Source organism: Choloepus didactylus, chromosome 6 (assembly GCF_015220235.1).
Source record: "Choloepus didactylus isolate mChoDid1 chromosome 6, mChoDid1.pri, whole genome shotgun sequence".
NCBI classification, from domain to species: Eukaryota; Metazoa; Chordata; class Mammalia; order Pilosa; family Megalonychidae; genus Choloepus; species Choloepus didactylus.
In genome coordinates, this window is record NC_051312.1 from 8186535 (window position 1) to 8440658 (window position 254124).

General features: G+C 45.2%; 5 protein-coding genes, 1 long non-coding RNA gene and 1 pseudogene across 18 annotated transcripts; 2 read left to right on the plus strand and 5 right to left on the minus strand.

Annotated features, from left to right (window-relative positions):
- Window positions 1-1221: 1221 nt before the first annotated feature.
- Window positions 1222-3285, minus strand: C6H11orf86 (chromosome 6 C11orf86 homolog). Its single transcript, XM_037838930.1, has 2 exons — window positions 2645-3285; window positions 1222-2042 (listed from the first exon to the last, which is right to left on the minus strand). Exons 1-2 carry the CDS (start codon window positions 2918-2920, stop codon window positions 1956-1958), a joined length of 363 nt encoding a protein of 120 aa, XP_037694858.1. The 5' UTR covers window positions 2921-3285; the 3' UTR covers window positions 1222-1955.
- Window positions 3286-14700: 11415 nt separating this feature from the next.
- Window positions 14701-127457, plus strand: PC (pyruvate carboxylase). Of its 7 annotated transcripts, none has more exons than XM_037838062.1 (22): window positions 14701-14765; window positions 19147-19188; window positions 106030-106165; window positions 106300-106484; window positions 106787-106952; window positions 107084-107229; window positions 107348-107465; window positions 107603-107754; window positions 109190-109308; window positions 111937-112099; window positions 113583-113765; window positions 122775-122919; window positions 123288-123377; window positions 123461-123682; window positions 124083-124239; window positions 124770-125010; window positions 125128-125377; window positions 125592-125836; window positions 125922-126101; window positions 126180-126428; window positions 126629-126769; window positions 126848-127457. In XM_037838062.1, the coding sequence occupies exons 3-22, from the start codon at window positions 106030-106032 to the stop codon at window positions 127094-127096; spliced, it is 3537 nt and encodes a 1178-aa protein (XP_037693990.1). In that variant the 5' UTR covers window positions 14701-14765; window positions 19147-19188; the 3' UTR covers window positions 127097-127457. The 7 variants fall into 7 exon arrangements, with proteins under 7 accessions (XP_037693990.1, XP_037693993.1, XP_037693992.1 ...); XM_037838065.1 differs by lacking the exon at window positions 14701-14765 and adding an exon at window positions 15087-15323; XM_037838064.1 differs by lacking the exon at window positions 14701-14765 and adding an exon at window positions 15939-16160.
- LOC119535756 lies at window positions 23627-44885 on the minus strand. 3 transcript variants are annotated; one of them, XR_005217287.1, is made up of 3 exons: window positions 44438-44885; window positions 41443-41620; window positions 23627-23976 (listed from the first exon to the last, which is right to left on the minus strand). It is a non-coding gene; the product is annotated as an uncharacterized LOC119535756 (long non-coding RNA). The 3 variants fall into 3 exon arrangements; XR_005217289.1 differs by lacking the exon at window positions 23627-23976 and adding an exon at window positions 28279-29330; XR_005217288.1 differs by lacking the exon at window positions 23627-23976 and adding an exon at window positions 32063-32231.
- On the minus strand, window positions 116301-120203 carry LRFN4 (leucine rich repeat and fibronectin type III domain containing 4). Of its 3 annotated transcripts, XM_037838071.1 has the most exons (4): window positions 120087-120203; window positions 119455-119968; window positions 117644-119001; window positions 116301-117142 (listed from the first exon to the last, which is right to left on the minus strand). In XM_037838071.1, the coding sequence occupies exons 3-4, from the start codon at window positions 118990-118992 to the stop codon at window positions 116581-116583; spliced, it is 1911 nt and encodes a 636-aa protein (XP_037693999.1). In that variant the 5' UTR covers window positions 118993-119001; window positions 119455-119968; window positions 120087-120203; the 3' UTR covers window positions 116301-116580. The 3 variants fall into 3 exon arrangements, with proteins under 3 accessions (XP_037693999.1, XP_037693998.1, XP_037693997.1); XM_037838070.1 differs by having other exon boundaries at window positions 119455-120177; XM_037838069.1 differs by lacking the exons at window positions 119455-119968; window positions 120087-120203 and having other exon boundaries at window positions 117644-119331.
- A 2191-nt stretch (window positions 127458-129648) lies between the features above and the next one.
- On the minus strand, window positions 129649-132459 carry RCE1 (Ras converting CAAX endopeptidase 1). Of its 3 annotated transcripts, none has more exons than XM_037839298.1 (8): window positions 132246-132459; window positions 132032-132134; window positions 131863-131946; window positions 131513-131591; window positions 130790-130957; window positions 130597-130668; window positions 130330-130422; window positions 129649-130023 (listed from the first exon to the last, which is right to left on the minus strand). In XM_037839298.1, exons 1-8 carry the CDS (start codon window positions 132428-132430, stop codon window positions 129788-129790), a joined length of 1020 nt encoding a protein of 339 aa, XP_037695226.1. In that variant the 5' UTR covers window positions 132431-132459; the 3' UTR covers window positions 129649-129787. The 3 variants fall into 3 exon arrangements, with proteins under 3 accessions (XP_037695226.1, XP_037695228.1, XP_037695227.1); XM_037839299.1 differs by having other exon boundaries at window positions 129788-130023; window positions 130330-130392; window positions 132246-132430; XM_037839300.1 differs by lacking the exon at window positions 131863-131946.
- A 156-nt stretch (window positions 132460-132615) lies between these two features.
- C6H11orf80 (chromosome 6 C11orf80 homolog) lies at window positions 132616-237446 on the minus strand. The gene is made up of 16 exons (XM_037839301.1): window positions 237341-237446; window positions 235228-235369; window positions 221584-221637; window positions 201946-202055; window positions 189625-189708; window positions 188482-188537; window positions 188047-188118; window positions 185422-185617; window positions 174163-174310; window positions 162063-162209; window positions 157275-157396; window positions 149673-149783; window positions 147821-147919; window positions 136419-136494; window positions 132850-133073; window positions 132616-132770 (listed from the first exon to the last, which is right to left on the minus strand). Exons 1-16 carry the CDS (start codon window positions 237368-237370, stop codon window positions 132705-132707), a joined length of 1737 nt encoding a protein of 578 aa, XP_037695229.1. The 5' UTR covers window positions 237371-237446; the 3' UTR covers window positions 132616-132704.
- LOC119538256 lies at window positions 163097-170701 on the plus strand (annotated as a pseudogene).
- Window positions 237447-254124: the final 16678 nt, after the last annotated feature.

A 254124-nucleotide genomic window follows, 5' to 3' on the forward strand; every position in this document is an offset into this window, starting at 1 on the left:
AGAAACAACATTCCATGGTTGCGTGTATGTGTGTGCATCTTTGGAAACAACCTTCCACGGTGCATGCGTGTGTGTGTGTGTGTGTGTGTGTGTGTGTGCATATTCAGAAACCACTTTCTACAGTGTGCGTGTGTGCTGGCAGGGGCCCCAGGCTGGCTGACCGTGCCAAGGTAGACATTGCTCTGCCTGAGCAGGAGACCCCAGACACAGTTGCTGCAGGCCCGGCGCAGCCACCAATGCTCTGGGTGACCTTGGGCCACTCCCCCATTCACGCCACAAGAATTTGTTGAGCACCTATTATGTGCCAGACCTGGAGCAAGGCCTGGAGGCCCAATGGGGAACCGGTTCTTATCTTTGTGGAACTTTCAATTGAGTGGAAGGAAAAAGTCAACATAAGTAGACAAACCCATCATAGAGCACAGCAAGAAGGAGAATGGCAGGGAGTGGAGTTGGAGTGTCTCTGAGGGGGAAGGGGCCGGGATGAGCCCCAGGACAGAACCTGGAGGACGAGAAGTCTACTCTGAGCCTCTGTTTCCTCTGGGCTGGTCAGAGCAGTGGACTCACACTGTCCCCTGGATCCAAGGGCTCCCCAGAGGTATCAGCAGCAGGGCTGAGCAGGGGGCTTCTAAAGTTTGAGACTAACTGGGCTCAAGGCTTCCAGGCAGCTCCCACAGTCTGGTTTCCAAACCTGGCATCCCACTCTCTGATCTAGGGGCTGTCTGGGACAAACCCTTCCCAGGAGCCCTCTAGTTCCTGAAGGCCTTGCCAGGGTGCTGGGCCCTGGGAAACCAGGGGACCCACCCCTCTGAGGGACCCTCCAGGACAGTTCTGCACCCGGATGCTTGGAGTGGTTCCCTCGTCTTCAACCTTGGAACCCTACAAAATGCGCAGACCCATGTCTCTCGAGCTCTCTGGGGTCAGGCCCCCACCCCACCTGCCCTGTGTGGTCCCAGGCAAGCCCCCTGCCCTCTCTGAGACTCAGGGTGAGCCCCGCCTCACAGGGGTGAGCCCAAAGGCAGGATGTCGGCGAGGGCTTGAAGAGGGCAGCGCGGGGCGTGGGGGTGGAGGTTAAGAGAAGCAGCCGGGAAGGCCCAGGTTCCTGGGGCATATGGGACCCTGCCCCTGGTGCCCCGGCCTCACATTCTGGAAGGTTCCGGGCCCAGCCGCCCCCATGGGGGTCAGAGAGGCTCTAAGCCGCGAGTTGGTCACCTGGCCATGGTCTTCCTCAGCTCGGAAACTTTATTATTCTGTTCAGCCCGGAGGGGGGTGTGGTCAGAGATGCCCAGAACAATCAATCCCTTCCCCACCTGGGCCTCAGTTTCCCAGTCTGTCACAGGAGAGAACAAGGCCTCCCCTGCTTCCTCTGCAGGGGTGCTGGGAGGATCACAGGTGACGACACACAGGCCTGAGCCCTTCAGCCAGCGTGCCCGGCACCGAGGCCACCCAGACAGGGTCCTGGCCCTTGAGGGGCTCGCCATCTGTGAGGGAGACCCGGGCCCCAGCCCACCATTAGCAGCGGGTGGGAGGGGCAGGGGGCGTGGCCCAGTGACCAGGCCTTGTCCAGGGGACCCTCAGCCACGGCCTGACTTCACTGAGCTCCGTCCTGGAAGTTTATGACTGTGGGGGGCCAAGGACACTGACACCCCCACTTCTGGGCAGTCTCCTAAGACCCTCATATGCATCACAGTCCAAGGGGCCCCCATGCCCCGAGGGAAGAATCCCCCAGAAGCTGGAGCTGAGTCCCCTTCTCCTCAGCACTGTTGGGGTCTTTGCTGAGAGCTGGCCTCGGGGTGGGAGGGCTGGAGCCAAGAGGGGCAGAGGCTGGTCAGGCCACATTGAGAAGGCCGGAGCCGTCCATGGAGACGACAGTTCACGGAGGCCATGAAGAGGTGGTCAGCAGACACGACGGTCTCTCGTCTGGGTGCAGCCAGGGCCCACCTCTGTTTCCAGCATCCTTAGCTGGTGGCGCCCAGCGGGGGCGCTGACCAACTCAGGCTCACGCTGGGGAAGCTGGAGACAAAGCTTTCCCATCTTCTCCTTACCTGTTACGAGACAGGGGTTGTGGGAGGTCAGGCCATGATTGGCTCTCATGGGCCGAGTGGTGGGCTTCAGGTGTTGTTCCATCTATGCCCACTAGGGGGAGGTAGACCCCCCCCAGAGGAGGAGGGGGGGAAAGGGCACTGCTCACTGGTCATCTGGTCACCTTGAGAAAGGAGGCAGGGGCCAGGAGCAGGAGAGGGGGATTGGCCCTGCTCTCTGTTCCTGGAGGGAGGGTGGCGGGGATGCAAGGCATAACTCTCAGGAACTTGTACCAGCAGTTGTCCTTGCTTCCAACTATTTCCACCCATCTGACATACTGTCATATTAATCATCTCAACACAGCTCTGATCATGTCACCCCCAGGCTCTAAAATCTTCAATAACTCCCCAGTACTATGGGGAAAATCCCAAAAGCCTTCAGGGCGCTCTGCAATATGGTCTCTGGGTATCTCCACCGGGCCTCATCTCCAGACAGCCCTGATGCCTTCTTGGTGCAGGGCCCCATACGTTTCTACTTCTCAGCCTTTGCTGCCCAAGTTCTGTTTCCTTAGAGCCCCCACCCTCTTCCCTGCAGCTCTGCTCCTGCGTTCAACCCTCGGCCATACCTGCTGGCACTGCCTCAGCCACCGCCGGCAGCCTCCTCGCTGGGCTTGGATCAGCTGCTCTGTGTCCCCCAGGCCCCTCGGCAGCTGCTCCTCGCTGGGGGCGTCCAGACCTTCTGTGCCACCGTCGAGGCCCTGGCACCTGGACTTCTCCTGCCTCTGCCTGAGGCTCAGCACCCGGCGGAGTCGGCCCTCCAGGGGCCTCCCCCAGGGCTCCTGGAGCTTGCCGTAGGAGGGCCGGGGTCCTCGCAAGGACTGGCTGTGCAGCCCTGTCCCCATAGTTCTGGAGGCCGCAGGTGCAGGACTGCCGGGCCCCTCGACAAGCCACCAACCCTCTGAGATGGCCTGGCCTCTCCGCCCAGCTGACGGGAACTCACTTGGGGCCAAAGGTTGGTGCTGCTGAGGTGGCCATCATAAACCAAAGGGCAAGCCACATGGGCTGAGTCAACTCTGAGTCACCCTGCCCAACTCTTCCCTACTTTTTAGGGCAAGGGGCACAGACCAATGGGCCGGATCACATCGCCGCTGCCTCCTCCTCCAGGCAGCCTTCCCTGACCACCCCACCCCTGAAGAGCTCGGCTTCCTCTGAACTCCTGCAGCCCTGACTGTCCAAACCTCTCCGTTGACAATGAGTTCAGATGGCTTGTGACCAAAACAGAGATGGGTTTTAAGAAACAGGACAGACTTCAGGCTGGGAGTCAGGAGGCCTGGTTTTTCCCAGACCTAGCTCTGCCCCTACTTTTCTAGCACAGCATAATGTTTAAGAGCTCAGGCTGAAGACCAATTGCTTCTGGGTAAATTGCAGTGCCATCACTCGCAGCTGTGCGACCTTGACTTGTTGCTCCCCTCCCCCCTTGGTGCCTCAGTTTCCTCATTTCTAACAGGGACAAGTAACTCAGGTGTTTGTGTGAGGGCCTGGCACTGAGCCAGCACTCTGTGACTGTGTGTGGGTGGTGTTCATTATCTTGGGGAAATCCTTTCCCTCTTTGTCAGTCTGCTCATCTGTAAAATGGGACCTTGTGAAAATAAACAAAAGAATGAATGAGGATGCCTGTAAAGTGGGACTACCAGCAGCAGCTCTTTGTCCCCCAAGACTGGTCTTGGGCTGGGCCAACAGATTCCTTAGAATCACAGCATTTTGAGGGCTGAAGGAGACATCATACATCTAATCTACACTATTAACCAGCCTCTTTTGAGTATTTTTCCCCTGGTTCCAGCGCTGAAACCCTCTGGGTATTTCATTTAGATCTCATGATGGTCCTATGAGATGGGGATTGTTAGCTCCATTTTACAGATCAGGAAATTGAGGCTCAGTGAGAGCACGCCCAATATGTGGCAGAGCTGGGCCTCCAACCCCGGCCAGCCTGGCTTTAAAGCCCAGGCTTCAGCCACTTTGCTCTCCTGCCCCACTGTATCTGAGCATCGGTGGCAGCTGGGACGGGCTGGAGTCTGCTGTCCTGGTCCTGCCCCCTTGGTGTTTGGGCTACTGCACAGGGCTCCCTGTCTGGGATTAGGGGGGGGTACTGGCTGCAACTGTTGGCTCACCCCAGCCTCCTCCCCCCGGGGCCTGGCCTCGCTCGCTTTCCTCCCTCCCTGAGTTTCTGGGTCTTCCTTGGGAGAAGGGTCTCGAATGTCTGCTGGGCCTGGCTGAGAGCCGGAGGGGCTGCAGCAGGGCCAGTGTGAAGAGAAGGTAGAAAAAGAGCCCCAACCCTCTGCCCCAGTGTGCCCCAAACGCACACCCAATCCAGGCCTCTTTCTGCCAACCCCTAGGCCCCACCTTCACCCCCGCCAATGTTTAACAAGCAGACCAACTCTGACCTGGTTAAAATCCACAAAGCCCTTAAATGATCTTCAGCCTCTTCAACCGTTTCATCCCATCATAAACATTCAACTCAAATTCTCACTCCAATCAAAGTCTGAGCCCAGGAAGAGGTTGCTGACTCACAAACTTTCAAAATGTGTCGGGATGAATCACTCAATCTGCATTAAGCCCATAGCTGCTGAAAACCCTCTTGCCGAGCGTGCAGACCTAAAATAATGTCCCAAATCCACAGGGGATGAGAATAAAACGTGTGCTATCTTCCTTCCCTCCCGCTGCCTCCCTTCTTTATCTGGCAAGCTCTTACTCACTTTTCAAGACCCTGGGCAGTGGCACCTCCCCCGAGAAGCCTGCCCTGACTCCTCCAGACTGGGGAAGGTGGGCAGTCCCCTCTGGAAACACTCTGTACACACAGTAGGACTGATCCCACAAGTATGCCTTTTCTCAATGGGCTGGGTGCCCCTCAAAGGCTGGGGCAGCATCTTTCTCTTCTCTGTGTCCCCAGTGTTAGTGGAGCTCCCTTTTGCCTAGAAAGATGTTATCGGAGCTTCTTTTTAGGCTTGTGTTTCATGGCTCCTGTGTTTCATGGCTCCGTGAGCCAGGTTGCTCACTATTGCATCAAAGAGGAGGTGGGAGTTATTTAGTTTAGGAAGGGAGTCAGAGTGCAGGACTGTGTTAATAGCAGGTTTACTCACCTTGGGGCTGGAATGGGGTATGCTGACATAGTTTTTTGGTTTACCCATCTCCAGCAATTTACTTTGTTTATAAGTTTTGCTGCTTATTTAGCTACCCCAAAGAGAGGGTGGCTTCTGGCTTTGACTAGGGAATTTTGGTTAGAGATGAGGATAGGGACAATGAAGATAACTGCAGAAAGCATCCTTAGCTTTGTTTTTGAACAGAAGTTTTTATCTGTTTAGTGGTTGGCAGCTGTAGGATTTTTCCTGGTTAATAGGGTTTGTAAGATTTTAACCAGGGAATTTGACTCTGGACAAATGAATTTAATTGGTAATTTCACTGACCTTAACTGCTGTAAGAGTGACAAGGATTACAGAGTGAAGTCCTTTCCATTTTGGCTCTGACAGCCAGGCTTGATATTTTAGGAGTGCATTGTTTGAAAGCTGTTGATTTTTTTTTGCCTCTAGAATATTTTTGACTTGGTGGGGTGTGCACACTACTAGGGCCTGTCTTAGGTTAGCTTGGTGGCTTGTTCTATAAGTAGGGTGCTAGCCTTGGGCTGTGGTATTTAATGGCTTTGAAAAATACACTATTGGTTGCAGAATGTTCCCTAAGTTTTGTGCTAAAATTCCTAATCCTACTTCCTCTTCTGAGCAACACATAGGTAAAAGGGTTTTTCCAGGTTTGGCAGGACTAAGGCAGGCGGGCAGGTAAGGGCTCTCTTAGGGGCAGTGAAGGCAGCAGCTTGTTTTGCTCCCCAATCCAAGGGTACATTACTCGGCCCCCCCAGGGGCTACATATAGAGGCTGTGCTATTTCTTCGACTTGAAGTATCCAGATTTTGTAATCCCTCGCCATTCTTAAGAAGGCTTTTACTTGCCTTTTGGTCCTAGGGGAGGCACTGAGAGAATGGCACAGATTCTTTTAGATGACAAAGAGTGCTCCCCTGGGGTGAGGACAAATCCGAGGTAAAGGAACTTTTGTAAGGCAATCTGAGCCTTCCAAGCTGAAACCGGATACCCTCTTTGGGCTAGAAAATTAAGAGCGGTAATGATGTCCTCTAGAGAGTGGGACTGTGTATTAGTAACTCATCTACATATTGAAGAAGCGTGCTAGATTTTAAATGTAAGAGGGCTACGTTCTGAGTTAAGGCATTTTTTAAAAATATGAGGGCTCATTTTATTTTATTTTTCCATTTTTTAAATTGTGAACTTTAACATAAATACATAACGAGGGCTTATTTTAAACCTTTGAGGTAAAACTGTCTCAAAAGCTGGGTTGCAGTAGTATCCTTTGGCCCCTATCATTTGGCAAACAAAAACTGGGATTGTGGGTGATGACACATAAGGAAGAAGGCATTTTAAAAATCAAGTGTGGAAGGGGCGCTCCCCAAATCTGGGTTTGTTGCTCGGCGTGGCACCAAAACCAGGCAGAGGAGGAGAAGAGGGTTTATTTAAGCCGGGGCGGGAGGACTGGGGAAGATTTCCCAAATCAGCCTCCCCGAAGTGATTTTTCAATTGGCTTTTCTACCCATCAGAGATACAGAGAGGTGATCATTTAAGGTAACAGGTAACAGAGGTTAGGAGAATTTCAGTTGTTTATCCTGCTTCCTTCAGGATTTACATCCTGTGACACCTGGGGAAGGTGTGTCCCAGTCTAGGGAGATAGATGAAAAGCTTATCCATACCTGGGAGGTTTGGGGCAATAGGTTAAAGCTTATTCAGGTATGCAAGCAGACTTTATATTGACCTGTTGCTGCTTTGTGAAACTAAGAGCTCTCATTATAGCCTGCTTCCAGCTGTGACAGTTACATTTTAAGGCTACTTTACAATTTCCAGCCTGCTTATAGTTTTAAGATTATATTTAGGAAGTTACTGTTACACAAGGACTGAGTACCAAAGGGTAGAGCCAGGAATTTTGTTAAGAAGGGTATAAGAGTTGGGAATTATAGGGTTCCATTTGGCTTTTTTACAGGCAGGATAGGGATATTACAGGGAGACTGACAAGGAACTAGGAGGCCAGTTTTCAAGAACTTTTGGATAAGGGGTTGGACACTTAATATATTTTCAGTTTTAAAGGGGTACTGCTTCTTTTTGGGAAAGGGTAGGTCTTCTTTGCTGCTGATTGTCATTGGGGAGATGTGACAGGCCTTCCTGGGTATTTCCATTTTCTATACTACTGGATTAACTTGACTAATTAATTCAGGAGGGATGAGTTACTTGGATTTTTGGCTCTGGCTAGGGTCAGACTTATGATTACGGATTCCTCCAGAAGGTCCTCAGGATCTTGGGGAGCTATGCAGCTTATTGGATTTAGCCCAATGCCTGTAACAATTTGTTTTTTAGTAGTAGGGTAGGGCACTGTGGTACTACTAAGAATTGATGATTTAAAAGTGCATTGCTAAGCCGGTAAAGGAGGGGTTGGGTGAAGGTTTGGGCTTTAAGTTTTTCGTCTGCCCCCCCCCCCCCCATGGCACAGGTATGCGGGGATAAAGGGCCTGAATGACAGGTTAAAACAGAATAGGGGCTCCAGTATTAATTAAAAAATTAATTGTTTTACCTGCTACGTTGAAGGTCACCTGGGCTTGTTGAAATCGATGTTTTTCAGAGATGCTCAGGGGACCACTAGGGCCCTGGGCTTCTTCAGTTTTACTCAGGAGCGGTGAACAGGGCTTTCTGGAAGGCTTCAATTCCATGCACTTTTGGGCCCAATGTTCAGCTTTTCTGCACGTAGGGCAAGACCCCGGGGTCTTTCAGCGTCCCTGAGGACATTTATACTTCTAGTGCCCCATCCTTCTGCACCTACAGCAGGATTTGGCTGGCTTGTGCTCGGAGTGGTGAAGCGACTTACCCAAGGATACATCTTTCCCTCTCCGTGTGCTTTGATCTTGCAAAGCTGTCATTTCATGCAATCTTGGCTAGCTGGCTGTGTTTGCACCTCACAACCCCAGCAGAGTCGCGCCAGCAAAACCAGTCTTTAGTAGACGGATGTTCAACCCTCTGTATGTTGGGCCTGGGTCTCTGTGCCCCAAAGTTTGACCAGATCTAACCCTAACGGTTAATGCCACTAGATCTTCTTCTGGAAAACTCAGCACCCATCAGCGAATGGGCCTGGGGCTATGCAAATACACCTATTTGATTTAAAATTGCTTGCGTATATTTCAACTGATAATTTATCTTTACTGTTCGCCTGGACAGCTCTTATAGGACACTACATTTTTGGGGGGGAAATAGAATATGTCCACCTCTATGGTTTTCATTTCCCCTCCAGAGACTGGAATGCCAGGCTGTCAAGTTCCACGCCAGACTTAGAGAAAGCAAATAAAAGGACGATGAAAAATAATAACGCTAGTGACTCTGAAAGCTCCCCTGTACTGAGATCGTGTGTCGTTCCCACGGTGCTCTGGGGAAATTAGGGCAGGATTATTCTAAGTTTACAGACAAAGTAGTTGAGCTTAAGAGGAGTGGGGACACATAGCTCTTGAATTTTTTTACATATGCAGGGTCTGATGACTTTTAACCATGGTATGCTTGTCCCTTCTCAACTGAGCCTGTTCCTCATCCGGAAAATGGGGCTGAGCAGGTCTAGCCAGGGTGCCCCAAATTTCTCTTGTTTAAAAAACACCAAATGCCAGGGTCTGTCCCAAGCTCACTGCATCACCCGGATCCAGGCAGGGGTCGCAGAAGCTGTCTGTGCAACCGTGTCCCTGGCTGTCTTTATCTTGTGGGAAATCTTGCAACACAATTGCTCAAGACCCTTCTGCCTCTGAGGACTGTGATTTTTAGGACTTGAATTTCAAACCCAACCCTGTCTTTGAAATCTGAATTCTGCACATTCATACGTTCTCTTTTCCAGGCATAGGTCCTGGCAGCTGCTGGAGCAGAAAGAGCCGAGCTGGGGGTCAGGGGGCTGGATGTCCAGGCCCGGCTCTGCCCCTGACTAGCCATGTGAACCTAGGGAAGCCGTTTCCTTTCTCTGAACCTCAGTGTCCACACCTGCACAATGGGCACAGCGGCCCTGCCCACATCACAGGCTTGTTGGGAGAACCGGAGGTGCTGGGGCTCTGAGTGGGGGAGGCTGTTCCCCCTCCCTGCCCCGTCTGGGGGCAGCAGCCTTGGAATGGACCCTGGCACCCCCAAGAAGGGCTGGGGTGTGGTGAGGAGTCTTTGGGGACCTGGGATGTGGGCAAGCGGGCATCACGGCAGGAGTGGCAGTGGGTGGAAGTTGCATGCTAATGGCAGTAAGAGGCTGGGCTATGGGTCAACAAGAGGGCCTATTTTGGGGTCACCCTGATAAAACTGGGAGCACTTAGGGGGCAGCTAACCCCTGCCTTTGCTTCTTGAGGGTGACATGTTCAAGGCCTGGAAACAGAAGAGGGCAGATCTCACAGTTAAGTCAGGAGAGGCTGAGACTTTCTGCAGCCTAAGAAGATAGCGGAGATGCTTGAATGAGGCCTGAGTTGGCTGGTGGAAGAGCTGACCATCTGGTAGAGATCCCTCAATGAACTCCAACGGCCCAGTGGGACTGTCTAGACTGAAAGACCAGAGAAGGAAGTGACAGAAAAGCCAGGGGAGGAGTGTCCCTGGGGGAGGAGGCAATAGAGATAAAGAAGGCACCTTGGAATCACAGTGGGGGGAAGTATTGGGATTTAGGTTCCTCCCCTCCCCTTGAACCCAAAACTGCAACCAGATGGCCATGGAGGACAAGAGCACAGGGCTGCCTCATGCAGTTGTACAGGTTGTACACTGCACAAAAGCTCCTGGCTGATGGGGTGAGTGGGGACTGCAATCCTACCCGGGGTTTGCTTGCTGGTGTGGTACCTGCACTGCCCCAGGAAGTGCCTTAGCACAAAGGTGCTTGGGGGGCTGGATCCCTTGAGAGGAGCACCTTTTCCTAACTGTCACAAAGGCACACCATAGGCTAGTGGGGGTCTGGGAGCTTCCCCAGGGGTCTGGGTGGAGCAGCCTGGACCCCTTGAGGACCTGGCCGGAGGGCAGCATATAGAAAAGACCAGAAGAGCAACCTCTGAACATTGCCCCTCACCCTACAAGCCACCCCACCCTCCTCCAGAGGACTGTGCATGGCTTAGGAAAATAGAAGACACAGCTCCAGCCTGCAGAAAAGGGCTGTTTTGTCCATTCTTTCTGGCCGGAAGTGGCCTCTTCCCTGAGGCCTCGCTGCCCTGCCCTGTCTTTCCATCGTTAAAGGTTTAACCAGGTTATCTCGGCTCGAGCTGCCAGAATTGGGTTAATAAAAATAAATGTGACTTTATTTTGTCATCACAGGAGCGAGGATGGGGATCTGGGAATCTGGGTTACCCTCGTGAGATCCTCGGGGCCGAGCACAGAGGGGCAGGCTGTTTCTGGGCTGGTGGTGCCCGCCATGGGTGGAGGGTCTGTGGCTTTAAGCAGGGGCCCCCATCCTCCTGGATGCTTCTGATCACTCAGCCCTCCTGGTTCCTGACGGCCCCTGGCCGCCCCGCTGCTCTCTCTCAGGCTGTGCTTCCAACTTTCTGGGGGCTGCCCGGACTGCACCCCAAACAGATGACCTTCCTGCCTTTGCTTGGGCATGTCCCTCTATCTGGGATCCCTTCTACCACTATCTTCACCTGATAAATGCTCAGTTATCCTCATCTATCTATCTATGTCAATCATCTATCTATCTTTCTCTATTATCTATCAATCTCTTCTATTATCTTTCTCTGTTATCTATCTACCTCTATTTCTAGCAGTCCTCTATATCTACCTACCTACCTATCTTTTGATACATCTATCTACCCATCTACCTATGTTAATCTATCTTTATTATCTATCCTTCTCTACTAATCATCTATTTTTCTCTATTATCTATCAATCTCTACTAATATCTATCTTTCTCTATTATCTATCAATCTCTACTATTATCTATCTTTCTCTGTTACCTATCTACCTCTATTTCTATCAGTCCTCTACATCTGTCTGTCTATTGATGTATCTATCTACCCATCTGTGTCTATCTATGTATGTTAAACATCTATCTTTATTATTTATCAATCTCTACTAATCACCAATCTTTCTCTATTATCTATTTATCTATCCATTTATTTATGTCAATCATCTATCTTTCTCTATTATGTCAATCTCTACTAATATCTATCTTTGTTATCTATCAAACTCTACTAATATCTATCTCTATTATCTATCTATCTATCATCTATCTATCTACCTATATTTCTATCAGTCCTCTGGATCTATTTATCTATCCACCTATCTATCTATGTCAATTATCTTTCTCTATTATCTATCAATCTTTACTAATATCTATCTTTATTATCTATCTATCTATCTACCTCTATTTCTATCAGTCCTATCTATCTATCTATCTATCTATCTATCTATCTATCTATCTACCTACCTACCTACCTACCTATCATCTCAAGACTTGGCCCAGGCATTGTCCCAGCCGGGAAGGCTGCTATCATGGGCCCTTCCATGGACCTCCCCCCCACCCCCCGCCAAGCCCCTGTGCATTCTCCCTTGCACAGCACCACAGGGCTTTGAAATGAGTATCTGAGGTCTGTCCCCTCACTGGTCTGAAGGCAGGTTGGGGAGCAAGGGAAAGTAGCTCATTTTTTTGCTGTGTCCCCAGTGGATGCCACCAAAATGGCTGTGGTGTATATGCACGTCACTGTCCCCCCACTGCCCCAGTCCTGCCCAGGAACACTGTTGATTTTTCCCTCCCCAGAATTTGCTCCTCCTGTGGACCTCCTGACCTGGCCGGTTTGGGATTTTTGTCTCTAACTTTCTTCTTCCCATTAACTGTAGTGTCCTCTGGACTGTCTCTTCTTTTGGGGACTCCACTTAGCCTCTGCGGCAGTCCCTTTCACTCCTGTAGTTTTAAATACTGAGTGTGGGCTGATAACTCCCATCTCTTCATTTTGCCAACTATTTATTAAGCACCTACTGTGTGCCAATGACAAGTCTTGTAGAAGTGACAATGAAGAGGAGATGGAAGGACAGAAGATTCACAAAAATAACAAGAACTTTCCAGAAAGCAATGGATGCTAAGAAGCAAATAAGGCAGACCTGCATTCTGTACTCCCAGTCTCTGCAGCCACCTGTTAGACCAAGCAACACTTCCCTGCAAACATCCCAACAGTCCCCTGCTGCCTTTGGACCAGAACTAAGCTCCTTGGCTCCACAGACTGGTCTCAGCCTGTCTGGCCTCATCTTCTCCTATGTCCTCCTAGAAATTCAGTCAAGTTTCCCAACCATCCCAGATCTCGAGGATGTCTGGAGCTTGTTTAAAAAAAAAAAAAAATCAATAAAAGGATTCCTGGGCCCCAACCCAGGCTTATCAAATTGGAATCCACAGGGATGGAGTCCAAGAATCTGTTTCGTCATGTTCTCAAATTTCCCCACGTGGTTCTCCTCATCTGAGAGGCCTGGGTAACACTTCCCTAGGCTTCTCGGTGGGTGTCCACATCAACCCACATTAGAACCATCTGGAGAGTTTCAAAAACACTAGTGTAATGCATTTCCCAGAGGCAGACTTAGGTGGCCTGGCAGCCCAGGTATTCTGCTGGTGATTCTGATTTTCAGCCAGTGTTAAGACTTCTGAGTTGCTTGTTAACATGTCTAAGAACCATGGGGTGGGGCTGGGGAACCTGTGTTTCGCACTGCCAACCTGTCCTGAGGAGATTCTGACGCTAGTAGGACAGAAACTCATACTGGGACAAGCTTGTTCTAGCCCCTTTGGACTCCCCACCCAGGCGTCTGCCCGGGCAGTTTCCTTGCCTGAAATGAAACAACCTTCCCAACTTTGTCCCAGGGGTAGGAGAGAGGCTGGATGAAGAGGTGTCTTGTTTCCTAATCTAACTTAAGCTAAAGAATTTATATGCTGGAGCTAATTGTTCAAACCCACACTTCTTTTGTTTGCAGCAGCCCACTTTCTGGTTCTGCTCAAGTTAGTTTCTTTGTTCAGACCTCGGTCTGGTGGTGTTGACGTGAGAGTCACCTGAACCTAGGTGGAGCTACTCGCTCTCTGCCCCTAGCCCAGGAACTCACAGAGACCAGCCAGGACTGCGCCACAGTGTCACAGCCAGCCCTAGAGCGGTGCCTTGCCTTTGCTGAGGAACACGGGAATCCCCATCCTATACGTACAGCTCAGCAGTGGAGACAGACTCAGTGTCCATTGGGTCCAACTCCTTCTATGAGAAAATTCAACCCAGAGAGAGAGGGGACCTGCCCAAGGTCACTCGGCTTTAACTGTTTGCTGCATAAAGAGCATCCTGAGGTAGAATGAGCCCTTGGACTCGGACATCTAATAGCATGTGAGCTCCATGATATTATCTCAGGGCTGCGTCTTGTCTACCACTGTGTCCCCAGCATGGCAACAGGCATATAGTAGGTGCTCAAGAGATATTTGTTGATCAGAAGAACCTGAGTCTGAAGAACTGGGACTTTAGTCCTGGTTCTGATATAAAATAGCTCTGGATTGACCCAGGGTTGGGCTTCTGCCAGATAGGGGGAACAAAGGACAAGGAGACAAGGAAGTTAGAGAGATAAACTATTTACGTAACAGAGGCTTGGAAGAGAAGAGAATTCTAATCTCTCTCCAAACTCAATAAGCAATTTCTAGAAAGTTAACAAGATGTTCTCATAGTCCTTGATCCTCCCAGCTGTCTGGAAGCAGGTTATTTTTTTTCTCCATGTCCTTATTACCATCTGATGTACCCTATATCTTACTTATTGTCTGTCTCCTCTCACTGCAAGGCAGGGGTTGTGGGTTGTTTCGGTCACTCCCATATCCCCCGGTTGGCACTGAGCCTGGCATATGAAGCTTTCGGTTCATATCTCAGCTAAGCCTTCCACGCCATCTAGGTCCTGAGTTGCCCCACCTTGCAGATGAGAAACTGAGGCTCAGAGAAGTGACGTTGCTTGTCCGAGGTCACGAACTCCAAACCACCACACCACCTCCGCAGCTGCTAAAGGACACAATCACGCGAACCCGTGTGGCACAGCACCTTCTCCTTCCTTCTGCCATTCACCAACGTTTTCCCTCCGTCCCTTTCTTCATCCGCTAGCGTGTATCTGCGGCTAGCCAGCATCCCCAAGCCCGGGTGCGGTCTGTTATGCTTGCGGCTTTGGGAGCCACGTGCTACTCAGTGAATGAATCGCACGTCCCCACCCCCGTCGAAAGCCAATCACAGCGTGTAGGAGCCCGGCCACTTCCGCCTATGGCTCGCCGCAGCCGGGGCCCTGCGGCCCACGTGGGGCTGCCGAGACAAGGGAGTAGGCGGTGGCGCGCCAGGGGCGGGCCCCCCTAGCCTCGCCACCAATCCAGTGGCCGGCCGGCGACGCGAGGGGCGGGGCCGACGTGGGGCGCCAAGGCTTAAACGTGACGGGCAGGCGGGCGTAGGGAGGAGTCCACACATAGGCAGCGATGAGCGACGGAGGACGCTGTCCAATAACAGAAGGGGATGGGCTGCCTCGGCCAGTAGGAAGTCCGTGAGGCGGGGCCGGGACCGCAGCAAGTTCGGTTGCGCGGAGGCCGCAGCTGTTCCCTGTCAGTGCAGGTAGCGGCGCTGGCGGTGGTGGTGGCGGCGGCGACCGGCGGCGGTAGCAGCGGTGGCGGCGGCAGCCGAGAGAAGGTGAGTGTCCGCGGCGCTCCGCTCCTTCCTCTCTCCGCGGCGGGTCCGTGCGGGTGGGCGTGCGCCGGCGCCGCCGCGGGGGACGTCTCAGTGAGGGTCGCGCGCGCCACCGCGGCGCGGGCTCCACGAGCGACGGCTCCAGGCAACGGCGGCGGGCGGTGCGCGACGCGACGTGCACCGCCCCTGTCGGCCCCTCCCGTCCCCTCCCCCTCCCGCGGGGGGCCGGCGGCGCGCGGACCCCGCCCCCCGCCCGCCCCGGGCCGCCCGGAGTCGCGGTCGCACCCGCGCACGCACCCACCCGGGCCCCAGCCGCCCCGCGCGCATCCCTCCCGCGCCCCCGGCGGCCGCCCGCACATCCCCGCTGTTCCCAGGCCCACTTCGCAGCTGGAAAAACCGCCGCGCTCAGTCCTGAATTCCTCGCGCGAGGCCCCCGCGGGCTCCAACCCTAGTCCGTCGGGTCGCGAGCCCAAGTTGCGCAGCTCTGAAGAAATCCGCCGCGGGTCCGGAGGCCTGGGGCACCGAGGGGCAGTGATTCGCCCCCCGCTGCTCAGATAGGAGGTGGGGCTGGGCCTGGCCCGTTATTTCTCTAGCAGCTTGCAAAGTGCGTTCGTGCTGGGCGGTGAGCAGCAGCAGGCGGAGGCCCCCTCCCGGGCTCGGCGTCGGGAGCCCTGGCTCTGAGGACCTGCCCTGCAAGTTAGGGTTATTGCGTGAGCAACTTCCTCTGTGTTCTTCGGGCAAGTTGTTTCACCTCCGGGGAGCAGATTCCTCATCTCACCAATGATGGGCTCAGGCGGGGTCCCTAGGTCAAGTGACGCCTTTGAAATTCTTAAAAATCTGATTGTCTCTTCATTTAGGCAGAGGATGCCAGGGCTCATTATTCCCTTTATCCTCTGAGCAAACTGAGGCTCAGAGAGGTGCCAGGCGCTTGCCACGTGCCTTCCCTGTTGCTCCCTCACAGCTGCCACCAGCAGCCCCTGCTTCCCCCATGTCAGCTCTCCCTGGAGTTGAGGTGGGTACTGTGCTGGGGTGGACAGGTGCAGCACGTCTGTTCAGACGCAGCTACAGTGCTTCATCTTACCTCCGGAATGTGTAGTCATGCTCCTTTGCACATCAATCATGTGCATCCCCTGGCCTGGGTGCTGGGAGAAGATGTTAATCCTTGCCCTGGAACTTTGGACAGACGGGTGCAAGAAGAGGAAAATAAGCAAAACCTCAGCAGCATGTCAGCCTGCCATCGATGTGTGTAGACAGCCCATGTGGGCAAGGTCTGACCCCATGGACAGAAGTCCTGCAGAGGCCCGCACATCCTGGCAAATGACGGAATGGGCAAGGGGAGAAGAGAAATGGAATGGGCTGGCTTGCAGGGTGGAAACTGGGAAGGCTTTTGCAGAGGAGGTGAGTTGGGGGTCTTTTTTGATGCCCCTGGAACTGGTGGTGAAGAAGCAGTGATTGTACTTGAGTAGTAAAGGTTTTCTTATGGAGGAGATGTGAGTTTTAAGCAGCTAGAACCTGTAAAAGGAAGGCTGAGGAAGATGGAAACTGAATGTGAAGGAAATCACCCTTCCAGTTGGTGCGAGAGGTTTAGTGGGTCAATGCAAAGAAGCTTCTCTAGGAGATGTAACAAGGTGAAGGCACTAGGGTTTGTCAGAAGTAAAGGTGGATGGGAAGTCAGAGAGCAAAGAAGCCAACATGAGGAGCTGAGCTTGGCACCAAGGCCACCAGGGGCTTCATTGGCACTGAGGGCTCAGCCTGAGCTGTGGTTGTCCGGGTTCACGTAAGTTCCTTGAGACCAGGCATCCTTTGTTTCTTCCAGGCCACCTCACCTCTAGGTGCTGCCTTGAGGGAACAGGCTTTGTTCAGGTTTCTGGAATTGGATTAGGCTGCCATGCAAACTTCTGCCATCTATCTCCAGTGTCCCGTCTGCACCTTATCTCCCTCTCCTGGTGCCTGCTCCAGCCAGGCGGACTGCTTCCTCTGCCGGTTCTCACCTCCAGGATCTCCCCCCTCGAGGTTTCCCTGGTCCATGGAGCCCACAGCAGTCCTTCCTGCCTCTGATGTGCCCATACTTGCAAGTTTTGCCCTTTTTTTGTCCTGCTGCTTGATTTCTCCCCACCTTGCTCCTAGCCCCATGGGTGTGGCGCTAGGTGTCTGTCGCCTCCACACTGCTTGCGGAGACAGGCTCCAGGGCACGTGGTAGGGCTGGATCTCAGACTGAGGTTTCTCATTCCAAGTAGCAGTTCTGCACACCTCTTCCCTGCATCTTCTCAGAGTCCCCGGCACAGTGCAGGGAACAAGTAGGTGGTTAATAAATGTTTTGGACGAATTGGTAGAAAATGGGTCAAATTGGAAACCAGTGAGGAGAGAAGTGTGAGGGCTGGGGAACGGAAAGGAGTCATGTTTTGGGGAGGGGACTGCAGGCATGCCCAGCCCAGTTGTCAGTAGTCCAGATATCTGGGAGGAAGGCCTGGGCAGGGCTGAGCCTGCCAGATCTCTCCAGCACTCGTCCGCAGGAGCTGGAGCTGCGCTCAGGTAAATGCTGTCATTGAGGGTTAGTGTCTTCTCCTTGACTGCTGCCTCCCAGGGGCATTTGGTGCTCTTCTGAATGGGCCCCTACTCCTTATATGCAGGAATTGCCTGCTTCGGGGCTAGTTTCTCACCCAGAGACATCTTCACAGAAGGGGAACATTTTGCCTGCTCACTTTGAAACCTCACCTGTGGCTGGCAGTCCACCCACCTCTTGCTCTTAGCTTAGCTGCCTTCTAGTCTCAGCCGTGGACACTTTGCCAAACTTTGCCAAGGGGCCTGACAGTGGAAGCCTGGAAGAGGATGGAAAGCTTTCCTTGGGCCTATTGAACTCAAAGCTTGCCTCCCCGTGGCCTTCCAGGCCCTCTCACGTGACCCTAGACCCACCTGTTGGGCCTTCCTCTTCCATCTGACCCGACAGGCACCCTCTTCTGCCACAGCCCTCCCATGTGACTGTTGATTGCTCCCCTCAACTTGCTGCTTTGTGTCCCTCCTCTGCTCTGCCCATCATGACTTTGTTTCTTTGTTTTCTGCAGAGCCCTTCCCCCCTTCTTCCCCTGTCAAAATAAACTCTTCTTCAAGAGTCAAGGAGGCGTTCCTGCATCAAGCCTTGCCTGATGCATTCACCCGAATGTGGGCTCTCTAACAATAATAAACAATGATAATTAAATAGCTAATCTTTATTGAGCTCATACGATGGGGTGCCAGTGACCTTGCTAAGCTCCTCGCATGCTTGATTTCACTCACTTCAGAGGTTCCCTCAGACCCTCTTACAGATGAGGAGTTTGAGGCCCGGAGGTGAAACGGTGAGGGGGAGCCGGGAAACGGTGTAGCTGGGGTTCACCCCTGGGCAGTCAGGCTCAGAGCCCACTCTTGGGTGCCTGTCGTGCATTGTCCTTTTTTTGGCTTCTCTTAGCTGGCCCCCAGCACCTTGCTTTTAGGCACCTTTGGGGGCCTGAGCCTGTGCCTTCGGTATCGTGCGTTCTGCAGGCTATGTGCTCAGTCACGATGTTATTGAATCGAGTGCCCCCCAACATTCACTTTCAGCCTTGGCGAAAACTACCGACGCAACTGGTTTTTTCTGAGCAGTGGATTCAGTCTGTCTGATAGCTTGCTGGCCTGTATTTCCATTTTGCTATTTATTGACCAGTGACTAGAACTGACTGAATGAGCTTTTCAAAAACAAGTGGCACCTGAACTCCAGGAACGACAGTGGTCATGTGCCACATGGGAGACTCATGCACTCCCGAGCCAGGGGAGGCTGGTTCTTAATTAGCGTCAAGTTGTGCAGTGAGATAGCAGACTCGGGGAATTCAGAAGAGAGGAGCTCATGAAGGATTTTAGGAAGTTCTGGGAGAAAGTGGGCCTGGGGCTGGAGGGAAGCAGGCAGGAAGGGAAAGCGCTTCAGGTGAACCGAGTAACAGGTTCTCGAAATTCTTGTTCTTGGGTAGCGGGTGCCGGAAAAGAGCTTGACTTAAATCCTTATTACTGAGAGCGTCGGCTAATGTGTGAGGTGTGCTCTGTGCCTTGCCTCTTTGGTGTCCCCTGCTACTCTCCGGTTTTGCTATTCCCATTTGCCAGTCAGGGAAACGAAACGGACCTTGCGTGGTCACTGGAATGGGTGGCAGGGCAGCAAGGGGTGGAGTGCAGGTGCTTGGCCATCGAAGGTTGGATTCCGGTGCACCTTCGGCCCCGTGCTCTTCCTAGTGCCCCCCAGAGGCCTGCCCTGCGATGGAAGCAGTTGCTCCGTGGAACCAGCTCTTGTCTGGGTCCAAATCCTATGTTCTTGCCACTCCTCGGTTCTCTGGGGAGTGCCTGGAAAAATGAGGATAACACTTTTTTTTTTCTTTTCCTTTAGCTAGCACCTGCCTTCTGGAGAGCTAACTGACGGACATCGAGGGTAAGTCCTGGCCCTGGATCCAGGCCGGTGCAGGGGTGGTGTGTGCCTTCACCAGGAACAGCTGTGGATGTGCGCAGGCCAGCACGCCAGGTCTCAAGCTGAATGAATAAAAAATTTGGGGTTGATGTCCATTTAAAGCACTACTGATCTGTTCCCCAACTCTCTTGGTTTCCCCAGGAAAGTGACTTCTGTCTCTCTACTGGCCCCAGTTGGCAGCTGCCCAACCTCAGCTGGAGGCCCTCCTTCTGGAAGGGTTTGGCTGGGCCAGGGTGGAGAGGCTCCCGGGGACCCACGGGAATTTCTAGGGCACGGCTGCCCCTGAGAAGACCCCTCGAGTCAGGGAGACTGGTGCTGGGCAGTGAGGCCAAGGGGAAGTTCTGTCAGCTGGTTTTAAAAACATTTGATGAGTTTCCAGAGGTCACCCTCAGCCTTTGGGAGCCACAGGACCCCAGGGGTGAAGGTGGAATTGGCCTTTCTCCCCCCACACAGCACCAAGGTAGAGCTTCTCTATTTGGCAGATCTGGTTACTTCTCAGCCCAAATTCCAAAGCGCTCCGGGCGGTGGCTCTACCTGGAGAGCCCAGCTTACTGGTCAGCATGAACATCCCAGCCGGGCATGGTCCCCTTCCCTGCTGGGTATTGGTTTCAGACCCGGATAATGCTCTCCCTGTTTCACAGCTGGGGCCATCAGGGCTTTGGAGCCAGGGGCGACTTTCCCCAGTGCTCCATGTTGCCTGCTGAGTGCTGATGCCTTTGCAAAGGGATTTTTCTTGCTTTTCTTTCCATTGTGTAGAGACTTTTCTCAGCTGACCTTTCCTGACCCAGGAGTCTTTCTCCTTTCTGAGGTTTTTCCACGGGCCTCTCTAGTCCTGGTACTTGGGCCAGTGGTGGCCGTTTTCCGCTCTGTGGTGAGTTTACTTGGAAAAACTGGTAAAGGCAGGTGGGTGTGGGTGGGGAGTAGCTCCATACCTTTGATGAGCTCCACCCTGCCAAAAGTTTCCACAGTCCTGTCCTCTCTCTGCTTTCTCTTATTCCTCTTTTGATAGGTTGCATTTTATTGCTCTTACTGCATTCCTGGTGGTGGTGGTGGTGGTGGTGGTGGTGGTGTGAGGTTCCCCCCAAATCGCCTGTCTTAGGCAGCTGAAGACATTGAGGCCCAGAGAAGGCTGGCTAGCAGAATCCAAGATTCTGATTGCTTTGTTTTTGTTTTTAGAGTTGTCATCTTTTATTGATGTGTCTTCCCCCAAATCCATCAAATGGGAGGGAAAATTAATTGCCAAGAAGGGCCTTCTTCTCCCAGGTCATCTGTTTTGTCAGAGCTCGTTTGGCTCATGCGGAGTCCCTGGGCCTCTGCTGACTCCCCAGAGCTTTGCTTAGTTACTGTAACTAAGGCTGTGGTAGCTAAGGGTGCTGCCCCCCCCCCCCCCTTTTACTATCTCCTTGGTGATCCTGGAGGTGGATGCAGGCTTTTTTTTTTTTTTTTTGTGGGAGGCCTGATCTGAGGTCATCCCCACCGTGCCTCTTTGGTGCTCTTGGGGGCCTTCCTTGTCCTGACGCAGCTGCAGGCTGGTTTGGAAAGAGGAGAGAAGGTGAGGGGCTGGGGTGTGCAAGACGGCTGCAAGTGCACTGCCACCAGCTGTGTGTGGCACGCGCCAGACCTGGCACCGGGCGTCTCCTCTCCTGCCCGACAGCCAGGGCCCAGGCTGCGACGAAGCTCCGTGCTCTGGCTGTGCTGAGTCATGCTTCGTCTCTGAGGATGTGTGTGTCACCTTTCCTGTGCCTGTCCCTGGTCAGCCCAGAGGCTGGGGAGGTCTGCAGCGCTGATGCAGGGATAGCGAGCTGCCGCCCCCTCACGTTTACCGTCGTCGTGTGCGTCTCAGTCCTTGCACCGGCTGGTGTGCTGTTCATCATGGGACATCTATTCATAGTAAATTATTAATAATGCAGGTGTTATCTATTCTGGAAACATTTCTCTCTCGTGGATGAGGAAACTGAGTTATGAGAGGGGCGAAGTGGCTTGGCGGGGTTTGGGTGACTGCTAAGTGGCTCGTCCAGGGGCGGGTTGTAAGGCCACACCCCACCCCACCCCGGGTTTTGATGTGATGCAAAGAATTTTCGGAAACTACTTCGTTTGGGAAGAAAATGTGTTTTTCAATTAAAGTTATGAATTCGAAGATCGAGTTCTCCCTTGGACTTTTAAGTTAAGCCTACGTAAATGCTGTTCTATTTATGATCCTAGAAAATTTTAAGAATCACTTTGAAGGAGCCTTTTGATTAATGTTTGGTTGCATTTGCAAACTTAATTAAACTCATTTGAAAAACTTAAATTGAATTTACAAATTATATTCCATTTAATTTAATTTTTAATATTTCCATTGGTCTGATTAATAAACACCTCTATTACTTTAAAAAACTTCTGCAAATCTAATAAATTAAGCTGATTTAAATTCTTTCAAGCATTCCAATACTGTTTTGTGTTTTATTTTTTCAAGTAGCTCTATTGAGGTATTATTGACATACAGTTCACTCAAGATTGTGAACACATCCATCACCCCCAAAAGTTTCCTCGTGCCTCTTTGAATTCCCTCCCTTCCACCTCTCTCTGTTGCCCCCATTCCCAAGTAACCTCTGAACTTCTTTCTGTCACTATAGATTAGCTTGCGTTTCCTGGAATTTTACAAAAATGGGATCATACAGTATGTATTCTTCTTTGTCTGGCGTCTGTCTCTTAGCCTGCTTATGTTGAGATTTGTCCACGTCCTATGTATTGATAGTCTGTTCCTTTTTATTGCTGAGTAGTATTCTCCTGCAATTTGTTTATCCATTCACCTGTTGATGTTTGGCGATTACAAATAAAGCTGCTATGAACTTTCATGTACAACTCTTTGTATGGACTTACATTTTCCTTTTCTCTTGGGCAGATGTCTGGGAGTGGAGTGGCTGGATCATAGGGTAGGGGTATGTTTAACTTTTTAAGAAAAACTACCAAACTGTCTCCCAAAGTGCTGGTACTATTTTGCATTCCCACCGCCCCTGTATACAAGAGTTCTTCTGCATCCTCACCCCTGCGTGATACGATCAGTCGTTATAAAATCGTAGCCGTTCTAAAAGGTGCGTAGTGGTACCTTGTTGTGATTTTAATTTTAATTTCCCTAATGACTGATGAGTATCTTCTCATGTGCTTATTTGTTCTCTGCTAATAATGTTTTTAAACTTAGTAAGATTCCTACTTAACATCACGAATCTAAACCAATTACTCAGTTACGTTTTTCATTGGAATCTCAAGACTGAGTGGTTACTCTCAACAGACCAAATTCCCTTAAACGTTAATGTATGTAAGGTAAAAGATACAGATTTCTTAACACAAAATGATTAATTATTATATTCTTAGGCATGTCTATACTCATTCCTAAAACTTCCTGGAATTTTAGAAGTTTACTTAATAAGGAAATAATTAAGTGATCTCAAACTATAGTAAACTACTTTCCTGAGCAATCTCTGAAATTTCTTTCTCAATTGGATGACGTTTCTTCTTGACTCAAGAGACCCCTGGCCAGGCTGAAACCAGGTCTTTGCCTCTGAATCCTCTGCCAGGCAGAGTTCTGATGCAAATGGGGGTGATCTCAAAGCCCTGGAGTCTTAGATTGAAGCATCACGTGGGCTAATCCCTCTCTTGTCATGAAACTGTGGTTCTCCACCCTGGCTGCTCCACCATTTGATTGGATTCGGTTCATCTATTTAAGGCTTCATTTCCCTTCCACTGTTGCCACAAGTTAGGTGGAATTTAAATACCTGTTTAGATTCTGTGTATCTCCCGAGGGTTTGTCTGACCAAGGACTAATTCTGTTTCATGCTGTTGACTCAGTGCTGCTAGAATTCGAGCTCCAGCCTTCTGCATCCAGGTGTGGCGACCCCACCCCACCCCCACCCTGATACCATACCATCTTTTCAAATGAGGAGGAAAGGAGTTGCAGCCTTAAAAATTCTTGGTTTCTCAAAAAGGGGGATGTGAAAGGAAACAAAGTAAAGCTTCAGTGGCTGAGAGATTTCAAATGGAGTCGAGAGGTCACTCTGGAGGACATTCGTACACACTATGTAGATAATACTTTTTAGGTTTTAATGTATTGGAATAGCTAGAAGTAAATACCTGAAACTACCAAACTCCAGCCCAGTAGCCTTGACTCTTGAAAATGATTGTTTAACAATGTAGCTTACAAGGGGTGACAGTGTGATTGTGAAAACCTTGTGGATCGCACTCCCTTTATCCAGTGTATGGATGGATGAGTAGAAAAATGGGGACAAAAACTAAATGAAAAATAGGGTGGGATGGGGGGGGATGATTTGGGTGTTCTTTTTTATTTTTATTTTTTATTCTTATTCTGATTCTTTCTGGTATAAGGAAAATGTTTAGAAATAGATTGGGGGTGATGAATGCACTACTATATGATGGTGCTGTGAACAGTTGATTGTACACTATGGATGATTGTATGGTATGTGAGTATATCTCAATAAAACTGAATTAAAAAAAAAATTCTTGGTTTCTGGTTAGGCTTGGAGACCAAGACATTCTGACACCCAGAACCAGTACCTTCTATTCTGTGTTCTTCAGTTCCCCTCCCTGGAGATGGTGAGGAAGTTGGCCTTTCCCTGGCCTCCCAGGGGAGAGCACCCAGACTCCTTGGAGGGACTATTGCTTCCAGATTCTTGTTGGCGGTTTGGATCTTGCTGGATGATAAATAGATGTGGAATGGCATTTTTGTCCTGGTCACTGGGTGTGGCCTCAGAAAGCCTGTGGGTGATAAGTGAGACCTGGTTTAAAATTATTAATGCAGTCTGACTGCTCCCCCCCCCCCCCCCTTCTTGGTGAGGGTTTGGAAAGGTTATATGTAAGAGGAGATGGCAGCAAGGGGCAAAGTCTGGGCCAATCCATGAATGATCCTGAGTTACAGCTGGGTGGGCCTCTTAGCTTTTTTCAACCAGTCCCCTCAGTGTGTCATCAAGGACCTAAAAAATATGTGGGCCTTAGAGAAGCAGAGTGGCCATTAGGGTGGTGGGGTTGGGGGTGGGGTGGGGAGATGGTAACAGGGAGAAGATGAACAAAATTTAGAAGCAAAGAGTATGTCTTTAACCTTTGGGAGGTTGGATTGGGCAAGGAGCAGGTCATTTGTCTGGAGTGAATGTTTTGTACCGTAGACTTAGATGTGGGAAGAAAGGACTAAGTGATAGTTTGGGGCCAGATTATGAAAGGCTTTGAATGTCAGGATGAGGAGGTTGTATTTAATCCTGTAGGAAATGGGGGAAACACTGAAGCTGTTTTGTTTTTTAAATTATGCTAATACTCCCTCTTCCCTCCTCTCCCTGTACCCGCCCATAACCACTAATCTGCTTTCTATTTCTGCGAGTCTGCTATCTCTAGTCCTCTCTCATAAGTGATATCATACACTTTTTGCCCGTATGTGCCCTGCTTATTTCACTGAGCGTAATGTTTCCCAGGCGCTTTCATGTTGCAGCCTGTCCCAGAACTTTAGTCTTTCTTTTCTCTCAATAATATTCCATTGTGCGTATCTACCACATTTCGTTTATTCATTGATGGAAACTTGGGTTGTTTCCACCTTTTGGCTATTGTGAATATGCTCCTCTAAACAGTGGTTTACAAGTATGTTTTGCACCCTGTTTTCACTGTCTTTGGGTATATAATTAGAAGTAGATTTGTTGGGTCATATGGTAATTGTGTATTTAATTTTTTGAGCAGTCCACCATATTGCTTTCCAGAGTGGATGCACTATTTTACATTCCTACCAACGATGCACCAAAGTTTCAGTTCTCTGCCTCCTATCTAACCAATATTTATTTTCTGTGTTTTTTTTTTTTAATAGCCATCCTGTAGGTGGTTTTGATTTGCATTTCCCTAATGGATAATGAATGATGTTGAGCATCTTTTCATGAGTTTATTGGCCGTATGAATATCTTATTTGGCGAAATGTCTATTCAAGTCCTTTGCCCACTTTTAAATTGAGTTGTTTATCTTTTTGTTGTCGAGTTGTAGTAGTTTTTTAGATATTCTTGACATTAAACCCTTATCATATATATGGTTTACAAGTATTTTCTTGCTTTCTGTTATGTTGTCTTTTCACTTTCTTGATAATTTCCTCTGTTGCATGAAAGTTTTAAATTTTGGTGGAATCAGTCTTTTTCTTTGTTTCTTTTGTTGCTTGTGCTTTTGGTGTCATAGCTGGGAAGCCATTACCAAATCCCAGGTCATAATGATCATAATGATTTGCCTCTATGTTATCTTCTTAGAGTTTTATAAAACTCTTATATTTATGTCCTTGATTCATTTGAGTTGATTTTTGTATATGATATGAGGCAGGAGTCTAACTTGATTCTTCTGTATGCGGATCTCCAGTTTTCCTGACACCATTTGTTGAAGAGGCTATTCTTTCCCCACTCCATGTACTTTGCACGTTGTTGAAAATCAATTGGCTGGAGCTGTGTGGGTCTATTTCTGGACTTTAATTCTGTTCCATTGATCTATTTGCCTATCTGTATGCCAGTACCACACTGTTTTGATTATTGTAGCTTTGTAGTACAATTTGAAATTGGGAAGTTCGAGTCCTCTAGTTCCTGTTCTTCTTTTTCAAGATTGTTATAGCTATTTGGGGCCCCTCCATTTCCACATGAATTTGAGGATCAATTTTTCTACTTCTGCAAAAAAAAAAAAAAAAAAAGAAAAAAAAAAGAAATTTTGATAGGAATTGCCTTGAATTTGTATATTGCTTTGGGTACTGTTCTAGTTTGCTAATGCTGCCAGAATGCAAAATACCAGAAATGGATTGGCTTTTATAAAGGGGGTTTATCTGGTTACAAAGTTACAGTCTTAAGGCCATAAGGTGTCCAAGGTAAGGCATCAATAATAGGGTACCTTCACAGAAGAATGGCCAATGGCATCTGGAACACCTCTGTTGTCTGGGAAAGCACATGGCTGGTGTCTTCTTCCTTGGCTCCCAGGTTGTGTTTCAAAATGGCTTTCTCCCAGGATGTTTCTCTCTAGGCATCTGGGGGTGTTCTCTTAGCTTCTCCAGAGCAAACCCTGTTTAGCAAATGTCTACTTTCAAAGGCCATCTTCACAATGTGTCCCTCAACTGCAGCTCTGAGTTCTTTCTGTTTGTCGGCTGTTTTATATGGCTCTAGTGATTTAATTCAGACCCATCCTGAATGAGTGGGGTAACACCTCCGTGGAAATTATCAAAAGTCTGCCCACAGTTGATTGAGTCACATCTCCATGGAAACACTCAATAAAAGCATTCCAACCTAATCAACACTAATACATCTACATTAATACACCTAATCAACACTAATACAAGAATGCATCAAAGAACATGGCACTTTAGGGGGACATAATACATCCAAACCAGCACAGGTACTATTGACCTATTAACAATACTAACTTTTCCAATCAGTGAACATGGGATGTCTTGCCATTTGTTTAGGTCTTCTTTAATTTCTTTCAGAAGTGTTTTGTAGTTTTTGGTATGCAAGTCTTTTATATCTGTGAGGTATTCTGGCACAAAAGACGGGCGATGAAGTCAAATGGCAGGCAACAACAGAAATTTATTGAGAAAAGCCGCAGGGCCACCCCAGCCGGCAGAGAGAGACTGCTCAGAAGGGAAAATCGTGTGGTCAGGTGGTGGGATTTCTTTCCTTATAGGGCTTTCTGCCAATCAGGAGGTTACACGATGTCTTGGAAATGTAAGGTACGTGAGCTCTGGCCAATAGAGGATTATGCATAGCTTATCTAGTAACTTGGCAATGCCTGGTTTGTAGATTTAAACAGGAGAAGTGGGGTAGGGAGGGAACAGTGATGTGGTGCCTGGCCTGATTTGCAACCCGGCTTTAAAAAGAGGGAAATGGGGGAGGGGCCCAGGGCCCAGACCCAGCAATATCCTTGGTTAAATTTATTCCCCCAAATTTTATTTTTTTAGATGCTCCTGTAAATGGAATTGTTTTCTTAATTTCCTCTTTGGACTGCTCATTGGTAGTGTATTGTGTTTTATGTGTCGATCTTGTGTCCTGCCACTTTTGCTGAACTCATTTATTAACTAAAGTAGGTTTCTTGTGGAGTCCTCTGGATTTTCTCTATATAAAATCATTTCATCTGCAAATAGAGATTTAAAAAATTTTTTTTTATTGTAGAATGCATTATTTATTCATCCATGTTCTTGGATACTGAATTTCATGAATTTGACATGATTGTAATAAAAAATAAGATTGCAAAAGTTTTTTTTCACTAGTCAAAGCAATTCTCAAGTTCATAGTCAAGATAGCTTTGCTATAAGAACAAGTTGCAAGTTAACAAAAACTTAAGATAGCCCCACATTTGTCCATGCTACCAGACTATAATGGGCTGAGCTGAGTATTTCTGAGTTAGGTAACTTCCTCAGAAGACCTAATTTTGAATGTGGGTGGATGTTAACACCTAACTTTAGAGGATACTTTAATATTCCTTCTTATCCTACCCCCTTCCCCCCTTTTTTTTTTGAGGAGGAAAAGGGTTTATTTATGCCGGCAGAGGGACAGGGGGGGAGTCAGCCTCCCTGAAGTGATTTTTCAGTTGGCTTTTATACCCCTCAGAGACAAAGAGAGATAATCATCGTACTTAACAGGTAACAGAGGTTTGGAGAATTTCAGTTGTTTATCCTGCTTCCTTCAGGATTTACATCCCGTGACACCTGGGAAAGGTGCTTCCCAGTCTAGGGAGATAGATGAAAGGTTTATCTATGTCTGGGAGATTTGGGGCAATAGATTAAAGCTTATTCAGGTCTGGGAGCAGACTTTACATATTTAGCTATTGCTGCTTTGTCAGACTAAGAGCTCTCATTATAGCCTGCTTCCAGCTGTGAAGGTTACATTTTAAGGCTACTTTACAATTTCCAGCCTGCTTATAGTTTTAAGATTATATTTAGGAAGTTACTGTTACACAAGGACTGAGTACCACAGGGTAGAGCTAGGAATTTTGTTAAGAAGGGTATAAGAGTTGGGAATTAATAGGGTGGAGGGGAAAAACAAAGCTGTTTCTAGCCCAGTACGTTCCATTTGGCTCTTTTACAGGCAGGACAGGGGTATTACAGGAGACTGGCAAGGAACTAGGAGGCCAGTTTTCAGAAACTTTTGGATAAGGGGTTGGATACTTATTATATTTTCAGTTTTAAGGGGATACTGTTGCTTTTTGGGAAAGAGTAGGTCTTCGTAGCTGATTCGTAAAACTGGGACAAATATTGCATGATTATCAGATTTATTGGGTTCCATTCGATCCATTCCATACTTACTGTATTTTAGGTCTCAGATTCCAGTTCTATGTTAATTACTGGCTAATGAAGAGATGGTTTGTTGACAGGTTTTAGAGGGTAACTGTCCCATTTTGCATATCAAGGGAGGGATGTGTAGCATCCCTGATAAAGTGGAGCCTTCTGGCTCAGTCTCCTATATCCTGGGTAAGTTAAAACTATTTAATCCTAGAATTGAACATGTTCAATTTTTATACTTTCAGTAAAGTTTTTTTCCCCCTTTTTAAAATTTAATAGGAATAACATAGCCCCACTTCACTAGTGATATTGGCAGAGAAAACAAGATGATGTCCTTGCTGGGTTAAATTTACTAACCAATGACAAGATTGTTTCTGGTGATGTTATCGGTGCTTAACGCACTGTATTTTTCTTGCGTCTTCATTATTAATGACTTGAGCTATTTAGTCTGTCTGCTGTAAGGGAGATATCTACCAGGGCAAGTTAGAGACTCTAGGGATAGGCAGCTGGATACAAATCCAGCAGTTAGACCGTTCATACAGGCAGCATATGAATAGGCCACCTGCAAGAAAAGGTTACTTTTGCAGGTTGCTACCAAAGGGCATATTAAGGTTATGGAAAAATAGATAACAGGGGACATCATAACTAATTTGATTAGGAAGACTTTTTCCTGAACAAATATTTTAGGTCGCTCAGAAGTTTACAAGTACACTTCTGTTCTGGATCTTCAGGAGGATTTACCGACACCGTGGCTTTTCAGCCAACAGGAAGTGTGTCTCTGTCCTGCAACAGTTGCATGTTGACTCTGGTGTGGTGAATGCCAGGACTTAGTTCCCTGCAACTAAAGAAAAGAATGAATAACAAGTAAATAAATAAGTTCTAGCCCATTTAGGATTTCGTTGAACCTGGGGATGCTGGTCTTTTCAGATGCAGAGCCAGACTTGATCTCTAGGCTGGTAGTGGTGCAAGGGGGCACACCAAACCTGTTTTCCTCTGCAGCCACCCACTGTTGGGGTCCCATACACCCGGGGCTAGAAACTCCCCTGTCTAGCTCTCGGAGAAAAGTCTCTCCATCGGCTGTAGAGGTATAACTTGTGAATGTCTTCAAGGGTTCAGGAATCCACCGAGCAGCATGTGGTTCCAACGTTGGGCCCCACATTGGACACCAAAAACAGTATCACAAAATACTGGAATGCCAAATCTAGGTTTGTTGCTCAGCGCGGCCAACAAAAGTCACACCGAACCAGGTTCCCTTGGGATTTATGTCCTGTGACACCTGGGAAAGGTGCCCTCCAGCCTAGGGAGATAGACGAAAGGCTTATTCCCTTCTTATCCCTTCCTCACACATCTCCAGTGTTGAACTTCTTTGCCATTTCTGTTGCAACCAGTCCTTCAGTTCGGTGCATCGTGTTATACATCCATGCACTGCTCCTCTAAAAGGCTTCTGTGTCTACCCCATTCTGAATGTCAGCAACATTTGTTCCTTTTCTATCCAGCCCCCAATCCTCAGTCTGGCCTTCTTCACCCCACGTCTCCAGCTGCTTTTCTCTTGGGTACCTGATTCTTTTGATTTTTTTTTTTTTTTTTTTGTCTGTTTAGTGAATATCACACTTCTTTTTTCTTTTTCTTTTTCTTTTTTTTTTTTTTTTGCCACCTAGAGATGATAATTTACTGATTTACCATGATCCAGAAGAGAAACAACATGAAGAGAATATTTATCACAAGTCCCCACAGTTTCTTCTCCCAAACTCTATTCTAACATTTCTTTTTCAGACACCACCAGTCTCCTAAAATGGACCAGACCATTAATGAGTATAAATTTTACTTTGCTGTCATCAGTGAAACATTAGCCTCCAATCAATGTTTCAAATTATTTTTCATGTAAGAATATCACATTTTGAGCATGCTGTAGTTGGAGGGCAGAAGACAAGTTTTATAAATATTTTGTATCCAAGCAAAGTAAGTCTGTTTTGTGTACATCATCAAAAGAAATAAAACAAGTAAAACACCATTGCTTGGTGTCTTCCCTTGCTATTATATAGTGTTGTCATATTTTTTTCAACTCTGTCTTTTAAACTCCTCTTTCTTTTTCTATCTCCCTTTATTTATTTATTAAAATTTTTTTTCCTCCCTCCATTTTGGACATCTCTTTGAGGAAGTTGACTTACGCAAAAATCTACCTGTTCCCTTTTTTCTAACATTATCCAAATGTAAAATTCCTTCCCGATGGGATTGTATCACAAAATACTGGAAAGCCAGATATTTACATCCTAAGAAGGTGGTGAGGATAAAAAATTACTGCTCATTGAATACATAGCTAGCAAGAACAAGTATATAAGAATAAAAAAAGGTACTCAAATACATCTCAATTTAAATAAGTTCCCTCTGTGCACGCAAAGTAGAACTAAAGTGTGTCGAAATCAGCATGGCATTCAAACTATACAGATTCCCTATAATGTACTGGTATGAAAGTAGGAAGGAAAGAAATGTAAGAAAGAGAAAAGACAACTTACCTCAAAGTACTAAAAAAATCACTGGTATACAGTGATGAGTTGTCTCATTCCTGATCTTAAGGAGAAAGTTTGAAGTTACCTTTGAGTATGATGTTAGCTGTGGGTTTTTTATAAATTGCCCTTATCATGTTGAGAAAGCTCTCTTCTATTCCTTCTTTTCTAAGAGTTTTTATCAAGGAAGGGTACTAGATTTCTGTCCACTCTTTTCCTTGATCTCTGATGCGTATGTGATAAGAATGCAGGTCTGTGGAGTTCCGAGAGTAGGACATTTGAGTGGTGAGAAATTGGTGGGAAGTCTATCTTAGATTCCTGCTCTGCAGGAGTTTTGAATACTGTATTCCCACTTCAGGTGGTGAAGGGACACTCTGTGATAAGCACTGCGTGAAAGTAGAGTAAATGTTGGCAGTGATGTCACCAAATGTCAATCTCTGCTCAAAGAGAGGCGGGAATGTGCTTCACTGTAGGGTAGGGCGTCAGTGGCAGGGGTGCAGAGAAGATTAAGCCTTGAACTTAAAAAAAAAAAAAAAATCGTTTGACACAGCAGTTCCAATTGAAATGTAACCTAAAAAAATAATTGGATGAACGTGCAAAGATTCTAGATTCTAGATTGTTCAGATCAGCATTATCATAGGAGAAAATGGGTAACCACCTGAACTAAACATACATCCAAAAGGTTACCTATGCAGTCTGTTCAGTGTCATATCATCCAGCCTTTAAAAATAAAGCTGTTGCTTTAAATTTATTACCATAGAACAAGAGCCATGATACTTTTGCATGAAAAAGGTACATTATAAAACAGAATGTATAATATCTCATAATTGGCTACATAATCTCATAGAAGGCTATACTGACATGTTATCTTTTTTCTGCCTGGATGCTAGAATTATAAAATTATGTTTTGTAAATTTTTTTTTAAATAGAGGAAGGCGCTCTTCATGACATTACTTGGGGCTTAAGATTGGATACCGTATTAGTTTCCCAGCTGCTAAAACAAATACAAAAAGATGGGTTGGCTTAACAACAAGAATTTATTGGCTCATGGTTTCAGAGGCTAGGCCTGCTTCCCCCCCAGGGCCAGTATCTTCTGGCTGGCAGGCAATCTGGAATTCCTTGGCTTTTCTGTCTCATGGAAATGCACGTGGCGGTCTTTTTTTCTCTTCCTGGTTCCGTTGGCTTCCCGGCTTCTGGCTGTTCCTTGTGGCTTCTCTTTCCATGTCCAATTTCCTTTGCTTATAAGGACATCAGACATATTGGTCACACTTCGACTAATAACATCTTCAAAGGTCCTTTTTACAAATGGGTTCACACCCACAGGACCAGGGATTGAGACTTGAACTGTCTTTTGTGTCTTTTGTGGGGGATGTGATTCATTCCCCAACAGATATTGAACTATCAGAGTTCCCATTTCGCCTTCCCCCTCCCAAAATTGTTTTGGGGGATGAAAACCTCTGTCTAAATGCTGTATGAGAGGAGGCAGGGCAAGATGGCGGACTGGTGAGCTATATGTTTTAGTTACTTCTCCAGGAAAGTAGGTAGAAAGCCAGGAACTATGTGGACTGGACACCACAGAGCAATCTGACTTTGGGCATACTTCATACAACACTCATGAAAACGTGGAACTGCTGAGATCAGCGAAATCTGTAAGTTTTTGCGGCCAGGGGACCTACACCCCTCCCTGCCAGGCTCAGTCCCGTGGGAGGAAGGGCTGTCAGCTCCGGGAAGGAGAAGGGAGAACTCAGTGGCAGCCCTTATCAGAAACTCATTCTACTGATCCAAACTCCACCCATAGATAGACTGAGACCAGACACCAGAGAATCTGAGAGCAGCCAGCCCAGGAGAGAGAAGACAGGCATAGAAAAAAACAACACGAAAAACTCCAAAATAAAAGCGGAGGATTTTTGGAGTTCTGGTGAACATAGAAAGGGGAAGGGCGGAGCTCAGGCCCTGAGGCTCATATGCAAATCCCGAAGAAAAGCTGATCTCTCTGCCCTGTGGACCTTTCCTTAATGGCCCTAATTGCTTTGTCTCTTAGCATTTCAATAACCCATTAGATCTCTGAGGAGGGCCCTTTTTTTTTTTTTTTTTTAATCCTTTTTTCTTTTTCTAAAACAATTACTCTAAGAAGCCCAATACAGAAAGCTTCAAAGACTTGCAATTTGGGCAGGTCAAGACAAGAGCAGAACTAAGAGAGCTCTGAGACAAAAGGCAATAATCCAGTGGCTGAGAAAATTCACTAAACACCACAACTTCCCAAGAAAAGGGGGTGTCCGCGCACAGCCATCATCCTGGTGGACAGGAAACACTCCTGCCCATCGCCAGCCCATAGCCCAGAGCTGCCCCACACAACCCAGTGTGACGGACAGGCACACACCACAAAACTGGGCGTGGACATTAGCCTTCCCTGCAACCTCAGCTGATTGTCCCAGAGTTGGGAAGGTGGAGCAGTCTGAATTAACAAAGCCCCATTCAGCCATCATTTCAGCAGACTGGGAGCCTCCCTACACAGCCCAGCAGCCCAGAACTGCCCTGGGGGGACGGTACTCACCTGTGACATAGCACAGTCATCCCTCAACAGAGGACCAGGGGGTGCACAGCCTGGAAGAGGGGCCCACTTGCAAGTCTCAGGAGCCATACGCCAGTACCAAAGACTTGTGGGTCAGTGGCAGAGACAAACTGTGGCAGGACTGAACTGAAGGATTAGACTAATGCAGCAGCTTTAAAACTCCAGGATAACCACGGAGATTTGATTGTTAGAGCCACCCCCCCTCCCTGACTGCCCAGAAACACGCCCCATATACAGGGCAGGCAACACCAACTACACACGCAAGCTTGGTACACCAATTGGACCCCACAAGACTCACTCCCCCACTCACCACAAAGGCTAAGCAGGGGAGAACTGGCTTGTGGAGAACAGGTGGCTCGTGGACGCCACCTGCTGGTTAGTTAGAGAAAGTGTACTCCACGAAGCTGTAGATCTGATAAATTAGAGATAAGGACTTCAGTTGGTCTACAGATCCTAAAAGAACCCTATCAAATTCAGCAAATGCCAAGAGGCCAAAAACAACAGAAAATTATAAAGCATATGAAAAAACCAGACGATATGGACAACCCAAGCCGAAGCACCCAAATAAAAACATCAGAAGAGACACAGCACCTAGAGCAGCTACTCAAAGAACTAAAGATGAACAATGAGACCATAGTACGGGATACAAAGGATATCAAGAAGACCCTAGAAGAGCATAAAGAAGACATTGCAAGACTAAATAAAAAAAATGGATGATCTTATGGAAATTAAAGAAACTGTTGACCAAATTAAAAAGATTCTGGACACTCATAGTACAAGACTAGAGGAAGTTGAACAACGAATCAGTGACCTGGAAGATGACAGAATGGAAAATGAAAGCATAAAAGAAAGAATGGGGAAAAAAATTGAAAAAATCAAAACGGACCTCAGGGATATGATAGATAATATAAAACGTCCGAATATCATTGGTGTTCCAGAAGGGGAAGAAAAGGGTAAAGGTCTAGGAAGAGTATTCAAAGAAATTGTTGGGGAAAACTTCCCAAATCTTCTAAACAACACAAATACACAAATCATAAATGCTCAGCGAACTCCAAATAGAATAAATCCAAATAAACCCACTCTGAGACATATTCTGATCACACTGTTAAACATGGAAGAGAAGGATCAAGTTCTGAAAGCAGCAAGAGAAAAGCAATTTACCACATACAAAGGAAACAGCATAAGACTAAGTAGTGACTACTCAGCAGTCACCATGGAGGCGAGAAGGCAGTGGCATGATATATTTAAAATTCTGAGTGAGAAAAATTTCCAACCAAGAATACTTTATCCAGCAAAGCTCTCCTTCATATTTGAGGGAGAGCTTAAATTTTTCACAGACAAACATATGCTGAGAGAATTTGCTAACAAGAGACCAGCCCTATTGGAGATACTAAAGGGAGCCCTACAGACAGAGAAACAAAGAAAGGACAGAGAGACTTGGAGAAAGGTTCAGTACTAAAGAGATTCGGTATGGGTAGAATTAAGGATATTAATAGAGAGAGGGGAAAAATATGGCAAACATAAACCAAAGGATAAGATGGCTGATTCAAGAAATGCCTTCACGGTTATAATGTTGAATGTAAATGGATTAAACTCCCCAATTAAAAGATATAGATTCGCAGAATGGATCAAAAAAATGAACCATCAATATGTTGCATACAAGAGACTCATCTTAGACACAGGGACACAAAGAAATTGAAAGTGAAAGGATGGAAAAAAATATTTCATGCAAGCTATAGCCAAAAGAAAGCAGGTGTAGCAATATTAATCTCAGATAAAATAGACTTTAAATGCAGGGATGTTTTGAGAGACAAAGAAGGCCACTACATACTAATAAAAGGGGCAATTCAACAAGAAGAAATAACAATCGTAAATGTCTATGCACCCAATCAAGGTGCCACAAAATCCATGAGAGAAACACTGGCAAAACTAAAGGAAGCAGTTGATGTTTCCACAATAATTGTGGGAGACTTCAACACATCACTCTCTCCTATAGACAGATCAACCAGACAGAAGACCAATAAGGAAATTGAAAACCTAAACAATCTGATAAATGAATTAGATTTAACAGACATACACAGGACATTACATCCCAAATCACCAGGATACACATACTTTTCTAGTGCTCACGGAACTTTCTCCAGAATAGATCATATGCTGGGACATAAAACAAGCCTCAATAAATTTAAAAAGATTGAAATTATTCAAAGCACATTCTCTGACCACAATGGAATACAATTAGAAGTCAATAACCATCAGAGACTTAGAAAATTCACAAATACCTGGAAGTTAAACAACGCACTCCTAAACAATCAGTGGGTTAAAGAAGAATTAGCAAGAGAAATTGCTAAATATATAGAGACGAATGAAAATGAGAACACAACATACCAAAACCTATGGGATGCAGCAAAAGCAGTGCTAAGGGGGAAATTTATAGCACTAAACGCATATATTAAAAAGGAAGAAAGAGCCAAAATCAAAGAACTAATGGATCAACTGAAGAAGCTAGAAAATGAACAGCAAACCAATCCTAAACCAAGTAGAAGAAAAGAAATAACAAGGATTAAAGCAGAAATAAATGACTTAGAGAACAAAAAAAACAATAGGATAAATATCACCAAAAGTTGGTTCTTTGAGAAGATCAACAAGATTGACAAGCCCCTAGCTAGACTGACAAAATCAAAAAGAGAGAAGACCCATATAAACAAAATAATGAATGAAAAAGGTGACATAACTGCAGATCCTGAAGAAATTAAAAAAATTATAAGAGGATACTATGAACAACTGTATGGCAACAAACTGGATAATGTAGAGGAAGTGGACAATTTCCTGGAAACATATGAACAACCTAGACTGACCAGAGAAGAAATAGAAGACCTCAACCAACCCATCACAAATAAAGAGATCCAATCAGTCATCAAAAATCTTCCCACAAATAAATGCCCAGGGCCAGATGGCTTCACAGGGGAATTCTACCAAACTTTCCAGAAAGAACTGACACCAGTCTTACTCAAACTCTTTCAAAACATTGAAGAAAATGGAACACTACCTAACTCATTTTATGAAGCTAACATCAATCTAATACCAAAACCAGGCAAAGATGCTACAAAAAAGGAAAACTACCGGCCAATCTCCCTAATGAATATAGATGCAAAAATCCTCAACAAAATACTTGCAAATCGAATCCAAAGACACATTAAAAAAATCATACACCATGACCAAGTGGGGTTCATTCCAGGCATGCAAGGATGGTTGAACATAAGAATATCAATCAATGTATTACAACACATTAAAAATTTGAAAGGGAAAAATCAAATGATCATCTCAATAGATGCTGAAAAAGCATTTGACAAAATCCAACACCCTTTTTTGATAAAAGCACTTCAAAAGGTAGGAATTGAAGGAAACTTCCTCAATATGATAAAGAGCATATATGAAAAACCCACAGCCAGCATAGTATTCAATGGTGAGAGACTGAAAGCCTTCCCTCTAAGATCAGGAACAAGACAAGGATGCCCGCTGTCACCACTGTTATTCAGCATTATGCTGGAAGTGCTAGCCAGGGCAATCCGGCAAGACAAAGAAATAAAAGGCATCCAAATTGGAAAAGAAGAAGTAAAACTGTCATTGTTTGCAGATGATATGATCTTATATCTGGAAAACCCTGAGAAATCGACGATACAGCTACTAGAGCTAATAAATTTAGCAAAGTAGCGGGATACAAGATTAATGCACATAAGTCAGTAATGTTTCTATATGCTAGAAATGAACAAACTGAAGAGACACTCAAGAAAAAGATACCATTTTCAATAGCAACTAAAAAAATCAAGTACCTAGGAATAAACTTAACCAAAGATGTAAAAGACCTATACAAAGAAAACTACACAACTGTACTAAAGGAAATAGAAGGGGATCTTAAAAGATGGAAAAATATTCCATGTTCATGGATAGGAAGGCTAAATGTCATTAAGATGTCAATTCTACCCAAACTCATCTACAGATTCAATGCAATCCCAATCAAAATTCCAACAACCTACTTTGCAGACTTGGAAAAGCTAGTTATCAAATTCATTTGGAAAGGGAAGATGCCTCGAATTGCTAAAGACACTCTAAAAAAGAAAAACGAAGTGGGAGGACTTACACTCCCTGACTTTCAAGCTTATTATAAAGCCACATTTGTCAAAACAGCATGGTACTGGCACAAAGATAGACATATAGATCAATGGAATCGAATTGAGAATTCAGAGATAGACCCTCAGATCTATGGCCGACTGATCTTTGATAAGGCCCCCAAAGTCACTGAACTGAGTCATAATGGTCTTTTCAAGAAATGGGGCTGGGAGAGTTGGATATTCATATCCAAAAGAATGAAAGAGGACCCCTACCTCACCCCCTACACAAAAATTAACTCAAAATGGACCAAAGATCTCAATATAAAAGAAAGTACCATAAAACTCCTAGAAGATAATGTAGGAAAACATCTTCAAGACCTTGTATTAGGCGGCCACTTCCTAGACTTTACACCCAAAGCACAAGCAACAAAAGAGAAAATAGATAAATGGGAACTCCTCAAGCTTAGAAGTTTCTGCACCTCAAAGGAGTTTCTCAAAAAGGTAAAGAGGCAGCCAACTCAATGGGAAAAAATTTTTGGAAACCATGTATCTGACAAAAGACTGATATCTTGCGTATATAAAGAAATCCTACAACTCAATGACAATAGTACAGACAGCCCAATTATAAAATGGGCAAAAGATATGAAAAGACAGTTCTCTGAAGAGGAAATACAAATGGCCAAGAAACACATGAAAAAATGTTCAGCTTCACTAGCTATTAGAGAGATGCAAATTAAGACCACAATGAGATACCATCTAACACCGATTAGAATGGCTGCCATTAAACAAACAGGAAACTACAAATGCTGGAGAGGATGTGGAGAAATTGGAACTCTTATTCATTGTTGGTGGGACTGTATAATGGTTCAGCCACTCTGGAAGTCAGTCTGGCAGTTCCTTAGAAAACTAAATATAGAGTTACCGTTCAATCCAGCGATTGCACTTCTCGGTATACACCCAGAAGATCGGAAAGCAGTGACACGGACAGATATCTGCACACCAGTGTTCATAGCAGCATTATTCACAATTGCCAAGAGATGGAAACAACCCAGATGTCCTTCAACAGATGTGTGGATAAATAAAATGTGGTATATACACACGATGGAATACTACACAGCAGTAAGAAGGAACGATCTCGTGAAACATATGACAACATGGATGAACCTTGAAGACATAATGCTGAGCGAAATAAGCCAGGCACAAAAAGAGAAATATTATATGCTACCACCAATGTGAACTTTGAAAAATGTAAAACAAATGGTTTATAATGTAGAATGTAGGGGAACTAGCAATAGAGAGCAATTCAGGAAGGGGGAACAATAATCCAAGAAGAACAGATAAGCTATTTAACGTTCTGGGGATGCCCAGGAATGACTATCGTCTGTTAATTTCTGATGGATATAGTAGGAACAAGTTCACAGAAATGTTGCTATATTAGGTAACTTTCTTGGGGTAAAGTAGGAACATGTTGGAAGTAAAGCAGTTATCTTAGGTTAGTTGTCTTTTTCTTACTCCCTTGTTATGGTCTCTTTGAAATGTTCTTTTATTGTATGTTTTTTTTTTTTAATTTTTTTTCATACAGTTGATTTAAAAAAGAAAGGAAAGTTAAAAAAAAAAAAAGAAAAACAAGGAAAAAAATATGTAGTGCCCCCTTGAGGAGCCTGTGGAGAATGCCAGGGGTATTGGCCTACCCCACCTCGATGGTTGCTAACATGACCACAGACATAGGGGACTGGTGGTTTGATGGGTTGAGCCCTCTACCATAGGTTTTACCCTTGGGAAGACGGTTGCTGCAAAGGAGAGGCTAGGCCTCCCTATAACTGTGCCTAAGAGCCTCCTCCCGAATGCCTCTTTGTTGCTCAGATGTGGCCCTGTCTCTCTAGCTAAGCCAACTTGAAAGGTGAAATCACTGCCCTACCCCCTACGTGGGATCAGACACCCAGGGGAGTGAATCTCCCTGGCAACGTGGAATATGACTCCCGGGGAGGAATGTAGACCTGGCATCGTGGGACGGAGAACATCTTCTTGACCAAAAGGGGGATGTGAAAGGAAATGAAATAAGCTTCAGTGGCAGAGAGATTCCAAAAGGAGCCGAGAGGTCACTCTGATGGGCACTCTTACGCACACTTTAGACGACCCTTTTTAGGTTCTAAAGAATTGGGGTAGCTGGTGGTGGATACCTGAAACTATCAAACTACAACCCAGAACCCATGAATCTCGAAGACAATTGTATAAAAATGGAGCTTATGAGGGGTGACAGTGGGATTGGGAAAGCCATAAAGACCACACTCCACTCTGTCTAGTTTATGGATGGATGAGTAGAAAAATAGGGGAAGGAAACAAACAGACAAAGGTACCCAGTGTTCTTTTTTACTTCAATTGCTCTTTTTCACTCTAATTATTATTCTTGTTATTTTTGTGCGTGTGCTAATGAAGGTGTCAGGGATTGATTTAGGTGATGGATGTACAACTATGTAATGGTACTGTGAACAATCGAATGTACGATTTGTTTTGTATGACTGCATGGTATGTGAATATATCTCAATAAAATGAAGATTAAAAAAAATAAATAAATGCTGTATGAGATACAGATTCCTGGGAATTTGTGGAATAAAGCCATCTTAAAAGCCATTCCTCCATAAAAGCAAATGGGAACTCTGGCAAAAATTGTCAAAGTCAACTTTTTCAGAACTCTAGAAGTTAACTGAAGGCTTGCAACAATCTGCAGAGTGTTTATTCAAGGAAAAAGTATGGCCCATTCTCAGGAAAAGCAGCAGTCAATAGAAGATGTCCCTCAGGAAGTCTGTATGTTGTAGTTACAAGGCAAAGATCTTTGTTTTTGGGGGGGTGGAATAGAGGAGGATCTTCAGTATATATATATTCATTTATTCATTCATTCCTTTCTTCATTCATGCATGTAAGAAGTTCAACAAACTCCAAGTAGGATAAACTCAAAAGAGATTCCTGCCTAGACATGTCATAAAGAAACTGTTTAAAGACAAAGACAAAGAGAGGGAATCTTGAAAGCAGCAAGAGAAGTGACTCATCTTGCAAAAGGAATCCTCAGCAAGATTAACAGCCGATTTCTTATCGGAACCCGAGAGGCCAGAAGGTGGTGAAATGATCGTAAATGCCAGGAGGCAAAGCCTTCAACAGTAACCATTCTGCCTTTGAGTCTTAGATGGGCCTGACCTCTTCCACTTTCAGGGATAACATGTCCACATAGTCCCTAAAGAATAACTACTCACACTTGGCCTGCAGGGCAGGAAGCTTGTCTTTTTTTTTTTTTTTTTTTCTTACAAAGTTCCCCTCCAGCAGTATTTGTAGAAATTTCCAAGGAATGTTTATGTGTTCCCCCAAGCCTGGAACATAATAATGGCTCTGAAATATTTGCTAAATGAATGAAATCCACCAGTGGGTTGCTTATATCTGTGGTCAACTGTCTAACCGCCTTTCTCTGCATCACTAATTCTCCTGCCTCAGGGCTGTAGTCTTTCCTCACGCCTTCTCCCTTCACCGCCACACAGGCCTGTCTATAAGTTCTTATGGTAGAGTTTAAAAACTATTCCTGGGAGGCCTTGCAGAAAATTATACTGAATGCTTAGGGATCGCAGAACAGAATTACAATACAGAAAAAGGAGTTTTGCCTCAAAAAGAGTATTTATCCTTCACCTCATGAAAGATAGAACACCTGCCATAGCCTAGCAATGGCAGCCTCTCCTCGCCCGTCAGCCATCAAGATTTCAACAAATATCCGGGTCTCACCTCAGCTAGCACACCCCAGGACACCACACGGAGCCAAGTGCTAATCTTCTGCCGCTTTTGTGGTTGTCGATAACATTCCTCATCTTTGTGTAGCAGCACTTCACAGTTTCATTAGTTACTGGAGCAGTTCTCACTGGACTGGTTAATGGACGATTTCCCTGTTTTGTGGATGACGGCCCTGAGGTTGAGAGAGGTTCAGTGAGGCTCAGTTCCTGGTCCAGGGCACTGTTCCAGAAGGTTTAAGAATGTCATGGAGTGTTGCTGCACAGGGCTGAAAGGTCAACTTTAAACCCTCCGTCTGGAGATCAACTATCTCAAGAGCCATCTGTTGTCACTTGGCTTGTGGCCAGTTGGGAGTCTTCACTTGGAAAGTCAACTGCGACTCTTCTGTCCTGACTCAGGGCTCTGCTCCCCGCCAGGCCACTCTGCCCGAGGCTGTTTCCTTAAGGCCTTAAGGTTTTCCTCAGCTTTCCTGGCCTTGTGTGTGTGTGTGTGTGGTGGGGTGTGGGGTACGGGTGGAATTAGAACTAAATCTCTTTTTTTTTCTTTTTACATTTTTTAAATTGTGAAACATAAGTTATATACAGCAGGGTGATTACTTTCGAAGTACGATTTAAGAAGTAGTTAAATTCAAAGAGCAAATTTCAAAGAATGTTATGGGTTACAGTTCCACAATTTCAGTTATTTCCTTACTGTGATATATAACATATATACAGAAATGTGATAACTTTCAAAGTTTAATTTAACAAGTAGCTATCGAGCAGGTTTCAAAGCCTGTTATGCTACAGTTCCACCATGTCAGTTATTTCCTGCTAGCTATTCTAGTACCTTAGAAACTAAAAAAAATTGTATAAAGATTCAGTATTTGTAATCCTTTGTTAAATCCTGTCTTGTCAGTTGCTACCTGTCTCTCTCATTTGAGCACTGTCTCCATCTTTGGGGATATCATCCTACCTCGTAATATTGAGAAGGGGTGTTGACATTATGGGGAAGGGGGCTGCACCTGGTTGATGTTCTTGGAAAGGCTGTTGCTTCTGGGTTTGGGGACTTACCTGGCATAGGAACACTCCAGGGGATTTAAGTTTCTGCAAAGTAAACTTACTGGCTTTTGACTGCCTTATTTCAGCTGGTTGCAGAACAACTGTTTGTGTTTTTGCTGACTCGAGCTGGCTTTCCATCCCTATTCTGATATTTTTAAATGGCAATTTCAGTCTTTGGCAGAATAAATTCCCCATGATCTAATCTGGAGTTTTCCCAACTGACTGAATGGTTTAAGAAGGACAAAAGTTTTTATTGTACAATAGTCCAAGAGATTGTTCTCTCCTCAAGCATTTGCTCTGCCTCGGTGGCAGATCCCTCCTTGCTGGACAGTGTGAGGCTACAAAAGGGTCTGATGATGTGGCCTTTGTCCTTGGTGGCTTGGGGAGAGAAGGAATACATGTGCCAGGGCAAAATCCATGCTCGCTCAGTATTAACTAGTTAACATGGAACAGTAATTACTGCTGTTTACAAGAACTAACTGTTGCTGTGCTGGGTAAGATGCTAAATGCAGTCACACATGCAGGGATTATCTGGGAAATGGTGTAGGAGTGGCTGAGAGCATGGGCTCTGGAGTCAGGTTGACCAGGTAAAGTTTGGGCTTAGCCATCCCTTGCCAACCCTGTCACCTCTTGCAAGTTCCTTAGCCTCCTTTAGCCTTGGTTTCCTCATCTATAAAGTAGGGGCAGTAAGACCTTCCTCCTCCTCATGGGGCTGTTAAGGGGGATTAAATGAAATAACTTCTGTAAGTGGCCTGGCATCGGGCTTGGCACCCACTGGGTGTTAACAGGAGCAGCAGAGAACAGCTCTAAAGGAGCTCACTATGGAGAGCAGAATATGTGAGTCCAAGACCTCCCACATAAGGCAATGATATCAGGGTGTTAGGATACTCAGGAGAGAACTTCCAAGAAGCGCTGGCCTTGGAAAGCGTTGTTGAACTGGGGTGGTGGAGAGAAGGGGTGGGCACAGAGCAAAGTCGTGACGAGGAAAGCCAGGCATCGGGCAAAGGAGTGATTGGTGTGCCAGCCTCACCGTGAGGAGGAAGGCGATGTTGGTCCCATGGGGGTGGAGATAAGGGTCTGCTTTGTTCACGGCTGAATCCAAAGGATCCCTGTGCTTAGGAAACACTGTTCAAAGAATGGCTGCCGTTGGAGTGTAGTGAGAGTAAGGCCAGGGAGATCTGAGGGGTTGGTTCCTGCTTTGAATGCCAGCTGTTTGTTTGGATTTGAGAAAAGGAGAAGTCTCTGGGACATGTGGGCCTGAGACCACCCAGAGGTGAATGAGATTTTGAAAAACTTCTGGAAGAGTAGTGGGCAGGCTGACTGGAATGGGGAGTCTGGAGGGGCGGGGTGGGGGCTAGGTCAGAGAAGGCAGTTGTTGTAATTCACACATTCTGTTAATGGTGTGACCGTGAACTTGAAAGTGGCAGCAATGAGAAGGAAGAAACAAAACTCTAGCATCCCCAAAGAAAACTTGCCATGGGAAGAAGAGGAGGGAGGAATCAGAGTTGCAAGTTGCACCTCTGTGTCTGTCCTGAAACGTCTGCCTGGACAGTGATTCCGTTAGTGTGGCTGAGGGTAGCTGATCCGCAACCTGAGCTCAGGGGAAAAGCGGGAAGCAAATAGAATTAGAGAATTGGGATGGGGTAGCGTCTTTGAGATGGGCTCTTAAACCCAACTCTAAATGTCCTGAGAAAGTTGAGTTGGCCTGAGACCAGAGAGGGTGGTCCCGAGAACTTTCCTGGAGACGTGTGGGGGTGTCTGCGTCGGGTGTGTGAGGCACCCTCTACTCCACAGGAGGACAGGAGAAAGGCCGAAGGCATTTCCTGGGGAGAAAGGTCTAGCCAAGTCCTAAGATTCCTGAGCTCCTTTTCCCAGCTCTTGCCTCAGCCTTTCTTTTACTTCCTGGCTGATAGCTGATCAGAGATGAGAGAAGAGAAGAGAGAATAGCATCTCACCTGCGTGGTGAGGCAGCAGAGCCTCCTGTTGCTTCCAGGGCACCTGGAGGGGCCAATCAGCAGAGAAACAGCTCCTGGCCCGTGGCATTCCTTGTGCTTCCAGGACGGTGGATGGGAGCTGAGACTTCTGCCAGCAAATTGATTTACACTGAACAAAACAATGTGTTTGTAGACGTTCAATTCCAGGTGTTCAGGGCTTTTTGTCGCATGTTTTAGGTGCGTAGTGAGGACAGCATTTTGGAGAGAGGGGTTCTCCTAGCAGACCCAGAGTATGAATTTATAACTCTGGTTTCTGTTTTTCTCCAAACAAGTTGGTTTTCATGGCACCTGTGCTGGGACTTTGGAATGGGGACTAGGTGGGTAGGTGGGTAGGTGGGTTGGCCCTCAGCTACTCTCCTTTGAGACCGAAGCCAGACGCGAGGGATGGCAGGCTTTAGTCCCAAGAAGAGATCTGAGTCTAGTCCCATGTCCGGCCTCCCTTGTTGGTTCTGCAACTCTAAGTCAGTTTCCTCTCCCTTCCGGGCTGGCTTCTCCAGCTGGAGAGAGCACACAGCTTTAAGAGGCTTCTCTCCCCAGGGGGCAGAAGGGCAGTTGTGGGGTAAAGGGCAGAAGACAGCCATTCCTAGCAGACTTATGGCTTCAGAAGGACACTTCAGCCACTGCCTCTTTGAGATTTTGGTCCCAGATTAGTCAGGCCCAGAGAGTAAGGTCAAGGGCCCAGGCCTTGACTGGCTGCTGCCAGAGGGTCCTGGTGGGATTCTGGGTTTGAATGGGAATGGGCTGGAGTTCCACCCTCGACGAAGTTACTGGAGAGACCGGGTGCCTTGCACACTGAACACCGAGGTCTGGTGACTCAGCTACTGACAAAGCAGAGGAAGGCCTAGGGCGGGCTGGAGAATGCCCTCAGGGGGCTCTGTTGGGACCTGATGGAGGCTTGTAACAGGGCACTGGCATCAGGTGGTGACCCAAGGGGTCAGTGTTGAACTTCTAAAACGAAAAGGTGGTTTATTTTAGCTAAGTCAGACTTGTGCCTGATGTAAATATTTGAACGTATAAAAGTCTCCTTTTGTCCTCTGTCCCCTCCACAACCTAGCTCCCCTCCCTAGAGGCCGTCTCTGTTGAATTATCTTGTGTGGCCTTTGAGAGGTGGTTTGTGCATTTAAAATATATATATATTTGTATTCTTTTTTTCCTCCTATACCTTCTTTCCTCCTGTTCCCTCTGTCTGCTCTTTGCCCTTTTCATTTAGCAGTGTATCTTGGAGATCTTTCGCTTTTTTTCCATTTGTTTTATTGTAAAATATAGCACCCTTACAGAAGACTTATAAAGGGTCTGTGCATTAAAATAAAATAATAAAGTCGATGCCTGTGTTCCCATCTCCCAGGCTGAAGACTAGGACCTCAGGTCCATAGAAATCCTGGGGCCAACCCAGGGAAGCCCCTGCCCCCAACGCTGTTCTGACTCCAGCGATGATCATTCTCTCGATTCTCTTGATAGTTTTACCACCTATGACCAGTCTCTAAACTTGGTGTTTAGTTTTGCCTGCTTTCATTCTGTAGATTTCTGTGACGCGCTCGGCTTTGCGTTTGCGATTCAGCCCTGTGGCTGCACTCAGCGCCATTCGCTTCCACTGCTGTCGGGCTGTCCTCTGTGTGAATGGGCCCCTGTGTATTTATCCTTTTTATTGCCAGGAAGCCTTTGGTCTGCCTCCAGCTTTTTGCTCTTAGGAACACTACTGCTGTGAACACTTTTTTTTTTTTTTTTTTTCAATTTTTAACTTTGAGCAGTTGTAGGTTTACAGAAAAATCATCAGAAAATATGGAGTTCCCACGTACCCACCCCCTTACAGATTTCTCCATTATTAACACTTTGCATTAGTGTGGTGACACGATAGCATTATGCTAGTAATTATAGCAGGGTGTGAGCATTCTTTCGTTCATGCCTCCTGGACTTGCAAGCAAGAGTTTCTCCCGGGTATGAACTTGCAGTGGAATTGCTGGCTCGTGGTGTATGATCATGACTGACTTTTCTAGGTTAGGAGAAACTGTCTTCCAGCATGGTTCTGCTCATTCACCCTTCCTGCCACCAGCAGTGTAGAGCAAGTGTTTTCTGATCACCCAGTACTGGGAATTTGGGCTTCACATCTGTCTGAGAGCTGGCTGCAATGAAAACTTCTTGGGGTAGATTTTTGTTTGTTTGTTTGTCTAACACTTAGTGACTAGGATTGGGACAGTTGATTTTTCTTGCAGATAGCTCTTGGGGGTGGAGAGAGGTAGATCAGTTTATTTTTGGTTCACTCTTATCGTGCGGGAGTTCGCTCTTACCCTCCATTTTTTGGAGTCCCAACTTTGATGGGAGCCATATCCCCCAAGACTTCCCACCTTGTTCCCCCTGAGGCTTGGAAACCGAAGCTCAGGTTTGCCTGGGTCTGCCCTTGGTGCAAATGCCAGCTTCGGTATTTACTTACCTTTTTGGGTTTCTGCCTCCTGTTAGATTTTGGCCTCGGCCTTGGTGTTCCTTATTTTCTTGCCAATTTGTCTGTGCTTTTAACAAAAATTTAAAAATATATTTAAAAAACTAGGTGTGTGTGTTTGTGTATTACTAGCATTTTTGGTTGTTTTCAGCAGGAGGGATGGGTGGTTATCTAGCCCAACTGGAAAAACTCGCTCCAGCTGAAGTCGGGCTTTTGTTTGGGGGTGCTTGGATGCCACCAGCATTATGGTGGTGTTCTGTAGGCGGTTTGGGGCAGTCCCCAGCCCTCCCAAGCTCGACCTGGTAATCTCACTCATTTTAAACTCATGCAACCCTGATTTGTCCCAGAAGACTACCTTGTGAATTTATAATGGCAGATGGAATCTCTTCTGGTTTTGAAGACCTGGAGTTTTCTGTAGCATGATTGTCATCGGTCCCCCATGGGTCTTGGCCCAGGGCTTAGGTCCACTCTAGCAGTCACTAGTAGTGAGAGCAGGAGTACACGCAGGCAACTGTAATACATGCCCCAAGGGATTTTGAAATGATGTAACCCTATTCCAGACCCCGGTCCCCCTTGTCCCTGGTTCTAAATGCCTGCTTTGACATAATGGTTTTTCCACGTGTTGCCTTTTGATTTCTGAAATTCGCCATCATTCTCACATTTCTTGTATTCCTGGGTAGACTGTGAATACCACATTGTCATCCTGCTGCTGCCAAGTTCATCTTGGTAGGTGTTAAATTTCAGGCTGGCCTGCCTTTTTTTAACATTTTATGTTGTCCTTCTGTTGTCTGGATACCAAAAGGGCCATCTGTTTTATTTTGAATACATGTGGATTATTATCTTTTGTAGTGCTTTTACCATTTCCAAAGTACTTTCCTGTGTGTGATCTCACTTAGTGCCTTCTTTGCCTATACATTTTGGAAGATCAGCTTCCCATTTCACAGATTTTAGCAAATGAGTGTCAGCGAGGTTCAGTAAGTTGCCCCTTGGACACACCAGGCTGTAGACCAGCTCAGCTCTCCAAAGTAACTGGGCTTCCGATTTCCACATTTCTACTGACAAGGTAGCCATCACTTTGCAATATGTTCATAAATATACAGGTATTTAACATTCCTTTTTTGTAGATCTCTACCTTAAACATAATTATATTAAAAAGTTGAGAAGAAACTTTTCTGCAAAGTACTTTTTTTTTTTATGTTCTCTGTAGAAAGTGCCCCTTTTTTCCTTCCCACCTTCTTTACATGGATTTTGCTTTTTTTATTGCCTGTGAACAGCCTTCTGTGTTTGGCCATTGCAGCCCTCAGCTTTGCCTTCTGCAGTGTTCATGAGTTGTCCCCGGGCCCTAGTCCTGTCTGCAGAGGGTCTCATTTCCCTCCCTGGGTGGCCGCTCTCCTGCTTCCCCTGCTTTGCCATGGAAATGCCCTTCCTGCTCTGACACTCCCCTCTCCTGCTGTGCCCGCCACGGACTTCAGTCTCTTCTCTGGGCCCTGCCAGACACACAGCAACTAGGTTTGCTTTTCTTGTTCGTCTTGAACTGTCTTCCTTCCCTAATGCTTCGTGGCATTTTCTCCTGTTCTCTGCATTTGTCTCCTCTTTCTCTTGTTCCTCTTCTACAAGCAGTTCTTGTTTCCCGTGCTCTGGTTTCCTGCCTCCCTCACCACTCTCTCCCCTTCAGTAGGTTTAACACCATCCATCCTTTTCAGGTGGGAAAAGCAGAACCCCATGTTAGCACCCCAAATTCTGTCCTTTTCCTTATTGCATGAGCAAATGAACCTTTACTGAAAGCCTGCGGTGTGCAGGGGGGTGGGTGATGAAGTTCCAGAAAGTTCCCCAGTGATATCTGTAAATTCTTTCTGTTGGGCTGTGGGGACAGAAGGTTGTTTTCTGTCCATGCAGCTAACTGCTCTTCATGTGTGCGGATTGTTTACAGTGACTTTGAAATTTCTTCTGACTCCGTCCAACAGACTTCTGGGCAGCTTGTACCTTCCCTGTCGGAGAATGAAAACCGAGGCGGGGGTAGCAATGTGGTTGGGGAATTGAGCTCTGGAGTCAGAGTGTTGGGTTCAGGTCCTTGACTGATTCAGGCAAAACCAGGGAGGCCAGCCTGGGTGGTTAAAAATGGTATGTTTGAAATGTGACGTACACACACACGTTCATAGCAGCATTGTTCACAGTAGCCAGGAGGTGGAGGGAGCCCACAACGTCCTTGAACTGATAAATGGATAAACAACATGTGGTGTACCCGTATCTCAGGATATTATTCAGCCTGGAAGGGAATGAAGAACTGATGTGCACTGCCACGTGGATGAACCTTGAAAACATCCTGTTAAGTGAAAGAAGCCAGACACTGTATGATTCCATTTACATGAAATACCCAGAATAGGTGAATTTATAGAGGCAGAAAGTGAAGGAGCCATTGTCAGGGCCGGCGGGGGGTGGGGGGAGGGAATGGTGACTGCTTAATGGGGCTTAATGGGTCTCCTTTGAGGGACAGAGGTGTTTTGGAACTCAACATTCCATGATTTACTTAGTTATTTTTATTTGTCTGTAGTTGAATACTTGGGTCATTTCCAGTATCTTGTGATTATTGATAATGGTAAGCTTTGCTTTCAAAGTCTAATATAGTTTGTTTTTAAAGTTCTGCTTCCTACATATGCCAGGCACTTAAGAAGTACTCTGTTAATATTTATTGAATTACCTGTGTTTGCTATTCCCATTTCATTAGTGTGGACAATTGCAGATTAGCTAGAATTACCTTATTGTTCCAGATTGTTTCAGAAAAGACAATACCCCTTAAATTGTGTACCTTTCAGTAAGACTGCTCGCTACATTTCATGTCATAAATTGCATATATATTTTTTCAAAATAGAAATAGCTTGCTTGCCTTTTCTGACTAGAAAGGTAAGATTCGCTTGTTTTAAGATATTCAGATAATGGTCTTGCATGGACTCTAGACTTTGTCTTTTAGAGGCCTCCAAACAGTTCTGCCTCTGCAAAGAAGCAGGCTTCTTTTCTTACCTGTCTACCTTTTTGTTCTTTTCATTATACTTCTATTTTGAGTTTGCCTGGCTTTCATCATTTCTTCCCAGTAGTTTCTTAGACTTATTCTCTGACCTGAGCAACAGGAGTCTAGGATACCATTGTCCTCTTGTCTAATGATCACATCTATCTTGTTTGCAAATAAGGAGGAAGAATAAATATAATGTTTGACATTTGTACTGCCAAGTTGTTCTGGTTTGCTAATGCTGCTGTTTTGCAAAACACGAGAAATAGACTGGCTTTTATAAAGGCAATTTATTTGGTTACAAAGTTACAGTCTTAAGGCCATGAAGTGTCCAAGGTAAGGCACCAACAGTAGGGTACCTTCGCAGAAGGATGACCATTGGCATCCGGAAAACCTCTGTTAGCTTGGAAGGCACATGGCTGGCATCTGCTTGCTCCCAGGTTGCATTTCAAAATGGCTTTATCCAAAGTGTTGCTCTTGGGGCATTTTGTCCTTTCTTAGCTGCAGCTGCTCCAAAATATCACTCTCAGTTGCTCAGAGGTCCTTCTGTCTGTGAACTCCTTTATAAGACTCCAGTGATCCAATTAACATCCATGCTGAATGAGGGGGGCTCACATCTCCATGGAAATTATCCAATCAAAGGTCTTACCCGTAGTTGATTGGGTCACATCTCCATAGAAACAATCAATAGGTTCCCACCTAATCAACACTAATATGTCTGCTCCACAAGATTGCATTAAAGATAATGGCATTTTGGGGGACATAATATATCTAAACTGGCACACAAATCAAAACCCTTAATTCCCAACTTCTTTGTCTTTCTTTCTCTCTCTCTCCCTCTCTTTTCTGCTTTGAGCAATTTTCATTTTGCTTTTCGGTGATCCGTTTAAAACCCTTACCTATGACATGCTTTTTTGAGCAAAAGGAAGGAATGGATTTGTGAGACTTTTCCCTACCCCTTTGTGGCAAAATGGAGGTGTCCGTAGCCTGGCTCTCTTGCTGCTGAGTTAGCATCTGGCCCCTCTTCCTGGGGCACGGTCAGTGCTCAGAGCACCCCATGGTGAAGCGTGGTCATGCTGCTGGGCTGTCTCCTGTGTATGAAGTGAAGTTAGTGACCTCTGCCTTGCCTTTGTCTTCGGAGTCATTTTTCCAGGAATGAAGCTGATTGATCAGCACACCCTCTGCCTCCTTGTCTGACTCCCCCTTTTTTGCTAAGTGTAAACTTGGGGCTGAAGTCCAGGAAATGAAGTGTAACTAACTGGCCTCCTCGGTGCTGCACCTTCAACTCCAGCCTGGTTCATTGCCCACCTGTCTGCTGGGTGGACAGCTCACGGCTCTCGGCCTCCCTGGGGGTGGTAAACAACTCGTGCCTGGGATCTGGGCCAGAGCTGGGACAGGAAGGGTGAGCGAGGAGGGCCCACGTGGCACTTCTCGCTGAGGCTGTGGGTGCAAGGTGTAGAGACAGCAGGTGTCACTGCTGTTTCCAGTGATGCCAATGGCTTAAAGAATGGTTCCTCTTAGAGTGGGACAGTTGAAAGTACACCTGTCTGTAGTTTTCTCCACATCCTCCCTGTCATAAAAGCTGAGTTTCCACCCGTCCCCCTCTGATTTATATTAAAACTGTGTAAAACCCCTTTCCTTGTTTGGAAAGACCCTTCTGGGTTTGTAGCTGCTTGGGTGGGCTTCGGGCAGACCAGGGCACCTTCACTTCATGCACAGGTGCGGGGCAATTGTGCGTCGGGAAACGGTGCTTCTCCTTTTTCCTGTTTAACTGAGCTGGGGGAGAGGAAAGAACCCGTTTCAATGTTTTCTCTTTGTAGAACCTTGTCAGTCCAGAATTCCCAGGGATAGCTTTATAGGGAAAAAGTGAGATCAGAATTCTTAGGTGGCCCCCCCCTTTTTTTTTAATCTGCTGGTTGTTTTTCTCTGTCATTTAGAGCCAAATTCATATAAAAGAATGCAGTAATAAAATAATAATGGTAACTTGTTTTGTAACGCTCGGCTGGGTCTCTACATTTATCTCTGCTTCTTTACTGGGTTCCTGGAGGTAAAAGGGGTTGGGGGCACTTTCATTTTATGGGCAGGAAACTCAAGCCCGAAGGGGGTGAGCTGCTTGCCCAAAGTCACTCAGCTGGGAAGTGGCGCACCCTCTGACCCCCATGTCCCCCCGTATCTCCACCACTCACGGCTGCCACTGCTAATAGGTCAGTGCACACCCAGCCCCGGAATGCTGTGCGTTTGTGCTGGGATCCCTGTTCTCTCTGGTTCTCTCTGTCATTTCTGTGCTGTGTATTTGCAAAACCTCTGACTTCCATTTATTTTTCCTACCCCAATAGCCTCTAACAAGATACCCAGGGTCCAGGAACAGGGCCTCGGCCTGTGTTCTTTTTGCTTCTATTTCTTCTCTGGAATGCTGCTTCTTTAACACTGTAATGAAGAGAAAGAAAATCCTGCCCACGGCTTTGAAGAAATGTGAAGGAGAAATGTTTTTAGCAAGCAGCTGAGGAGAAGGTTGCCTGCACACCCGTCATTGCTCCGAGTGGAAAGTGGGTTATCTTCCTCCCGCTGCAGGGGAGACGAGTGTGTTACTGGGTGCAGTCAGGTGGCGGTTAGGCCAAGGACAGAAGTAAGGTGTCTTGTCCTCGGCCACGTTCCCTGTCACGTGCATGTATTTCTCTGCATTGAAGAAATTAAATTTGGATCCAGGCCCAGCTCCATTTCCTGGGGAGGTTGGAGTTCTGGTCCCAGGTGGAGGGAAGGAGGGCAGCAGGGCGAGGCTGCTCAAGGAGTCGCTCTGAGATCCTCGGGGCTCATGGGAATTGACTGTTGGCACCGGCCTTCAGGGTGCTGCCCCTTTATGCGTCTGTTTCAAGTCTGTGCCAGTTCTCTCATCCCCTACTCTTGTCTCAACCCCATATCCCGGGATCTGAGCTTCCTTCCAAAATTGGGTCCACATCTGAAGCTCTCCTTCATTTCCAGAAGTTGGGGCAGGGGCTTGTAGCTGGAAAAAGAACCCAGAAACTTCTGTTGCCAGAGGAGGATGCCAGGATGGCCTGGTGAATACTTGTGGTTCCGAGGAGCGGCTCTGCTGCTGAGCAGCCTGGCTCTTTTCTGCAGGATATTTCTGAGCCCCCTGGGTTCATCTTTCGGGTATGTGCAGGCTGGGAACACCATCTCCCTAGCTTTCCCCCTTCCCCTAGCTTATTCTGGATCGCCCTTAAAATAAGCTCGGCAGGCCTTCTTTACTTACGCACACACACAGTCTGCCCTCCCATGTTTCTAATTTGATTACTCCAGGTTGAACCAGCCTCCTTCTGAGTGCATTCATTCATTCACTCATTCAACACGCATTTTGTGCCAGGCACTTGGAGAATCTACATCCTCAACTCTGCGCCCCGTGTTCTGAACCCATGTCCCTTGCGGAAGTGGGGTGATTGGAGTGCCCTTTGGCCTGGTGCCCACTTTATAAACACAGCTGTTCCTCCCTAGTCATACAGTATCTCCTCCCCAGGGAGGTGAGGCCTGGCTCTTAACTCTGACCCTCAAAGAGGGAGCCTGGGCCAGGCCTCTTCACTGCTGTGTTCCTTCCCTCCTCAGCATTAGAGCCCTGTGCGGTCTGTTTGCTGTCCCCAGCATGGGGCCTCGCATTGGTCCATTCACCACTTCTAGCCTGGAGCCCCGTTGGCTGTTGTCACCACCCTTTCCCCCGACTCTGCCAAGCCAATGGCTTGTTCCTTCCCAGCTTGTCCAGCCCTGGTTCCCGCTCCTGGACCTCTTGAGAGGCTCTAACATCAGCCCCACCCATGGCTCAGCACAGATGCTCTTTAAGGGTGTGAATGAAAGGAGAATTTGGAAATAGAAATTTTTTTTTTTTTTTTGCCTTTTGAGACCAACCTAGATGGCTTGAGACAGTCCAGTTGGGCCTGTGGTGCCAGGATTGCCTGAGTCTTTTCCAGGGATCCTCCTAGAACTCTAGTTTATATGAGCACTGGAGGGGTCCTGGCGTAGTCTGGCTCCTCTGAGCTGTTACATTGGAAGGACTCTGGATAGTAGAGCTTGTCCCAGGGAGGTGTTCTGGGGATTACTGGACTTAGGGTGCTGTGCTCCGCTTTGGGGCTGAGATGAGCAGAACATCTGGAGGCCACACACTCTCCACATGGCTCAGGGAGTGGGGGTGCCTTTTTTAATCTTTTGCATCTTATCTCCACACTCACACTTAGACCCCCCCAAGTCTGCAAAAAGAGAATGTTAGAAGTAGAAATTTAAACAGTAGAGCCCTTCGACAGGGGCTGGGGGTTGGAAGGAAGAATTCTTATTACCTCACACATTAATTTTTCTTTAATGCAAAATTCTTCAGGAAGAGGAAGGGAGGGTCCCACATGTTGTTTCCCTCATAGGCTGCTGTGAGGGAAGGGACTTGGGCATTTTGACCAAAGATTTTTCAGTTGTTGTTGGGAGCTCCATATGGGGTAAGAAATGGAGCAAACCTAGGGAAACACTGACAGGCTCCCAGCTTCTCCCCTCCCTGCAGCAGGAGGTCCTCCTGGGCTGCCCTTCGGAGGCCCGCCCCCACGGCCCACCCTTTGCCGGGAGTGCTGCGGCCCGGGCACCCAGGCCCACGTCACCCAAGCTCAGGCCGAACAAGTGTCTCCGTTACTACACAGAGAGCCCCCAGTTTCTAACCTTTCCCCCTTGTTGGTAACTTTCTTCTACCTGCCAGAGTAGTTGACATGCATTTATTTAGGTATTAGATACTCTGAAGTCTGTTAGCTGAGAACAGTGTACAAAGGAGCAAACACGTCAACCACTGTAAAACATCATCCGTCCTCCCTGACCTGGTTCCGCTTTTCCTTGGGGCTTGGTTCTGTTATTTCAAACCTGATCTCTCTTCTTGGCTTATCCAGTGTCCATGCCCTTGCACTTCTTTATCCCAGGTAGGAAATGGTGGAGGGTTCATCTCTAGAAACTTATACCACCTTTCATGGACCCTTACAATAAGCAATGCACGTTCACACCCATTCAGGCTTTTTCATTTCTCCAAGACGCCTCTGAGCTGGTTAGGGGCCTCATTTTGCAGATGATTTGCCCAAGACCACAAAGAACCAGAACTGGGATCCACTAGGTCTTGTGTGCTTTCTGTCGTGCCGTTTTCTTCCTTCAGGTTTATTAGTCCATAATATTTACTCGTTAACTGCTTGGTGCCCAGCTCTGCTAGGCCCCGAGGATGCCAGGATGAAGAACTCATGGTCTCGGCCCGGCAGCTCCCAGGGGCTCAGGTTCACCGAGAGGGTGGTGGGGGCTACTTGTTGCCTCCCAGCCAGCTGGGCCACCCCGGAGCTAAGGGGCTCCTTAGCCTTGCTAGGAGCACACTGCACATGGAAAATGGCCACAAGCTGACTGGACGTTCTTCCATGACCGTGAAACTGTGTGTGTGTGTGTGTGTGTGTGTGTCTCAGTCATTAGGATTTGGTAAATGCAAACCGTGGCCTTCCTTGGAAACTTGGGCCCTTTGGAAAGGTCATTTGTTCTTGCTGGTCCCCCCAGCTGTAGAGTGGGTTCTTAACACAGTCGTCGATTGGTGGCTAAAAGAAACGCAGGCTGTGTGTGTCTTTGGGGTTGGTGAGGAGGAGGAGATGGTGAAGCCGAGATGGGTGGTTGGTGTGAGGAGGGTTGAGGGAGAGATGAGCCAGTGCCGGAGAAAGGCTAATTGGTGCTTAGCTGGAAATGCTAAAAGATGTGAATTGTGCCTGGTGCCTGGGAGAGGACTGAGACCCCAATCTGGGAGCCCCAGAGGATGGGGGTCGGTTGGCCCTTCCCCCACCCCCCTACCCAGGGCTAGGACTTCTGCATGATTACTTTCTTTGTTTTTTAGCATGAGCCTTCCGAATATGGGTCATGGAAATCTAGGAAGCTGGCATGGTGCCTCCAGAGACATAGCTCCCCAGAGGGACAATCCATGAGGCTGCGAACGTGGGACATTGGTCCCTGACCACCAGCCAAGGGGTGGGGGTGCTGCTAGGCACCGTTTCCTGGTGCCCCGCTGTGGATGTGCCCCTCTCCCAGCAGCTCCCACTGAGGGAAGGCCCCTGGCACAGCCCCATGTAGGACGGAGCTGAATCACCCCAGGGGCCCTGGGGCACTGTTGGATTGCTGGGCACAGAGTGGTAGCCGAGAGTGGCTTCCTTCATTCACCATTCATTTGCTCTGTGGCTACTTATTGAGCAGACACCACGTTCCAGGCCCCGTGCTACCTGCTGGCAACACAGCAGGAAACAGGAAGGACCCAGCCTGATCTCATGTCATCAGGGAGGCAGGTGGGAAGGCCAGTTGTCTTTAGTGACAGCCATGTAAAGTGCTGCGAAGGAAAACCCACCGGTGGGTACTGAGAGGAGCTTCACCCGGGCTGCTGGCGGCAGGGGCAGCCTCCCTGCAGTGCTGCTATCTGCTTCCCGCAGCAGGCAGCGCTGGGCGTGGGCCTTGGCATAACACAGGGGACCTCAGGCAGGTCTCAGCAACTCCACACACAGTGGGGCTCTGGGTGGGAGGAGCTGGGGGGGCCGCTTCCCCCCTCCCTGGCTGGAGGCAGGCTGCTGGAGCCGTCCGTCCACCTGGTAAGCCCCTTCCCATCACAGCACCCGCAGACCCTGGGTGGCACTATTAGCCAGCACCTTGTAGTGTCATGGGAGGTGACAGCAGAAATGCCCAGTTTAAAACTGAATTAGATTTCCTTGCCAAGGACTGTGGGAAGATGGCGGACGTAGGAAGCTCCAGGAAGCAGTCCCTCCATCAAAACAACTATTGAACTGGCAGGAACTGCCAGAACCAACTATTTTGAAACACTGGAGTCTAGTGCAACCCTGTGCAGCATCCAGGGCAGAGCTGGAGGGAGAGGCTGCTGAGCGGGGGTACCTGTTGGTGAATTTCACCCTCTCCGCAGCTGCTACCATCCGCCGTCCGCCAGCTGGGTGGCAGGCAGCAGTGGGGACTGCAGCCCGGGCTCCTGGGGCAGTTTGCTGGTGCCAGGGTGGGCTATAAGGACCTAGGCCTCCAAAATCTGGGTGGGGTGTGCGTGGTTTGATTGGTGGTCACTGCTTTCGATTATCTCCGTCAGATTGCTGGGGGGCCAGCTCTGAGAGTAGCTGTTGTTCCACCTCCCCTCAGAGAACAACAGAAGAGGGGACTTAAATAGGAAGTACCTTGTTTTTCCTCCCTCTTTTCTTTTTCTGTTCCCCATTTGAGAGCAAAAGTAGTTTGGAAAAGGCACAGATTGATGGCTCCAGGCCTACCACCACCAACTACCACCACTACAGTGAAACCCAGAAACCCCAGAGGAGTGGGAGAACCAGATTTCCAGAGTTATTACAACATGATACTCGGAACATCAAGTTCTCAACAAAACAATTACAAAACACACAAAGAAACAAGAAAGCATGGTGCATTTACAGGACAAAAAGAATTTGCCAGAAGCCATCCCTGAGGAAGTTCATACATTGAAACTATTAGTCAAAGACTTTAAATTAACTGCCCTAAATACTTTAAATGAGCTGAAGGAATCCATATACAAAGAACTAAAGAAAACTAGGAAAACGTTGTCTAAACAAAATAAAGAGATGGAAATTATGAAAAGGAACCAAACGGAAACTTCGGAGCTGCAAGTGCAGTAATGGAAATGAGCACCCATTAGACATATTCAACAGCAGATTTGAACAGGCAGAAGAAAGGGAGAGTGAACCGGAAGACAAGACAATTGAAATCATCCAGTGTGAGGAGCAGAAAGAAAAGACAATGAAGAAAAATGGGCAGAGTCTGAGGGGCCCGTGGGCCACCGTCCAGTATACCAGCATGCATTTCATGGGCGTCCCAGAAGGAAGCCGAGAGAGAAAAGGGAAGAAAAAGTATTTAAAGAAATAATGGCTGAAAACTTCTCCAACCTGATGAAAGACATGAATATATACATCCAAGAAGCTCAACAAACTCTGAAGGGTTTTGACTCTAAGATATGTACACCAAGACTCATTTCAGCAAAAGTGTCAAAACCCAGAGACAAAGAGAGAATTTTGAAAGCAGCAAGAGAAAAATGACTTGTCACATACAAAGAATTCCCAATAAGATTAACAGTGGATTTCTCATCAGAAACCATGGAGGCCAGAAGACAGTAGGATGGCATATTTAAAGTCTTTAAAGAAAAAAAAAAACTGTCACCCTAGAATTCTAGGGTGTCTTTAAAAAATGAAGGCAAAATTAAGACATATTGCAGATAAACAAAAGCTGACAGAGTTCATTACCAGAAGCTGCCCTATAAGAAATGCTAAAGGGAGTTCTTATAGCAGAGACTCAAGGCCATAAGAAGAAATAAACATTGGTAAAAGTAACTCCATGGGTAAATATGAAATTCTGTATCATTGTGCTTTTGCTTTGTAACTGGTTTCTGCCCCTTTATATAATTTAACAGACAAATGTATAATGTAAGATTTTAAATCTGTTTTAACGGGCATACAATGTCAGGGTTCTCTGGGAAAACAGAACCTAGAGATGTCTGTAAATATGAGATTTTATAAAAGTGTGTCATGCAACTGTGGGGCTGCATGAGTCCAAACTCTGTAGGGTAGACCATGAGCTGGCAACTCCAAAGAAGGTCATTGATGAAGTCCCCAGGAGAGGCTGACTGGCTGAAAGTTCTCTATTCTCCCTTAAGAGTCTTCAACTGATTGGATTAAATCCAATGGATTGGATTCTCATTGCGGAAGACACTCCATTAGTTGAACATAGGTTTGATCAGCCACAGGTGCAATCAACTGATGATTTAATAAACCAGCCTTCTGGTTTGCTAACTAGCCACAAAATGTCCTTGCAGTAACAGGCCAGTATTTGCTTGATCAGGCAACTGGACACCGTCACCTGGCCAAGTTGATACATAAACCCAACCATTACACCTTATATAAGTTTGGAATTCCTACAAAGGAAGGACACCACCTGTATTATGGTCCAGGCAAATCAAGGTGATGAAATAGGTAGTTCTACAATAATAGTTGGAGACTTCAATATACCACTTTCATTAATTGATAGAAGATCCAAACAGAAGACCTAACTAAATGGAAAGACATCTGTGTTCATGGATCAGAAGACTTTATATTGTTAAGAAGGCAGTACTGTCTAAAGCAATCTACAGATTCAGTGTAATTCCTATCAAAATTCCAGGATCCCCACCCCCTTTTTTTTTGGAAGAAATGGAAATGCTGATCCTCAAATTCATATGGAATTGCAAGGGGCCCCAAAAAGCTGAAACAATCTTGAAAAAGAAAAATGTGTAAGGAAGACTCTTACACATTTCCCAATTCCAGAGCTTACTATAGAGCTATTATAATTAAAATGGTGTCATACTGTCATTAAAGTAACCATATAGACTGATTGAGTGGAATTGAGAGTTCAAGGATAAATCCACCCATCTATGACCAGTTGATTTTTTATTTAATTGAGATTGTTCACATACCATACAGTTATCCAAAGATCCAAACTGTGCAACAATTGCCCCCAGTACCATCATACAACTGTTCATCCATCAACAGTTTTTTTTTCAAATTTAGAACATTTTCATTACTCCAGAAAAGAAATAAAGACAAAAAAACGAAACTCAAATCCTCTTATACCCCTAACCACCCCCACTCCATTATTGATTCATAGTATTGATATAGCACATTTGTTACTGTTGATGAAAGAATGTTAAACTACTACTAGCTGAAGTGTATAGATTGCAATAGGTATATATTTTTTCCCCTATATGCCCCTCTATTTTTTTTTCTTTTTTTTTTATTAAATTCAGTTTTATTGAAATACATTCACACACCATGCAATCATCCATGATATACAATCCACTGTCCACAGTATGATAACATAGTTATGCGTTCATCACCACAATCTATCTCTGAACATTTTCCTTACATCAGAAAGAACCAGAACAAGAATAAAAAATAAAAATGAAAAACGAACACCCAGATCATCCCCCCGTCCCACCCCATTTGTCCTTTAGTTTTTATCCCCATTCCTCCACTCATCCATACACTAGATAAAGGGGGTGTGATCCACAAGGTCTTCACAATCACACTGTCACCCCTTGTAATCTACATTATTATATAATTGTCTTCAGGAGTCCAGACTGCTGGGTTGGAGTTTGGTAGTTTCAGGTATTTGCTTCTAGCTATTCCAATACATTAAAGCCTAAGAGGTGTTATCTATATAGTGCATAAGAATGTCCACCAGAGTGACCTCTCGACTCCATTTGGAATCTCTCAGCCACTGAAACCATTTCGTCTCATTTTGCATCCCCCTTTTGGTCAAGAAGATACTCTCAGTCCCACGATGCCGGGTCCACATTCATCCCCGGGAGTCATACTCTTATGCCCCTCTATTTTTAACTTCTCGTTATAGTGTCATACGTTTGTTTTGGTTCATGAAAGAGATTTCTTATATTTGTACAGTTAGTCACAGACATTGACCACCACAAGGTTCACTGTTTATACATTCCCATCTTTTAACCTTCAACTTTCCTTCTGGTGACACTTGTGACTCTGAGCTTCCCCTTTCTACCACATTCACGCACCATTCAGCACTGTTAGTTATGCTCACAACGTGCTACCGTCACCTCTGTTCATTTCCAAACATTTAAGTTCAACCTAGTTGAACATTCTGCTCATAATAAGCCAACACTCCCCATTCTTTAGACTCGTTCTATATCCTGGTAACTTATATTTCATGTTTATTAGTTTACATATTATAATTGGTTCATATCAATGAGATCCTGCAATATTTGTCCGTATGTGTCTGTCTATTTCACTCAATATAGTGCCCTCAAGGTTTCTTCATCAACCCATTTTTTAAGATGGTTTTGTTCACACACCATACATTCCATCCTAAGTAAATGATGGTTCCCTGTATAGTCATGTATTTGTGTATTCACCGCTATCACCACTATCTATATAAGGACATCTCCATTTCTTCCACAAGGCTGGAGGAAGAGTCAAAGAAGGTAGAGAGACAAAAGAAAAAGAAAAAAAGAGAAAAAACAAAAAACAACAACAAAGAAAATCAGCTAGAAAGCAACAAAAGGAAAGATAGCATTAAACTAAAGTAGAATCAAGAGTCAGACAACATTACCAATGCCAAGAGTCCTATACCCCTCCCTTATGTCCCCCTCTTATATGCATTTAGCTTTGCTATATTGCCTTTGTTACATTAAAGGAAGCATAATACAATGTTTCTGTTAATTATAGTCTCTAGTTTGCATTGATTGTATTTTTCCCCAATCTCCCCCTATTTTTAACAGCTTGCAAGGTTGACACTCATTTGTTCTCCCTCATGACAAAAACATGTTCGTATATTATATCACAATTGTTGAGCTCTAGGTTTCACTGAGTTATACAGTCCCAGTCTTTATGTTTCCTCTTTCCTTCTGGTGTCCCACATACTCCTAACCTTTCTCTCTCAACCATACTCACAGTCATGTTTGTTCAGTGTACTTACATTGCTGTGCTACCATCACCCAAAGTTGTGTTCCAAACCTCTCACTCCTGTCTTTTCCTATCTGTGTGTAGTACTCCCTTTAGTATTTTCTGTAGAGCAGATATCTTTTTCACAAACTCAGTCATTGTCTGTTTGAGAATATTTTAAACTCTCCTTCATATTTGAAGGACAGTTTTGCGGGATATAGGATTCTTGGTTGGTGGTGTCTCTCTTTCAGTATCTTAAATATATCACACCACTTTCTTCTTGCCTCCATGGTTTCTGCTGAGAAAGCCAAACATAGTCTTATCAAGCTTCCTTTGTATGTGATGGATTGCTTCATGTAGTCATTCAGTTCCCTCAGTTGTTGCTCATATTTTTTCATTCTTTTCCTTGTCTGTTCTTTTGTGTGTAGGCTTTCAGGTATCTAGTTCTCCAGTTCCTGAGTGTTTTCTTCTGCCTCATGAGATCTAATGTTGTGTGTCTCTATTGTGTCTTTTATCTCTTGTGTTTTGCCTTTCATTTCCATAGATTATGCTAGTTGTTTTTTTGAACTTTTGATTTCTACCTTATGTATGCCCAGTGTTTTCTTTATAGCCTTCATATCTTGGTTTAGCATTAGTTGTTCCAGTTCCTGTATCTCTGTTGAAGTGTAAGCTTGTTCCTTTGACTGGGCCATAACTTTGTTTTTCTTAGTGTAGTTTGTAGTTTTCTGTTGTCTAGGCATCTGGTTTCCTTGGTTACCCCAATCAGGTTTTCCCAGACGAGAACGGGCTCAGGTCCCAGAAAGAAGAAATACTCAGTATCAGGTTCCCCTGAGGTGTGTCTCAGAAGAGTGACACACACTGTGAGGCCTCAAGCCACTGTGCTTTTCCTAACCTGCTCAGCAGGTGGTGCCTGTCAGCCTGTCCCTCCTGACTGGTGTAAGGAGGTGTGTCCTGTGGCTGTTTTCCCCCAGGCTCTGGGGTCTGGTTCTGAATGGAAGGCGGATAGTGAGCTGGGCACCACCTCTTTTCCTCTTATGGAAGATAACACCCCCTATGGAGTTTTCATTTGTATTTAAATAGGTTCTTTGTCTCTCTGACTCTGCTGCCTCCACCCTTGTCTGGATCAGAGCACTGCAAACTGAAAATGGCTGAGGCTTTCTCCACTGCGCTGGTTAGGTTGAGAGAGAGAAAAAGGGACAGAAAGCCCCCTTTCAGGGCCAGTCCATGGACCCCAGTTTCACCTGTTGGCCAGAGATAGCACGCAATCCTCTGGCCTCCTCTTCCTGGGACAGAGATGTCCCTTGGCTCTTCAAGGTCAGTCATCACTGAAAGCCTCTGTCTGCTCATTGGAGATTTGCAGCTTGCATTGAGCAGTCCATGTTTGCCAATTAAAACTCCAGTTGGACCTGGACTGAGGAATATTCTCTTGTTCAGAGAGTGCTGCTCTCTATCACAGCGGGGCTTTGCAGTTCGGGCTGCCGTGGCAGGAGGGGGGCTCCCGACTCGGGTCCGCAGTTTCTACTCACGGATTCCACTCTGCGATCTCAGGCATTCCTCCTAATCCAGGTTGGTGCATGATGTGTGGACAGTCACAGTTGTCCCCCAGCAGTTATTCCAGATCATTTACTAGTCATTCCTGGTTATTTATTAGTTGTTCCAGGGGGACTTAACTAGCTTCCACTCCTCTCTATGCTGCATTGTCTTCCGTCTGATCAGTTGATTTTGACAAGTGTACTAAGTCCATTGAATAGAGAAAGAATAGTCTCTTCAACAAATGGTGCTGGGACACCAGGAAATCCACATGCAAAAGAAAGAATGTGGACCCCTGCCTCTCACCATGTACAAAAATTAACTCAAAATGGATCAAAGACCCGAATATAAGAGCTTATCCTATAAAACTCTTGTAAGGAAACACAGGGAAATAGCTTCAGCACCTTGTAATAGGCAATGGAGTTTTAGATATTATACCATAAGCACAAGGAACGAAAGAAAAAGTAGATAGAATGGACTTCATCAAAATTAAAAAGTTTTGCGCATCAGAGGTCATTAGCAAGAAAGTGAAAAGACAGCCTACAGAATGGGAGAACGTATTTGGAAACCATATATTTGATAAAGGTTTAATATCTAGAATATATAAAGAACTCCTACACCTCAATGACAAAAAGACGACCCAAAAAATGGGCCAAGGATTTGAATAGACATCCCTTCAAAGAAGATATTCAGATGGCCAATAATATATGAAAACATGCTCAACGTCATTAGCCATTAAAGAAATGCAAATTAAAACTAGGAGACACCACTTTGCACCCACTAGGAGGGCTGTTATTTAAAAAACTGAAATAACAAGTGTTTGAGAAGATGTGGAGAAATAGGATCCTTTGTACATTGTTGGTGGGAATGTAAAATGATGCAGCCATTGTGAAAAATTGTTGGGTGATTCCTCTGAAAGTTAAAGCTGGAATTACTATATGACTTGGCAGTTCCACTCCTAGCTATATACCCCAAACAATTGAAAGCAGGAACTTGGACAGATATTTGTACATAAATGTTCATTCAAAAGCCAAAAGAGGGAAGCAGCCAACTGTCCATCAGCAGATGAATTGGAGAAAAAAGTGTGGTCTATCCATTCAGTGGAATTATTCAGCCGTGAAAAGTGAAGTGTTGGTACATCCTCCAACATGGATGAACCTTGAAGACATCATGTTGAGTGAAACAAGCCAGACACAAAAGGAGAAACATTGCCTGGTGTACTAGTTAGGGTTCTCTAGGGAAAGAGAGTCAACAAGAGATTATCCACGAACATAAGATTTCATAAAAGTGTCTCATGCAAACTGTGAGTATGCACGAGTCCAAATTCCGTGGGGCAGGCAGCAAACTGGCAACTCCAATGAAGACGTTTGATGAACTCCTCAGGAAATGAACTGGCGACTTTGATGAACTCCTCAGAAAAGGCTTCGCTGGTTAGCTGAAGAAGTAGTGAAGGTCCTCTCCCTCTCTTCCTTAAAAGTCTTCAACTGATTGGATTAAATCCAGCTGATTGGATTCTCTCATTGCAGAAGACATACCCTTCATTGATGTAATCAGTCACAGATGTGGTCAATTGACTGATAATTTAATAAACCAGCCTTCTGGTTTATTAACCAGCCACAAATGTCCTCATAGTAATGGTTAGGCCAGTGCTTGCTTGACCAGACACCTGGACACCATCATCTGGCCAAGTTGACACATGAACCTAACCACCACACCTGGTTTCTTTTCTCTGAATCACTTAGAATAAGCAAATTTGTAGAGACAGAAAGCAGAGTAGTGTTAGCAGGGGTTGGGGGAGCGGAGGACGGGGAGTAGTTGCTAAATGAGTATGAGTTTTGGTTTGGGATGATGAAAATAGTCTGGAAGTAGATAGTGGAAAAAAGTTCCCCAGTATTGTCAGTGTACTTAATGTCAAAGAATTGTCCACTTAAAATGGTTAAAATGATTTTTATGTTATGCATATTTTACCAGAATTAAAAGTAGTTTTTCTAAAATAAACCAAACTACCTTTTGTTGAATTTTAGTGTACTGTTAAAGAAGAGTGTCCCCAAGGATCTGAAAAGCCTATTAAATTGGTCCTCTCTTTTCCAACTACATGGCTATATGAGGCCGGATTTTCTTCAATGCTTCCACCAAGGCAATACATGACAACAGACTGAATGCAGACATTAAAGAGAGTTGCAAAAATATAAAACAACGCCATTCTTCTTGCTAAAGTTTTGTTTTGGAGAATATAGTTATTATTCGTAAAAATGCTTATTCATGTTAACTTGTGATGAGCTTATTATTATGTTAAAATAAGTTTATAGATACAAACTTAATTTTTTTTTTTTTAAATGTTGAATTGAATGCTTTGTCACCTGACAGCGGTTTATCAGTTTGTGGATTTATGTGGGTTGGTTCTTTCCTCATATTTGCTGAGCATTTACTGTGGGCCAGCTCAGTCTTTCCCTCAGAAAACTCCAAGCACACTCTTGGAACCTCTTACCTGTGTCTTTGCTAAGAGAGATAAGGTGTGAAATTCAAAACAAATCACTTGGTTACTCAGTAGGAGCCCTGGTAGAACAGATTGTAAGGAAAGCGAGAAAGACTGGCAACTTGTGAGTGTTTGGGTTGCCTGAGAGTTTTAATTGCCCAGGTGGTTTAAAAGCCCCAGATGGTGGCAAACAAGAAGTGCCTGGGTTTTGAGTTCCTAGCTCACTTGCTTGAGGACAACCTTCTAACCCTCCAAGCCCACGACTGTGGCTGTGTCCTCAGGGCCAGTGCCACCCTAGACCCACCCTCTGTGCCTCAAGGCACCTCCACGCTTAGAGATGCTTTCCTCAAGATTCTCCAAGCCTCCCTCCACTGCCTAGGACTGGCCGGGGCCTGCAGTGCCCTCCTGGCTGGGCATTGGAGCCTCGACTGGGACCTGCGTCGCCCTTGGGGTGCTCTCCACGTAGGTGTTCTGAGGTGCTCTGGGCCTGGCTCCTGGGGGTTGTCCTGGATCCCCACATCCAGGCCTGGCTCCTGGAGGGCAGCCCCCGCTGGTCAGCACAGAATTTCCTTTGCTGGGTCACTTGAGATTGGGCTGCCAGAGTGGTGCTGACCCACTAATTTGGAGTGACTCAAGTTCTTTATATAGACAGGGGTTCCACAAAAAATATTTTCCTGGGGCCTTGCACATCCAGGGGTGATTCTACCCAGAGGCTGCCAGCGGGTCCCTTGGGCTGTGCTGAGGAGCCTTGGCCTGGCACAGAAGCGAGGATAAGGGCCGATTGTTTGTCTCTGGGGCCTGAATGGCACTTTGTTTTCTGCTTTCTGCTGCTCAGGCCAAGCTACTTTACTGCTGCTGTAGTTGTAACAGTCTCTTCTCTGAAGAGAAATCCGTTCCCACCCGGACCCTCCCTTTCCCATGATCTTCCTGAATATCCTGGGGGGGCCGGACTCAGAGCCAGCCGGGGGTCTCAGTAGTGGTCGGTGCTGAGATAAGGGCCCTCTCTACCAAGAGACCTTGGCTGGGGGAGAAAAACCGTTTGTTAAAATAAAATTAAGGAGCTGGTTGGCAGGAATCTAGGCAAGCTCCGAATTGGTAGGAAGAGAATGTGGTGGGAATGCAGAGACTTGGTGGGAAAGCAGCCCCTACCCCCACCCCCCACCCCCCGCCCTCCTACATACCCCAGGGTGAGCTAAGGCTGGGGGCAACTGGACAAAATCCAGAGATGACAGAATTTGGGAAAATTGCCTTCTTGTCCTCTTTCCCTAATCCCGTGGGCTCACCACCTGGGCCTTTGGTGTAGAGACAGGAAAACAACCCCACAGGTTGCAGGGGCCTATTTTGTGCTGGGGCCAAAAGAATGGAAAGGTGTCATAGGGAGGGGAGAAGACAACTGGAGGGCTTGCTTGTTAGCCTTTGAGACCACCGGAAGCAATCTGTTCAGCTGAAACCTGGAGGTTGGCCCTCTTACCTTGACTCAACCCAGGAATCTTGTCCTCTTCTCTACTCATCTCTGTCTTCTGTCCCAAAGTGAAGAAGGCAGTTTTGTGGTGTTGTTTTAAACCAATGTACCTTTCCCCTATTCAGCAGGGAGGGCCTGGCTAAGCCGGTGGTTCTCACAGTGTGGTCCATGGAACCCTGTGTGTGCTCAAGGCCATTTTAAGGGGATCTGTGAGGTCAAAATGATATTTTCATAACAATACTAAGACGGTACTTGCCTCTTCCACTGTGTTGACATTTGTACTGATGGTGCAGAAGCGGTGGCAGCCAAAATTGCTGGCACCATCATGGGGATCAGAGCAGTGACCCCAAGTTCCTTGGTAGTCACGGAGTTCTGCATTGCCACACAAATGCCAGCTTCTACTTCAGTGTCCATTGCGGCATTATTCTCAACTGCCAAGAGGTGGAAGCGACCAGAGTGCCACACGGTGGAAGAATGGATGCACAAAATGTGGCAACATCCACACGGGACATTACTCAGCCACGGAAAGGAGTGAAGTAGTGATAGGTGCTGGGACGTGGGTGAACCTTGAAAACTGTGTGCCGGGTGAAAGAAGCCAGGCACAGAAGGCCACAAGTTGTATGGGTGCACTTCTATGAAAGATCCAGAATAGGCGAATTCAGAGAGACAGAAAGTAGATTGGAGGTTCCATGGGCTGCAGGGAGGAAGGCATGGGAGTTTCTGCTCAGTGGGTAAAGAATTTCTGTTTGGGATGATTAAAAATTTTGGAAATAGATAGTGGTGATGGTTGTACAACATTGTGAATGTAATGCCACTTAAAAATGGTAAAAATGGCAACATTTATGTTGTCTATATTTTATCACAATATATATTTTTTAAAATCTTTTGCCACCCATCTCGCAGCCTCTGCAGGAGTCAAACACTCTCACTTTGATGGTCAGATGTCGAGACCCTGGCTGGGAATTCCACCTGGGAAGGGCTGGGAAGGAGACGGGATGTTGCGTTGGCTCTGTTGAAAGAGTGTTATTTCAAATATCAAAAAGTAATTGGTGAGGAGAACCTAAGATGGCGGCTAGGAGAGACTGGGCGAAAAAACACCTCCATGAAAAATACTAGAAAAAAAATTACTAGGAAAAAAAAAGCTGGAAAGTGACCCAGAACACCAGTTCCAGCGATGCACCAGCTGGACAAGGTCTGCTAAATCCACAGGGACCATGCACTCGGTGAAACCGGGAATCTGCGTTCTGAAATGACTAATTGTCCTGGAGCTGGGAAGGTGGAGCTGTGCGAAAAGGGGGAAATTAACATGCCCCATTCAGCCATCTTTACAACAGGCTGTGAACACCCCTGCATGGCCCGGCAGGTCCCTTGAGGGACGGTGCGCACTTGTGACGTAGCACAGCTTCCTTCAGTAGAAGCCCTAGAGGGCACAGCTGGGAAGAGGAACCCACCCAGAAATCCCAGGGATCCTATGCCAATACTAAGGACTTGTGGGTCAGCGGCAGAGACAATCTGTGTCAAGACTCAAATGAAGGTTTAGACTCTTGCAACAGCCTTAAATCTCCAGGAACACCCGGGAGGTTTGATTATTAAAGCTGCCCTGCCTCCCTAACCACTCAGACATACGCCCCAGATTCAGGGCAGACAGCACCAACAACACACCCAAACTTGGTGCCCCAATTGGACCCTACAAGAATCAGACCCCCACACACCACAAAGACAAAATTGGGAAGAACTGACTTCAGGGGAATAGATGACTCATGGACGCCATCTACTTGTTAGAGAAGGTGTATGCCACCAAGCTGTAGATTTGACAAATTAGAGATTGGTGTCTGAATAATTCTTCATTTCCTAAAAGAACCCTATCAAGTAAAGCAAATGCTAAGAGCCCAAAAACAACAGAAAATTTTAAAGCATATGAAAAAACCAGATGATATGGATAACCCAAACCTAAACAAAATCAAAAGATCAGAGGAGACACAGTACTTGGAGCATTTAATCCAAGAACTAAAGACAAACGTGAGCATGGCACAGGATATAAAAGACATGAAGAAGACCCTAGAAGAGCATAAAGAAGAAATTGCGTGAGTAAATAAAAAAATAGATGATCTTATAGAAATAAAAGAAACTGTTGACCAAATTAAAAAGATTCTGGATACTCGTAGTACAAGACTAGAGGAAGCTGAACAACAACTCAGCAACCTCGAGAACCACAGAACAGAAAATGAAAGAACAAAAGAAAGAATGGGGAAAAAATTGAAAAAATTGAAATAGATCTCAGGGATGTGATAGATAAAATAAAACGTTTGAATGAAACACTCATTGGTGTCCCAGAAGGGGAAGAGAAGGGTAAAGGTCTAGAAAGAGTATTCAAAGAAATTGTTGGGGAAAACTTCCCAAACCTTCTACACAATATAAATACACAAAGCATAAATGCCCAGTGAACTCCAAATAGAATAAATCCAAATAAACCTACTCCAAGGCATATTCTGATCAGACTGTCAAATACTGAAGAGGAGGAGCAAGTTCTGAAAGCAGCAAGGGAAAAGCAGTTCACCACATACAAAAGAAACAACATAAGACTAAGTAGTGACTATTCAGCAGCCACCATGGAGGCGAGAAGGCAGTGGCATGACGTATTTAAAATTCTGAGAGAGAAAAATTTCCAACCAAGAATACTTTATCCAGCAAATTCTCCTTCAAATTTGAGAGGGAGCTTAAATTTTTCACAAACAAATGCTGAGAGATTTTGCTAATAAAAGACCGGCCCTACTTGAGATACTAAAGAGAGCCCTACCAACAGAGAAACAAAGAAAGAGAGAGAAATAGAGAAATTTAACAAACATATATAGAACATTACATCCCAAACCACCAGGATACACATTCTTCTCTAGTGATCACGGAACTTTCTCCAGAATAGACCATAGGCTGGGACATAAAACAAGCCTTAATAAATTAAAAAAAAAATTGAAATTATTCAAAGCGCATTCTCTGACCACAATGTCATACAGATAGAAGTCAATAACCATCAGAGACTTAGAAAATTCACAAATACCTGGAGGTTAAAAATGAGGGGGAGTTGAAAACATTCCCGGATAATCAAAAGCTGAGGGACTTTATCACCAGTAGATCAGTCCTATAGGAAATGCTAAAGGGAATTGTGCAGGCTGAAAGGAAGGGACACTAAACAATTGACTGAAACCACATGAAGAAATAAAGATTTCCAGTAAAGATCACATGGTAAATATAAATACCAATACTGCGGTATTTTTGATTTGTAAACTCCACTATTTACTTCCTACAGGATCTAAAATACATTAAGTGTAATGACATATCAGTGGTTTTGTACTCAATGTAAAATATGTAATTTTTGACAAGAACTACATAAAGGTAGGGGAATGGAGGAGTATAGGAACAAAATTTATGTGTCCTATTGAAGTTAACTTGGTATCAAAGAAAACAAGATTGTTACAGACATAAGTTGTTAAATTTAAGCCCCATGGTAAACACAGAGTATCAGAGAATATGATCATAGAGATGAAAAGTAGAGTATGGGTTATGAGAAGTGGGGAAAGGGGCAATGGGGAGTAACAAGAAATGTGTGTAGGGTTTCTGTTTGGGTGAAGGGAAATTTCTAGTAATGGACAGTGGAAAGGTTTGCAACATTGTGAATGTGATTAACCCCACTAAATGGAATGCTTGTGGGGGGGGGGGGTTGGAATGGGAAGATTTATGCTGTATATATGTTTCCACAATTGGAAAAAAAGACAGTCTAAATAGATAATGACAATTAAATGCCATAGATGATCCTGGACAAGATCTAAGAATAGAGGAGAAAAGGCTCAAAAGGACACAACTGGGACATAAGAAAAAAATGAAATATAGAATGTAATGTTAAATTTCTTGAAGTTCTTAACTACACTTAATGTGGTTACATAAATGAATATTCTTGTTCATAGGAAATGTATATGTGAATTATATTATTTGTTCAAGGATGTGTGCAACTTGCTCTCATATGTTCAGAAGACAGAGCAATAGATGATGGATGATAGGGAGGGAGGGAGGGAGGGAAAGAAAGAAATGGTAAACTGACAAAATATTAAAGTTGGTGGATCGGGGTATCGGTGGAGGGGGGTTGGGGTATGCTGGAGTTCTTTGTATGGGGTTTGTATTATTTTTGCAACTGTTCCTGTAAGTTTGAATTTATTTCAAAATAAAAAATTAAAAAAAATCTTTTAAAATTTTCTAGCTTTAAAAATGTTCTTGAAGCAGCAAAAATTATTAATTTTATTAAATCTACACTTGTGTGCTTGTCTTTTTAGTATTCTGTGGTGAAACAGGGAGTAAACATGCTGCATAATGTCTTGAGGAGAAGCTTTGGAGGGATTGTTTGAGTAGCGAGCTGAACTAGCTGGTTTTTTTTTTTCCCAGGGAACAAACACCATTTTAACATGAAAGAACAACTGACAGACAAACTGTGGTTATTCCGACTTGGGTATCTGACAGACGTTTTCTTGAAAGTGAATGTAGCGAGCGGTTACTTCAAAGAAAGCAAATGACAGTATTTGTTGCCAGTAGTAAAATGTGAGCTTTCAAGCAAAAACAGAATTTTGGAAAACTTATTTCCATCAGTGTGTGCTTGACAGCTTCTAGATGCTTAAACACTTTTCTGATAAGATTGGTGTTATTTTGGTTTTATAATTGAATGTGTCAACATTGATTATAGACCAGTATTAACTCAGTGTACCCATATTTTCTAAATGACCTGTATATGAGGTTACAAAATCTTGCTGGGTAAGGAACGCATTCTCAATTCAAGATGGACCAGTGGATTTTAAAGGAACAGAGGAGGAACAGCTCCTTCGTGTGTTTCCAGAGTCCACTTTACAAACAACTACCGCTTGTGGAATTTTGGGGTTCTATCAAGGAGCGTCCACAATTATCCCGGATGGCTCTTCAGATATTCCTCCCCTTGCAACCACATGTCTGGGTGAGTCCAGATTTTCTTCATAAACAACGTAACTCATCACATCAGATTGAATGCAGAAGCAGATGTGGGAATCCAGCTGGCTTCTAGGAAGCCAGAATGTACAAAATGGAAACCCGTGCCTCTCTCACTAAGTTTTTGGGCCTTTTGGAAAATATAGTTAAGTTCTGTTAAATGTTATCTATGGTAATATGTAATTGTTTCTTATTGTTATTTTAAAATGAATGAATAAATATCTGTGAGGGTCTCACATCTTTTATTAACCCAGCACTGCATTTGCTTTACCTACAAACCCTCCTCTCCTACTGGAAATCTCTTTGAGGCCCAGGAGCACATTAGCTTCTTATTGATGGTTAAAAAACAAAAGCAAAACCTTTATCTGTACAAGGATTTTAACTTTTTAAGAAGCCTTAACATGTATTACTTTATTTTATTTATTTATATAACAACTTTATTGAGATATCATTCAGAGGCTCTAAAATTCACCTTTTAAAATAAACACTTCAATGGTTTTAGTATATTCACCACCACTTTCTAATTCCACTGTCATCACCTCAGAAAGAAACCCCATAGCCTTTAGTTGTCACTCCCGTGACTCCGTTCCCCGGCAACCGTTGATCCACTTTTCTGTCTCTGTGGCTTTGCCTAGTGTGGACGTTTCACGTAACGGGAATCGTATAACATAGCCTTTTGTAATGTTGTAGCAAATGGTTCATCCGTGTTGTAGCATGTAACTGTACTCCATTTATTTTTATGGACAAATACTGTTACATTATATGGATATATACCACGTCAATTTTTTTTTAAGCAGCTAAAAGGACTTTGAGAAGCCAAGGATCAAATGCAGGAGCAACTGGTCGGCAATCATCACTTCACTATAGTCCCAGGCCCTGCAAAGCTTGGTCCCAGCTCTTGGCTAGTCCCTGGGAGTTTTGTGACCTGATTTCAGACACAGGACAAGGACCCAGCTTTCAGGGATGACACCACTGATGTGAAGGCCACAAAGAGCCAAGGTCAGCCTTGGAAAACCCAAGGATCAGCATGTTAATTTCTCCAAAAAAAAAAAAAAAAAAAAAAAGCTGGGATTTTGATAGGGACTGTACTGAATCTGTAGATCAATTTGGGGAGTATCGTCATCTTCTGTTCCATGAACTTGGGGTGTCTTTCCATATATTTAGGTTTTCTTTAATTTCTTTCAATGGTATTTTGTAGTTTTTAATGTACAAGTCACACTTGTTAAACTTATCCCTAATTGTTTTTCTCTTTGATGCCTGTGTTACTTTATTTTGATTTAACTTTATGTTGTCTGACCCCTTCTTCCCTGTTCCTCCTTCTCATCTAGACCAAGGACGGGGGTAGTGTCTCTGCAGGGCCTGGCATCTTGGTACCACAGTGCACTGCAGTGAATAGTTTATGGTTTTGTTTTTTTATGTACATTGCCCTTGTGAAGAAACCTGGTTAATTATTGTCCCTTGTCTAATGGTTGAAGAAGCCAAAGCCAAAGGTGACTTGCTTTTGGCATGGCACTGGTTAATGATAGCCGCCGCGGTAGGGCCAGGATTCCAGCCTGATTCGAGGTTTGCTGCTCCTCCCAGCCATTATCTGGCATGGAACTGACGCTGTTCTTAGCCTCCCTGGGCTTGTGCCTTGGTCTTTCCTGCTCTTATGTTGAATCCCCAGAGAAGCAGTAAGGCTGATATCACCAGGGTTGACATTGGGGTCATTTTTCTAGGCCTCTCAAATGTGCCAGTCTCTCCTACGCATTTCAGAAATACGTCACCTCACTGAGTTCTCATAGCAACTCCACAGCATGACTTGGGTGATTCTGCATTTTATAGATCAGGAAACTTGATGTTCGGAAGGCTACGTAAATCTCCAAGTCACAGGATATGGTGGGGAGTGAGGTACCCCAAGCAAACATGGTCTTAAACTTAATCTATTCCTGTGGATGTGAACCTGTTGTAAATAGGACCTTTTGATGAAGTTGCTCCAGTTAAGATGTGGCCCAGCTGAATCAGGATGGATCTTAGTCCTATTACCGAAGGCCTTGTAGGGAAGGCCACAGAAAGAGAGAAAGTCAGAGGAAGTATCCAGAAGCTGAAAGTCAGTGGAACACAGAAGAAAGAGAGAGGCCAGGAGAGGCCACCATGTGCATTGTCATGTAACAGAAAAGCCAAGGACCAAAGACCCCGGCAGCCAGCCCCAGAATGGCACAATCTTCTGGGAGAAAGCATTGCCTTGATGATGGATTGATTGTGGACTTCTCCTAGCTTCAAAACCATGAGCCGATAAATTCCTGTTGCTTAAGCCAATCTATTGCATGGTATTTGAATTAGCAGCCAGGAAACAAAACAGCGTGAATTACATGTTGGGGCTGCAATTCAGCACGGCTACCAGAAGTCAAGGCTGTGGTGCTAGAAGAGGGGAATGGGGTGAGTCCGTGTGAGCTGTGGGGAGGAGGAAGGCAATGGGGCCTTCCTGGAAACGGCAGAGCTCTGTCAGCATTGGGGTTGGCTCAGTCCGTAAGCAGTTGCACATTGACCTGGAGCTGGGATTGCAGCGTGGCTGGCTTGTTCCGAGGGTGGTGCAGCGACAGCAGAGGCCTGGAAACCCTGTGGTCCCGCACCCTGCAGATTATCTGTGGTGGTAACCCTGGGGGTGGAAGCCCATTTACCATGTGCAGATCTTGCCTCCACCAGCCAGGTAGTGAATTTTTTTTTTTTTTTTTAACTTGACCACTAAACCTTTATTAGTTGTATTTTAGGATACAATACACTCTTAGTAAATAGAGAGAAATATTAAGTAAAGAGATACAGCAATAAAATGATCACAGTTTGAAGGGTGTAGGGGTAGGGAGGTGGGATGGGGTAGGTGGGAGGACCCAGGCCAGGGAGAAGAGGCAGGGGTAAGGAGGGGGCTATTGACAGGGGCAAAAACAAGGATACTTATTCATCGCTTTCCTGTGACTTCCATGAAAAATTACCACCCATCGTTATAAATTTCATTCCAGCAACAGTTTTTCAAAGGGCACCTGTGCATCCTGTGGCTGTCTAAAGGTTTTGCTCACCACCTCAGTCCCTGGAGTTACTGCACAGCGCAAAGCGGCCTCTATTGCACTCTTTATCCGATTGTCTTTTAACTTTCTCCTGCTAGGGTTTTTTCTATGTCCAGTTAGCCCAAAATAAGTTGATCTCCCCACAGTTCCCTCCAAGTTCACTTGAAATCTTTAAGAGGGGCAATTACAAGGTAAAGGGTCCCCAGCAAATACACACATCCACCGATAGAGATCCTAATGATACCTAGTATCATTCTAACTTTCTAACTAATCGCACCCACTTAAGATTACTTAATAGCCCCACTCACCAAATGCTTATGATTATATATATCCCTTTTTACTTAAACTGATTACATAAAGAAATAATAAACAATGCAGTTTTCCACACACCAGTTACACATCGTGCGTTTTTAAAGCATAGGAACCCTCTCCTGCTGCCTTTGCTTCTCCATAGCGCTGGCATAATTACTGGCACCCAGTGGGCATTCCTTACAAGCTTTCTGAATAAATGAAAGAAATTCTCCCTGCCTACTTTGCTTCAGAGAAGTCACACAACCTCATTGCCTCTGTAGCTACATTCTGGGTGATGGAGGAGTGTGCCGGTTTGGTTAAATTATGTCCCCCCAAAAGCCATGCTTTAATCCAGTCTTGTGGAATATTTGGATTAGGTTGTTTCCATGGAGATGTGCCCCACCCAACTGTGGGTGAGACCTTTTGATTATGTTATTTCCATGGAGGTGTGGCCCCACCCGTTCAGGGTGGGTCTCGATTAGATCACTGGAGTCCTTTAAAGAGAGCTCACACAGAGAGCAGAGAGAGCAGAACCGCCCCAAGAGATCTTGCTGACGCTGAGATGCTTGGAGATGCAGGCAGAAGGACGCTTGGAGATGCTAAGCTAAGAGAAGAAACCCATAGTTTTCCCTGGGGAAGCTGAAGGACCAGCCTCGTTCCTTCCTAGCTGACAGAGGTGTTTTGGTCGCCATTGGCCATTCTTCATTGAAGGTATCCCTCTTGTTGATGCCTTAATTTGGACACTTTTATGGCCTTAGGACTGTAAATTTATTGCCAAATAAACCCCCTTTATAAAAGCCAATCCATTTCTGGTATTTTGCATAACAGCAGCATTAGCAAACTGGAACAAAGAGAATGAGGGCCCAAGGCAATTGGAGGGGTCCACGTGATGACAGCAGCTTGAGCTGGATGGACCTGAGGCCAGTACAAGGGGGAGGCGGACAGATGCAAGATGTGCCTTGTGTCAGCCCTGGTGCCCACCCCCAGAGCGGCGCTCACACCGATGTCATTCTCCACTTGGAATCACTGACCGGGAACGTCTGGCCCTGTCATTCCCAGGGTTAGTATTGTTTTCACATCCGAGAACCCATTCATCAGGACAGCAGTGAATAACTTTGCCACTGGATTAACTGAGGCCGATGCTTCCCCCCCCCTTCTGTTTTCCTGGGACAAACAACTGTAAAGTAGTAATAATTGTTGGCTTTGAGCGTATTTTACAACTGCCTATAAAGTTAATTGCCGCATTATTTTGGTGCTGGATTTTCTGCTTAATTTGAAGACGGTGGCACAGATTGTCACGTCCCTACACGATGCAGCAAGTGGCAGGGGCCCTTGCCTTCCTCCTGAGCCTCGTCCTCACCCCTGATGCTCCGGCTGGCGGGCCAGACCGTGCCCCGTCACGCTGCTTTTCTGCATTATTTCCACGTGCTAGAAATGAAGCATGAGCAGAGGGGGCCAGGGCCCATGAGAGGGGCCCACGAGGAGTGGCCACTGCCACTGGAAGTTGTCCCCGGTCTCCTTCAAGCACGAGGGATGCCCAGGCAGGGGAGGGTCTTTAAGAGGGAAGGTCCTCTCCAGCTGCAGGCCTCGCTTCCTTGACGTCATCCTAGATGCTGTGCCATGGGGAGGAGGGCTCCAGATGACAGATGTCCCTGGGCTGCCTGGGAAGTGCCCAGGAGAAGACTGTGGAGAAGGGAGTAGAGTGTGGCCCCCCACCAGCCAGCTGAGCCCGTGGGACCTGGGACCAGCAAACGCTTCCCCGACCCTCTTCCTTCCGTGGTTGGGTTCTCCAGCATTGGGAGATTAAGCTGGAGAAACAGTAGAATCTTAGGATATATTGCTCCTTCCTGTCGTCCCGCCCTTCTCGGGTGGAAGGACCTACTTTTATGAGTCAAACCGGGAGCACTTGGGAATAGAAATCAGTTATTCACAATAATCATATCCATCACTTCTTGAGCCCCCATGAACACCCTGTTAGTAACATACTAAACCCATTTTACAAATGAGAACATCGAGTCTTGAAGGTAAATGACATGCCCAAGGTCACTCGCACGTATCAGGGTTAAGCTCCAAGCTCAGGTCCATCTGCTCTTGCCTGTGTCCAGCTGCTTCTCTGTGTGAGTCGGAGTGTCACCCCCACACTGTAGCCCAAGTGTTGCCAGTGTGTCAGATCATCCTGGCAGAGCGTTTCCATCCTTCCCGTGGTGTGGGCCGGTTCCCAACCCAGAGACATGTACCCCATAGCCCGTACCTTTCCCCAAGAGGAATAGAGTGTCCGATTTTTCTTAGACCTGGACTTTGGGTGACCTGTGTCCGACGCTAATGTCTCAGGGTCTAGACTCTCCTCCTTTGTACGGTGGGAGTTAATATCCCTGTCCTCTCTTCTTCCCAGCGATTTGAGTGGAGTAAAGGTGCTTTGAAAAAAAAATGGGCTAAGACCTCATGATAATGGAATGTCTCCTCGGTCCCAGCCTTGAGCTTGGCTCCTGGCCTTGCTGCTGGTGAGGCCTGGGCCTGCGGTGGCAGCTGTGACCCCACCCAGCCATTCACAGCAGGTGCTGAGCCTCCAGGTGGGCATGGGAGTCAGCTGGGCCCGTGCCTACAGGGGGGAGCCAGCACCCTGGTCCTGTCCTGAGGCCGGGGTTGGGGAGGGGCTGTCACACTGAGAAGCCCTCGTGCTTTAAGCAGGGAGTTCTCCCCTCGGCGTTCAACCGACCCTCCGTTTTAGGACGTTTTAGGACTCCTGGGCAGAGCCTCTGTTTGAGCAGCGTTCTGGCCGCATCCTCCCGGGCCTCTGGCTGCCCGCCTTTGCGTTCGGTCAGTGTTCTGCCTCGGTGGTCTGGAGGGGAAGCAGAGTGCTGCTCGATGTCAGCGTTGGGAAAAAATGGGGACCAGGTGGAAACAGAAGTTCCTGTGCTGTGGGGATCCTGGTCTCTCCATCACCCCCACATGCTGTGTCTCCATTTAACTCTGGGGCTCCTGGAGACCCGTTTGCATACACACGGCTGCCCAGATCAGGGACCCCTGCACTTCCTTAACGGGTTCTGACACTGGGCCGAGGCCTGACGTCCGGAGGGCTCCCCTGAGTGATTAACCTTGGGTGCAGGAGGGGAAGCAAAAGACAGTGCAGCGACTTGTTAACTCTGCCTCCTTCAAAAATCCCAGTGAGCGCTCAGCCAGGTTTTTGTGTTTGGCGCCCAGTGGGTGGGAGCTCCGGACCTGCTCTCGACTGGAGTGGTCTGTCGGGCAACCTGCATTCAGTTGAGTGATCTGGGTGGTTTAATGGGGAGTTCAAGATTTAAAAACCCACTTGCTAATGAGATTATCCCAGGCTGACAGCTGCCTGAGGCACTGGGTCACATCTTCTCTCCTGAGGAAATCCAGTCCCCTGACCGTGCGGGATAGAAGCCCAGGGTGGCACCAGGGCCCGGGAGGGAGGTCTCAGCAGGAAGGAGGAAGATACTCTATTCCTCTAAAATTTTCTCCTCCATCTGGATTCCCTGTGCCTGGCCTTGGGCGAGATGCCCCGTCCCTGTCCTGACTGGGTTTCCCGTCCCCGCGCCGCCCTCCCTTGGGAAACCCAAACACCGCTGCCCTTTCATCCTCTTGCCAGAACCTGTGGCAGTGGATTTTGACCGCCCCTCTTCCAGCTCACCTCGGACTTGTTTTTTTTCCCCTCTCTCTCTTCCCTCAGACAGTCTGCCCAAGGCTCATGCCTGAGCCAGAGATTGGCTCCCCAGCAGCCTGTCTCTCCTGAGCTGCAGGGGCGGGGGCAGTTCTGGAAGTCACTGACTGGGGCCTAACCTAGAACATCAGTTGCAAAGCGGCCGAGGCGGGTGACCTGGCACCACGAGCCGCGGACCCTCCTGGGCTTCCGGACCCCCCGCCGCGGTAAGAAGGTGACCACGAGAGGCCTCCGGGCGCTGGCCCAGGGCGGGCGCGCATTTGGCTGCTGCATTTCTTTCTTCTGGAACTTGACAGCTGCCTAGTACCAGAAGAGAGAGAGGATGAAGGGGTTCAGGGAGAAGGGGTCCCCAGTGGACCAGATCATTGCCCAAGGGCCTGCGGGGACAGTTCCGGTCAGAGATGGGCAACCCCAGCCCCCAAGGTGGGCAATGAAGGGACCTTGGGGGCCGGGAAGCTGGGTCACGAGAGCCCAGGGCGCTGGGCCAGAAAGCCTGTGGGAGGTGGTGGCAGGGAGAGGTGGGGAAAGGCTGCCAGTTACTAATTGGTTCCCCTGTGACCAGGGTCCCCTGTGAAAGGGGTGAGCTGACGGTGGCCAGGGAAGGGTCCCTGCTGAGGCCAGCCTGTCCGTGTGCCCAGGGGCTCCCGTGCTCCAGCTTCCCGGCCAGACGGCTCATCCTTGGAGCTGCAGAACAGTAGGCTGGCTTTCCTTTAAGAATCTGGAGAATTCATGGGCGGGTGTCAGCTCCTCAAGACCCGAGTTGGTGATTATCTGAGCCCTGAGGAGAACGTGTGCCTGGCTCTCCCTTCTGCTTAGAAGAAAACCTTTACCTCAGTCCAGGGGGAGGGACATTGATAAGGACCCTGCAGGGCTTCTGGTTCTTCGTCTTTAACTGCAAACAGGCCAGACTCTCCTCCAAGTCCTGGGATTCTGAGTCAAGGAGCAGAGGGAGACCTGCCATGTGCATGTGTGTGTTCGGGTGTGTGTTTGGGGGGCACGGAACAGAGAGGGGTGGGGTGAGGTCAGCATGTGTGCATTACTTACAGGGCCCCTGCTCTGTCCCCAATTTTCCTGAGATCAGAACCTGGTAAGGACCGTGCCTTCTCTCCCTGGTGTTCTGGATGAGGGGGTGGATGGATTTAGCTCATGACTTTGCTCTCCGTCGGGTGCCTTTTCCTCTGGCACCAGGGGAGCCGTTGTCAGCAGGGAGTGGGAGCAAGGAGGACCTGTCCCACGGACAATGGACGGATGCGGCTGGTCCTGTGTGTGCTTGGCTTCGTTCTGTCCGCTCCCGCTGGAACGGCAGCCTCCTGAGGGCAGGGCCGCCCCTCTGTAAAGCGCCAGCAGCATGAAAGGAGTGGAGGACTTCTTTTGCCAACTCCATCTCTGGTGGCTGATGTACCAGACTTCTCACCCAGCCCTCATCTACCTGGCGCTGCCCTTTCCATGGTTTTGAGAGCCCAAGTCATCCTGGTCCCCTGCCGGAAACTTCTCTCCTGGGCTCTGTGCTGTGTTGTACCCCCTCCTGCGTCCGCTCCTTCAGTTTCATTACCGGCTTTTCTCTGGGTGGGGTTTTGAGAGACAGGACACCCTGCATGGTCGGTGCTGAGATCTCCGGGGCCCGGCAGCCTGAGCACTGGGTTCCAAGCCCGTGGGGTGCTGCTGGGGAGGGCAAGTGGCCATACCCCGAGCCGGGCTTGGGGGCAGTGCCCTTTCCACCATGCCAGGGCCGAGCCCTTCCTCCTGATTTAGGCTTTCACCAGTGCGCTGAACACCAAACCCACGTGTCCCCATTTCTCTACTGGTGTTTTATGATCTTCCAAACTCTGCCCCCACCCCAGCAGTCAGTCCTTATTTGATGTTGACGATTATTGATTGGTACCATGTATCTGTGGGCCGGTTTACTGGCATCTTGAATTTAATCCTCTCAATGATCATATGAAGTCTTATTATTCCTACTTTTCTGGGTCTCAGGGAAATTAGTTCCCCAAGTCGTCGGACTATTCTCATATTAGGGGTTCAGGGCCGGGACGTGAAGCAGGTCTGACCGATCCTGACCCTACCTGCCCAGGCAGGACAGCCGGCCCCTGCTATTCCCTCACACCCACCCACCCTCTGGGCAGGGGCCAGGGGAGGACGGGGTGCTCTGAGCGGAGCCTCCTCTTCCAGGACACTCTGCTTCCCTTTCCTCGGGGGCCGGAGCCCTCTCCAGCTGCTCCAACCGCAAGGCGCTGCCTTCAGGGCCCGGGTGTTCCGTGTTGGCTGCGCGATGCCTTGTATCCTCTACCAAACAAGCTTCTTTCCTAAAAAAAATTTTAGTGTGGTTATATACGTGTGTGTGTGTGTATATATATATAAAACATAAAACTCCCCTTTTTAACCATTTTAAAATGCACAATTCAGTGGTATTAATTATATTCACAATGTTGTGCTGCAACCACCAAAGCTTTTCCATCACCCCGAACAAGCATTCTGCCCCAGTAAGCAGTAATCCCACCCCCCACCCCCAGCCTCTGGAAACCTCTGTTCTACTTTCTGTCTTTATGAATTTGCTTATTCCAGCAAATAATAATTCTTATTATTTCACGTAAGTGGACTCATACAGTGTCTGTCCTCTTGATGGTAAGTTTCTTGAAGGCAGAGGCCATGTTTTATATTATCTTCTGCCCCTCAAGTGTTCCACTAACACTTAATTGCTTTGATTGCGTGAAATCTAGTCATAATTCTCTGAATGTACGTGGGTTTACAGTTATCAAGATCCCTTGGTTGCCGGCCCTCTCCTGTCTGATACATGGAGAACTGGTCTAGAGGTGTGGAGTGGGTTCCCAGGGCCGTGCAGCCTGGTGCTGGCACAGTCGGGGCTTGAACCTGAGTTTTCTGACTCGGAGGCCTTGTTCTCCCCGGAAGCACAGCGGCGCCGTGTTCCAGGCTCGCCGTGGGACCCCCAGCTCTGTGTCCCCAGGCTCGAGGAAGGTCCCCGCCCGGCCTCCCCCTGCTGGCACCCGCAGGCCCTTCTCCCTCCCACTTGGTCATGCATTGCTTTCCGTGTGTTTGTCCTTTTCCTTCCATTAGATTTTCTGTTCCTTGAGGGCAGGGGCCTGTGTCCTTGCTGAGCTCCTGCCGCCGTTCCCTGAACCCAGCAGTCAATTTCTCAGTCGTATGGCCCCAGTGAGTCAGCCCGAGCATGTGGCCAGGAAGGCAGGTGGAGAGAAAGACCTGCTGGGCTCCTGGGGGTGGCGAGACGGGGGAAGTGGTGCTGGGCTGGTGGAGGGAGAGGGCAGGAGATGGGGCCCCAGTTTCCTCCTTATCTACAGTCTGCTCGTCAAGGTTACTGAGCAGCAAGTGAGATTGTCTATTAAAGTACCTTATAAACTGCAGAGAACCACAGGAACATTGCTGTTAAACATAATGGTAGGTATGTGAGTTAGAATGCAATAAAACTGCCAAACGGAATGATAAATGCCTCGTAAGTGTTCAGGGTTGACCTGCCTTAACAGACTCCTAGAGCTATTATTAGTGATTATTATTTCTGTAATCCTGATAAGACAGGACCCCGTTGCACAGCTGGGGGTGGTGGCGTTTTCCTGCAGTAGGTACCCTGGGTTGGGACTGAGAATGGGAAGGTGACCTGTCCCCGGTGTTTTCATAGATTCACCTGTGACTTAGGTTCTAAAACCCTATTTTCCCCTGAGGTCTCAGGTTCTCAGCTCCCTCCTGGGAGAAACCATTCTATTCAAATGAACACCCCGGCCTGCTAAGGCCTGCGCAGGAGTGAGTCCCGGCAAGTCAGAAGCTGCAGAGCAGGTGGAGACTCCGCGGTTGCAGCCAGGGCCCTGGGCGGCCGCCCTCCTGCCGCTGCTGTGCTTTCTGGAGCGGCCCTGCCCCTCACCCAGGACGCAGCCGAACGCAGGTCCTTCATCCTGTCTGTGGAACCCCAAAACTGGGCAGTGGAAGAGCGCCCGGCCCGCTCGGCTGGTCGCTGTGTGGGCCTCACTGCCGCCAGCTGCGACGACTGTGGCCAGGCGCAGGTAGCCCGGCGAGAAGGGCTGCGGGCAGAGTGGCACTGGCCCTGGGTGCACTGCTGCCGTGGCTGGAGGAGGAGGAGGAGGCCCTTCGCCAGGCAACCACGGAGCACCCAGAAGTGCCAAGGAGGAAGAGCTGGAGGTGGCAGGCCAGCAGGAGCTGTGAAACCAGCGAAACTGGTGACCTGGATGGGGTGGCAGAGCCCGAAAATCTACCCCCAGGTGACTCCCGGGAAGGCAGGCCCGGGCAGTGGTTGACGAGGGCACAGCTTGGGCGGACGGACAGACCTGGGTCTTCCCAGCACCTCCCTTGCCGGAGTTCTTTGAGACCTTGGGCAAGTAACTCACTCTGAGTTTCTCTTTCCTTGCTTACGAAACCGGGGCAGTGTCCGCTGCCTCCCGAGGTTTTCCGATGATTACCTGAGATCTCCGACAGCATTTCACCCGGCGCTGGCACTCAGTAACGGCGGCAGTGGTTCTGACACTTTGCCAGGGTGTGCCGTAGGAGAAAACCAGAATTGTTGGGGGCCTGGGACTCAGCCTCTGGCCTAGTTTTTTCGCTCGATTTCCAAAGTAGAGGGTGACAGGTAGATCTAGGGGCTGTAAAAGAAAGATCGGTTCTCATGGGGGCGGAGAATGGGGAGAGAAAGCAGCAGCAGCAGCCGTGGTCAAGGGCGTGTCGTGGCCGGGGTGTGTTTACCTCCTTCCTTCCAGGAGCTGGAGCACTTTGCCACTGAACTTCCTCACGTCTCCTTGGCTCATGAGCTTGGCCCTTCGGTTAGCAGTCTGCCCAGAGAACCAAGTTTTCACGGTGAACCAGGTTCAGAAATGCCGCTGCCTAGCAGCAAGTAGTGGTAAAGGCTGCCCGGGAATGAACGGCTGCATTTCATACATGGTTTCTGAGAAACTGGATTAATTTACCAGCCAAGGGAAGTTGAGATGCCCAGGGCTAAGCAGCAGTGGGCAGCCATTACCATGCTGCTGGGCTTAAAGGGATCAGGAGAGGAATGGTGTTTCCAGAGGCCAGTGAGGGCTGGGATGGTGAGGCCCGGCGGGAGCTGTCGTGGCTGCAGGACGCGGCCCCTGCCAGGACTGGCACAAAGCCAGCAGAGTGGGGAGGACACACTCCAGGCCCGCTCTGTCCCCACCCTCCATTCTCATTCCCCTTCCTCGCATTGGGTGAACCCACAGAAACCAGCCAGCAGGAGGGCCTGGGGGCCTCGGTCCGGAGGGGGGTGGGGGGTCAGCCTCTGGGGCGCAGAGCAGGACAGGGACAGAGGGAGGTGGTGGGAGGCCGCTCCTTAAGGTGTAAGTCCCGGTGACAGCATCCACTCAACAGGTGTGACAAGCAGGGGGAATTGAGCTGCGGCATCCTCAGGGTCAGAACAGCTGCTGCTTTTTAGGAAGGGACTGTCCCCAAATCCAAATTAGTTTCCAATTAAAAATTTGGTCATCAAGGACAATTAGGTAACAAAGTGAAATGAAAGGTAACCAGATTGGGAAGGAAGAAGTAAGACAATCTCTTATTTGCAGATCACATGATCTTTTACGTAGAAAATCCTAAGGAATCCACTAAAAAACTATTAGAACTAATAATGAGTCCATCAGGGTTGCAGGATACAAGATCAATATATAATTATCAAGTGTGTTTCTGTATAGTAGAAATGAGCAAACTGAAAAGGTAAAATTCTAACAATAGCATCAAAAAGAATAAAATAGGAAGAAATTTAATAAAAGATGTGCAAAGTTTACACTTTGAAAACTATGAACCTTGTTGAAATGAATTTAAGAAGACCTAAATAAATGGGAAGACATCCCAACTTCATGGATCAGAAGACTTAATATTGTTAAGATGGCAGAAATCCTGATCTACTGTCCCTATCAGAATCCCAGCTGCCTTTTTTTTTTTTTTTTGCAGAATTTGATAAACTGATCCTAAAATTCATATGGAAATGAAATGGACCCAAAACAGCCAAAAGAATCTTGAAAAAGAATAAAAAAGTTGGAGGATTCACACTTTTCAATTTCAAAACTTACTAGGAAATCGCACTTATCAAAACATAAGGCCTAAGGCATAAGGACAGACATATAGAGCAAATGGAATAGAATTAAGATCCCAGAAATAAATCTCACATTTACGGTTGATTGATTTTCAACAAGGGTGCCAACACAATTCGATGGGGAAAGAACAGTCTTTTTAACAAGTGGTGTTGGAACAACTGGAAATCCACATGCTAAAGAATGAAGTTGGCCTCCTACCTCATGCCACATACAAAAATTAACTCAAAATGGACCAAAGACCTAAATGTAACAGCTAAAACTATAGCCCTCCTGGAAGAAACACAGGCGTAAGTCTTTGTGACCTTGGGTCAGGCAATGGTTTCTTAGTTATGACAGCAGAAGCACAAGCAACGAAATTAAAAAAAAAATAATGTGGATATCATCAATATTAAAAACTTTTGGTCTTCAAAGGACACCATCAAGAAAATGAAAAGACAGCCAGTAGAATGGGAGGAAAGTTTTGCTAATCATATCCGATAAGGGATTTGTATCTGGAATATATAAAGAACCCTTACAACTCAATAATAAAAAGACAACCCGATTTAAACACGAGCAAAAGATCTGAATGCACAGTTTCATTTCTTTTGCCAACAGGGCAAGTAGAGAAGGGGCGCTGCGCACCCCGGCTCCCCTTCTTTCCTGTCTCTGCTCCCAAGCAGGATACTCAGACCATGGGAGTTCTTTCAGCACTGGCTCTCGGGAAGATGGGGAAAGGGCCCTGGCTGTAGCGTGGTATAAATACTCCCACCATGGCTGATTTTAGGCTGGCAACGTCGTTTCCCTGAGCCCAGGGTTGGAAAGAGGGGTGCGCAGTCAACCTGGAGAGCCGGCAGGTCCAAGCTCCAGCTCACGCTGCAAGTGGCTATGATGGGTCCTCTCTGACCCCGTGAGCTGGGTAGGAGGACCCCAGTTTTCACGTTGTCTGACTTATTCTGACCAAGACGGTCATCAGGGTCAAACTGTGGTGCCAGACGTTGCAGCAGCCCCGGCCCTGACCACGTGGACCTCCAGCCTGCCCCACTCCGTCCATCAGTTCCCCTGACAATAATAATAGAAGCTAAAGCTCCTAACAGAAGCTGATGAGGGCCGGACACTGCTCTAAGCATTTCACATGCATTAACTCATCTTGGAAACACCCCTACCAGGCATTGCTATTGTTAACCCTGATCGTGCAGATGAGGAAACTGAGGCCCAGAGGTTAAATGTCTTGCCCAGTATCGACTGACTTGGTAGAGCCCTGATTTGGACCCAGGTCATTTGAGCCCTGGGATCTTAACCACGACGTTATCCCTACTCTTTTATACCGACCTCTGGGAATTCTCTTCAGACGTTTTTCTCCGAAGACCCAGTCAGGGCCACGGAACCGCTGGCTCGTTAGTGTTGCCCGACAAAACACAGGATGCCCAGTAAAATTTGAGTTTCAAATACACAACAAAAATTCTCTTTTGGTATAAGTGTGTCCAAAATATTGCATGGGATATACATACGTTAAAAAAAATTGTGTATCAGAAATTCAAATTTAATTGAGTGGCCTGTATTTTAATTTGCTAACTGGCTAAACCCTGGTTCCAGTAACTTTCTTTTGCTTGGAAGACAGTCAGGAGTATTAGGAAGCAAATTCCACAAGCCAGCTGGCTCTCCTGGGGGAGCTCAGGGGATCGTCCCGGCTGTTCCTGCTTCTCTGGTCAGGCTCTTTCTTCCCCCCCAAAAAAGTATATTGAAACAGCATTCTGTGGGAGCATGCCAAAATACAGCTTCAGAACTGCTTTGCTTCTCAACCTTCAAGGCTGGAAAATCACCACAGAAATTTAGGAAATCTCATACAGTCAGTCTAACATTTTACTTTTCCAGAAGCCTCACTTGACCTAAATCAACCCATTCAGAAAACCATCGAAATTCTTTTAAAACTCCCTCTGAGGGAAACGCCACTGCTTTTTCTCATCCGCACCCTTTGCCGACACGTCTGGCCAGACACTTGTCTCAGAAGTTTAATCTCAGTCATCTTTGGGGCAGCTTGATCTCTACTCCTGGTTTTTCTTGGAGCAGCTGTGACAGATGTGTCATCTGTATGCCACCAGGAAGCCTTGTCATCTGCAGATGTGTCTTCCTGGGCTGTTGCTTTGCTCTCTTGGTTGTGCCTCCTGGAACGTGGTATCTTGGCTTCTCAGCCCAGATGGTCCTCTTAGGCCTTGGCTGAGTCAGTGCACTGGGCCGATGCCTGGGTCCCAACCAGCTGTGTCTGACATTGGGACTGTCCCAGAAGGTCTGGGCTGCCCTGGTCCCAGCGGAGGAGTGTCTGTTGCCCAGTTCAAGGCCAGTCTTTCACCTGTGCTGGCAGCCTCCCTCCCAGACCTTGCTCCAGCTCTTTTCTCCCTCCCCGACTCTTCCACCTCTCCTTCCTTCCCAGCTCTTTCCCCTTCTTCTTCCTCTAACTAGCTGAACTTTCTTTCATACAGGAAGGTATCTGCCACACACCACATTAAAACCAGATGCCATTTCTCCTCACAAAACTGACAAAAATTAGAGCCCGACAATGCAAGAATTGGCAAGGTGGGGAAATGGAATTTCGGTTGTACTATTGACAGCTGCGTAAATAATTAGGACAACTACTTGGGAGAGCGATTTGTCAATGCTGACATTTAAAACGTGCCCACCTCTGAGGCCCAGTTCCAGTTCTAGATGTACACCTAGAGAGACTCTTGCACGTTTTGTGTATGTGGTGGTCAAGGTTATTGGTTTTAACCATTTTAGTTGACGTTTTATTATGGCTGCTTTCAAACATATACAGAAGTGGAACAAATAGCATGCTAAGCTCCATCTACTGCCACCCACCTTCAGCAGTCACCATTTTACCCATCTTCACAACACAGTTCCTCAGTAGCTGAAAATCCCTTTTTCTATGACCCCCATTTGGTCATGGATAAACTGTGGTATATATAATGTATTATACAGCAATGAAAATTAATTGAACTAGATCTACCTATATCAATGTGAATGGATTCCAAGTATTATGTTGGGTGAAAAAAGCGAGTTAAAAAAATGACAGTGTATCATTTATGATAAAATTAGAACACAAGCATATAGCCATGGATACACCGATATCTGAACAGTATGACGTCCACAGGGGGAAAGCTGTGGGCCACTCTGGATTGGGGGACCCCCGGGAAGGAACGAGGAAAGGGACGGGGCTGCGGGTGAGGAGGAAGCATGAGGGAGACTTCAAATGTTTGTAGGGTGTGTTTTCCCTTTGGTTAAATTGAACTTTTATTTTGTGAAAATAGTACATGTGGACACTTCTGGAAGTCACATCGTGCCACCAAGCTTGTGAAAGAAACTGCAGTTCCCTGTCCCACCTCCCTCCCCGTGATTGACTCCTGGTCCCCAGAGACAACTTTTTTTTTTTTAATTAAATTCTGTTTTGTTGAGATATAGTCACATACCATACAGCCATCCGTGGTGTACAATCAGCTGTTCACAGTACCATCATATATTTGTGCATTCATCACCCCAATCTATTTTTTAACATTTTCCTTACACCAGAAAGGATAACAATAAGAATAAAAAATAAAGGTAAAAAAGAACACCCAAATCATCCCCCCCATCCCACCCTATTTTTCATTTAGTTTTTTGTCCCCATTTTTCTCCTCATCCATCCCTACACTGGATAAAGGGAGGGCGATCCACAAGGTTTTCACAATCGCACTGTCACCCCTTGTAATCTACATTGTTATACATTCGTCTTCAAGAGTCAAGGCTACTGGGTTGGAGTTTGGTAGTTTCAGGTATTTACTTCTGGCTATTCCAATACATTAAATCCTAAAAAGGGTTATGTATATAGTGCGTAAGAATGTCCACCAGAGTGACCTCTCGACTCCATTTGAAATCTCTTAGCCACTGAAACTTCATTTTGTTTCATTTCACATCCCCCTTTTGGTTAAGAAGATGTTCTCAATCCCACGATGCCGGGTCCAGATTCATCCCCTGGAGTTATATCCCACATTGCCAGGGAAATTTACACCCCTGGGAGTCAGGTTCCATGTAGGGGGGAGGGCAGTGAGATCACCTGCCGAGTGAGACAACTACTTTTGATTCTTCGCTATTTATCCTATTTCCAAAGAACATTCCCCTCGTTTATTGACATCCTTCTGTGGAAGATTTAGCTCGCTGTCAGTGCCCCCAGCTCCAGCCCTGCACCCACTTCCCCTCCCTTCATTCTCCGATATGGTTATGTAACCGTTTTTGTTGAAATATGTTTCAAGGAGGGGCTGGGGGAGGCAAGGGCCGGACCCCCCAGAGCCTTCGGAGGGAGCGCAGCGCTGCTGACAGCTTGAGTTCGGCCTCCAGAACTGGGAGAGAATGAATTCCTGTTGTTTTAAGCCCCCCAGTTTGTTGTCATTTGTTTATTGAAGGCAGGAAGCTGGTGGGACCCCTCCCTCCCGGCCCATCACGCTTGGCTCTGAGACCCCTTCCATCATGGAAATGCGCGCCTCTCCCAGGTAGCGTCTGTGGATCCTTCTCCTCCCCTCCATTTGTTCTCTTTCTGGGTCTCTCCTGGACCAAGTCTCTTATTTTCTTAACTTTTCTCCCATTTTCCATAGTTTAGTCTTTTTGTTTTCTTTTCTGGGCGGTGTCCTCAGCTGTCTTCGAATTCTTCTATTTATCATGTTTAAAATTTCCTGCAACTCTATTTTAAATTTTCTAGAGCTCTTTCTCTTTGCCTTGTTAAAATAGCTGCCGCCTCTTACTGAGTGGAAGCAATAGCTTCTTAGTTCTCAGAGGAGATTAATTCGGTTTCTCCCAAGTGTCTGCTCTGTTGTGCTTTTCTCCCCCCGGTTTGTTTTGGTGTCTTTTTCAGGTTAGAAGCTTTCTTTCCTCTAACACCTGGTGATTTGGGGCTGCCCATTCGTCCTGACGAGTGTGACCCTAGAGCAGCCTGCCTGTCTGTGGGCCCGGGGGGGTCTCTCTGTGGGATGTGGGGCCGCGGGCCGGGCCTTTCCTTGGGAGCTGTCCGTGTCAGTGACCGCAGGACCCTGTCTTGGGCTGAGCGGTTTCCCAGAGGGGAATCGGGTTTGCTGCCCAGCGGGGCCAGCCCGGTGACCGCTCTGTGCAGTCCCAGTCCCTGTGTTCAGAGTGGGGACCCCTCTCCCCCAGGTTGGGCCTCATGGGGGTCGAAGCAGGGGCTGCTGCCTGGTGGCCGGGGTGTGTGTCCAGCTCTGGCACTTCCTGGCAGCATGCCCTTGGGCAGGCGACTTGACCTGTCCTGTCTGTGCCTCAGTTTCCCCAGCTCTCAACGTGGGAGTGGCAGTTGTGGCCATTGCAGAGGCTTCTCACTGGAGTGCAAGCTCCGAGAGCAGGCTGGGCTCATCGGGGAGCCGTGTTGGCAGCTCCTGCTGTCCTGCTGGGGGTGGAGGGAGGTGGCTGCCTGGCTGGCATGATGGGGAGAGGGGGCTGGGATCTAAGCCCCCTGCCCTTTAGCCGCCCCCTCACTCCCACCTTGGGAGGGCTGGAGCCACACGCTTCTGAGCCTCCCAGGAGTCTGCACGAACCGGATGGCCCTCTGCTCTCTCTACCTGCTCTTCTGCCCCAGTCCATGATGGTCCGTCATCTGGGCTCTCCCAGGCCCTTCTCCTTGTGGGTTTATGCTCTTAGAAAAGAAAGCCTCTATTGATGTTTTAGTGGAATTTCAGGAGGGGATGGAAATAAACGGCCCTGTTCGGTCCACTGCATTTCTCCAGATCTGTTTTAGAAGCAAATGTGCCCACGTGGTAGCATCTGCATCTGTTTACTCTGGGAGAGGGCCGGCCTACTGTATTGCCAGCTGGGTTGTCTGTAGTTTCCAGGCATTGCATTAAAAATCAAAGAGAGTCCCTTGATCCTAGTGCCCTCTAACTCATCCTGTCTTTCTCTTCCTCTTTTTATCTCAACTGCCTGGAAGTTCCTGTCAGCCTTTGAGTGTGACGTAGAGCCTTGCTCGCCCCTCACGTCTCTCCTCTATCCGCTTTGGTGGCTGATTGTTTTTTATTCCTCACTGGAGCTCTGCTGCTGTGACCCCTCTCGTTCCATCTTCCTGGAACCCCGTGGCTCTCACGAAGGCACTGGCCATCCCTGGGTGCCGCTGCGTGGCCTCCTCGTCCCCTGCTCCGGCCTCGTCTGGGTATCCCAGGGCGCCCCGCTCAGCCCCCTGCTCTCGGCGCCGGCCATGCTGCTGGGGGCTCCCAGGCCCCTGTCTCCAGCTCAGAACCGCTTAACGTCACATGCACGAGTGCAGCTGCTTTTGTCTTCTCCTGGGGCTTGCAGTCACCTCAAGCTCATCAAGTTCAAAACCGAACTCTCCGGCTCCTCCCTGCACCTTTGTATGTTGTTCTTTCTCTTGGCATCACCACTTTCACCGTTCCCCTTAAACTAGGGTCCCAGGAGCTGGCCTTACCCACTGCCCCCTACCGCACATCCCCCAGCCTCCCGGTCCATTTGGTTTACCTCCAAGATATTTCTTGACTCGGTGCCCTCCTCTTCTTTCCTACTGCTGGGCCCTGGGTTAGGTCCTCATTACCTTTTGCCTAAATTAGCACAGCTTCCTAATTTATCTTCTACTTGAGACTTTCCTCCTCAAATTCTCCTTTCTCAGAACTGCGAAGTGACCCCTCTAAATTGCAAATCTGTTATCTGCCTCCTTGGTTTCCTTTTTTTTTTTTTTTTTTCTTTTTGTAGTAGAGCAGTTATAGGTTTACAGAAAAATCAAGCAGAAAGTTCAGAGTTTCCCTATCACCCCCCCTCCACATACACACACACACAGAGCTTCCTTATTATTAACACTTTGCTTTAGTGTGGTATGTGTGTTACAATTGATGAAATAATATCATTATAATTGTACTATCAACTATCATGCATAGTTTACGTTAGGGTTCACTCTTTGTGTTGTATAGTTCTATAGTTTCTAAAAATTTGTATTCTAGGAATGTTTATCCAGCCTAAAATGACCCTTTTTAACCATTTCAAATACACAATCCAGTGGTATTCATTATCTTCGCAGTCACCACCATCCATCATCAGAACTTTTCCATCACCCCAGAAAGAAACTCTGTACCCACCAAGCATTAACTTCCCACACGCCACACCTCTCGCCCCAGCCCCTGGTGACCTGTGTTCTGGTTTCTGACTATGAATTTTATTTTCTAATTATGTCATGTGATCATACAGTACTTCTCCTTTTGCATCTGGCTTATTTGCCTCAACATGATGTCTTCAAGGTTTATCCATGTTATAGCCAGAACTTCTTTCCCTTTTACGCTGAATAATATCCCATTGTGTATATGTACCACGTTTTGTTTCTCTGCTCATCTGTTGGTGGACACTGGGTTGCTTCCACCTTTTGGCAATTGTGAGTAATGCCGCTGTGAACACCAGTGTGTGATTGTCTGTTCGAGTACCTGTGTTTTCAATTCTTGTGACTATACAGTGTGCCTAGAAGTGGGACTGCTGGATCATATGGCAGGACCCACCATGCTGTCTGCTGCAGCGGCTGCACCGTTTTACATTCCCATCAGCAATACACAAGTGTCCCTATTTCTCTACGTCTATTTCTCTATGTCTTCTTCAACACTTATTATTTTCCATTAAAAAAAAAAAGAGTAGCCATTCTGGTGGATGTGCCTTGCTTGGTTTCTTGAGTAGCATCCTTGGCACTGAGGATTCAGTCCCTGCGTCTTACTGTGGCAGGTGTACTCCTCCTCTGGAGTCCCGGTGTCCGCCCCGTCTCCTTGACAGTCAGGCGAGAGGAGGGGACATTTACCGCTGCTCTGGCTTCATGGTTTTAGTGTCTGTGAAGATCTGGTCATCTGTGGGGAACCACCAGCGATCGTCTTGGAATTAGGGTTAGCTGAGTGAGTAAGGTGGGCAGGAGGCTCTCCCAGTGGGACTGGAGTGGGGCCCAGAGGGGGATCTAGAAGCTTCCGGGGACTATCTGCAAATACGTGCTTTGGTGCCATCTCCTGCAAAGCATCGCCAGGCGTGTTTAGAAAAGACTCTTTAATGCCTCTGAACCTCTTTCACCACTCTTGGCCCTGACTTGGTCTGCAGGGTTCTTTGCTGGCCCTCCCCTTGGCTTCCTTGTGTCCCCCAGCAGTGCCTTGGGCTCTGATCTCCGTGGGACGGGTGCTTGCTGCTCCAGGAGGGGCCGGCCTTGTTACCCATTGTCCCCGTGCTCCACGAGTGTTGCTGGGTGCATCTTAGCCCCACACTCCTCTGTGAACTCCTTGCGTGAGCTGGGGCGTTCATGTGTGCACTCCCTCATTTGTTCCCCAAACATTTATTTAATTTTGGTGTCGGGCTCTATGAAAAGTGCTAAGAAGACAGTGGGGGACAAAGAAGACCACGGGACCCCAACCCTAAGATCCTCACGGTCTCTGCTGAGGGAGACAGACAGACCGACAGGCCACTGTGGCACCCAGTGCTCCGTGCTGAGGACCCCAGCCTCACGGAGCCCCCGTCACAGGACAGCGGCAGCTATGCTCGGGGGAAACGGCCGCCCCAGGGAGGGGATCGGGGCCGCTTGGGGCGGTGGGGTGTCCAGGGATCCCTCCTGAGCTGAGTCCTAAAGGACGTGCCCGCGACGTTAGAGCCCCCGCTCCTGCGTCCCTCGCGTCGCGGGCGGGGAGCCCGCAGTGGCAGCGCCTTTGCACCAGGGGGCAGTGTTTGCCCTGCAGTTCCCGCTGCGGGGAACGAGGCTGCAGCGGCCGCCTGCTCGCCAGCGGGGCCTCGCCTTTCCTGTTACTCCCCGAAAGGCCCCGATGGCCCTCCTCCGCCTCCGTTCCCGTCCCCCAGTCCACAGATCCCCGCTGCCTCGGCGGCGCCGGCTGTCACGGTGCCTCCCCCCCAACTGCCTCAGAATGGGGGGCACCAGGGCGAAGGGGAGGCCCGCGTGGGGCTGGCGGGTGGCCCCTGACCCTGCGGTCACACTTGGGGTGGCAGCAGGCTCCGGGGAGCCCTCCCAGCGCCCCCAGGCTGTTTCTGAATACCTTTTGGTATTCACTTTCTCTCTCTCTTCATCTACCATCTTCCTTTTTTTGGTTTCCTCCTTTCAGCTCCGCGTCCCCGGCAGTCCCGCCCTCCGTCCGTCCTCTTGTGCTTTGGTGCAGCTGCGGGGCCCCGGGAGTCAAGACAGTCTTTCCTTCCTGACGTCCGTCCCTGTTGAAAGCGGCCCTGGGGCTCTAGGCGACACGTTCAGGGCCGGACAGAGCGGCTCCGTCCCCCAGGGCCTCGCTGCCGCCCCGTCCTCTGCCAAGAGCCCTCCTCACTGGTTCTGTCCTCCTTTCCCTGGCAGCAGCCGGTGCCGGCTGGGGGGCCGGGCTGGGTGGGCCTGGGGGTGGGTGGTAGGAAGCGGATGTAGAGGAGACGCCTGTTGGTTACTCCGGACATCCCCGTGCCCTGTGTTTGGATGCTCTCCCTCTACCCCGCTCTGCTGTCCCCAGCCCACCTCTGAGGGGGATTGCTGAGGGAGCTGGGGACCAGGAGTGGCCGTTCCCGCCTCAGGGCTCTTGGGATTGACACACCGGCTGGTACCCCAGAGTGGGTCCTGGGCTTTCTTCTCCTCGGTGGGGTCTCACCCACGGCTGCCCTCCGAGGCCGAAGGAGATGCCGTGTAAAGAACAGGGATATTTAGGATGGGAGGGAACCTAGAACATTCTAGGGTCTGGCTCTTGGCTGTGGCAGCCGTTCAGGTGACCGCCCACCCTGAGCCCCGGCTGTGAGCATGGCTGTTTGAAACCAGTGGTCATACTTCTGGGACCCACACTTGGAAGACGATGGCTCACGAGGGAATTTTGTGCTGCTTCTGGTTGCAAGAGGTGGCCTGGGAGACCCCGTTTAGGTCTGAAGTAGTAGGATTTCTGGTGTCATTTTGATGATTCCTTGGGCACGTTGGAACTGCCCGAGCTCAGCACCGTCGGTCTGCTCTAGGGGAAAGCTCCGGGCCCTGCTGGGGGCCCTGCTGGGGGCTTCAGGCCAGTGACAATATTTAGCAGAAGTGGGGTTTTTTGAGGGGGTTGGTTTGTTTTTTTGGTTTCTAAGTGCCTCTCACGCTGTGCTTCTGAGGAAACCACGACTTATTCCTCAAGCCTCGTGTTCTGGAAACATACAGATTCCTCTCAGATCCGGCTCTGCCCTGGTGTAACTGTGCGGCTTTGGACGTGTTACTTCATCCTGCTAAGCCTGGTTCATTTATCTGCAAAAGGGAGCCGGTAAAAGAGCTGCGAGGGTCCCATGTGTTGGTTCCTGGAAAGCACCCTGCCCGGGGCCCGCTGGGTTCGCTGCCAGCTGCTCGCCCACCGCGGGGCACACGGGCGGACCCACAAGGGGCTGCCGGGTGCGGTGGAGGCGCCGAGGGCAGGTCACCAGGAGCGGTGCCTGCCGGGGCCGTCCCCTGCCTGGGTTCACGGATGCTTTAGGCAGCTCCCCTGACTCAGTTGCTCCCGCTCCCCTCTGAAAGGCTCAGCAATCCGGCGTGGGAGAGGAGCAAAGCTGGAAGACAAGTGGACGCCGTCCATGGCGTCAGGCCGGGAGGCAGCAGGGCAGGCCTCCCTGGGTCAGCGTGGCTCGGGGTGCCCCTTCCGCACCCCACGTGAGACTCCGAGCATCTGACTCCCCTCCTCCAGTGCGCAGCCCCGGGCCAAGGAGAGGGCTCTGCCCCCGGCGTTCGCAGAGAACGGGGAGGAGCCGGGGCGAAGGATCGGCCATGGCGGCAGCTCTTCTCTTACCCTTTCCCCCGCTCTGAGGATAGAAAATGAGATTTTTGCTTTTGTGTGTCACCAGCACAAGCAGACAGGTGGCGTCCCCCAAGGCAGGTAACCGGGAGGGCCTCTCCGACCTCCAGGACGTCCGGCCCTGGGGAGGGTTTCCCGTGGGAACAGCGGCCCCCCGGGCGGAAGGGGGTGCTCAGCGCCCCAGAACGGGCAGTGGTCCGGGCCAGTTGCTGCTGCAGACACTGGTGTTAATGAGGCCCTCGGGGTTTTTGTCTTGTTAATTAATTTTTTTTTTGGACGTAAGTTCAAATTCATAGGACATTTGCAAAAAACAATACCAGCCCCATAGAGAGAACTCCAACATACCCAGATACACCAGCTTTTTTAAAAAAATTCAGTTTTATTGAGATATATTCACATACCATAGAATCATCTATGGTGTACAGTCAGCTGTTCACAGCACCATCATATAGTTCTGCATTCATCACCACAATCAGGTTTTGAACATTTTCCTTACACCGAAAAGAACTGCACCGACTTTGAACGTTTTGCCGCCTTTGCCCCATCATTCGCTCTATCCATCTATCTGGTTATCTATTTTCTAAACAGTTGAGAACAGGTTGCATACATCACGTTCGTTAAATACTTCATGTACTCTTCCTGTGAACAGGATATTCACTTATGTAACCGCCTGAAGTGCAGTTATCACATTCAAGAAATTTAACATTGGTGTGAAGCTTACAGTTTACATTCCAATTTCTTCCTATGTCTCCACGATGTCCTTTTCTCCTCTCTGATTAGATCCCGCCTGGGATCATGTACTGCCTTTGGTTGTTAGGCCCTTGGAGTTTCTAAGGAAGGTTGTCAACCGTGAGGGCTTCTTGGTTACCACCCACCAAACCCAGGCCCCCCAGGGGGAGCAGGAAGGGGCAGTGGTGGGAGTCTGGCCCCTCTGCCCTCTGGGACTGGCCCCTGCCCTGGCATGAGGGTGAGGAACACGCCCCTGCTATCCTGAGGAGAGAAGCTGGCACTCGGGCCACGCAGGGGCTGGGCTTGGCCTCCCTGGCCGGGGGGCAATGGGGCTCGCGTTGGACGCCAGGGGCAGGGCTTCTGGGGGACTCAGAGCCATGGCATGTGCCCAGCACCCTGCCCTCCGCCCTTGGTGCCTCCAGCCTTGAGGTTTTCTGCCTCTGCTGCCCTAGCGCCATGGAGGGACCGTCAGCCCGGTGGCTCCCCTGCCCTCAGCTTTGGGGGATGAGGTGAGATCGGGGTACAGTGGGGAGCTGCCCAGCCCCTTGGAGGCACCCACCCACAAGGGCTTTCCAGGAGAGGGGCCTCCATGAGGGGCCACACCTGCCCTGCAGGCCTCTCCCACCCAAGGTTCTGAAAAGGCCTCAGGAAGCCCAGGCAGCCGGACCCCTGGGTTTCAGGTCTGGGAGGGGAGTGGAATTTGACAAGGGAAAGGCTGGGTGCTGGGTTAACGCTAACTCTGAGAAGGGAGGAGACCTTTGGGGTGAAGGTGGCATTTTAATTTGTCTTGGTATCCCCAGGGCCTTGTGCTGGGCTCGGCCTTGGGTGGTGGGGGAGCCAGGCTGGTGCAGGATGCGCGGGGGATGGCAGCTGGCGCTGAGCTGCAGAGCTGTAGCTGGATGCTGAGGGGCGTGACCCCCACTCGTCACTCACAGGCAGCCCCTCCCGAGCAGCCCCCCAATCCTCCCACGGCCTTTAACTCAAGCAGCAGCCTGTCCTGAAAACAGTCAGAGTCCACTCTCACCTCCGCACCGGAATCCCAGCTGGGCTCCTGCCTTCGGCCCTCTTTCCCAGCCACTGAGGGTCAAGAGGGTCCCCCTCTTTGGGGCTGTGAATCCACTACTCTCCGCAGGACCCAGAGGCCTCGCCTCCCCTTTGCTCCCAGCCTCAGGCAGGGGAGGAGGTGGGGAGCCGCTCTGGGTACCCCTTGCCCTAGATTCAGCCTTGGCCGTGGCCCTGGACCTTGGCCTTGGATCTCTGCCTGTGGTGGGAGCGCACGGGGCCTGCGGGCTGCTCTCTGCAAGCCTGTGTCGTGGCTCCTGGTTCCTTGATTCAGCAAACCCCAGAAGCACTGGTGCCCGCGTGGCAGGCCCACTCGGAGGCGCGAGCATGAAGTTGGCGTAGGGGCGTGTGCTGAGGGGGGCTGCGTGACCACTGGGGGCTGCGGGAAGTCAGAGGAGGCCAGCTCATCCTCATTCCTGTGTGCATCTGGGGGGTGACGCCGTGGGAAAGAGTGCTAGTGACTCACGTTTACAGGGCAGCCTGTCTCACCAGTCCCTGGGATGACCCCCAAGGTCGGGGTGGGGGCACCCGATTTTACAGACGAGGAAACCGAGGACTCAGAGGTGCCCCAGATCCCACAGCCAGGGCAGGTAGACTGGGTTTGACCCCAGGCCTGTAGCTGGGTACCTGCTCCTGCCAAGCTGCTCTCTTTCCCACTTTCCCTCACTGCTCTTATGTCAGCGGCGCTGACCTTTTCCCTTCCAAAAACATCTGCCTGCCACGCATCAGCCAAAGAGTGCCCGTGCCCCGGGGACTGCTGTGCTCGGGTCTCGAGTCCAGGCCTGCCCTTGCTTTCCTCTGCATGGAACCCGTGAGCTCGCCGCGCATTGGGCACCTCCCCAGCTGCCCAGGGCTCGGGCTCTTTGTGAAGTGGGGTGCCACGGAGTCACCGGCCCACCCCGAGCACCTGTGAGGATCAAATGCAACGTGTGAGAGGCTTGCTGGGGCTGGGCCGGCTGCGGGCATCTCTGCCCTGTGTGTCATCCTGCCTGTGAACAAAGGGGCCACATAGTGGCCTGGCCACACTGCCTTCAGGGCTCAACCTTCCCAGAGGCTCCCGAGGTGACAGCCCCTTGGCCTCCCCTCTGCAGGGCCCCCTTCTTTCCTTGGAGACGGAACTGGGGGGTGTGTGTTGGTGGGGAGAGGGGCAGGGGAGCAAAAATGTTCCGTTTACCCACAAGACAGTGGGTAGATGCCCAAGTAGGCTCCCCACATGGAAGCAGAGAGGTCGGGCCCCCCTGGAATTAGCTGGAGACGTTCCTGAAGGTTCTAGAATCTCTGAGGCTGCTCATCTGCAGGGCAGCCTCACCTGGGGCAACGGGTGAGGACAGCGTGCATATTATAAAGGCTCTCCCTGGGTTTTGCAGAGAGCTTTCCAGAGAGGCTGCCTGTGGGTCTGTCACCCACGGGCATGGTTCCTAGCCCCCGTGTCCCCGTTTCCAACACGCCTGCTAATTTGATAGGCTTCAGGTGGCCCCTCGCTGTTTTATTTTTATTTATTTATTTATTTTATTAAATTCAGTTTTATTGAAATACATTCACACACCATACAATCATCCATGGTATACAGTCCACTGTCCACAGTATGATAACATAGTTATGCTTTCATCACCACAATCTATCTCTGAACATTTTCCTTACATCAGAAAGAACCAGAACAAGAATAAAAAATAAAAATGAAAAACGAACACCCAGATCATCCCCCCGTCCCACCCCATTTGTCCTTTAGTTTTTATCCCCATTCCTCCACTCATCCATACACTAGATAAAGGGGGTGTGATCCACAAGGTCTTCACAATCACACTGTCACCCCTTGTAATCTACATTATTATATAACTGTCTTCAGGAGTCCAGACTGCTGGGTTGGAGTTTGGTAGTTTCAGGTATTTACTTCTAGCTATTCCAATACATTAAAGCCTAAGAGGTGTTATCTATATAATGCATAAGAATGTCCACCAGAGTGACCTCTCGACTCCATTTGGAATCTCTCAGCCACTGAAACTATTTCGTCTCATTTTGCATCCCCCTTTTGGTCAAGAAGATATTCTCAGTCCCACGATGCTCGCTGTTTTATTTTGAATGTCCTGATTTCCAATGAGGTGATGCTGTTGTAGGTTTATCAGCCACTTATATTTGCTCTTCTGTCCCTGGGCTTGTCCTCAAGGAGTCCTTTGTCTCGTCCTGAATTTACACCACGTGGCAGCTGGGGCTCTGTCCACAGGGCCCGTGCCCGGCTGCAGGGCTTTCCCGGGGCCCGGAGCTGAGTAGGCGGTTGGTGCCCAGGACGAGGGGGGTTAGCCCCCTGCACTGGCTCTCCGTGGTGTGGCCGCAGATGGCAGCATCTGCCGCCCGCGCCTGCTCTGCCCCTTCCTGCTGGGTGACCCCAGAAAACCCAGGCAGAGCTGAGCATCGGCGGGTCAGAAGGGCGGCTTGGAGATCTGCAAGGGGCAGATAACGGGTGCTGATATTTGAAGTTCATTATGCTGAAGAAATAGCCAGGCCTGAGAGGCACCCGATGGCTCCTGAGCCCTTAGCAGACACCCTGGGCACCACTTGGGCAGTGGGGGCTGTGCTCTGCACCCCGACGCTCCTCCACCAGCGACAGCTGTAGCGTGATTCTTTTTTTACTTGTTACTTTGAAACAATTTCAGAGCTACCGAAAAGTTGCAAAAAGTAGTACAAAGAGTTCTCTCAGACCCTTTACCTAAATTCCCCCAATATTAGTATTTACCACATTTGCTTTTTCATTCTCATATTTTCCCGAGCCATTTGAGTTTAGGTTGCAGACATGATGTCCCATTACTCTGAAATATCTCAGTGTGTGTTTGCTAAGAATGAGGACATTCTTGAATGTAACCACAGAGCACTTATCAAAATTGGGAAATCAACCCTGATGCAACCCAGTTATCCAATCTCCAGAGCTTATTTAAATGTTGCCAGTTGTCCCACTGATGTCCTTGATAGTGGCAGAAACCCGGGAGCCCGTCCAGGGTCACATGTGCCATTAGTTGTTGTGTCTCTTTAACCGCCTTTAATCTGAAACGGGTCTTTACTGTTTGTCTTTCGTGGCCTTGAGATTTTGGAAGAGAACAGGCCAGTTGTTTTGAAGTTCCCTTAACTTGGCTTTACTTCAGGTTTCCTGGTGAGGTTCGGGTTGTGCCCCTTTGGCAGCCACATCCCGGGAGTGCCCTGTCCCTCCTGGTGGCCTTGCTGGTGCATCGGAGCGGGAGGCTCGGGATGTCCACCTGGTGCTGGTGACGTTGACCTGGTGACCCAGTGCAGCGCCTGCTGGGTTTCTCCATTGTCATGTGACAGTTTTCCCTTTTACAGCTAAGAAGGAATGACAAGGTATTGTTCATCTCTCTACTCTGGAAAGGCGGGGACCCCAGAGGCCCACAGAGTTCATCTTCCCACGTCGGTAGCTGGGATTTGAGTGGGGGCGCCCACCTGGAAGCCCCCCAGCCCTGGGCAGCTTTCCCTCCCGCCGCGGTCCTTCCTCCCGCTCTCCCCGTTCCTCGGGCGCCGGGAGACCCCCAGGCCCGGCTCCCACACCACCCTTGGCAGCTGCCGCCCAGAGCTTCACCCCTTGCCCTCAGGAGCCCTGGCCCCTCTGCCTGCTCTGGTGTCCCTCATGTTTCCCACAGCGGGACTGTTGCCCCCCTCAACCCGGCTGCCATTCCTCCTGACCCCCGCCTTCTGCCACAGCCCCCCCAGTCCACGGCCCCCTGTCTCGGCCCCCTTCAGTGCTGGCTGCTCCAGCCCGGTCTCCACAGTGGCCAGAGGGGGCCTCTGCCACCCGGGCCCTGTGTGTACCTGCCGCCTCTCCTCGGACAAGGGGTCCCTGCCCTCCAGCTCGGGCCTGTCCCACCCGTCCGGTCCGTCCCGCCTGTGTCCTCTTCCTGGCGCACTTTCTGCAGGTCTTGCCTGGCCACTTAGGCTCCCGAGAGGGGCTGGCTCTGGGCTCCGGGCTCAGGCCTCTGCGGTCACACACCTCCTTGTCTTCCAGGCTCGTCCATGGTCTGGAAGGATCTCGTCTCTAACTTGCGTCTCTTTCCTCCTCCTGCTGGCCTCCAGCCTCCGTCTGGGCAGCGGCCTTATCTGCCCTGTCCTCGCACCTCCCGCGCCCGGAACGTGCCCGTGGGGGCCACGCTCGGCAGGGGCGTCCTTTTCTCCCCGCCTGTAGGTCCTTCCTCTTCTCTTTCTTCTCCTTCTTTCCTTGTATTTTTCTTTCTTTTCTTTCCTTTTTTAAATTGTGGTAGTATATATACAACACAAAATTTTCTACTTGAACCATTTAAAAATGCACATTTCAGTGGTGTGAATCACATCCATACAATTCTCTTCATTTCCCCTTCTCCATATTATTGGCCCTATTGTAGCACCGAAAGTTTTTTCAGTATTTGTTTTATTTATTGAATATATTTTTGGGTTCCTTACTTAAAACAAAATAGCCAAGCAAGTGTTTTTTTTTTTTTTTTAAGGGTTCTGTGTCACTTTTTTTTTTTTTTAATTTTATTTTGAAATAAATTCAAAGATACAGGTACACTTGCAAAAACAATACAAACCCCATACACAGCATACCCTGATCCCTCCCCCGATACCCCAGTCCATCAACTTTAACATGGTGTCACACCGCTATTTCTTTCCCTCCCTCCCTATCTATCATCCATCATCTATTGCTCTGTCTTCTGAACATATGAGAGCTAGCTGCACACATCCTTGAGCATTCACTATAATTCACATATACAATTCCCATGAACAAGAACATTCTTTTATGCAATCCCATTAAGCACAACTAAAAAGTACAAGAGCTTCAACATTCATACAAAGCTTACATTCTATATTTCCTTTTTTTTTTCCCCTTATGTCCCAACTGTGTCCCTTTGAGCCTCCTGTCCTCCATCCGCAGATCCCATCCAGGATCATCCTTGGCTTTCAATTGTCATCTATTTAGACTTTTTTTTTCCAATTGTGGGAACATATATACAGCCTAAATCTTCCCATTCCACCCCCTCCCTAGCATTCCATTAGTGGGATTAATCACCTTTAGAATGTTGTAATGTTATCACCTTCCCACCATCCATTACTAGAAATTTCCCTTCACCTCAAACAGCAACCCTACACTCATTTCTTAACTCCCCATTGGCCCTTCCCCCACTTCTCTTAACCCATACTCTACTTTTCATCTCTATGGTCATATTCTCTGATAATTTCCTTGTTTTTACTGTGGGGCTTAAATTTAACCTCTTAAATCCATACCAATCTTGGTTTTCTTTGATACCAACTTAACTTCAATAGGACACATAAACTATGTTCCTATACTCCTCCATTCCCCCACCTTTATACAGTTCTTGTCAAAAATTACATATTTTACATTGAGTCCAAAACCACTGATTTGTCATTAGAGTTTACGTATTTTATATCCTGTAGGAAGTAAATAGTGGAGTTACAAATCAAAAATTATTGACTTCTATTTGTATTCCATTGTGGTCAGAGAATGTGCTTTGAATATATTCAATTTTTTTTTTTTTTTAATTTATTGAGGCTTGTTTTATGTCCCAGCATATGGTCTATTCTGGAGAAAGATCCGTGATCACTAGAGAAAAATGTGTGTCCTGGTGATTTGGGATGTAAGGTTCTATATATGTCTGTTAAAATTCTCTATATCTCTCTCCTTTCTTTGTTTCTCTGTCGGTAGGGCTCCCTTTAGAATCTGAAGTAGGGCAGGTCTTTTATTGGCAAAATCTTTCAGCATTTCTTTGTCTGTGAAGAATTTAAGCTCTCCCTCGAATTTGAAGGAGGGTTTTGCTGGATAAAGTACTCTTGGTTGGAAATTTTTCTCTCTCAGAATTTTAAATATGTCATGCTACTGCCTTTTCGCCTCCATGGTGGCCGCTGAGTAGTCACAACTTAGTCTTATGTTGTTTCCTTTGTATGTGGTGAATTGTTTTTCTCTTGCTGCTTTCAGAACTTGCTCCTTCTCTTCAGTATTTGAGAGTCTGATCAGAATATGTCTCGGAGTGGGTTTGTTTGGATTTATTCTATTTGGAGTTCGCTGGGCATTTATGCTTTTTGTATTTATATTGCGTGTAAGGTTGGGGAAGTTTTCCCCAACAATTTCTTTGGATACTCTTTCTAGACCTTTACCCTTCTCTTCTCCTTCTGGGACACCAATGAGTCTTAGGTTTGGTCATTTTATTTTATCTATCATTTCCCTGGGATCCGTTTCGATTTTTTCGATTTTTTGTCTCCATTCTTTCTTTTGTTCTTTCATTTTCTGTTCTGTGGACTTCTAGGACACTGAGATGTTGTTCAGCTTCCTCTAGTCTTGTATTGTTAAAATCCAGAGTCTTTTTAATTTGGCCAACAGTTTCTTTTATTTCCATAAGATCTTCTATTTTTTTATTTACTCTTGCAGTGTCTTCTTTATGCTCTTCTAGGGTCTTCTTTATGTCGCTTATATCCTGGGCCATGGTCTTCTTGATGTCCTTTAAATCCTTTGCCATGTTTTCGTTCCTCGATTGTAGTTCTTTGATTAATTGTGCAAGGTACTGTGTTTCTTCTGATACCTTGATTTGTGTGTTTGGAGTTGGATTCTCCATTTCGTCTGGTTTTATCATATGCATTAAGATTTTCTGTTGCTTTTGGCCTCTTGGCATTTGCTTTGCTTGATAGGGTTCTTTCTGGGTCACTTTCTAGTTTTTATCTAGTGTTTTTGACAGAGGTGTATTTTTGCCCTGTCTCACCTAGCCACCATCTTAGTTCTCCCCTCCAGATGATATGATCTTGTATTTGAAAAATCCTGAGAACCTGACCACAAAGTTCCTTAAGCTAATAAACAAATTCAGCACATTGGTGAGATACAAGATTAATGTAAATAAGTCAGTAATGGTCCTATACACTAGAAATGACCTAAGTGAACAGGCAATAAAAAAAAAAAAAGAAACTTCCATTCACAATAGCAACTAAAAAAATCAAGTAACTAGGAACAAACTTAACTAAGGATATAAAAGAGGAAGGAGGAGAAACCAAGATGGAGGCTAGGTGAGACAGGGCTAAGGAACACCTCTGTGGAAAATACTAGATAAGGACCAGAGAGTGACCCAGAATACCAGTTACAGCAATGTGCCAGCTGGATGAGATCTGCTAGTTTCCAGGGGCTGTATACTTGGTGAAACCGGGAGTCTGCATTCTGAAACGAGTGAGTAAGCTGGCTGGAAGTCCTGCAACCACACGGCAATCTGGGGAAGCCAGGGTTTGGCGTCTGGAGACCAACGGGCTCTTTTAATAAAAAATATATATAAATAAATAAAAGGGAAAAACCCAGGAGCGGCTGCAGGTGCAATCGTGGGAACCACGCAGTAAAACACAGCAAGAGGGGCTGGGCTGGCCTCTCAGTGTCTGGCCTGGAAGATAGCCCACTGCAGATACCCTTGGGACCGGGGGAACGGAGGGGAGAGCCGGAAGCAGAAGCAGTATCTGCAGCTGCTCCCGGGTTTTTTTTTGGTTCTTTTTTGTTTTTTGTTTTTTTTTAAAGAACTAGTCCGTCTCCAAACGTCAACCTGCAGTTTCCTCACACTGCAGCACGGCCACAGGACTTTCAGCCGGCTTACTCACTCGTTTCAGAATGCAGACTCCCGGTTTCACCAAGTGCATGGCCCCTGTGGATTTAGTATACCTTGTCTTGCTGGTGCATCACTGGAAGTGGTATTCTGGGTCTCTTTCTGGTTTTTATCTAGTATTTTTCACAGAGGTGTTTTTTTGCCCTGTCTTACCTAGCCACCATCTCGCAAGTGTTTTTAAAAACTTTTGCTAAGAAATAAATAGAAGGGTTGGAGAAAGGCACTGAAGCCAGGGTGAAGAGGCTGAATTCCGGTTTGCGCGCTGCTGTGAACAGCTGTGACTTGGAATAAATCTGGGTACCCTTGCCTGGGCCTTGGCTTCCTTCCTTTGTAAAATGAGGGGTGACTGACTTGACCCCCGACGCCTGTCTGCGTTCTGGGAGCTGCCAGCGAATGTTGGTCATTTCTGGAGTCACCCTCAGGAGAAAGGGAGGTTTCCACCACGTTTGAAGAAACCCGCCTTTCCCCTGAGCCGGGGCTTTGCTTCCGGCAAACTCACTCCTTACTAGCCATGCCGTACCCCGAGGGGAGGAGGCACAGTGGGGTAGGTTGGGACTGGGGATGGGTTCTGCTGAGTCCGGTGGGGGGCACCAAGGGGCCAGGCTGACCCCTCACACAGCCCCACCTGGCCACGGACATTGCTGTAGGAGCTTGATGTGCTGAGCTTCTAGAACTAGGGCATGTGTCAGCGTCAGGGCAATGCTGGGGTTCCGCTTGGGAGCCCCCTGACCCATAGCCAGTTGCCCACCGCGGGAGGGTCAGCCCCTCCAGGAAGCGGGGAGAGACTGCTCTGCAGTCACACGGCTGCCACAGGGCAGGGCAGGGGACGTCTCTCTTGCTGGGCAGCTTGGTGCTGAGGCCGCTCCACCCTGTGCTCTGACTGCCCTCCCCAGATGCTGAAGTTCCGCGTGATTTATGGCGGCCGCAGAGTCCTGGGTGTTCGCTGGGCCTCCAGCATCCCCGCCGCCTCCCCCAGCGTCCGACGCCTGGAGTACAAGCCCATCAAGAAAGTCATGGTGGCCAACAGAGGTGAGTCCCGGGGCTGGGGGGAGGAGCCAGGTGTCCAGTCCCCAGCCTTAGCGTCCGCCTGGGTCCCTGGCTCCCTCCTGCTTCTCTTTGGACCCAGGAATCCAACCCCTCAGCCCCGCCCCGCCTCCCCCCAGGTGAGATTGCCATCCGCGTGTTCCGGGCCTGCACGGAGCTGGGCATCCGCACGGTGGCCATCTACTCCGAGCAGGACACTGGCCAGATGCACCGGCAGAAAGCCGATGAAGCCTACCTCATCGGCCGTGGCCTCGCCCCGGTGCAGGCCTACCTGCACATCCCCGATATCATCAAGGTGGCCAAGGTGAGCCGTCAGGCCGGGGCCTGGTGAGCTGGGGCGGCACCCCCAGGTGGGGTGGGCTGGGGACAGGGAATTTGGCCCTCTGGGAGGGCCTGGGGGCAGGGACAGGGCCTGTGCATTTTTGTCTCCCCAGTGCCATGCCCGGCACCCACGTAGGCCCGCAGTAAATGTCTGAGAGCAGATGAGTGAGTGGAGCAGACTCAAGTAAGGTGGGGGGCGGGTAAGGACCCCGGGGGCTGGGCCAGGCCTGTGCGAAGGGACCCGGGGTGGGGGCAGCCCCCCTGACCTGTCCCCTTTGCCCACAGGAGAATGACGTGGACGCCGTGCACCCCGGCTACGGGTTCCTCTCCGAGCGAGCAGACTTTGCCCAGGCCTGCCAGGACGCGGGGGTCCGGTTTATCGGGCCAAGCCCGGAGGTGGTCCGCAAGATGGGGGACAAGGTGGAGGCCCGGGCAATTGCCATTGCCGCAGGTGAACCCGGTGGGCGGGCCGTGTGGGTGTGCAGTGCTCGGGGAGGGGCTAGCGGGGGCGTCTGCTTCCTGGTTGGGTTTTCGGGGTGTGCAGCTGCTTATAGAGGTCCCCGCCTGCCCGTCCCCCGACAGGTGTCCCCGTGGTCCCAGGAACTGACTCCCCCATCACTTCCCTGCGCGAGGCCCACGAATTCGCCAACACCTATGGCTTCCCCATCATCTTCAAGGCCGCCTACGGGGGCGGGGGCCGCGGCATGAGGGTCGTCCACAGCTACGAGGTGAGCCCATGTGGGGGGCTGCAGGGTTTGATCTCCCCGGCTGAAGGCAGGGTCGGTGCACGGCCGCTCGGCTCAGCCGCAGTTGACAGTCCCTGTGGGTGCCCTGCCTGCCCCTCAGGAACTGGAGGAGAACTACACCCGGGCCTACTCAGAGGCTCTGGCCGCCTTCGGGAACGGGGCGCTGTTCGTGGAGAAGTTCATCGAGAAGCCGCGCCACATCGAGGTGCAGATCCTGGGTGAGTGGGCCACGAGCGCACCAGAAGCTGCACCCGGGGGCGGCAGGAGGCGGGAGCCCAGCAGGCCCCCATTCCCCTGGGTTCCCGGAGCCCTGAGGTTCCGGGAAAAGCCGAGTCCGGTTTGCTCTGCACCCCAGGGGACCAGTACGGGAACATTCTGCATCTGTACGAGCGAGACTGCTCCATCCAGCGGCGGCACCAGAAGGTGGTGGAGATCGCCCCTGCCGCCCACCTGAGCCCCCAGCTCCGGACCCGGCTCACCAGTGACTCTGTCAAGCTCGCCAAGCAGGTGAAGGGGCAGGGGCTCGCTGGGACAGCTTCGGGGGCCCAGGCCCGGCCTGCCTCCCCCGGGTGGGGACAAGGAGCCTCACCCCGCTGGTGGCTTGGGGCTGCGGCCGGCCTGGTCTCCCCCACAGCAGCCGCGGGAGCAGGAAGAGCCGGTGACTGGGCGCTGGGGGGCGTGGGTACAGGACTCCGAGAGAACGGGCTGCAGGGTGTCCTCGGGCTCCTCTCTGCGTGCCCGGCCGCCCCCTCGGTGCTCCCTGCCGCACGGGTGGAGCTTCTGCGGGCCCCAGGCAACCCCCAGAACCCAGGGAACGAAAGCCCAGGGGTTCCGTCAGGATTGGGAACCAGGTCGGGCGTTGCTTCTTCCCTGAACTACCTCCTGCCTCTCATCCATCGTGATCCATTTCCTTGGTGCATCTTCCTCCTGCCAGTCCCTGCCTGCTGGGGCTGCGCTGCTGGGGTGGGCAGCAGGTGTGGGGGAGGGGGGGAAGCGAGCCGTCTCCCCAGCAGCGCCTCGCCCCCATGCCTGGCCTGGCGAGTGCACCTGCCACCACCGGGTCTGCACTTCCCAGATCCTCCTCGGAAGCCGCAGCCCCAGCCTCGGCTCCTACCCCTCCCCGAGCCAGCAGCCCGCGCCCTGCCCTGGCCTTCTCTTCCCTTCCCTTCTCTTCCCAAGCCCTTGGCACGTGTGTCTTCTCAGCCCTGCACCGCATCCCCTCCAGGATCCAGGGTGCCCACCCTCTCTCCCTGCAGTGGACGGCCCTGTGTCCCCCCTGGGCTGTGCCACCTCAGCCTCTTGGGCCCAGACAGAGCTGCAGGGTCTGACCCCCCCAGCTGCAGGCAGGTTCTGCGCACAGCAGCTCAGCTCGGCTGCAGTTGACAGGGACTTATGTGGCCTGGGCTTTGCTTCTGTCACTGGAGGCCTCTGACCTCGAGTCTGGTCCTCTCCCAGGGGTCATACCCGTCTCAGTCCGGAACACACTTGAGGAAGCGTTTGGGTAGGACCAGAAATGAAGCTGGACTTAGAGTCCTTATCTGTCGGCTCCCCTCAGGTGGCATCCCTTTGGGTGTTGCCACAAGGGATGGCATAAGAGAGTCAAAGGGAACATTCTAAAACCCCTGAAAGAATCAGAGGGTCCAGGAGAGGGTTGGCTATGAGGAGGGCGGGATGGCCCTGGACAAGGGCTGCCTGCACAAGGCCTTGTCTCCAACAAGTTGGGCACAGCCGCTGATGCTCCTGGCAGAGCCCGGACCCAGTGGCGTCCTCAGGGGACGTCCGGCAGGAGCACGAGATCTCGGCACTGGCTTCCTGGGGGCTGAGCCTGGGGTCTGCCCCCCGCTGTGGGGGTCGGGGCTGCCCGCTGCTTGTCAGTGGAAGCAGCCCACTGGGCGAGGTCTGTCCCTGCCATCCGTGCCCTGCTCACGCGGCCGCCCCGCAGGTGGGCTACCAGAACGCGGGCACGGTGGAGTTCCTCGTGGACCGGCACGGGAAGCACTACTTCATCGAGGTGAACTCCCGGCTGCAGGTGGAGCACACGGTCACCGAGGAGATCACGGAGTGAGTGAAGGGGATGGGGCGGGGGTCCTGGGGGTCCTGGGGGCCCTGGGGGCTGCAGACGGCGTGGAAGATGCCAGAGAAGACACGGTCCGGGCTTTGTGTGAAATCCACAGGAAGTGGCTGCTTGGGAAGCTCAGCTTGCTCCCCCCTTGGTAGAGAGCGATTAGGGATGCAGGGGCTTAATTTTTTTTAAATTCATTTTTATTGAGGTATATCACGTATCATACAATCAGTTGTTCACAGTACCATCATCTAGTTGTGCATTCATCACCCCAGTCTATTTTTTGAACATTTTCCTTGTACCAGAAAAAGTGAAAATAAGAATTTAAAAAAAAAAGTGGAAAAGAACACCCAAATCATCCCCACGTCCTGCCCTGTTTTTCCTTTAGTTTTTTGTCCACATTCTTCTACTCATCCATCCACACATGGGATAAAGGGAGTGGGATCCACAAGGCTTTCACGATCATATTGTCACCCCTTGTAAGCTACATTGCTATACAATCGTCTTCAAGAGTGAAGGCCACTGGGTTGCAGTTTGATAGTTTCAGGAATTTCCTTCTAGCTATTCCAATGCATTAAGACCTAAAATCATTATCCATATAGTGAGTGATCTCTCAGCTCCATTTGGAATCTCTCAGCACTGAAACTTTATTTTGTTTCATTTCGCATCCCCCTTTTGGTCAAGATGTTCTCAATCCTTTGATATCGGGCCCGGATACATCAGGGGCTTAATTTTTAAAACCTGTTATTATAAAAATATACAGAGGAGCTAATAAAAGCGATTCATGGCTCCACCCCCCAGAAAGGGGGCACAGGGTGCACACGCGGGCTAGGCTCCGTGCTCCCTGCTGTGCGTGAGGCGGGGGCGAGCACCCGTATGTCCGCGGAGGAGACCAAGGTGCAGCAGGGCTGGGGGGCCCAGTCATGCCTCCAGCCGTGCAGACCCACTGTGCCCACACTTCATCTCTCCGTGTGCTGCTTTCTGCTTTCATTTATTTCGCCAATGACTTGTGTTAAAGTTGGGACGTGCCTGTAGACCTTCTATTCTGCTTTTTCAGTTGGACCTTTGGTGGAGGCACTCCCCTCACTGTTATTCCTTCTTAAAACTTTTGGTGGCTGCGCAGTTTTCCGTCATCCGAATATGTCACGACTGTTGCTAGACAATCAGGCTGTTCCCGGCTTTTGGGGTTTTGGGGTGTGTGGCTCAGCATTTTTGGCTGCATCTCTGAAGGCTCCTTAGGATTGAGGCTTGGCGCGATGGCTGGATCAGAGGCCACACACCTCTTGCCAGAGAACTTTCTAAGCATTGAGTGTTGGCATTTTAGAAAATCTGCCTCTTTTATAAACAACTGTAAATGGTCTTCCATTGTTTCCCAATGTGTGTTTGGAACCATTTAAGTGTTAAGCCCTGGCTTTGGGCCAGTCCACCCGACCATGGAATATTCCTGACTGCAGCCGCTCCCCCACTCAACGCCCTCCCGAGTTTGGGGAGCTGCCAGGGCCGCTGGCCTTTGCCCAGGAGGCACGGGGGTCCCACATTCCTCCTTCTCAAGGTACAGGTTTGAGCCGAGCGGACATCCCGCTGTGTGCTCTGACTTTCCCCAGGATGCTGCGGTGACATTGTTGTCGTCTGGAGCTTGCCGCAGGCCTGCTCTACTAAGGATAAGCCCTGGCTTGCTCTGAAGCTGGGATTTTGTGGTCAGACAGACTAGGGTTCACCAGCCGGGTGAAGCTTGGGTGAGCCGCAGCCACTCTGACCCTCGGGCTCCTCCTCTGAGGGGGTGATGGAGACTCTCAGAGCATCCTCACGGAGATAAAACCCAAAAGAGCACAGCCTTAGTGCATGGTGAGGTGGCAATAAATGGTAATTACCCGCTTTACTGTGAAGTGGCTTAGCAGGATGTATAAAACATTGAGGAAATTTGCTGCTGTATTTTCCAGGCCATTCTTACCATCAGATTCAGTGACAATAAATTTAATACCTTGAGGGGTTTTTTTTTTTTTTTTTTTTTTTTTTTTTTACAGCTGTTGCACTTGGGTTTGTTACTGTCGGCTAAAGGTGGAAAATCAGGCCCATGTGGGGAGCCTCCTGCTCTAGAGAATCCTCTGGGGAGGGTCTTGGGTGCAAGCCCCGGATGGGGCGTGTCTGTGTGCCCAACTGTTGGGGCTCCCTTGTTACAGGGCCCGGCCTCCACAACCCTTGCTTTCCCACAGGCGGCCCCCCCAGAATGGCCTTGCAACCTAGAGATCTGTAGCTTCTCTGCTGGACTTTACGAAGGGAGGGTGTGGGGGAGGCAGGAGAGGCAAGGCCCCGAGGCAGAAGCAGGGCCCCTGGTGGGAGCAGAATTACGGGGAGGGGTGCTTGAGGGGGGCTGTGGGGAGTGTCTTCAGGAGCTTGGGCAGCCCCCCTCCCGCTGCTGCGCTCCCTGGGGCTGGGCTGCCCAGCGTCTCCCGCCTCCCAGGGGGCAGGTCCAGGCTGGGGGGCCGCGGGGCAGGTGGGTCCCTGCAGGCCAGGCTGCGGAAGCATCTGCAGGGGCAGCGGCTGGCGGGTCTGTGGGCACAGGGCTCCTGGCGCCTGCCCCGGCCGCCCTCCTCCTGCCCCTCACCCGCCTCTGTCCCCCACCGCAGTGTGGACCTGGTCCACGCGCAGATCCACGTGGCTGAGGGCCGGAGCCTGCCCGACCTGGGCCTGCGGCAGGAGAACATCCGCATCAACGGCTGCGCCATCCAGTGCCGCGTCACCACCGAGGACCCCGCCCGCGGCTTCCAGCCGGACACCGGGCGCATCGAGGTATGGCCGGTGCCACAGCTCGCTGGGGCTGGGTCAGGGCTGGGAGCCCCTCTCGGGCCTGGTAGCTTCCCCCAGAGCGGCCCACCTCCAAGAGGGGTTGGGGGCAGCAGCATGGAGGGCTGTGAGCGAGTAGTAGGGGTGCAGGCCTGCTTGGTGGGACCACATGGAGCTTGCAGGGTGCCTGGGGAGGAAGCCTGGCCTCACTGGCAACGCCCACCCAGGAGTAGAGCTGGCAGGAGCCAGCCTGGCCTCCTGGCATCCTTGCTGCTTCCATCCCGTGGAGTGTGGCTGGCAAAGGGGACACAGAGGTCCCGGTGGAGGGGCGAGCTGGGCCAGGGGTCCATCCAGGTGAACAAGGGCGTTGGGGAGATGGTGGCAGGCGAGGAGGAGATGGGCCTCGGTGTGGCCTGGGGCTGAGATGGCAGGGCTGTGGCGCCCAAAAAGGCAGGGGGCAGAGCCGGCCTTCCTGCCCACCCGACCTGTGCCTCCCCCGAGCTGTGCCTTCTCCCTTCCTCTCAGTGCTGAGACAGCCAGGAAGCCGCCTCTTGGCCGTGTCTCGACTTCTCCCGCCCTCAGGACCCCCCTACTGCCCTCCCCCAGCCACACTCCATGGTCCCCGTTCCCTCTCCCTCTGCCTCCCGTCCGCTAAGACCCCCCGGACCCTGCGGTCCACAGTCGCCACCGGTACTGTTGGTTTGATGCTCCCAGCTGGCCAGAGCCCCCGAGAAGGCAGGACGCCTGGGGAGCCTGGGCTCTGCTCTGGGGTCCAGGGAGGAGGCCCAGGTCCACGCGGGGACAGCAAGGAGGGCGAGGATTTGAGACAAGATCTTGGGCTCCTGAGCTGACCGGCAACAGTGAGGGTGGGTGCCAGGCCGGGGCGCTGTCTGGAGTCCGGTGGGCTCGAGACAGGGAGCTGACCTCCCCTGGATTCAGTTTCCGGAAGGATCGGGCTGGCGGGCTGTCCCCTGGGCTGCTGACTTTTCTGACCTCGGCTGGGAAGGGGCAGCCCTGAGGATGCGCTTCAGCCGCCCAGTCGCCCCGTGACGCTGTCCCCCTCCACATCCAAGGCTGGCTCCTTGGAGCCTGGTTTACCACAGAATATTTTTAGCCGACAGTTTCTGCGTAAGCCATGTTCGCCCTTAAATATTTTATTAAGTTCCTTTTTATCGAACATGGAAATGGGCCTCCCTCTGCCCATTTTCCTACGTGTACCTTCGAGTATCCCCTTCCAGCCCGCCCCTGCGCCCCTGCGCCCGTCATGCACCTCTGCACAGGGCGTGTGTGCGTGTGTGTGTGTGTGTGTGTGTGTGTGTGTGTGCATCCGCGAGTTACCCAGTGGACCGCAACCCCGGCTCCCGGCGCCTTCTTGCCATCAGACTTTCCTTGGAGCCCTCCCCTGTGTTCCCTCCGTCTGTCTCCCCGGCCTTTCGCTCCCTGCTCTCTGTGACCCAGGCCCTGACCCCTCTGCCCCTGTGCCCTGCAGGTCTTCCGGAGCGGGGAGGGCATGGGCATCCGCCTGGACAACGCCTCTGCTTTCCAAGGAGCCGTCATCTCCCCTCACTACGACTCCCTGCTGGTCAAAGTCATCGCCCACGGCAAGGACCACCCCACGGCCGCCACCAAGATGAGCAGAGCCCTGGCCGAGTTCCGCGTCCGAGGTGTGAAGGTGAGAGGCCACGGGCCTCTGCCCTCCCTGTGCTCACGGCCGAGCATGTCCCTGCCAAGGGGCTGGGCCGCGCTGCCCCCGTCCCGCGCCGGCTTGGGCTCTGTCCAGGGCGGCGGCTGTCATCGGTGGCTCGGAGGTGCTCTGCCAGCCTCGGCCGTCGGCCTGGGTGCCAGGGGGATGCTTCCGCAGATGGACACGCGCCCTGGCCCGAGAGCCACCTGTCGAGAGGGTCTCGCCCTGCCCCACCGCCTCCTCCCCTGCTTGGGTGAGAATTGCCTAGGCCGTGTGCCACGTGGCCAGGCCTCCTTTCTGGAAGTTCTGATCCAGTGGGTTTGGGAGGGGCCCAGCAGCTTGTGTTTGGAACAAGCTCTCCAGATAATTCTTAACTTTCGAGGAAAGCGCGGGACCCCGGGTGAGAGCACAAGCCCTGTTTGGACGCGGTCACTTCGCTCACAGACCCGTGTGTCAGGCCCGATGGTGTGGCCGCAGCAGGGACATGCGAGCAGGGGCGGGGGGCGTGTGGCTTGCAGCCGGCTGCCCTTGGCCACACAGGGTGGGCTCCCCTGCCCAGCAGGGACCTTCCCTTCTTGGGGCCTCCTTGTCGGGGCCTCATCACCCGGATCTGTGGGTAAGCGATGACCTCACAGCCCTGAAAGCCTGTCTCATCCTCTGAAGCCAGGACCTGCCCGTGCACCCCGAGGGCGACACCGGGAGGGCAAGGAGAGCAGGAGGAAAGGGGGCTCTGGGCCTTCGTGAACCCCACCGCCCACCCCTGCTGCTCTCGCCCTCCCTCTCCTGGGGTTCCCATGACATCCTGGCCTGGTGGTTGTGTCCTGGCTGGGTGCGGGGCCCGTGGGCGCTGCCCATGGTTATTTTCTCACATCTGGGGCTGTGGCTCTCTGGGGGGTCCTGGCAGTTGCCCCGATGAGCGTCGGTGCCTGAGAAAGCACAGGAGGCAGGAAGGAGGCTCCCGGGCCGTCTCCCTCAGGCCCTCAGTCACCTGCTCCCGCCCCAGCTGCCTCTCCGGGGGGGCCTCTGGGTGGGGCCGTTCCCTGCACAGATGGCAGAGGGGTGCCATGACTCAAATTCCTGCTGTTCCTGGGCTCCGCCTGCTTCTCGCCACAGGGCGTGGCTTTGCCCAGGCTGGGGGGCTCCGTGGCTGCTCCACGGGTCAGGAGGGGCCTGTGGCTGGCATGTAGCATGACCCCAGCAGGGTGGCCTCTGAGCCCTTGGCCACCGCCTGCCACCCTTGTGGGCGACCCTGGTCGGCTCCTGGGTGGCTGTGCCCCCTCCCCTGCTCCCTCCTTGCCCTCCCAGGACCTCCCGCCTGCCCTACATCCTGCACCCATGGCCCTGCAGCTCCCCTGGCCTTGGCCCCAGCACATCTGCCTTCTTGCTCGGGAGCCTCCCTTGGCCTGGCATCTGTGGCCCCTTGACGCTTTTGCTCTCGTCTTCTCTGCTGAGGAACTTGTGTCCGTCTCCGGCTGTGTGTTCTGGGACCAGGAGGGCAAGCACACGCGTGTGTGAGCGCTGTGAGCAGCCCAGACGTGGGCGAGTCCAGCCTGAGCACACGTGTGCACTGGTTCTCCCCTGGGCTGTGGCAGGGCAGCACACAGGCACTTGGTGGCACGTGTGCCAGGGCCTGCCCAGGCCATTGCCGGCCCCTGGTGCGCTCGAGAACCTGCTGTCAGCATGGCAGCCCCTGGGCAAGAGCATTTGCACACGCGCTCAGGGGCAGGGGTTGTCCAAGGCTGGGGGGCCGGGCCAGGGCCCTCAGAGGCCTGTCAGAGGCTGTGCCACCAGAGCTGGCAGGGGCTTCGGCCTAGAGGAGCCAGGCGGGACCAGTCGCTCCTAGGTGGGACCCCAGCAGGGGAGCAGCTGTGCCCATGGGTGCCTGGCTGCGGCTGGTGCCTCGAGTGCCGCCCCCAGTCACGGTGTCCCCTGTAGACAGGAAGGGCCACTGGCCTCTGCAGGAAAGCCCCGAGCAAAGCCCCGGGGCAGCAGTAGAGCAGCTGGAGCCAGATCCTGCCCAGGGACTGCCATGCTGACAGGCACTCTGGGAAGGGCCCTGAGCCGAGAGCTGGACCTGAGATCCCAGCCCTCTTCAATCCCTTAGGGATGGCGGTTTACAAATCCAGAAGATGCCGGGGAGATGGTGGACAGGGCTGTCACCGACAGGAGCCATGGGAGTTTCTCACTGAGCTGTGCTGAGAGGGATGCCGCCTTCCAGATTCCCCTGGGCTGTCTGACCCCCTCCCTGACCCCAGGGGTGTGGTTCTGTGGACCCCCACCCTGCACCCCAGGGGCTGCTGGGCATGAGGCTCCTGCTCACCGCCCAGGTTGGCACGTCTCCCAAGCAGGGAATAGCACAGGGGGCTGACAGCTCACCCACTGCCCCACAACGGCCCCATCAGACAGGCGAGGGGCTGACAGGGGCCCCAGGCTGCCCGGCAGCCTCCCTCGCCCTGGGGGACCCGCCCTCCCCCCAGCCCAGGAGCCCAGCAGGGTGAGACCACAGACTAGCACTGAGGTGTCCCCAATACTTTTATTATAAATAAAAACAAGGCTCCCACTTGGTGGCTGCAGCCCCTGTCTCAGTGGCCATGAGCACCCGTTGGAGGGACTTCTCCCTCAGCCCCGTGCGGAGGCCAGAACCGGGGAAGGGCTCCCTGTCCTGCCAAGTACAAAGGGGAGCCTGAGGTATGAGGATGAACGTGGGGCAGGGACCCCGGGGCAGCACCCTCCTTACCCAGGCCTGGCCGTCCGGGCCTCAGAGCAGAGGGGTGGGGTGCAGGTGGCCCCCGGGCCACCCCTGTCACACCACACTCTCTTCCAGCCGCTCCGCGCTGCCCCCTGCCCCCCGGCACCCCGCCCCGAGCAGCCCCCCGTGCACAGAGTGGCTCCGGCGTGCCCAGGCCCCGCCCAGCCGCCTGGCGTATCCATAGCACCCGCTGGTGTCTCCCAGGTCCAGGGAGCAGCTGCGCTGGGGGCGCGGAGGGGGGCTCCGCGGTGGGTGCGTCTTCGGCGTGGGACTGGGCCCCCCGTTGGTCTGCGACTGGACGTGGCTGAGCTTGAGGGGCAGGCGGCCATTCCCAGCCCCCCGGCCCCGAACCAGCAAGGCCACTGTGAAGACCAGTAAGGCGGCCACCAGCACCCCCCCCACGGCCACGGTCAGTGTCCCGCCCAGCACGTGGGCCTGCAGGGCGTGGCACAGGGGCGAGGCCGGCAGCGTGGCGAAGTGGGCACAGCCCAGCAGCCGGGTGGCCGTGAGGTCAGAGGGCCCGGCGGCGGGCGACAGGGCCAGCAGGCAGAGGTCGTAGTCGGCGCCGGGAACCAGGTGCTTGAGCAGGAAGTGCCGGCTGGAGGCGGGGACGATCCTGAGGGCGAGCAGAGCGGTCAGAGCCCAGGCAGGGGTCCCAGGCCCCAGGCCCACCTGCCCACGGCCCCTCCCTGCTGCCCCGTCCCAGCTCTGGCGACAGCCCCTTCCGCAGGACCACACGGGCCTGGGACCTTCATTCGAGAAGGTGGAGAAACAGCCCAGCAGGGGCGTGGCGCAGCAGTGGGTGCAGGGGCCGCCTTGTGTGTCTGGGCGTGTGTGTGCACCTGGGTGTGCGCCTGCACCGGCCGGCACGCCCAAGGCACAGGAAAGCCCCCGAGTGCCTTGGCAGGGCCACCACCCTCCCCTCCTTCCACCTTCCCCCCAGTGCTGAACCCTCGGCACCTGCTGGGCCCAGCTGCCTCTCCCCCTGCAGCTCGGCAGCTGAGGAGGGAGTGGAAGTGGGGGGCAAAGCCTGCAGGAGGGGGGATGTGGGGGTCTGGGGGGGGTCTGCTGAGGGCAGAGCTGGGGGGCACGGGGCATGCGGAGCCAGCATCCTCACCGATAGATGAGGGTCTCATCCTCGCTGCTGTTGTACTGAATTTGGAACATCCACACGGGGTCGGCTGGCCGCCCCGGCCCCCAGCTCACCAGCCCCGAGGTGGCAGTCACCTCGGTCACCTGCACAGCCGGCTCAGTCTCCTGAGTCCCCTCGTCCTCCGCGGCAGTGCGAGCCGAGGCAGCGATGTCCGAAGGCCCCGGGCGGCCCCCCTCGGCGCTGCCGTTCCCGCCGTGGGGCAGCGCCAGCACCCGCAGCTCCACCCGGGCCGTGGCCTCGCCGGCGGGGTTGGTGGCAATGCAGGTGTAGAGCCCGGCGTCCCCGGCGCCCGTCACCCCGATCTCCAGGGTCCCGTTGGGGAAGGCCCGGGCCCGGGAGGAATTGCCCACCAGCCGGTCGTCGGGCCCCACCCAGTGCATGGTCGGCGCGGGGTCGCCGAGCGCCCGGCACCGCAGCGTGGCCCGCTGGCCCTCGAGCACCCAGAGGCGCTGCGTGTGGCGGGCGATGAGCGGGGGCTCGCACGAGAACTCGCCCTCGGGCACGGCCCAGAAGTAGCGGCCGGCCAGGCCCGGCGGGGACGCGCACGTCTCCAGGTCGTCGGGCCGCACCAGCCGCCGCAGCCACAGCAGCTCGCAGTTGCAGTGCAGCGGGTTCCCGCTGAAGCTCAGCACCAGCGGCGCGGGCGAGGCCTCGGCGTCGCGGCCCCGCGAGAAGAGCGGGTCGGGGGCGAGCGTGGCCAGGCGGTTGGAGGTGAGGTCGAGGCGGGATAGCTGCCCGAGCTGGGCGAAGGCGCCGGGGGGCAGCGCGTCGATGAGGTTGTGGTCCAGGTTGAGAGTGTGCAGGGCGGGCATGGCGCCGATGCCAGCCCAGGGCACCTGCCGCAGGTTGTTGTAGGACAGGTCCAGGTCCTCGAGGCTGTCGAGGAAGTCGTCGAAGGCGCCCAGCGCGATGCGGCCCAGCTGGTTGCCGCTGAGGATGAGGTGCTGCAGGTTGACGGGCCCGCGCAGGCTGCCCGTACCCAGCTCCGCCAGCCGGTTGCCGTCCAGGTGCAGGGAGCGTAGGCTCTCGAGGTCCCCGAAGGCGCGGGCCCCGATGCGGGTGATGGCGTTGCGGGACAGCGTCAGGTCCACCAGCCCCGTCATGTTGCGGAAGTCGGGCGGCCCCAGGGCCTGGATGAAGTTGTCAGCCAGCCGCAGCTCCACCGTGCGCCGGTCCACGTTGGGTGGCACGAACAGCAGGCCCCGGTGGGCACACAGGGTGCTCAGGGACTCGGACAGGTTCTGGCAGACGCAGGGCAGGGGGCAGGCGGCCGCTCCGCTGGCCAGCAGCAGCAGCAGGAGCGGCGGGGCCATGGTGAGCGCCTGTGGGGAAGGGCCGCGGCCCAGGCACGAGTGGGGCTGGCACAGGTGGGGGCTGGCGCAGGTGCCCACCTGTGCTCAGGGCGCAGGCCCGGAACTAGCTTCCAGAGCCTGCCCGGGGAGGGGTCGGGTTCAGAGGTCCAAGGGGCCCTCCAGGGCTGAGGGACGGCTGGGGCCTGCAGGGCCAGGCCCCCCAGGGTGCAGGGTGCATTTCCCAAGCGGTTAGGGGGCGTCCAGGCGTTGGGGAAAAGGTGAGGCGGGCGGCATGAGGCAGGAAGCGGAGGTGGGCACGCGAGCAGGGAGGGTCCCGGAACTTCCTTTCCCAGGCGCCCCCTGGAATCTCCAGCCGCGCGCCCCCCCCCCCACGCCGTCTTCCCCCGCCCCCCGCCAAGGGAGGGCCCCCCAAACGCCTCCCGCGGCCCGTCGCCCCTCCCCGTTAGCCCCGCGGCCCCTCACCTGGTGTCGGTCGCTCAGGAGGCGCGGGCCGGCCTCCCCGCGGGCCCGGCCGGCCCTAGCCGACTCCAGGCCGCTCTCCCGCGGGGGCGAGGCCCGGGGCTGACCGGCCGCCCGCCGCGCGCCCTTCGGCCCATGGCGCTCGGGCCCGCGGCCCCAGCTCGCTCGGCTCCGGCACCTTTTCCCGGCACGGCTCGCGGCAGCGGCGGCGGCGGCAGCAGCAGGCGGGCGGGTGCGCGCAGGCGGGCACGCGCGCCGCGGGCACGCACGTGGAGGGCGGGCGGGGAGGGGCGCGCGGGGATCCACCCGCGAGGTCACGGGGACACGCGGCCGCTGCAGTGCCCACGGGTGGCGGCCGGTCACGCCCGAGGCCCCGGCCGATGCGAGCCAGCCGCGCAGCCCCCCGGCACCGCCGCAGTCCTCTCACCCGGGCCCAGGCGCGCGCGCCCCGGGCCACCCTGGCGTCCCGGCATCCTGCACCGCACGGGCGCCCGCCGCCGCCGCTCGAGCCGTCACTCTGCAGACACCCAGACAAAGCGCTCGCTCGCAGGCCCCTTCACCATCTCCGAGAGACGAGAGGCTTTGTCACATGTCGCTGGGCACCCTCCCCAGCACACCCACACATGCCCACACACCCACACGTCCCCGCACCCGCAGGCGGGGCCGGGCGCAAAGCCGCACTGTTGCCGGGACCCTAGCTTTCCCAGGCGCACTGAAGGTCATAACCGTCCTGCATCACCGAGTCACGTGGAGGGTCCCTAACAGGCTCGGGGCTGGGGGAGGGGGCGCTGGGAGACGCCCCCGGAGGGGCTGCTGCGGGGTGGGGCCGGGAGGTCTTGGCCTCGAGACAGGCGCCGCCCCTCCGCCCGGCTCCCTGGCCTCGCCGCTGCGCGGGGCCGACCAGCCTCCGCCTCCAGCCCGATCGGTCAGCGCGCCGCGCCCTCCCGGCAGGCCGGCAGCCGCCCGCTGCTGGAAGCCGTGCGTCGGTGGTCCCGGCCGCGCCTGCGGGCCCCTCCCTGCCTCTTGCTTCCCGGCAGAGCCGCTGCCCTGGAAGAGCCGCCGGGAGGAGCTCGGCCCAGCAGGAAGAGGGGTTCCCGAGTGCCGGGGAAGTCGTCCCGACTTGCTGCTGGGTTTGGGTGGGGAGCTCCAAGGGCTCGGACCCTTCGTGCCCAAGACCACGAGCTGGGAAGCCCCCACCCCGGGTATTTCCTTGTCTCAGGCTACCTAGGGCCAGGGGGCCGGGCCCTCCGGAAAACAGTTCTAACCGTGCCTGGCGGGCAGCTCAGTTGTTTGACCCTGAGAGAGTTTTCTTCTCCAGGCCCAGGGGTGTTAATTGCGTGCACTTTGCAGGGGTGAGAGGAGGGAGCTGAGGCACACTTGGGAGGGGCTGGCTGGCAGCTGGAAGTTATTCTTACTATTGCCACTCTGGGCATTAGTTGTTGCTTTTGTAAAATGTGGGAATTGGATCTAGCCCTGTTCAACTCCGACACTATGGCATCACTTTACCTCCTTGTTTTTCTGCTTCTCGTCAGAAATGTTTTCATTTTCTCTATATCTATATGCTTGCTAAGCACACATCATGTGCTGCTCTGGTCTGGGAGTTGGGGGTGCACTGGGGACGTAGCTGGGTGGGGTTCCTTGCTCAGGGAGCTTACACTGAGGAGGAGAGAGGCAATGATCATGGGTGGGGGATGGGTACGGAAGGGGAAATGTAGGGCTGGGAGCCCGGTGTCCTCTGAGGAGCCTTCTCCCCACCGTGTGGTTCCAGGTTCTTCAGGTAGTTTTGTGCTTGTTCTTCTCAAGTGCCTTGGCCCCCCCGAAACATCCCCACCTCTTTAGGGAGGACAGAGACTAATCTCAGGGACTGGAAACATCTGGGGATGTTTTGTGCCCCTCCTGTCACATCAGACAGGCAGTGCTGGCTATGCAAAGCCCACCTGTGGGGTGCTTGTGGGGTGGGGGGGCACCCTTCCTGCTCCAGGTCTCCAGATGGTGGCCACCCTCGAGACCTCCTAGGAGGACAGATCAACTCGGAGAGTAGGAACATGCTGGGCCTCAAGTCCCTATGGAAGGTGTCAACCAAAACCACAGCTGGGTGACCCCTGGAGAGGCTTCCAAGCCAGGGGGCTCCTCCCCATGCCCCCACAAGGCCCCAGGTTGGACTCGCCTTGCCCAGCTTCACGTCCTTCACCCAGCCTTTTAAAGAGCTGAGCTGAGGCTTCCTGTGCACAAGGCAGGGGACTCAGGTACCCCAGGTGCCTCAAAGAGCTCCTGGCTCATGAGGAGTGCAGGCAAGCGACGATGATGAGGCCGAGGGGTGAACTTCCCAACCACTGATCACACAGGGCCCGCCAGAAACGGGAACGTCTGTCTCTGCTGCGAGGGCGGGAGAGGAAGGCAAAGGGTCCTTTGAGTTAAGACCTCAAGGAGGAGTTACCAGGGAGGTGCACAGGGCAGGAGGCAGGAGAGTGCAAGACGAGTTTGGTGTGGCCAGAGGTGCAGAAATCATGGCTTGGCGATGGTGAGGGACCAGTGAAACGGGGAGTGGGGGTGAGTGGGATGGTATGTAGGTTCTGGTAACTGGGTAGACGGTGAAGCTCCCATCAGAAGCAGGACTAGGTGAGTCGGGGGGTGGGGGGAGTTGGCTTTGGACTTGCTGAATTTATGCTGAGGGACTTACAAGGAGAGAGGCCCAGGAGGTGTTTCCTCCCGGGGGTCTTGGCTCTGGAGGGCTGGTCACTGGAGTTGGGGGCTGCCGGGGACAAGAAGCCCAGGGAGAGTGCGCTGGGTGAGAAGGGGCCCCGGGGCAGCCCTGAGAATCCATCCTTCAAGGGCCGGAGAAGGAGAGCCCAGAGGGGATAGGAAGGAGCAGCGGGGAGGAGGAGAGCACACGGGCAGGGTGTCTGGAAGCTCCGGGAGAGGGCTGTCGGCAAGAGAAGGGTGGGAAAGGACCACTGCATGCACCTCGGAGGTGGCCAGGAGTCCCCAGGCTCCATGGGGGGGAAACAGGGAGAGCGACAGTCATCGAAGGAAGGTGCCTCTTTCACACAGTGAGGCTGGGAGGGAGAGGGTGGCTGTATAGACACCAGGGTTTTCCAGGCCATGGAGTAGGGGGGGAGTTGCCTGTCTCCAGACCCCTGAGGAGGCAGGGGTCGTGGGTTCAGCACAGGCTCTGAGGCCAGGCCAGGTGGGACCGCAGAGGGGACTCAGCCAGAGTGGGGGGGCAAGGAAGTGGGGAGGTGCCTCGCCTCCACCTGAGCACCATCCTCTCGCATGCCACCATGCTTCACAGTGACACCCTCCCACCCACCTCTGTCCTGCAGACCAACATCCCCTTCCTGCAGAATGTGCTCAACAACCAGCAGTTCCTGGCCGGCACTGTGGACACCCAGTTCATTGATGAGAACCCGGATCTCTTCCAGCTGCGGCCTGTGCAGAACCGGGCCCAGAAGCTGCTACACTACCTCGGTCTGGCCCCAGGACCACCCTTCCTCCCCTCCCCATGCCCTGCTCCTGGCCCCCTGCCCAGTTAACGTCCTAGAGCCCCTGGCCCCTGCCTTTGCCTTCATTCTGACCTCCAACCTCCTTTTTCTCCTGTGCTTGCTCCTTCCACCCTTGTGTCCTTGCTGCTGATTGTAGAGAACTGCCCCCCCCCTTCCATGCATGTGACCCTCAACAAGTCCCATTGCAGGGACCCAGGAGGCCCTGGCTTTGGAGAGGGTGGGGCCCAGCTGGAGGGTTGGGCCTCCAGAAGATGCCACCATCCCTGAGCCCACCAGTTCTGTCCCCACTGAGACTAGGCAGCCTGCCGTGACCACTGCCCACTCTCTCCCCAGGACATGTCATGGTCAATGGCCCCACCACCCCGATCCCTGTCAAGGCTAACCCCAGCCCCACGGACCCTGTCGTGCCTGCTGTGCCCATAGGTAGGTGAGCGTCACTGTGCCCACTCGAGGGGTGAGGGGAGGGTGCCGCCTGCAGGGTGGACCAACACTCCTGTCGGCCCCAGGCCCGCCCCCCGCTGGCTTCCGAGAAGTCCTGCTGCGGGAGGGGCCCGAGGGCTTCGCTCGAGCCGTGCGGAACCACCAGGGGCTGCTGCTGATGGACACCACCTTCAGAGATGCCCACCAATCCCTGCTGGCCACTCGCGTGCGCACCCACGATCTCAAAAAGATTGCCCCCTATGCTGCCCACAACTTCAGCAGCCTCTTCAGCATGGAGAACTGGGGAGGTGAGCGAGGATGGCTGGGCCCTGGGCACCGCCCAGCAGGAATCTGTTCACTGTGCGCCCGGCCCCCCAGGCCGGGCCTCGGGGGCTCCAGGAGGGAAGCCGGAGACACCAGCGCTGTGTGACGCTGAGGGAAGAGCGGAAAAGGCTCCGTGCTTGTTTGTTCCATCAGCGTTGACTGGGGCCCCCTTGGCCAGGCCCAGCGCGGGGCTGGAGGTTGCAGGGCTGAGGCCCAGCCCTGTCCTCAGGAAGGGAAAAGCCTGTGAGCTTTGGGGTCAGGAGCTTGAGAGACCCCAAAGATAAGGAGGGCCTGGCATTGGGGCTGGAGGCTCAGGCTGCAGAGGGTGTGGTGTGGGCCCCAGGGCCTGTCGGTGCTGACCTGGGTCTCTCCCGGGCCACGTAGGAGCCACGTTTGACGTCGCGATGCGCTTCCTCTACGAGTGCCCCTGGCGGCGGCTGCAGGAGCTCCGGGAGCTCATCCCCAACATCCCATTCCAGATGCTGCTGCGGGGGGCCAACGCCGTGGGCTACACCAACTACCCTGACAATGTGGTCTTCAAGTGAGCCTGGCAGGGGTGGGGGCATTCGGGCTTATGCTTCCTCCAAGCAGACTCTAAACCACTCTGCAGCTGCACCCAGCAGGGTTGGTGTCGGAAATGTGAGGCAGAGAACAGGAAGGGTCTAAATCGTGCTCCCCTTCCTGCCACCCCACCATTTGACTCACCTGGCAGTGGAGGCCCCAAGGGGGCAAGTGACTTGCCCTGGGCCAGGTGGTGTAGAGCTGGGACTGGAACCCAGGCCTCAGGACCCCTGTTCAGTGCCCTTGCTTCCACAGCTGCCACTGCCTTGCCAAGCACAGAGCCCCACGCTGAACCTCATACCTGGGCGGACTTTGCCGTGTGAGACCCAGTGCTGCCCAGTGACCCAGCTGTGCTCTCCGTACTGGCCCTGCGATAGCCATGCCCCTGCCAGGCCAGGCCCTCAGACCTGATCCCCCCAGGGGCTGTGGGGCAGGCCAGGAGCCCGAGAAGGCTGTGCTGGTGGGGGTGTGGGGGGTGGGCTAATCCCGAAGCTCTCCCTGCCCGCTTAGGTTTTGTGAGGTGGCCAAAGAGAATGGCATGGATGTCTTCCGAGTCTTTGACTCCCTCAACTACTTGCCAAACCTGTTGCTGGGCATGGAGGCGGCAGGCAGTGCTGGAGGCGTGGTGGAGGCCGCTATCTCGTACACGGGGGACGTGGCAGACCCCAGCCGCACCAAGTACTCGCTGCAGTACTACATGGGCCTGGCGGAAGAGCTGGTGCGGGCTGGCACCCACATTCTGTGCATTAAGGTGCTGGGCTCAACCCCGCCCCCAAAACCACCCCACCTCACCACCATGCTCGCCCATCTCCGCTGCTTCACCCATGTGCCTTCCTTACCCATTTTTCTCTTTCTTCATTTCCTGCAGGATATGGCGGGGCTACTGAAGCCGGCAGCGTGCACCATGCTGGTCACCTCCCTCCGGGAACGCTTCCCCGACCTCCCGCTGCACATCCACACCCACGACACGTCGGGGGCAGGCGTGGCGGCCATGCTGGCCTCTGCCCAGGCCGGGGCTGACGTGGTGGATGTGGCTGCTGACTCCATGTCTGGGATGACTTCCCAGCCCAGCATGGGGGCCCTGGTGGCTTGTACCCGAGGGACTCCCCTGGACACAGGTAGAAACCACGGCAACCTACGGCCCTCCCCTTCTCAGAGCAGCAGCCCCCACCAGGCCCACCTCTCACTTCTTAGAATCCAGATGTCCACCCCACCCTTGCCTCCCATCCTCCTCAAGTCTGAGATGCAACTCGAGCTGGCCCGGGGGTCCTGGGAGGAAGACCTGGCTCAGGCCCGTTCCTGAGCCCCCCCCCCACTCTGGCCTCTCTTCAGGGGTGGCCCTGGAGCGCGTGTTTGACTACAATGAGTACTGGGAGGGGGCCCGGGGCCTGTACGCGGCCTTCGACTGCACAGCCACCATGAAGTCCGGCAACTCAGACGTGTACGAGAACGAGATCCCGGGGGGCCAGTACACCAACCTGCACTTCCAGGCCCACAGCATGGGGCTCGGCTCCAAGTTCAAGGAGGTGAAGAAGGCCTACGTGGAGGCGAACCAGATGCTGGGCGACCTCATCAAGGTGAGCCGGGCCCCTGCTCTCGCCTGACATGCCTTCCGCACGCCCTGCCTCTGGCACCCTAACACCCCAGGGCCCTTCTCCTCAGGTGACGCCCTCCTCCAAGATCGTGGGAGACCTGGCCCAGTTCATGGTGCAGAACGGGCTGAGCCGGGCGGAGGCCGAGGCCCAGGCAGAGGAGCTGTCCTTCCCCCGCTCCGTGGTGGAGTTCCTGCAGGGCTACATCGGCGTCCCCCACGGGGGCTTCCCCGAGCCTCTGCGCTCTAAGGTAGGGCGGGCCCAGCACGCTGTGAGGGTGGGTGTTGGGAGCAGCAATCAGGCATGACCCCTCTGCTTTGCTCCCCAGGTGCTGAAGGACCTGCCGAGGCTGGAGGGGCGGCCTGGAGCCTCCCTGCCACCCCTGGACCTGCAGGTGCTGGAGAAGGAGCTGGTCGAGCGGCACGGGGAGGAGATGACCCCTGAGGACGTGCTCTCAGCAGCCATCTATCCCGACGTCTTTACCCACTTCAAGGACTTCACTGCCACCTTTGGCCCCCTGGATAGTCTCAATACCCGCCTCTTCTTACAGGGACCCAAAATTGCAGAAGAGTTTGAGGTCAGTGGCTCTGGCACTTAGCACAGCCCACCCGCACACCTGCTCCAGGGCCCCAGACTTTGCCTTGGTTGCCACTCAGCCTCACAGGCTTGGGGGCAGCAAGGACCCTTGAGGGACCAGTGAGCTAGGCCTGCACAAGAGAGTGCTGAGCTCCCCCAGCCCCTCCGCACCCACTGCCCTGAGCCCCACCCTCCCTGCAGGTGGAGCTGGAGCGGGGCAAGACGCTGCACATCAAAGCCCTGGCCATAAGTGACCTGAACCGGGCTGGCCAGAGGCAGGTCTTCTTCGAGCTCAACGGGCAGCTGCGATCCATCCTGGTCAAGGACACACAGGCCATGAAGGTATGGCTCCCCCGGCGGCTGGGCTGTGGCGCCAGGCAGGGTGGCCTAGCATTTCACGCCCATTTTGCCTGCCTGCAGGAGATGCATTTCCACCCCAAGGCCCTGAAGGACGTGAAGGGCCAGATTGGGGCACCCATGCCCGGGAAGGTGATAGACATCAAGGTGGCGGCAGGAGACAGGGTGACCAAGGGCCAGCCCCTGTGTGTGCTCAGCGCCATGAAGATGGAGACTGTGGTGACGTCACCCATGGAGGGTACCGTCCAGAAGGTGCACGTGACCACCGACATGACCCTGGAGGGCGACGACCTCATCCTGGAGATGGAGTGATCTGGCCCATTTGGCCACGTGGCCGTCCTCACCCTGAACCTTCAGCAGAAGCTGTGCTGCCAGGGCAGGCCCAGGCCAGCAAGTGCCCCAGGGCAGGCAGGGCCTGGCCCCAGCTGCTCGGGGCAGAGGGACACGGCCTCCCGCGGCCTTTTTCCTCCTCGGCCATGTGTCCTTTCCCCACTGGCAGACAGTCCCTTACAGATTCATCTCTAGCCAATAAGGGCCCTCTCACTAGAGGCGACAGTGGTGAGACAAGTGGGCCTAGACCTGGGGTGCAGGTTTGGGGGCCCTATTCCCTGCGGGGGAGACCTAAGCCCACATCCTGGAAAAACCTGCTCAATAAAACTGGCTCCCCCCCCCCCCCCACTCTCACGCTTGGTCCTGCCGGGCCCACTCCTTCCCCAGCGCTGCCCGTGGGAGGCGGGGGCAGGGCCGCTCCTTGCCCAGCCCCCATGCTGGGGTTTATTTTCTTCCTTGGAGTATGACGATGACCATAGTGGCCTTCATTTCAGCCACTACTGAGTGCCTACTGTATACACCCTCAAACAAGACCAACTAGTTCTTACTGAGAGCTGGGGGTGGGGTGGGTAGTGTTCTAAGCACTCAACATGGATTACCTTGGATTCCTCACCACCCTCATCCATTTTATGGACACAGAAAGCAAGTCAGAGGAAGGTGAAATAACTTGTCCAGGACTCCACTGCTAACAGGAGGCAAGGTAGAACCGTGCTTAGGCTGTAGGACCCCCTTGCTCCCAGCCACACTGCTTTACTCTCTGAAACCTTAGGCCAACACCCCAAATCCTGCCTGCAGTTGCAAAACCAGTTAGCTCAGCAGTGGATGCAACCTGGTACCACCTTCTGGGAGGTGGGGAGACCGCAGATATGGTGACCGCAGGTGTGGTGAGAAAGCAAACATTCTTGTGAACACTTGGCTGTGAGAACAGTGGTGGGGGTTAGGAGGAGCACTGGAGCCCCAGGTTCTAAACTGCTTTCACTGCAGTAGCCGTAAAAGGTCCACATTCTGTGGCCTGACTCCCTCTGCCCTGTCTTCACTGACTCCTGCTGAGGAGCAGGGGACACAGAAGACAGGCCAGGCCCTTGGCCAGTGAGATGCGAAAATGCCGAGGCGGCCAGGACAGTTCCTGAGGACTGGGGGGTGGATGGGGGGGGGGGGTTGCTGACTCCACCAGGAAGGAGGAGCAGAGCCCAGATTTGCTGACCCCCCCCCCCCCCACACACACACACAAGCAGGAGGTACACCCTCAGCACCCTGTGAACCCTTTGGTCTCTGCCCAGCTCATGACTATCAGTCCCTCATCTCTGGGGTGAGCAAAGATCCCAAGTGTACTCCCCACACAAGGTCCTGTACTCTCACCTCCTCCACCTCCCCGACAGCTGCTACACAGGTGGGGGAGAGGAAAGCTCTCCAGTAGTTGTGCTTACCCAGTGCCCTTTTAAATAGTTTAGTCACAATCAACCTGGGGGGGAGGGGAAAGCCACACCTCCATTTCTTTTCCTTCAAGCACCAGCCTAGGGGAGGGGAAGTGGGACAACCCCCTTGAGTCTGGAATGGGACCTAAAATAATATTCCTATAAGCATTAAAAAACACAAAGTGGTGGCCAGGGAATGAGAATTGTACAAACGAGAGGAGCAGGTGGAACAGCAGGAGGTCCCAAGAACCCAGAATCACCGGACTGCCAGGCAGGGCTCCTCCTGCTCTTGGGGCTGCAGCCTCTGGGTTCATCCAGGCCAGGCAGGTGGCAGAGGTCCAAGTGCAATCAGTACAGCCCTCCACTCCTCAGCGACTTTTAGCAGGTTCCTCTCCTGTGTTTGGACCAATTTCCTCTGCGTAAAATGAGCCTGGTGGGCTTTATGGAGGTCCTGGGGAGGCTCACAGCTGACCATCCTCCAAGGACACAAGTTGGAAGCTCCATCACGTGCTGACCTGGCACCGCACAGACCCCAAAGGAACTGGGCCCAAACCTGGCACCAACACAGTCTCAGGCTCACCTGTGCTAGGACTCGGGTCATGGCTCAGGAAGAAGGAAGCTCCAGATCCCAGGCAGTCTGGGGCCCCAGCCTATCCTTTACTCCCGGGAATTGTGCCTGTCGGGCTAATGTGCCCAGAGAGCTGCGTGCAAGGGACTGGGACAGGTGGTGGGCCCACTGCAAAAGCCACCTGGAGTCCTCATCCAAAACCGGCTGATTCCCAAGGGTCCAAGGCCATGTTACCCAAGTTAAATCTCTTTAATATCCCAATACAAAGTCCTGATGCAAAAAGACAATGAGAAAACCCTGGGAAACTGGAGAGGGAAGGGGGTTCACAAATAATACCCCCAAGCAGCTTTTCGGTGGCAGAGGGGAGCAGATGAGGACAGAGGACCCAGAGAAGGAAGCAGTTCCAAGTGAGGAGGGGAGTCCTCGGCTCCTGGGATCTGCCCCAGTCCCCCACTCCCAGCTGCTCCTCAACCCCCTTTCAAGGGGAGCTGCACCCTGTGGACGTCTGCTTCTTTCTCTTGGTCCCTGGGATTCAACTAGCTCTGGCTTCATCCCCTATAAAAATTCCTGAGATCTTGGGGACCCCAGCACGCCCCTCCCTTACAGTACCCCTTGTTGGGGAGGGGTTGGGGCACCCATGAGAGTCCATAGGAGTGTGCACAGCCACGGGTGCGTGTACAGGAGCGTGGGTCAGGAGCACAGGGGAGCCTCTGAGTCCCCTGCGCGTTCCAGAAGCACACAGAGGGGAAGGCTGCCGTAGAGCTTGGGGTCCGTGAGGGGCTGGAGCAGCAGCAGGAAGAGTCCCACACCCAGGGCATAGCTGGCCAGCAGGGGCCACCTCTGAGGGTGCTCCAGGGCTGCACAGACAGCAGGGAAGCCCATGTAATTGCAGAAGGAGTGGCAGAGGACAGGCCCGATCAGGTGTCCTGGGGGAAGGGAGACAGCAGCAGATCATGGAGCAGGCCCCCACCTCCCTGGGCCTTTCCGGGGCTGATGGCCCTCGTCCCCTCAAACGGATCTCCCACCCACCCACCATACCCACCCATCCACACACACACCCCCTGGCTTCTGCCTCCTTCCACCTTTTAGGCCTCACCAGGCCCAGGGCCTGGCCTCGGCCTGTCCCAAGGACCTCGATAAAATGACCACATTGGTGATCGCTCCTCAAACAAATACAGTGTTCCCATTCTCCCGCCCACCCCTGTGGAACACGTGAGAGACGGAGAACCAACCTGTGCGGATGAAGAGAAAAGCAGTGTAGGCACCGAAGACAGCTGTGTAGGAGAACTGGAACGCTGGAGATGGGAGGCCACGAGTGACCACACCTGTACACCCATTAGCCAGAGACCATCCCCTTTCCCATGGGGGCAGTGACTGCTTGCCCCAGCAACCCCTCCAATCCTAGAGCCCCATTTCCCATTCTTCCTCCAGAGTGGCACCAGGGAGACCCTTGCACACCCCGATCCAGGACTGCCCCAGGCAAGCTCCCCAGAACTCACCTGCAGACAAGAAGATGCTCCCCACACTGCTCTGGCGGAACCGCAGCTGCTCAATAATGTGATGAAAATGGGCTGGGAGCAAAGCAAGAAGCACATCACATCCCTGTCACCCTACAGGCCTCCCTCACCCCAAACCCCATCCTCGGCTCTTGTGCTGGGAACATCTCCCCAGGACCACGTTAGACAAACTCACCAACTCCAAAGAAGAGTGGGCAGGTGAACACGGCCGGGCCCAGGCCCATGCATGGCGCTAACATGGGCAGCATGCAGGCCCGGAACACCAGCTCCTCTGTCAGTGGCGCAATCACTTGGTTCCGCAGCCAACGCATGTCTGTGAGGCAGCGGGCCCAGGAGCGGGGGGCTGAGGAGGGGATGCAGAACAACCATAGAGTGACTGACCAATGAACACTGAGATCCCCGAGGACCCAAGAGCCCCTCTCCCACAACCTTCCTGGGCCAAACTCAACTTAGGTATCACTACTCCTGAGAACAGGTGAGGGTTGAGCTTTGTTGATCAGACCCAGCAAAAAACAACACCTCAAGTGGACTGAAAGGAAAGGTATTAGTAGCTGAGGCAGGATATCCTGACAGTAAACTCTGGAAACATCAAAATCCACCCAAAACCAACTCTGCTTTGGGGAAAACAAAGGTTAAGGGAAGGAGGAACAGTGCTCTCGGGTTCACACTGAGTGCTGCTGGAGACCCTAGCAAAGCCTCCTCAGACGTCAGGAACCAAATCTCAGAGGCCACCCAACTCCACACTTCCATTTTAATGATGAGGAAACACCCAGAAGGACGACATCTCATGTCACATGTCCAGGTCACACTGAGTCCTAGTGACTGCCTCCCACTGGTTCCCTTTTCCCACCATCCTCGACTGCCTGTACCTACTTCTTCCTTGGCTTTGAAGACTCACCCAGGACAACCTTCAGCCCATCTGCCAGGTCACAGGGGCAATCCATGGAGAGCTGCATCAGTGGGCCCAGGAAAAGGATCTGGGGACAGAAAAACAGAAGAGATCAAAATAAAAACTTTCACCATAATCCACTGCTCTAAGACGGGCCTCAAGAGACATCTCAGTCAGAATTCCCCACACATGCACACCCGACAGCCTAGGGGCCATCTCACAATTCCTGTCTCACATCAGCTCAAAGATGGACAGTATCAGGACCAGGAAAGAGAGAGAGAGAAAAAAAAAAAGCCATTAAAGGGAAATCATGCTGGTAATAATGAACGGAGGAGGGAAGACAGAGCAGGAACACTCACCATGGTCAGCAGCAGGGGCAGCAGTGCTGCTGGGAAAATGCCCTCCAACCTGAAGCCCATCAGGGTGAGCAGGGATGTGCCTGGCTGAGCCACAGGAAAGGGGGCATCAGTCTTGCCCCCTCCCGCAAAGATCCCTGCGATCTCTCCCCGTGCCCCGCCTCCTTCGCACCTGGATGCCTGTGAGCTCCCTCCAGAGCAGAACGCAGAGGGGCGAGAGACTGGACACCACCAAGACACTGGTGAAACGCCGCTTGATAACGGCGGGGTGGTCCCTACGGAGGGGGCAGTAAGTTCAGGGGCCCACAGCCGCCTCCAGCCGGCGCGGTCCCGCCCTCGAGCCGCCCAAGCTCCGCCCGCAGCCCCGCCTGGCGTAGCCCCCGCACCTGGGCAGCTCGCTCTTCCACACGTAGAGGCTGCCCACGTAGGAGCAGGCGAGGCTGAGGCAGGAGAACACGGACACCCAGCAGCACAGCCCGGGGCCCGGGCCGCCGAGCGCCGCCGACTCGGGCTGCCGCTCCGGCCGCGGCACCGACAGCAGGAGCAGCCCGTCGCCGCCCAGCGCCGCCATCGCGCCCGGACCCGCGGACCCCGGCGCGGCGCGGCTCGGCGCGCACCAGTGACGCGTCCCGCCGTCGCTCTGCCCGCGCCTCCCGGAAGCGCGGGTGACGTCAGGCGGGGCGCGGGCTCCGGGTCCCGCCCCGCCCCGGCCCGCCCCGGCCCGCCCCGGAGACTGAAACAGACGCGGCACACGCGGAGCAGGTTTATTGAACAACAGACAACATGCGGTCGCTCGCAGCCCCGGGCTGGCCGCGGACTCGCGGGGAGAGGGCCCGGCTCAGGGCTCAGGACCCGGGGCTGGGGCTCAGCCACTCGGCCAGATTGGAGACCTCCTGCAGCCACAGCGCGTCCTGCGGGAAGAAGCGGGGAGCCGGGTGAGGACTCGCGGCCGGGTGCCCGCCCCGCCCTGCGCAGCCCTTGCTGGGTTACCTCCAGGCCGCGTCCCGGGCTCTCCCTGCTCGGCGCCGGGGCCCTCCCGTGCTCTGCGCGGGGCTCTTCGCTAGGGGCCAGGGAGGCCGCGCTGGGCTCCGGGCCGCGCGGGGCGGCCTCTGACTGGCTCGTGGCCCTGGCAGAAGGGAAGGCCCGCATCTCCTCCACGTCCTGCCGGTGGCTGCCCCTCTTGAGCCTCTTGCTTTCTGCTTGCCCGCTGGTCTCTAGGTGAAAAGAAGCCCATTTCTTTTTACCCCCACTGGGGCAGGGGGGGAAACCTGGGAGAAAGCGCTCCGAGGAGCTGGGGCACGGCTTTCTTGGCCCTCCCTCCTCAAAACCCTTTCACCAGGTCCTGCGCAGGTCAAAACCCGTCAGCTCCGGAGTTGCACGATCAGGCTGAGGCTGCAGAACAGTTTCAGGGCCTCCCTATCCCTGGATTTGGGCCTGGGACGGGACGTCTGGGCTGTACCAGGCCCACACCTTGGGCTCACCCCCACTCCATCTCTTCCTGCACACAGATTCATTCCGGAATCTGGACTGTCACACCCTGGTTGCCAAACCAGAAAACTGGCCTCATCTTTCCCTTTGTTGCTCCCGCTGCATTGGGCAGTAATTCACTTGTATAAATTTAAACTCAGTTTGGATCAATAGCTTCTTCCTGAGCAGGTCCTGGGAATGTATATCAATGAGCTGTTCCCTGGGAGAAACTCACAGATGCTAAGAGGAATGCAGACGTTTGTACAAGGCCCAGGAGTAGAACAGAGAAAGAAGCCATTAACCATTTTCAGAGATGAAGAAAGGTTTCCCTGAGGAAATGCCTGAGCTGGGTTTTGAATGATGAAAAATAAGCCAGACAGAAAAGGGAGAAGAAGGGAATTCCAGGACGAAAAGATGCAAATACCCAAGGCATTAAATAGCATCTATTTAAGATGAGTCTGAAACTCTTATCTGTAGGAAGCAGCCAGTGATGAGTTTTAAGCAGGGGAGATAATTCTTGGTTTTGTATACTCTGTCAAAGGATGGTTGAGAGTCAAACCAGAGGCAGGAAGACCTGAGCAAGAGCCCTAAAAGTGAAGGCTGTAGGAACAGAGGCACCACCAGGAGTCCAAAGTATCCATGAGGCCAAACTGACAGGCCCAGTGGTCAACTGTATGTGGGATGTGAACATGAGGGGCATCTCGAGTGAACCCCAGATTTCAGACGTGGAAAACTGGGTAGATAGTGTGCTGTTAATCATGAAACTAAAGAATCTTGGTGGGGGTGGCAGTGAGGGCATCAGGAGACAGGCAACTGAAGTACCAACAGGACTTCCACATGGAGCTGCCTCATTAGAGCAGAAAAATCTCCATCTGGACCTTGGGAGAGGTCTGGGCTGGACACACCAATTTGGAAGTCTTGAGCCCAGGGACAGTGGTCAGCACCTGCAGTGGAAGAGAGCAGCCAGGGAACGAATACAGTATGAACACTGCTTAAAGGATGGCCAAAAAAAGGTCAGACAAGGGAGAATCAGCTGTGTTACAGGAGCCAAAGCAAGAAAACTTCTTACACAGTGTCAGATTGTGCAAATAGCTCAGATAAGATAAAGACAAGTGGAAACCAAAGAGCCTTCCCTAATGGGAGACCTTGCAGTAAAGAGGCCACAGGAAAAGCCAAGTGTACTAGGAAGATAGAGTTCAGTTTTCTTTTTGAGAACCTTGGCCGAGATGGGATGGAGAGAGATGGGGGTAAGTGTAAGAAGTTTCAAGGTCACAGGGAAATTTCTTTTTGAAGAGATGAGATTGATCTGCTGAGGGAAAAACTCAGTAGAGGGGTTGAAGGTGCAGAAGTGGTAACTGATGTAAGTGGGTCCCAGAGAGGGCACGGGTCCCCCGCTGCTAGATAATAAGGTTCTCTAGGACCTGGCAGTGGGAGGAGTATGAGTAAGGTGAGTATTGAAAAAAGGGAGATTGTTAAACGTGAAGTGGGAAGCTAAGTCAGGAGGCAGAGGCTGGGAAGATTTTTTAAAAGAATGGAGTAGCCACTGAGGAGAAGGGATATGGAAGACAATGGAAAGGACCGACAAGTTGAAGACAATCAGTGAATAGATCACAGATGTGTAGTGGCATCGACACATTGTTTGGTGATGTTCTTCAGCAGAGCAGTTCACGTGGGGTGTAGGACTGATTCTGATAAGATTTTCAGATCTGCAGGGCAGAGCAGCTCAAGCAGTCTTCCAAGGAGGATTCCACCAGATTATAACCTAGATTTTTAAGGCACATGCCGTAAGTGGAGAGCACATGGGCTATGGAGGCAGCAAGCTGACATTCAGAACTGCTAAGTGCTCTCTCCAACTATGTGACCTGAGACAAGTTCCCCTTCTTTGAGGGGGGACTGATGCCACCCATACCAAGGGAGGCTGAGGAGTAAACAAGATTGGTCTGTGGAAGAGCCCAGCATCCAACCAAGAACACAGAAGGTGCTTAATTAAATGTTATTTTTCTTCCTTCTAAGGGAAGGTGCTTCTTGATGGTACAGATATATGTCCAGTTTTTTAAATCCCCAAATCTAAATTTATAGAAATAGATTCTTTGCTTTATACAAGCCTTCTCTGCAGGATTCTTTTCAGTAGCAACAGCCCTTACAACATTTAAAATGTAGTTCAATTGGCAGGATGCTTCAGGAACACTTCTTAGGCCTAAGCATAGGCAGCATAGGGCATTTTGTAGTTGTGATCCTGAAAAGAAGGATTTTATAAACAAAGCACAGATGCTGAAGTCACAGTCCCTAAATTCCCAACCCAGGCATGTTTTGGCCAAAGGACTCAGTATCCGTAGGAGGGCCTCCCCACTTATCTGCCCCTCCCAGGGGTGGATGAGAGTGGCTGCATGGATGTGAATTCTGGCTCTGCCATTTATCAGGTGTGACCTTGAGCAAGTTTAATATTTCTGGGCCCCAGTTTCCTCATCTGTAAACTAAGAATAATAGTAGTAACCAAACCTCATAGGAATGTTGTGCAAGTTAAGAGCACTAATACATTTAAAAAGCTCAGAATAGTGCCTGGCCCCAGACAGGTTCTCTGTAGGGGAGAGCTGCTGCTGTGACCACACATTTAAGCTTGGGCACCAGGGGCTGAGGTGGTTCAGCCACACACACCCTCCTGCCACTGCTGGCCCTGGAGGCCGCTGAAGTGGACGTGTTGGGAGAGGTATGTGTGAGAAGCGACGTCAGTCTAACCACTCTCACATCACACACTGACACTTCCCATGACATGTATCAGGGGTAAGGTGGTGTCTGTACCCAGCAGCACCTCCCAGAACTCCAAAAAGAGCAGCAGCTGAATTGGGGGGAAGCAGCAGTATCAACAGTAGTAAAGCAACCGACTGGATTTAGGGGCCTGAATCTGTCTCCCACCCCCCTCACTGTAGCTGTCTAGTCGTATCATACCAGATGGGTATTTTGGGACCCAACCAAATGCCAGAAGGACATTACTGTGATAGCAGATGCAGTGGGACATTTTGAAAGCTGGAAGTCATGGTTTTTACTCTTCTCCAGCTTCAGTCCAGGGCTCACCTAAAAAGCTAAAACCTTACCTGGAAGGAGCTCCGAGCTGCAGTTCTCATTTGTATCTTCAGTGCTCTGGGCATCATCATTTTTCTCTGGGGGCAGCTGCTTTAAAAATGAGATATCCTAAGTGAGTTTTGCAGAAGCATGGAGGAGCCCTAGTCAGGACAGGAGTGTGGCTGGGTGGCTTCACTGACCTCACAGGGCTGTCCTCCCTCACCTGGAATGCCCTCTTACTTCCTCTTGGCTTGTGGAAACCCCTGCCACTGCTCCCAGTCTTCCAGGCTTCCTTCCTCTGTGGACCCTGTGCAGTTAATGCAGAGCTGGTCCCAACAAATCCTTCCCTCCTCTGGACTCAGGTCACTCCCCTCCTGTCCACTCCACTCTGCAAGCTCTGAAGTATGTACTGCATGCCTGTTTGTCATGATTTGTAAGTACGTATGTCCATTTGCTACATCTTACATTCCTTAAAAGGCAAGGTCCACCATGCCTGTATCTCTTTGAAGTTAGCAGAGGGCCTTACACAGAGTAAGCACCAATGAAAGACTGACAAGGGCAAACCCGGGAAACAGGTCACGTTTTGTAGTCCTCAGAAACCTTTCAAAGCCCTGTCAGAGTTGTTAGTTCAATCTGCACAGAAAAACGGGTACTTACTAAGATCAGAACCCAACACTCCTAGCTCCTTGTTTTTCTTTCGAGAATACATATGTATAAAAATAGATATCCTCTTCATCAAAAGTAAAGACTTTTGCGCTTCAAAGAACACTAACAAGAAAATGAAAAGACAACCCACAGAATGGGAGAAAAACTTTGGAAATCATATATCTGATAAAGGACTTGTAGTCAGAATATATAAAGAACTCTTACAGTTCAACAATGAAAAGACAAATAACCTAATTAAGAAATGGACAAATGATTTGACTGGACATTTCTCCAAAGAAAATGTACAAATGGCCAATTAGCACATGGAAAGATGCTCATTAGCCATCAAATGAAATGCAAATCAAAACCACCTCATACACACAAGGATAGCTATAATAATAGTAAAAAGAGACAATAATAAGTGTTGGTGAGGATGTAGAGAAATACAAACCCTCATTCATTGCTAGTGGGAATGTAAAATGGTTCAGACAGTTTGGAAAACAGTTTGGAAGTTCCTTAAAAAGTTAAAAATAATTATATGACTTAACCATGCCACTCCTAGGTATCTACCCAAGAGAATTAAAAACAGATGTCCATGCAAAAACTTGCACACAAATAGTCATAGAATTATCACTCACAATAGCCAACAGCAGAAACAACCCAAGTGTTCATCAACTGATACAAGTGTGATGTATCCATACAATGGATACTCGTCAGCTATAAAAAGGGTGAAATATTGATTCATGCTACAACATGGATGAACCTTGAAAAAATGCTAAGTGAAAGAAGCCAGACACAAAAGGCCACATATTGTATGATTCCACTTACATGAAGTGTCCAGCATAGGTAAATTCACAGAGACAGAAAGTAGGGACTGAGGGGAAGTGGAAATGGGAAGTGACTGTAATGGCTTCAGGGTTTCTTTTTGGGTCAATGAAAATGTTTTGGAATTAGACAGTGGTGATGGTTGCACAACACAGTGAATATACTACACTAAATTGTACACTTTAAAAGGTGAGTTTTATCTCAATAAAATAGATCTTCTATCATTTATTGCTTATTAAAACAAGTTTCAATTTTTAAGTGATTACATTCCAAGGAACACAGAACGGGCAAGTTTTGCCCCAAAGTTGTGAAGAAAAAACAGCATTAAGAAAATTTCTGAAATTTTTTTATTTGAGAAAAAACTTACTCTTTTCCTTCACTCTAAACTGGAAAACTCATGTAATAGGTCTTTCTCCTGTCTGGAAATTGGTCTTATCTTAAAAATGCCCACCCTCGGTTATAAGGTTCTAACCCCATGGGAGTGTTGCACAGTCTTCCCTCAACATGAGGTCCCCGGATGAGAGAGCCCTGTCCTTGGGATATACCTCCTTAGATTTAACCCTCTGGGGGACATTTAATTCTAGCCTACTCTCCTGGAAAACAGTGCCTTTCCTTAGAAAACTGCCTCCCTGTATCGCTCCTTCCTTAGAAAACTGCCTCCCTGTTATCGCTCCCTCTCATTCTGGGCTTAAGTTCTCCGTCCCTACCCATGCCTGGGACACTAAGCCCTGGAGTCCCATCTTGCCTACTACTTCCTGGCCCACTTTCCTTCCATTCCGACACCCAGGTTTAAAATTTGCACTACTGACATGACCTTTCCCTGAATATATTCTGTAATACCCTAAATACATATTCCTTCATTTCTTCCATTTCACCCTGAATTACCTAACAGTTATATATGGTTTGAGTCTGTATTATTCATCTGCTATCCTATATTTCCTGTTTAGAGATAGAAATTTAGTGACTGGCTCAGAGGTAGGAGAGGATGACCTGTCATCCTTGATCTTGTAGTTTTTAGCTGAAGCCACTGGATGCCACTCTTGTGCCACTAAGTCTGTCCCCAATAACTGGCCACCAGTGCAGGGAAATGGTCACAATCTATAGTGGAGAAACGGGTTCCGACCACCTGATCACTCGTCTTCCCTGGGCTTGTGACCAAGTCCTACATGGTGGCAATGTTCCTAGACCTGGATGTGTGACTCTGGGCAAATTATGAAGGTTCCTCTTATGTAAAAATGGGAAAACTATGACCTAGGTCATAGGATCTTTGTGGAAACTGAAGTGGAAAGTTTGACACAGATTAGGGATTCAATAAATGTTCCTTCCTTCCAAGACGTGTGACTACAGGTTAAGACCTTGAATTCATCTAGCCACCTGCCAAATTAATTGGGTTATGAATGGCCCCAAGGCTAGGAGCCATCACTATAGCAACAGAACAGGGCACAAGAGGTCAGATCATTTCTATCAGCCGTCTCACTGGGGTTATCAGAGATGCTGAAGTAAAAGGACTCCTATAGGCTGAAACCCTCCTAGAATCTGAGGAGTCTCTCTCTTTCTCTCTCATATATCCTGGGTCCAATGAAAATAGCATACACCTTATCCTGAACTTGTCCCTAGGAAGTTGAAGATATGAGTGGTTTTAGTTTTTATTAACTCAGGTCATGGGCAGCAGCTCTCCAAGTTTGGAGGGAAACCAGCAAGAATTTTTTCAGTGAACCAGCTGAAAGGAGCAGCAGATGGATTGTAAGATGCTTCCTAGAAGGTACATATAGCCATGAAAACAAAGATGGTGAAGGAAGCGTGTTCCAGGGGTTTCACTGCTGCCCCATGCCCTTCTAGCCACAAAGAAGAGAAGGATGGACAAATCCATGAGATGCCATGATCTTTGAGTACCTGGGCATCTGAACTTCCCTATCCAATCAGGCAGGGGGGAGGGGGGTGGGCGTGGGGAGTGAAGATGCAGAGAAGGTGCCTATTAGTCTCTCAGGGACAGTGTCCCTAATCTTTTTTGTTTTAATTGTGGTAAAATATACATAATATAAAAATAATTTTAACCATTTTAAATGGACTTTTTTTTTACATTAAGTACACTGACAATATTGTGTAATTTCTACTTCTGTTTCCACCATCCTAAACCAAAACCCATACTCATTTAACAATAACTCCCCTCCCTCCCTATCCCTGGTATCCACTATTCTGCTGTCTCTATGAATTTGCTTATTCTAAATATTTCATATAATATAAATCATACAATATTTGTCCTTTTGTGTCTGGCTTATTTCACTTAACATGCTGTCTTCAAGATTCATCCATGGTGTAGCATGTACCAGCACTTCACTTCTTTTTTTGGCTGAATAATATTTCATATCACATTTTTTCCCCATTTATCTGTTGAGGGACAATTGGGTTACTTCCGCCTCTTGGTTATTGTGAATAATGCTGCTGTGATCATTGGTGTACAAATCTGTTCTGAGTCCCTGCTTTCAATTCTTTTGGGTGTATACTTATGAGTGGACCTAATCTCTTTTAAGTCAGAACTTTGTTGAGGCATAATTGACATACAAGAAACTGCACATATATAAAAATATAATTTGATAAGTTTTGACATATACATATATACTTGTGAAACCATCACCACATTAAGATAATGAATGTATCCATCATCTTCAAGTTTCCTCCTGCTCTTTGTAATCTCTCCTTCCCACCGCAAGCAGCTACCGATCCACTATCTACAACTATAAACTAGTTTGAATTTTAGAGATATAAAGAGTACATCCTTTTTTCTAGCATTTTTTTCACTTAGCATAATTATCTGCAAATTCATCCATGTTGCTGCATCTATCAATATTTCATTCTTTTTATTAATGTTGAGCAGCATCCCATTGCACAGATTAACCACAGTTTATCCCTCTACCTGTTGACATTGAGTTGTTTCCCGTGTGGGGCTATTATAAATAAAGCTGTTATGAATATTCATGTACAAGTCTTAGTATGGACATAGGCTTTCATTTCTCTTGGATAAATACCTAGGCTTGGAATGGTTGAGTCATGTGATAGGCACATATTTAAATTTTTAAGAAACTGCCAAACTGTTTTTCAAAGTTTCTGTATCATTTTTCATTCCCACTTACAGGGTGTGAGAGTTCCAGTTCTTCCACATCCCTGTCAACACTTGGTATGGTCAGTCATTTTAATTTTAGCCATAGTAGTGGGTGTGAAGTGGTAACTCACTGTGGTTTTGATTTGCATTTACCTAATGACTAATGATGTTGAATGTCTTTTCACAAACTTATTTGCCATCTGTATATCTTTTTTGTGAAGTGTGTATTCAAGTCATTTGCCCATTTTTAATCGGGTTGGTTATTATCCTATTATTGAGTTTCAAGAGTTCTTTGTATATTCAGGATTATGTAATCAGATGTGTGATTTGCAAATATTTTCCCCAAGCCTAGGGCTTGTATTTTCATTCTCTTAAGACTGTCTTTAAAGACCTGAAGTTTCTTAATTTTTATGAAGCCCAGTTTTCAAATTTTTCTTGCATGGATTGTGCTTTTGGTATTGTATCTAAAAATCTTTGCCTGGCTCTAAGATCAAAAGGGCTTTTTTTTTCCTGTTTTATTCTAGAAGTTTTTAGTTTTAGGTTTTACATTTAGGTCTATGATCCATTTTGAGTTAATTTTTGTATATGGTAGGAGGTACAGGTTGAAGTTCATTTTTTTGGTAAATGGATATCCAATTATTGCAGACCCATTTTTGAAAGATTATCCTTTCTCCACTAAACTGCCCTTGCCCCTTTGTAGAAAATCAATTGACTATTTATGTGTGGGTCTGTTTTTGAACTCTATTTTGTTCCACTGATCTTTCTTAATGCCAATACCACACAATCTTGATTACTGTAGCTTTAGACTATGTCCTCAAGCCAGGTTATATAAGTGCTCCAACTTTCTTCTTTTTCAAAGGTGTTTTGGTCTTTTAGAGTCTTTACGTTTTCATATGAATGTTAGAATCAGCTTCTCAAGAAATGTCTATAAAAAAAGCCTGCTGAACATGGGACACAACTCCCAGGTATGAACCTGGACCTGGAATCACGGGATTGAGAAAATCTTCTTGACCAAAAGGGGAAGTGAAATGAAACAAAATAAAGTTTCAGTGGCTGAGAGATTTCAAATGGAGTCGAGAGGTCACTCTGGAGGGCATTCTTATCTGCTGTATAGTTATCCGTCTTTAGTTTTTAGTGTATTGGGATAGCTAGAAGGAAATACCTGAAATTGTCGAACTGCAACTCAGTAGCCTTGATTCTTGAAGGCAATTGCATAACTATGTAGCTTACATGGTGTGACTATGTGATTATGAAAACCTGGTGGCTCAAACTCCCTTTATCCAGTATATGGACAGATGAGTAGAAAATATGGGACAAAAACTAAATGAAAAATAGGGGAGATGGAATGTTTTAGGTGTTCTTTTTTTTTTTTTTTTAATTCAGTTTTATTGAAATATATTCACAAACCATACAGTCATCCATGGTATACAATCAACTGTTCACAGTATGATCATATAGTTATGTGTTCATCACCACAATCTATTTCTGAACATTTTCCTTACATCAGAAAGAATCAGAATAAGAATAAAAAATAAAAGTGAAAAGAGAATACCCAAACCATCCCCCCATCCCACCCTATTTGTCATTTAGTTTTTACTCCCATTTTTCTACTGATTTTTTTTCAATTTTTTAACTTTGTTTATCAAAAAATTAAAAACAAACAGGCAAACAACAACCAAAAAAACCCCACAACATTTCAAACAAAGCAATGGATTAAGGAAAACAAATAACCTAAAATAACTACTTTGCTTCCAATATGTTCCTACCATACCCCAAGAAAATTAATAAACCATGTTTTAGGTGTTCTTTTTTACTTTTATTTTTATTTCTTTTGGAATAAGGAAAATGTTAAAAAATTGACTGTGGTGATGAATGCACAACTATAGGATGGTACTGTGAATAACTGGTTGTATGCTGTGGATGATTATAGAGTATGTGAATATATATCAATAAAACTGTATTAAAAATTTTTTTAAAAAGAGTACATCACACACACAGAGAAAAAAAAAAAGCCTGCTGAGATTTTGACTGGAATTGCTTTAAATCTAGAGATTAATTTAGGGAGAATTAACATGTTACTATTACAGGGTCTTCCAATCCATGAATAGGATGTATCTCTCCAGTTCTTTAGTTCTTCTCTCAGCAACATTCTGTAGGTCCTACTTTTGTCAGATTTATCCCTAAGTGTTGTATATATTTTGAAGCTACTGTAAGATTTTTTTCCCCCAATTTCCAATAGTTTGTTACTAGAATACAACAATATGATTTGTTTTTGTATATTGAACTTATATCCTGCAAGTCTGGTGAATTAGCATGAGTTCTAGTGGCTTTTTTTGTTAATCCTATAGGATTTTCTGCATAGATGATCAGGTCATCAGTGAATAAAGAGAATTTTATTTCTTCCTTTCCCATCTAGATGCCTTTCATTTTGTGTGTGTGTGTGTTTATGTGTGTGTGTGTGTGTGTGTGTGTCTTATTGCACTGTTATAACCTCTAGTACAATACTAAAAAGAAGTAGTGGGAAGGTGAAATCACTGCCCTCCCCCCTACATGGGATCTGACACCCAGGGGAGTAAGTCTCCCTGGCAACTTGGAATATGACTCCCGGGGAGGAATCTAGACCCAGCATCGTGGGATGGAGAACATCTTCTTGACCAAAAGGGGGATGTGAAAGGAAAGGAAATAAGCTTCAGTGGCAGAGAGATTCCAAAAGGAGTCAAGAGGTCACTCTGGTGGGCACTCTTAACACACAATATAGACAACCCTTTTTAGGTTCTAATGAATTGGGATAGCTAGCAGTAAATACCTGAAACTATCAAACTACAACCCAGAACCCATGAATCTTGAAGACGATTGTATAAAAATGTAGCTTATGAGGGGTGACAATGTGATTGGGAAAGCCATATGGACCACACTGCCCTTTGTCCAATGTATAGATGGATGAGTAGAAAAATGGGGGCAAAAAAAAAAAAAAGCACCCAGTGTTCTTTTTTACTTTAATTCTTCTTTTCCCTTTAATTTTTATTCTTATTATTTGCGTGTGTGGTAATGAAAATGTTCAAAAATTAATTTTGGTGATGAACGCACGATTATATAATGGTACTGTGAACAACTGAAAGTATGCTTTGTTTGACTGCATGGTATGTGAATATATCTCAATAGAAATGAATTTAAAAAAAAGGAAGTAGCGTGAGCAGACAAACTTGCCTTGATCTTAATCTTAGGAGGAAGTATTTAGTCTTTCACTATTTATATGATTCTAGCTATAGTTTTTTGATAGATACCCTTTATCAGTTTGAGGAAGTTCTCTTCTGTTCCTATTTTGCTAAGAGTTTTTATTAAGAATGGATGTTGGATTTTGCCAAATGCTTTTTATGTATTTATTGAGAAGATATATGCTTTTTCTTTTTCAATCTGTTAATATGATGAATTACATTAATTTCTTAATGTTAAACCAACCCTGCATTTCTGACTTAAACCTGATTTCATCATGGCATATTATCCATTTATTTACATACCATTCAATTTGACTTTAAATTTTGTTAAAAATTTTTGCATCTGTGTTCATAAAGGACATAGGTCTACAGTTTTCTTGAAATGTCTTCCTGCAGTTTGGGTATCAAAGTAATGCTGTACTCATAGAATGTATTGGATGCTTTCCTTCTTCATTTTTTTTGAAGAGTTTGTATAAAATTTGTAATAATTCTTCCTTAAATATTTGGTAACACTCACCAGTGAAGCCATCTGGACCTGCAGTTTTGTTTTTGTTAAGGTTTTTTTTTCTTTTTTGTTTTTTCACCACTGTTGTTTGTTTGTTTTGAGATATAATTCACATAGCCTAAAATCCGCCATTTAAAATTGCACAATTCAGTGGTTTTTAGTATATTCCATATATTGTGCAACCATCCTCACCATCTAATCCCAGAACATTTCCATCACCCCCAAAGAAACCTCATACCCATTAGCAGTCACTCCCCATTCCCGTCCTTCAAGCCTATGACAACCACTAATCTACCTTCTGTCTCTATGGATTTGCCTATTCTGGACATTTCATAAAGATGGAATCATGTAATATGTGGCCTTTTGAGTCTGGCTTTACCACTGGGTTTAACCAATTCAATTATGATGTGCCTTGAGGTGGTTTTCTTCGTGTTTCTTGGGCTTAGTGGACATTCTTGGGTCTGCTGGTTTATAAATTTTATCAAATTTGGAAACTTTTCAGTCAGATATTTTTTTCTGTCCACCCCCTCTCTTTCCCTTCTCCTTCAGGCTTTCCAATCATTCATGTACTAAGCTATCTGAGATTGTCCCATATTTCACCAATACTTTTTCTTTTACTGTTTTTTATCTTTGTGTTTCATTTTGTGTAGTTTCTATTGTCATGTCTTTTTCCTTAAATGTCTAATCTGCCATTAATCCCATCTAGTGTAATATTCACCTCAAACATTACGACTTTCATCTCTAAAAGTTTGTTTGGGGTCTTTCTTATGTCTTCCACATCTCTACTTAATAGGTCCAATCTTTCCCCTAGCTTCTTGAACATATGGAGAACAGTTATAATAACTGTTTTAATGTCTTTGTCTACCAATTCTATCTGCTGTGTTGGTTCTGGATCAGTTTTGATTGAACTATTTATTTATTGATTGATTTTTATCCTCATTATGGATTGTATTTCCTTGCTTCTTAGCATGTGTATTAATTTTTTTTATTAGAAAAGTTGCAGCTATTCAGAAAAATCATGTAAATACCTGTTAATTTTTTATTGGATGCCAATCATTGTGAATTTTACCTTGGTGGTACTGGGTATTTTTGTATTCCTGTATTGTTGAACTTTGTTCTGTGATGCTATTGAGTTACTTGGGAACAGCTTCTTGTGGGTCTTGCTTCTGCTTTTAAACTTTTTAGGTAGCACCAGAGGAATGTTTACTACAGATTTAATTTTTCCCTACTCCTTAGGCAGTACCCATCTTATTACTCTACCTGATGCTCTGCAAATTATGAGGTTTTCCTCTCTGGTTGACAGCAACAGGCATTATTCCTGCCCCAGTTTAACTCTGCATATTGTTCCCTAGAATCCTTTTCGATGATTCTTTCCCCGGATAACTTCCTCACATGAATAAGCTGATCAGTACTCCACTCAATACTGGAGGGGGAATTGCTACAGATCTCCAGAATTCTCTCTCTGGGCAGCTCCCTCCTCTCTGGTACTCTTCCCTGAAAACTTAAGCTGCCTTTGCATCCCTGGATTCCCAGCTCGGTCTCCTCAACTCAGGGAGACCACCAGGCTCTGCCAGGTTCCCTCTCCCTGTTCAGTCTCTCAGGGATGACTGTCCTTTTCACTGCCTGATATCTAGTGTCTTGAGAGGCATTGTTTCATATCTGGATTTTTAGTTCTTTTAAGCAGGAGGGTAAATGTATTCCTTTTTGTTCCATCTTGGGTGAAAGTTATTGTATAATACTTTCACCCTTCATCTCTCTTATTTACTCATTCCATACTTTAATTTCAGAAAAGAAATTCCTATTGGTTGGAGACAAGAGAGCCAGAAAAGTAGACTTCAGTTGGACCACTACCAGCTACACCAGGAATCTGGGGAATCACTGAATTTCCTAGTTACGATTTCTCCTCATCCATCAGAGGAGCCTATCACAAAGCCGGCTGAAGCCATTTGATCTCCTTAAGGGTAGAGACCTTAACTGATACAACTCTAGATCTCTAGAATACAAAAAGACAAATAGATAAAGATGTGTTTTTGATTAGGTAAAATTAAACAGAATTCTTCATATCATCACCATTATAGTAGTAGCTATGTGTTTAGTACTTTACATACATTACTTATTCAAACCTCACAACAATCTTTTTTTTTTCTGTTTAAGACTGATAACATGGAAAAAACATTTATATGTTAAGTACAAAAAGGGACTACAGAAGAATAACATCTATGTGAACACACCAAAAACCTATGCACAGAAATATCTAGAGGAACATTTAATACCAAAAGATGAACAGTGGTGGCATTTGGGTGGCAAACTGATTCTTTTTAAAATTCCCAAATTTTCCTTAATAAACATTAATTATGATTGCAATGGGGAAAAGTTAAAAAAAAAAAAAATACCCCACTGGCTGGTCGCTGTCACTTACAAATAGGGGACTCTGGCCTGGACTCAAGCAGGTGCATGAGGCCCCTTCCCTCTGAGGAGAGCTGACTGCCCCTGGCTCCTGCTGAGACCATCCACCCTGGCCCCAGCCCTCAGCCTCTCTGACCCATAGTCTCCTTTCTCCCTTTATTCTGCCTTATCCCCACCACATCTCTGGTTGCTTCTGACCCCATCTTTTCCCTTTCCTTCCCAACTAAGGAGCCAGTTCTGCTGCCACAAGGCCCACAATAGGCACCATGCAGTGGCATGTTTTTGGACATGGTCCCTCAGCTTTGAACATACAGGTAATCTCAAATACAAAACCTTTTCCTGCACTGCTGGGCGAGTGCTTAGTGACTGTGTGACTTGCAGATGTTAATTAAGCAGCCTTCCTTGTTAACCCAGTCACAACAATCTTTTTAGTTAAGTATCATTCCTATTTTGCTAATAAAGAAACTGAGACTTAGAGAAGTTAAATAACTTCCACAATAATGCCATATAACTAACTCAGTGGCAGAAATGGAATTCAAGCCATGTCTAATCATGCTCTTAACTACCTTGCAATACTATGTTCCATAAAGTTTTTCTCTGAACCACAGGCTTCCTTGTTTAAAGGCTCAACTTAGATTGTACAATCTAAGGCACTCACACCAACCCACTCTGCATTTAGGATTCTCCTGCATCAATAAGGAAGATTTTCACCAAAGTCGTGATTATTACTTCACTTACCTGCTTTACTTTACATGAACAGTGGTGAAGAAATCGGTGCTGGATGATCTCGTGAAATACTCTATGCAGTTTAATCCCAAACTCTTGTGTGTCAGATGCCTAAAATGGGCCAGAGATAGACTGTGCTGAGTATCAGTACTGGAAACCAAGGGGGAAGTACCCGCAGGACATTTACATGAGGAGAGGATGAGGCAAATAGGAAGGCAAACTCCCACCATTCCTCCTGCTGTCTGAGGTGTTGCCCTAGTCCGATGCAGGCAGAAGGGAGGAAAGAAGGCCTGGGATACTTGGTATGAGATAGATAGCTGTGGCTCCTAGATGTCTTCCCATTTTTGTCATCTAACCAAGATCCTTCAAACAAAGGCTTTGTTTTCCTGCCTCTGCAGGAGATAAATATCCCAGAAATCCATCTGTTCATGAAGGGGTTATGTAAACTGCTCCCCTGTAAAACAGGTTCCAAAAGAGCAGAGGTTCAACTGAACAACTGAGGCTAGTGTGAGAACTTTTCCCCAGATAAGCTTTTTAGGGGGGAAAGGAGCAAAATAATACAGTTTGCACCCACAGGGGATCGGAAACAACTTTCTACTTTTTAGTGCAGGACTGTAGGATATTAGAGTTAAAGGGGATCAGAACAATCACCTAACACAATACAATAATATGCTAATTTTATAGATGAGAAAATTGAATTTCAAAAGGAGAAGTGACCAACCCAAGATCTCACAGCCAGTTAGTACTAATGCAGACATTAGGACTTCCAACATAGTTTTCTTCTTGTCACCCTGCCTAGTCACATGACCCAGGAAGTGGAAGCCATATAAAATGCACAAGCTTATAAAGGTATTCATATTGTTTGACCCAGTAACTCCACTCATGGAAATTTATTTTAGGAAAAAATTCAAATAAGCAAAGTATCACATAAAGGTATTAAGTGAGGCACCATTTATAATGGCCTAAAGAATGTGAACAACTTAAATGTCCATTAGGGAATGGGTTTATTAGATTAGATTAAACCAACATATTGGGTAACCAATACAAAATTCTAAGACTATAGAAACAAGGAAAAATGTCAAATTATATATGAAAATTGAAAAGTCTGATTATAGATGACTATGTTACAGATCACTATATGATATATATGATAGATAAAATGCAGAAAGTAGAAATTACAATGATAAAGTTTATTAATTACTATTGTAAATTTTTTTTGTTATACTACCTTTTCAAAGAAAAAAGTACAAAAAAATGAAGCAACAGACATAGAATCAAGGGGATTCTATAATTGCCACTGATAATGGCAACTGGTCAGCACAAGGAAAGAAACCAACATTTACCGAGAACCTACTGCATACCATGCACTTTCATATTTAGTCCCCACCCTCACAATAACCTTGTAAGGTACTATTATTTTTCCAATTTATAGATGAAGCTCAGAAAGGTTAAGTTCAGGCCTAAGTTCACATATTAAGTAAATGAGCCAGGATTTGAACCCCGGCCTCTGATTCCAAAACCCTTTACACCATTCCACATTGCCAAATGAATGTATGGCTTATGGCTGCTCGGTTATTTCCGAAGTATTGAACATTTTTTATAAGGACTTGAGAATCACTGATCTAATCCTCTGTCTACTCTCAACTAGCTGTGTGACCTAAAGAAAGTAGAAATCTTAAATAACTTGTTTTCCCTATTCAGTCAATTGATATTTCTTAAAACACTTACCAGAGGTCTGGTACTATGTAGGATTACAGTAGAAGCAAATGAAATAATGTTTCTGAAAGCACTATATATATTACTAAGGGCACTAGATTGTCATTAAAACTCTGGCACTTTCAGGCATCTCCAATCTACTACTAACTTGAAGGGCCTGAAGACACATTTTTCGGAAGCTGCTGCTGGTGCTTCCAGTCACAATACTCATGATGGAATTCACAGCCACTGCGAGTGAGTCCTGCAGTTTCTGATGAGCCTAGGGAACATGAAAAAAAGTAAGGGGGAAGACTGTGGTTTGTAGTACAACAATTCCAGGCTGCTGGTTCAGAGAATCCCAAAGGCGCCAAGGATTTCAGTCAGAGCAGGATTTCAACAATACTTCCCATTCCATCAACAATACTTACTGAGATTATGAAATATACTAGTACATGTATGTAATGAAAAAAATCAAAGAAATATTCTCTCCTTTCATATAGATGGCTTGTTGATATAGACACATCCAGAAAAGACAGGCAAAAAAGACAATGGGCAATAAAAACAGATAAACTTACTATTTAAAAACAAAAAGCTTCAAGTTTCGTTCTTTTAAAGACTGGTTGTTTTTCCCCTGAAAGGGGGACCATACGAAGTAAGAAATGTATTACCCAAAGTACACAAGATGGATGTGATGGTTAGGTTCATGTGTCAACTTGGCCAGGTGATGGTACCCAGGTATCTGATCAAGTAAGCACTGGCTTAACAATTACTGCAAGGACATTTGTGGCTGGTTAATAAACCAAAAGGCTGGTTTATTAAATGATCAGTCAAATGGCTGCAGCTATGATTGATTACATGTCTTCCACAATGAGAGAATGCAATCAGCTGGATTTAATCCAATCAGTTGAAGACTTTTAAGCGAGACAGAGAGAGGAACTTTGCTGCTGCTTTGGCTAACCAGCGAAGCATTTCCTGAGGAGTCATCAAAGTTGCCAGTTCATTTCCTGAGGAGTTCATCAAACATCTTCATTGGAGTTGCCAGTTTGCTGCCTGCCCTACGGAATTTGGACTCATGCATACCCACAACTGCGTGATACACTTTTATAAAATCTTATAGATGTCTCTTGTTGATTCCGTTTCCCTAGAGAACCTTAACTAATACAACTTGGTACTAGGAGTGGAGTGGTTCTTGAGAAACAGAATCTTAAAATGGGTTTTTACAATTGATTTTCTACTCTGATTAGATTTAAAGGCACTAATGACTCCATTTCCAATAATCAGATGGCACTGACAGTCCATGGCGTGAGCTGGCAATGAAGATACGCAAAATATCACCGTTTGATTCTCCTAATCATACTCTTGTATGAAGCAAGTCTCTGGGTGACAGTGTTTTTGACAACTTAAGAGAGTTTTGCAGAGTTAAGAGGTATAATGATGTTGGCTGGTTGTTCTTAGATATGCTGGATAAACTTACAGAGAAAGGGACGAGCTAAAGGCTTCAAATTTAAAACTTAAGTGCCATATATGACATATGTAAAGGTTTCTATGTGTGCCTTGAAAGAAAATCTTATTTCCTGTGGCCACAGACTTGAGATTTCTGAAAACCAGACCCACTCTCATTGTGCGAGTAGCAGATTTACAATGTAAACTAAAATCTCAACCTTGCCGGGTGTCTACTGTTAAAGAAAAGGCATTGATTGGAAAAGAATGGGATCCTGAAACTTGGGAGGGGACATACAGATTGATAATAATGGCAGTGAGGACACTGGAACCCTGGATTCTGCTGAATCTTTGTTAGATATACCAGTAGTGGTCTGTCCTGAGGAAACAGCCCCCCCCCCCACCATCTCCAGGCTGCCCTGTGGCGAGAGCTACCCAACCTCCAGCTTGCTTTGAGGAAACAACTTCAAAACCTCCAGTCTGCCCTGAGGAGCCTGCCATCCAACCTCCACCTAAAGAGATTAACCCTTCAGTGCCTGCTAAACCTATAATCACCTCCCCTGAGGAAGCAGCCCTCACTCCTCTAGAGGTCTGGAAAGAGTAATGCCGTTTCACCAGATGAATGTCCTGAGGTAAATGGCTTGAGGGGTACTTCTAATTCTTTTCGTGACCTACCCCCACCACTAGTCTTTGCTTTAAGACCTATAACTAGAGTAAACTCCCAACAGGCCCCAAAGGGTGAGGTACAAAATGTGACCCATGAGGAAGTATGCTATACTCCCAAAGAACTGTATGAGTTTTCCAACTTACACAGACAGATATCAGGGGATATGTGTGGGAATAGATATTAAGGGTGTGGGATAATGGTAGAAGGAATATAAGGTTGGATCAGGCTGAATTTACTGATATGGGCCCACTAAGCAGAGATTCTGCATTCAGTGTTGTAGCTTGAGGGATTAGAAGTTTGCTTGGGTGGTCGGCTGAAACATGGATCAAAAGGTGACCAGCATTATCTGAGGTTGAAATGCCAAAACTGTCCTGGTATAATGTAGAGGAGGGGATTCAAAGGCTTAGAGAAATTGGAATGTTAGAGTGGATTTATCATGGAAGATCTGCTCTCATACCCTTGGAATGTCCAGAGGACACACCTTTTACCAGAACTATGAGGAATAAATTTGTAAGACTAGCTCCATCATCCCTGAAGACCTCTGTAGTTACCCTTCTCTGCAGGTCAGATATTACTGTGGGAACTGCTGTCACTGAACTGGAATCCTTAAACACAATAGGGATGATTGGGTCAAGCCACATGGCAGCAGTTAACCACCAAAGACAAGGTGGGTGTGGCTACCATAATGAAAAACAGGCTCAAGGCAGCAGTCAAAATAATCTGAGTCACAGAGACTTATGGCATTGGCTAGTAGATCACAGAGTACCAAGTAGTAAAATAGATGGGCAATCTACTAAATTCTTGTTTGAACTGTATAAGCAGAAGAATTCTAGGTCAAGTGAACAAAAGTATAACTTGAATTAAAAAACAGAGAGTCATGGCCCATTAATCAAGTCCCAGACTTGAGACAGTTTACAGATACAGAGCCCCTCGAATGAGGGGAAGGCTGGGTACCCTTGGGGAAGGACCCTGTTACACTGCCAAAAATTTAACTGTTAACCTTCCTCCCAGCCTTCCCCAGGGGGACCTACAGCCTTTTACCAGGGTAAATGGGCATTGGGGAAAATGAAATGATCAGACGTTTTGTGGATTATTAGACACTGGTTCAGAAGTGACATCAATTCCAGGAGACCCAAAATGTCACTCTGGTCCACCAGTCAGAGTTGGGGCTTATGGAGGTCAGGTGATCGATGGAGTTTTAGCTCAGGTCCATCTCACAGTGGGTCCAGTGGGTCCCCGGATCCATTCTGTGGTTCTTTCCCCAGTGCCATAAGGCATAATTGGAATAGACATACTCAGCAATTGGGAGAATCCTCACATTGGTTCCCCGACTTGTGGAGTGAGGGCTATTTTGGTGAGAAAGGCCAAGTGGAAGCCGCTAGAACTGCCCCTGCCTAGCAAAATAGTAAACCAGAAGCAATAAAGGATTCCTGGAGGGATTGCAGAGATTAATGCTACTCTTAAGGACTTGAAGAATGCAGGGGTGGTGATGCCCACCACACCCCCACTCAACTCTCCTATTTGGCCTGTGCAGAAAAACAGAGGGTCTTGGAGGACGACAGTGGATTATTGAAAGCTTAACCAGGTGGTGACTCCAATTGCAGTTGCTGTTCCCGATGTGGTATCATTGCTTGAGCAAATCAACACTCCCCTGGTACCTTGTGTGCAGCTATTGATCTGGCAAATGCTTTTTTTCTCAATTGCTGTCAGTAAGAACCACCAGAAACAGTTTGCATTCAGCTGGCAAGGCCAGCAGTATACATTCACTGTGCTACCTCAGGGGTATATCAATCTCCAGTCCTGTCATAGCATTGTCTGCAAGGATCTTGATCATTTCTCCCTCCCACAAGACATTACACTGGTCCATTATATTGATGATATCATGTTGATTGGACCTAGTGATCAAGAAGTAGCAACTATTCTAGATTTGTTGGTAAGGTATTTGCGTGGCAGAGGATGGGAGATAAATCCAACAAAAATACAGGGGCCTTCTACCTCAGTAAAATTTCTAGGTGTCCAATGGTGTGGGGTATGTTGAGATATCCCTTCTAAGGTGAAGAATAAGCTGTTGGATCTGGCCCATCCTATGACCAAAAATGAGGCACAATGCTTAGTTGGCCTCTTTGGATTTTGGAGACAACATATTCCTCATTTGGGTGTGTTACTCTGGCCCATTTACCAAGTGACCAGAAAAGCTTCTAGTTTTGAGTAGGGACTGGAACAAGATGAGGCTCTGTGACAGGTCCAGGCTGCTGTGCAAGCTGCTCTGCCATTTGGACCATATGATCCAGCTGATCCAATGGTGCTGGAAGTGTCAGGTGCAAATAGAGATGCTGTTTGGAGCCTCTGGCAGGCTCCTATAGGAGAATCACAATGTAGGCCCTTAGGATTTGGGAGTAAAACCTTACTATCCTCTGCAGATAACTACTCTCCATTTGAGAAGCAGCTTTTGGCCTGCTATTGGGCCTTAGTAGAGACAGAACACTTAACCATGGGCCACCAAGTTATCATGAGCCCTGAGTTACCTATCATGAGCTGGGTGTTACCTGACCTGCCAAGCCATAAAGTTGGACATGCACAGCAGCACTCCATCATAAAATGGAAATCGTATATACAAGATAGAGCTCAAGCGGGTCCTGAAGGCACAAGTAAGTTACATGAGGAAGTGGCCCAAATGTCCATGGCCCCCACTCCTGCCACATTACCTTCTCTTTCCCAGCCCACAGCTATGGCATCTTGGGGAGTTCCTTACAATCAGTTGACCAAGGAAGAGAAAACTTGGGCTTGGTTTACATATGGTTCTGCACGGTATGCAGGCACCACCCGAAAGTGCATGGCTGCAGCACTGTAGCCCCTTTCTGGGATGTCCCTGAAGGACAATGGTGAGGGGAAATCCCCCCAGTAGGCAGAACTTTGAGCAGTGCACCTGGTTGTTCACTTGTTTGGAAGGAGAACTGGCCAGAGGTGAGTTTGTATACTGATTCCTGGGCTGTTGCTAATGGTTTGGTTGGTTGGCCAGGGACTTGGAAGGAACATGATTGGAAAATTGGTGACAAAGAAGTCTGGGGAAGAGATATGTAGATAGACCTTTCTGAGTGGGCAAACAACATGAAGATATTTTGTCCCAGGTGAATGCTCACCAGAGGGTGACTTCAGCAGCAGAAGATTTTAATAATCAAGTGGATAAGATGAACTGTTTGGTGGATACCAATCAGCCTTTTTCCCCAGCCACTCCTGTCATTGCCCAATGGGCTCATGAACAAAGTGGTCAAGGTGGTAGGGATGGAGGCTATGCATGGGCTTAGCAACATGGACTTCCACTCACCAAGGCTGACCTGGCCACAGCCACTACTGAGTGCCCAATCTGCCAGCAGCAGAGACCCACACTCAGTCCCTGATATGGCACCATTCCCCGAGGTGATCAGCCTGCTACCTGGTGGCAGGTTGATTACATTGGACCACTTCCATCACGGAAGGGGCAGCGATTTGTTCTCCAGATATGGGTTTGCTCTCCCTGCATGAAATGCTTCTGCCAAAACTACCATTCATGGGCTTACAGAATGCCTTGTCTACCATCATGGTATTCCACACAACATTGCTTCTGACCAAGGAACCCACTTCACAGCAAATGAAGTGAGGGAATTGGTACTTGCTCATGGAATCCTATGGTCTTATCATGTTCCACATTACCCAGAGGCAGCTGGGTTGATAGAATGATGGAATGGCCTGTTGAAGACTCAATTACAGCACCAACTAGGTGGCAATACCTTGCAGGGTTGGGGCAGTGTTCTCCAGGAGGCTGTGTATGCTCTGAATCAGCATCCACTCTATGGTGCTGTTTCTCCCATAGCCAGGATTCATGGGTCCAGTAATCAAGGGGTGGAAACAGGAGTGGCACCACTCACTATCACTCCTAGTGATCCACTAGGAAAATTTTTGCTTCCTGTCCCAGTTTAAGCTCTGCTGGTTTACAAGTCTTACTTCCAAAAGGAGGAGTGCTTTCACCAGGAAACACAACAAAATTCCATTGAACTGGAAGTTAAGACTGCCACCTGGCCACTTTGGGCTTCTTATGCCTCTGAATCAACAGGCAAGGAAGGGGATTACCATATTGGCTGGGGTGATTGATCTTGACTATCAAGGGGAAATAGCACTACAACTACAAAGTGGAGGTAAAGAAGAGTTTTCCTGGAATACAGGAGATTCCCTAGGGCATCTCTTAGTACTACATTAAAGTCAATGGAAAACTGCCAACAACCCAATCCACAGAGGACTACCAATGGCCAAGAAACTTCAAGAATGAAGGTTTGGGTCACCCCACAAAGCAAAGAACCACAGCCAGCTGAAGTGCTTGCTGAGGGTAAAGGGAACATGGAATGGGTAGTGGAAGAAGGTAGTGATAAATATTAACTACGGCCACATGACCAAGTTACAGAAATGAGGACTATGATGACATGAATATTTTCTCCTTATTTTGTTATGAGTATGTTTGTATTTGTCTGTAAAGCAAATATCTTTGCCTTCTTCTCTATCTTATCCCCTTATCATATGACATAAGCTGTATTGTTCATTTTGCAGTATTTAAGTTAAAGGAAATCAATTTTAAGAGTTAATGTCACCGAAGGACTTCCACCCTATTCTGGTGAGATTTAGTGCATTTCCGGTTGTATGCAGGACAGTGGACTATTGTTAGGTGAAATATATGTCTGTTATTGTTCTCTACTTGGAGATAAAGTATGGTTTAAGGTGATGTGTATAACTGCCAAGTTGACAAGTGGACTGTGATGATTAGGTTCACATGTCACCTTGGCCAGGTGATGGTACCCAGGTGTCTGGTCAAGCAAGCACTGGCCTAACCGTTACTGCAAAGATATTTATGGCTGGTTAATAAACCAGAAGGCTGATTTATTAAATCATCAATTGGCTGCAGCTGTGACTGATTACATATCTTCCACAATGAGAGAATGCAATTAGCTGGATTTAATCCAATCAGTTGAAGACTTTTAAGCGAGACAGATAGACCTTCACTTCTTCTTCGGCTAATGAGCGAAGCGTTTCCTGAGTTCATTGAAGTTGCCAGTTCGCTGCCTGAGGAGTTCATCAAACATCTTCATTGGAGTTGCCAGTTTGCTGCCTGCCCTATGGAATTTGGACTCATGCATACCCACAGTTGAGTGAGACACTTTTATAAACTCTTATATTTACACATATCTCTTGTTGATTCTGTTTCCCTAGAGAATGCTAACTAATCAATGGAGGAATTCAGAAAGTCAGGTAAGAAGAAAGTGATATAAGAATTAGGAAAATGGAGGAATGATGTAAGATTTAGTGAAGCGGTAGTTCTGGAAGTGTGCATGGGAAGCGGAGATACATAGATAAGAAAGATAAGGAACATTACCAGTCACTTTTCTCTATTATTTCTATCCCCATTTACTCAAACCCACCTGCTGGAAGGTAAGACTAAGCAAGATGGTTCCAGTGACCCATCTAAGTTAAAGCTTGAGCCCATAGGCTAGATGCAGTGTATACGAGCATCTCCGGTGTCGGAAGAGGAGAGGAAGAGCCATTAAGGAAGGAGGGGCTCTCGGGCCCTGCCTGCCATATGGCCACGCTATCTTTTCCTTGGAGAGAGTAGAAGAAAAGAAGCTGCAGATCTCTCACTACCTTGGTAGCCTGGTGATGCTGTTCCAAAGCCTGGTCCACGACGATCTGGACAGAATCTTGTACCACCCTGTGGCTCTCCATTAGAATGGTATTGAGATGAGTTGTCAGCAGAGTGTGGACTCCTAAGGGGAGGGAGAATGTTGGAAACCCTGAGCTAGGAGGACCACTTTAAGATTGCTGTTTATGTGCTCTGAGTCAGGGTTTGGCATTGCAAAAGAGGCCACATCTACCTGTCCACAAATTTTTTTTTTTAGACAAAAACTCCAGCAACTTACAAATCCACCCAATTCCCACTTACAAATGAAAGAAAGCTCAAGAAAATTAAAGTGAAGAATGACATTATTTTTAAAGAAACAAATGAGGGATCCTGTTCAGTTCATACCAAAAACAGAAACGTATATCACATACTATAAACAAAGATACTGGTGACTCCCAAAGGAGTGGAGAAAGAGGACAAGGGACAGGCCCTTGGACAGTATGTCTAAGCCTTCTTCACCTCTACTTGGCATCACTGCTGTGGAAAGCCAGTTGCCAGCAATGTGCCAGTCCCTTCAGATGTGCTTTGGTGAAGAAAATGTTGAGACCACTGTCATATATAAAATTAAAGATTTGCAAAGAGCACTCTGAGTACTGCTGGTGGAAGATCCTTTTCAAAGTGGGATTATCTCTGATAAAATAACCACAGACACCACTACTCAGCATTGTTCAGAAAAGCTAACATGAGAGAGTGGTGGGCAAAATATGTCATAAAATAATAGACCACCATTTAATAATCTCAATGCAGGAGACAAACTCATTTCTGAATTAACCTTTCTTTTTTCAGTGTTTTTTTCCTACTCTGTACTAGGGAGTCTGTTTAAAGATGCGATAGTGAGGCGGCCTAAGGTTGACTGGCTTTTCTCAGAACTGGTTAAAAATGCAAGCCAGAAGGAACGTTTTCTACCATAAGGTACCATATTTCTCTGCTAAGGATGCTGTAAAGGAGTCTGGAACATGTGAAGATGCAGTGGTTTGGAGCTGTATGTACCCCAGAAGAACATGTTCTTAACCTTAATCTATTCCAGTGTATGTGGACCTTTTGATGTAGTTACTTCAGTTACAATTGGCCCAAGTCAATCAGAATGGGTCTTAATTCTATTACTGGAGTCCTTTATAAGTGGAATGAAATTCAGACAGAAAGAAAACAACAGGAAGCATGAAGCTGAAATTGAATGGAACCTGGAAAAGAACAAAGGGTCCAGGAGAGGCCATTATGTGCATTGCCATGTGACAGAGGAGCCAAGGACCAAGGATCACTGGCAGCCAGCCCCAGAATGCCATGGTCTTTGGAAAGAAAGCATCACCTTGATGATGCCCTGATTTGGACTTTTTCCTGTCCTCAAAACTGTGAGCTAATAAATTCCCATATTAAGCCCCAACTACCCACCCAAAAAAGGGGTCTGGAACTGGAATTAATAGGGTCAACTCTACCACCAACCTAGTGGTGATCAAGTCACTTCGCTTTTCTCCACTTCAGTATGTAAAGTGGTTTTATACCACCTGTTTTCACATGCAAGTCGTGTGGATAAACTGGAATAATGTATATGAGGTATTCTGAAATATGCAATGTGATCTTCCAAGGAAAGTATTGTTACTGCTATAATAGTGTCATCTAGATTACTATCTTCTATAATTCAATCCTAAGATTAGCCTCAAGAAATCAGTAGACCCCTTTGGGAAGCAGAGATTTAGTTAAAAAGCCATAAGTCCATTCCTAAAACTGCTGATACCAAAGATGTTTTTGACTTTGCGGTAAAATAACGAGTTAATGATAGAAAGTTGCCATGACAAGATGGGCAGAAGGCCAATTCATGATTTTTTAAGATACATGGAAACAGTCTGTAGTTCTGCACAATCTGTTTCCTAAAAGAAGGCTCTCTGGAGAAAGCTTTCAAAGATATGGTAAAAAAGAGGAGGAGAAGGTAAAATTGCTATATCCATATCTATTTATATCTACATCTACATCCACATCTCTACTCACCCTCACTGTTCCTCTTCTTCAGAGGCTAGTTCTAATCGACCAGATATGTAGGAGATTTAAAAAGCTACTTAGTACGTTTAGTAATGCAGGGACAAATTTCTTTTTAATCCAGTACTGAGTAGAACAACTGAGACACTGCAGTCTTTCAGCATCAAGCTAAAGAAAGTGTATAAATTATCACAGTACTACAAGAATGATAGGTAGCACTGGTGTCTGAGAAACCTGAGTTCTTAAGGTATGGTGAATAGAACTCAGAACAGGGTATCAGGCTTTGGGTTACCATAGGGGAAACTGAACAAATACTCCCTCAAGCAGACCTGAAAAACACAAAAGAAAACAAAACAAATCTCCTGGCCAGAATATAGCAGATTTTAAGTCTTAAAGGGTCCTTAGACTCGGAAGGGCCTTTGATATCATCTGGTCTAATATTTAGACATGTTAAAGACATGAAAAGGGAAGCTCAGATGATTTATGTGAATTGCTCCTCCCAAATCATTCAGGAATTTTGTAGCAGAGCTAAAATTAAACCCATGTCTCCTGTTTTTAGCTTGATATCCTTTCCACAATACCAAGCAGACCCTGCCTATGTGGGCCTGGGCCAGGGTACACCCTTGCCGAAGGCTCATTAGTTTGGGGCTTCTATTTTCTCATTCCCCTTGTCTTAATCATGGAATAGGAGGGCAAAAGAGAACACCAGCTCCTCTAATAGTTGCAAGTCATGCTCAGGAAAGCAGTGCTCCTCTCTTCAAGAGTATATACACGTTGGGAAAAGGTAGGAGAGGCGCAGAGGGGAGCAGAGTTGGGCTCTTCCAATGCTGGCGTTGTAAGGTCTCTCATTTCTCTTACAACTCACTGGGAGCAAGGCTACACCAAACAAATCTAGAATGCTTAGAGAGAAGTATACCAAGATAAAGCATTGGCCCACAGAGAAAGGAGAAACAAACATATCAAGAGCACCAAAAGGGAGGTTATGAACCTTTCCCCAAACTTTTATTAACTCTGCTTTTCCTCTTTACTCTCCAGAAAGTTTAGGAGGACACTGAGAAACACTCTAATTTATGTCCCTGGGTTTACTGGATTAAAATGCATAAACCAACTCCAGCTTACACTCGGTGTCCTTTCAAACTTTACTATAGTTAGGAATCACCTGCGTCAAATGAGCCTGGCCCTGGCATCGAGGGATTGAGAATGTGTTTTTGACCAAAAGGGGGAAAAGAAAGGTAACAAAATAAGGTTTCAGTGGCTAAGAGATTTCAAATAGAGTGAAGAGGCTGTCCTGGAGGATATTCTTATGCAAGCTCCAGCTAGATATTTCAAATGGCCACTAGCATGCCAAGCCCTAATCAACAGTAGTTCTGAAAATACTAAAGAACACCTAGGTCCCTATTTGAGACTCTATAAATGTTTCACTCACTAAGTTCTTTTTCAGAAATGTAAATCCTCCCGAGTATTTCTATGCCAGATAAGTCCCAAAACTCAGAGGCAACAGCCTCTTCAAGAACATCAACCAGATGTATCCCCCTTCCCATAATGTTGACACTCCTTTGCAATATGAACGAGTTAGGTTAGTCACTGCCCGGATATCCCTAAAGATTGAGACAGTGATCAAACAAGAGATATGGATAGCAATAGACAAGATAGGATTTGACAAAGGTTTACGAATACTGAATCTTTATATACTTTTTTTTTTGTAACCCATAACATGCTTTGAAATTTGCTCTATAGCTACTTGTTAAATTGTACTTTGAAAGTATATATGTTATATATATACTTTTCTGTATATATGTTATACTTCACAATAAGTAAATAACTGAAATTATGAATCTGTAACCCATAATGTTCTTTGAAATTTGCTAACTTCTTGTTAAATCATACTTTGAAATTTATCATTTTTCTGTATATATGTTATATTTCACAATAAAAAATGTAAAAAAAAATCACCTGAGAATCTTGTTTAAAATACAGATTCTTGAGCAGATTCTTAATCATGGGCCCAGGAAGCTGCCAATTTTCAAAGACTCCAGGTGATTCTGATTCATCGGCTTCATGGACCACAAGATGAAACCACTGCTTTAGCTCTAATAGAGGGAATCTTTCTGATAACAGGTTATTATCAGATGGATAAATGCCAAAGACATTCCCTTGAAAACCTGAGCCAGTATAATTTCTCCCATTCTGGAGATCTGTGTGGCAATCACATAAAACCATTTACACCAATACACTCCCACAATCCCTCATGTGGTTCTTGAGATAGTGTGCCAAAGCCAGGCATGGCTGATTATAATTCTTGGTTGCATCTGGAAAGGCAGTGCGGTCAAGGACAGATCTCAAGACTGGTTGCAAATTAGAATCACCTGGGGAGCTTTAAAAACAAACCTGAACCCTATCTCAATCCAATGAAATTAAATTCTTTGGGATGGGGTCTGGGCCTTTTTTCAGAAATTCTCCAGGTAATACACTGTGTGTTTAAGGCTGAGAACCACTTATCTAAGGTCATATATTCTGTAGAGAGCATTACAGGAATTATCTGCTGATTCTTGGCCAACCAAATCTAGGAATGTCATTTAAGTGATGCATCAAGATACAGATCTTTTCCACAGAGCATATAATTTCTGTTTTATTTATTTAAGCAAGGATTTTCATTGAAATTCTTTATTCTATAGAAATAGATACAGCCATAATTAAGATATATGCATCATACAAAGTTTCTTTAATCCCCTTAGCATTTAAGGACATACAAGCAGGCAACCCCATTTTCTTATACCTACCCCAGAGTTCCATTTGCTGAACTGGAAATCCACTGTGGAAATCCACAAAGAGAAAAAGCAGCAGAGTTTGTCCCTGAGGGTCCATTTTTTGAGACTGATCCTCCTCACTGTATTCTACCTGATAATTCACATCTGGAAGCACCAAATCTAAAGAACAAGATATACAGTATTTTAAGGTAAGAAAAGTCTCAAAATGCTAAGTAACTAAACAATCTATATCCCAAGCAAAGATGGATTAAAAAATCACTTTCCCTCCTGAACCAGTTTATCTAGTCAATGACAGAAGCAGATGACCCAAAGGAAGAACATCAAAATAACAGCTTGGTTTATAAAACACAAATCAAAAGCACTCCTTTTGCATTTACTGTGCAAGTACTATATATTAATTTCACTTATTCTTCATGCAACTTTCTAAGGTAGGTATCACTAGTAAGAAGAGGCAGAGGTCAGGTTCAAACCTGAGTAATGATGATAACAAAGAATTTGTATTCAATGTTTTCTACATACTGGGTTCCATATTAAATTATTTGCATGTTCTGCCCCAGTCAAGATGGCAGAGTGAAAAGCCACAGCGTTTATCCCCCCACAGAAACTCTGAATAATCAGTAAGAACTGGCAGAAATATCTTTCTCAAAGCTCCAGAAAACATTTAAAGAACTGCAGTCACAGATGTTCATAGCAGCATTATTCACAACTGCCAAGAGATGGAAACAATCCAGATGTCCTTTAACAGAAGAGTGGATAAACAAAATGTGGTATATACACACAATGGAATTCTATGCAGTAGTAAGAAGGAACAAGGTCGTGAAACACATGACAACATGGATGATCCCTGAAGACATAATGCTGAGTGAAATAAGCCAGATACAAAAGGAGAGATATGGTATGTTACCACTAATGTGAACTCAGTGAAAAATGTAAAATAAGTGTCTTATAATGTAGAATTTAGGGGACCTAGAGATAGTCAGAAGCTAGTGAAGGGGGAATGATAATGTAATATGCACACATATGATAATAAGGGTGATCTTAACGGTATGGGAATGGTCAGGTGTGACTATGGTTTGTTAATGGGATTATAAGTATTGGTGACACATTGAAAGTAAACATGTTTGTAAATGGTTGCTTAAAGGCATGTAACCCACAGAGTAGAACCACAAACCTAAATAAGTGCAAGCATGATATACTTATAAGGTATGACACTGTTGCAGAGGGTTAACAACAGAGTAGTATGGAAAAACTACCCATTACATTTTTTTTTTTTTTTTTTTTGCCCAGGTTGGGAGGCCTGGAAGAGTCTGTGAGCGTGCCTTCTCCTCCTCTACTTCCCCTCTCAAGCTCCCACCCTCCCCTTCTCCCCTAGCAGAGCTCCTGGCTAAGGGCAGAAGAGCCTGAGGTGTGGAAAGCTGCCCCACCTGGGTGGGAAGGACCATACCTTCTCTCTTGATTTGGGCCTTTAATGTTCTAAAACGCTGTCTGCCCCTCCTCCCACTGCATTCAGCTTTTCTCTCTGCTCTGTACACATCTCCCTATTTGTCTCCAGCAAATCGTTGTGCAACCAGTGATAGTAGAGATGATCCTGAGCCAGAGTTTGAGGGAAAGACTCACAGCCCCTCACCTGAGAAAGGTAACAGTCCACTGAACAAGGGGTGGAGGTAGGAACGAAGGCTCAAAGAACAAACAATTCCATCACGGAAAGGGCTGGAATGGAGTCTAGAAATCGCCTAGCTGAATCCCTCACTTTGTTTGATGAAACCAATCTGGAGTATGGAAGTGACTTCCCTACAGTCCATAGCCAGGCAGTGCTGGGACAAGGACTGGGTCTCCTGATTTCCAGGCTGGTGCTCAGTAAGCCACACTTTGCTCACTTATTCTATAGTGGTAGTGAGTGGGGTGGTTGTGAGTTGTAATCATGAGTTGAAGAATAGCTAGCCTGGCCCCACAGGCTTCCTGGAAGAGGCAGTCTAGGATTGTGCTTTTTTTTTTACTCAATTTTAGTGAGATATATTCCCATACCATGCAGTCATACAAAGCATACAATCAGTTGTTCACAGTACCATTATATAGCTGTGCATTCATCACCAAAATTAATTTTTGAACATTTTCATTACCACACACACAAAAATAATAATAAAAATTAAAGTGAAAAAGAAAAAGTAAAAAAAGAACACTGGGTGCCCTTTTTTTTTTTTTTTTGCCTCTGTTTTTCTACTCATCCATCTATATACTGGACAAAGGAGAGTGTGATCCATATGGATTTCCCAATCACATTGTCACCCCCCATTACATATTAATGACTATATTTAATATCTTGCCAACTCTACACTAATACTAGGGATGAAAAATTAGCAGCTGATAAGAGCTCTGGGATGTATTATGTTATGATAATTGTTTAAAGTTGAGAGAGATGATGATTGTACAACTAAGTGAAGATAATGTAAGAAACTGAACTTTTATCTTGGGATAGAATATATATTAAGTGAAGTTAGGAACCCACTACTTAATAAATCAAGCCCTCAACTTGAGGCTTACTCTTGTGAAATTTAGAGTTGTAAATAGGAGGCTGAGCCCTCCAATAATTATGCCTAAGAAGCACCTCCAGGGGACCTCTTTTGTTGCTCAGATATGGCCTTTCTCTCTATAAGCCCAACTTGGCAAATAAATTCATTAATCCCCATCCCCCACCCCCAAGAGGGCATGACTCCCAGGGGAATGGATCTCCCTGGCGATATGGGACATGATTCCCAGGAATGAGCCTGGCCCTGGCAGCGAGGAACTGAAAATGCCTATTTGACCAAAAGGGGGGAAAAAGAAAGGTAACAGTCTGAGATCACAGTGGCTGAGAGATCCCAAATAGAGTCAAGAGGCTATCCTGGAGGTTTCTTATGCAAGCTTGAGCTAGACATCCCAAATAGCCACAGTATGCCTTGCCCTTACTAAAATTAGTCCCCCAAATAACTAGGTCCCTACCTGAGATTCTATAAAAGATGCACTCACTAAGTTTTATCTTTCAGAAACTTAAATCCACCAGAGTGTTCCTGTACCAGACAAGTCCTAAAACCCACAGGCAACAGCCTTTTTAAGATCAACCATCAGATGTAGTCCCCTTCCCCATACTACTGACACCCCCTTCAATATGAACAAGTTAGGGTGGTCACTGCCTAGACACCTCTGAAGATGGAGAAAGAGATCAAATGAGAGGAAGGGGTAGAAACAAACAAGATAAGATTTAACAAAGGCCTATGAATATTGAAACTTTATATAATGTAGTGCCCCCTTGAGGAGCCTGTGGAGAATGCAGGGGTATTGGCCTACCCCACCTCGATGGTTGCTAACATGACCACAGATATAGGGGACTGGTGGTTTGATGGGTTGAGCCCTCTACCATAGGTTTTACCCTTGGGAAGACAGTTGCTGTAAAGGAGAGGCTAGGCCTCCCTATAATTGTGTCTAAGAGCCTCCTCCCGAATGCCTCTTTGTTGCTCAGATGTGGCCCTCTCTCTCTAGCTAAGCCAACTTGAAAGGTGAAATCACTGCCCTTCCCCTACGTGGGATCAGACACCCAGGGGAGTGAATCTCCCTGGCAACGTGGAATATGACTCCCAGGGAGGAATGCAGACCTGGCATCGTGGGACAGAGAACATCTTCTTGACCAAAAGGGGGATGTGAAAGGAAATGAAATAAGCTTCAGTGGCAGAGAGATTCCAAAAGGAGCTGAGAGGTCACTCTGGTGGGCACTCTTACGCACAATTTAGACAACCCTTTTTAGGTTCTAAAGAATTGGGGTAGCTGGTGGTGGATACCTGAAACTATCAAACTACAACCCAGAACCCATGAATCTCGAAGACAATTGTATAAAAATGGAGCTTATGAGGGGTGACAATGGGATTGGGAAAGCCATAAGGACCACACTCCACTTTGTCTAGTTTATGGATGGATGAGTAGAAAAATAGGGGAAGGAAACAAACAAACAAACAGACAAAGGTACCCAGTGTTCTTTTTTACGTCAATTGCTCTTTTTCACTTTAATTATTATTCTTGTTATTTTTGTGCGTGTGCTAATGAAGGTGTCAGGGATTGATTTAGGTGATGAATGTACAACTATGTAATGGTACTGTGAACAATCGAATGTACGATTTGTTTTGTATGACTGCGTGGTATGTGAATATATCTCAATAAAATGAAGATTAAAAAAGAAACTTTATATAATTATATTTATTTTTTTGGATGCTGGGGTGTTGGAATGGCTGGAAGGAGGTAAATGACATAGTAGAAATGTAGCCTATAGCAAGCATCCTTTGGGATTTGCTCTATAGCTGCTCACTGAATTGTGCCTTGAAGGTCTTCACCTTTCTGTATATACCTTGTATTGCACAAGGAAAGAACTGAAACTGTGGAAACTGTAGCCCATAACAATTTTTGAAATTACCTGTATGGCTGCTTGTTGAACTACACATCGAGAGATGACACCTTTCTGTATGTATACTGTATTTTACAATAATGGAAATGGTTGAAGTTGTGGAACTGTGACCCATGACATTCTTTGAGATTTGCTCTCTAACTGCTTGTGAAATCATATCTTGCAAGTTGCACTGTTGTGTATATATGTTAACATCCACAATAAAAATAAATAAAATTAAAAAAAAAAAACCTGCAATAACAGCGTGAGTGCCAAATCAAGCAAAAGGACAAAAAGTGGTAAGATCTCATGGCACCTTGGCTGACCCCTCAGGAATCTGCTCTCCCAGGGAAGATTCCTGGTCCCAGTTCCAGAGGGAACAGAATAACCCTTATGCACATACTAGAAGCATGTATGTCTGGCCCAATCTGTCTGGTGGTGGCCTGAAGGACTCGCTGTCCTAGAACTTGCCCTGCATATAAAAGGCAGCTCAGTGAGATCTCCTACAATATTCTGTGGGAAAGCAGTCAAGTTGTGTTGCCTGGGGCAAGGGATTATTAACTGCAGGGACATACAATGCAGTGCCCAGGACCATGATGAAACTGTGTCTTAGGGAAGACAGGACCTCTCTATCCATGTGAACCAGAGAATTCCCAGGGCCACATGCACATGCCCAAGACAAGACACATGTGCAGAAAAGACCAAGGAGAATCCTATGCTTTGGCCTGGAACTATTCTCTAAATTCTCTGTACGGATAAGAAGGAGAGCACTCACACAGAAAAATCTGCCAAGAATGGGAAAGGTGTTTTCTTTTTTCCTTCCTCCGCCCACCTCCCACCTTTTTTTAAGCTCCTGGCATTCAAGGAAAGCTCTGTCATAACACTAGCTGGATATAAGCTAAAGAACAGATGCCTCTAAATTCCAGAATCTAAATGCCAGAAATAACACATTAAAATATCAAAATGTCCAGGTTTCAACAAAAGATTACAAACATACAAAGAAACAAGAAGTGACGGCCCAGGCAAAGGAGAAGATTAAAGCACTAGAAACCATCAATGAGGAGCATCAGACCTTGGACATTGCAGACAAAGACTTTTAAAATATTGTCCCAAATATGCTCAAAGAATTAAAGGAAACATGGACAGAGAACTAAAGGAAATCATAAAAATGACAGATGAACACAAAGAGTATCAATAGAGAGACAGAAATTATGAAAAGGAACCAAATAAAGCTGAAGACCACAGAAATAGAAGTTCAGAATTCCTTTGAGGAGTTCAACAGCATATTGGAGCTGGCAGAAGAAAGCATTAATGAACTTGAAGATAAGGCAACTGAAATCATCCAGTCTGAAAAGCAGAAAGAAGAAAGAATGAAGAAAAGTGAACAGAGCCTGAGTGGTCTGTTGGACACCATCAAGAGTACCAATATATGCACTGTGGGAGTCCCAGAAGGAGAAGAAGAGAGAAAAGAGTAGAGAGAACATTCTAAGAAATAATGTCTGAAAGAAAACTTCCCAAATTTAATGACAGGCATGAATATAAACATCCAAGACACTCACCAAACACCAAACAGGATAAATCCAAGTAGAATCACACAGTGGCATATTATAAGCAAACTATCAATGCCAAAGATAAAGAGAGAATTCTGAAAGCCGCAGGAGAGAAGCAATGTGTCACATACAAGGGAGCCTCAATACGATTGCTGAGTTCTCATCAGAAACCATGGAGGCAAGAAGGCCGTGGGAAGACATATTTAAAGGGCTGAAAGGAAAAAAAAAAATTGTCAGCTAAGAATTCTCTATCCAGCAAAACTTGCTTTCAAAAATGAAGGTGGGGGAGGGGGAGGAAGAGGAGAAAGGCGAAGGGGTGGGAGCTGTTGCCGAAGCTGCCACTGCAAAAGTTCTCCCCTCTCTCCCCTTCCCCTCCTTTCAAGGCCCCTAGAAAGGTCTGACCTGCTGCCACCTGCAGTCGGTGACCTCGCGATTCAGGCGCCCGCCCGTGGACAGAGGGAGGAAACAAGAGCCTGGAAATTCAACTAAGTGATCTGACAGGATGGGCATTTTCCTGACATACTTTATAAAGGAATTTGATGGCATAAATGATTGAGGTGATATTCTGGGGTTTTGGAGCCTATGAAAGGTGGCAACTCAATCATGATTTCTTTTTCAATTCTACAGCATTTCCTTCTTTAAGTCTTCATTTTTACCTTAGTCTCAGATAAGTGTAAAGCAGGAAATTACTTTTACTGATGTATGTGAGCAACTGATGAGAGACAAAAAGCAAATCAGAGAGCCGGTAGACTTACAGAAAAAGAAGCAGAAACAACGTTCTCCTGCAAAAATCCTTACAGTAAATGAGGATGGGTCACTTGGTTTGAAAATCCCTAAATCTCATGTTTGTGAGCACTGCAATGCTGCCTTTAGAACAAACTATCACTTACAGAGACATGTCTTTATTCACACAGGCGAAAAACCATTTCAGTGTAGTCAATGTGACATGCGTTTCATACAGAAGTACCTGCTACAGAGACATGAGAAGATTCATAATGGTGAAAAACCATTTTGCTGTGATAAATGTGGCATGCGATTTATTAAAAAATATCATATGGAAAGACATAAGAGAACTCACAGTGGAGAAAAACCTTACTAGTGTGAATACTGTTACAGTATTTTTCCAGAACAGATAGTGTATTGAAACATAAACATATGTGCCATGAAAATAATGGCAAGAAACTAAACAGATGTGCCATCAAAGGTGGCCTTCTGATCTGAGGAAGATTCTGGCTTTTCTACATCACCAAAAAATAACTCACTGCCAAAAAGAAAATAGAAAGCTGAGAAAAAATCAGCTGGGATGGACAAAGAGAGTGCTATGGACAAATCTGACCTGAAAAAAGACAAAAATGATTACTTGCTTCTTTATTCTTCAAGTACTAAAGTAAAAGATGAGTATATGGTAGCAGAATATGCTGTTGAAATGCCACATTTTCCGGTTGGGGGGTTGCATTTAGAAGATGCGTCAGGAGAAATATACCCACCTAAGTTGGTTCTCAAAAACTTAATAGTAAGAGAAGTCTGAAACAGCCACTGGAGCAAAATCAAACAATTTCACCTTTATCCACATATGAAGAGAGCAAAGTTTCAAAATATGCTTTTGAACTTGTGGATAAACAAGCTTTACTGGATCAGAAGGCAATGCTGACATGATCAGGTTGATAACTTGCAAGGGGCCCAGTAAACCTGTGCAGAGTGTACTAATTATGATGATGCCATGCAATTTTTGAAAAAGAAGCGTATCTTCAAGCAGCAAGTAACAACAGTAGGGTTGCGCTGAATGTGGGTACCATAGCTTCTCAGCCTTCTGTAACACCAGGCAGCTGTGGCTAGTGTCATTGATGAAAGTACCACAGCATCCATATTAGATTCACAGGCTCTGAATGTGGAGATTAAGAGTAATCATGACAAAAATGTTATTCCAGATGAAGTACTGTAGACTCTGTTGGATCATTATTCCCATAAAGCTAATGGACAGCATGAGCTATCATTCAGTGTTGCTGACACTGAGGTGACGTCTAGCATATCATTAAATTCTTCAGAAGTACCTGAGGTCACCAAGTCAGAGAATGTTGGATCAAGCTCCCAAGCATCCTCATCAGATAAAGCCAACATTGCAGGAATACTCAAAGTTTCTACAGCAGGCTTTGGACAGAACTAGCAAAAATGATGCCTATTTGAATAGCCCGAGCCTTAACTTTGTGACTGATAACCAGATCCTTCCAAATCAGCCAGCATTCTCTTCCATAGACAAGCACATCTATGCAGCCATGCCCATCAATAGCTTTCGATCAGGAATGAATTCTCCACTAAGAACAACTCCGATAAGTCCCACTTTGGACTACTAGTTGGTGATTCACAACACTCATTTCCCTTTTCAGGTGATGAGACAAACCACGCTTCTGCCACATCAACACAGGACTTTTTGGATCAAGTGACTTCTAAGAAGAAAGCTGAGGCTCAGCCTGTCCACCAAGTTACCAAATGAGCTCCTTTAACAGCCTTTCTGCTCCATATCATGGATCGAGAGCTGGAATAGCTACTCATTTAGCACTGCCAATGGACAGGTGAACCTTCGGGGACCAGGGACAAGTGCTGAATTTCCAGAATTTCCTTTGGTGAATGTAAATGATAATAGAGCTGGGATGAAAGCTTCACCTGATGCCACAACTGGCCAGACTTTTGGCTAAAAAATGTGTAAATAATACTGGCACTTTAGAACAGATTAATCAAGAGTGGGGTTACTCTGTGTAAGATGGAGTGCTGTACAGATTTAAGAGCAATGAGTTATAACAAGTTAAGCTGATGTGAATAGCAAGATAATCCAATTATTGCATTTTGTTTGGTTAGTCAGCATTCTTTGAACTGCCTTACATGTTGTCATCTTTATAGAGCAATGCATTATTTGTTTTAGATCAGAAACTTGCTATTCTACCTACACCAAGTTAAAAAGAAAAAAAAAACTTTTGCACAAAGTGATACCATCGTACATTCTTAGGAGATTAGTAATTGTGTGAAATTTACTCATACTGTTTCTAAGTTTTTCGCATAGTCATTGCACTTCAGCAGGGAATCTGAGTATATTTTACAGACAGAGTGAACTTAAAAGTTTAAAGTCAAGAGATTATGCTTAAATAAATTAGTGTATCCTATGGGGGAAAAAAATCAAGAAACCACCTTTTAAAAAGAATATATGCCATATACCCTTGATTTTCATTTTGCATTATATTGTTTTTTTTTTAAGGAAAAAAGTAATAAAAATCTGATAGTCTAAGACTCCACTATTAAAAGCCTAACTACTTTAAAAATATGCATACTTTCAAAACTTTTACCAAATTACACAACTGTTGAAACATTTACTTCTCTATGGAAGTATGCATATCAGAGTCAGTTTCTTTGTACAGTTGTATCTAGATATTTTTTATGAGTTTTCATGTGCAGGTATCAAGGTTTTGAAGTTTTAGTAAAAAAAATACTCTGTAGGTTACATTCCCAAGAATATAATGCTTACACAAAATGTATATACCACGTTTTAAAGCTTAATTGTATTTTACTTTACATATATATTTCATTTAACATAGAGCACTTAGAATCTATTTGGTATTTTTGATTTCTCAACGTAAAAAAAATTAGAATTTTAGGTTTGATATGGTTGTCTAATCATCTCATAATTGACAATTTTAATTTGGGCAATAAAAGGAAATGGGGTATCTTTGGAAGTATAAAACCTGGTTTAATCCTTCTCTTTCTAGAGTCTTGATAGATTGGGTAATTAAACAGTATCCAAAGAAACTAAAGAAATGGCATTTTAATTGCTTATTTTATCTTGAGTTACTTTCTAATGAACACTGCTCATTACAATTTACAAACGAAAAGTGTTTACTAATTCTAGTAACTACAAATTTTTTTTTTCAGCTAGATGAGTGATCGGAAACTTTTTGTTGCATTTCAAATCTTAAATAAACTACAGACTTTATCCTTAAAAAAAAAAATGAAGGAGGGATTAAGACATTCCCAGATAAACACTCAGATAAAATATTCCCAGATAACCACCACTTGACTAGCCCTATAAGCAATGCTAAAGTCAGTTCTGCAGGTTGAACAGCAAGGACACTACACAATTGACTGACTGAAGTCACATGAAGAAATAAAATCTTATGCTAAAGATAATGACATGGATAAATATAAATACCAGTACTATTATATCTTTGGTTTGTAACTCTACTTTTTATTTCCTAAGGATTTAAAAAGCAAATGAACAAAATGTAATGATAAATCAGTGGTTTTGGATTTACAATGTATAAATATGTAATTTGTCATTTGTAAGCTCTATATCAATGTTAAATTTCTTGAACTTGATAACTGCACTTCAGGTGATTAATTAAGTGAATATCCTTGTTCATAGGAAACATACAATGGAAGTATTATGTGTTCAAGGAGTTTGATGTGTGCAACATGCTCTCAAATGATCACAAGGGTGTGTGGGGGGGAGAGTGAGAGAGAGAGGGAGAGAGGGAGAGAGGGAGAGAGAAAGAGAGAGAGAGAGGAGAAAGAGAGAAATCTGGGGCGTAGTATGCTGCAGTTCACTGTATGTGATTTGTATTATTTTTGCAACTGTCCTCTAAGTTTGAAACTATTTCAAATTCAAAGTTAAAAACTTCTTTGCACGTACTATCTTAACATTTAGACTTCACAACTCTATGTGGTAGGACCTATCCCCATGCCCATTTTACAGGTAAGGAAGAGGCACAGAGAGGTTAAGTACCTTGTCCAATATGAGAGAGTACGTGGTGGAACTTAGTTTCAGTCCTAGGTAGTCTCCAAAATCTGTGCTTTCGAACATGATACTAAACAATATTTGAATTCCCAAGTAATCCAATGCTCTGAGTAACTTTCTAGCACATATATCTTTAGAATCCAATCAGGACAGTCCTAAGTTTCAGATCCACATAGCAAAGTACCTCCAAGTAGATCCTGGTTCTATTCTTTAGAGTAATGAGGGAGGGAGAGGAGGGGACATTTTCTACATGATTGATTTTCAAAGTTAACTGAGCAAGTTTAGGAATAACAAATCATCAAAAAATAAAGGAAAACAACAAAAACCAAAAATATAGATGAAAAAGAGATATGGAAATTCCTAGAGATTTGCCTAGGTCACCCCTCTATTACAAAATCCTGATGGCGTACACCCCCCCTTTCCTCACAAAACCATTTGCCTTCAGAGACCTTGTCCAAGGATCCCTTCTCTCATACCCACCCTCTGAAATAATAACTACCTACACAAGAGAAAAGAGCTTCGCCTTGAGGATTACTTCCTAGACAAAGATTCTACCAAAGTGATCCTGCCCTTTCCCAGGAGGCGTCAATCTTTTCATACCAGTCACAACCCTAGAATTCCTCTTCCTTGTTAGTCACCTTCCGCAGGATTAAAACAACCAGATTATCTACTAAATTTCAATGGATTCTGGCTAACAACAGTTAATGCTTAAAAGTATAAACCTTCTAGACATTGGTTCCTGGTTGCACATTCCTATTTCCTAGTTTTATTTGACAGTCCAATTATTAACCACCCAACTTTAAGCACGATTCACCCAGAGCTAATGTGGTTAGGCCTTACATGAATATTACAGGAGCTTCCTAGGTTTATTATTATTATGGCTAATAACCCTGTCTTATATTTATGTAGTGTTTTAATGTTTTAAATTTAATTTGGAATAACTCATTTCATTAGGAAACATGATGTCATTTATCTTCCACAATAATTCAAACGCATCATAACTCCCTTACTTACCTTTCTAAAACTCCCAAGTTGAGAGATTAAGGTAAAATGGAAACCTTCCAGACAAATTCCTGGAAGATGAAGGCCCACTGACTATTTCAAGAGGACCAGGAATATAGGAGGCGACAGTGGAAGTGAAAGGAGGACCTGCATCAACATATTAATGCCAAAACAGTCAGTCTGTGAATGGGGCCTTGACGCCTGATTGCTTCACTCCAAGTGGACCCTTAAACTTGGCCAAACTTCCCACTCCTCAATCTAGGCCATCAGGTCACTGGCTCCTGTTTTTATATACATTTGCTATTCTTATTTCCTCCCATTTCTCTGTCATTCCCCAAGTTTCCTCATTTCTGTGCAGAGAGTGAGATATACCTTTATCCAAATTGAGATCCATATTAGGCACCACATGTAAGTTGTGTTTTCTCCAGTCAATGAAATAAGAAGTATCTTTGAAGACAGTAGCTGGCTGCTCCTGTCTTGGCAATATCAGAGGTAGACCTGAAGGTCCATATAGAAATATGTATAGTTGTTAAAGAAAACCATCAAATTTTAGTTCCTAATGACTATGTAATTCACTTATATAAAACAAACATAACACTGACCTGGTTCACACTCCTAGAAATAAACAAATGTGCTAGGCAATTACGTATTAAGCCTTTTTCACAGCAAAGCTAGGTGTGAGGCACTAAAGATGGATCCACTAGAATCCCCGGAAATGTATTCTGGGTTTAATGAGTGTGAGCTACAGGTAAAGCTTATTTATTCATTCTATTCATTTGATAATAGATTTAGGTGGTACCAAGGGCCAAACATTGTGCTAAGTTCTGGGGATATGAAGATTAATATCTAGATTTAATAATTTACCTTTAGGATTATCCTATTGATAGTATGGGAGACAGACACGGAAACCAGTAAACTAATATAACGTGATGCATGCTAGAATAGAAGTATACAAAGGAATATTTTCCAGAAGTATTTGAGTATATTCAGGTTGAGAAGGAAACTCCCCCTCATCTTCTCTAACCTATTCTCTAACCAAGACGAAGGAAGGCAGACCCTGAAATGGATTCCTTCTTTTGACTTTCCATTCCCACTCTCACCTCCCTTTCACCAGAGTTTCTCTATTTGGCCCTACTGACATCTGGGGCTGGAGGATTCTTTGTAATGGGGGCTGTCCTGTGCATTACAGGATGTTTAGCTACATCTGGGGTCTCTAACCACCAGATGCAAGTAACAACCCTGCCCCCAAGTCATGGTCACCAACATCTTTAGACATTGCCAAATATCCCCTGGGTCAAAACTGCCCCTGGTTGAGAACCACCGCCTGAACTTTTCTTCCCCTGAACCAAAACTAACGAAACAGACCAGAATATGTACGTTCCTTCATTTTTCTTTGTTTTCCTCCTCTTTCTTATAGGGGAAACTGTGAAGATTAAAATTCTTACCAAGTAGTCATCAAGTCATTATGGAAATGATGTATTAAAACAAAAGAAGGTAGTGCCCATAGATGAAGTCTCCATAAGAAATCTCAGAAAGGCATTAAGACATGAGCTAAGGTTGACAAGTTCACTGTTTAGGGCCAAGGAGTCTTTGAGTCATTTCAGTTTTAGAATAAGAATGGAATGTCTCTAAAATGTGTAGCTGTCTTTTATTTTATTTTTTTTTTGTATGGCTGTTTGTTTTTTTTTTAATTAAATAAATTCAGTTTTATTGAAATACATTCACACACCATACAATCATCCATGGTATACAATCCACTGTCCACAGTATGATAACATAATTATGCATTCATCACCACAATCTATCTCTGCACATTTTCCTTACATCAGAAAGAACCAGAACAAGAATAAAAAATAAAAGTGAAAAAAGAACACCCAAGTCATCCCCCCATCCCACCCCATCTGTCCTTTAGTTTTTATCCCCATTTTTCTACTCATCCATACACTAGGATAAAGGGGGTGTGATCCACAAGGTCTTCACAATCACACTGTCACCCCTTGTAATCTACATTATTATGTAATTGTCTTCAGGAGTCCAGACTGCTGGGTTGGAGTTTGGTAGTTTCGGGTATTTACTTCTAGCTATTCCAATACATTAAAACCTAAGAGGTGTTATCTATATAGTGCATAAGAATGTCCACCAGAGTGACCTCTCGACTCCATTTGAAATCTCTCAGCCACTGAAACTACTTTGTCTCATTCTGCATCCCCCTTTTGGTCAAGAAGATACTCTCAGTCCCACGATGCCGGGTCCACATTCATCCCCGGGAGTCATATTCTGCATTGCCAGGGAGATTTACACCCCTGGGAGTCGGGTCCCACGTAGTGGGGAGGGCAGCGAGTTCACCTGTCGAGATGGCTCAGTTAGAGAGAGAGAGAGGGCCACATCTGAGCAACAAAGAGGTACTCAGGGGGAGACTCTTAGGCACAATTACATGCAAGTTTAGACTCTCCTTTGCGGTAACAAGCTTCATGAGGGCAAGTCCCATGCTCGAGGGCTCAGCACATCAAACTGCCAGTCCCAATGTTTGTGACAACATCAACACCAGTCCAGGTGAGGATGTCCAACACATCTGCACCTTCCCCCATATCCTCGGGGCTGGGGAGGGGGAGGCTGCAATATAATTTTTATTATCTGCCCAAATTACTCTGTTACATGTCACTATTTCACTCCAGCCTATACTAACCTACCGTATCTCACTTCCTATTCAAAGTTCCATGCAGTTGTGGTGTTTGAACAAATCGACTGTAGAGTTGCACCGTTTAGAAAATTTAGATCCTGAACCAAATAGATATCTCTTCCCTTGGTCTCATATGGAAGTTGAAGTTTTAAAACACAGTCAGTTTCAACCTTTACCCTTTGGCCTGGCTTGCCCTGGTCTTAACCAGACATGCTTCATTCATATCACTAATTGAAGTCTGGGCTCTTTTTCAGTTTTGTTTTTTTTTTTTTTTTGACAGTGGCTGTATGCACTAATACTGACATTCGTATCTGCCGAGCTCTAGCTCTGAGTTTCAGGTGTCTCAGAGATATGCATTGTTCCAGAGACCAATCAGGTTATACGCTAGGGGATCAGCCTCTCAAAGTTTAGAGATAGGCATTACAATTCAGGGACAGAGTTAACTGCTGTAAGAGCTTACAATCTAGGGACTATTACAATTATTATGTCCACGTTAGGCTATGTTCTAAGATTCAATTCTGAGTTTAAACATTGTAGTTAGTCCATATTGGTGAGGCATCATCCCTCTCACCATGTTTTCTCCAACACTTTTACTCCTATATATATATTTTCCTACAATTTTATAGAGTTATATTCACATACCATACATTTATCCACAGTGTACAATCAGTTGTTCATGGTATCATCATAAAGTTGTACATTTATCACCACAATCAGCACTTGAACATATTGATTACTACAAGAAAAATTGTTTTTTTTTTTTTTAGCAATAAGAAAAAATGATAAAAAGAAAATAACATGTCATACAATACAATATACTAGTAAGGACCAGCAAATAACACCACTACCAAGAATCCCATATTCCTCCCTATATCCCCCTCTCATAAACATTTAGCATTGGCATATTGTGTATGGCTGTCTTTTAATTGGATTGTTTACACTATTTACATTTAATATGAGTTCTGCTATGGCTAGGTTTAAATCTACCATTTTGTTCATCTGCTTTCTATGTTTCCTCCTCTCTGTCTTATTTTGGATTAACTGAGTATTTTTATGGTTCCATTTTATGTCCATTTTTTGCTTATTAGTTAAAACTCCTTGTATTAATTTAAGGTTGTGTTAGGCTTTACAATATGTATCTTTAACTCATTACAGTCTACCTCCAAGTGATATTATACCACTCCACAGATAGTGTAAGAATCCTTCAAGAGTATGCTTCCATTTCTTCGCTCCTAGCCTTTGAGCTATTGGCACACATTTTACTTCTACAAGTTATAAACCCTATTCACTATGTGCTATTTTTTTTCCTTAAGTTGATTATCTTTTAAAGAGATATTTTTTTTTAAAGAAAAATTTAAAATATTTATCCACAGTTACCATTTCCAGTTCTTGTCTTTCCTTTGTGTAGATCCAAAATTCCATCTGCTACCATTTTCCTTCAGCCTGAAAGATTTCCTTTAACATTTTTTATAGTGCAGTTCTGCTGGTGATGAATATTTTCATCTTTTGTATGTCTGAAAAAATTTCCTTTTCACCTTCACTTCCGAATATTTTCACCGGCTATAGAAAGCAACGTACATGTCAACAATAAAGTTGACAGCTTTATTTTTTTTAATTAACTTTTTTTTTTAAATCAACTGTATAAAAAATAAAATTAAAAAAAAAACATACAATAAAAGAACATTTCAAACAGGCCATAACAAGGGAGTAAGAAAAAGACTACTAACCTAAGATAACTACTTTACTTCCAACATGTTCCTATTCTACCTGAAGAAAGTAACCTAATATAGCAACATATTTTTAAGTTTAGTACTTTAAAAAATGTTGCTCCACTTTCTTCCAGCTCTTACTGTTTCCAATGAAAAACTGGCTGTAATCCTCATCATTGTTTCTCTGTATGTAATATGTCTTTTTTTTTCCTGGCTGCTTTAAGATTTTTTTTTTCATTACTGGTTTTAAGCAATTTGATTATGATATGTTTTGGTCTATTTTTCTGTATGTTTCTTGTACTTAGGGTTCATTTATCTTCTTGGATCTGTGAGTTTATAGTTTTAATCAAACTTGGGCATTTTTTGCCATTATTTCTTCAAATATTTTATCTGCCTTCCCTCTTTTTAGGGATTCCAATTTCAGGTCCCTACATTTTGCTGCTTGAAGTTGTCCCAAATTTACTAATGTTCATTTTTATTAGTTTTTTTTTCCTCTGTGTTTCATTTTGGATAGTTTCTATTGCTATATCTTCAATATCACTAATCTTTTCTTCCACCATGTGTAATTTGCCATTAATCCTATCCAGTGTATTTTTCATCTTAAACATTATAATTTTTATGCCTAGAAGTTCAATTTGGGTTATTTTTATATATTCCATGTCTTTACCCAATATGCTCAATCTTCTCTCTTTCTTAAACACATACAATAGAGTTATATCTGTTCTAATGTCCTTGTTTACTAATTCTGTCATTTGTGTCATTTCTGGGTAGGTTTCCATTGATTGCCTTTCCCCCCGCACTATGAATCATACTTTTCTGCTTCTTTGCATGCCAAGTAATTTTTCTATTAGATGCTAAGCATTGTGAATTTTATCTTGTGTAAGGATATTTTTGGATTCCTATAAATATCCTTGGGCTTTGTTCTTGGACACTGTAAAATCACTTGGAAACAGCCTGGGCCTTTTGGATCTTGCTTTTAAGCTTTTTTTAGAAAGTAGCCTGTAATCCAGGACTAAATTTTCCTCACTAATCAGGCAAACCCCTTCTGAGGACTCTACCTTATGCCCCATGAAATATGAGGGTTTCCATGTTTCTTGCACTCCTCTCCTCTCCAGTACTCTTTTCTGAGAATTTTAGCTGACTTGACCCCCCCACACTCTGAACTGTAGTTCCCCAATTCAGAGAGACAGTCAGACTCCAGTTGCAAAACCCCTACCTGTTCTGCAGCTGGAAATTGTAAGAAGTAAGGTGGGGCAATCATAGGGCTGACCTCATCTGTTTCTCTTCTCTCTAGTACTATCCTGGACTACCTGTTATGCAATATATAAAGACTGTTTCATATAATTTGTCCATTTATTTTATTTGTTCAAGGTGGGCAGTTAAATCCAGTCCCTCTTACTCTAACGTGGCGAGTTCTTAAGTTCTTTAGACACAATCCCATTGGCTTTTAATAACCACTTTGCTTTCTGGCACAACAAGATGCTCAGGCTTATCTTACATATTTCTACTTTAGACTTGGGATCAGCCATTTCTTCTTTTTCACTCAGGAATAGAATTTAGAGAAGACATTCTGGGTACTAGGGGTGCTCATTGCTATGCAATTATCCTCACTTCTAGGCTTTATCAGCAGAGCTAAGAAATACATAATTTTAAAAGTCAGAAAAAATGTGGGTTCACACTGGTATTTTCAATTACAATGAAAGATTATCTCTAAAAAGTTATTTCCTTGATTCTATACTCACAAACCTTCTCTCTTCTACTAAAAATTTTGCTTTCTAACAATGTTAATTATTTGTTTTATCACAAGTATGCATATAATAGTTTCAATATAGCACTACCAATATCATTACTAATAAAAAGACCACTGAATGAAGTTTAAGAGTTTTTTGCATTTCATTTAATCTTTACAGCATATCCATCCAAGAATGTACAGTCAAAATATTACATACTAAATATAGATGGATTAATTCATTTTCCTGTATGGTTTATGACACTAATATGATATATAGGCAGGATAACTGCTGTGGTGGTGTGAAGTTGTTATGTACATCAGAAAAGGCTATGTTCTTTTAATCCATTTCTGTGGGTGCACATCCGTTATAGGTGGGACCTTTTGGTTAGGTTATTTCAATTGAGATGTGACCTCCCCCATTCAAGGTGGGTCTTAATCCTTTTACTAGAGTCCTTTAAGAGAGATAAAACCAAGAGAAGTTCATAGACAGAAGCCCCAGAGAAGCTGCAAGACAAGGATACACCCACGGAAGTGGAGAGAAGCAGCCACTGAAACCAGAACCTGAAAGCAAAGAAACTCAGGAGAGAAACCAGCAGACGCCAGCCATGTGCCTTCCCATGTGACAGAGGTATTCCAGGTGGTCTTTCTTCAGAAAAGGTATTGTCCCACTGATGCCTTAATTTGAACATTTTCAAGGCCTTAGAACTGTAACTTTGTAAGCTAATAAATCCCTATTGTAAAAGCCAACCCATTTCTGGTATACTGCATTTTGGCAGCTTTAGCAAACCAAAGCAATTACCTTTTATCTTAAGGGATATTTTTACTGGGTATGGAATTCTAGATTGATGGTGATTTTCTTTCATGATATGAAGGATGTTATTCTACCACCTTGTGTTGGTATGGGGAAGTCAGCTGTCTGTTTCTCTTTTGAAGATAATGTGTCTTCCTTGGATGATTTTAAGATTGTTCTCTTTGTCTTTGATTTTCTGAAGATGTGAATATGCTTTTATTTATCCTGCTTGATTGTTGAACTCTTAAAATCTGTTTAGGATATTTTAGTCATTATCTCTTCAAATATTGTTTCTGTACCATTTTCTTTCTCTTCTTCTTTTGGAATCTGAATTGTGTGCATTAGCCTATGTCACAATTTCCTCTCACTGTTAATCTCTCTTCTGTATTTTCCATCCCTTTGTCTCTCTTTGCTTTATTTTGGAACAGTATTTCTATCTTTAGCTTTTAGTTCACAATTTCACTCAGGCTTTGTCTAATCTACTGCTGATATTATCTACTGAATTTCAATATAGATTATTGTATTTTTGGTTCAGCATGTGCTGAATATTGTGTTTGAAAAATTATCTGTTAAATAATTTGAAGCACAGGAAGAGGTTATCTTCCTCCAGAAATAATTTTTGTTTGGTTCTACCAGGCACCTTGGAAAATTAGCTATGTATAATCATCTTAATGCAATTTCAAAGCACAAGATTTTATGGCTTGTCTGGATGACAAAAACATATACAGTCATTTGAAAGCAGATTTATTTCAGGTTCACTTTACTCTTTAAAGTGTAGCCTTTCCTTTATTCCTGCCCAAAGCAAGGGGTGTTTAACAGCACCCCCAAGCTCAGGAGGCCCTGAACTCTTTTTGTCCTTCTTATCTCACATTGATTCAGAAATGTATCTTACAATCTTAGCTGCTTGCTCTAATAGGCAAATGACCCCAGGGCAAAAGCTGGGCTCAGCTCTCTGTATTCCCATTCTCTCCTAAATCATGGCCCAGAATTTCCTCCATGTCTCACTAACTCTTTGTTACTTTTATGATGTTTTAATATTTTATCCAGCCTTTTTTGTTGTCTTCAAAAGGAGGGCTGGTCTAAATTGCCTCATTTACCGTTTTCAAAAACTGAAATCTCATTAGAATTTTCATAGCTAGCTCTCTATCTTCATTAAAACATCTCTTCAGAGTCTTTGTTGACCGTATTTAAAATAACACCTCCATCATTCTTTATTCTTTTACCTGCTTTATTTCTCTTCACCACACTAATCACTACCTGTTATGTATTTGTTAAGTTTTTTACTATTAAAATGTAAACTTGGAGAGGATAGAAAATATGTCTGTCTATTCCCTCCAGAAAGATTCTGGAGAGTGAGATGAGGAGAAGGAGGAAGAAACTTTTAGTTTTTGTTTTTGTTTTTTTTTTTTTTTACTTTACTCTTCTGTATTATCTAGATATTTAGAAAGAGCATGCTTTAAAATATAAAAGTCCATGATTTTATCAATACCCTGCTCTTTCCTCCTCCCCAAAATATATTCTTAGCTGACATCTATCAAACAATGACTTTAACCCTCTTCTGTTCTTATTCTTTATACTCTCCTATAATTTCATTTACTCCCACAGCATCAATAATATAATAATACCTAATATTCATTGAGCTCTTATGTGTCAGGCAGTATGCTAGAAGCATCACATGAATCATAGTTAATCCTAAAAATAAATAAAAAATAAAAACCTTTTAGGAGGGAAAATAAATATGTCTAGGAGGTAGGTATTATTATCCCTAATTTAAAGCTGAGGAAACAAAGGCTTAGGCTGGTTAAGTAAGCTGCCTACAGTCATTCAGCTAGTTATCTCTGTTAATCCAGCATTTAAATCTCAGTGCTGTGCTCTTAACCAAAGCACTATCCTATAATTATCTATGGAGAATACTTTGAGACTCTAAAATTATCTCTAAATCTGACCACTTCCAAGTACCACATCATAATTTCTGTATGGCTGCCTGCCATCTTGGATGGATGTCCTGTGAGCATCATAAACTCAGTATGTTTAAAACAAAACTTGCCTTCTTTACCCCTCACATCTGCTATTTATGTTTTGCATTTTGCTTTATAGCATCATTATTCTGTCAGCCACCAATGCTAGGAATCTGGACATCAACTTTAGCATTCCCTGTCCCTAATCTTTCCCTGCCCCAGCACTGAATTGGTTGCCTCATTATGTTGATTCCTTCCAATAATATGTCTCCCCTTTCCTTCCCACCATACTTTTAATTCAGATGCTCATTATCTCTTGCCCAGTTCACTTATTTATTTACTGACTGCTGGCTTCTCTTTCCCATCCATCTTCTATAATGCTGCTAGAGGCTCTTCCTAAAACATTCAGTGGGTGCCCACTATATTATATAGTTTACAGTCCTTAGTATGACACTTCAGACTCAACACATTCAATTCTAAACTACTTTTCCAGCTTTTTCTCTCCCTCTTACACCATTCATTCCACACTTCAGTCTTAGTTATTTATACAAACCATACCCACCTTTGCACGTCATTCCTTCTACCAGAAATGTCCTCCTCCTTCTTTCAAAATTCTATTTAAGTTGTGCCTGAGAATCTCCCCCTGAGTGCCTCTTTGTTGCCCTCTCTCTCTAGCTAAGCCAACTCAGCAGGTGAACTCACTGCTATCCCCGCTATGTGGGATCTGACTCCCAAGGGTGTAAATCTCCTGGCAACGCAGGATATGACTCCTGAGGATGAATCTGGACCCAGCATTGTGGGATTGAGAACATCTTTTTGTCCAAAAGGGGGATGCAAAATGAAATGAAATAAAGTTTCAGTGGCTGAGAGATTCTAAATAGAGTCGAGAAGTCACTCTGGTGGGCATTCTTACGCACTATACAGATAACCCTTTTTAGGTTTTAATGCATTGGAATAGCTAGAAGGAAATACCTGAAACTATCAAACTGCAACCCAGTAGCCTTGACTCTTGAAGACTATTGTAGGGCAATGTAGCTAACAAGGGGTGATAGTGCAATTGTGAAAGCCTTGTGGATCACATTCCCTTTAACCACCGTATGATGGATGAGTAGAAAAATGAAGACAAAACTGGGTGAAAAATAGGGTGGGAGAGGGGGATGATTTGGGTGTGCATTTTTACTTTTATTTTTTATTCTTATTTTTGCTTTTTCTGGTATAACGAAAATGTTCAAAAAATAGATTGGGGTGATGAATGCACAACTATATGGTGGTACTGTGAATAGTTGATTGTACACTATGGATGACTGTATGATATGTGAATATATCTCAATAAAACTGAATAAAGAATATTAAACCAGAAAAAAAATTCTATTTATTCTTCAAGACCCAATTCAAATTCTAACTCCATCATTTAACCATCCACGATGCAATCCTACTCACATTCTTTTGATTGTTACTCCCTTTTTTTTACAGTTCTTTTTACAGTTCTTTGAGTATATGTGTGTTTCTTCTATTAGTCTGTAAGTTTTTTACGACACAACTATGACTTAGCACTTAAGGCATTACACATACTAATTAGATAGAAATCTTGGTGGAACTGAAATTAAAACACACTTAAAGTGATATTTTAAATGATTTTATGTCAGAACCACAGAGTTTTCAGAGCTTAGAAGCTGAGGCCCAGTTAAGACCCAGAGAGATTAAGTAAAGTTTAAAGTGAAACAGTAAGCCTTCTGATTTCAAGTCCAATGCTTTCCATTACCTACAAGGTTAGATGCTTATTGATCTCACCCTGTTGAACTTTTAGCCCCTTATTAGAGCTAACATTCCTAGGTTTGTATGATCCATGAGATGAATCAAGAGTCTCTAGACAATAAGCCAATTAATCTTATGAAATCTATAATTTTAAGGAATTTTCCTACATTTTTAAAAGAACTAAGGCACTCATCAGTGCTACTGCTTTTAAAAAATTAGGTTTCATATACGTGACATCATTGAACAATGATGGTCAAGCAGAGGGTCACTGAACAGAAAATGGAAAATGTTACTCTATTTCCAGTTTTATCACTACTTTTTGTGTTTCACTTTCTCTGAATTTCATTTTACCTCACTGTAAACAAGAAGAAAAGTTTGTTTTCCAAAAAGTTATAAAATAAAGCATTTTTTTGTGTTTCCCTTTGTCATAAATATTAGAGAAGGACATATTATTTTCCCCATATTTAAAGAGAAATGGGTCGACAGAAGATAACTTGTCAGAATCTCAAGGCAAACCCTTGGTAAAATCCATGTGTTCCTTTGCTACATGCTTCTAGACACAGAGTTCATATGCTAAAGGATTTCTTAGGAAAGGCTATGAAAAACTATTTTTAGAAACAAGTGGATGTAAATCTCTAGTAAGAATTGACCATCCCTCACCCATGTGCCATGACACCCTGAATTCATGTCTAACATAGGTCCTGTTCCAGACTGCAAGCTCCTTAACAAGGACTGGATCTCATTCACCTTTTAATCTCCAGCCCCTAGCACACGCCTGGTACATAGCTTAAATTCAATGACTGTTTGTTAAATGAATTAAAAGGAGCCATTGTCCCTGTTGCTATGGACAACCTTTACACTTCCCAGAGTCTCTGTAGTGGAATGCCTTCTGTAATAGCACTGTAAGTCACATGTTCTATAAAATAAATACAAGGTCAGTAAAAAAACAAAACAAAACAAACAAACAAAAAAAAACAAGTGGATGGACTTTGTTATCAAAAGGATATGGAAACTGAAGAAATCCTGTTCTGCTGGATGGAAGAGACCTGGGGACAGGGGCACAGAGCAGCAACTGGAGTCATCATCAGCTCTCCCAACAATCCCATGCCAGCCACATCAGCAGGGATGAAAAGTGTTACTGGATGTCCTAGAACAGGGTGGATTCTGCTGCAGAGTAATTGAGTTGCACCAAATTTTGGCGTACTGTCAGAAAACAGGGAAGACAACTTTAAGTTTTTCCCTCTTAAGAAGTTACTTAATACAAATCATATACCTGATAAGAGTATGGTATCCAGAATATATAATGAACTCTTATAACTCAACAACAAAAAGACAAACAACCCAATTAAAAAATGAGCAAAGGACTTGAAAAGACATTTCCTCAAAGAAGATAAACTAATGGCCAATAAGCACATGAAAAGATGTGAAAAATCATTATTCATTAGGGAAATGCATTTCAAAACCACAATGAAATACCACTTCACACCCACCAGGATGGCTTTAATAAAAAAGCAAAAAATAACAAGTGGTGAGAATGTGGAGAAATGTGGACCCTGGTACATTGCTGATGGGAATGTAAAATGGTGTAGACATGTAGAAAATAGTTTAGCAGTTCCTTAAAAAATTAAACATAGAATTACCACATGATCCAGCACTTCCATTCCTAAGTATACACCCCAAAGGATGAAACAGGTATTCAAACAAATACTTGTACAGGATTTTCACATCAGCATTATTCACAATAGTCAAAAGGTGGAAACAACCAAATGTCCATCAATGGATGAATGGATAAAGTACTGTACATCCATACAATGGAATATTATTCAACCACAAAAAGGAACGAAGTAACGATACATGCTACAATTTGTATGCATCTCAAAAGCATTATGCTAAGTGCAAGAAGTCAGGCACAAAAAGTCACATATTGTATGATTCCACTTATATAAAATACCCAGAATAGGCAAATCCATTGAGACAGAAAGTAGGTAAGTGATTGCCAGAGGCTAGGGGACGGGGAGAATGGGGAGTGACTGCTTACTGGGTATGGGGTCTCCTCTGAGAGTGATGAAAGTGTTTTGTAACTAGATAGAGGTGATGGTTGCACAGCATTGTGAAGGTTCTAAGTGCCACTGAATTGTACACTTTAAAATGGTTAGTTTTATGTTACATGAATTTAATCTCAGTTAAAGAAAATAAATTCTTTAAAGGGGCCTTCAAAATTCCTTTTATAAACTCTAGTATATGCATAGCCATTTAAATTCCTGTATTAGTTTTGTTTGAATAAATTAACTTGTGCCACACTCAAGAATAGCAAAAATTGGCATTTCAGGAATGGTATCCCAACTCCTGCTTTCCTGCCACTAATTGCAGTTTCATATTCTCAAAAGTGTATTTCTTCTACAAAATCACCCTATGGTTCCAAGCAGAGACTGACCTGGAATGTTTCTAAGATCATTCAAAGATTGGCATGGGCACAGAAGTCCCTGACATACAAATGGCCTAAAACTGGCCTCAGGAGACTTGGACATTTGATCTCACAGCATGGTACATGATCCCTTGTACAAGAGTTCTGATGTTACTGTTCGATAGGAGCAATGAGAAAAAATTAGGCCATCTTTTTCTTATAGAAAAATCCTAGTGAAATTTAGTGTTTCCTTACTTTCCAAAAGCTCTTTTCCAAAAACAGTATTAAGACAAAATATTACTGAACCTTTTCGTTTCTCTAAATTAATAAATCAGTTCACCCAGGGAAATGTGTCCCACAAACATTGGCCCAGAAGCTCAAATTCTGTGTCACTAAATCTATGATAACAAGTTGCCTGTCTGTAAAGACTGTATAATACTAGAGGATTACTAAAGATAGGGTTTTATTATCTGTACATATTAAAGAATAAAAAATATTCTAATATGAGGTATAATTTTGGGCAAGAACACAAAAGCAGACTATCCTGGGAAATGTCTTCAAGCCTTAGGATCCTTTGACTACCAGTGTTGACACAGGGATATAAACAACCGAGGCAGAAACTACTGAATTAAGATTAAATTAGCTGGACTTAAGCATATTATGTCTTTTCTTACTATAATTCATGTTCATTTTTAATTTTGTGGTAGCTGGATGGTACAGGAGGGCAAGGCGGAAGGGTTCTATTACCACTTCCTCCATGGATTAACTTTTTTAGATTCTAAAGAAGGTGGAGGTGGGGTGAGGGGTGATTTCCAAACTTATACAAAACAATGATGCATAATAAATAATATACAGAGAATTCCTTTGAATTCATTGTATCTCTCTAGCCAAGAGTTCAAATATCTTTTAAATTCACAGTACTCTCTTCTTATGTCTAAGTGGGATAAAAATTGACAGGGTTAATTTTATTTCATTCACAGAGGAAAAGAAGCCATGGGGAGGAGAAGGAATATGTCCTTAGATCAATTAGAATATATTCAAGGAGCTAGGAATAATAACAGTTGTCAACACAAATAGCTTAGAAGTTTTACTTTCACTGTTCTTATGGAGAAGCTGACACCTGGAGCTAAGAATTGACAAGTAAGACCATTTCCAACATCTACTCAAATTCATATTCATTACTGGAGAGTAAAAAATGGAGAGGGATGACAATCCTTTTCCCTTTCACCTCATATAATGCTGATCGTTTACGACAAGAGGAATTCCATTCGGCAGGTTCAAGATGGGTTCATTCTTTACCCTGCAAAGCAAAGAAAAAGCTAAGCAAAATCTTAAAGAATCTAAAATCAACCTCTGTCTGATAAACATTTTGACCCATGACCCATTACTACCCCAGAAACTACTGGAATTCAGTAACCTATTCACCAAGGGGAAAATGGCAATTTTTAACTTCACCTACTCTAGTGAAAGGGAATGACGAAAGGTTTAGATTAACCTGCTTACTCATTAAAAGCTAATATAGAATAAGAAAGTGTGAAGTCTCAGAAAATTAGTTTCAAGTTGTCTTTGGGTCAAGAAATTAAACTGTATACCTACTGGAAATATGACAATAATCACTGAGAAAAACTGCAGAGCCATGGCATCATCTTGAGCCAGGACTTACCCACAGATCTCCATGGACAGGATTCCATTCACCTTTACGGAGAAATTAAAACTGATCTGCAAGACAATAAATGGGGTGTGAGATTTAACATAAGGCAAGATAGAGATTAAAAGTTTCCATACCCAATTCCTAAAGGAAAAGATACTCTTTATCACCTTCCTTATACCTACTTAACACTTGGTTTATATTCAAATTCTGAATCTTAAATATATTGATTCCTACACCACAACCCTAGGTGGTCACAAATTATCAGGAAATCCTGCCCCTTCGCCCTCTGCTGTTCTCCCAACCCATCCCTTCTCTTCCTCTTTTTCTCTCTTCTTTCCATTATTTCCATACATGGAAAGTTCCAAGATTTTTCCTTCACTTTTTCTTACCCTGATCCCATCTGGCTTTTACATCCTCTCTCTAATTTCCATCATTGTCCTACATTATTTTCCATCTTCAACCTACATTCTTCTTTCTGTATAATAAAATGGGTAATAATGGACTTTAGAGCCAGACCGCCTGATTTCAAATCCCGGCTGAGCCAGTTATTTACCTTTTTGCCACTGTTTTCCCAGCTGTAAAATGGGGAGAGGGAGGATACAATCTAATTATGAGGGGTGCTATGAGGGTTAAATGAATGAAAGGAGAAAGCTTAGAATAGTGACTGGCAAACAATAATCACTGAACCCTGATGAAGATAAAGAGGAAGTTACACAGCACGCTTAACTATTCTCATCTTTATAAGCATATCCGATTACAAAGAACAATAAAAATTTAGCTCTCCTCAGTTCTATTTTATAAAATTTCTCTTATTTTCCCTAACAGTCACTTCAGAAAAAAAGGAGGTAATCAGTAAGGTTTATCATACAGGTTTAAGAGAAAAAGTGAAGCACAGAGGAGGGAAAAGAAGTATCAAAGATAATACAATAATGCAGTCGGAGAGTGAAAGCAAGAACCCAAAAGAAAGTTTCTATATCCTGAGTCCTCTCAACCATGTCGCATCACCAACATTGAGAGTGCTTTAAGGACACAGAAACCAAATCAATTTTACTCATCATCACTAAAAGAGAATCTTCCATGTCCTACAGCAGAGAGATGTCTTGAAAACAAATGACGTAAACAAGAGAAGCATTACTGTATGGAAGAACAGCTCACCTTAGGGTGCACTATGATGATTTTGTGTAAAAAATTCTTTATATCCAGACAATCTGTCTTCAGATTTCTAGGCTTCTCGTCAACCTGTAACAAGATAACAAAAACACCCCACACACATCCACAAATCCAAGAGCACAAATGAATTCAAATTATGGTATTGCTTCCTAGAAAAGTAACTCAGTAATCTCAGAAAGCTTTTGGGCATCCAAGGATAAACATCTTTGAGTTTAAAAATTGGACACAAAAAAGAATCTAAATAGCCGTCACTTCTTGGGTTAGAGTACCTATTTCAGGGAGCTTCAGGAGACACTTGAACAAAGACAGAGTAAAATCAACAATCTCAAAACCATTTGTTGGAAAAGATTTAAAAGTAATTCAGAGGCGGGGCAAGATGGCAGACTGGTGAGCTGTAAGTTTTAGTTACTCCTCCAGGAAAGTAGGTAAAAAGCCAGGAACTGCGTGGACTGGACACCACAGAGCAATCTGTCTTTGGGCATACTTCATACAACACTCATGAAAACGTGGAACTGCTGAGATCAGCGAAATCTGTAAGTTTTTGCGGCCAGGGGACCCGCGCCCCTCCCTGCCAGGCTCAGTCCCGGGGAGGAGGGGCTGTCAGCTCCGGGAAGGAGAAGGGAGAACTGCAGTGGCTGCTCTTATCGGAAACTCATTCTACTGATTCAAACTCCAACCATAGATAGACTGAGACCAGACACCAGAGACTCTGAGAGCAGCCAGCCCAGCAGAGAGGAGACAGGCATAGAAAAAAAACAACACGAAAAACTCCAAAATAAAAGCAGAGGATTTTTGGAGTTCTGGTGAACACAGAAAGGGGAAGGGCGGAGCTCAGGCCTTGAGGCGCATATGCAAATCCCGAAGCAAGGCTGATCTCTCTGCCCTGTGGACCTTTCCTTAATGGCCCTGGTTGCTTTGTCTATTAGCATTTCAATAACCCATTAGATCTCTGAGGAGGGCCATTTTTTTTTTTTTTTTAAATCCTTTTTTCTTTTTCTAAAACAATTACTCTAAGAAGCCCAATACAGAAAGCTTCAAAGAATTGCAATTTGGGCACGTCAAGTCAAGAGCAGAACTAAGAGAGCTCTGAGACAAAAGGCAATAATCCAGTGGCTGAGAAAATTCACTAAACAACACAACTTCCCAAGAAAAGGGGGGTGTCCGCTCACAGCCACCATCCTGGTGGACAGGAAACACTCCTGCCCATCGCCAGCCCCATAGCCCAGAGCTGCCCCAGACAACCCAGTGTGACGGAAGTGCTTCAAATAACAGGCACACACCACAAAACTGGGCGTGGACATTAGCCTTCCCTGCAACCTCAGCTGAATGTCCCAGAGCTGGGAAGGTGGAGCAGTGTGAATTAACAAAGCCCCATTCAGCCATCATTTGAGTAGACTGGGAGCCTCCCTACACAGCCCAGCAGCCCAGAACTGCCCTGGGGGGACGGCACTCACCTGTGACATAGCACAGTCATCCCTCAACAGAGGACCCGGGGTGCACAGCCTGGAAGAGGGGCCCACTTGCAAGTCTCAGGAGCCATACGCCAATACCAAAGACTTGTGGGTCAGTGGCAGAGGCAAACTGTGGCAGGACTGAAATGAAGGATTAGACTATTGCAGCAGCTTTAAAACTCTAGGATCATCAGGGAGATTTGATTGTTAGGGCCAACCCCCCTCCCCGACTGCCCAGAAACACGCCCCACATACAGGGCAGGCAACACCAACTACACACGCAAGCTTGGTACACCAATTGGGCCCCACAAGACTCACTCCCCCACTCACAAAAAAGGCTAAGCAGGGGAGAACTGGCTTGTGGAGAACAGGTGGCTCGTGGACGCCACCTGCTGGTTAGTTAGAGAAAGTGTACTCCACGAAGCTGTAGATCTGATAAATTAGAGATAAGGACTTCAATAGGTCTACAAACCCTAAAAGAACCCTATCAAGTTCAGCAAATGCCACGCGGCCAAAAACGACAGAAAATTATAAAGCATATGAAAAAACCAGACGATATGGATAACCCAAGCCCAAGCACCCAAATCAAAATACCAGAAGAGACACAGCACCTAGAGCAGCTACTCAAAGAACTAAAGATGAACAATGAGACCATAGTACGGGATATAAAGGAAATCAAGAAGACCCTAGAAGAGCATAAAGAAGACATTGCAAGACTAAATAAAAAAATGGATGATCTTATGGAAATTAAAGAAACTGTTGACCAAATTAAAAAGATTCTGGACACTCATAGTACAAGACTAGAGGAAGTTGAACAACGAATCAGTGACCTGGAAGATGACAGAATGGAAAATGAAAGCATAAAAGAAAGAATGGGGAAAAAAATTGAAAAACTCGAAATGGACCTCAGGGATATGATAGATAATATGAAACGTCCGAATATAAGACTCATTGGTGTCCCAAAAGGGGAAGAAAAGGGTAAAGGTCTAGGAAGAGTATTCAAAGAAATTGTTAGGGAAAACTTCCCAAATCTTCTAAACAACATAAATACACAAATCATAAATGCTCAGCGAACTCCAAATAGAATAAATCCAAAAAAACCCACTCCGAGACATATACTGATCACACTGTCAAACATAGAAGAGAAGGAGCAAGTTCTGAAAGCAGCAAGAGAAAAGCAATTCACCACATACAAAGGAAACAGCATAAGACTAAGTAGTGACTACTCAGCAGCCACCATGGAGGCAAGAAGACAGTGGCATGATATATTTAAAATTCTGAGTGAGAGGAATTTCCAGCCAAGAATACTTTATCCAGCAAAGCTCTCCTTCAAATTTGAGGGAGAGCTTAAATTTTTCACAGACAAAGAAATGCTGAGAGAATTTGCTAACAGGAGACCTGCCCTACTGGAGATACTAAAGGGAGCCCTACAGACAGAGAAACAAAGACAGGACAGAGAGACTTGGAGAAAGGTTCAGTACTAAAGAGATTCGGTATGGGTACAATAAAGGATATTAATAGAGAGAGGGAAAAATATGGCAAACATAAACCAAAGGATAAGATGGCCGATTCAAGAAATGCCTTCACGGTTTTAACGTTGAATGTAAATGGATTAAACTCCCCAATTAAAAGATATAGATTCGCAGAATGGATCAAAAAAAATGAACCATCAATATGTTGCATACAAGAGACTCATCTTAGACACAGGGACACAAAGAAACTGAAAGTGAAAGGATGGAAAAAAATATTTCATGCAAGCTACAGCCAAAAGAAAGCAGGTGTAGCAATATTAATCTCAGATAAAATAGACTTCAAATGCAGGGATGTTTTGAGAGACAAAGAAGGCCACTACATACTAATAAAAGGGGCAATTCAGCAAGAAGAAATAACAATCGTAAATGTCTATGCACCCAATCAAGGTGCCACAAAATACATGAGAGAAACACTGGCAAAACTAAAGGAAGCAATTGATGTTTCCACAATAATTGTGGGAGACTTCAACACATCACTCTCTCCTATAGACAGATCAACCAGACAGAAGACCAATAAGGAAATTGAAAACCTAAACAATCTGATAAATGAATTAGATTTAACAGACATCTACAGGACATTACATCCCAAATCACCAGGATACACATACTTTTCTAGTGCTCACGGAACTTTCTCCAGAATAGATCATATGCTGGGACATAAAACAAGCCTCAATAAATTTAAAAAGATTGAAATTATTCAAAGCACATTCTCTGACCACAATGGAATACAATTAGAAGTCAATAACCATCAGAGACTTAGAAAATTCACAAATACCTGGAGGTTAAACAACACACTCCTAAACAATCAGTGGGTTAAAGAAGAGATAGCAAGAGAAATTGCTAAATATATAGAGACGAATGAAAATGAGAACACAACATACCAAAACCTATGGGATGCAGCAAAAGCAGTGCTAAGGGGGAAATTTATAGCACTAAACGCATATATTAAAAAGGAAGAAAGAGCCAAAATCAAAGAACTAATGGATCAACTGAAGAAGCTAGAAAATGAACAGCAAACCAATCCTAAACCAAGTACAAGAAAAGAAATAACAAGGATTAAAGCAGAAATAAATGACATAGAGAACAAAAAAACAATAGAGAGGATAAATATCACCAAAAGTTGGTTCTTTGAGAAGATCAACAAGATTGACAAGCCCCTAGCTAGACTGAAAAAATCAAAAAGAGAGAAGACCCATATAAACAAAATAATGAATGAAAAAGGTGACATAACTGCAGATCCTGAAGAAATTAAAAAAATTATAAGAGGATATTATGAACAACTGTGTGGCAACAAACTGGATAATGTAGAAGAAATGGACAATTTCCTGGAAACATATGAACAACCTAGACTGACCAGAGAAGAAATAGAAGACCTCAACCAACCCATCACAAGCAAAGAGATCCAATCAGTCATCAAAAATCTTCCCACAAATAAATGCCCAGGGCCAGATGGCTTCACAGGGGAATTCTACCAAACTTTCCAGAAAGAACTGACACCAATCTTACTCAAACTCTTTCAAAACATTGAAAAAAATGGAACACTACCTAACTCATTTTATGAAGCTAACATCAATCTAATACCAAAACCAGGCAAAGATGCTACAAAAAAGGAAAACTACCGGCCAATCTCCCTAATGAATATAGATGCAAAAATCCTCAACAAAATACTTGCAAATCGAATCCAAAGACATATTAAAAAAATCATACACCATGACCAAGTGGGGTTCATTCCAGGCATGCAAGGATGGTTCAACATAAGAAAAACAATCAATGTATTACAACACATTAACAAGTCAAAAGGGAAAAATCAATTGATCATCTCAATAGATGCTGAAAAAGCATTTGACAAAATCCAACATCCCTTTTTGATAAAAACACTTCAAAAGGTAGGAATTGAAGGAAACTTCCTCAACATGATAAAGAGCATATATGAAAAACCCACAGCCAGCATAGTACTCAATGGTGAGAGACTGAAAGCCTTCCCTCTAAGATCAGGAACAAGACAAGGATGCCCGCTGTCACCACTGTTATTCAACATTGTGCTGGAAGTGCTAGCCAGGGCAATCCGGCAAGACAAAGAAATAAAAGGCATCCAAATTGGAAAAGAAGAAGTAAAACTGTCATTGTTTGCAGATGATATGATCTTATATCTAGAAAACCCTGAGAAATCAACGATACACCTACTAGAGCTAATAAACAAATTTAGCAAAGTAGCGGGACACAAGATTAATGCACATAAGTCAGTAATGTTTCTATATGCTAGAAATGAAGAAACTGAAGAGACACTCAAGAAAAAGATACCATTTTCAATAGCAACTAAAAAAATCAAGTACCTAGGAATAAACTTAACCAAAGATGTAAAAGACCTATACAAAGAAAACTACATAACTCTACTAAAAGAAATAGAAGGGGACCTTAAAAGATGGAAAAATATTCCATGTTCATGGATAGGAAGGCTAAATGTCATTAAGATGTCAATTCTACCCAAACTCATCTACAGATTCAATGCAATCCCAATCAAAATTCCAACAACCTACTTTGCAGACTTGGAAAAGCTAGTTATCAAATTTATTTGGAAAGGGAAGATGCCTCGAATTGCTAAAGACACTCTAAAAAAGAAAAACGAAGTGGGAGGACTTACACTCCCTGACTTTGAAGCTTATTATAAAGCCACAGTTGTCAAAACAGCATGGTACTGGCACAAAGATAGACATATAGATCAATGGAATCGAATTGAGAATTCAGAGATAGACCCTCAGATCTATGGCCGACTGATCTTTGATAAGGCCCCCAAAGTCACCGAACTGAGCCATAATGGTCTTTTCAACAAATGGGGCTGGGAGAGTTGGATATCCATATCCAAAAGAATGAAAGAGGACCCCTACCTCACCCCCTACACAAAAATTAACTCAAAATGGACCAAAGATCTCAATATAATAGAAAGTACCATAAAACTCCTAGAAGATAATGTAGGAAAACATCTTCAAGACCTTGTATTAGGAGGCCACTTCCTAGACTTTACACCCAAAGCACAAGCAACAAAAGAGAAAATAGATAAATGGGAACTCCTCAAGCTTAGAAGTTTCTGCACCTCAAAGGAATTTCTCAAAAAGGTAAAGAGGCAGCCAACTCAATGGGAAAAAATCTTTGGAAACCATGTATCTGACAAAAGACTGATATCTTGCATATACAAAGAAATCCTACAACTCAATGACAATAGTACAGACAGCCCAATTATAAAATGGGCAAAAGATATGAAAAGACAGTTCTCTGAAGAGGAAATACAAATGGCCAAGAAACACATGAAAAAATGTTCAGCTTCACTAGCTATTAGAGAGATGCAAATTAAGACCACAATGAGATACCATCTAACACCGGTTAGAATGGCTGCCATTAAACAAACAGGAAACTACAAATGCTGGAGGGGATGTGGAGAAATTGGAACTCTTATTCATTGTTGGTGGGACTGTATAATGGTTCAGCCACTCTGGAAGTCAGTCTGGCAGTTCCTTAAAAAACTAGATATAGAGCTACCATTCGATCCAGCGATTGCACTTCTCGGTATATACCCGGAAGATCGGAAAGCAGTGACACGAACAGATATCTGCACGCCAATGTTCATAGCAGCATTATTCACAATTCCCAAGAGATGGAAACAACCCAAATGTCCTTCAACAGATGAGTGGATAAATAAAATGTGGTATATACACACGATGGAATACTACGCGGCAGTAAGAAGGAACGATCTGGTGAAACATATGACAACATGGATGAACCTTGAAGACATAATGCTGAGCGAAATAAGCCAGGCACAAAAAGAGAAATATTATATGCTACCACTAATGTGAACTTTGAAAAATGTAAAACAAATGGTTTATAATGTAGAATGTAGGGGAACTAGCAGTAGAGAGCAATTAAGGAAGGGGGGAACAATAATCCAAGAAGAACAGATAAGCTATTTAACGTTCTGGGGATGCCCAGAAATGACTATGGTCTGTTAATTTCTGATGGATGTAGTAGGAACAAGTTCACTGAAATGTTGCTATATTATGTAACTTTCTTGGGGTAAAGTAGGAACATGTTGGAAGTTAAGCAGTTATCTTAGGTTAGTTGTCTTTTTCTTACTCCCTTGTTATGGTCTCTTTGAAATGTTCTTTTATTGTATGTTTGTTTTCTTTTTAACTTTTTTTTTCATACAGTTGATTTAAAAAAGAAGGGAAAGTTAAAAAAAAAAAAAAAAGGGATGTAGTGCCCCCTTGAGGAGCCTGTGGAGAATGCAGGGGTATTCGCCTACCCCACCTCCATGGTTGCTAACATGACCACAGACATAGGGGACTGGTGGTTTGATGGGTTGAGCCCTCTACCATAAGTTTTACCCTTGGGAAGACGGTTGCTGCAAAGGAGAGGCTAGGCCTCCCTATGGTTGTGCCTAAGAGCCTCCTCCCGAATGCCTCTTTGTTGCTCAGATGTGGCCCTCTCTCTCTGGCTAAGCCAACTTGAAAGGTGAAATCACTGCCCTCCCCCCTACGTGGGATCAGACACCCAGGGAAGTGAATCTCCCTGGCAACGTGGAATATGACTCCCGGGGAGGAATGTAGACCCTGCATCGTGGGATGGAGAACATCTTCTTGACCAAAAGGGGGATGTGAAAGGAAATGAAATAAGCTTCAGTGGCAGAGAGATTCCAAAACGAGCCGAGAGATCACTCTGGTGGGCACTCTTATGCACACTTTAGACAACCTTTTTTAGGTTCTAAAGAATTGGGGTAGCTGGTGGTGGATACCTGAAACTATTAAACTACAACCCAGAACCCATGAATCTCAAAGACAGTTGTATAAAAATGTAGCTTATGAGGGGTGACAGTGGGATTGGGAATGCCATAAGGACCAAACTCCACTTTGTCTAGTTTATGGATGGATGTGTAGAAAAGTAGGGGAAGGAAACAAACAGACAAAGGTACCCAGTGTTCTTTTTTACTTCAATTGCTCTTTTTCACTCTAATTATTATTCTTGTTATTTTTGTGTGTGTGCTATTGAAGGTGTCAGGGATTGATTTAGGTGATGAATGTACAACTATGTAATGGTACTGTAAACAATCGAAAGTACAATTTGTTTTGTATGACTGCGTGGTATGTGAATATATCTCAATAAAATGATGATTAAAAAAAAAAATAAAAAATAAATCTATTACTGCTCTAATAAAAAAAAAAAAAAAATAGATAAGTCACCACACACAAAAAAAAATCACATAACTCCTCTGGACCTAATTTCCTAATCTACAAAACAGGGATAAATCCTACCCTTTGTCCCTCACAGAATTGTTTAAGGTTCAAATAATGTGAAAATATATATTATACATGGTAACCTTACCACGTGACAAGCACTGTGCTGGTGCTATATACACATTACTTCACAACATCCATGGAAGGTAGATATTACTATCCCCTCCTTGTGCATAAACAAAAATGAGGCTTAGAAAAGTAAACTAACTTGTCTAAGGTCTCTCAGCTGTTCAGTGGTAGATCCATAATTTGACCCTAAGTCCATCTAATGCCAATTGTCCCTGCTGTTTCCAATATACCATTACACCTCCCTAAAAAATAAGATAATATTTACAATTTAATGAGGGTATAAGTCCCTAAAAACAAAGTTAGGAAGGGTTTCCTAGTAAAATGGAGATATCCCAGGATAGTGAGAAGAGAGAGGTTACTAAATGTAGCCAGAAATCAGTAAGTTTTTATTGGTGGCTGAGAGAATACAGAACCATGTACTGGGTGCATATTAAAGAAAATAAATGGTCCCAGGCCTCAAAAGCTCATAACACAATAAAGAAGAAACATGCAAATATCTAAAAAAGAATAATAAACTACTACAATACTTTTTTAAAGTATATTGAAGAGAAGTCAAGAACTGTGCAATGGGTAGCAATTATTGGAAAATTATTTGGAAAAAATTATTAGAAAATGGGTGAAGAGTAGGAGAAAATTACTAAAAGAAGTCTAGGATTATTCATGAATGCAGAGTGGTAATTAAATAGTAACTGCAGCATGCATATGATAGTCACATCGTTCTTTAAAAATTTTTTAGAATAAAACATTTAAATAGTAGAAAAGCAATGATGGTTTCTTAAAAGCATTTTCTATACTTAACACTTCCAAAACAACTTCTTGGAACAGTTTCAATTCTCCGTAACCTTGGTGATAATAGGGTTTATCATAGAAAGGGCTAATTACATCTAACAGTAAGGCAACCAAATGAGTGAAAATTCCTTGTGCAGCTACCAGAGAGGGCCTACAATTAATAATGATGATAGCTACCATTTACTGAACACCTGCTTCATGTTAAGCAGTTTAGATGCAAAAGTTTATGTAAAGCTCACACCAACCTTGCAAGGAGGAAACAGCCCCATTTTATAGATGGAGATAATGAGATTCAAATAAGCTAATAAAGTTGTCGAAGGTCACACACAGCTAGTTAAGTGGCAAAACTGGGATTCCAACCTAGATTTGTCTAACTCCAAAGCCCACATTCCACTATGCAATGCTGCTTTTCCAAGAATGTTCATTTTCTGTGCATACAGTTATCTGGATGGAGCAATATACAATCCAGGATTATTTTTATGGACCCTGACAGGAAACACTTATTGATGGCTACTAAATACACATACTTACTGACTCAAAAACACTTAATTTGGCTTATTATGTACCTAGGCCTATAGAGATAAAAAAGACAAACTCTGAATTTGAGGAGTTCAAAGTTCAGCAGAAGAGAAAGTCAAATAATTTATATGACAATGTGAAAAGTTTTCTGCTTTAGATATATGAGGTACTAAAGGAACACACAAGAAAGACTGGCACCTAACCCAGACTGAGAATAAAGTGACCCAATGTCAGGTCATACAAAGCAATTTGCTCCTTTCAAGGTCTACTCATAAGAATTATTTGAGGTGGGGGAGGGTTGTGGAGGGAGGGGGAGAGAACCTTTTCAAGTGTTATTATGCAAAACTAGATGCTGGTAGCAGAAATCACTATTAAATCATATGATTTCAGCCTTCACCTTGAACTACAAGTCTATTTGAGGTTTACAGGAAGTGTTTGTATTTACAAACATGAACCTATCAGCCTATGTCACGTTTCGACATACACAGACACAGACATACACATCTCCATACACATTATCATTTAGTGTTATTATAAAAATAAATATAAAACTGGATAAAAAATTTCAAGAAAATCTTATAAAATTTGATTGTTTGGGGAGGGACATGTTACCCAGCCTAATGAACCCCAAGATGCAGGACGCACTGTGAGCACAAACACAAAACCCAGCATCTCTCCTAAATGAGGCTCTCCTCAATCTTCCTTAGAATTAGCTCTCTTCACACACCCAAAGCAGTGGCTGATTTATTATAGCTTTTTCATAAATGTCTCCATTCACTCGCCTGTGCTCTAAATTTTCCACTCAATACTTCTCCCCAACTGAGGCATATATGATGAAAACTTTCACAGGCTCCCCTTTTTTTATTCTCATTCTCTTCATCCAAATATCTGTTATATAGCTGCACAGTATTAAAGACAATGAGATGTAATGGAACACTTTGAGGAAATTCTTGTTCCGTTGAGGCTCATTCTATCTGGCTATACTATTTTATGTCTCCTCATTGCCATTACCAACAAATCTTAGTCACTAAGCTCACAGTCTTCTGCAGCACTCTAAGTCCTGCCATCATTTTGGGTGACTTCTACATCCAAGGAAATGACCAGTCTGAGAAACAACTGTTTCACACTTCTCTTAGCTTCACAACTTAATTTCACACATTCAGTTCCAATGACCTTGACCTCCACTCCATTTTAGCCACCTATTTCCATGGCCATAACTTGTAATTGTTCCATTATAGAAATTTTAAAATGAAATGTCCCACTTTTATGTGAAAATATATACACCAAGTTGTTAATAATGGCTACCTTGATAGGTCATGCTCTAAATATTTACCTTGGTCATACTTTGATTTTTTTCTGAGGAAAAAAATAAGAGAAACTTTATCACTGATAACAACTTCCTTTGCTTTCAGGTCTCTGACTTCCTTATACCCAGTAAATCTGTTTTTGTCTCAAGACCTCTAGACCTTGACTCCTTGGTCCTTCCTCCATGTCACTTAGCACTCAATGTTTATCTCTACTGTATTGTAATTATTTGTTTTTCTGTCTTTCCCTTTAGATTCCAAGTTCCTTGGGATCAGGTATATGTCTTAGGGTTCTCTACCTCCAATACCTAGCATAGTGCTGACTTAAACACAGGTTTTTAAATGAATGGATGAATACTGAAAGGGCTCATGAGTCAGACTTTGGTCCAAGTACTAATTCTGTCACTTCCTTTCATATGACCTTGGGAAAGTCAGTCAAATTCTCTGCATCTTGGTTTCTCATCTGTAAAATGGGGTGATAATTCCTATCCTACATATTTCAAAGAGTTGTCAGGAGGCTTAAATAATATATATAAATGTTAGATACAAGAATTTTCATTACTTTTTTAGACTGTCTAAAACACATGATCTCATTTCCTAGAAATGCTTTCTTGGTTCACTGAAATCACCGTTTTATTGCTTACTGACATTAATAGTTTCAGAGTTGACTAACCATTAATTGCTCCAGACTGTTTACCCCTCATTCTCCTAAAGTAGATAAGGCACAGCCAAGAATATCTGTTGTCCTGATATTGTACCCATTCCTTTCAGAAGGAGCATATTTTTGTTCAAATGTGGAGAAAGTCCTCCCAAGTGCTCCTTAGGAGAGTGTTTTAAGTATTCTAATTCTGTATGTCTCCACCAACTCAAAGGAAGGAAAGATAGGGGATCAGAGAAGTTTTCAAAGGGAATGGAGAACTCAATTGTCACTCTCATAATTTTGGGCTACAAACAAATGAACAAAGAGATCTCTAAAGCAATTTATTGAAAATTTATCCAAATAAGATCTGCACTGGAATCAATTTTATTTTCTGTTTTAGGAGCTTATATTCAAATGAGGGCTTATTTCAGTAGTTCCCAAACTTAGCTGCACAGTAGGAATCATCTGGGAAGTTTAAAATTAAAAAATTCCAAAGCCCAGGCCACATACCAGACAAACTAATTCACAGTCTCTTGGAGTGGGACACAGACATCAATATTTTGGAAGCTCCCAGGTAATTTAATGTCTTTACAGGCAACTTTGGGAACCAATGACTTACTCCATTTCAACTTGTAATTATAAGCTTTTCTTTTCTGTTTTAGATTTGTAGGAAAATAATAATCATATCATCAGTAACTTATAGACGACAACAAAACCTGCCTCAAAAATCATCTGGAAGGGTGTTACCCCAGAAGTATCCTCAGAGCAGCTGGCTTCCTCTGAAGTCCAAGTCAGCTTTGCAGAGAACACCGGCAATATAAAATGTATTTCTGTGTGCGAAGAAATAGCAACAATGTAGAACAAGCAGTTTGGATAAGCACCAGAGTTTTGGAATTGTTTATTAAACTGATGAGCCAAGAAAGCTTTTCCCTGATGAAAAGATTATCTGCAAAATTTCAAATACCATTTGAAATGGTTATGCAACAGCATATTGCTTTAACATTCAAATTATTTTATGGGCTTAAGACATTTTATCTCATGTTTTCAATTTTCCACATTTACTAAATCAATTTGTATTTTCAGTTAATTTCTACAAGGTCATGTCCAATGCGAATAATCTTCAGAGCTGATAGCTCTAGCTGAAATTCTTGTAATTTTTAAAGTAAATCAATTCATTATTTAATTACCACAACTCCAGTAAGTGAGCTAATTCAGAGCTGAAAACAGAAAAATTTCAAGATGACCCTCTGGAGCATGTACCTAAAATAGTATGCTCTTTAATGAGGAGTCTTTAATAAAATAAAACAAACTCTTGCCAATTTAAGTTGTGAATTAATCACTTGGTGAATTGATATGTGTTGCCACAAAACTTTTTTCCACAAAGCATCAGTGAGTCTTGGATCATCACCTGCAAAGAGAACATCAAAGTATGCATCATCCTTCTTCCTCGCCATACTCTGGCACTCATATCAGAAAGGGGAAAGACAAATAGACCATTTTATATTTTCCCATTTTCTTATTTCCCCTCTACATTAATATAATACTGGAGAACTAAATATGAATACATATAAATATATAGAGATATCTCAGTCAATTTTACTTTGTAAATGAGGCCAACGATACTGATATTATACAAGAATTCAACTTTAAAAACCTAATAACAATAGAATATACCCTAAAATATAAGCATAACACTCTCCTAAGGTATTCCTACTACATATCTAATAATGCCTCAACCATTTCAAAAATGTATGTAAATTCCCAATATTAAGTTCTAGCTGTCAGTCTTCATGGCTAATAGTTTTCTTGCCATTAGTTTGCTTTCCAAATCTAGTTCAGTCACAAAGCCCCAGATAACTACAGTGAAGTTTGAAGTTTAATATGCTTGGCATTGAATGAGGATGCCCTCAGTTTTGTTACTGACTGATTTTCTGAACTAAAGCAACCCCTTTCTGTGAAATAAGAAAAAAAAAAGTCATTCCTGAATTCTATTTTTCTTTAAAGTATTAAGACAGTACAGAGATGGGGAAAAGCAGTGGATACATGAGAAAAAGGTTTTTAAGTAACTGAATTCTTCATAAATTTTACTAATAATTTTTAAATAAATTGTGTAATTATTTGGGAGAAAATCAATTTCAATGGTCTCCCTCTGTACACTACCAACAACAAAAATTCCAAATGGATTGGATAAAGTGTAAAATGTGAAACAACAGAACTATATAAAAGCCTTCTTTTTCTAGATAAACTGAATATATGCTGAATCTTATCTTCCCATTTAAACACATAAAATGATAAAAAATATTTTTAAATTCTAATAAATGCATAGTCATGTGAGAAAGAAAAGAGAAATGATAATAGACCAGAAATGAAAAAGTATTTTTCTCTTCCCACAGTAAAGGGAAAAAAAGGGAACCCAAAATAGTCAGCAAGGACTAAAGATGAACAACATTTTTAGTGGGACTGGGAAAAAACATGGGGCTAACAGTATAACACAGACAGGTTTAAGAGCAAGAACCATACAGGCTACACATAGGAGGTCTAAGCAAGAGACCAAAACATGAACAAAGGCCAAAGGTGGGCCACCTGCCCGCCTGAGAGTCATGTTAGAGACAAGTGATTCTGGTGGCAGCACCACTGATCCTGGAAAAGGGACTTAGAGCCATGTCACACAAGTGGGGATGGGACTCAGAACATACAATCTACTAAGATGAAGGAGCTACATGTCCTGCCACCCATGCAAAATCAAAGCCAGAGATACCCTGCAAGGCTAGGGTTCAGCAACCCAGAGAACCTCCTACGGGAAGACTGTCAATACAAGATGTGTTCAGGACAAACAGATCACGGATGATTAGCTCTTAACTAGAAATTACCATGAAATGAAAGATGAAAGATCAACACCATGAAAAATACAACATATCTCAACCAACAGAATTTATGCCTGAGGCAATACAGTTACTAGAACAATCTAAAATGGATTTAAGAATAAGTACTCTATATTTTATACCCTCAAAGAGTACAACAAGCCATGAAACAAGAAAACACCTTTATAAATTTATAAGAAAGTTATGGAAGGCGAGGAAGCCTGTTAGAAATCTTGGAAATTAAATAGCATCTGAAATTAACACTATGGATGGGTAGATTAGACACAAAGAGCAAATTTAAAAGAAAAGGTAGTACATGAATGTTCATAGCAGCATTTTTCAAAATAGCCAAAACACACACACACACACACACACACACACACACACACACACACACACACTAGAAACAACCCAAATTTCCAACAACTGATGAATGGGTAAACAAAATGTTGTATAGTCATACAATGGAATACTATTCAGCCATAAAAAGAAATGAAGTAATGCTATAACATGCATGAACTCTGAAAACATCACACTTAGTGAAAGAAGCCAGTTACAAAAATTCATATGTTGTAGGATTTCATTTATGTGAAATGTCTTGAATAAGCAAATCCATAGAGACAGAAAATAAGGGCTGAGGGGAGGGTAAAATGTAGAGTGATTGCTAATGGGTATGGGGTTTTTTTGGAGGGTGATAAAAATGTTCTAGAATTAGTAGCTATTGTTGCAGAATCCTGTGGTTGTGAATATACCAAAACCCACTGAACTGTATACTTTAAAATGGTGGTTTTTATGGTATGTGAATTATATCTCAATAAAAAAAGAAAAAGTATAAGATATTAAGAATAAATCCAGAAGAAATAACTGAGAATTTTTGCAAAACTCAGACAAACATAAGTATTGTTTGAACAATCCTACCAACTGCCACGCAGGATAAATTTCCAAAAACAAAAAAAGCAAAACAAAAAAACCCCACAGCTTAACACATCACAATGAAACTCAGTAACATGGATAAGGAGAAAACCCCAAATGCTACAAAAGAAAATTAAATTAGCCAAGAAACAAGAAGTAGATTTTTCATCAGCAATGCTGGATGATAGTAGATGATCGGGTACTATAGTCAAAGATCTGAAGAAAATCAACTTTGAACTGAGTCTTTTAAGAGCTCCAACCTACCATTAAAGAATGAGACACTTATTTACCATCACAAGCCCTTGATGAAAGAACTACTAAATAAACACCGTGATCATTTAAAAATGAGTTTACAATTGCATCTTTTTGCTGAGATAGTGTGGGGATAAAGGAAAAGAATGAGAGCTCATCATCAACATCAAACTACTCATCACATAGCTTTTCAGTTGTTAACGTAGATGGAAAATTTTCAATCACATGCTGTGCCCATTTGTATATATATTATGTTCCCCAGAAAAAGCCATATTCTTTGATGCAATGTTGTGTGTGGGGCAGATTGATTAATCTTTTTGATTAGGGTGTGGCCTCTTGATTGGAAACATCCATGGAGATGTGACACACCCAACTGTGTGTCCTTTGATTAGATTATTTCCATGGAGATATGGACCCTGCCCATTCAGGGTGGGTCTTCATTTAATCACTGGAATCCTATAAAAGAGCTCACAAACAAAAGGACCTCAGAACAGCTGAGAGTGACATTTTGGAGAGCAGCTGAGAGAGACATTTTGAAGATGGCCATTGAAGGCAGTCCTTTACTGACACTTTGGAAATGCTAACCCAGAGTTTCCTCCAGAGAAGCTAAGAGAGGACAAAATGCCCCAAGAGCAACATTTTGAAGAATGCACAGGAGCTGGAACACAACCTGGGATCAGCAGACACCAGCCATGTGCCTTCCAAGCTAACAGGTTTTCCGGACGCCACTGGCCTTCCTTCGGTGAAGGTATACTCCCGTTGATGCCTTAATTTGGATATTTTCATGGCCTTCAGGCTGTGAATCTGTAACCAAATAGACCCCTTTTATAAAAGCCAATCCATTTCTGTTATTTTGCATAACGGCAGCATTAGCAAACCAGAGCACATGGCAATATGAACACAAATCAAAATCACACACTGGACTACCTTCTTACAGCCATGATGGTCAACTGAGCTCTCCCACTAAAAATTACTCTAAATCAATTACATGAGGCAAATGTTTTCAGGCATTGGACAATAGATAACACAAGACTGACATCCTTGAGAGAAGCAAAACACATGAGGTGAGCCGAAGGATTGACCTGGTTGTCTACCTGGTGAAATTTCCTGTCCACTGAGCAGGGACCTCGAGCCCAAGCAGAGCACGGTGGTCTCACTGAGCTTAGAAGACAGAGAATAGAGTTCAGGGCTGGACTTTGGAATCTGCAGAGCAAGGCTCTGAAAAGGAGAGAGGTGTGTAAAAGGGAGCACCAGGAATCCTTGGCCAAGGGCTTGACTATGCATGCACGGGTTAAGACTATATAAGGTTTCCCAGAGAGTAGTTGCTAATGAGTCAAGAATGGAATAAAGATACTAGAGGTCAAATGGTACTGGGAAATATTGACATTAATCCCAGCCAGAATGGAGAGAACTTGTTAAAACTGCTGTTGTCCAACTGAGACACCAGAAACACACTTAGTAATAAGTAATGCACCCCAGATTAAGGTCTACTCTAAACTCACCCTAAAAAAACTAAAACCAAGCCACAACAAGATCCACAGGGGAAACAGAGTTTGTAGGATGAGTGGTATCAAGTTGGAATGGGTTGGAAAACACCCTGGATTCCCACACATCTGCACAAAAAAAAGTATAAAAAGAAGTCTGCCCAAGTTCAAAGTGATTAACCTGCTAGAACTGCCTGCTGGGATAAAAATCAATATCTGCAGAGATAGATGACAGAATATTAACAATGTCCTATATAAAACAAAAAATTCTAAACATGCAAAGAAACAGGAAATTGTAACTCAGAGTCAAGAAGAAAAGCAGTCAAGAGAAACAAACTCTGATATGGTATAGATGTTAGGTTTAGGAAAGATTTTAGAACATCTATTATTAATATATTTGAATATTTAAAAGAAAAGGTCAATTTAATGAGTGATCTAATAGAGAAGATCAGCAGAGACATTAACAGTATAAAAAACAACCAACAGAAATTCTATAATTAAAAAGTTTGATAACTGAAAAAAATAATACACTAGATAGGCTTAACAGCAGATTAGAGATGTCAAAAGAGTCAGTGAAATTACTAAAGACAAACACCAAAAATTATCCAATCTGAAGGACAGAGGGGGAAAAAAGGAATGAAGAAAAATGAAAAGAACCCTAGGTACCTATATGACAGCATCAACTAGTCTAAAATATGTATAATGGGAGTCTCAAAAGGAGAAGAAAGCAAGAATAGGGCAGAAAAAGATGAAGACATCATGGACAAAACTTCCCAAAATTTGATGAAAAATACAGAGATGTGAGAAGCTCAGTAAACCTCAAGAAGGATAAAATCACACCTATGCACATAATAGTCAAAATAACAAAAAACAAATATAAAGAGAAAATCGTGAAAGAAGCAGGAAAGAAAGCACACATTTCACACAAAAGAACTAAAATATGAATTACAGATCTTCACTACAAGGATGTTCTTCAGGCTTAGATTGAAACCCAGACAAAAAGAGAGAAATGAAGAACACCAGAAAAAGTAAATAAGTAGATAAATATAAAATACTTGTTTTCTTCTATTTTCTTAACAGACAACTACTGATTTAAAGTAAAAATAATAATACTGTAAGGCAGGTATTATAATGTCTAAAAATACTCAGAATTGAGCAAAAACTCAATAAATAAATAAATATGTTTAAATTATAAACCAAAGAATAAAATAAATATTCATGAGTACATCCTGAGATAAATAAATGACTAAATTAATAAATAAAAGGAAAAGAAGGAATAATCTTCCTTATAGAATAAATACATAGAAAAATCATGAGAATGGCATAGTAATAACTGCTGCAGGCAAGATCTACAACTGAATGCTAAAATTAGTGGGCAAAAAATTAAAGAAAAACAGGATATTTGCATAGTCTCAAATATCTCCCCCAAATATTTATAAATTACAAAGAGAAAAATAGTAATGATACAGTGGAGAAACCTGGCAGATACTACCTTAATTATGCCATCAAAGTTAACAGTACCAATATCAACATCATGCATCTCCCTGATTCGAAATACTAAGAAGCACACGTAACCTCTGTGGTATTATTCCCAAACAAGTTCAAATTGAAAGATATTCTACAAAATTCCTGACCGGTAATATTCAAAAATGTCAAGATCATAAAAGAAAATGAAGAAAAAGAAATTAAGTGAGGAATGGTCACAGATGAAAAGTGATAAAGAAGACACAACAATCAAATGCAAAGCGAGATCCTGGATTGGATCTAAGAACAAAAAAGGAACATTAAGCACTGCCTTGAGACAGGAAAGCCAAAGAACCCCAAAGATTGCCAGCCTGCCAGAAGATAGTGACCCACGAAGGGGGCAAGCCTTCTAGCCTATGAACCCATGCAGACAAGTTTGAGTGATTTACTGAAGGCCACCTGACTAATAAATAGTGGAGGCTAGAATGTGGACCTGTCGCTGGTGAAAAGTTTCAGTGGAGAAAACGGAGATAACAACAATGTGATAGTGGAGATAATCCTGGGCAAGAAAGATACCTACCTACCCTGGACCACCTATCTCCCACTCTGAATAAGTAAGAAATAAACTTTCATCTTACATGCTAAAAAGGGATCATTAGTGGAAAAACTGGTAGTTTAATCAATAGTATTTTACCAATGTTAATTTCTTAGTTTTGATCATTGTATTGTAGTTAATTAAAATATTAACTGTGGGGAAGTTGGGTAAAATATATACAGAAACTCTTTGTACTGTTTTTGAAACTTTTCTGTATGTCTAAAATTCTTTCAAAATAAAATTTTTAAATATTCAAAATTAAAATATTACCAAAACAACAAATTAAGAGAATAATTGCTTACTATGACACCGAAGTTTTCTCTACATACTATAAAGGGATAGTCCTCTGTATCAATTTTTTTCTAAATAGAAATAGAAACACACACACACACACACAAGAAGATAGTTCAGAAGGATATTGTGCCAGTTTGAATGTATTATGTCCCCCAGAAAAAACCATATTCTTTGATGCAATCTTGTGAGGCAGATGTTTGAGGTCCTTTGAGTGTTTCCATGGAGATGTGACTCACCCAACTGTAGGTGATAACTCTGATGAGATAATTTCCATGGAGGCGTGGCCCCACCCATTCAGGGTGGGTCTTGATTACTGGAGCAGTATATAAGCTCAGACAGAAGGAGCGAGCTTGACACAGCCAAGAGGGACACTTTGAAGAAAGCACAGAAGCTGAGAGAGGAGCTGCAGATGAGAGACAGTTTGAAGCCAGCCATTGAAAGCAGAACTCCAGAGCAGATGCCGGCCATGTGACTTCCCAGCTAACAGAGGTCTTCCAGAAGCCATTGGCCATCCTCCAGTGAAGGTACCCGATTGTTGATGCGTTACATTAGACATTTTATGGCCTTAAGACTGTAACTGTGTAACCAAATAAACCCCCTTTTGTAAAAGCCAATCCATTTCTGGTGTTTTACATTTCGACAGCATTAGCAAACTAGAACAGATATATGCCAAGGTATTCAAAGTAAGGTTGTCTCTGGGTGATCAGGATTGTAAATTTTCACTCTTAATTTTTTAAAACGTTTTTTAATTGGAGAAGTTGTAGCTTTACAGAAAAATCAGGCAAAAAAATACAGCATTCTGTATACCCCCCCCCATTATTGACACTTTGCATTATTGTGGTTCCTTTGTTATAACTGATGAAAGAATGTTTTAATTGTACTATTAACTATAGTCCTTAGTTTACATTAGGTGTAATTTTTTTCCAATATATCACCCTATTAACACCTTGTAGTAGAGTGATACATTTGTTATAATTCATGAGTGAACATTTTTATACCTGTACAATTAACTAGAGTCAATCATTTACAATAGGGTTCACTGTGTTATACAGCCCTTTTTTCATCTTTTAATTTTTATTCTAGTAACGTATATACAACTGAAACTTTCCTTTTTAACCACACTCACAAATATAATTCAGTACTGTTAATTACATTCACAATAAAGTGCTACCATCACCATCATCCATTTCCAAAACTTTACAATGACCCAAAATAGAAATTCTCTACATATTAAATATCAGTTCTCATTCTCTATTCCCAACCCAGCCCCTGGTAACCTATATTCTAGATTCTAACTCTATGAGTTTGTTTATTATGATTCGTTCATAGCAGTGAGATCATACGATATTTGATCTTTTGCGTCTGGCTTATCTCACTCCGCATAACATCTTCAGGGTTCACCCATGTTGTTGTATGCATCAGGATTGCATTCCTTTTTATAGCTTAATAATATTCCATCATGTGATTATACCACATTTTGTTTATCCATTCATTGGTTGATGGACACTTGAGTTGTTTCCATCTTTTGGCAACTGTGAATAGTGCTGCTTTGAAATGATGGTGTGAAAATATCCGTTCAAGTCCCTGCTTTCAATTCTTTGGGGTATATACCTAGTAGTGGGTTGCCTGGCCATATGGTAATTCTATATTTTGCTTTCTGAGGAACTGCCAAACTGTCTTCCAGAGCAGCTGCACCATTTTATATTCCCACCAGCAATGAATGAGGGCTCCTATTTCTCCATATCCTCTTCAACACTTGTAATTTTTGGTTTAGTTAACAGTAGCCATTCTAGTGGGTGTGAAATGATATCTCAATATGGTTTTGATTTGCACTTCTCTATTAGTTAGTGATGTTGAGTATCTTTCGTGTGCTTTTTGCCGTTTGTATATCGTCTTTGGAGAAATGTATATACACTAGTTTTTTGCCAATTTTTAAAATTGGGTTATTAGCCTTTTCATTGTTGAGTTGTAGGATTTCTTTATATATTCTGGATATGAAACCCTTATTGGATATATGGTTTCCAAATATTTTCTCCCATTGAGTAGGCTGTCTCTCCCTTTTCTGACAAAGTCCTTTGATGGAGAAAGTTTTTAATTTGGGGGAGGTCCCATTTACCTATTTCTTTCATTTCTTATGCTTTGCGTGTAAAGTCTAAGAAACCAATGCCTACCACAAGAAGATGCTTCCCTACCTTTTCTTCTAGAAGTTTCATAGTCCTGGTTCTTATATTGAGGTCTTTGATCCATTTAATCTTTGTATATTGTGTGAGATAGGGGTCCTCTTTCAATCTTTTGCCTATGGATATCCAGTTCTCCCAGCACCATTTGTTGAAGAGGCTATTCTTTCCCGATTGCATGGACTTGGCAGCCTTGTCAAAATCAATTGGCCAGTGACATTATTCACGATCCACAATGGATGAAAGTGGACTAAGGATACATCAACTGAGGAACAGAAGGATGAATCGTGGGGTATACATACAATGGAATATTGACCGGCAGCAAGAAGGAATGAAGTCGTGTGGCATGCAACTAGGTGAATGAACCTTGAGGACATTATGTCAAGTGAAATAAGCCAGAAACAAAAGGACAAATAATGTATGGTCTCACTAATATAAAATAACTATAATAAGCAAACTCAGAATTGAATTCGAGTGCACAGGTTATCAGAAGACAGAAAGAGGGCAGAGAATGGGCACATGATAATTCAGGAGTACAGAATGTTCAAATATGGCTCTTTGTAAAAGTCCCTAGATTGTAAGCTCTTACAGCAGTCATATCTATTCCTGAGTTTTAACTATTATTTTTAAATTCTGAGATGCTATGCTCTTTGTGTATAACCCAGTAGTTTCCTGGAACATTGAGTATCTGTGTGACACCTGAAACTCAGAGTTAGAATTCTGCAGCTCTTAAAGTCAGCATTACTCCATACAGCAACTGTTAAAGAAGCTGAATAAGAGATCAGACTCCAATTAAAGATATGAATGAAATGGAAATCATTAGAACTAAGGTATATCAGAAAACAGAGTGAAGGATGATATCATCTATATTTTAAAATTTCAACTTTTGTGTGAAAGCAAAGAAGCGACATTTATTTGGTCCAAAATTTAAATTTTCTGTAGCACACTATTTAATTTAACCTGTCTGGTCAGTTTATTTAAACAACTCAAATGCATGGAACCTAGAATAGGGAATGAGATCCTATTATTTTGTACAGGTTAATGTAATACCCAGATACATTCCAGAGTATTTTCAGCAGAAAAATAAAAAGGTATCTGCAGTCTACTTGAGGAACTGGGGAAAAAATGTGGAACTATTTAACTTCCCCACCTGGGGGAATTCCTGATATTCTCTCAGGCACTAGGGACTCACAATTGCTTAAGCTAAGCCCTCAATGTTGATGCTTGCCTTCATGAAACATATTTCTGCAATGGCAGAGCTAGGTCTGCACGTAATTATGCCTAAGAGTCAACCCTAGAGAGCCTCTTTTGTTGCTCAGATGTGACCTCTCTCTTTAAGCCAACTCTGCAGATAAACTCACTACACTCCCCCCTACATTTGACATGAACTCCTAGGGGTGTAAGTCTCCCTGGCAATGTGGAACATGACTCCCAGCGTAAGCCTGGCCCTGGCACTGTGGGACTGAAAATGCCTTCCGGACCAAAAGGGGGAAAGGAAATAGAACAAAATAAAGTTTCAGTGGCTAAGAGATTTCAAATAGAGTCAAGAGGTCATTCTGGAGGTTACTCTTATGCAAGCTTTAGCCAGATATTGCAAACTACCACAGTATGCCAACCCCAACCAACAATATTCCTGAAAACCCTAGGCAGTATCCTGGGCTCTAGCTAAGTCTCTATAAAAGTTGTTCTTAGTAAGTTTATTTTTTCAGAAACTTAAGGCCTCCAGATTGATCCTATGACAGATAAGCCCTGAAACCCAGAGCATCAACCAGTTTCATGCTGGCATTTTGATTGGGATTGCATTGCATCTGTAAACCAATTTGGGTAAACTGAACATCTTAATGATATTTAGTCTTCCAATGCATGAAAACATAATGTCTTTCCATTTATTATGTTCTTTGATTTCTCCTAACAATGTTTTGTAGTCTTCTGTGTACAAGGCCTTTAAATCCTTGGTTAAATTTATTCCTAGATTTTTTATGCAATTTTATTGAGATATATTCACATACCATAAAATCATCCAAAGTGTAAAATAAGTTGTTCACAGTATTGTCATATAGCTGTGCATTCATCACCACAATCAATTTTTTGAACATTTTCATTACTCTAAGAAATAAAAACAAGAATAAAAATAAAAGTAAAAAAGAACACCCCAAACATCTCATACTCCTTTACCCCCCCTTTTTTTCCTACTCATTTGTCCATACTCCAGATAAAGGGAGTGTGGGCCACAAGGTTTTCACAATCACAGTCATCCCGTTTAAGCTATATATTTATACAATAGTCTTCAAGAATCAAGGATACTGGATTGCATTTCAACAGTTTCAGGTATTTCCTTCTGGCTATGCCAATACACTAAAAACTAAAAAGGGATCTCTATATAACGCATAAGTATAACCTCCAGAACAACCTCTTTACTCCATTTGAAATCTCTCAGTCACTGAAATTTTATTTTGTTTCATTCCTCTTCCCCCTTTTGGTCAAGAAGGCTTTCTTAATCCGACGATGTCAGGTCCAGGCTCATCCCTGGAAGTCATGTCCCACATTGCATGGGAGATTTTCACCCCAGGGGAGTCAGGTCCCACATAGGGGGGAGGGCAGTGAGTTAACCTGCAGCGTTGGCTTAGAGAGAGGCCACATCTGAGCAACAAGAGGTTCTCAGGGGGTGACTCTTAGGCACAATTATAAGTAAGCTTATCCTCTCCTTTGCAGTAACAAGCTACTTAAGGGCAAGCCCCAAGATCATGATTTGTTTAAAGCCTCTCCGTCACTCAGTGACCCATTCTTCTTATAATTTTCAATTTTAGGACCCATCCTATCTTACAGCAGTTCAGTTTAAACCCACCCCCCTCCTTTTTTTCTCTGTCTTTCCTGCCCCTAGTTTCCTTCCCATTTGGGTATTCTGCCCCAGGGAGCCGATCCAGAAAGGGGGTCACTTGGGAAAAGTCCATTTTGCCTTTAGATGGTCCAACTGACTGAAATCGGATTGGTCACCACAGTTATCAAACTTTCTATGGCAGTATCCACCCCCATCCCCACTCAGAGCCCCTTTTGTATGCAGCACTCCTCAGTGGCTCATGTTCCACCCTGGGTCTCTGCAGACTTAGGTCCCTGGGCCTGTATGTTCTGGTTTTCTACAGCTGCTGTTATGCAAAATACCAGAAATGGATCAGCTTTTATAAAGGGGATTTATTAGGTTACAAATTTACAGTTCTAAGACCATAAAAGTGTCCAAACTAAGGCATCAACAAGGGGATACCATGACTGAAGAAAGGCCAGTGGAGTCCCGAACACCTCTGTCAGCTAGGAAAGCATGTGACTGGCATCATTTCTCCAAAATGTCTCTGGGCTTCTGTCTCTCTTAGTTTCTCTCTCTCTCAGCTCCTGTGTATCCTTGCTTGTTCTCCAAGGGCCTTTCTTTCTAAGCATCTAGGGGTCCTCTCTTAGCTTCTCCAGGGCAAACTCTGGGCTTCATCTCTTAGTTTAGCATCTCCAAACATCTTTCTGTCTGCATCTCCAAGCATCTGGGTCTGTGTTGGCCCCTGAGCTCTCTTAAAGACTCCAGTCAACTAATCAAGACCCATCTTGGATGGGCAGTGTCACGGCTCCATAGAAATAATCTAATCAGAAGGTCTCACCCACAAATGAGTGGGTCATATCTCCATGGAAACAACCTACTCAAAAGATCCTACCCACTACAGGTCTGCCCCCACAAGACTGAATTAAAGAACATGGCATTTTATGGGGTACTTAACAGGTTCAAACCAGCACACTGGATATGTGTAGAGTTCTGACACACTGCTGATTTGGACTACAAACTTTGTCCATGGTGAGAGGGACTTGGGGCAGTACTGCCTCTGTGTGGACCTCTGCAGGACCAAGTGAGGGGAAGTGAAAATGGGAACTGATTGATGGTCTGGGATGGACTTCTCTTCCCTCAGATTTTTCTGTTTCTTTGATTCGGAATTTCTGGAGTTGTTTTTCAGTCTCTACCATCCTCCAGAGTTCAAAACAAGTAGAATTTGTCCTCTTACTCACTGAATCTCTGGTGAGGCTTTTCAAAGGGATGTTTACATTGCCATATTGATGACATCACTCATTTACTTAATTTTTGTATATGGTGTCATATGACCACTTTTTAGAACATAAAGCCCACTCAGGAAAAAATACTCCCAATGTTCTCTCTTTCCACACTATCAAGAATCACCACCACAGGCAGATAACTTCATGAGTTCCCAGCTGAGGGGTTGAAAGGGATGTGGTAACTCAACAGGCCAGAGTTGAAGCAGTAAATGCTTGGCTAATTACTCAGTGAGAAATAACAACTAGTCAAGGATTTTAAGCCAAGGCAGGTATAAGCAGGCTAGATCTCATTGAGTGCCGAGTAAAGGCAGTTATATACCACTCAGCTGACGTATGAGCCAACTCCCAGGGTCTCCAACAATAGTGTCATTTTCTTCTTCTCTCATGTATCCAAGTTCAAAAGGAAAAGTAACATACCAGGGTTAAATATAAACCACTTTATGTCCTTTCTATCCCCTTCCTTTTCACAGCAAATCCTGAACATAAGCTAGTGTTATAGATAAATGTAACAAGGAAAAGAGTAAAGAAATAATGGGGAAGCAAAAGAAGACAGAAATACATTTGTTTTATCTTCTCTTCATCTTCAATTAATCTTTTCTTTATAAAATATTGCCATCATGGCAAGAGACTTGAGAATTAAAAAAAAAAAAAAAAAAAAAAAAAGCTTGAGGAGGATTAAGTGTGGTCTCACAGGGTTTAATGGATAACCAGAGACCTGCGGGTCCACAAACTCTCCCCTTACTTCTAATAAACTCTAGTATTTGAGATTGACATAAGTCTCAGTTTTCTCATCTCTGAAACAGAAATGGTGATAACACTTATGTCTGCCCTATCTCTCAATAATAAATGAGACCATGTCTACAAAATGAGCTCTTGGTGTGGGGACTGGGGAGAAGCATGGGGAGTGTTAAATAATTACCAAGCTTTAGAGTTGCTGCTCTTTTAAGATATAAAATTATAACAGATTTTAATTCTTTGAATACAAGTGTCTCACATTTAAAAAATCTTTATTAAGTTAGACATCCAAGAGTTTACCATTGTGAGTTTCTCACTCAAGGTTGAACAAGCCTGGGCCTGTCAGTCTCTCTGACCTATCAAAAGTACCACTCCTCACTTCCATTTCCAACAAATCAACAAACAGAACAAAAGTAAAATGAAGTAAAAAAAAGAAAAAAAAGCCTCCTTAATTCCATAATGTCGACACCCCTTTTCATCATGAACAGGTTAGGGTGGTCACTGCCTAGATACCCATGAAGATTGGGAAAGTGATTAAATTAGAGGAAGGGGTAGCAACAGACAAGTTGGAATTTAACAAAGGACTACGACTACTGAATCTCTATATAATTTTCTTCTCTTCGTCACTAGGGTATTAGAATAGCTAGAAGGAAAGAACTGAAATGGTGGAACTGTAACCCATAACATTCTTTGAAATCTGCTCTATAGCTACTTGTTAAATTGTAATTCAAAAGTTATTACCTTTTTGTATATATGTCATATTTCACAATAAGGAAATACTGAAACTGTGGAAATGTAACCCATAAAATTCTTTGAAATTTAGCTCTCCAACTACTTGTTAAATTGCACTCGGAAAGTCATCACCTCTATGTAAATATGTTATATTCCACAATTAAAAAAAAAGTTTTTTAAAAAAAAACCTAAATAAATGGCAAGACATCCCATGTTCAAGGATAGGAAGATAGTATTATTAAGATGTCAATACTACCCAATGCTATCTATAGATTCAATGCAATACCTACCAAAATCCTAGCAGCTTTTTTGCAGAAATGGAAAAGAAGATCCTCAAATTCATATGGAATTGCAAGGGGTCTCAAATGGCCAAATCAATATTGCAAAGGAAGAACAAAGTTGAGGTCTCACACGATCCAATTTCAAAACTTACTACAAAGCCCCAGTAATCAAAAAAGTGTGGTACTGACAAGAAGATAGACATATCGACCAAGAGAACGGAATTGAGAGTTCAGAAATAAACCCATGCACATCTATGATCAACTGATATTTGACAAGCATGCCAAGTACATTAATTGGGGTAAGAATAGCCTTATCAACAAACTGTGTGGGGGAAACTGGATATCTACTTGCAAAATAATGAAGTTGGAATTCTACCTCACACCATATACAAAATTAACTATTAATGGATCAAATATAAGAGCTAAAACCATAAAACTCCTAGAAGAAACATAGAGGGAAATTTTCAAAACCTTGGATTTAGTTCTGGTTTCTTAAATAATTCACCAAAAGCATAAGCAACAACAGAAAAAAAGCTGATAAAATGGATTTAGTCAAAAATTTAAAATTTTATTCTTTTGTTTCAAATGACACTATCAAGAAAGTGAAAAGACCACCCACAGAACGGTAAAAATTAATTGCAAACCATACATATGATAAAGGTTTAATATCCAGAATATATAAAAAACTGCAATAATTCAACAAGAAAAAGACAAATAACCCAATTTTAAAATGGGTAAAAGACTTGATAGACATTTCTCTAAAGAAGATACACAAATAATCAATAAGCACGTAAAAGAATGCTCAATATCATTTTTCCTCAGGGAAATGCAAATCAAAGGCATAGTGAGATACCATGTCACACCCACTAAGATGGCCATTGTTTAAAAAAAAAAAAAAAAGAAAAGAATAAGGTTTGGCAAGGATGCAGAGAAACAGGAACCCTCATACATAGCTGGTGGCATTGTAGAATGGTATGGCCACTGTGGAAATCCATTTGGTGGCTCCTCAGTAAATTCAAATCAGAAATACCATATGACCCGGCAATCCCACTTCTGGTATACCCAAAATAAATGAAAGCAGGGACTCGAAAAGATATTTGCACGCCAATGTTTTTATTAGCATTATTTACAACAGCAAAAAGGCAGAAGCAACCCAAGTATCCATCAACAGATGAATGGAGAAACAAAATGTGGTATATCCATACAATGGAATAATATTCAGCAATAAGAAGGAACGAAGTTCTGATGTGTTACAATGTGGATGAACCCTGAAGACATCATGTTGAGTGAAATAAGCCAGACACAAAAAGACAAATATTGTATGATCTTGCTTATATGAAATACCTAAAAGAAGACAACTTCATAGAGACAGGCGGTGGTTTATAGGTTACCAGGGGCGGAGCTGGAAGAGGGATCAAAGCTTAATGGATGAGTAGTTTCTTTGTGAGGTGATGAAAAAGGAGGGGTAATGGATGTCAATGATGACAGCATAATTTTGTAAATATAATTAATATTACTGTTGTACACTTGAATGTGGTTAAAATGGGAAATTTTGTGTTGTATATTTCTTACTACAATTAAAAGTTTAAAAATCTGAGTTTGCATTTTGTATAGGAGTTGATCTGAAGTATTCCAGATCCAGAGAAAAAGTATCTTGATACCTCCTTGATAGAACAGACTGAAGAGTAAAGAAAGCTGGGTGGCTCTACAACAATCCATATCCCCAAAAGAGAAGTCAGGAGTTATTTTAGGCTCTGAGAAAGATCAACCAAACAATGAAGAGGATAATATCATTAATAAATTGAATTCAGAGGCATACCAATAATTTTGTACACCTACATAATTCTTTAAGCATCTGGAAACCTGATGGTTAATGAATCAACCAGCAAAGACTCCTTGATGAAATTAAACAGTGAAAAGATTAATGAATAGACCAATTTAAGGCACTTTGCAAACAGCGTTACAGGAATGCTAAATAAATGATAATAGTTATAAAGGCATAATTAATGTTGCATAAACCAAAGAGCTAAGGGATTCAAGTCTTAGTTTTAGTCAATTTCCTTTGTGAGCGTCACTGAGTCATTTTGTTACTAATTGGTAAGAATAAGTAGCATTATTGAGTAGAGGTTAGTATTATGAGGCCTAAAAGCTGGAGAGAAAACTTAGGCTAAAGTTGGCTACTAAATGTGACTGACCATGAGCATATGAGTCAATTTTTATTGTTCAGTTAACGTGTAGTGATTCCTCTTCGCACAGTTAGCCATTTCCACTTTATCACAGGATATAAAAATAAATTAAACAAATGTACATAAAAGTTCTCTGAGTTTTTAAAAGGACTACTCAAATAACAACAGTTAAGTAAATACTAAGTCACCATGACATAAAATGGTCTAAGGTTTGAATTAGCATAATAAACATAAACCATACTCACCTCAATACCTACTCCGTAGTATTAGCAATGATAATAAAACCATTTCACCTGTACTTACATGGCTTTCCACTTTTTTCAAAGCACTTTCACAAATATTAATCAAAGAAATAGCATTATGGTATAATCTGACCACTCCTTGTCCAGGAATGTTAAGTATGGGTTTATGTTGCAGGAAATCCTCCTATCTCTTCCCTAGTGCTAATTATACTCTCCCTTTTATTTATATGGATTTTCACTTATTTCAAAACACTTTCACACGTACTGACTGGAGCAGTGGTATTATGAATGATTTTTCTACTCTTGCATCATCCCAAAAGTGTAACTCCCAAAAAAGGAGTCAAGATTGATAAACACACTAGATGATTTTTAGAGGCAGTCAACTATGATCCTAGAACTTGGATTCAGATCTCCCAAAAGTCTCAGAATTAGAGAAAATTCTTAAGGACAACAAGCTAATTCTACCTTTTTTCCAGACATAGGCTTAGTTCTTCATTAAGAAGGAAGGAAAATAGAGTGATTACGATATCTTAAGTACAAGCATCTAAGGGGAGAAAACGTATCTATCTTGTTCACCACTGTAATTCCTCTGTATCCTGCTCAAGAACTAGCATATAGTAAATAATAAATCATCATTGTGATTACTACTAAAAGGAAAACATTCTGCCCAATCTCCCACAGCATATCCGTCATGGAGCTGAAATACCAAAATTTTTTTTACAACTTTTCCTCCACAATTAGTGCTTTTAAATGTGTACACACCAAGCAGAAACTAAAAAATTAGGGTCACTGAGCAAAGGCTGGGGCCTATTAAGAATCCAAGGATATAGACACTCAGAAGGTAGATTCACAGGGCCAAGACAATTCCAAAGGCAAAGGTGAATACACCTGATGACCTTTCATTTAGCAAGCAATCGCTTTTAAATAATCATGCTTAAAGTAAAAATTACTTTAGATAAAAGGATTCAAAAATAAGAACTATTTCTTATATGGTTATGTCTTTGAGTCATTCATCTTGTAACTGAGTTGCACAAATAGTTTCTTCTTTTACTTTGATATGACCAAGACAAAGGAAGGCACTATATTTATGCAGTAATTGAGCCTCTGGAAATTAAGGTATAAATTAAAATTTTTAATTGATATGCATTTTACAAAGAACTAAAGAAACTTGCCATTTAAAGGAGCTCAGTGGCAAACATTTCAAAAATATTTATTTAATAATATTATTCCCTTTCTAATGTAGCTTTTTGGTTAAGTTTCCAGATTTAATACATAGCATGTTTCCTTAGAGCAAGGACAAATATAAGTTTGTTTAAAAACCCACAATCTACTTATATGTTTCAGATTTAGTTGGGGAAAGTTTCTTTAAAAAATTATTCTGTAAAATTTGTAAATTAACCTTCCTTAGGAAAAGACAGACATACTGGATAATATTTATGAAACACAACCACAGAAAATAAAAATGAAAGCAGAACAGTTCTCATATCATTTTAGTTTCCTTAAAGTAAATGCTATTTCACTGTTTGCTGAGTATTTTTCAAGACAAAGAGTACATTCTTAAAACCAAAGTCACCCAAAGGCCCTAAACCACATGAACTCTGATATATAATGTAGAAAGCAGGAATTAATATTAGCCAAAATCATTTACAAGTAAAAGCATTCTTCACACTTTATTTCTCTGAGGGAGATGTGAACAAGTACTAAAAATTTTATTTTACATTTGAGTGTATAGGGAACATTCAGACAGGCAACAGTGTCCTAGGTATCTTGTTCATTCCTGTAGCTATACATAAGACAGAACTATCTTACAGATAAAATAAAATTTTAAATAAACAAATAAATAAAATAAAATTTCAGATAAAATATAGGATAAAATATTGCATGGGACATACTTACACGAGCAAAATTCATTGTTTAACTGGAATTAAAATTTAACTAGTTGTCCTGTATTTTTAGTTGCTAAATCTGGCAACCCTATCTTTCAGTTTAATTTGTTTCAGCACATACCAAATTCATTGATAAGTAGAGATTTAATCTCATGAAGTCCAGTAACTCTTTACCTTTTAGGAACTGCTTGAGGATCAAGCCACCACAAATGCATCCTGCAGAAGCAACTGTAAGAAATAGAATACAAAGAAATATCACAAGTTAAAACAATTAAATTGATTTTACTTAAAGAATCAAATGGGAGCCTGAACACTGCTTGTAAATACAGAACATAAAAAGGTGAGTTCAGTAAAAAATTTTAAAAAGCACCAAAGAGGTACTATTAGGATACGATAACTGTTTGGGGGAAAAATACCTTCTCGGAGGTAATAACAAAATAGTTAGCTTCTTCATCCACATTCAATGACAGGACTGTCTCTTTGTATACCTGATAGAAAAGGATTATTGGAAGACTACGAATTGCAGTCAGTAACCAGAGTATATCATGTCAAAAGTCAATACTCCAGTATAAGATTCAATTAAAATTTTGGCCCTTCTTCGTAACCAACATTACTCTTAAGTGGAAAATACTAGGCTATCGGGTAAGAATTCCCTGTACCTGGAGTTATAAATCTTAACATTAAAACATTTAGCACAATAATTCTTTGGGGGAGAGGAGGAGAAAGGGTTAAGGAGGAAGCAGGCGCCTAAGAGAGAAAAAGATCAAAACCACCTGAGGGCTTTTTGCCAAATTGCAAATGACCCCACAGTTAAGAATCTAAGAATCACTGCCATAAGGAATCAATGGGAATATGTCTATCCCTTGGATGTGTGGGGCAGGGAAAAAAGGTTGAGACTCACTGAATTAGAATGAGAAGCAACACCATTCTCTAAATATGTGCTGCCCAATAAGGTAGCCACTAGCTACATGTAGCTATTCAAATTTAAATATATTAAAATTAAATTAAGTTATAAATTCTATTCCTCAGTCACACTAGCCACATTTCAAGTGCTCAATGGCCACTTGTAGCTAATGACTACCATACTGAACTGTGCAGATTATAGAACATTTCAGTCATTGCAAAAAATTCCACTGGATAGCACAGCTCTAGATCTCCACACTTTCGAATGATTCTGAACAAATGATACATACTGCAAAAGGCCTGAGCTCAAGGAGCACAGAACATTTAACAAAGGACAGCCATCTTTTTTTTTTTTTTTTTTTTTCTGGGTGTTCTTCAAAGGCAAACACTGGTTTTAACATAAAGAAGAGTGGGCCATTAGAACAGGGCAGTGGTGGTTGGTGGCAGGCCTGGACCAGTTTGATTACTGAAGAGCTAGAACATTAAAAAAAAAAAAAGTACAACCTCTATGTTTCACAATGTGTCTGTGATGTTTCTTGATTACATACTTCACACCGTTTCTTCCAACACTCTTTCATCTTAGTTTAACAAGCATCATATGAACAATAGTTGAAAATGGGCCACTTTTGGTGAATGTGCTCAGGGAAAGCAATCACTTCACCCTGCTCCACACCCATCCAATCCCCCAACTTTTAGTTATGCTTCTGATGTTTCTCTACTGAAGTCATAAAGTGCTATCTTTCAGATGCAATGATGACAATAGAACACATATTTTTAAAGGAAAGCATTTCCACAAAATGTGCTCTACAGAAGAGAGGATGATCTTAATTGAAAAAAAACAAAAAAAGATGTGAGGTCAAATATGTTTGGGAAATGCTATATACAACAGTCCATTTTTAAAGACTCACAGTTCACACACTGGCATATTAAAGATTCTGAGAAAGTCTACAGAAAAGAAACCCATTTTATTTTAACCAGCATTTCCCTAATTTAGATGATTACATAATTCCTTTCTCATTATCCATATAAACATCATACAGCACACATTTTGGGAAACACTGACTTAAATAATCACATTTGTTAAAGGCTTCAACAATTATTGATGGAAAAATTATATAGTCGTCTCTCAGCTTTTCAAAGATAGATCATTCCAAAAATAAATTTTGCTGGTTCTTCATCATCTGAGATTTCAGACCAAATTTAAAAGACATCACTTCACACTTCCAGGTGAAGACGGCAGATTGGACACACAATCTATTTTCACTCCCTCCAACTTCAATAAAACAAGGGGATTTTTTAAAGTCATAAACCCACAAGGAAAGACAAGAAGAGACAAAGACAATTGCAGTAAAATCTTAGAAACTGAAAAATAGGACTAGTGAAAAGGATTTAGCAGACCTGAGATGCTGAATTATAAGCCAGAAAAGGGGAAGGCCAAGAAACAACCCAAATTATACAGCAAAATCCCCAAAAGTCTCAAGAATGACCTTTGGAAGGAGGAGTGGGTAGGGGCTAGAATTAGTTGGGTTGGTTGAAAAGATGAATTTAAGAGGTAGTTAGAGCCTTAGACTTCCTCCCCAATTCAGCATTACAGGGAGTGGCCCTCCCTAACCTTGGGTTGCAGGGGAGGTTATTCTTTGAAATGGTGTAGGTTCTGAACTGAGAATCAAAGTTGCACTAAAAACAAGTGGAATGAGTGAACATAAACACTGAATGCTGAGATACCCAACAGACCCCTTTTCCCTCACTCCCAAGGATGCTGGCAGCCTAGCTTTACACACCTGGTAAGAGACTGGAAGACCTGGTCAACCTAAGAGCAAGGACACAAAGATACTATTATTGAAGGGAAGGGAGGTCTCCCCAACAAAAATCCCAGTCAGATCACCCTTCAGTGACCCTCAGAGTTTCCAATCAGTTTTTTAGTCTTGAACTCTTAAAAATGAGCAGACAACCAAAATTTCAAAATATCCAAAGAAAGCATCTAATATGAAAACAGAAACTAAACCAAATAGACAAAAAATCAATATAGAGGAAACAGGAACCAGGCAGAGAAAAGAAAACTTCAAAAATAATCTTCAATATGCTCAGAAAGAAAAGAGAAGATATTGTAGCCATGAAACAGAAATGCAGGATGCTATAAAAAGGGAACATTAAGAGAGAAGGGGAGAAAAGCTCTTGGAAATAAAAACTGTGATAGCATAAATTAAAAACTTCATAGAAAGGCTGAAAGAAAAACTTGAGGAAATTTCCTAGAAAACAGAAGAGATTAAAAACAGGAGAGAAAAGATTTTTTTTTTTTTTAATAAAGGACCAGTCTAGGAGGTCTGATGTCTAAATGATAAAAGTTCCAGAAAGAGAAAACAAAGAGAATGCAAAGGAAAATCTTCCAGAACCAAAGGATATGAGTGCCCAGATTAAAAAAGCCCACTAATGAAGAGAAATGAAACAAAATAAAGTTTCATTGGCTGAGAGATTTCAAATGGAGTCAAGAGGTTACTCTGGAGGATATTCTTATGCGCTATATAGATTTCCCTTTTCAGTTTTTACTGTGTTGGAATGGCTAGAGAGAAATACCTGAAGCTATGGAACTGCAATCCAGTAGCCTTGATTCCTGAAGATGATTGTATAACTATGTAGCTTTCACAGTGTGATTGTGTGATTGTGAAAACCTTGTAGCTCACACTTCCTTTATCTAGTGTATGGACAGATAAGTAGAAAAATGGGGACACAAATTAAATGAAAAATAAGATGGGATGGGAGCATGGAGTAGTTTAGGTATTCTTTTTTACTTTTTTTTTTTTTCAGAGTAAGGAAAATGTTCAAAAATTGTGGTAATAATGAAAATGCAACTATATAATGGTACTGTGAACAACTGATTGTATACTGTGGCTGACTGCAGGGTATGTGAACATCTATCTCAATAAAACTGTATTTAAAAAAGAAGCCCATTAAGTGCTCAGCACAATGGAAGAAAACAGACCAATACCAAGACACAACACTGAATTTTCAGAAACAATGAGTATTTTGGTAGTCTGTTGTTAGTCAAGAATATGCATGGTCTCCTCTGCTTCCTGAGCTCACAAATAGATTACATTATTCAGCCTCCTTTGCAACTGCAAGGCAACTATGGCAATGAGACTAATTTCTGGCCAACAGAATGGGAGTGGAAGTAATATACACAACTTCCAAGCATACCCCATATAAAACCTTCCATTTATAAGCCTTGCTTGTTTTCCTCATCCTTAGCTAAATGGAGAGATCTTAGAGGACCTAGAGGAGGATAGAGCCACAGAAAGAAGCAGCATGGATCCCACAGGAAGTAAAATATCCCCCGTCTCTCTCTTTCTCTCTCTCTCTCTCTCTCTCTCTCTCTCTCTCTCTCTCTCACACACACACACACACACACACACACACACACTCATCTCACTGTGAAATGCCAGAGAAATAAACTTTTTTGTGTGTGTTGAGACACTGAGATTTGGGTGTTTATGTATTATAACACCTAGTATTACTTACCTTAACTAACACAAAGTTAAAGAAAATATCTTACAAGCTTCCAGGGTGAGGGAGGGTCACATACAGGAATCAAGAATCGTAACGACTTCAGACTTTTAAGAGCAACCCTGAAGTTAGAAGCCAACAGACAATGTTACACCACCATCAAAATTCCAAAGGAAAATAAATTCAAATTTAGACTCCTATATCCAGCCAAACCATCAATCAGGTATGAGAACAGACATTTTCAACGATTCAAGGTTTCAAGAAATTTATTTCCCAAACACTTTTCCAGGCTGTCTCTGGAGCCTGAGCTCCATCAAAACTAAGAAGGACAAAGATACTGGGATACAGAACACACAAAATCCAACACAAGAAAAAGCCAAAGAACTATTCTGGATAATGGTGAAGGGAGAATCCCAAGATGCTAGCTATGCACAAGATATAGAGGGCATCAAGTCAAGATGAAAGCAGGATAGAAAACTATATGGGAATGTTTTTCAAGTGGATGAAACAGAGTATCTGATGTGTCTGAACATATTACAAGGAAATTTTTCTAACAATGAGGAGATTTAGACAAATGCAGGAGAGTTTTGGGGTTGAATAAATAATAACAGATTTATGAAACAATTATTAACTGAAGGGAAAATAACAAGAAAAGTAATCATAGTTTTCAACATGGCTAAATTGTGAATAGCAATTTTATCGTCGAATAACGAATATTCCTCTATTTTAGTGAGAAAATTATTATTATATTAGAAGAACACGTGAGTGTTGGAAATATGAGAGACAGCTAAATTATCATCCTCTCTAATGGGAAGTCAAAAATAATACGTAAAACAGAAAAATCAAGATACATGTTATGTTATTTAATAAATTATTAATAATTTAATAATAAACATGTTATTTAGATACAAAGGTAAATATTAAAATAGGCAGCTAATAGTGTGAAAGTATTAGCCTTCAGGAGAGAAAACACGGGAAGGGAGAAGTGGGGAAGCACCCAGGAGACTGTAGGTTTTGAAACAGTCTTACTGAACTATTCTACTTTCATGTGCATGTATAACTTTGACAAAACCCCAAACTAAACAAATGTTTGTACATTTCTTAATATATATATTCTCCAGAAAAAAAGAATGAAGTAATGAAGTAGATCTCTACATCTAACATGAAATGCTGTCCACAAAATACTAATTTACTAAAAAGTACATGGCATCAAAAGACATTATCAAGAAAATGAAAAGACAACTTAGAGAATGTTAGAAAATAGTTGTAAACCACAGATCAGATATTGGCTTAATATCCAGAATATATATAAAAGACGTTTACAATGTGGTTAAAGGGGAAATTTTTAGGTGGTAGATATGGTACTAGAATAAAAATTAAAAAAAAAACAACCATAGACCTCTACAGCACAGGCAACCCTACTGTAAACATGGACAACAGATAAAAGTAAAATCACAACAATATTCTCTCATTAATTGTAACAAATGTACCACACTAGTGCAAAATATTAATAATGGGGGGTAGGGTTTATGGGTACTCTGTATTTTCTGCATGATTTTTCAGTCAGCCTACAACTTCTCTAATTAAAAATGAATTAATTACATTTTAAAAATAAATAATAAATAAATAAATGAAACCAGGGAGTCAATAATGTCTATTTAAAGTGCTGAAAGCAAAAAAATTGCCAACCAAGAATTCTGTATCTAGAAAAACTGTCTTTCAAAATGAGGAAGGAATTAAGACATCCCAGATAAAAGCTGAAAGACCACATCACCATTAGACAGGCCATACTAGAAATGCTAAAGGAAATTACACTAGACAATTGATTGAAGTCACACAAAGAAATAAAGATAAAGATCTCCAGTGAAGATAATGACATAGATAAATATAAATAACAGTCCTATTGGATTTTTTATTTGTAATTGCTCCTCCTACAAGATCTAAAAGGAAAATGTACAAAATTTAATCATAAAGCAAGGGTTTTGGACTCACAAAGTATAAATATGTAATGTGTGACAAGAGCTATGTATAAGTTGGGGATCGGAGAGGTATAGGAACATAGTTCATGTATATTATTGAAGTTAAGTTGGTATCAAACCAAATGAGATTGTTACACATTTAGGGTCTTAAATTTACACCCCAAAGAAAATATCAAATATGCAAATTCATAGGATAGAAAGTACAGTTACCTATCAGCACAGTGGGGTACTGCAACATTGTGAACATGATTAATCACACTGAATGGTATGCTTAGGAGGAGATGGAATGGGGAGAGTTATGCTGTATATGTGTTTCCACAACTTAAAAAAAAAAAAAGAAAGAAAGAGAAACTAAAGAGATAATGACAATTATATGCAATACATGATACTGGATGGGATCTAAGAATGGAGGAGAAACGTTCAAAAGGATATTCATTATTGGTACATAAAAGTTTGGAATATAGAATGAAAGTTCTATATCATTGATAAATTTCTTGAACTTGCTGCACTTAAGGTGATTACATAAGTGACAACCTTGTTTGCAGGAAATGTACATGGAAGTATTTTGTGTTCAAGAAATATTATTTGTGCAACCTGCTTTCAAATGTTCAGATGATAAACAGATGATAAAGGAAGGAAGAAAGGAAGGAAGGGAGGAAGGAAGGAAGCAGGGAGGGAAAGAAGGAAGGGAGGGAGGGAGGGAAGGAGAGAAAGAAAGAAAGAAAGAAAGAAAGAGAGAGAGAGAGAGAGAAAGAGAAAGAAAGAAAGAAAGAAAGAAAGAAAGAAAGAAAGAAAGAAAGAAAGAAAGGGAAATGGCAATGGTGACAAAATGTTAGAATTGGTGGCTCTAGGTATCTGGGGGCATGGGGGTATCTTGGGGTCATGGAATTATCTGTATGGGATTTGTATTATTTTTGCAACTGTCTGTAAATTTAAACTATTTCAAATAAAAGCTTTAAAAAGGGGCAAAGGACTTGAACATTTTTTCCAAAGAATATATACAAATAGAGAATAAGCACATAATAAGATGCTCAACACCATAAGTCATTAGAGAAATGCAAATCAAAAGCATGACGTACCACTTCACACTCACAAGATGACTATTATTTAAAAACAGAGAAATATTGAGAGCTAAGATGGCGGCATAGAGCGGTGTGGAATTTAGTTAGTCCCCATGGAACAACTAATGAACAACCAGGAAAAGCTAGTAACTAATATGGAACAACAGCTGGGGGACAACCATGACTGTCCACACATTGTACACCAATCTAGACTGGGTAGAAAGGCTGAGATTGCAGCATAAAATCTGTAAGTAAAAACTGCGAAACCACACCAGGAGCCCCCTCCCCCCACGGCAGGCTAAGCGGCAGGACCTCCCTGTAGGAGAAAGCAGCATTCTCTGAGTAAGTGAATATAGCTCAGACCAGCTCCAACTGGGGTTTTAATTAACAAATGTGGACTGCTGAATACAAGCTACAAACAGGCAAGAAGCAAAGTAACCTGAAGTCACACCCAGTCGAGAGGAGGTGGGGCTGACAGAGAGGAAAAAAATCAATTAAAAAAAGAAAAAAGTTACAGAGACTTTTATAGACTGACCTTAGAGAGCTGAAAAACACCTGTGCCCCAGGAGGGGGAGCCCAGAAGACCAGGTGCTCTATCTGACTGATGGGTGAAACTGGGGGGCTGTCAACTGGCTTTGAAGGGGGTTGTTCTAATTTCCTAATGCTGCCGGAACACAAAACACCAGAGATGGATTGGCTTTTATAAAAGGGGATTTATTTGGTCACACAGTTACAGTCTTAAGGACATAAAGTGTCCAAGGTAACACATCAGCAATCGGGTAACTTCACTGGAGGATGGCCAATGGTGTCTAGAAAACCTCTGTTACTGGGAAGGCAGTGGCTCGTGTCTGCTCCGAAGTTCTGGTTTCAAAATGGCTTTCTCCCAGGACGCTCCTCTCTAGGACATAGCTCCTCTTCAAAATGTCACTCTCAGTTGCTCTTGGGGCATTTGTCCTCTCTTAGCTTCTCTGGAGCAAGAGGCTGCTTTCAACGGCCATCTTCAAACTGTCTCTCATCTGCAGCTCCTTGCTTTCTTCAAAGTGTCCCTCTTGGCTGTAGCTCCTCTTCAAAATGTTGCTCTCAGCTGCACTGACTTACTTCTGTTTGTCAGCTCATTTATATGGCTCCAGTGATTTAATTCAGATCCACCCTGAATGGGCAGACCAACACCTCCATAGAAATTATCCAATCAGAGTCATCACCCACCATTGGGTGGGGCACATCTCCATGGAAACACTCAGAGAATTACAATCTAATTAACACTGCACACACAAGATTACATCAAAGATAATGGCATTTGGGGGGACATAATACATTCAAACTGGCACAGGGGGCTTTCTTTCCCTTTTTCTCTCTCTCAGCCTGAGTGGCTCAGTGGAGCCTCAGCCATTTTCAGTTCGCAGTGCTCTGATCCAGACGGGATAGAGTTGACAGAGGCAGAGAGACAAAGAACAATTCAAATGCAAAAGGTAACTCCCTAGGAGATGTATCTTCCCTAAGAGGAAGGAGGTGGGGCCCAACTCAAGGGCCTGTCCTCCCCTCAAAACTCAGACCCCAGTGTCTAGGGGAAAACAGTCAAAACAGAAAAAACCTACACCAGTTCAGAGCAATAGGCTGACAGGCACCACCTGCTGGGCAGGTTAGGAAAAGCACAGTGGCTAGAGACCTCACAGAAAAATCTGTCAATCTCTAAGACACACCATCAGGGTGACTTGAAACTGAATATAACCCTGTTCTGGGATCTGAACTCGTTCTGGTCTGGGAAAATCTGATTGGGGTAACTGGGGAAGCCAGATGCCTAGCAACAGAGGACTACAAACTACACTGGTTAAGTGTGGAGATATGGCCCAGTCAAAGGAAAAAACTTACACTTCAATCAAGATACAGCTGAGATATTGCTTCACTTTGATGAAACAGTCAATTAAAGAATTTCAAAGGAATCTGCCAAATCAAATAAAAAATCAAATCAATGAGTTCAGGGAAGATACGGCAAAAGAGACGAAGGATACAAAGAAAACACTGGGTGAACATAAGGTAGAAATCAAAAGTTTGAAAAAACTACTGGCAGAATCTATGGAAATGAAAGGCACAAGAGATGAAAAACACAATGGAGACATACAACAGCAGAGTTCAAGAGGCAAAAGAAAACACTCAGGAACTGGAGAACAAGACACATGAAATCACACACACAAAAGAACAGATAGGAAAAAGAATGAAAAAATATGAGCAACATCTCAGGGAACTGAATGACAACAAGAAGCACATGAATGTACATGTCATGGGTGTCCCAGAAGGAGAAGGGAAGGGAAAAGGAGCAGAAGCAATAATAGAGGAAATAATCAATGAAATTTTCCCATCTCTTATGAAAGACACAAAATTACAGATCCAAGAAGTGCAGTGTACCCCAAACAGAATAGATCTGAATAGACCTACGCCAAGACACTTAATAATCAGATTATCAAATGTCAAAGACAAAGAGAATCTTGAAAGCAACAAGAGAAAAGCGATCCATCACATACAAAGGAAGCTTGATAAGACTATGTGCGGATTTCTCAGTAGAAACCATGGAGGCAAGAAGGATATATTTAAGATACTGAAAGAGGAAAAACTGCCAACCAAGAATCCTAAATCCAGCAAAACTGTCCTTCAAATATGAGGGAGAGTTTAAAATATTCTCTGACAGACAATGAGAGTTTGTGAACAAGATAGCTGCTCTACAGGAAGTATTAAAGGGAGCACTGCAAACAGATAGGAAAAGACAGGAGTGAGAGGTTTGGAAAACAATTTTGGGTGACAGTAGCACAACAATGTAAGTACAATGAACAAAGGTGACTGTGAGTATGGTTGAAAGAGGAAGGTTAGAAGCATGTGGGAGCATGTGGAAAGGAAAAAGGAAAATAAAGACTGGTACTGTATAACTCAGTGAAACCTAGAGTGCTCAACAATTGGGATAAAATGTACAAATATGTTTTTATATGAGGGAGAACACATGAATGTCAACCTTGCAAGGTGTTAAAATGGGGTGGTATTGGGGAGAAAATACAATCAATGCAATCATTGCAAACTAGAGACTAAAGTTAACAGAAACATTGTATTATGCTTCCTTTAAAGTAACAAAGGCAATATACCAAAGCTAAAGGCCTATAATAGGGAGATAAAAGGGAGGGGTATGGGACTCTCGGCATTGGTGATGTTGTCTGACTCTTTTATTGTACTTTAGTTTAATTCTATCTTTCCTTCTGGTGCTTTTTAGCTGTCATTTTTTCTTTCTTTCTTTTTCTTTTTCTTTTGTCTCTCTACCTACTTTGACTCTTCCTTCTCCTTTGTGGAAGAAATGGAGATGTCCTTGTATAGATGGTGGTGATTGCATAAATATGTGATTATACAGGGAACCTTCGATGGTTTACTAAGGACAGAATGTATGGTGGGTGAACAAAACCATCTTAAAAAAACAAAACAAAACAGGATGATGAAGAAACCTTGAGGGCACCATACTGAATGAAATAAGTCAGACACAAAAGGACAAATTTTGTATGGTCTCACTGATATGAACTAATTATAATATGTAAGCCCATAGACATGAAATATGTTACCAGGATATAGAACGAGGCTAAAGAAGGGGAACGGTTGCATATTATGAACAGAATGTTTAACTAGGTTGAACTTAAGTATCTGGAAATGGACAAAGGTGATGGTAACATGATATTGTAAGAACTAATAGTGCTGAATGGCATGTGAATGTGGTGGAAAGGGGAAAAGCTTAGAGTCACATATGTCACCAGAAGGAAATTTGGAGTTTAAAAGATGGGAAAGTATAAAACAGTGAATAATCTTGCGGAGGACAATGTCTGTGATTAACTGTACAAATATTAGAAATCTTTCATGAACTAGAACAAATGTATGACACTATAACTAGAAGTTAATAATAGAGGGGTATATAGGGAAAAATATACCTATTGCAAACTATGTACCACAGTTAGGAGTATTTTAACATTCTTTCATCAACAGTAACAAATATACTATACCAATACCATGAGTCAGTAATGGAGGGTGGGGGTTAGGGATATGGGAGTATTTGAGTTTTCTTTTTTGTTTTTCTTTCTTTTCTGGAATAATGGACGCACAGCTGTATGATGGTATTGTGGGCAACTGTACACATTGGATGATTGTATGGTATGTGAACAATCTCAACAAAATTGAATTAAAAAAAGAAAAAAACAGGGAAATGAAATTGTTGGAGAGGATGCAGAGAAATTAGAATTCTAGTGCATGCAAAATAGTGCAGCCACTATGGAAAACAATATGGCATTTGCTCAAAAATTGAAATACAGAATTACCATATGACCTGACAATCCCACTTCTAGATATATACCCAAAGAAAGTGAATCAAGGTCTCAAACAGTTCCTTGTACACCAATGTTCCTAGTAGCATTATTCATAATAGCCAAAAGGTAGAAACAACACAAGTGTCTACCAACAGATGAATGAACAAACACAATGTGGAACAGACACACAATGAACTATTACGTGGCCATAAAAAGACATGCTGCAATATGAATGAAACTTGAAAACATTATACTCAATGAATGACGCAAGGCACAAAAGGACAAATATTGTATGATCTCACCCATATGAAATATCTAGAATTAGCAAATTCAGAGATAAAAATGTAGACTGGTGATTACCAGATGATAGCGGTAGGGAGGAAAGGGGAGTTTCTGCTTGGTGAGTATAGAGTTTTTATAAATAAAAACTAAAAAAATAAACAAAAAAATTAATTAAATAATAGGTCCCTGTGTTTTCTGTGGTGGTCCTTGAGACCAGAGGCTTGTCTGTTTTGCTCATCACTGTTTCTCTACTGAAAAAGTGATTCACCAGAGTCCCACTGCCACTTAATTCTTCAGGACCCCGAAAGTAAGTTACACATAAAGTCTGGAAAGGACATCAAAGATCACCTCCTCTGAGAAGTCTTCTGTGATTCCTGCAACCCTTATTGGTCTCTGCCTTTTTTCTACTCCTTTTGAAAATAAACTCATTATTTTAGGGCATAAAAGCATATGGCACGGACATAAGTATAGTATAATTCCATTTTAAAAAATTATAATAACTATGAACATATGTACAGAAAAATCTAGAATAATATATACTGAATGTTAAAAATAGTTATCTTAAGGGGTGAGATTACTGGAAAATCTCACTTTTCATAATAAATGTTTCTGTAAAGTTGGAATGCTTTATTACAAGCATGTATCATCTTTTTTCCTGCCAAAAATTATAATTATATAAGGATCAGAGACAATAAAGAAGAGAGATACCCCCTATACTAAGCAGATGGAAGTCCGTTAGGCTCAAAATGCCTGCAGAATTAATTTTTTTTTGCCAAAAAGCTACCATGGTTCAAGCCCTTTGCTTTAAGCGAAATCAACCTCCCTATCCTGGCCACAGCTTGGATTAGAATCAATGCACAAGTTAATAAAACCATATACAGACCAATCATCACCCTAGCTATGTAGCTAAGCATGGGAACTCTATCCGGTTACAGCAGAGTTCATGGAGAGTAACAGCAAACCAACCAATCATACCTCTTTTTGAGGATGTTTAATGCTAGGTACACAAAGAGAAGACATGTCATTCCAGTTCAGGTGAGCAAATGTCTTGTAGAGCCTGATACACAACGCAGTCTCTACTGGAATCCAAGATGACTCGTCTAAGGCTGATAGGAAAGCTTCATTCCAAAGTACCATTTAATAAATCTTCACACACACACAGGTTATCACTTCACAAGTCCAAGAAAATTAATTGTTTCTGGACCACTCAGTGCATCAGTTTTCCCTTGAGAGTATACGCAAAAATGGTGAAAGAGTAACAGTCAAATGGAAAAAGACATATATCTTCAAACTAACTACAGTCAGTATTACCAAAGTATGCACCAGTCAGCATTTTATTTCTTTTCCTTCTCCCATGTTTTTTTTTTTTTTTTTCTTTTTTCTTTTTTTGGCTCTTTTGCAACTACCGAAGTCTGGACAAAAAAGAAAAAGACGGTGAAACTCAATGTAATATAATTTTTCTGCAACAGAGGAGAAGGTTAAAACCCCAGTAGTAAGAGTGAGATTGTTTCTGAGCAATTGTAAATTAAGCCAGTAAAACAAATAATCCTGTGATAAGTCATTCTACTCACCTTTCCTGTGTGACACATTTGTAACTCTATCACCAGATACTTATTATATAATCATTTAAGTTCTAAAGCAATGGAACAACCCCGGAATGCTAATTTGACCAAAGATTAATGATTAATTAAATTTTTACAATAAACCATAAAATAAATCATGATAAAACAAAGATAGAAAATCGATAATTTTTCTTCCTGCACTTACTGGTTGTTATACAATGAAGAGTATTTGCCTGGTGCTTGGAGTTTAACGCTTCTATGGAAATCACTAGCTGTCCTTTTAGCAATGCTCCCTTTGATATTCCTTCTGTTTCACATTTCCAGTGAATTATTAAATATCTCAAAATCTGAAAAGGCACAATTCAAAGAAAATAGTCTTCTTTAGATATCAAGGTAATAATAAATTTGTATTATTCACTTAAACTAATAACTCTAATTTTTTAAAAAAATAGTATTCTTGCTATAAAACGTCAGATTTACATTTGTTCGGAGCAGAGCATCGTCTAAACAGAAGACACAGCTAGGGGAGTGACATAAGAAAGGAGTCAATGGAATTCAATTTAATGCCCAATGAGACAGGAAATGGAGACAATAAATTGCTTTAGTCAAAGAAAAAGTTCATCTAGAAATAATAATTATGGAAAAATTAAGGGGGAGTTTGTTTTTCTCATTCTTTTTTTTCCTCCCCAAATAAAAGCCAACATGAAGACTATTAACGAGTGACATCTGGTTATGAATCACGTTTACCTTTCATTGAACTGACATTTTTCACAGCCAGAACATTAGTTAAAAGCACTGGCTCTGGAAGCAGATGCCTGGGTTTGAATAATTGATACGCCAAATTCTAGTGTGTGACCTTGGGCAAGTTATTTAATCTCTTCGTACCTCAGTTTCTTCATCTATACAATCGGGGATAAACCTACCACATAGGGCTGCTGCTAAAAATAAACAATATAATATGTACAAAATGTTTAATATAATGCCAGGCATATACTAAACGCTTGACACATAATAGCTAGTATTTCTAAAAAGAAACCCATCTGCAGTAAAGACTACACACAAATATTTTAAATTGAACAAGTCTTTAAGACATCAGGATAAAACACTCAAGGGTGTCAGAACAAATTTAAAATAAAACATATTAAACTCTATTATTATTCATGTAACAAAGTAACCTCTCACTTTCACACAGGGAAGCACCTCAAAGAAAATTATTAACCTTTTTTAAAAGGTAAGCGAACTTGGGAACTAAGATCCTAGTTTGTACCAGAGCTTAGATGGATGGTTTCCAAGCATTTCTACAGCCTACCACTTTCCTTCATACATCCTTTGATTTCCTGTGCTTTTTTTTTTTTTTTTTTTTTTTTTGTCCATAATAAGAGAGCAGCTGGGAAAAGAACACTGGCCTATGAGTCAGTAGCCCTGGGTTCTAGCCTAGGTTCTATCATCTGTAAAAATCTAATCCTCCCAACTTCCTTTGATGATAACAAAAGCAGGAAGACTGGAAAATCTCTAAGGAGTCCTCGGAACCCTGACTCCATTTTACCTGTCCCGGATACAGAACAGGCCAGGAGCTGAGAACGCAACTGGGCAAGGGCAGTGAGCCTGCCAGAAGGGGCTGGACACATGGGGTCGAAGTCGGGCCACCTTCCAGAACAGAAAAGAACCCCGGGCGGAGGTGTGTGTACCCAGAAAACTGCCCACACCTCGGATGCCCCAAGGGCCTAAAACAACTTTCCCTCTTGCTCCCGTCCCCCGCTGTGCACCCATTGGACCCTCCTTGGCTGAATTGCTCCTGGTTCCCCCAGGGTTGCCCATTTCCTGCCCTGCTTTCGGGGTCCCCTCCCAACCCGGGGTGGGAGGGAAACGTTGGGGATCAAGTCGGACGGACCCCCCCAGGTTGGCAGCCTGGCTCTAACGCCAGGAGTCGGGGGCGTGGGGCAGACCCTCCAGCTTTGTGCGCCTCAGCTTCCTCGGTTGTCAAGTGGAGATGGTGTCACTTCCTCCCGTGTGAGATTCAAGGCACCAGGCACTGCGGAGATGAACACCCCCCGCACACCCACCCACCCATTTATTTAAACTGAGTAAATATTCCTCACAGAGGACCCTGAGGGCTTTATTTCCCTGAAGCGCTTCCAGGCCTCGGGTGGTATCCGTCCTTCACAGCAGCGTGTGAGGCAGGCTGGCGTCCCTCCCCGCGCTCTCCTTCTCCACCTCAGGCCGCGCCAGACCCCTCAGCCCAAACTTCGCGGCCCCCTTGCAAAGCCCCTCTCCTCATGAAGACTCCTTTTTTCCTTTCGCTTCCCTCCCGGCATCACCTCGCACACGGCCACTGCAGTGCCCGCCATTCCGCGGCCCGCCCACGCCCAGGGCGCCCTGCAGGTCCCGAGCCTCGACAAACGCCCGCGCCCACACGCCCCGCCGCGCGAGGCCGCCCCTTCTCACCCGCGCGCGCGCGCGCCCCGCCCACCCGCCTACTGCACCCGCCTACTGCGCCTGCGCGCTCGGCGCCGCCCCGCCCGCAGGCCGCGAGACGCCGCTGAGAACCTTCGGGAGTGGTCGGCGGCCTCGGGAGAGGCTGGGAGCCGCCGCTGCTCGTGAACTGAGGGGCTGGCCCGCGGCCTGGCGGAGGGGAGGCTGGGGGCGGCGGCCGAGACTGGAGGCGGGCAGGAATGAGGCCGGGCCGCGACTCCTCCTTCCTCCCAAAAGCGCCTTTCCCACGGTCCCGTCGACGGGCGGCCCTTATTCCTTTTTAGAGCGTGTTAACCGCCCTGGGCGCTGTCGAAGGCCTTGCCCTCAGCCCTGAGAAGCGGCTGGTGCTGAGACTTCCCAAGCTGGTTCTTCACCCACACCCGCACCCCAACAGCGGCACCACCTGCGGGTGCTGCCCGGAGTGCCCCAGGCCAACTTCCGGTCCCCAGATTTAGCAAATACCAAACGGACAGCTAAATTTGAATTTCAGATAAACAACCAATTTTGTTTTTAATGTGTGCCCCATGTCATACCTGAGAAATACTAAAAAAAACTATTTGTTCATTTGAAATTCAAAACTGGGCGTTGTGTGTTTTATCTGGCAACCCATCCCATGCATCTTCCTGATGCAGCCGATCGGGACTTGGACTTGGAGATAGCCCCGGGGACCTGGCCCCTTCCCGCGTTTGACTTTGCACTAGGGAGGAGCTGGCTTTCCTAAGCTCTGGCTGACAGGAAGCGGTCCCAGCTGGTCCTCCAGGCACCAGCTACTGGAAGGGCATGGTGAGAAGGGCTTGAGCTCCTAACTGCTGATGATCAGGCAGCTGGTTCCTCGGGCAGCCCAAAGAAAACCATAGTGAGAGAGGTTCCTGCCTGGCAGAGAGTTGTCCAAGGAGATGGGCGGGACAGGGTGTTGGCTGCTTTCCTGCGGGGAAAATTCTTCCACCTCAGCCTTAAGAAGCCAGGACGGGGCAGAACAGGCTGGGGAGCTGGCGGAGTGCCTATCCGTACACAACCTTGATGCTAATCCAAAGAACATGTCTGTTGAGACCTGAGGCATTCCCTTCTTGAGTCTGTGCTCAGACTGTTGCCTGCCCCCCTCCTGGCCCTGGTGGGTCACAAGGTAGACCTACCTATGGGAGAATGTTAGTCTTCATTTCTGGAAAAGTCATCACAATACCAGTACCATCTCAGACTTGACAAGAGAGCTGGCATTTGGGGGAATGACGGAGCCTTCCTCTCCCTTTCACTCTCTTCACCCCCTCACCTTCTCTCTCTCTGGTGTCCCCTTTGGGAAAAGGCAGTGCCAAGGAGAAGAGAGGTGACATTTCTTGAATGACTACTTGTTATTGGATGCCACTGGTCTTCATGTGAATTTGTTCACCCTCACAACTGTCTTGTGAGATAATTGTTATCTCCACTATCTGATGAGTGAGAAACCGAGATGCTGAGGATGGCACTTTAAAATATTCCCCTTTGAGAGTGTTGGCTCAGCGGAAGATGCCCTGCCTTGAGAACGGCACTGGGAATGAAGGGTGGAGGGACAGTTGCCACTGGAGAAGAACTTCGGGTGAGTCAGGTGCCCTGGCTTGCAGGCCTTGTCCTTGGAGTGAGCCTCGGGAATGAAAGTGCAGTCCAACACCCAACACTATTCCTAGAGGCAGGTGAGGCCTAACAAAAGTAGCCAAGACCCAGCCGTCCTCCCTGGTGGATGTAGGCAGAAGTGAGGGAGGGAGCCTTGGATGTGAGGTGCCAGGAGGACCAACACAGCATAAACCCTTGCAGTGCTACATATATATATATATATATTTTTTTTAACCTAAAATAACTACTTTACTTCCAAATGTTCCTACTCTACCCCAAGAAAATAATCTAATATAACAACATTTCTGTGAACTTGTTCCTACCATACCCACCAGAAATTAACAAACCATAGTCATTCCTGGGCATTCCCAGAACATTAAATTTATCCACGATAGCTTATCTGTTCTTATTGGGTTATTGTTCCCCCTTCATTAATTGCTCTCTATCACTAGTTCCCCTACATTCTACATTATAAACTGTTTATTTTACATTTTTCAATGTTCACAGTAGTAGCATATATTTCTCGTTTTGTGTCTGGCTTATTTCGCTCAGCATTATGTCTTCAAGTTTAATCCATGTTGTCAAATGTTTCATGACATCTTTCTTACTACTGCGTAGTATTCCGTCATGTGTATATACCACATTTTATGTATCCACTCATCTGTTGAAGGACATTTGGGTTGTTTCCATCTCTTGGCAATTGTGAATAATGCTGCTATGAACATTGGCGTGCAGATATCTGTTCATGTCACTGTTTTCAGATCTTCCGGGTATATACCGAGCAGTGCAATTGCTGGATCAAAGGGTAACTCTATATCTAGTTTTCTAAGGAAGTGCCAGACTGACTTCCAGAGTGGCTGAACCATTCTACAGTCCCACCAACAATGAATAAGAGTTCCAATTTCTCCACATCCTCTCCAGCATTTGTAGTTTCCTGTTTGTTTAATGGCAGACATTCTAATTGGTGTGAGATGGTATCTCATTGTGGTCTTAATTTGCATCTCTCTAATAGCTAGGGAAGCTGAACATTTTTTCATGTGTTTCTTGGCCATTTGTAGTTCCTCTTCAGAGAACTTTTCATATCTTCTGCCCATTTTATAATTGGGCTGTCTGTACTATTGTCATTGAGTTGTAGGATTTCTTTATATATGCCAGATATCAGTCTTTGGTCAGATACATGGTTTCCAAAATTTTTTTTCCCATTGAGTTGGTGCAGTCCTTTATTTTGACTTTGCATGCCACTGGAGCCAATTGTCAGGCAGGGTTTGATGCAGGCTCAACATCTGGTGAGTGTCCACTCGCTACTAAGTGGTCTTCTCTTTTTCTTATATATCTTCAGTAATCGTCCCACCCTGGTAAGGGAGGGGATGTTATCCTTGTTTTGTAAATGCTGAAAATGAGGTACCAAGAAGAGGTTAATGGCAAATGCCAGATCCAGAATTTGAAACAAAATCTCCTAACCCCTCTGTCCCCTCCCCTGCAGCTACCCAGTGCATCATTCCACCTGGATGTGACCTGCCTAACTAGTTTGTCTTGGAGTTCTGTAGTCTGGTAACATTATATTTGCCTGGAGAAGCCAACCCTCCTTAGCAAAAGCTAAGGAGCCAGTGAACTCAGACACCCTCCTCTCCTTCAAACCAAGGCTTGAGAGTTAGAACTCCTGGCCTTTCTCTCACCCATCAGTGTGTGCCCCTGCCCCGCTTAGGGTCTGGTGACCAATATACTATTGGATTCCACATTATTAAAACAGTTTTTATTCAGACCCCATCCCCAGAGCAATAGTGTATGCTAGAACCAGAAGGGCTGTAGAGGTTAGCAGGTTTAATTCCATTACCTCCAATAAATGAGGAAACTTGAGGAGGCCCAGAAACATTAAATCATCTGCCCAAGGTTAAAAGCAATCAGGTGAACTAAGGAGCACTGGATGCTGCTCTAGATACTTTTAGCCTGGGCCAACAGGGACTTGTTGGCGGGGTCTTCAGGGGACAAGTTCTTTCCAATCCTTAGACTTGGTGGCATAGTGATTCTGTTACCATTCACCCACCAAAAGATTTGGAATACTGTTTCGCGTCCATTTGGGACATCCTGTTTATCCTGAGAAGAAATCTCTTGTCTGGCCCAACAGACCTCACCTGAAAAGCCCCCAGATGATTCTGACCCAAATCCAAGGGTTTCAGTGGAACCAGAACATCCTAGGGAATGCCGCCAGTTGCAAAGTGACGTTTTAGGGACTATTGCGCCATCTTTCCCTTTTGAACGTGCCCTCTTTTGTAAATCATTACTAGACACTTTTTAGTTCCCAGCTTGTTCTCAGGCCCCCTTAGAGCATTCAAAGGCCCTGACAAGGATGACCATAGGAGTTCAGGTGGAAAATACCCCTGAGGTCCCCCAAACCAGGTGGATGCAAAACTAAATCAGTGTGGGGAGATCCTTTCCCCCTGGAAACTATTAAAAGATGCTGTTTCCCCTACAGACAATGGGAAAGGGTTAACTGCTTCTCTCGGGTCCTGAGCCAAGTCTGTCCCCCACCAGTTCCCATAACCGGGTTTCCTAAAATGGAACAGGTCCCAGGTGACTCTCCACTAATCACATCCTTGGAAATGGGGCCATGATGCTCAGATTAGCTCATCCCTTCACCTTCTTGAGGCCTTCTCCACCTGGAACACAGAATCTGGGGCAGCCGTACCACTCACCCCTCTCTGCTTTCCTATCAGGGGTCAGAGAGGATGTTCTCACAGATGCATGTTAGGTTATGGGAGCACCAGAAGCCACCATGGTGCTGACTTTTGTGCCAATTCTTGGACTACAGCATTTGTTCTTTCTCATTCTAAGTCTTTAGGGGAAAAAAAAAAATACGATTCTCTCTCTAGGACAATACCAAAGTATGAATAACCAGAGGACTTGTCTCCTTCCTGGCCCCCAGTCCCTATGTTTTCTTCTTTTCCTTCTTAGATTGATTGACTGACACTGGATAGCTTCCTGTTTTTCCCTGGCTGACAGTAACCCTTTGCCCAGAATCTCTGATTTCTCATCTACCAGTAGCAGGTGCTGGGGCCAGCTCCAGAGATTTCATCCCTTTCCTATTAGTGTATAGTTTCTCCTCTGCCTGGATAACCAATAAAATCCATATTGCAGAGTGAGTCTGTTCTCGGTAATTGGCTTTGTACCTTCTGTCTGAGCAGGGCTGCATTTGTCCTGCCAGCTGATGTCCACAAGGGATGTGTGCTTTCTGGGATAGAGGCCTTGGGAAAGGAAACAGCACTATAATCTGATCACATAAACCTATTGATCCAAAAGCCAGAAGATCAATCTTATTTTAAAGACAAGTAGGCTAATTGGGACGAAGATTCTTCTGGAGCGGTTAAAGAGGACACCAGCTCCACATGTTCAGTCTTGGTAGGATTGCAGTGCTCTGAAGTCCTTTACCAGGAATGCTGGTATATAAAGGCTTTAAAACTAATAATTTGGGTCCTTAGTTGAGCTGACTTTTCACTGACCTCTGAAATTGACTTGATTATCAGCAGTTTTAGCTCTAAGGCCACTTCTTTCTTCTGTTTCCCCATTTTTTCATTCTCGCTATGGAACAACCAGTTGAAAAGAGACTGTGGGATCAAAAGCCTGAGAGGGTCAGGATGTCTGAATTGTTTTCCCATTTTATCATTTACTTTAGGTGTTATGTTCTAATTTTCTACACCAAAAGAGGAAAATTCTCCCAGGAATATAGTGAAAACAGTGTCTGTGAAACAATTTGAGAATTTTAGAATCTTCAAATTAGAGGAAACCTTAGAGGTCATTTAATCCAGTATTTCCTAACCAGAGAAACAATATTTGTTCTGAGTCATTTCCTTTATCTTCATCCCTCCTCCTGAATAGCCTCTCATCTCCTTTCTCAACCTATTATTCCTGGTATCCAAGATAGATAATTTATCTAGATTGCACAATATATTTAGTATATTTAGTATTGGGAAACACTGACCAAGTTTGTCTCCCTATTTCATGCGATTGACATTCCAACAGTGCTGACAAGTTGATATCCAGCTTTTATGTGAATATCTGTGTCGGGAAATTTGCCACCTCAGAAGCAACCCATTCCAGTTTTGGACAGCAATGGTTTGGTAGAGAGTTTTTTCATTATATCAAGCTGAACTCTCCTCTCTGTATCTTCCACCCATTGGTCCCAGCTCTGTCTTTGAGACCACAAAGAATCCATCTAATCCCTTTATAAAGGGACTTGGGGAGCACCCAGGATTATTATTGTTAACTTGTCACAGTGGTTCAGACCTGGCCTGAATGATTGTATTACAGATGTCCTGTGCTTGCACACTAGCTGTGTTCCTAAAACAATGTATAAATGAAGTTTTTGGTGGAGCAAATCATTTTAGATACACTGGGAAAGTTGACTTATAGAAAAACTGTAACCTGCTCTTTCATAAACTGAAAAATCCTTTTGTGATGCATATAAATCTCCCCCATTAACCTTTTATGTAAATCTAGATTTTTCTTACATTATATTTTGCTTAAGGCAAGATTTGCCTATGTTTGAAATATGTAAAATAATGATAATAGGAATAGTTAACATTCAACGAGTCCTTAACTGGCCCCAGGTATCATGAACCTGGCATGTATTATTGAATTTAATTTTCTCTACAACCTCATTCATTAAAATATCTCCTGTTTACAGATGAGGAAACTGAGGTTTAGAGAAACTAAATAGCTTGCCCAAGGTTACACAGATAGGAGACAATGGGCCAGAATTCAAACAAGTCTTAAGAGCCCAGAGTCTGTTTTCTTAACCAGGAACATTCAGATACCAGTAATAGTTTAAATGACTACCTGTGACTTCAGCAGAAGTAAAATTAGGCTAAGATACAGAAAACTGACCTGAACTGTCTACAGCTTCACAGATATACACAAAATCTACTCTTTTGGGGTTCTGATACTGTAGGTTTCCCAGCACAATTCAATTTTTCCAGTGTAATTTGATCAAGGAACCCCAAAGACTTCCCCCTCAGTGTTTAATATTAAGCAAATGCTGCCAAAATTTATTTCAGGTATATGAGGGCAATCAGACACCTTTTTAAAGGTCCTTCTATTCCCAGGGGTTTGTGGCACAAGCTTCTTCAAAGAAAAAAGTGGTTTGCTTATTGGCTGATAAAATCGAAGGTATTGAGGGTTATGGTTGACCCCGGCCTCCTTTTAGATGGGTCAGAATCATTCAAATGGGTTTTTAGGCCTGGTTTTCAAGGGTGTTCAGGTTTCAAGTTAAAAATAGTTTGGGAAAGATGGTCCATAAATAAGTGCTGTTTTGCAACCAAATTGGACAAAGATAAATGGACATAATACTTCTATGTCCCCAAACAGATCAGCTCCAGTTTCTCTGATTTAGTCAACAACTGCAGGCACTCACGACATAGCTCAGAACACATCCCTTGGGGCTTCTAGAACCCCAAACTTTCCTCCACTGTGAAACAGAGTTTGAGGTAGAACTGTCCTCCGTCAATGCCCCACCTCGGTCCCTTACCTCCACGATCAGAATGCCCCTTTGACAAGGGGCTTTATCTTGGCTCATCTTAAGACTTTTGCTTTCAAATACATGTTCATGCTTTGCAACTCATATCCTGAGCTGGTGTTCAGGTCAGCTCTTAAAAGGCACTGGAGTTTCCCTTACAAGCCCCCTTTTTTAACCTTTATCTGTGCAGCAGGCGTGTTTCCAATCTTGTCATAGACTAAGGTGAGAAAATGCATAATTTTCTTTATTTCTCAGCTTCACTCTTCAGCCCCCATTTCTACTGACGGCAGAAAGAGTAAACCTCGCCAATTCAAAGCAACTCAATCATTTCAGGTTTTTGATTCATTCTCTTAGGATTCTCTGCCCAGTCCCCTTCTCCTCCTGAGGTCAGGGTTTATGTGTCATCTGGATCTCAAGGCCAAGTGCCATCTTCTGTCCCCCTGGCCTGAGTGAGGAAGTGTAGCCTCCATCAGTTGGCCTTGGGTACACCTGCCGTAGCACTTCCTGGCAGGTGGAATCTGTAGTCTTGGTAATGGGAAAGTACAGTGATTGCTCAGTGCCTCTCACCTCAGCTCTCCCTGGGCCTGCCCAGCCTCCATTTGGTCCCTGGCTTGGTTCATCCATCCTCAGCCCGTCCACAGCAATCCCCGCAGGCACCTGACTTTAAGTTCTCAACTCTCCCACACTCCTCTCAGGGTGTGGAGGCCAAGGAACTTTCTACATCTCGTCCAGATGTCAAGGAGCCAAGGATGTCTCAGGGTTGGAGAAGCGAGAAGGCTGAGGATGGGAGGAGAAATTTATCTCAGACCTGCTTGGCCTACACGATAACACTGCCATTTCTTCTCTGTGGTGGCTGACCCTCGTAGTTTGTAAGGCTGTGTCTTCTCAGAGTTCCAGGAAGGAAATGGAGCACAAACCCCTTCTGACTATACCAAAGTTTCTATCGTTTTGTGGTGGGGACAGAGAACAGAGCCTCACAGCTGCATCTAAACTCTTTTGCTCTCCTGTTTCAATCCTTTTCAGTTCTTCTCCAAGCCCCAAAGGATCATATTTTCTGTGTGAAGGGGAAACACACATGTTCTTCCCAATTTGACAGTTCATGGCATAAACTCTAAGCTTTTGTATTCCGGTTTACTGATGCTGCCATTATGCAAAATACCAGAAATGGATTGGCTTTTATAAAGGGGGTTTATTTGGTTACACAGTTACAGTCTTAAGGCTATAAAGTTTCCAAGGTAAGGCATCGACAATTGGGTACCTTCACTGGAGGATGGCCAATGGTGTCCGGAAAACCTCTGTTAGCTGGGAAGGCACGTAGCTGGCATCTGCTTGCTCCCAGGTTGTGTTTCAAAAAGGCGTTCTCCAAAATGTCAGTGTCAGCTTCTAATGGCCGTCTTCAAAATGTGTTTCTCAGCTGCACCTAGCAGTGAGCTCCTCTGTCTGAGCTTTTATAAGGCTCCACTGAACTAATGAAGGCCCATGCTGAATGGGCAGGGCCATGCCTCCATGGAAATTAGCTAATCAGAGTTATCACCTACAGTTGCAGTGGGTCGCAACGCCACGGAAACAGTCGAACAAAGAATTACAATCTAATCAATACTAATACGTCTGCCCACACCAGATTGCATCAAAGATAATGGCATTTTGGGGGACATAGTATGTTCAAACTGGCACATTTAGGTTTCTGTCTCTTGATATTTAAAGGAAAGTTTCTGAAGAAATAAAAATCCCTTTCAAGCACATCTGGTTCTTATAGTTATAAAAAACTGGCGATTTCAAGAACATTGTCTCTACTATAGATTTTTAAGTGTCTAGTAAAAAGCCAAGAATTTGACTCTTTATTTTGCTGCATCAGGTAGAAAGCCCTTACTGCTGCTTAGCTGGTAGGGGATAGGTTAAAGGTAAAAGAAATGGAAAGCACTTTGTCTGATATGAATATATCTAGTATCATCTATTTATAACAAGGAATCAAATTCTCTCTCCCCAGATCTATTCATTCATTAGTTTATTGCACATATATCTACATGTCTGCTCTGTGGCTAATACAACTATGAAGTAGACCTGCTCTCTTCACCCACAGAGCTCCCACTCTAAGAGGGAATACAGAAGGCAGATAGTGACAGTCCAGTATGGAATGTTGTCAGAAGAGACCTGTACTAGACTTAGAACCCAGGAAAGACTTTCCGAAAGAAGTGACATCTAAATTGAGACCTAAAGAATGAGTATACATTGGGTCAATGGAAGAGGAAGAGTGTTTCTAGCCAAGGAAATAGCATGCTCAAAATCCCCCAGACATTGGGAAATTCCTGAGAGGTTCCTTATGGCTAGGACTTAGAGTTTCAAGAGAGGAATGTGAGAGGTGGGGTCAAAGAGGTAAGCAGGGCATAGATCACAAAAGGCATGTAAACCTTGTTACGAAATATGGACTTTATCCCAAGAGCAATGGGGAGCCATGGAAGTCAGATTGTTGATTTGGAAAGCCCATTCTAGCTGGCCTGTGGATAAGATGACCCAGGAAGAGTGCCTAGAATGAAAAAAGAGCCTAGGACAAAATAACAACAACAATAAAATTAGGTGACAAGCAGGGAAGAAACCCACAAAATAAACAGAAAAGGAGGGACCACAGGGGTTGAAGAAAAACAAGGAGAGTGTGGCAACCCTAAACCAAAGGAAGAAAATTTCAAGAAGCAGGGCATAATTAGAGTCAATTGCTGCCAAGGGGGACAGTAAGATAGCAATTGAAAATTAACACTTGGATTTAGCAATAGGATTATTGATGACCTTGGTGAAAGCAGTTTTAGAGGAGTGGGAGTTATATTGGGATGGGTTAAATCAACGGCCTCAGTGTTCATCTACACCCTTCAATTACCATCTGTCTCCACTCTGGTGTCATCCAAATGTACATCTTCCATCCAGTTCTCCCTATTGAGCTCCACACCCACATAACACTGACGACTCAATATCTCCCCTTGATTTGTTCAAAGAGATGTCAAACCCAGCAGGTTCCAAAACCAACAATCTCCCCACTCAAGCCTGGCCCCCCTCCAATATTCCTCATCTCAGCAAATGGTACCTCTTTTCTTCCCGTTGTGCAATCCATCTTTGACAAATCCATTTTCCTCTCCACCACCCCTGTATATAACCCATCTCCACATCCTGTCAATTCTTTCTAACCATGCACTCCTTTCTGTTTCCACTGCCGACACCCAAGTTCAAGCTACCATCTGCTCTCTCCGAACCACAGAGGTGCCCTCCTCACTGGCTTCTCACATCTTGCACACGCCTCCAACCTGTTCCCCACACAGAGGCTGGAGTAATCTTAATAGTGCTGATCACCTCGCTTCCCTGCTTCAAACCTTTCAATGTCAAGTGAAAATCAAAATTCCTTAAATGACCTGCAAAGCCCTGTGTGATCAAGCCCTTGCATCTCTTTCCAGCCACAATTCACCATATATTCCCTCCTGCCCTCTGTTTTTCCACCACACTGGCCCTGCCTCAGTTTCCCACAGGCATCATGCATCCTACAGAGCAGGCTGGTATCCACCCAGCCTGGGTCCCTGTAGTTGGGAGCACGGGCTCAAGTGTCAGACTGTCTGGGGCAAAATATCAGCTGCACCCCTGCCTGGTTCAATGACCTTGGCTAAGAACTTAATCTCTCAATGCCTCTGTTTCCTCTTCTGTAAAATGGGGTTAGTACCTACCTCTTCGAGTTGTTATGAGAATGAAATGAAACAATATGTGTTAGAAATACAGTCTCAAATTAATGTTAGTAACTGCTATCATTATTCCCCATTCTCTGCCTGATTAACTCTTCTATTTCAGATCTCAGCTCAAATTATGTGAGGGAGGTGTTCCTTGACCCCCGACTCCCTGCAGGTTAGTACTTCCTTTTATATTATTTCATAGCATCCTCAATTTTTCATTCATAGCATTCATTATACCTCCTTTTTAAAATTTTAATTTTTAAATAATTTCAAAGTTACAGGATAGTTGCAAAAATAATATAAAACTCTTACAGAAAACTCCAACATACCCCCACCCAGAGACCCAGATCCACCAACTTTTAACATTTTGCCACGTTTACCATATCATTCTGTTTAACTATCTTATCTGTTTGTCTATTTTCTAAACATATGAGAGCAGGTTGTATACATCATGCTCCTTGATCTCTTAATTCTGCTATGTACAGTTCCTAAGAACAAGGATATTCACTTTTGGAACCACCTTACGTATAGTTATCAAGTTCAAGAATTTTAACTTTGATATAAAGCTTACAGTCTATATTCCAATTTTTCATATGTCCCAATAATGTCCTTTTGGGTCTTTGTCTTCCACTATTAGATCCAGTCCAGGATCATGTATTGCATTCAATTGTCATTGTCTCTTTGGTAGCTCTTTATTTTTTAATTGTGAAAATATACATAAAACATTAATTTTCCCATCTTGCCCATCCCATTCAAGATGGTGGACTGAGATGCTTCAGGGCTCCATCCCCCCATGGAAGCTTTGAATAAGCAGCAAGAACTGGCAAAAATATCTTTCTCAAATCTCTAGGAAACAATAAATGGACTGCAGAAACAGGGCAAGCACTGAATTAAGCGAAAGGCCACTTAAAAGTGGTGAGATCTTGTGGCACCCTGGCTGGCCCCTTCCCTACCCCTCACCAGCTTGGCTCAGAACTGGCTGGGCTTCCAGTGCAGATCCCTCACTGCAATCCTCATGCTATCTGTCTATTTATTTTCTAAACATTTGAGAGCAGGTAGTAATCGTCATGCAAATACTGAGAGCATGTATGTCTGGCCCAGTCTGTCTGATGATAGCCTGAGGGTCATGCCATACCAGAGCTTATCCTGCAGGTAGAAGGCAGCTCAGAGAGCTCTCCTGCAGAATGCTATGAGACAGCTGTCATGTCCCGCTGCCAGAGGGGACATTCACCATGTATGGGGGAATTTCCAGGGCCACATGCACATGCCTAACACAAGAGATATGAGCAGAAAGGATCAGGGAGGCCCCTATGCTTTGGCCTGGAGCTATTCTCTAAACTCATTGTATGGAAAAGCACTGAAGGAGAGCACTCCCATAGGCCAATCTGCAAAGACTGGGAAAAGTATTTTATTTTTATCTTCTTTTTTATTTTTGTTAGCTCCTGGAATTCAAGAAAACTCTGTCATAACACTAACTGGACACAAGCTTACAGAACAGATGCCTCAGAGCCTAAATTCCAGTGATAACACATTAAAATATCAAAATGTCCAGGTTTCAGCAAAAGATTAGAAAAAATACAAAGAAACAGGAAGTGATGCCCCCACCAAAGAATGAGAATAAAGCATGAGAAACCCTCAATGAGGAGGACTGGATCTGAGAAATACCAGACTAAAGATTTTTTTTTAATGATCCTAAGTATGCTCAAAGAGCTAAAGGAAAATATGGGCAAAAAACCTAAATGATATTTGGAAAACAATAGATAAACACAAAGAGAATATCAACAGAGAAATGGAAATTATGAAAAGGAACCAAACAGAGCTGAAGACCACAGTAACAGAAATTCAAAATTTTCTGGAGGAGTTCAACAGCAGATTAGAGCTGGCAGACGAAAGCATCAGTGAACTGAAGATAAAATCATTGAAATCATCCAGACTGAGGAGCAGACAGAAGAAAGAATGAGGAAAAGTGAACAGAGCCTGAGAAACCTGTGGGACACCATCAAGCATACCAATGTATACACTGTAGGAGTCCCAGAAGAGAAGAGAGAATATTCAAAGAAATAATGACTGAAAACTCCCATAATTTAATGAAAGGCATGAATATACATATCCAAGATGCTCAAAGAACTCCAAACAGGATAAATCCAAATAGACCCATGCCGCAGCATATTATAATCAAACTGAAAGAATTCGCAAAGCCACAAGAGAGAAGCCACATGTTACATACAAGGGAGCCTTCATAAGATTAGGTACCAATTTAGCATCAGAAATCATGATGGCAAGAAGGCAATGGTATGACATATTTAAAGTGCTGAAAACAAAAAATTATCAACCAAGAATTCTATATCCAGCAAAACTGCCTTTCAAAAATGAGGCAGAGATTAAAACATTTCCAAATAAACAAAAGCTGAGGGAGTTCATCGCCACTAGAACTAGACCTGCTGTACAAGAGAAGCTAAAGAGAGCTCTGCAGGTTGAAAAGAAAGGACAATAGATGATAGATCAAAGTCGCATGAAGAAATAAAGACCCCCAATGAGGGTAACAACGTGACGTGGGTAAATATAAATGCCAGTAGTATTGTATTTTTGGTTTGTAAGTCCACTTTGTATTTCCTACAGGATTTGAAAGGCAAATGCATACAATGTAATGATAAATCAGTGGGTTTTAAACTCTTAATGTATAAACATGCAATTTGTGACAAGAACTACATGCAACTTGAGGGGCCTATACCATTGAAGTTAAGTTGGTATCAAAGCAAATGAAATTGTTATAGATTTAGGATGTTAAATTTAAGCTCCATGGTATCTACAAAGGAAATATTGGAGAATATGCAAGCTTGTAAGACAGAAATTAGGGTACAGGTTGCCAGGGGTGGGGGCAGAGCGGGGGAAATGGGGAGTTAGTGCATAATGGGTTTAGGGTTTCTGTTTGGGGGGATGGGAAAATTTTGGTAATGGAAGGTGATGAGGGTACATACCAAAATATTGTGAATGCAATTTATGCCACTAAATGGTATGCTTGGGAGTGGTTGTGATGGAAAGTTTATGTTGCATATATATTCCCACAATTACAAAACAAAAAAAAAAAAGGAAGAAAAGGAAGGAAGAGCAACTAAAGAGACAATGACAATTAAATACAATACATGATCATGAATGGGATCTAACAAGGGAGGAGACAAGGCACAAAGGGACATTATTAGAACATGAAAAACTGGAATATAGAATGCAAGTTTTATATCATTGTTAAATTTATTGAACTTGAAAACTGCATGCAAGGTGGTTACACAAGTGAATATCCTTGTTCTTAGGAAATGTACATGACAGTATTTAGTGTTCAAGGATGATGTATACAACCTACATTCAAGTATTTAGAAAATGAATTGATAGATGGATGAATAGATAGCTAGATAGATAAATAGAATACGGCAAATATGGCAAAATGTTTAAAAATTGGTAAGTCTAGTTGTCCAGGGGAATAGAGGTATTTTGGAGTCTTTGTATGGGGTTTCTATTATTTTTCCAACTGCCCTGTAAGTTAAAAGTATTTCAAAGTAAAAAGTTAAAAATAAAAACTTTCCCATCTCAACCACTCCATTCACAATGTTAGGCTAACTTCCCCACCATCCACATCAAGCTTTTTGATGATATACCTGAGGGGTTATTTTATTAATGTCTGTCTGCCCCACCAGACTGCAAGCTCCAAGAGGATAGAGACAGTGTCCGTTTTTCTCCTCGTTATATCCCGAGATCCTAGCACAGTGCCCGGCACAGAGTAAGCCCTCAACAGATATTTTTTGAATGAACGTTTAGTTGAATGGGAGGTGAGAATGTGGGGGCAGTGAGTGTAAATGACTTAAGAAGACTGTGAACATACAGAGTGAGGGCTATACGTGGAGCAGGGCCAGGACTCATGAAGGGCTTTCACTCACCCTTCAAGCCAGCAGACACTTGAGCATGTTTAAATGCTGATGGGAAGGAGCTCAGCACAAGGAGTATGGGTCATGAAGCTGTAGGAGAGGACAGGAATTAGAGCAGAAACAGAAGAGTCAGCCTTAAAAGGATGGACTCTCTTCTCTGTTACAGGAACAAGAGCTAAGAACCCAACTAAGTCTGTAGGTTTGCTGGCAGGAAGTCCCACCAAGCCCTTTCTGTGAATTTCAGTAATGAAAGCAGCAAACCTGGATTCTCCGAGAAGCTCAGCATACGTGGTGGACATCGTTCCATTCACTTTTGCAACTCATGTAAAAAGGAAGCAGATGTTTTCTTCAACTGTACTGACGCACTGCAGAACAAAATAACAAGTTTCCAAAGCAACTCAGGAACAGAACTGCGACAGGCGATCTCAGTGTTCTCTTTATGGAGCATGCTTCCTCCCCAAACTGGGAAACAGTATGGTAAAATAATAATGGCTGATGCCAGCTGACTGCCAATTATATGTCAGGCACTGTTGCAGTACTTCATCTGCAATAATCTATTTGGTCCCCACATTACGATACGATTTTAAAAGTGAGGAAACCGAAGTGAGGGGGGCTAAGATAACTTACCCAAGATCACACAGCTTGTGGGTGGCAAAATCAGCTTTTAAACCCAGGGAGTATAGCTCCAGAATCCATGCTTTTAATCATTCCACTCTATCCCTCTCTAGGACAGAGGAAGGAGCATGTTGGAATCTGAAGACCTGGAGTCTTGTGAACATCTGTTTTCTCATCAGTAAAATGGCAGTGATCATTGATAATGACCACCATGCCTACCTTATGTGACTTTCAAAAGGATCATGAGATGTTGAAAATGGAAAAGCAGTATGTAAAAGAGACCATTATGCTACTCATAAGACCTAATAGCCTGTCTTCTAATTGGATCACAGTCTAAATAGGCCGTTGTTGAGATGGTGGGGTCCTGTAGCCAGAGCTGTCCCACAGTCCAGCAGCAGGAGGTTGGTGTTCACAGACCCTTTGAAAGGTTAGTCGATTCTCGTTGCATCAGCTTTAACGTCCCTGACCCAATTTTTCTTGATGACTGGTATGCAACATCTTGGTCCCTTCTTGCCCCTGGAAATACAGACACCCACCCCCTCCTACCTCTCCAAACAGTTGTGGCTCACGCCTTCACTCCTTCAATTCCACTGCATTACCTGAAGGAGTTACGGTTTAAAAAAAAAAAAAAAAAAAAAAAAAAGCCTGAATTACAGTTAATGGTGAGGTGCAGGCCAACAGGCTAAGTCAAACCTGTCCCAGTTTAGATGCAGAACTACAGACTGCCTGAGCCAGAAGAGAACTTCAAGGTCATCTTTTAGTGCAACTTCCCAACCTCCCTAAACCCATTTTATAGACCAGGAAAACTGAGGCCAGGCAGATGAGATGACACAAGTTAGTGTTGGGAGCAGGATTTCTTTAACTTGAAAATCGTTTTTTCAAGTAGGTTCAACACAAATGATTTCACCTTATCAAAATCCTGTCTGCAAAGTATTTCAATTACTTATATATTTGTTTCAGTATGTGTACCTTGCCAGAGAAGAGCTCAATCTTAAAATTCTGTTACATGCAAAGTTATCATATCACTCAAAGCCCATTCTTTACTGCAGTTGCCCTTGTTTGGCCATTTTAGGCATTCCCCAGGTAGAAAGGAGCTCGCTGTCCTCAGAGAGGAATGTTTGAGCCTCGGACTGCTCAGTATCAAGCACAGCCTGTTACTAAGTAGCTACCTCGGAGCTCGGTTTCCTGGTCTGGGAGAACAGAACCCACCTCATAGAGTCGGTGGGGGGGTGGGGGATCACAGGAAGTAATGCACTTTTGGCACCTCCCTGGCATTCTATACCTTTGTTATTATTTGGGTA

Bases quoted from the DNA above. Each gene is read 5' to 3' on its own strand.
- C6H11orf86 (XM_037838930.1), bottom strand. From the start codon at position 2,920: ATGGGGACAGGGCTGCACAGCCAGTCCTTGCGAGGACCCCGGCCCTCC. The intron at 2,043-2,644 runs GTATGGCCGAGG...GTCTCGTAACAG, and splicing joins GGCTGAGGCAGTGCCAGCAG to GTAAGGAGAAGATGGGAAAG.
- PC (XM_037838062.1), top strand. From the start codon at position 106,030: ATGCTGAAGTTCCGCGTGATTTATGGCGGCCGCAGAGTCCTGGGTGTT. The intron at 106,953-107,083 runs GTGAACCCGGTG...GTCCCCCGACAG, and splicing joins GGCAATTGCCATTGCCGCAG to GTGTCCCCGTGGTCCCAGGA. The intron at 125,011-125,127 runs GTGCTGGGCTCA...CATTTCCTGCAG, and splicing joins CCCACATTCTGTGCATTAAG to GATATGGCGGGGCTACTGAA.
- LRFN4 (XM_037838071.1), bottom strand. From the start codon at position 118,992: ATGGCCCCGCCGCTCCTGCTGCTGCTGCTGGCCAGCGGAGCGGCCGCC. The intron at 117,143-117,643 runs GTGAGGATGCTG...GCTCGCCCTCAG, and splicing joins GATGAGACCCTCATCTATCG to GATCGTCCCCGCCTCCAGCC.
- RCE1 (XM_037839298.1), bottom strand. From the start codon at position 132,430: ATGGCGGCGCTGGGCGGCGACGGGCTGCTCCTGCTGTCGGTGCCGCGG. The intron at 132,135-132,245 runs GTGCGGGGGCTA...CCCCCTCCGTAG, and splicing joins TGGAAGAGCGAGCTGCCCAG to GGACCACCCCGCCGTTATCA. The intron at 130,958-131,512 runs GTGAGTCTTCAA...TCCCCTCCTCAG, and splicing joins TGGGCTGAAGGTTGTCCTGG to CCCCCCGCTCCTGGGCCCGC.
- C6H11orf80 (XM_037839301.1), bottom strand. From the start codon at position 237,370: ATGGCGGGCACTGCAGTGGCCGTGTGCGAG. The intron at 188,538-189,624 runs GTGAGCTGTTCT...ATTGTCTTGCAG, and splicing joins TCATCATAGTGCACCCTAAG to ATCAGTTTTAATTTCTCCGT. The intron at 157,397-162,062 runs GTAGGTATAAGA...CCCTCCCCTTAG, and splicing joins TCAGCAAATGGAACTCTGGG to GAGTCCACACTCTGCTGACA.